Source organism: Cupressus sempervirens, chromosome 10 (assembly GCF_028749045.1).
Source record: "Cupressus sempervirens isolate cs-2001-9-10 chromosome 10, ASM2874904v1, whole genome shotgun sequence".
In the NCBI taxonomy this organism is placed as follows: Eukaryota; Viridiplantae; Streptophyta; class Pinopsida; order Cupressales; family Cupressaceae; genus Cupressus; species Cupressus sempervirens.
The window spans coordinates 739,173,157-739,461,514 of record NC_143127.1 but is presented as its reverse complement, the minus strand read 5'-3'; the positions used below and the strand labels follow the sequence as shown (position 1 = coordinate 739,461,514).

Here is a 288,358-nt window from a genome sequence, read left to right as displayed (position 1 = left end):
CTGATAATCAAGATTTTCAATATTTGAATAGTGAAGGAAATAATGAACCAAAGACATTTGCATTAGGTTGAGTTTTTGTAGAGTTATAAATTTGTTTTGAAACATTGGAATGGGAAGTCTAACAAATTTTTACATGTTCTTAGTAGAAGACAACTTTTGCTGACAGAGATGCTGATTGAGGTGGTTGGGTTCAAGTAACTCAAGAATTTGTATCTAGAGGATCCTGATTTTGGTGAAGCATGGAACACATGTACAAAACCTATTACACTTAATAGGGAAAAGTGGTTAGATTTCATAATCCAAGATGGTACTTAGTTCAATGGATGTCAATTGTGCAAATCCCAAAATTTTTATGAGAGAGAATCTCATCAAGGAGAAGCATTGTGGAGGATCAACTGGACCCTTTGGTAGAGATATAATCATTGCTTTGGTTGATGAGAATTACTATTGGCCATAGTTGCAATAAGATGCAAATAAGTTTGCGTAGTGTTCTAGAGTATGTCAAATGATGAAAGAATTAAAGAAAAATATGGGGTTGTATCACCCATTACTTATACCTAAGAATCCATGGAAAGATGTTAGCATGAATTTTGTTCTTGGTTTATCGAGGACACAATGAGGGCATGATTACATATTTGTGGTGGTTGGCAAATTTTCAAAAATGACACAAATCATTCCCTACAAGAAGACAAGTGATGATATTTATGTGGAAGAGTTATTTTTCAAAGAAGTGGTGAGACTACATGGTCTACCAAAGAGTATAGCTTCTGATCAAGATACCAAGTTGGTTGGGTATTTCTGGCTTACAATGTGGAAGAAATTGAAGACATATTTGAATTTCGGATTTTCCCATCATCTAGAGATTAATGGACAAACAAAAGTTGTGAACCAGAGTTTAGGGAATTTTCTAAAATGCTTGGTTGGAGATAAGCCAAAAGGTTGGGATCTTAATTTACCACGGGTATAATTTGCATACAATAATTATATCAAATAGGAGTAATGGTAAATAAAAATTCTAGATTGTATATGGGAGTAGTCCTAGAAATGCTTCAAAATTGAGGCAATTGGATAAAGGAGAAATAAGTAGTGTTGAAGCATAATATTTTTTTGAACATTTGAAGAACATCCATGTGGAGTTGAGGAAGCACATTACAAAAATGAATACATAGTATAAGGCTAAGGCATATGTGAAAATGAGGTATAAGGAATTTCAAGTTGGAGATGGAGCTATGGTTTATTTGAGAAATGAGCATTTCCTACTGGGGACATATAATAAGCTAAAAATGATTAAGTTTGGACCGCGTGAAATAATGAAAAGACACGATTTTGGAAATGTGTATGTAGTGGAGTTGTCTCTTGAACTAAATATTTCACCAGTATTTAATATTTTAGATTTCAGAGAATATTATGAAGGAGACAATGGAGATGAAGTTGTAGAAGCACAGTGGAGTATGACAGTAGCTACTTGGTCTACAAAGGAGATTGAGGAGACACTTGAGAGCTGCATTGGCAAAAGTACAAAGAATAAAACGTATAAAGACTACCTAGTCAAATAGAAACAAAGGCCAGTAAAAGATTCATCATGGCTAGCAAGGGAAGAGTTTAACTATTTTGGTTTTCCTTTAAACACTTGAGATGTGATGGGGTTACTTCTCAAAATACCCTGGTTGTATAATGCAGAAGCATCCTGGGTGTAAGAGCAATTTTGCATCACCCAAAATATTTCCTTTTGTTTCTTGAATAAGGGTTGTCTCAGTTTAGATTTATTTTTTGTACATTGTCTAGGACAACTTTGGGTGATAGTTTGCAACTCTGCATTGCAAATTATTGTAAGGAAGGTGGCTATGTGGGTTTGCATGTTTTATTTCAAAACTCTATAATTCCACATTTGTGGTGATAGTAAGAATCCCATATTTTGTTCTATAAAATTGTTGTTATTTCTTTGTTTTTTTTATGTGTTTGTAGTACTAAGGGGAGCACCCTATTGGAAACTAAAATTAAAATAATTGTTATGATGTCATTGATGTCAAATCTAGTGATAAGATAGTTTGTTATCTGATCTAGATGCTATATCTATTGATTAAGAGTATTTGAGAAGTTGTTCATAACAAAATCACTTAGAGGAAAGGTTGAATTATGAAAATGAAGCTACAATGGATATTTGATTAGTTAATTTGACAAGACAAAATGATTGTTTAAATCATGTTGATAAAGCAAAAGATAATAATGTTCAAGTCTTGACAATGCAAGTCAAGATAGATCACTTATGTAAGGCTTGAGCATGGAACAAAGTAAAAGATTAGGGAATTTTTTAAGTCTATGCCAAGTGATTCTAGTGTCAATCAAGCCACAGTAAGTGCCAAAAAAATTCAATGTTGACCGAGCATTAGTTTCAACCGAGTGTCAGTGTTGATGTTGAGCTAGAAGCTCTATAGCAGTTGAGAAAATTAGTGATGATCGAGTGTTAGAACCTAGTAATGACCAAGTGACAGTATTTTGAATGTGTATGAGAAATCATGAAAAAGTGATGACATGTTGCTAGTGGTTTTTCCCAAATTGGGTTTCTACACTAAATCCTAGTGTTAAACTTGTGTTGAATGTGTTATGGTGTTTTACATTTCAAATGTTTACATTCGACAAGTTTGTTATATTAGGATAGTGAAGTACTAGTTAATAGTGATATTCAAATTATAGTTGAGATCAAGCAATAGGATAAGTAAGACAAAAAACTGTTTAATTGTTTTATTGTTCAATTTGTATTGATGAATCTTGAGTAACTGATTCACCCACCCCCACCCCCCTCTCAGTTATTCTAAACATTCTAATGAAAAAGTGACGACATGTTGCTGGTGATTTTTCCCAAATTGGGTTTCCACACTAAATCCTAGTGTTAAACTTGTGTTGAATGTTTTATGGTGTTTTACATTTCAAATGTTTACATTTGACAAGTTTTTTATATTAGGATAGTGAAGTACTAGTTAATATTGATATTCAAATTATAGTTGAGACCAAGCAATAGGATAAGTAAGACAAAAAAATATTTAATTGTTTTATTGTTCAATTTGTATTGATGAATCTTGAGTAACTGATTCACCCACCCCCACCCCCCTCTCAGTTATTCTAAACATTCTAACACATCCTTCATCATAGTAAAATTCCAACAAATAATAGTCTATTGGCTAATTAATATTCCTTTATTAGTTCTCAAAATATAAAACTAATACTTACTGTTGTTTTTCTTAGGACCCTTGCAAATGTAATAGCACTACCATAATGTTTGGTATGTGTTTTTCAAATGAAAATGTCCTCTTGTATTTGTGTGAGGAATAAACCAAGAGAAGAGACATGTCCCTTCATGTGACATGTCTATTCATCATTATAATTAATATAATGAAAAAAATTTATATATACATGTGTGTGTGTGTGTGTGTGTGTGTGTGTGTGTGTGTGTGTGTGTGTGTGTGTGTGTGTGTGTGTGTGTCTTTGAACTCATAGATTTTTCCTACTAAAGCTACCAAAGCATCAACACTCCCTCTTAGCTGGGGAGGATAAACACAAGATATGTATTACACCATTGGTAATATTGGGTATGCTTTAAAAAAAAAGATATCCACCAATTTGATATCACATATGATATCAAGAGTATTGACCTTTAGAATATCAACATATGATTATTGTCAATCAGGATTACACCTATAGTGAGATGCAAAATATAGCTATCTTGTTGAAACATGGAAACTCTCTCGGGTGGTGGGTTGTCCTAAAATGAGAGATGAATCTCAAGGAGCTAGGTCAGTTCCTAAATAGTGATCACTTGAAAACTTAATTTTATACAGAAAAAAGGGATGAGAAGTGAATAAAAATAAAGAATACTAAACCTAAATGAGGTGATACACCAATTATTTGTATGCAAATTTAATTAAATCAACACAAATTACCCAAAATATGAATGATTCCCAATGCCCAAATAAGCATGCGACTACAAAGGTACTTCTATGCAAGGACTTGTAATCTTTTGTTTTGAAAGGAAAGCCTAAGCTTTACCAATTTGCTCCAAAAGAATAAGGACACAAACAAAGACCTAGAATTACAAGTATCAAGATTCTAACATGCAATAAGGAATACAACTTGAATGAAGGATGAAGACAAACATAAAAGAAAACAACCCACAATATTGCAAACAAGAATGATGAGAAGGAACTGTTGAATTTGTATAATCAATACTGAAAAACCTCTGCTGCAAAGTGTTCCTACAGTCAACTCAAAAATTTGCAATGTGCAAAAAATCTGAGCAAGAAAGAAGAGTCAAAAAATGAGGTGAATGTAAAATAAATAGAGCTCAAAGCCGTAACTCAGATATTAGAAATATTCATGGAAAAATGCCTCAAAATTGCTCCAATCTGTCAAATCTTCCCTCAAGAACATGTCCAACTAATAGCCAATTAAAAAAAATGTCTCGATCTCCTCAAATGCATGCACAAAACCCTAGGTCAGATCTCAAAACCAACCCAAAAATATAGCATGTCAAATTGCTCAAAAATATACAAAATATGCATAAAAGAAGCTCCCAAAGTAAACTATATGTATACATGGCCCTAACTGCTCAACTCACAAAAAATAGCATTTATGTTCTCAATAAGTTTATGAGAAAATTTAAGTGCCCTTAGATTGAAAAAGAAGTCCTTATAGCATGCAGTTGACTGAAATTATTTATCTTAGCTGAAAACAAACAATAAGGTCAAACTGGTAGAAACTTTGAGTTTCAAAAATATCACTACTCAATTATTTTTTAATTGCAATAAATTTATTATTAGATAATTGACTTATAAAATATCAATTATAAAATAATAATTACATTTTCAAATCATGCAATTAAAATAATAACAATATTTTATTAAACATAATAATATCCAATTTAATATAAACAAGTTATATATTATTATATTTTATAAACATAACCTTCTCTCAAATATGTGGTGGACCCGAAGCATTATGAAATGAAGTCTAAATTTCAAAAGGATAAAAATCAAAACATTTTTTTGTTATTTCATTATGTCAAGGCATGAAGAAAGGAGAGGAAAGAGGGTTTGAAAAAACTCTTGCCGCCATTATAGGGACCTTTGCTTTTTTGAACTAGTTATTTGAGTTTGCTACAGTGATGCTTTCTTATTTTGGACAATATTTTGGAGCATTTCATATGAATTCTTGCTTGGATCTTGGTTATTTGAATATTTTTTCTCAGTCACCATTACAAATTTTCTTGTAATGCCTTTACTTGAGAGTTCTAATGGAAGCTGCAACTGGATGTTGTTGTGCATTCTCGAAGCTCGTAAATCTGAAACCCACTCTGATAGCCATGGTTTATTGTTTCATTTTCCAAAACTCTTATGAATATTTGGTTTTTCTGTCCTCTCTAGATACATGGTTTTCCTTTTGTGAGATATGTGTAAACAACAATAGATATCATTTGGATTCTCATGCCTTCTTTACTGCAGGTTGTTTCTTTTCTTTACTAAATTCTTGGAGCATGTATTCAGCTAGAGAAGATAAACAATAAAATGTCATTCTTATAAATTCATGTCTATCTATTTCCTCATTTCTTTTCTAGATATTTTTCTCATGTAGCAAACTAAATAACCCTATTCTGGTCATAACCCAGAAATCCTATGTCTTGATTTCTTCCTAGTTGCCCAAAAAATGCCTCGCAACATGACTATATTTTCTCGCTGATTGCAACTTCATACTCTATTCCTTTATGTAGTCATTCATTAGTAACTCATTGCACTCTTTCTTTTGGATATTGGCTGACTGTAGCATCCTTAATGTATAAAATTCTCTTGACAAACAAAGATTTGGACCATGCTGGGTGTATTTTGCTATGAAATCTTCATTAGATGGTACGACAATAATTTTATAATTCTTTACAAATTCCTTGAAAGCATAATAGTGAAACTGCACCATTCACTTGTTCTTATTTAAAATTTACAGATCTTATTTCATTAAAAATATATTAAAAAAATTGTTGATTCAAATCTTTAAACTTCCTTTGATCATTTCCTTCCCATTGAATGATGACAATTTTTTTATGAATGTTGTTATAACTTTCTATGCTATGACTAGAAGATAATTCTATGTATTTTTCTTCAAAACATGGGATCTTTATTTTCCTTCACATGGATGCTTGATTTGGTTACACTACCATGTGAGTTTGAATACAAATGTGATTGTATCTCTATCAATTCCAAAATTTATTATTCTTATTGTAGTTGGTAGTTAAATTTCACAAATAAAACTATGGCTTCTTTAATAATTATTTCAGTAATTTTGGGTATTTCTTCATTCAGTATTTCATTGTTTGGGTTTTGGCAACATATTCCTCTCTATTCAATTGCTCCTACAAGTTGCATGGGCTTGTTTGAAAGATACCATGTCCATAATAAACTTGATAAACTTGTAATTTCTCCTTCGTTATCTGTGATGTGATCTGCCATTATGATTATCAATCTTTTTTTTTGTAATTGTATCATTTTCTGAAATTTACTTCCCTCTTACTATTCTTTCTTTTAAGTACAAGATGAAAACAATGCTTTAATTTATGTTCAAGGATATAATGCAATATCTGAATTGTCTACTTGCAATGCTCTTCTTGTAGCATATTACTTGTCCTCTAGTAATTAAATCTTCTTGTAGTAATAAAAACTTGATGTAGTTTTATAAATTAAGTTGAAAGGTTTCATGAAAAAATTTCATGTCCCTTCAACAACTAGTCTTCTACAACTCCATTAATTTAGTTGGAAGGTCCCATACCTATAATGTGTGTAAGCCCCCTGTATATGACTTCAGTCAGAAAGTTTCAAACCTGTATGTATGTGTATCCCTTCAACAACCTACTTGGTCTTCATACCTAAATTTGCAAATGAAGCAAACAACATTAGCATAAAATCAATTTTCTTTCTCCTTCATTCCTTTATGCATATGGCCAATGTATGTTACTTTTGTTCAATTGGAATAGATAACATTAATCGATATTTCTTTGTTTCCTAAGCTCAATCATTTCATCTGACTGACATCATTCTTCTTTTGTATATAGGTTACAACAAGGATGCATGAGTTTTAAGTACTTGATCAAATTCAACACATCTGCCTCCGTACCAGGAAATGACAGAACCATTGATCTCTTTCAATGTTTTATGTTCTTTGTTGAATGATCAGTGTTCATTGCTCATTTGCAGATTTTCTACTTTCTTGATAATCCATTCAAAAGAATCTAAAGTTAAAATAGAACTTGTTTGTTTTAAAATAACCACCACGACTTGTGTGGAACAAACAATATGAACTTTCCTTTAATGAAATAAAAATTTCTTTTGCTTATGTATTCTTTTCTGATTTTTTTGCAAACTTTAGACCTTTTGAATACATTGAAATTAACAATGTTCAAAACCATCTAATAACTCAACTCGGCATGCAACTATGATTACATAAGCTATTATGCTTAACCAAAAATGATGTATGAATTCGATTTGAAGCTATTTTCACACAGGAAATAAAATTAAGCAAACTTTTAGAAAATTTTGCATATGTAGTGAAAATAGTTAACAATGACATTCACCAAAGCTCTAAGTAATAGTCTTTAGAATATCAACACTTGATATTCACCATGTACTTAATAAGGCAATGGTCTCCAAAATATCAACTTATGATATTCACCATTTTTATACCACATTTGAGTACTGGTATCCATAATAACACTATATGATATTCACCAAATACTGTTCGAGTAATGGCCTTCAGAATGTTGAGATGCATGATATTCTTTAAGTACTATGTGTAATGTTCTTATGAACATCAAGTTGCATGATATTCACCAAGTACTTTGCATAATGGCCTCCAGAACATAAATATGCATTACATTCACCATGTACTCAAACATGTTTATAAGGTATGTGCATACACATTCCTATAACATTGTACCATATAAACATCCATCATGCAAAGTATAATCTATCATGATCTACATAGACATCTTAAGATATCCATCATAATAGAAAATTAAGTTATTGTAAGATCATCACCTTTCAATGACTTTTGAAAATATAAGTGATTATCATTTGTAAGTCGTCACTTCCTCATGATGTACATAGGGGGTAGACCCATTAAAATCGCATAGTCATGAGGTATATTCATGAATTACAACCCTCTTTACTGGTATAATTTATTGATCATTGGAGAATCCATCACAACATGGTTTACTTCCTCTAAGTCAATATGATCAAAGATCACCAAAGTTTGGCTGAATCATATCCTCTATCTACTTCCTCCCTTTTAAGGTTTCCTCTAATGAAATGCTAGGTTCCCTCTAAATCTCAACCTCCCTCTTCCTACAATAATATTCTCAAAGGAAAAGATCAAGGCAAATAGCTCTTTTGTAATACATATATAAATATAAATATTAATAATATTTTAGATGTTAGTAATTTAACTCAATGACATAATCATAAAATAACTCTTTATTTTGTATTTTTAGTAATAAAAATGTCATAATATTAAAAGTATATACATATATTTCCTATATATGTAACATAAACAATTACATCCTAGTTCTCTCTATGGAATTTTACACAAATGGTAAATAATTCTATTTTTTAATATGTACACATAATGGAAAAAGAAAAAGAAAATATAAGTTACCTTTAATCACCTTTATGAAATTGTGCTCGATGTCTTAATCCCTTATACACTTCTTTGTATCTCATTGTTATTGTTTCCTATTATGTGGTTTTCACCAATGTATCTAATTCATTTTTTTTTTATCATGGATGGAGCAATACATAGAACTTCTTTAGAGGTTCAATGTGTTAAGTTATTTTCATATTATTTGCTTATTAGGGTTTGTCTTGAGCAAACACATCACTATGTATTATATTCGAGCAACATCACAGACCTGTGCAGTGATCAAGGGGTGTGGATTGATTCCAATGTGACTCTAGAATAAGATTTGCTATGCAGTCTAAGAATTCATTTCTCCTCACAGTGATATGTCTAATACAACACCCTTCACTCAAGCTTGAGCATGATCTATAGATCACAATCATTGAGAGTCAAGCTCATTTGACTAGGCTGCATATCCAACTATTGTTTGCAATGCCTCTATGAAATTATTTCTAATTTTTAACTTAGCTTTCTAACCATACATATTCAAAAGAAGTTTCCTCTTCCCATTGTGACTGCTACCACAATTGGATGTTCATGTATTATGTTAAGCATCCAATATGTGCTCCAAATTTAAATCACCAACTTCCATGTCTAGTGCTATGAAACATATGAGTCCCATAGAAAACATGAATTTCTTAGCAGCTTTAAGTCATCAATCATGGAATTCAAATATGTTGTACTACAACTACCTATTTTCCTTAATTCATTACTTCCTTTATTCCTTGCTACTTGATACTTTTGGTCATTTATTATTGTGCAAAATGATGAGTTGACACTTACATGTTGGTTGTAATATGCTCCAAATTTTTCCAATCCATTGATGAGTTGGATTTTGGGTGGTCTATGTACTTGACTGATGACTCCTCTTCGATCTTCTCCATATTCAGATTGTTTTCTCCCCTATCAGTGACTAAATATGGAATCCGTTGGTTATAAACATATAAGTGTTGGAGTTAATGTTCTAATGGTAGTCAATATTAATTGTTGCACATGTGGCAAGCCTTGTTGAGTTTCTAGTAATACAAGTTTAGTTAAGGATTAAGTAAAAGAGTTCTAGTTTGAATCAAGTTCTTATTGTAGATGTGTTTGAGTTAGGTGTCTATAAGTTCCAATTAGCTGTCAAGTTTGTGTGTGTTGTCAATCATGAAGTAGTTTGTTGTTAATCTAATTAGAAGTCATTTAGGAGTGTTGTTGAGTCAAGCTATTGTATAAAATGGCATCTATTATTCAATAAATAACAAGCTGAAAGTTCTTTCTTCTTTTCTTTTTAACTGTTGTTCTATTTTTCCAATAATAAGTTCATATCAATTTCTGATGTCTAATGATTACTTAAAGCTTTTCCCAATATCGTACGATCAAAAAGAACATATAGAGAATCTTGATCATCCCATTGGAGTTATAGGGCATGGGTTTAATAGTAAAATACTATGAGTTCCTGGTGTACAATGCAAAGACTTTATAGTTTCTAAAATCCTGACTACTGCACCAAATGTTATATATTGTGTATGCATGATAGTGATAGTTTTACCACTTTTAGTTTGACTACCAGGGGAGATGAGAGCTGAAGGGAGTAAAAGGTGAAGAATTTTTCTCATGGGGTTGAAAATAGAAATTTACTACCATTTTCACCCTCTACCACAGGTGTGGATAAATGTGATAAGAGAAATTTTCAGTGTTAATGCCTTATAACTTCTTCTAAATAAAACTTGATCTATTGGAGCAAGTTTGTATTGTTAAATATTTATAAGAAGAACTTGGCTCTAATACCATGTTCTTTTTCTTAGGATAGTTGCAGATGTAATAATACTACCATAATGTCTAGTATCTATTTTCCAAATGGTAGGATCCTCTTTTATTTGTATGAGGAATAAACTAAGAGAAGAGGCACATCCCTTCATGATATATATATATATATATATATATATATAATCTCACTGATTTATCCTACTAAAGCTACCAAAACATCAACACTTGCACCAAACAAAGGTGCAATGATTACACCAATAGTGAAATATACTTTGTGTAATAGTTGGGAGTTGAAGAATCGAAACAAATGAAGCCTACTATAATTAGGAGTTATTTCTTACAATAAAAGTGAGTTAAAATAGAATTTAAAAAATGAAAATACATACATATGCTTATTTGATTTCAACTGGTAAGTGTATTGAAATGTCTTTGCAGTGCACATGCAATAGTAAGTTCAAGGATATGTAGAGTTATTTAGCCTTTCTTGTGTTTGATAACATATTTTTGGCCTTTTTCATAGTTTCTATGTTTCAAGGAGGGTTATTATTTATAGCTCTATAAGATGTTTAAAGAAAGTGTGCAAGTAACTAGATGAAGTGTATTAACCCATGTTATGAAGGTCAAGAAATTTGATTTTAACCTATAAATAGAAAATGAGTGACACCAATGTGATCCCCAAAATGACACTTTAAAATCAATTGGGGAGAGCTTACGAATAAGGAGAAAATAAATATGGATATTGTGTAGACAACTCTTGGATTGTACTTCACAAGGATAATTTTTTATATATTTATAATTCTTGAAGACTACTTTTCTCAAATAGATATTAAAGAGCTTTATCATCATCATTATCAAATGGTTGTGGTTAAATAGGGAAATATGCTTAGAAATTAAAGAGATCGTAAAAATTCTTTTTATGTAGAAAATATAATTCTTTTGATCTCTCTAAACATCTCGGTACATAAAGTAGAAATTTGTCATTCCAAAAGGTCATCCCTTAAGTCGTGATGTAATAGTTAAACACTCAAATTGTTAGGCAAGAGCCTACAACACAATGGTAAATTGTGATCCTCTCATTGGGGAGGTCTTGGGTTCAAATCTACTCAATATTAACCAATAATGATTATTTATCTTAATAGTAATAATAAATGAATAATAAATAATCCAAGTGTCAAGTATGCAACCCATTGAAAGACTTTTGACCCATAATTTTATTCCAAAGATAATTCTATGGAATTAAACCGAAATAGCTTTAAAATTAAAATGATCTTCCTTTGTAAGATCCATATAAAATACAAATCCCAAATATGCAGTTAAAGTTTATGTAAGTGTTGAAGATGAGAACTGAAAGGTTCCTTAATTAGTTTTAGTACTTTTATGTTTATGGGATAACTTGCATACCATATTTTTAAAGAAATGAACATAGGATGTTCATAGTATTGGATTAAAAGGAACTAGAAAAATGTGATTTGTTAGTTTATATTGATATTTTTGATGAGATTAGCAGGAAAATAGAATTTTGAGTATATGAACAAATATTTGGAGCTCTTAAAGGAAGAATGAGAGGTAGTTGTAGCTATTTTCTCCCTATAGTTGGGTTTTTTTGCCATATGCTCATGGTATGTTGCAGCCTCATAACCCCTTATCTGACTTCTTACTAGTGTCATCTATTAGTAGCTTCTCTACATTCTTCTTTTCTATTATTTTGCAAAAAAGGTACCCCTTTCAAAATTTGTTTTTATTCTTAATTAAAAAAACTCTCATCATCCTTGTATGAAAAAGAAATGCCAATAGTTACACCAACACAAGAAAAAAAATTTAAAGAAAGAATTTGATTGTGTAAAACATGATAAGATATAATATAATGTAAAAAATAATTATATTTTATTCATTTATTATCTAACAATTATATTGATAAAAAAAATCTCATAATATTTCATTTAAATTAATCTTTCATAAAAGCTTTCATTTGAATTTCTATATAAATTTAACATCAACCCTCTCTCCCTCCATATATATGAATTACATTTATCTTCAAATTTATCACCAAAAAGAATTCCAAGACAATAAAAGGTTTATGTTTTTTCTCAAGACATCTATTGAGAATTTGAAATATTAAAAAAATCGTATAATTCTAATGCATACATTCAATTCATTTCTCTAATAAAACTAACCGATCATATTGCAGAGTTACACAAACTTCTATAGTTTATATTTATCTTTTATTTTGTATGATTATATAAGTCTCAATTTTCTGAAATGTTATTCCACAATCCTAATTTTGGTAGGAGGTAAAATTAATTTTCATCAACAGAGAACTACAATTTTTTTTAAACCTTATCATTTTTTTAAAATCAAAATCTTATCCTTTTAATGCTACTCTATAGTGTTGTTAGACTTCGTCAACACCCATTCTATCAGAATTCATCAAGCACTAGTGATTGACATTTGACAATACAAAGTAGGTTGCAGTGGATAACTTTTGTTCCCAAAGTCTATTTTGAATTTTGGTGTTCTTTTTAGTTGGATAACATAGAGTATAGATCATTTTAAACTAGCATTTTTTTTGAGAAACCTACATTAATGATATATTTTATTGCAATAACTACTTACTAAAGTAGAACTTTTACTTTTGAGAGGAGACAAATGTATGGTCTTAAATTGGGTCCTATATTGTTATTATCATATGTGGATAGTTGTAATGTATAATTTAAATATTTAGGTATATGTTATTTCTTATGTATATATTTATTTTAAATGTGAATTTAATATGTTATGTATTGGCTGATGGAACCCATTGAAAATCTTTGACCTTTGAGAAAGGAGAAAGCTCCTCGGTGGGAACCAAGCAACTGGGTTCATCAATATCAAAACCCAAGAGGGATAAAATATCTTGTCTTCCCCTTAACCCACGTAATAGGAAGTTTCCACCAAACCTTCTCAGCTTAGGTAGAGCTAAGGAAAAGCCAAAGGTTCCACCTGCAAAGCAAAGAAAATAAATATGGAAAAAATGTTGGCCCAAGATTTGAAAAAGTATAAATAATTAGAAACTAGAATGTATTTATTATTTCCCTTCAATTCAATTTTCTATTAATGTAGAACATGAAAGAAAATTATTAAAATAGACAACAATAATAGTTATGAACTATTATACAAAACTATCAGAACAAAAAACTAATAGAAAACCTAAACTAATATTAAAGAAAACCTAATCTAATATTTAGTACTTAGAAATCATGAAGATTAGTGATTAACATCCCCCCTTAATCTAAAGGGGTCAAACCAAGCATTCCTCTAAACTTCTCAAACTTTTCTCTGCCCAATGCCTTGGTAAAAATATATGTTGGGTGATCTACAGTGGGACAATATTTGAGGTGTATATTTCCATCATTTACATGATAACAAATCAAATGAAACTTTGTGTTGATGTGTTTTGTATGATTATAAAATATTAGATTTTTAGCCATTTTGATAGCATATTGATTATCAATCAAGAGTGCCATTGATGAAACCTATGGTATCTGCAAGTCTTCAAGAATCCTTCTAAGCCATAAGATTTCCCAAGTTTTTTTAGAGGATGCCATATAGTCAACTTCAAAAGAAGAGACAGAAGGGACTAACACTACAACATTTGGGGTCAAATTGCGATGACGATGTAATTTGAGGTAATTTTCATGTTTTTTTGTTCAATTGTCCCCAACGTCATCGCAATACTGACATTGGCATCATAATTGTGATGCCTACATGAGTATAAACAAAAAAAAGAAAACACGACAAAAGCATTCCCCATTTTTTTTGATTGTGGAGAGTTGCGCACAAATGAGTGTGGAGAGCTTTGAACATTATTGTACCCTTGTGATCAGTGCATTTTGTTGTTGTGATCTCTATATTTTTTTGTCATGCCCTTGCTCTACAATTTCATTGTTGTGATCTCTAGATTTTATTGTTGTTTCCTTTCTCTATGATTTCATTGCCATGCCCTTTTGATGTCTACATTTCATTGTCATGCCTTTACTCTACTATTTCATTATTGTGCCCTTACTTCGTGACTTCATTGTCATGTTGTGCTCTTGTGATCTTCATGCCCTTGCTCTATGATTTTCTTCAAGGGGAGAGGAGGTACCTATGTTAAGTGTTCTTTTATTTTCCTTCTAAACATGCATGTCTTTATATTTCCTTCTAAATATATATTGCTTTATATAGAGAGAGAGATAATTTTTAAGGAGCTTATTACATATTAACTCACAAAAAAAAATTGATCTAGCTGCATACATATTCTAAAATCAAAATAATAAAATAATAATATTCACTCAACTAGTGGTAAGTGACTTAGCTCAAGATCTTGCACAAAAATAATGCAGACTAGGAAAAATGGGCAGAGTTCACAAGAAAATTTACAAAAATATATCATAGAAAATATTTTTAGAAAGAAACAAGCCATAACCTAGTTAAATTGGTCTAGGTGTTGATTAGCTGGGTTGATTACAAATTCCTATAGAACTATCATCACATTAGGTACAATAAAATGAACAATCAACTCTTCCTAGCTAGCAGGACCAAATACAGTTTTTCAAGGTGATAAAATTTCATATGAAAATGAATCACTTTCATGCCAGGCATGAAGTGCATTCTCCAAATTATAATGAATAGTTGGATATAAAGGCTCCATACATTGGCCCAATAATGGACAAATTATGTAACCATAAATGTATGACATAGTCTCCCTGCGAGGATCCTAAGTATCTATTTCTACTATTAATTTGGGCATCACTGTATGATATATAATTTTATGAAGTACTGAAGCATGTAGTAGCTTCTCCCATGTCTCCAAAAAATGTAGCACAAATTCAGGGTCCCTTGGCCCCTAGGAATTTGTAGCAGCTATTCTCACTGCTAGAAGAATAACTTCAGTGAAGAGTTGAGTGTAAGGAGTTGAAGAAGCAAGTTTTACTTTTGTGTAAATGCCATAATCACAAGGCTATTCCCTCACAAAAGCCACTTGCACAATGACTTATAAATCATGCAAAGGATGTTGAAGTGGTTCCCAACCTTGTTATAAGCAATGACAAAGCAAATATAGATGCAATATATGATAAATCACACAACTTGTAGTCTTTGTATATACAAAGGAATCTTTTTTAAGGTGCTTATTAAATATTATCACAACATAAAATTGATCCGGCTGCATACATATTCCAGAATCTAAATAATAAAACAAAAAAACTCACTCAACCCATGATAAGTGACTTAGCTTAAGATCCTGTACAAAAATAATGTAGACTAGGAAAAATGGCTAGAGTTCACAAGAAATTTTACAAAAACATATGATAGCAGATATTTTTAGAAAGAAACAAGCCATAAACTAGTTAAATTGGTCTAGTTGTTGATTAGCTAGGTTGATTAAAAATTGCTATAGAACTCTCATTAGAATAGGTACAAAAAAATGAACAATCAGTTGTTCCCAACTAGCATGATCAAATACAATTTTCCAAGGTCATAAAATTGCATATGCAGATGCATCACTTGTATGCCAGGCATGAACTAACGAAAGATGCGGAAGAACCAAATGATGAATCATGTGAACAACTCCCTAAATGGTCAAAAAAATAAGAAGGCTAAACAAGAAGAATGGAGAGAGTGATAAGGAGTTACAAATAAGAGGAATGAAGAGGAAGGGGATAGAGGATAAGGGACCACCTCAAAAGAAGAAAATGTCAAAAGGCAAGATGGCTTCACAAGTTGTGACTAAATTAGAGACAATAAGAAGTTCAAGTTTAGGGTACTCACCCTTATGTTCAAGTAAGAAAGAGATAGATTCCCCCTCTAATGAAAAAAACAAATAACATATTGAGAGACATTTTGTGGTCAACATTGAGGCCCTTTCAAATGATGATAAAATATGGCCCTAAGGTACAAATGTCTTGGACATTAATTTGAGCACCCAAGATCGTAATTAAGGAATTCAAAGTTATGAGGATGAACTAGGGGAGATCACCTCCCTAACATGGCTATCAAAGTGAATGTGATGGGGATAAATAATAATAGTACAACCCATTATGAGTTAGAAAGGTAGATTTAATATTTACTTTCAAATTTGGTTTTTTTCATGTAATCTTGTTTCATTTCCAAGGTTAATTCCTAGATATGGGTTTAATTCCCCCATCTTTTCCACATTTTTATTTGTTGGTGTAAATGTCGTAACAGATTCATAAAGGTTAGACTTGTGGGATTGTAACTAGTTAAATTTTTGGTCAAATTCTCCATGGAACAAAATGCCTAACCCATTTTGTTACCTAAAATAGAATGTGTAAGGCATTTTTCTACATTTGAAAAACTTCAAATTTAGTATAAAGGTTAATATTTTCAACTTGTCAATTATGATGTTTACAAGTTTTTTTAAATTTTTATTAGTGTGTATTTTCCAAAACTACTTAATTAAGTTTATTTCAATCATTTAACTTGCATTATTATTTTAAATTCCCCCAATCCATTTCATCCCTAATCATAAAATTGTCTCATTTAGCGCTTGAGTTTAACTTGAGCCTTCTGAGGCATCTTTCTTTCAATCATAAAAAAGGGGTGGAAAACATCTCTTTCATACCAAATAGACATCCCACCTATCTTTCTTTAATGTACATTTAAATTCTTGCTAAAATTATTTGAACATTTTCATTCTCACTGGAAGAATAACTTCAGTGAAGAGTTGAGTGTATGGAGTTGAAGAAGCAAGTTCTTCTTCTGTGTAAATGCCATAATCACGAGGCTCATCCCTTGCAGAAGCCTCAGCCAAAATGACATTACCTCTAAACCATGCAAAGGATCTTGAAGTGGTTCCCAACCTTGAAACACTCTTATAAGCAATGGCAAAGCAAATGTAGATGCAATACGTGACAAATTGCACAACTTGTAGTCCTCCTAATATATGGATTATAAATTCTCAAAGACACTTGCAAGTGATTGCAATGTCATAGTACCTATCGTAATTCACTTTCCAGATTCTATCTAATGCTCCCATAATAACCTCTATGTTGTCTACTTGTTATTTTTTTTGTGTAGTCTCTTTCTAAAGCCACTCCTTCTCCTTCTAGTATACTGCCAAAAACTCTCTCTCACGCCTTAAAGTTTGATCAAACCTCTGAATATCTTCCTCTACCATATCTAAAATCAACTTTACATTGTGTTGCAACTCTAGCATAGGTGGTTTATCCTTGATAGCTTTCATTTCAGCATTCAAGTTTTCAAGATTGGTCAACACCCTCGCTTGCGGACCTCTCATGTCAAGCTCTTTATATACCGTTTCAACACCATGTTCTTGCTTCTAAGCTAATAGTTCTTCAGGTTCATTTTCTTGTAAAACATTAATTTTGTTGAATAATTGTAAACTCTTAGAAAATAGATTCTTGTTTTTTTATTACCATTGACTGGCTTCCCTTGAACTAAATCAAAATGAAGAGGCATAAATACACCATATTTTTCTTTCAAAACCATATGTGCAGATATCAACATTAAGTACAAAATGTCCAATATTTTTGTAGATATACACATTAATTAGACCAAATATTTATTTCAAAACCATATGTGCAGATATAAACATTAATTACATGTCCAATATTTTAGCAGATATACACATTAATTACACCAAATTCTTTTTTCAAAACCATAAGTGTAGATATAAACATTAAGTACAACATGTCCAATTGTTTTGCAGATATACACATTAATTACACCAAATTTTTCTTTCAAAACCATATGTATAGATATAAACATTAAGTACAACCAATTCAATGATAGTACAAGAATAAGTTATTCCCATGAAGATGGATCACATCAGATAATACAAGGAAATTTGATCAAAATGGGGAGACAATTGCTAGATTGTTGTCTAACTTTCAAAGAGAACACAATGAGAAATGTTATTGTCCTTGCAAGAGTTGTAATGGCTTAAAGACAAGAAGAATCAAAATCAAAACAACTAAGAGACATTGTAGGGAGAATGGTCACACTGAAGGGGGGTTTGATTATCATCCATAGATAAGTTATTTTTTATATTGTTTTTGTAATTAATATACATATAAACCACAGAACGGGGGTTTGATTATCATCATTTTTATATAGGCCAATCTCCCCAGGGTAGTACATGATATGGACCACCATATCTCAGAGGAACATGGAGATGTGAATATGGAGGAACATGGAGGTGTGAGTATTGAAGAAGAAGATCATGATCCCATGGAAGATGATGATCATGCACAAGAAAAAACATTTGAAGATGATGGTACAAATGCATTGATCCATGATACATTTGGTACTGGTGTTGGTGCTACTGATGATGATGATGATGATTATGATGAGAATCACATTGAGGTCATCCATGATATACCTCTACCTGAGAAGGAAAACACGACCCTTTGCAAAGGATCCCAATCAAATCTTCTCTCTATTGTATTGTTGCTAGTGAATTTGAAGGTTATGAGTGGTTTATCCAACATAACAATGTCACGTATGCTAAGGTTTGTGATATACATCATTATAGTCTATAAAAGGTGAAATATATACCATTAAGATTGTTTATACTAACAACTTATATTTTTTCTCTAGATTGATAGGTGACTATTTGTTACCACCATCAAATGTTCTCCCTTGCTTGTATCAAGAATTATGTGCCACTATGAAACATATTGGAATGGAGTATCAATCAATAGATGCTTGTCCTAAAGATCATGTAATTTATCATAAAGAAAATGAAAATGCAACAAAATGCCTTGAATGAAATACGAGAAGATATCAAGATGATCAAGTGACAAAAAAGGTGCCTTAGAAGGTTCTTCATTACATCCCCATTGTTCCACATCTTAAAAGATTATTAAGGTGCAATAGCTTGGCACAATTTATGGATTACCATGCACACAATAAAAATCAAGATGATATTATTTGAATGCCTGTGGATGGTTCAACATTTATCGACATAGAGGAAAAGTGGCCACACTTTAAAGAAGAATCTCAAAATCTTAGGCTTTCTCTAGCAATTGACGGTGTCAATCCATTTGGAGATATGAGATCTATTTACTTGGTGTGCCCTATTTTTCTTATCAATAATAACCTTCCTCCATGGATGTCAATAAAGAGGGAGCACATTATGTTGGCAATGATTGTTCCAGGTATCTAATTATTTTATTATTACCTGCATAAGTTAGAAATGTGAATTTTTAAAAATAAAAATAAAATAAAAGTCCTATGTGTGTGTGTGTGTGAATGTGTACCTATGTAAACACAGGAGAACAATAAAAGTATAAAACTATAAAACCACAAGAGGATGTATATATATATATATATATATATATATATATATATATATATATATATATATATATATATATATATGAGAAACCAAGTGAAAATATAAAAATAAAAATGAAGAAAGGGGGAGAGAGAGAGAGAGAGAGAGAGAGAGAGAGAGAGAGAGAGAGAGAGAGAGAGAGAGAGAGAGAGAGAGAGAGAGATCTTCAGGAGTGACAAGAATAGTTTCTGATAGAGGATAATAAGGGTTTCCATGAATGGCTAAGAAATAACCCTTCATCTTGATTAAGGTTCCACGGGTGGTTGCATATTTCAATGGCCTCTTTAATTTTTCACCTGAAGAAATTATATTCTTTACATAAGACTTGTGCCTTCTCTAAAAAAATGTGGTGTTTAGTGGTTGAGGAGTGCTCAGCTAGGAATGACTTGGCAACTCTTTCGTGTTTTATGTCAGCCCCATGTTCTTTTAATCGAGTCTTGATAGTGTGTCTTATTTCTCCTATGTAAGGAACACCACATGAGCATTCAATCTTGTAGACTCCAAATTTCATAAGGGTGTCTTTTAAGTCTTTTAGAAAGTGAATGCAATGTTTAACCAATGAGAAGGGTTTAAACATACTATGAATGCCTTTATTGGATAAAATTTTGGCAATCTTGTGGGAGATACCATTGATAAAGGGCAAGGAGACCCTATGAGAGTGAGAGATTTTGGGGGTTTGGATTGAGAAAGGAAAATGATTTTGGTTTATTTGATAGCCTTTGTGATTTTTCTATTTGAGAACCCATTCATTTGGAAGACATTGCAAAGATGTGAGAGCCCGAGATCTATGTGTTCATCATCAAAAATGTGAAAGGCTCTCAAGATGAGCATCTTAAGAACACCAAAATTTTGACTAGGGTGGTGGTGTGAAGACGAATGGAGGTACCTATCTATGTGGGTTGATTTTTGGAAGACTTGATGATCTATGGATCAATCAAGTTTCTTGATGACTAAGATGTCAATAAAACGGAATTGGTTGTCTGACTCAATCTCTAATGTAAAGGAAATGCAAGGTGTGATGCTATTGAGATGGGTAAGGAAGTCTTGGAGTTTGTCTTGGCCATGGGACTAACAGATATGTGTTTCGTCTACATATCTTTTCCACCATCTAGGTTTGAGGGGAAAAGAATTGAATGCAAATTCTTCAAAATGTTCCATGTACAAGTTTGCAATAATGGGAGAAAATGGCGAGCCCATGGGAACCCCATCTACTTGTTCGTAGATAGTGTCTTGAAACAAGAAAAAATACCTTAGATTACTGCCTTTTACCATTTGTAAAATATCTCTCTCATTGCCACCTATCTCTTTTATTTTGTGGAGTGTAGGTACCAGCAAATAGGTATTTGTTAGATTTGTCTTCCTCAAGTGAGGAAAATATAGGAATGGAAGATGAAAGTAAGACATTTAGAATGTCTAAATCAAGGAGATTGACTTTAGGTCAAAATATGATAAAGAAATTCAATAAGCACATGAAATTTTTCTTTGCTCAAGGGGGCTCATGTTCTTATGATGATGATAGTGAAGATGACTCCGATGTGCCCTTTAAGTACAAACATCAACAGAAATAATGGGTCCCCGATGAACTTCCCCTAATAAACATTGATTTTTATGTTGGACTGAGGATATAACTCATATCACCATCCTCATTACATAGTTTGGGCCTATTTTCCATGGATGACATAAATGTCTCTTACAACAAGGTTTTTGAATTGATGGAGTATGTTGGACCTTGCTATGATTACAAGAGTTAGATGTAGATTGTGTTGATCTTAGATTGGTTTTGACAATTGAGTGTCAACACACTTAAGAAATTTTCTAAGTTGATGCCAAGTATAATATAGATGCCAAGCTACAATATGTGCCAAGCCAAAAATTCAACAAGTGTTGAGTCATTCAGAAGCTGAGCAAATAGACAGTGCCAAGCAAGTTTCAAATGTCGAGTGACTAATAGATACCAAGCAAAGTCCAAGTGTCGAGCAAGACAAAATTTAGTATGTGCCGAGCATCAGTAATCAATAAGTGCAAAGTAACACAGAATCAACATAATAGTTTGTGCCTTCAAAAACTAAGACATAAAGCATTTTTGGGCTGACATAAGGATAAATCTTGAAGGATTAAAAGATAAGAATGAATCTATTTGGATTCCCCATGCAATCAACATGCAACCAATCCAAAAAATGGAAAGATTTGAGTAAGAAAGATGGATGAATCTTAATCATAGATTCATACCTAACCCTCAGTCACAAAACCATTTTAAGGAGGTTGAAGCCCTATAATTCAGTATTTATGAGAGAGTGTGTGAGAAGAGAATGCATAAAAGGAGATAAAGCTAGCGAAGTTTAAAGGAAGAAAAAGTGGTGAATTGACTTAGAAGAAGGAAAAAACTACAGATCAATTAGAAGAATAGAGTATCAATACTACAAATAGCTTCATACCAGATTAGTGAGGATCAAATTGGACAGAACAAGGATCTAAAATTAGCATTAGTAGATTGAAAATAATCAAGTCAACCATTCTACTATACTTTCTAACAATTGTATTGGAAGAATGAAATCCTATGGAGATAAGTTGGTTTAACAACCATTGTATAAAGCCTTTAACAGGGTGACATTCCAAGTGAATGTTTTGTAAATCCTTTAGCCAGGTACACTTATGATAGAGTGTTAACATCCTTTAATAGGGTAGGATCTAACAATCCTTGTAAGCTTTTAACAGGGCATGCCTTTCATAGGGTAGATCATGAGAATGGTCAAAAATATGTAACCTTAACAAGTGAACTTTATTGTTGGGGTAGTGAAGAGTTGTGGGTGTCATCCCCACCCCAATTTTACCTTCTCATTGAAGGCTTTCTGGGTAATAATATTTGGTATCAAGTGTTTTTGTGGATGCATTTAATTTACATGTTATTTTCATATGTTTATGCATGCAATTTTTTTAAAGTTAAAAGTTTTATTGGTTAAAGTTTAATACTTTTGATTCACCCTCCCCCTCTCAGAAGTATATTTCTCACTTGTTAATTCGCAAAAATTTGTATCAAAGCCTAGTTCTCATCAGGAGAAGCCTTACAACTTGAGGAAAATATCTTGAGATGGAAGTCTACAAGTTGGAAAAATCATTGAGAATCAAGAGATTGAGATACACCTCCTATTGCAACAATTGGATGAAGCCAGAAATGCCTTGAGGAGCTCGCTAAAGAGAAGAAAAGTGATTCCCATAGCTAAAAATGACACTCAATACAAGGATATTGACACCACAAAGTTATTGGATGGTAACTCATGTGATTTTGATGCAACAATTCTAGATCTCATGGACAAGAAAAGAGCACAAGCTAAAGAGATTAGAAATCTCAAGTTGGAGTAAGAATTACAAGCAAGACTACTATGTGAAGTAATTGAACAAAAGAAGAAAGCCATTGAGGATAAGAGCATGATTGAAGAAGACAAAAGAATTTTGTCAAGCAGATTGGAAAAAAAGTTAGCAGAGTTGTCGAGGATCTCAAACATGCAGTTGGATACCTTGAGCCAAATGATGAATGCCCATCATGAGATGAATGTCAAGGACATTGAAATTGCAAAATGAGCAACTATAGAATGACCTAAAAAGAGAGAAGGAATTTTTTGAAAGCTTCAACAAGCCAAATAAAGCTATCAAGTACTTTGAGCAATTACTAAAATCCCCTAGATCTAGTAAAGACACACTAGGTTTGGGCTACACAAGTACTGAGGAAGGTGAGTCATCCAAAACTGCTAAACAAAAGAATGATAAAGGTAAGAACTCCAAACCCACTTGTCATTTTTGTGGTAAGAAAGGACATAAAATAATGTTTGCAGGAACAAGAATGGTAGTTAGAATGCTAAGCCAAAGAATATGACACATTGTTACAAGTGCAACAAACAAGGTCATCAAACACATGAATGCACCAAAATTTGAAGGACATTGCTACAATTGTTAGAAGTATGGGCATAAAGCTTTTGAATGTAGATCCAAGCCTACATGGTCATCAAACAAGGGAAGAAGCCATGAAAATTCCTATAATTGAGATTACAACACAAGACATAGCTGTCACTACTGTCAAGAGTATGGACACATCCCTGAGAATTGCATAAGAACACATTTTAGTGGAAGCTATAGTAGATGGTTGAGCCAAAATACATGCTTTAGTTATTTAAAGACTGGTCACATCATTTAGCACTGCCTAACAAGGACAAAGGCACCTAACTCTAACTCAAACAAGGGAAAAGGTAAGGTAGATGTTGAGCATATTAGAGGAGAGATGAATAAGACATGGAAGAAGAAAGATGGAAGCAACACATCAAATGAAGGGATCACTTCACCTTAAGGGTCAAGTGGTCATACTTCATCAAACTAAGAAAGAAGGTATGTGGGATTGATATTTAAATTCTTTATCATACATCAGTTCCTAGAATGGGTTAGCACTAAAAAGGGTAGATCAGCATGAATAAAGATGCAAGGTTAAAACTTCAAAAGTTTTCACACTATTGTCAAGTAAGGAAAATTGCCTTTAAATGTCGAGTGTAACCCTAGTGTATGTCAAGTTGTTTGCCAAAGAAGCCAAGTGTGTAATGGTTGCTGAGTAAAAGGGAAAATTCTTATTGAAGCTGAGTAAGGGAAACTCCAATGGATGCCAAGTGTTGGAAAATCAATAGAAGTCAAATGAAACAAAATTACATAAGGAGCCGAGTGGATAGCTATACATGCACTAAGCATTAAATGCTACGAAATAAAGGGTATAAGGTCGAGTTTTTGATCATTTCTTGTCATTGCAAACACAGAGCAAGAGTGAGAAGAGCACATAAATGATTTCCAAGTAGAGATTGATGCTTTTGCGAAGATTCCAACAAAGATTCAACATTGTTTCATTGATCTAAGGTATTTACTCAAGTGTCGAGCTACACAATTACAAAATTTCTATATTTTAAAACCCTAGTTTTCAAAAATGGCATCTAGCTCTAGGAATCCCAAAGACAAGGAATCCTTTGAGGTTTAGTTGGTCAGAAATGAAGTAAAACAACTGAATTTCAGACCAATTCTTGAAGTCGCTTATAAAAATGACCCTGCTAGTGCATTGTCTATTGTCCCACCTAAGGTTGTTATGGTGCAAGATGTTAGAAAATGTTATAATTGTAAAGTTGGAGCAATAGGTGACATGGAGATTAGGCAAGGTTATGACAAAATTTGTGAAAATGGGGTATTAAAGGAGGAATTCCAGATTGTTGAGAGAAAGGGCTTAACCCGTGCCCTAGATTTCCTTGAAGTTTTCAAGACTGAATGGATAAGAATAATGTCGAGCAAAATTCATGATGGATGCCTATGGTTGGAGGGTGGACCCATAAAGTTTTCAAAGAGAGTCATACATAGGGTAACAGGGTACCCAACCCTAGAATAACCAAAGACCTTGAGGAATGATTCAAAATAAGTCATAGAGAAGAACACTGGGGCTAAGTGGAACAAAAGAGGCATGACAATAGACAGAATTAGAGGCCCATTTGTAAAATTTTCTGTTAGGATTATATCCCATAAATTCTACCAATCAAAACAACTAAACAGTGTCCCATGCATTGCAGTTGAAGTAGGATACAAGCTTGTTAAGAAAGATCCTACACATGATCTAGAAAAATTGCAACTGCAACAAATTATGGAAAATTTAGGAGCAATAAGGAGATCCAAGAGTGCTCAGTGTAAGTTTGGATCAATTTTGATATACATATATTTCTATGTATAGAATGAATTCCCCTCTTTTGGTAAAATAAGTTGGAAAAAAAAAAGGTCTATAGTAGTACAAGTTAATGAGTATATTGAGCAAATGGGAGCCAATTTTGAAACCTTAATGACAAGCTATTTTGAAGACTTTAAGAAGTTTATGAAGCAAAGGCTCAAAATACCAGTTTACCTAGTGGATCAACACATCAATGGTATTTGTTTCTTAGTTGACATTAATTATGCATACACTCAAGAAATAGTACCAAGGGTAAGATGGCTAAGGCCACTTGGTTATGAAATTAACATTGATGAGGCATCAAAAACAATCACAACATTACTTATAGAAGACATTGATAAAAATGCAAAACCCTTTGGCACTTTTGATATTGTGAAATCCAAGGTAGAGATGGAGCTAAAGGCTACTTCAACCCTAAAGAAGAAGGATAAATTGGTCAAAAAGCTAAAGGCCATATTTGGTGAAGGGATAGCAGAAGAAGAAGATGATGAACATGAATAAGAAGAAGAAGAATAGGGCCAAGGGCCACTTGCCTTGACATAAGGCATGTGTGAAGATGTTGAAGAGGAAGAAGGTGCTAAGGAGGAAGAACAAGCCAAGGAAGCACCTATCAAGCCAGGGCCAAAGAAAAGAAAAGCTCAAAAATAACCCACAACTCAGTCCAAAGGAAAAAAGATAGCCAAGCCAAGTCCAGCTAAGCCTACTACAAGGGCAAGTACAAGAGCTACAAAAAAGGAGGCTAAGGAGTAAGAAAAGAAGAAAGCTACCGAGTAGAAAGGAACATCAAAGAAGAAGTTGAGAAGAAAGTATGTTGCACCTCCTAAATCAAATGGGGAAAGGACTAAATCTAATGACAATAGCCAATTTAGAGTGGTAAGTCACACCACCAAGTTTGATTTAGAAAATATATGTGATAATATTAGAGATAATGCAGACTTATCTAGGTTTAAAGCATTGATTTTAATAAGTTGAATAGAGAAGAACAAAACATAGTTGAAGAATCAGTCTACACTATGATGGCCAAGTTCAAGAACACTCCACTTGAACTTGACAATTCATTGCCTAAGAAATTATATTCTATTGTAGAAAATAAATGGCATTACTGTCTTAATATGGAGAAAGAAATAAGAGAGTCAACATTGGCCTGAGTAATGCCTAAACTTACAAAAGGGAAAATAAGTAAGGCAAATAAGAATCATGGGAGAAAATTTGCACCCAAATATAGAGCATTCAATATTCTCTAGAATAAGATTGAGGATGTTGTTGAAAAGTCCACACAAATGTGGAAATTAATCTATGGCCTCACAACTATAAAAGAAGGAGAAGAAGATCCCTTTAAAGGGAGAAATAATGGAGAGTAGGATAAAAATGAAAAGCAAGGTGAAGGAGAAAAAGAGAAGGTAGATACAGTGGAGAAGGAAACACAAAAGGATGATATGGAAACTGTTGAAGGGCAGCAAACAGAACAAAGTGTGAAAGACACACAATTGCCACCTCCAAGCCCTCCACATGACACTTTTACACCTACAAAAATAATAAATGTAAAGGATGTTCCTGAAAATTCTAGTCAGAACATAAATCCATTGACTACAAAGGATCTCAAAAAGATCCTTGACCAAATAACTCTACAAGCCCAATTATGCAGCAATCCAATGTTGGTCAGTGTAGATGATTTGCAAAAAGTAATAGCTGACTTGAATAGGGATAAAATGGCAACACAAGAAACATCTTCAGTCATCCCTATAGCTACAAGTGGACAACCTAAAGAGCAAGTTTCACAAGATACATCAGCTAAGGTTGACTCCACAGTTAAAGTCACCACAACTGCTAAGGAGCCAACAAAGGACCAAATAGGATAGATGGATACTTCTATTCCTACTGCACAAGTACAAGGTGCACCACCTCAAATAATAGTTATTGACAAAGACATACCTGAGTAGGAGAAGGAAACCTCAAAGGAAAAGGAGCAAGAAACTATTCAAACTTTGGCTAATTTGCCAACCTCTAGGACTCCAACAAAAATATCACAAAAGCTGAGCACTGCAACAATACCACTTCAAATATCAAAACCAGACTCGAGCTCTACAAAGGTTGCAAGGGTACTTCACTATGGAGACCCTGCACTAGATGAAGAAATAGTCATTCCTAAGTATGACTATGAAACCATGAACATTGATCAAATCAATGAAGTGCAAGAGGCACTAGAGAGGAAAAAGAAGCAAGAGATACTCACGAATGAGTATAAATAGAGGCAAGCATTGATTGAAATAAAGAACATCTTTTTAGATGCATTTAGCTTGCAGGCACCTGATGAAACAAAGCCCATTATGGAGCAACTTTCAAACATGGTGGACTAGGTGCAAAGTGAAGACCATGTTACAAATGCCAAGATGATGTAATGGTCAAAAAGGAAGTTTCAAACAAAGGTGAATGAAAAAATATCCAGTGAAATAACACTATCTCAACTAGAACTAGTTAAGAAAATTGAAAAGGTGAAGACAATACTTGAGAACATATTCTCATTGTACTGAAAATTGTGTGATCCTTCCATCTTCACACAGGAAACCAACTAGAGAGTCATGAGCTTGGAGAGGAAATTGAAGATATCAAGCATGCAACTACCCAAAGATCTAGCTCAAAGTGAGAAGCACTTTAACACAATGCTTCACACTCAAAATGAGCTAGTTGTATTAACAACAAAAGAGGCTAACACAAGAGCCAAGTTGGTGCAAATACAAGCCTCCCTAACCCCTCACATGGAAATTTTGCAAAAGGAACTAGCCTATACAGAGAATGTGATAAATAAAGATCCCAATGTTTCCACATTAGATGGATTAGTTCACCTTACAACAAAGAAAACCATTCAAAATAAATCCCTAGAAGTTGCAATACAAAATTGGGATGCTACTCTAAGAGTTGTAATGGAAGTAAATAGGAACTTCTTAGCTAAACATTCAATCAGTGTCTAAGACCCTTTGACATAAGCGTCAAAAAGGGGGAGAAATTAAAGAAAAAGGGAGAAATTAAAGGCACATTAGGAGAAATTGAAAAGCTAGGACACTTAAACTATAAGGGGAACATGTGAAAGGGGGAACAAAAATAAAAGGGGGAGTAATAAAATAAACAAAGAAGGAGCAAAATAGAGCAAAAGTGAGAATAATAAGAACACATTAGATAAAGAGTATCAGAATCGAAGACAAGGAGTATTAGCTAAGGAACATCAATCTATTTAGAGATATTTTGGTTACAAGGATATGGCACATCAACTCAAGGAGAGATACAAAATTTTAAGGCATATAGTTTTTCACAAAATTTTGAACAATTTTGAAGTTTTGTATATATGCTGAACAAAATGCATATTATACTCAAAGAGATTGGTTTCATTATGTATAGTTAAGTGTTTTTGGAACTCGTGTCAAAGGGGGAGATTGTTGATCTCAAATTGGTTTTGACAATTGAGTGTCAACACACTTAAGAAATTTTGTAAGTTGATGCCAAGTATAATATAGATGTTGAGCTACAATATGTATCGAGCCAGAAATTCATGTTAGTCTCAGATTGGTTTTGACATTTGAGTGTCAACACACTTAACCAAATTCTCAAGATGATGCCAAGTATAATATAGAAGCCAAGCTACAGTGTATGCCAAGCCAGAGAATTCAATAGGTGTTGAGTGAACTTCAAGTGCCGAGCAATCTTTAGGTGTCAAGCAAAGTTCAATTGTCAAGTCACTATAGGTGCTGAGCAGAGTATAGATGCCAAGTGAAACAAAATTACTATAGGAGCCGAGTGATCCAGTTTTCCTATATGTGTCGAGCATCAGCAACAAGTAAGTGCCTAGTAACACATAATCAACATATGAGTTTGTGCCTTCACTAACTTAGATGTAAACTATTTTTGGAGATGACATAGGATGAATCTCAAAGGATCTTGAAGATAAGAACAAATCTTTTGCATTACCTATGCAATCAACATGCAACCAATAAGAAAAATGGAGAAGGCATGCAACCAATAGGAAAAGTACAAAAATGAGTAGGAAATGAAGATTTAATATTGATCGTAGATTCATACCTAACCCTAAGTCTTAAAAATCTTTAAAAGGAGGACAAAACTCCATTGTATGCGTGTGAGAGAGAAGTGTATGGGTGAATTATAGTGAAGTGAAAAAAGGTGAAAAGACTTAGTCGAGAACAGAGAAACATTGCAGAATCTAGTTGATCAAGAACAAAGTATCAGAACCTCGAAGAGTGACATCAAATCAAGCAAGGATCAGATCAGTTAGAGCTGAACAAGGATCTGTAATCAACAATTGAGGATTGCAAGTAATCAAGTCAAGGCTTTCTAATACTCTTTAGCAATTGTATTAGATATGGAAATCCTATGGACTTAGGTTGGCCTAGAAGCCATTGTAAATCCTTTAATAGGGTGGCATTCCAAGTGAATGTACTAAAGTCCTTTAACCAGGCCTACTTTTAGCAGGGTAGTGAAATCCTTTAACCAAGTCACTTTTAATAGGGTGTAAAGTCTTTAATAAGACAAGCCTTTCATAGGGTAGACCATTGGAAGTGGTCAAACATTGTAACCTTGAACAGTTACACATTGCTTCAGTGATATTTTGTAGGTGTCATCCCAACCCCAATTTTACCTTCTCATTTTGGAGGGTTTTTTGGTTACCAAATCTTGTGTTATCAGTTTTCATGCATGCTTTTGCTTTCATGTTTATTAGATGAATTACATGCATGTGAATGATATCAGCTAAAGATTTTAAATGGTTGAAGTTAGTTACTTCTGATTGATCCCCCCTCTCAAAAAAAATCTTCCCACTTGTTAATTCCAACAATTCAACAAGTGTCGAGTCATTCAAAAGCTAAGAAAACAGACAATGTTGAGCAAGTTTCAAATGCCAAGTGACTAATAGATGCTGAGCAAAGTCCAAGTGCCAAGAAAGATAGAATTTAGTATGTGTCGAGTATTAGTAATCAGTAAGTGCCAAGTAACACAGAATCAACATAGAGTTTGTGCCTTCACAAACTAAGATGTAAACTATTTTTAGGCTGACATAAGGATAAATCTCAAACTATTAAAAGATAAGAATGAATCTATTTGGATTCCCCATGCAATCAACATGCAACCAATCAGAGAAATAGAAAGATTTAAGCGTGAAAGATATGAATCTCAATCATAGAGTCATACCTAACCCTAAGTCACGAAACCTTTCTAAGGAGACCGAAGCCCCATAATTTAGTATGTATGAGAGAGTGTGTGAGAAGAGAATGCATAAAAGGAGATAAAGCTAGTGAATTTTGAAGGAAGAAAAAGGGGTGAATTGACTTAGAAGAAGGACAAAACTATAGATCAGTTAGAAAAATAGAGTATTAGTACTAAAAATAGCTTCATACCAGATCAGTGAGGATCATATTGGATAGAACAAGGATCAACATTAGTAGATTGCAAGCAATTAGGTCAACCATTCTACTATACTTTTTAACAATTGTATTAGAAGAATGAAATCCTATGGAGATAGGTTGGTTTAACAGCCATTATATAAAGCCTTTAACAGGGTGACATTCCAAGTGAATTTTTTGTAAATCCTTTAGCTAGGTACACTTTTGATAGAGTGTTAAAATCCTTTAACAAGGTAGGATCTAACAATCCTTGTAAGCTTTTAACAGGGTAGGCCTTTCATAGGGTAGATCATGAGAATGGTAAAAAATATGTAACCTTAACAGGTGAACTTTATTGCTACAGTAGTGAAGAGTTATGGGTGTCATCCCCACCCCAGTTTTACCTTCTCATTGGAGGGTTTTTGGGTAATCATATTTGGTGTCAAGTGTTTTTGTGGTTGCATTTACTTTAAATGTTATTTTCATATGTTTATGCATGCAATGTTTTTAAAGTTAAAAGTTTTATTGGTTAAAGTTTAATACTTATGATTCACCACCCCCTCTCAGAAGTATATTTCCCATTTGTTAATTCCCAACAGATTCTTAGATAAAAAAAAAGTATATGTAGGTATGCACTTGCAAAAAATTATATACAAGAAGTAGTTAGTAAACAAAGTAAAACAATAGCTATATACATTGAAGGAAGGCCAAAGCATCAGAGAATACTGTAGATTTTATAAATAGTATACGACCTACATCAACTAAGAAGCAACCCAATTTCTTATTTGAGGCACACAAGGGAAATCGTGTATTTGTATGTACGATAAAATCAATACATGGAGGTGAAGAGCATCTAATTTATTACAATTTAAATCACATAGATACAAAAAAAACCACTATCACGGGTAAGGTGGTGCGTACTATGCACATTTGAAATCAACTCCAATCAATGAATCCAACACACCATTAAATTTTTATATTTTTTTGCTAACTTAGGATTTTAACACGTGTTTTAACATGTATCGATGATTTTTTTCCCAAATATAGGGCTACAGTATGGATCAACAACCATAGGATACACATGACGATTATGGTTTTTCTTCCCAACAAATAAAACTCATTGTGGTTGTACAAATTATATACAAGAAATATATTAATGCATATGTTTTATTATGTTTTATTCTTCACTACTATTTTGGATTAATTTATAATATATAGCTAATAATATTTCTCTCACAAGAAAGTGGTGATCAGGAAAAGGGAAAGGAAAAATTAGTCCAAGAGGATGAGGAGCTGCACAATGTGTTCGATGAATTTTTATTGATTTTATGTTAGCCACTAATCTCATAGTTGTAGTGCAAAAGGTGATTTGTGCTATAGGAAGAAGGTTAATGGAATGGGCATCAACTCAACCTCAGACTCCTCAATTATAATTGATGGATGATAGGTTGATGCACCTAGTTCATACATATAGAGTAAGTATTAATGTAGTTTTTAATTATAACAAAATTTCAATAATGATTTTTATAGTATACTCTTTTATTTGTCATTAAATAAAATGCATATGTGTTATTTTTTATAGAGGATGTACAAGGGCAATGCCCCAGAGGATGATACTCAAGTACATTACATTTTCTATCCTACACTTGTGTTTTATTTGAACAATATTTTTTTAATAGCTCTAATAATTTCAATTTTCAGCTCCTACCATTGATCCTCTGTTCACTACACTACCTGCTACAAGGAATGAAACTAAAGAGGCATGCTCGACTGCAAATTTTGCAACACATAGCAAGGTGACATGTGCGATGGCGATACCTATTGGTAAGTAGATTCCTCTTTTTATCTCTCATTTTTTATTGGTTTATTTCACTTGGACTATTATTTCTTAGGGGTCATTTTTTAATATTGGATTCATGTTATGCATGAGATGATGAGGACCTTCCTAGGTGTACCCGTGTTAGATGTACGGGAACAATAAAGAATTGTGATCAATTGCTTGTTAGCAATGAAGATGGTCGTCCCCTGAAAGTAACCCAACATCCAAGTACTTTCAAGATTGATCCTTTCTTTTACTATACAATCTTATAATTGTTACCAAAATTTCACACATGCTAAATTTTACTAGGAAGTAACATCACAGAAAGTAACATTGCAAAAGGAAAAATGTACATTTTCTATTCATTACTATTCCATCATTTTTGCAATCATATATGAAATCTTGAGAAAAAGAGGTACAATGTTCATTGTATAGATCATCATCTGATATGTACAATTTTCATTTTTTTTACAAAGTATGAAATGAGTTAACATGCTGATTAGAGAAGATCTCACACAAGCTGTGAGTCTAATTACCTAGGTTTCTCTCATAAGGAAATACATAAGCATAAATGCATATGCACAAAAGAAATAGTGATAGAGATAACCAATCATTGCATGTTGCTTTGACTGGTTATAAATTGAATATGTGTTCCCGAGATCCTTGTTGCACTCATCTAGCTCCGAGCTTCACGCTCTCCAATAGCTGCATAAAACATAAAAGAAACTGATGTTAGATCCCGAAGAATCTAAGCAATAACTACCTACCTCTATGACTACATATTCTATCTATCAATGCATTCCGTCATGAAAGAAAACAAGCAGTGATATTGGCATTTGGTGTTGAAAGAAATAAAAACCATTTGTGAGTGTCACAAGCTTGTGCTTGAACCTCATAAGATATGCAACAAGATAGAAAAGATGAACAGACTAACAAATATGTATTATGAAGTTATTTATGAATGTGTTCAACAAGCAAATGGGAATCTAAGCTTCAAATTTTAATTCAACAAAAGAAATATGAAAGGGGAGTATCAATTAGAACATGGCACTGATATGCGGCTTAGTGATGTAATTGCAGCTCCAAGTTAGAAGGACAAAAGTGTGGTAAATACAGGGGTACTGTAACTTGGTAAGAGTTTCCAGCAAATGAATCATTTCAAGAAAACCCAAAAGAACATATAAAACTCCAGCAAGGTTTTCCATAGCAGCTGCATTAAAAAGGAAAATATGATGGCTTCATCTTCAGTAAAAGAACAAAGAATCTATTCGTACACAAGTAGAATTATTCAATGTGAAAGAGTGGCACACAACATGCTGAAGACCCACATTTTGAGGATAATGCTCTTCTAAGAGCTGATGGCATCTTACAGAAAGGTCCTCATAGCAACAACAAATCACCATTACCAAAAAGTACACAAAAAGGGCTTCAGAAATGCCTCAACAATCCATATATTTTCTTCATAACATTGGCTAAGGGTTAGCTTCAGCAAAGAAACACAATAGAAGAATACCAAAGCGCCCCCAAAGTGCAGAATTCCCTTCCTCATTAGAGGCATTCATTCCATAAATCAACAAAGTAGCATGGTGTTTTCCATTAGTAAAATCTACCAGGATAACATAATGCAATAATTCTATAACATGAGTCCAGAGAATGCATAGAATTCTTTAGTGAAAAGATACATAAGATTTTAAAAGATTAAGAATGAAGATGCATGATAGTCAAGTGTGTGAAGAGCTTTTAGAAGGTTTTAGCACAATGCAAGAAATTTGATGAATATCTCACATTTCAAGATATAACAAAGCAATGAAGGAAGACAGTATATATATTTATCATCACATTGCTCGGCAGAAGGAAATAGTCAGCTGGATAAACATGTAATATTCCAATCATACAATATGTTAACTAGCCGCAAGGTTGATTTTATTTGTATTTATTAGACTTCTTTGAAAGTAATGAAAGTCATGACAAGAGTTTTGATTATGGAATAGGAGCTCGTATCATAGTGTGTTCCTTCTTAAGGATCTGCTGGAAAGGGTTATGGTCATTTGACTTAACTATCATGCTGAGGGCTGTTGCTTTTGAAAACTTATATATCTATTCCTTAGATGTGTTTAGAGTGTAAGAAAATACTCTATAATGGCAGCAAAGGGGAGCCATAGAATTATATTTTTTTAAAATCCAAGCAAGTTTTTACAACAGCACACACATGTTACAGCAGAGGAGCACCCAGCAACAAATTCATTCATGGCGACTTTTAGACTCCACATTGTTGCTATCATACATGGAAATGTGAAGAATACAGACTCCAATAGCATCAAGCAAATATCAAGCAACAGCTAAACATTTTAAGTAAAAAATTACCCCTAAATACCTTACATGGCGGTCAACAGAGATATTTCAAGCAACTGAAAAGGCATCAAACTACTTTTCATGATTGCCATGGCAGCAACAACAATAAAAAAAAACAAGACCCTCATCTTCATTCAAAAGCAACATATATATTCAAGTTGAAAATGAAACCTTGGAATGAATTCAGTGCTTTCAAGACACAAATATAAACCTGCAATGAGAAAAAAAACAAAATAAATTCCTCCAGCATATGATTTATAGTCGCCATTTTAGAAAAAAAGCTAGTGAAACTATTTTAATTTGAGCTTTTCCAGCTCTAGCAAGTATCTAATGGCGGCTGATAGGTAAATTCCATCGAGTGATTCGAACCCAAATTCATGCATGGCGACCATGAAGATTCTTTAAACCCTATTTGAATTTTCAAAAACAAGTCAACTGTATATATTTAGGTTCGAAATCAAGCATGGATGAAAAGATTTAATAGCAGAGCAATATACCTGCACCAGACATCATTCATGGTGAAACTAGTAAGTCCCTCATTCGTGGCATCTATAGCAAATAGAGATATAGATCTGTGAAAGCTTGATGGCAGCTAGGGTTTCACAATAGCCCTATTATTTCGCTTGCACATTCTTACAGCTCCAAGTGACAAAATGAAGCCCTTACTTTTCCTTTTATCAATTCCTCAATTACATTGAGTAGAATTTCGGGTCCATGGCATGATATGGGGTAATTTTTTATGCGCGAGTTCTCTTTTTTATATAGTTTTGCTAAGCTTTTGTTAAGGTAGTCCCAAGTGATTTTTAGTTTCCTTTATAGGTAAAATAAACATTTTATTTTGTTATTTTATTAATAATATTTCATTATAGTATTTATAATTTATAATTCAATAAATATTGATTGTATTAATAATGTTGAGTGATTTATCTCATCATTTAATAGGCATTACTAATACAATTAATACTTATTGAAATATAAACTACAAATGTTATAATAAAATATTATTAATTTAAATATTAAATATTTTGTGGTTTATTTATCTAATTGATATTAATAAATATTGACTAGCTAAATAAATCACAAAGTATTGAATAAGATATTTATTTTACTTTTAAAATAATTAGAAGGATCTTGGGATATTTTTGCAAGTAACATGAGTTATGTATTGGTAAGACTGAAGGGGCAGGAAATTATTGCATTTTGTAGACTTTTTTGGAGGTCTGTCAAGAGATGTGACTGCAGTTATGAGGGGTAGTTGATGATATTACCAGGCCATGCCTTTTGGGCCAATTGTACACCTTTTTGAAGTCTTTTCAGGGACTCAAGTTTGGCCTTTGGGGCTGAATCCGACCTAGCATTTATGGCTTTTGTAAAAATGCAGTTGGAAAAAGGTGTTAAGTATGAGTTTTTCAGCTCATTTGAGGGGTTCTAATTTTATGGATAGAAGTTTTGTGGCTATTCTCTGAGTCTTGGACTTCATTCTACAGAGTCTATAATTCATTTCTAGAAATATAATGCAGGTAACAACAGTGTGATTATGTTTGGTGAAGTTATCAGTTAGCCCTTTTCCTCTCTACAATTTCTTTGTGCATTTTTAAATGATTGGATAGGTTAACTTGTGAATGTTTCATTAATCCTTTTTTTTTTTGTCTCATTTCAGCACCTTTGTGTAGAGCAGTAAGTTTGTTTGCAGGTTATGACATGTGTTTTTAGGTGAAATTGGTCAAAGTGAGGTGCTAGTTTATCTTTCTCTTTGTAGTTTTAGTGTGAAAACCTTATCATAAATCATTTGTGCAAGCCTTTACAGGAAGTTGTGCTTCATTTGTGTTTCATAGAGCTATATAATCCTCCCTGTTACATGTGAGTTACATTTCCATAACCCTTTGGTGTATCACCTCGTTTCCTTAGTCTAAGCTTTAGGTTTCAGGTTTATTTTCTACAATTTCTCCCCTTTTTCCTCAAGTTTTCATTAAGTTTTAGAGATTGTCACTGAAGGATCTTATGGGAGCCAACCTAGAATTCTGAGGCTTCATCTCACTATCCAGTCTCACATAGTGAAATGAATCCCATGTGAAGTAAGGATTACTGAACGTTTTCCAGTTCAGTAAAGGGTGCAAATCCTGAAACTTAACAATAATCATACTCAAATGCACTAATCTCCCATGTAGTCCCTTGCAATAACTACTAATCTCATTATTATTTTGTAGGGAATAATATATTTTATGAAAAACTTAATGATGAATGTTTGCTCATATTTGGGTCGACCATACACATAGGGTATCATATTTTAATTTCATTGCTAGATCATGTTTCCTTTGATCAATTTCTTCAAGTAAATTAAAAGGTAGCTTCAATTCATTTATGGATCGAACAATTTGTTTTCTTTTCTTAAAAGGAGAAATTTGAAAATGAAAGAGTTAAAGGACCAACTCATTGATGCCATGACAAAACTTTTTGGAGCCAACGTATTTCAAAGACTTAGGCTCCTTGAAAAAATGGGCCAAGCTTTGAAGTATATTACATACAACTACATGACCCAAATGAAAAAAAAAACCCTCGTGATGAGTGGCCCCCTATATTCCTATTATTGAGTGGGAGAATGTTAAAAAGGATGCCGTTGAGAAAAAAATAAGAGATGATGGATAAATGGTACCACCCAAGGAAAGAAGGTATGCCATAATATTAAGAATAAAATTATGCAATAATTACTCTTAATACTTATGTGATCTAACATACTTCAAACTTCACATAGGTTTCCTAACACATCAAAGGCAATCAAAGCAAGAAAATATAAGCACAAGCAACACAAGCTTGGCTCGGGTGGATATTCAAAACTTGGTGCACAAATTGTAAGTATAAGTAAATTTAAAATTATATGCAAATATTTATAAATTGTAAATAATTTGGCCTTGATAAAATTGATTACAAAAAAATTCATGATACCAAGCAAAAATGTAGGTCATGGAGTTTAAAAAAACAACTTCTGAAGAGGACAAAAAATTAGCCTACACAAAAAGCTATACAACTTTGGCTAAATGATTTTAAGAAATGAGTATGCAAGGTTCCTCTGTTGTATCTATTTATGAAGTAAATAATTCAATTGATTTTTATTTCAAATTGAATACTTTAACAATTACTGTATTTGATATTAATCTTCAAAAATATAAGTCATTATATTTGTTTTATGTAAGGAAACAATGATCATATATTTTTTTAAACTTTAAAGTGAATATATTTATATGTATTAAAATGAACAATTAACATTTCTCAATATTTGTCTTGTATTTATATGTATATATTGTAGATAAATGCACTAATTATTTACATTGGATTACAGCTTGCCAATCCCAATACATTAGTCGAGCACCGTGGAGGTGGCGATTAGTACTTAAGGTATATATTTTTTATTCGATTTTTTATTTTTAAATCATTAATACAAGTAAACATTTTAAATTGAATTTGGTGTATTAATACGCATTTAACTATAGTATGTGTTGGGATCAAGAAAATATTTTGTTTTGCAGTTGTAGTGGGTGTAGAGGTTGTTCCTAATGAGCATGTTGAGGTCCAAGTTGGTAGGCAAGATGATGTGGTTGGACAAGGTAAAGAATGCTACAATATTCTTTAAAATCTTTAAAGTCTCGGATTTTAAAATTTAACCCTTTTATTTGTTGTTGCAAAGGAATTTCCTTTACAAAGGAAAATGAGTGCATGTCCATGGGTGAGAAGAAATATCGATGACAACATGGATATGCCTCTGCAACAATATAGGGAAAGACAAAAAAAGAAAAAAAAAGAAAAAAGAAATGATTCATGTGAACTTATGTAACTTATTTGATAATGACTGATGTTTATGTCTAAACATTTTATTTATGTTCTATTGAATGTTCATGCGAATGTTTTAATGTTAATATCAATTTTCTAGTGAAAAGTTTATGTGTTAATGAATGTTATTGTGTGATAATTCATGAAAATTACATTTTATTAATATAATGAATGAATTTTAGATGTTAAGAAAGAATTTAGATGTTAGGGGGTTGGGGGATGAGTGGTTGGGGCCAAATGAGCTTCCACCTTCATGTGGTTAGATGTGATTAGTAGAGAATATTAAACTATTCTCAAAACCAAGTGAAGCTCAACATTAACCTATGATTGCATGACAACTACCTATGTGAATCTCTTGGTTTCATGCAATATAGAAGGATTCCATAGTCAAACTCATTTATTTATGAAATTTAGTTGCAGTGTATGAAGCATTCGAAAGAATGGCTTTCTATGAGATTGCCTCAAATTATTCCTCTCTAAGGTATTCTATTGTTTCTATTTATCTGCAATCATGTTTTATCTTTGTTTTGGATACAATTCTATTGTATGTTTGAAATGAATCAAAAACTATATACAACTTTAGATTTGATTGTGTAGAAGTATTTGAATTATATCCCATGGATTATCATTAAAATGATAGAGCACTAGAAAATATATTCTAAGATGAATCCCAAAGAGTGTATCTAACACGTTCATAAAAAGTTTTAACACAATTGAATTAGATTTTGATGAAATGATCTAATTCGAATGATCTAGAATGTTGATGAATTTTTTTCAATATAATCATATCATATCCTTATGTTGGATCATAAAGTGATTGAAAGTTTTGATACAAAAGCTTCAACACAATAGAAACTTAATTTGATAATGGATCATAAAATGTAATTTAGAACGTCAATACACAAACTCCAATACAATTCAATCTAGAAATAATCTGCACAACAAAAATAAACTAGTGAAACTTGAGACCATCATGAACTGAAATGTTTTTGGTGTCTTTCAAATACAATGGCTGAAGAAACGCAAAAAAAAATCCCTGAGCAAAGCACTAGATAAGATCAAAGAAGGTGAATGATTTTCTAATGCTATATTCAATCTCATAAAATTATATTAAGTTATATTTTTATTGTTCTTTCCATCAAGGTTCATATGAACTTGATTCTAATGAATAATAAATAAAATACTAAGAATAGGCAAATTTCCACAATTCATATGAACCTATATTTATGGTTTTGGATTTGATTGCGTTGTTATTTTTGCATCAACATCTTGGATCACATTCTATGATTTCATCATATAAATAAGATAAAGATATTAGAATGAATGATCCAATGTAAAAAACATAATTAAAGTATTTAGCTTGTTTTATTCTGAATTACTTGTAGAATTGATGTTGTTGGGATTTATCTCACTTCTTCTTACTATTGGGCAAACAAGAATCATAGAGATTTGTATATCTAAGAGCTTAGGAGAATCTTTCCTTTTATGTCCAAAGGAGGAGGCCCAAGAAGAAGAAGATATTAGTGTTGAGGAGACTGAAAAGTTTTTAATACTTAGAAAGCTCATGTTCATAGCTTCTCATGAAACACCATTAAGGCAAAGCTTGACAACAGATGAGGTTGCAACTGGTCATTGTGCTTCAAAGGTAGAATTTTTTTCTTGTATATTCATATCAAATGGAGTTATTTTTCTAATAGAAAGAAAATTAAATGATCTTGTCCTTTTTTGTTTTGATGTAGGGGAACGTTGCTCTTATATCACACTAGGATGGGCAAAGGTATGAGTCACTACCTTTCCTCCTCTTATTGTTATACACAAAATAAATTTTTGGTCATGGTCAAATATTAGAATACCTTTGCAAATGAAATGGAAATCATGGGAGGAAGAGACTAAAATGTTGGATTATGACATTTTCAACCGGTTAGTCTAATATTTTTTATTTTCTGATTGAATGATTGCATTTGATAACTTTTGTTGTAAATTGTGAGACATGAAGAAGAATTTGAATAGTGGAAACAAATGATATTAGATAATTCTAAAGTAAACATTGATTCATGATTTTAAAAAAATTAAATTAAATGAATCTTGTCATACAAATTGACTTGATATGTTGGGTTGACTATAAATTTAAGTGGTAATTGAGAAATTAAGTTAAATATTTGTAATGTCCCCTTTCCTAGTTGTGTTGATTATAATTATGATATATCTTATGAATATGTCATGTACTTCCAATATCACTTGTAATAATACTTGTGAGACTTGTTTGGGCTTAATTATATCTTATCTCTTACTATGATGTCAAATTGTATATCATCAACTTGTCACTATGAAATTAATTGTTTTACAGATAACAATTCTGAATTGGATTTGGATACAAAAGGATTTGTGAAGTAATCAACAATGATGCAACCTATAGCTCACATTGATAGTAAATGACTTCTAAATTGGAAACTACTTCTCTATCCTTCATATAATGTATTACATGGGTTTGGTTCTCCCAAGTAGATTCTATAATTGTACTTGATGTCTATGCAATATAAAATCTAACAATCTATAAATATCAATTTTCTGTGTCATGTTTCTGTCCAGGAAAGTACATCTGACTTATATATTTGTTATAACTATATGTTGCTTCCTTCATACTTTTAATTATAGACTGTTGTGTTGATAATCCAAATGGTCAATTTTTATCATAGAATATCTTGTACTAATATAGAGTAAAAATAAACTAATTGATTTATATTGCTTCCAAAGTCTACACATATATATGATTCAATACTTAATGATTTACCTCTCCTAGGCTTTCTTGACATCCAACATGTTGGAGGAATTTTGGTTTGTGGTTGTGGACTCAATCACCAAAGAAGTGGTGCTTGATTGCTATTGGACATAGTTTATGCCTGAGAGCTCGACATACACTATGGAACTCAGCATGCTCTATGATGCTCATCATGATCTGGGAGCTTGACATGCACTGTGGTGCTTGGCAATGCTTGGGAGCTTGATATGGTCTTGGAGCTTGACAATGTTTGTGAATTTACTAGTGCTCAACTTGGTTTTGTTGACACTCAGTGTGGTCTTGGTTTTTGTTGGTGCTAAGTTGTTTGTGAGCTGACTTTTGGCATTTAATTTATGTATGGGTATTTAATTTGTGTTGTAGCCAACTTGTGGCTCAATATATATTTAATATAATGGATTTAATTTAGTTTTTAATGATTTGGACAGACTTGTGGCTAAGTTGGGTATAAATAGTGGGTTTCGTAGTGTCTTTAGGTAGGATTATGAGAAGGTGATCCATCTTGGAGAAGAGGATGTGAATATTAAAGAGCTAGGGTTATGGCTTGAGAACCAGAGGATTGCTTGGTGTACCTAAGGGTACAAGTGTGTATTCTTCTTGGTGTTCTTATCTAGTTGTTGATTTGGACTAGCAGGGATTGAGTTTGTAATTGAATCTTGCTAGATCTTGTAGAACTGATATTGTAATTACTATTTGTATTTGGCCCTAACTCGAAAGGCCTTATAACTAGGCATATTGGATGTAATAAGTTATTTTATAAGTAAAGAATTGCGATTTGGTATCAAATCTTGCATTATTGTTGCTAGTTTTTGTGTTTCCACTATATGGTTATTTGCTGGGGGTTTGGACGTCTCCTTTGGGGATTCTCCTACCTTGCACTATGTTAGGTGGTATCAGAGACTACTTGTTCCTTAGTGTGTAGATAGATCTCCGAAGCTGATGTAGTTTGCATCAAGATCTTGGGTTGGCGAAGGTTGATCTTGTAGCTGATTGATCTGCTAGAGTGGTGGATTTGTTTCTTAGGGTTTGCAAATTTTTTGGAAGATACCTTTGAGAAGATTGGAGCTTAGGGTCATGTGGAAGAATAGAGAAGATTAGAGCATAATTCAAATCTAAAATTGCATTGATGAAGAGTGACATGGTTCTAGAAATTGTAAGTGCTTTAGGTAGTGTACCTAGGCATGTGGGTACCGAAGCTAGTTATGAGGAAGTTTCTTAAGACTTTGAAGTTGTTGGATCGAGTGGTGAGGACAAACTAATTGTGTGGAGAGACCTATTGGAATCAGGTCTGGTCAATTTGTTAGACCTAGATCTCAATTGAAGTTGAAGCATAAGATAGAGGTTCCGAATTTCTCATGTACTTTGACTCCTAAAGATCTAATTGATTGGATTAGTGAATTGGAAGACTACTTTGAGCTTGGGGATATTGAGGATCCACTCAGAGTGAGGTTGGCACAAAATAAGTTGAAAGGAAATGATGCTCTTTGGTGGAAAGAACTACAAAGAGATGGAGAAGAAGAAGGTGAAATGAAGATCTCTAGATGGAGATTTGATGGTGAGTAAGCTAAAGGCTAAGTTCATTCCTGTTGATTATGAACTTGATTTTTTTAAGAAATTGCAGAATTTAAAGTAGAAAGATATGACTATGAAATATTATATTAAGGAGTTCTACAAGTTGACTATTTGGTCTAGTCATAGAGAATTATCAAAGAGAAAGTAACTTCGTACATTAATGGTTTGAGATTCAATATTCAGGATGAGGTTGGTATGTTGAATATTTCTTCAGTTGAGGATGCTTATTAGTATGATCTAAAGGCAAAAGATAAGTTGAAGAGGAAAATTCAAGGTAATTATAGAGGGAAGGAGAAGCATGATAACTCAACGCAAGCTAAACCGAGTGCAGAAGGTGAACCAAAACTTGTTGATCAGAAAAGGAGGATAGGTGGAGGTGGGTTCAGAGGTAATTATTTTAGATGTGGAAAAGAAGGGCATAGATCTTTTGAATACCCGCTTGGTAGAACAATTGTTGTTGTGAATGAGGTTGTAGTCTAGGATAGTCAGCTCGAGCAAGGAGAGAATCTACTAGCTCAGTGAGGACTAGTTGGTCATAGGACACTAGATTCTTGTCAGAGGACTAGTTTTTTCAGGACTTCCTATAAATCTGGTTGTAAAGTCTACAAGGTGATTATGAACGGTGGTAGCATGGATAGCCTTGTTATTGAGGAGATGGTTTAGAAACTTGGTTTAAAGAGAGTGAGACATCTTTATCCTTATAAGATTGGTTGGTTGCAAGGTGAGCATGCTTTGGAAGTGAGGGAGTAATGCCTTGTTGTGGACATGAATAGTTGTCATGTGTTGCTTGGTAGATTTTGGTAGTATGATTGCAAGGCTATGCATGATTGTGTCAAGAATATGTTTACTATTGAGAAAGGTGGTAGGAAGTTTTCCTTGATTCCTTTGCAGAATGAAGAGCTCGGTAGGAGGAACCTGAGTATTGACAGCCAAGTTGAGTTGGTAGATTCTAAGATGGTTGGAGATAAGCATGGAAAGAAGACCTGTAGCACACTAAGGATGGATATGGAGAAGCAAAAGAAGAAAAAGTGAAAGAGTATACAAGTTGAAGACTTAGAGATATGTATGTGAAGAACCAATTTGGCATTTATGTGTTGAATCCAAGAAGATGTTCTTCTAGCTTCTAGAACATCTTTTTGAGCATGGGGTGTCTGATGTAGGAGCATCCTAGGCTTTCTTGCAATCTTGCATGTTAGAGTAATTCTAGTTTGTGGTTGTGGACTCGGTTTCTATTGGACATAGTTTATGCCTAGGAGCTCGACATACTCTAGGAGCTTGGCATATACTATGGAGTTCAACATGCTCTATGATGTTCGACATGACTTGGGAGCTTGGCATGCACTGTGGTGCTCGATAATTCTTGGGAGTCTAGATGGTCTTGGAGCTTGATAATGCTTGTGAATTTACTAGTGCTTGGCTTGGTTTTGGTGACACTCAATGTGATCTTAGTTTTTGTTGGTGCTGAGTTGTTTGTGACATGACTTTTGGAATTTAGTTTATGTAAGGGTATTTAATTTGTGTTGTGGTCAACTTGTGGCTCAATATATATTTAATGTAAGGGATTTAATCTAGTTTTTAATGAACTGGGCCAACTTGTGGCTTAGTTAGGTATAAGTAGGGGGGTTTGTAGAGTCTTTAGGAAGGATTATGAGGAGGTGATCCATCTTGGAGAAGAGGATGCAAATATTAAAGAGCTAGGGTTGCGAATTGAGAACTAGAGGATTGCTCAGTGGACTTGAGGGTACAAGTGTGGATTCTTCTTGGTGTTCTTACCCAATTATGGATCTAGACTAGTTGGGATTGAGTTTGTAAGTTGATCTTGTTGGATATTGAAAAAATAATATTGTAATTGTTGTTTGTATTTGGCCCTAACCCAGAAGGCCTTGCAAATAGGCATATTACATGTAATCAATTATTTTATAAATAAAGAGTTGTGATTTTGTATCAAATTTTGCATTATTTTTGTTGGTTATTATGTTTCCGATGTGTGGTGATTCCCTGGGAGTTTGGACATCTCCTTTGGTGATTCTCCTGCCTTACATTGTGTCAGTTAGTTATACTAACTAGTGATTAAAATTATCTTTATTTACGAAATTCTCTTCCTTATTTGTTTCCTACTTTATCCTCCCCTATCTTCCTTAACCTTTGAGTCCACATCTAGCTATTTGATCTTCTTTTCTATTTGCGCTTGAATATATCTTGTGCTTGAGTATATATACTTTCAATTTCCCTTCACTCAGATGAAGTAAGTATCATTTATTCCCTCACGTTCATTGCCGACTATATCTCTATAAGCTGGTTCAAATACTTGATCGTTGGTACTATTTTTTTTGCACATGGGAAGTTTGATTATGATTCTCTCCATATTTTAATATCTTCTATGAATGGAAAATATCGTGTATTTTGCACATATGAATTCATGGTTGTTTACCAATTATGAACAATGCTATGTGTCTTTGCTATTGGTTCGTAGTATCTTCCAATATCCTTGGGTGAATATATACAAGTTTAGCAACCTAAATGTGTCCATCAAATGTATGCGTCAAATATGGGTCCCTTTCTATTGTTCCAACTTCCCATTCTATTTGGAATGTTTCTTATATCTATTTTTTTTTCTTGTTGGTCCCTCCCATGTGGGTGCTACATAGCAATGATTTCATTTTGTCTTCCTGTAGTTTCTCTTGTTGTGTTTGCTATGTGAAGTCCATAAGTCACCACTACCTTATAACCCCAAGCATGATAGGAAACATAGTTGTTTATAGAAAGATCATGTTGTCCACGTGGAATATGGTCCAATTTTGGTGTTGAAGATCCATGTATACATAGAATAACATTTGCACACCTCTGGTTATGGTTTCAAATCTGATATCCCTTTTTATGCCTTAAAATTATCATCCTTTATAGCTTCTAAATATGTAGAAGCCACAAATAAGTCTAGTTCATCGACATAAGGGTCATAACTAAAATGAGAAGAAAAAAAATATCATTTGAACCATTTTCCTCACTTGCATGAACTCACTAGAAAAATCCATTCCTTTCAACCTTTTATTTCCCAAATCTGTGACTACAGTATCTAGTCTACAAGTACATAGTAGGCTATACATTCAAAACTATAGAAATAATAGAATACCAAAATTTGGGAATACTTTTTAAAAGTTTTCCACCAATTTTTTAAAAATAATTTAGCAAGCCATTACAATTGCAACGACTAGTTCTGACAGATAGTCGTCGCTCCACCAACATTGCCATCATACCCATTGTAATCGCAATAGACTAACTTGATGGATATTTGTCACACCCATGACACTATTGTTGCATACCATTGCACTTGTAATGGATAGTTGTCGACCCTACAACACATCCATCACATTTACAATGGAAGACTAAAAATGTATGCCATCATGATTGTGAGGATCTACTATCACAAATTGGATGGCATGAAGATGAACTTTTTACCTTGCCTTCTTCCAAATTAGGATGGATTTAGGTGTCATAATGGTGACAGACGAGCTCGTCATTGCAATTTGTGACAGCAAAAGTTTGACACCTATCTGACGTGAGCCAATTCATGGTATTGTCACTTGGGAGATGGGTGACTGTTGCAATTGCAATGACCTGTCATTGCAGTTCAAGCCCAAATGTAGTAGTGTGATTGTTTTTTAGATTTCCAAGAGATTAAAGTAGGCCCAAGATGCATTAAATAGCCAGTTGTAGATTTTCCATCTATCAACTCACCTGCATAATCTAAATCAAAATAGCCAAGCAATGAAAACTATTTTTCTTAGAGTATTTTAGCCCATATTGTTGAGTACCTTGTAGATATCAAAGAATTCTTTTAGCATACAACCAATGAGTTTGTCTAGGTTGTTGCATAAATATTGAGAGAAATCCAACAACAAAAGAAATATCTAGACAAGTAGTTGTAGCATAGATCAAACTGCCAACAAGTTTCCTATATATAGTTGCATCAAAAAATGTTGAGGAGTCCTCAAATGTGAGTTTGATATTTTTCTTCATAGGAGTACTAAGGGCCAAAGATCACCAATATATTTTTGTTGGGTAATAAAATAGAATGATTTTTTTGAACCATCTCAATACCTAAATAGTAATCAAGATGATCCAAATCAATCATATCAAATCCCTTCTTCAATTGTTCTTTCACATCTTGAATATTATTCTCAACACTGCTAGTGATAAGTAAATCATCTACATAAACAACAAGATAGATAATAATGTTATCAACCTTTCTAAAAAAAAGTGTTGCATCATAAAATTCAAAATGTTGTAAACTCGGCTTCAAGAGATGTTTTGTGAGTTTTTCATACCAGGCATGAGGTGCTTATTTCAAGCCATCTAAAGATTTGACAAGCTTGCATACTTGATGTTCCTTCCCATTGGTTGCATATCCTTCACATTGAGTCATATGGACTATTTCTTTAAGATCACCATTTAATAATGTGGTTTTGAACTCCATTTGGTGAATTTTCCACCCATTTTGAGCTGCAAGACTCAATAAACAATGAATGGTAGTCCATTTTGCTATAGGTGCAAATGTTTCATCAAAATCTATTCCCTCGTTTTGAGCATATCCATTAACAACAAGTCAAGCTTTTTGTTTTTCAAGTGTGCCATCTAATTTATATTTATTTCTAAAAATCCACTTACATCCAATATTTCTACAACCAAGTGGTGGATCAATCAACTCCCATGTGCCATTTTTTTATAAGTGCATCATACTCATTCTGCATAGCTTTCCTAAAAACTATAATATTTTTAGCTTCATTAAAGGAACTTGGTTTATAGTCGCTTGTAAAATTGAGTTCATCAATAGGTTCTAGGTTATCTACAACATTGGATTAAGCACGTAGCCTTACCTTGTAAAAACTTCTTGTACCTATTTTATCTATTTTATCAAGTCTTAAATCTTTCAAAGTTTGTTGGACTTGTTTTACCCACTTATGAGAAACTTTTGGTTGCACAAAAGATGTTTCAATAGTGGCAAACGGTTCTAAAATTTCATGCTCATCATTTGAGGGATTTTCTTCTTGCTTATTCTTAGATGGATCAGTTTGACTAAAGATAGTTTGAGGAAAAGATTCCACATGTGAATCCATAAAAGGTGAGGCTAAACGGGTTGGGTTCCCCTTAAAAAGTGTATCATTTCATTGGCATTCAATATTTTCAGCAGTTTTAGAAGTTCCAAAAAATACATCGCATGTGATGATGAATTTCTTATTGGCTTCATCATACAACCTGTATGCTTTAGAGGATTTAGAATATCCAAGAAAAATACATTTGAAACTACGTTGATGCAACTTACTTCTTTTTCCCTTAGGAATTAAGGCATAGCAAGTGGCCACAAAAATTTTAAGATTTTGAATAGAAGGAGGATAAACAAACCATACTTCATATGGAATTTCTTGCTAAATTGCAGATGATGAAGATCTATTACAAAGATAGATTGCATTTCTTGCCACTTCTACCCAAAATGCAATTTGATCCCTTTAAAATACAACATTCTTCTAACCATATTCATGACGGTTCTATTCATTCATTCAACAACTCCATTTTGTTGACTACCTAGTATTGTTAGATGATTTTGACGTAGATAATATTCAAAAACTAGAGAAGCAAATTCTCCACCATTTTTTGTTCAAAGAGTACAAATTTTAGATTGAGCATGATTTTCAATCATAACAAAAAACCTTTTAAAAGTTTCAAAAGCCTCTATTTTTTATGCAATAAATAAATACATATCATGCGACTATAATCATCAATGAACAATATAAAAATTGAGATCCACCCATAGAAGTTACTAGTAAAGGCCCACACAAATCAAAATGAATAAGCTACAATTTTCTTTGTGCTCTCCAAGTGGATGAAGGGAAAGAACTTCTATGTTGCTTAGCAAGAATACATGCTTCACATTTTCATTTGATTTAGGCAAAACATGCAAGCCATCAACACCATTCTTTTTCATAATATGAATTTTTTCATAACAAATATGCCCAAATCTTGCATGCCATAACATTGTAGAAGATAGAAAACCTTCTTGAGTAAGATATGCAAAAAATTTAAACAGAGCACAAGTTCCATTGAATTTAAATAGTCTTCCATCCTCACACTTAGTCAATACAAATTGCTTTCTTACAAAAACTTGGCCATATTTTAAAAGGATAGAGTGTCCTTGTTGTCTAATCAATATTGGTGATAATAGTTTACATTGTAATTGAGGAATAAATAAAACATCATGAAGCACAAAATCTGAGGAAACTTAAACCGAATAGTTCCTTTTCCAGTAGGTTTGAGAATTGACTTATCTACTAAGTAAATTGGACCACAATCAATTTTATGAAATTATTCAAAGTAATCATGTCAAAATGTCATAAATTATGTGGCTCCAATATCTAAAATCCAATTATCATACCATGAGGAATCAGATGCACATTCTGAAACATAAAAAACATATTGATCATCATCACTGTCACAAGAAAATTGAGCTATTGCTGAACTTTTATCACTTGAAGGTGTATCATCATTATAAACTCTAGTTTTATATCTATTCTTAATTTTTTTTTTAAATTTTTGTCTTATCCCAAGAGAGTTTACATTCATGGGCTTCATGACTACCTTTTCTACTACATCTTTTACAGTGTAAAAATTGCCTATCATTTTGATTATCATTTTTCTTCTAGTGACCTCTAACTTTCCCTCTATCATTATAACCATGTCTTGAAGAGGTTTTATTTGGAGGCTTCCCTTGATGAGAAAGATACAATTTTTCATTTGTATTATCTAGTTTTCTTCCAAATTATTTCTCATGATCTGATAACTTTTCAACCAATAAATAAAAAGTAATGGTTTTTAATTGGTTACTTGGTTGAAGAGACTCTAGATATGTGGAATGTGTTGGAAGAAGTGCTTTAATAAAAGTTGTGAGATGCATATCAACTCTCCCACCCATAGCATCAACATCTTGTTCTATGGCTCTAATTTTTGAAGCTAGACTCATAACATCACCATTTTTCAATTCAAGATTGAATAGTTTTAATTGCAACTGAATGAATTCTAACTTTGAATGAGAATCAAATAAAAAATTTCAATTTATGAAGGGCATCCAAAGAAAGTGTGCATTCCTGTGTATATCCATACACTTCTCCATTAACACAAGCCATTATCGGAGCTAAAGCTTTTGAAATTTTATATAGCCACATTTCTTTTTATTTAGCATCATATGGTTCCATAGGATGAGTACTTCCATCACATATATTGGTCCACAAATCATTAAAGATAAGTGTGCTCTCTAGTTTTCTATTCCATTCTATCCAATTATCTTTTAAAGACAATGTTTCCCCAACTAATGAAACAATAGGTTGCATTGTGAATCCAAAAATAAAACACAATTTGCATAGATTACAAATTTAAATAATTGCTGAAATTTTCTTGCCAAAATTTAGCAAAGAAATCAAGTTGTCGAAATCTTAAAAAAGGAAAATTGATTAAACCCAGATCAATTTTGTTTTTCTTGTAAAAATGCTTCAATCTTTAGAAACTTCATGCATAGATTTGTTCCAATGCTATGATACCACTATTGGCCCAAGATTTAAAAAGGTAGAAGTAATTAGAAATTGGAATGTATTTATTATTTCCCTTGAATTCAATTGTCTATTGCAGAATAGGAAAATGAATTTATAAAATAGAGAATAATAACAATTATGAGCACTATTATATAAAATTGTTGGAATAGAAAAATAATAGAAAACCTAAACTAATATTAAAGTAAACCTAGTCTAATATTTATTACTTAGAAGTTACGAAGAGTAGTGATTAACAAAACAAAGAAGCCAAAAAATGTTATCAACCTTCTATAGGTGGAAAATAGGCCTCCCTGATTGGGTCCTCAGTTGGAGGAAACTATGCATCACCTTGGCCACTAGGAGGTTACTCTCCTAGAAAGCATGATCTCACCTCATATCTCCTTTCTTAGGAAGACAAATCTTCTTTGAAAAATATCAGAAAACTCCCTCAAGCCAAAGGACATCAAGGACTAGGTCCTAATTAATTGGAAAGGCTCAAAAGAGGTAATGTTTTACGTGATGGACTTAGTTTTTCACTATTCCTTTTAATTCAATCTCTTTTAGAGATTCAATCCATAAATTCAAAGGATATCTCTATTTAGGTAATGGTATAGTTACTCTATCCTATATTGTTAACTTTAAACTAAACCTCAATACGTGTGGTTTTATGCCATATTAGATAGCACTGTGTGGTCTGCCTTTGGAATATAGAAACTTTGAGATTGTCAGGATCCTAGATAACTGGTTGCCAGGCATATTTATTAAGCCTTAGTTTATTCCTTTTGAAAATGTGCACTTACCAATCAGAGTGTGTCTTCTTCTCAATGCTTTGAAACCAATCCCTTTTAACATTACAATCCGATCTCATTGGGGCTCTTGGGTGCAACAAATCATTGTTCAAGATACTTAGAGTGACTATTTTCATCCCCCTCCTTAGCGCATCATGAAATAAATTTTAGGGGACCTCCATAGGACCCCCTAAAGGTTTGTGAAGAACATTTCTTGGACCCTTCTAAATTCTCTCTTAAACTCCAAAATGAGAGTTTAAAAGCAAGGCCAAAACATTCACTTTCTAGAGTGGATGCAGATCTCCCCAAGGTGGATCTACTTCAAAAATTTCCCCAACGCACCCTCCATTAGAAAACCTTTTAAGCTACAAATATGAATTATCAAGTTTTAACCTCAATGGAGGAATCAAAAGTTGTGCTAGATGATGGATCAAATTATTGTAGTCATAAAACTATTGATTGTCGAAGCTATTATCTCATAGGTAGTTAACAGAAAATAGCTATATGAGGAAACTAATAACAATATAGAGACTTCTAATGGAATATTCATACTTCTACAGTTGGCCTCTCTTCAAGTTGTTATGGGCCTAAAACACATTCACTAGGTCTTGATTCTCCCTCCAGTGAGAAGAGGAAGTAGGAATTTTCAATATAGCATCTTCAAATTCAATTATTCTAGTAGAAGTTGGTTTTCAACTATCTGAATATCTTGAGGCAAAGAGTGAGGTCCAAGGCAGTACTATCTCTCATGGATCATACTGTAGTTAGAAATTTTTTGAGTTCTTAAAGTAGACACTTGATCAATTTCATCCTACGCTTCATCTTTAAGGACTAATTCTATCTCATGGCATTTGTTTACACAATATTCAACATTAGATTTTCCTCCAGGATTGAACTAATCAATTCCTTCAAAGGGATTGGGCATCAATTTTCCTTCTGTAGTAATGTTTCTCATGATAGCATCATCCATCACATCATATTTTATGATTGCCCAATTGATGAGATATCTCCAAGGGTTTCAATTCTATTAGATGATCTCTCTATTGGTACATAGTTCGACCAAGAATTGATAGACCTAGATAATGCTCTGGTTGTGCATGTTTCTTCATAATAGTATGATCACATTTTGATAGAAGAAATTTTTGGAGAGTAAAATCTTGTCACCTCCCCCATTATTTTTTCTCCATGTTGTTCAAGAGAAGTTAAGCAATTAGAATTTACAAGCTCAAAGGAAGACATGGTCCTCAAAGATAACCTATCAAACACAAATTTCCAAGCTCAACATGATTATAATCCCTTGAAGACTTGCAAGGACCTTCTGGATTTTCCATCCCTATTTATGGAAAATCCATAGGGAATAAGTCTAAGCCATCAATTATCTTTTGTGGGCAAGGGAAATCAAGAAACATTTTTTGACTTCTCAAAAACTTTATCTTTTCATTAACTCCTAGTTCATTTTGAATCTCAAGTTTCTTTCCCCAAGACTAGGGGTAGAAAGTCTAAAAGTCCAAAAGCTAAGGAGGAGATTGCAGTCAATATCATATCTACTCTAGAAGAAAATTTGAAAAATGCAAAGGATCCTAATAATTCTCAGAGAACAATGACATTTAAGAGTCACTCCAAATTGATGGAACAACCTAACCCCATTAAAAGATTCATGAGGAGAACCATGTGTTCTCCTCAAAATATATGAAGCTCATAACATGGAATGTTAGAGGTATAAATACCTCTAAAAAGAGAGGGAGGGCTAAGAATCTTCTTGATAATTCTCAGGGCAACATTATTTTACTCAAGTAGACAAAGCTATATGAGGCTTCCTACCAAAAATTAGTGGAAAAGTGGAATAAGTGGTAGTAAGCTCATCTCCAAATCTCAGGAGCCTTTGGTGGTAGCACTAATTTTTGGAATCCCAAGTGATTCACTGATAATCTGGTCAACCAAGGTTTGGGCTAGCAACTTCTTAACTTCAATCATTTTGATGTTTCATTCTTGGTTATGATAATATATGGTCCATCACCCACATTAGATAAGAAGAAACTATGGGACAACTCATCTTCTATTATTCAAACTAGGATTGACCAATTCTTTATCATTGGAGGATTTAAATTGTATTAGAAACTTTGTAGAGAAGAAAGGAGGAATCATACCTCCTACAAAAGTCATGGAAGAGTTTGATTCATTTATTCAAGCCAACAACCTCTTTGATCCTCCCCTTCAAATGATATTTTCACTTGGAATAACATGCAAATATCTTCTTAGATAGTAGAAAGAATGAACATGTTCCTTGTCTCACAAATCTAGAAACTGTAAACATCTTAGTTAGTTATGTAAGTTTGGCATTTATAGGGTTAGATCACTTCCTAGTTCAACTAGAAATATCTAAAATTGCTACTCCAAAACTACCTTAACACAAAACCTCTTTCAAATTTTAAAGTATGTGGTTTAGGAGTCCACATTTCTTGCCCCTCCTTAGGTAATGGTAGGTAAGTTCTCCTCTTGTAGATGGAACAATATTGTTCCAATTGCACAAAAAACTACAATATGTCAAAAAGAAAATTAAAATTTGGAACAACGAGGTTTTCAAGAATATTTTTGTTCACAAAGAGGTGGTGAAAAAAGACTTGGAAGACATCAACGAGCATATTATCAGGCATGGGTCATATCCCCTCACCTTTTCAAGGAAAAAGGAGAAGAAAGAAGAATGGATTGAACTATGTAACAAAGAAGAGGAAAATTGGAGACAAAAATCCCATGAACTTTGGCTAAAAGAGGTGGAAAAAAACACAAAGTTATTCCATGTTTCAGCCAAACACCATAGATTGAAAAACACTATATTTAGTATTAAAGATGTTGAGCTCAGAACAACCATTTCAGATCCTATGGGTATGCAAAATGAAGGGGTTAAACTCTTTCAAAACCTCTTTGATATTCCTCTGTGTCCTCCACAAGATACATACAAATTGAATGATTTGATTGATGTTATCCCACCACTTTTCTCCCAACAAGATAATGATTTGGTATTGGCCCCGCACTCAATGGAGGAAATATTTAGGGTGGTTTCTTCACACACTTCAAATAAAGCCCCTAGCCTAGATGGATTTACTGCCCTCTTTTTTCTTAAGTATTGAATTTTCATTTGCTAGGACCTATTATTGTTGATCCCTAAGTCATGTTCCCTTTTAGTGTCAAACACTTAGTCATATATTTGGTAGAATTGGTTGATCATCACTGTGACCGAGCAATCCTATATAGGTTGAGCATTGTAACTAGACATTAATATATTTCATGTATACACCAAGAAATAGTGATTGCCGAGAAAGTCTATGGTCACTGAGTACTCCAATACATGTCGAGTCTCTAGAACATAGCTCATGTCAAGCGTATACATGCTGAGTAACAATATAAGCTGAGAAAGTGAATGTCTATTGACAACATGTAGAATAGTTATTACCGAGAGTCAGAATGTTCAAGTGTTGAGTAAACAATTTTGATATAATTTGGAATGACATAAACAACAAGGTTAACCATTTTGTTGATCTAGAGATGTATGTTTTTGTTCAAGGAGTCAATTACAGAGGTAATCACACATTTTTTTATGGATCATTAATCCCTATGCAACTTGAAAAAACAAGAGAGGAACTAAATAAATCCTTAAAGATAAGGAAGGAGGTCGCAATCTTGTAGAATGACACACAATATCAAGAAGGAGACATTGAAGGTCTATTTGATGAAGGAAATTCTAGTGAAAGTGATGCAACAATAGAAGATCTATTGGAGAGGAACTACACATTGAATGAAGAGATGAGAGAACTAAAGAGAAAGAATGAAATCCAATCAGTAAGACTGTGTGAAGTGACCAAATAGAAAAAAAACCTAAGAAAGATAAGACAGTGGCTGATGGAGACAAGAGACAAATAACAATGAGACTTGATGAAAGGACATCAAATGTGTAGAAAATCATACACAAGAAAGTTGATATGCTCAACCAACTACTAAGTGAAAATAAAGAACTAAATAGGAAAGATGTAGAGATTGTAAATCTAAGATTGGAGAATGAGCATCCAAGGAGTGGGTTGAGATCTAAAAAGGAATTCATTGAAATGATGAATAAACCCAAAGAAGATGTGAGATACTATGAGGAGATTATGAGATCACAGAGAAGAACTCACATCACCTCTAGACTAGGTTTGATGGGGACACAAGCCAAGAACATAATGGAAACAACAGAAAAGGGAAATTATATTAACTGAGAAAATAAGCTAGTACAACCAATACAGGAAAATAAACTTCAAAACATGCCCTAAGGGCTTACAATAGCATAAATCTGGAGACAATTTCTCCTTATGGTTCCTCCTCTCAAACTTCACTCCGAACTGCCTTTTACAATGCCAAAAATCTCCTTAAATAGACCCCATAGGGTTAAGGACTAGGAGTACATTCTAGAAAGTGCTAGTAGGCATCCACCGACGAAATAGAAGGTTCCAGAAGCTGCATTAGAAGTCGGTGCAAATCTAGAAGAATCAAGAAACGGTAATCGAACTTCCGGGAGGCATAACTTTTGAACCGTAGCTTCGATTGATGAACCGTTTACATTTTCGGAAAGCTCTCGAAGCGCTCTATAGCCCTATGGACGAGCTTTGCTCGTCCCCCATTTTTTGACCCTTTTCGAGGTCATTTAATGCTCCAAACCTGACTTTGAAGCATTCTTAGGAGGTCTCCAAAACTTGGAAAACTGCAATAACTTTCAAACTGTGGGGCCTATTGACCTAATTCTTTTTTTGGAATGCTCTAAATCATGATTACATTCATCTGGCCAATTCACACCTTCTAGTTTACCAAAATGATGGCCCAAATACATGCTCCTATTTTTTCAAAATTTTCAAACGCACTGATAGTTGAACTATGAGAGTTGGAACCTTTATTTGAGCCAAATGGGTATCCAAAAATGTAAAGACATGAAACAGAAACTAAGTCTAAGTACATTTTTTTGGGTGACACAGGATTGCCCTTATACCTCTAGATGCTCCTGCATCAGACACCCAGGGTAGATTGAAAAGTGACCCTATCACTTTATGGATGGTAGAGGAAATCCCAAATGGGAAACCTCAGCTGCTGAAATCCAAGTTGAGTCCTCGATCGGTCGTCCTTTCCATTTGACCAAATACTCTTCATACTGCCTGTTTCTAGTACTCCTACCCACACGATGATCTAGAATGTCTTCTATCTCCTCCTTCTTAGAAGCAGGAATTGGACATGGCTCTAAAACCAGCTCCTCATCTGCACCATCATCATGATATTCTGTTAAATCTGAAATGTTGAAAATGGGAGAAATGTGAATACCATCTGGCAGCTCCACCTCATATGCATTTGCTGAGTTATGTTTCTTCAAAACTTTGCAGAGGCCAAATTTCTTCATTTTCAGCTTGTTGTAAGTACCAACTGGAAATCTTTCTTTTCGTAAGTGCACCATGACTAGATCCCCTACTTGGAATTCCTTATGTCTTCTCCTTTGATCAGCCCTAGCTTTATACTCTTGATTCATCTTGATAATGTGTGCTTGAACCTCCTCATGTAGATGCTTGATGTGTTCCGCGAATTCCTCAGCTTCAACACTTGTTCTCTCCCCTTGTTCTATCTTCCTTAATTCTGGTGCAGTCCTTGGGCTATTCCCATATACAATTTGAAATGGTGATTTTTCAGTACTCCTATTTACAGAGTTATTATAAGCAAACTCTGCCTGTGGTAGAATCAAATCCCATCCCTTGGGCTTATCTCCAACTAAACATCTCAACAAATTGCCCAGACTTCTATTTACCACTTCTGTTTGGCCATCAGTCTGTGGGTGATGCGTGGAACTAAATTTCAAGTCTATTCTCAACTTCTTCCACAATGTCCTCCAGAAATACCCCACAAATTTAGTATCTCTGTCAGAAACTATACTCCTTGGAAGACCATGTAGTCTTACCACCTCCTTGAAAAACAAGTCTGCAATATGGACAGCATCATGAGTTTTGTGGCATGGAATGAAATGTGCCATTTTGGAGAACCTATCAACCACCACGAATATTGAGTCATTACCCCTTTGTGTCCTTGGCAATCCAAGAACAAAATCCATACTTATGTCCTCCCATGGCCTTGATGGAACAGGCAATGGCTGATATAGGCCAGTATTTTGACTAAACCCCTTGGCAACTTGACAAACCTGGCAACTCTGTACAAACTTCTTCACATCCTGTGTAATTTGAGGCCAAAAATAATGTTCTCTAAGAATGGCAATGGTCTTATCCCGACCAAAATGTCCTGCCATCCCTCCACTGTGTTTCTCCTTAATCAGATTTTCCCTCATGGAACTCCTTGGAATGCACAATTGACTACCTTTGAACATGTTAGGAACCTGTGTGTTCCTTCTATTTATTTTGTTAGAGTAGAGTTGTTGGACGCATATGCTTTGTAAGTCGTCCCGTGAGTTTATTTTATTATCCCACATGCATAGGTAGTATTACTTTTCTAGATCGTACCCAGTATATAAGAATAGGTTGAGGCCCTTGATGGGTACGGACGAATTTATTGTATTGAGCTTGCTCAAAGGAGGTTACCCCCTCGAAGTGGCCTGCGATCAGTAGATTTATTCTGAGTTCTGCTATCACTTTGTATTCTGTTATTTCGAGCATTCTCACGATATTGCTATAAGGAGGTTCTTCTCATCTGGTATCAGAGCACTCTCTTGGGCTCGCTGGGTGGAAATTACATCAAATTTTTTTCTGTCGTGGCCTTCAGGTTCCTCTCACTTCTAATATCTCTTGTTATTGCAATAACTCTTTTCAGTTGTTCTGTCTGTGAGTGAATTTTTCTAAGTCGACTGTTCAGAAAAAAAAAAAAAAAAAAAAAAAAGAGTAAAATTTTTTCTGTTTTTTAGTCGTAGCTTCCTTGTTTGCTTTCTGTTTCTGCTCATACTTCCGCAGAACGTCTGCAATATCATTTCGCATACTTCCTTCCTTGGCGACCCAACCCCAAATTTTACATATCAAAGCCCTAAATCCCTCATTTATCTAATTTTAGGGTTTGCCCTATCTTTTTCACCTCTCATCCAATCGCCACCAAACTGAGCCACAAGATTCAATTCCTCATTTTGCTCCCTTATCCCTCTTGGCTTGTTCGCCTCATTTCGCCTCCCTACCCTTGAAACCCTCATTTTTCTTTTTCCCTTGTCCCCAGATAGTCTCCCACCACCCGTCGAACACCCATTTCCTATATGAGTTTTACCCAAATCCAAGTTTGCCGTAACTAAAAAAGTTTTTGTTTCTCATCTTCTACCCATTTCAAAAAAAAAAAAAAAAAAAAAAAAAAAAAAAAAAAAAAAAAAAAAAAACCTTGTTTTATGGTTGTTACGCGTATAGGAGCAAAAATCATGGAAGAGGAAATTGCATCCCTCAAAACCAGACTTCAAGATCTGGATGACAAAATTCTGGGTCTTAACTTTCAGCAGTCAGCCATGAGCCGAAACCATTCAGGAGATATTGGGTCCTCTTCTGGCAATTTCCGTGGACCAAAGCTTGATTTTCCACGCTTCGATGGTTCTGATCCGACTGGATGGATCTATAGGGCAGAGTAGTATTTCAGCTTGCATAATACTTTGGATAACCACAAAGTCTCCCTTGCATCTTTTCATTTGGAACATGAAGCTCTTCAATGGTTCCGTTGGTACATCAAGGCTAATGTAGGCCCAACGTGGAGCGAATTGTGCACCCTCATTTTGGAGCACTTTGGCCCTAGTTCCTTTGATGATTTCACAGGAGCACTCACTAAACTGCATCAAACAGGCACTGTAAGAGAATACCAGACAGAGTTTGAAAAATTAGCTAATCACACAGAGGGCTTGTCTGATGAATTCTTCCGTAGTTGTTTTGTCAGTGGTCTGAAGGATGCACTTCGCTCAAAAGTCAAAATGTTTCGACCTACTACAATGATGGAAGCCCTTGGGTTGGCTAAGTTAGCGGAAGACAAGATTAGTGCTCTACAACGCTCCAGATCTAATTTTGTTCCATTCAGAAATACAGGTTCTCACAACCCTCCAGTCATACCAGCTCCCAGAACTACTCCGATCAAGCACTTGTCTGAAACAGAGATGCGAGTTAGGCGAGACAAAGGGCTTTGTTATAATTGTGATGAGAAATGGTCTCGGGGCCATAGATGTGTTCAGCAAAAGCTCTATCTCTTGGATGTGGATTCTCCACCGGAACTGGAAGAATATGTAGATGCTCAGGAAACAGTGGATGCTGAGGTTGAGCCTCACCAACCTGAACCTCCTTCCCCAGAAGCTCCACCAGAGATATCTGTCCATGCTTTGGCAGGAGTCACTACGCCACAAACCATGCGGGTCCAGGGTTTCTTCAAGAAGATCCCTCTTACTATACTCATTGATTCTGGTAGCACTCATAACTTCATTGATCCACGCATAGCCAAACAGGCTGATTGCTTTATCCATCCCTGCTCTAGCTTTGAAGTCATGATTGCCAATGGGGGCACTTTACCTTGTAAAGGGAAATGTCGCAATGTGCGTCTCTCTATTGGAGATTATAACATGCGCTCTGACATGTTTGCCTTACCCTTAGGTGGCTGTGATGTGGTTTTGGGTGCCCAATGGTTACGCACTCTTGGCCCCATTCTCTGGGATTTTGCTGAACTTTGGATGCAGTTTTCAGCCGAGGGGCACCAACACACTTTGAAAGGCTTACAACCAGGGTCTCTCAGCATCATCAGTTCACACCGTATGGAAAAACTTCTTAAGAAGAATTCACATGGTGTCATCGCTCAGCTCCATTCCATTCAGATGCAGCCATCAGCAGTCTCTAGCACTCCTGCCGATCTCCAACACATTTTGGACAAGTATTCTGGTATATTTGCTGAACCTGTGGGATTACCTCCTTCTCGTCCAGAGGACCACCGTATTCAGCTCCTTCCTGGCAGTGTTCCGCCCAACATCAGGCCCTACCGCTACCCATTTCATCAGAAGACCGAAATCGAGATACTTGTCCGTGACTTACTGAAGCAAGGTATTATTCGCCCTAGTACCAGTTCCTTTTCTTCTCCAGTTCTGCTTGTTCGCAAAAAAGATGGGTCATGGCGACTCTGCATTGATTTCCGAGCACTTAATCATCTCACTATAAAGGACAAGTTTCCCATTCCAGTTGTTGATGAACTTCTTGATGAACTTCATGGGGCTCATTTTTTCTCCAAGTTAGATCTTCGTTCTGGGTATCATCAAATTCGGGTTAATGAGGAGGATATACCTAAAACTGCCTTCCGCACACATGATGGTCACTATGAATTTTTAGTCATGCCCTTTGGCCTCACGAATGCTCCTTCAACATTTCAGGCAGTGATGAATAACATATTTCGACCATACCTCCGGAAATTCATTCTGGTCTTCTTTGATGATATCCTCATATATAGCAAAACTTGGGCTGAGCATCTCCATCATCTGGAGCTTGTCTTGCAACTTCTCTCTGATCATCAACTCTGTGCAAAACTATCTAAATGTGTGTTTGGCCAGGAGGAAGTGGAGTATCTCGGGCATATTGTTGCACACCATGGAGTGCGGGTGGATCCTACAAAAATAGATGCCATGAAAACTTGGCCGCATCCTAAAACTCTCAAGAGCCTTCGGGGTTTTTTGGGGTTGACTGGCTACTACCGCAAGTTTGTCAAAGATTACGGGAAAATTGCAGCACCATTGACAGCTCTGTTAAAAAAGGATGCCTTCTCCTGGACCCCTGTTGCTGAGACTGCATTTGAACAACTGAAACAGGCTATGTGCAGTACACCTGTTCTCGCGATGCCAGATTTTTCCAAACCCTTCACTATTGAGAGTGATGCTTGCGGCAATGGATTGGGTCCTGTTCTCCTGCAAGATGACCATCCTATTGCGTTCACTAGCAAAGCCCTCTCTGGTAAGAATCTAGCCCTCTCTACTTATGAAAAAGAAATGATGGCTATTTTGCATGCTGTACAGAAGTGGCGGCCATACCTCTTAGGGAGTCATTTTTGCATCAGAACCGATCACCAAAGTCTGAAATACTTCCTGGAACAACGGGTATCCTCTCCTACACAACAGAAATGGGTCAGCAAACTCATGGGGTATGATTATGAGATCACCTACAAGAAGGGTAAGGAGAATATTGTGGCAGATGCTCTTTCTCGCACATTTGATAATCAAGCTTCCCTTTCCGCTATTTCTAAGCCCATTCCCAATTGGTTAGCGTCTGTTCAGCAGGGCTATGACAGTGACTCTTCTTTATCTCAAATCATTCACCAGCTAGCCAATAATCCTTCTGCTATACCACATTACTCTTGGGATGGTGCTTCTCTTCGATACAAGGGTCGGCTAGTGCACATCAGGCTATTTTTTATGAACTCCATGCTTCTCCTTCAGCAGGGCACTCAGGCTTCCACAAAACTTATGAGCGAGCAAGGAGAAACTTCTTTTGGAAAGGAATGAAACAGACGATTCAACAGATGGTGGCTGAATGTGATACTTGCCAACGCCACAAGGGTGAAACGACCCTCCTTCCTGGCTTGCTCGAACCATTGCCCATCCCTACACGGATTTGGACTGATATTTCTATGGATTTCATTGAAGGGCTTCCTAAATCCGGTGGCAAGACAGTGATCTTGGTTGTGGTTGATCGTCTCTCGAAATATAGTCATTTTTGTGCCCTCAGCCACCCCTATACTGCCTCCTCTGTTGCACAAATCTTCATGGACCAGATATTTCGTCTTCATGGACTCCCTTCTTCCATTGTCTCTGATCGTGATGCAACTTTTACCAGTCATTTTTGGACTGAACTGTTTCAGAAAACTGGCACCAAACTGAAGATGAGTTCGGGCTATCACCCACAAACTGATGGTCAAACGGAAATTGTCAATAAATGCTTGGAAACTTATCTTCGTTGCTTCACTTCCGAACAGCAACATCAGTGGGCCAAGTGGCTCCCTTTAGCTGAATGGTGGTACAATACCTCTTACCACACTGCCTCTAAAATGACTCCATATGAAGCAGTCTATGGTCAGGCACCTCCAGTGCTCCTTCCCTACACTCCCAACAGCTCACCAGTCCAGGCAGTTGACATAGTTCTCCGCAGCAGGGATCAGATTCTTCGTACCTTACAGGATAATCTTCACATGGCCCGTAATCGGATGAAACAGCAAGCAGATCAACACCGTTCTGAGCGCTCATTTCAAGTTGGGGATATGGTTTTTCTTCGTCTACAGCCATACAAACAATCCTCCCTAAAGCTGAAAGGGCGTCATAAGCTGGCCCCAAAATTTTATGGGCCTTATCAGGTTCTGCAGAAGATTGGTTCAGTTGCTTATAAACTGGAACTTCCTCCTTCTTCCCGCATTCATCCAGTTTTTCATGTTTCTTGTCTAAAGAAAGTTCTGGGTACCACTGTCAGAGCACAAACTACTCTCCCTGAAATGGATATGGAAGGATCCATTATCCTGGAGCCGGTGGCAATCATTGACCAGCGCACTCGCCAGCTTCGCTCTCGCTCCATCTCTGAGGTCTTGATTCAGTGGCATGGCATGCAACCAGAGGATGCTACCTGGGAACCCCTTCTTCAGATTCAACAACAATTTCCACACCTTAAGCTTTGAGGACAAAGCTTTTTTCTAAGGGAGAGGGGATGTTAGGAACCTGTGTGTTCCTTCTGTTTATTTTGTTAGAGTAGAGTTGTTGGACGCATATGCTTTGTAAGTCGTCCCGTGAGTTTATTTTATTATCCCACATGCATAGGTAGTATTACTTTTCTAGATCGTACCCAGTATATAAGAATAGGTTGAGGCCCTTGATGGGTATGGACGAATTTATTGTATTGAGCTTGCTCAAAGGAGGTTACCCCCTCGAAGTGGCCTGCGATCAGTAGATTTATTCTGAGTTCTGCTATCACTTTGTATTCTGTTATTTCGAGCATTCTCACGATATTGCTATAAGGAGGTTCTTCTCAGAACAACATGCCATCCTGAATCAAATAGTCTAACCACTTGGTTCTATCTACAGCAACAGGTTCTTTACAAGCTTTCCATGCTTCAACAAAATCAGGATCCTCGGGGTACAAATTCTTGAGTTCATCAAACCCAACTACTTCAACCTGCATTGTTGTAAGCAACAACTGTCTCCTACTTAGTGCATCTGCAACCCTGTTAGATTTTCCACTTCTATGCTTCAACACAAATGTATAACTCTGCAAGAATTCTACCCACTTCATATGCCTCTGATTCAATTTACCTTGGCTATTTAGGTACTGTAATGCCTGATGATCAGTATACAAAACAAATTCCTTTGGCAATAAATAATGCCTCCATTTCTTTAAGGCCTGAACTATTGCATAGAACTCTTGATCATAAATAGAATACTTCTTCTTTGCATCATTCAAATTTTCACTAAAATATGCAATAGGCTTACCTTCTTGGCTCAATACAACCCCAATAGCGCTACCACTAGCATCACAATCCACCTAGAATACTTTTCTAAAATTTGGAAGTGCCAACACAGGCTGTTCAGTCACCTTCTTCTTCAGCAATTCAAAACTTCTCATAGCTGCTGCAGTCCATTTGAACTCTTTTCTATCCCCTCTTATTGTATTAGTTAGGGGTGCACATATGCCACTGAAATTCTTAATAAACTTCCTGTAAAAACTAACCAGACCATGAAATGATCTTACCTCAGTAGCAGTCCTTGGAGTAGGCCATTCCAAGATGGCTTTTACCTTCTCTGGATCCATTTTGAGACCTTCAGGTGATATAACAAATCCCAAATAGACTAACTCCCTTTTTGCAAAGACACACTTCTTTAGATTAATTAACAGTTTCTCTTCCCTTAGCCTTTCAAGGACACTACGAATATGTGGTAAATGTTCTTCCAAAGTCTTGCTCAAAATTAAAATATCATCCAAATAGACAACAACAAATTTTCCCAAGAACTTCTTAAGTACCTCATTCATGAGCCGCATGAAGGTGCTTGGGGCATTCGTCAATCCAAAGGGCATGACTAACCACTCATAAAGACCCTCCTTGGTCTTGAAGGTTGTTTTCCACTCATCTCCTTCTCGAATCCGTATCTGATGATAGCCACTCTTCAGATCTATCTTTGTGAAGTACTGAGCTCCACTCAAGCAGTCCATAAGATCATCCATCCTTGGTAAAGGAAACCGATACTTGATGGTTATCCTATTTATAGCTCGAGAATCTGTACACATCCTCCACTCTCCATCCTTCTTTGGTGCAAGTACTGCATGTACTGCACATGGACTCAGGCTCTCTCGAATCAAGCCCTTCCTTAGCAACTCTTGAACCTGTCTATTTAGCTCCTCTGTTTCAGTAGGAGTCATCCTGTGAGCAGCCTTGTTAGGAAAACTAGCTCCTGGAATCCGATATATCTGATGACTGATTTGCCTTACTGGTGGCAATCCATCTGGAACATTATCAGAGATAATATCTCCAAATTCTCCTACTAAATCTGAAACTTCAAATGGTATTTCACTACTACCTTCTTTATCTTTCCTAGGAATCAAAGCATAGCACATATGCTGATGTTTCATGCCATCTAAAAACATCCTTCCATCAACAAAACAAATCCTAGCACTGCTACATACCTTTTCACCTTCCTTTTTCATGGGCTTCAATTTGTGGCGAACTCCATCCTTTGTCAGAGAGTATGTGTTTGCATCTCCATCATGTATTGCATGTCTATCAAACTGCCATGGTCTACCCAACAATAGATGGCAAACATCCATTGAAATAACATCACAAAGAACTTCATCATGGTAACTCCCAATTTTGAATTTCACTAAACATTGTTCACTTACCAGGACCTCATGATCATCTTTTACCCAAGAAATCTGATAGGGTCGGGGATGTTTCTCCCTCTTGAGCTTTAGCTTAGAGACCATCTCTTCTGGTACCAGGTTATCAGTGCTACCACCATCAATGATCATGTCACAACATTTATCCTCACACTTGCATCTGGTACGAAACAAACTCCTTCATTGTCCTGGTTCATTCTCACCACTTAGTAGGACTCTTTCATTTACCAAGGTCTCTCCTCTTTCTGCATTCTCTGAATGTGATGATTGTTCATCCTCATCCACAAGAGCAACCCTAGCTTGGTCCTTAGCTCTCCTATCTGTCCTTCCTTGTCATTTAGGGCATTCAAAGGCATGATGACCTTCTTCATTGCAATGGAAACAGGTACCACAAAAGCCTCCTCTTCCTTGTCCACGTCCTCTACCTCTTCCTCTTTGATTTCCAAAGTCTTGATCATGGGAGCGGTTGAAACCCTCATTCCTCTGGTTTCTGCTAGTACCCACATCTTCATTTTTGTTTTGGGTTTCATTGCGGCCTCCAGATGATCTACCGCTTCCCCTTCCTCCTTGACCGCGCCCTCTTTGTCTTCCTTCAAACCTTTTATTCAGCTTCTCTTCAACTCGTAGGGCAAACTGGTATGCCTCTTCAATGCTGGTCATTCTTACCAGACTTAATTCCTCCTGGATGCTAGGTCGCAACCCACTGATATAACGAGAAACCTTCTCCTTATTTTCTTCTGCATGCCCCGCTCTAATCAAGAGTCGGTAAAACTCCTCTGTATATTCTTGGACTGATCTTCCTGCTTGCTTTAACCCATGCATCTTCTTAAACAGATCAAGCTCGTAGTCCACAGGAATGAACTGCTTCTTCAATTTGTCCACCATGAAATCCCATCTTGTGATCTTCTCCTTTCCTCTTCTAAGTCTTTCCAGTTGAACCTCTTGCCACCAGATTTTGGCATGGCCTTTCAGTTTGGCCTTTGCAAACTTAACCCTATCTGGGTCCCTTATATCCTCATACTCAAAGTATTCTTCTAGTTCATTGATCCAATCGATCAACTCATCTGGTTTCAAATTTCCTGAAAATATACCCACTTCAATTGTAGGTCTTTTCCCAAACTTAGTAATGGCCCTAAAAAGCCTTTCCTCTACAGGATTCAAAACTTCCTCGTCAACTTCCTCTTCTGGTCCCATTACTTCCTCTTCATTGTCATCCTCACTATTGTCACCTGCAGCAACATTTGCTCCTCTACGAAGCTCCTCTTGCAATGCTTGTACCTACCTCTGGAGGGCTCTAACCTCCTCAGGATCAATAGCTCTAGCCCTTCTGCCACGCTCTCTTCATGGAGACATCTTATAACTCAAACCCACAACCACACAGTCCTGGTGCAAACTGCCTCACAGTTAGCGCTCTGTCTACACACTCAAGAAAACTCACTCTGATACCACTTGATGGGGACACAAGCCAAGAACAGAATGGAAACAACAGAAAAGGGAAATTATATTAACTGAGAAAATAAGCTAGTACAACCAGTACAGAAAAAAAACTTCAAAACATGCCCTAAGGGCTTACAATAGCATATATCTGGAGATAATTTCTCCTTATGGTACCTCCTCTCAAACTCCACTCCAAACTGCCTTTTACAATGCTAGAAATCTTCTTAAATAGACCCCAGAGGGTTAAGGACTAGGAGTATATTCTAGAAAGTGCTAGTAGGCATCCACCGACTAAAAAGAAGGTTCCGAAAGCTACGTTAGAAGTTGGTGCAAATCTAGAAGAATCCAGAAACGGTAATCGAATTTTCGGGAGGCATAATTTTTGAACCGTAGCTTCGATTGACGAACCGTTTACATTTTTGGAAAGCTCTCGAAGCGCTCTATAGCCCTATGGACAAGCTTTGCTCATCCCCCATTTTTTGACCCTTTTTGAGGTCATTTAATGCCCCAAACCTGACTTTGAAGCATTCTTAGGAGGTCTCCAAAACCTAAAAAACTGCAATAACTTTCAAACCATGGGGCCTATTGACCTGATTCTTTTTCTGGAATGCTCTAAATCATGATTACATTCATCTAGCCAATTCACACCTTCTAGTTTACCGAAATGATGGCCCAAATACATGCTCCTATTTTTTCAGGATTTTCAAACGCACTGATAGTTGAACTATGAGAGTTGGAACCTTTATTTGAGCCAAATGGGTATCCAAAAATGTAAAGACATGAAATAGAAACTAAGTCTAAGTACATTTTTTTGGGTGACATAGGATTGCCCTTATACCTCTAGATGCTCCTGCATCAAGGTTATACTGAGCACCTATCATCTACTGAGGAAGGAGAATCATGAAAGAGTGGTGAACAAAGGAATTTAAAGCTAAAGAACAACAAACATATATGTTATCATTGTGGAAAACTAGGCCACACAACAAATGTTTGCAAAAGCAAGATTGGTAAGAAAAACTTGAAGCTCAAATTCAATGGATATTATTATAATTGTAAGAACAAGGACATCAAGAACATGAGTGTGGATCAAAAGTTAGTAATACACCAGTTACACCTAGATTTGAAGGATACTGCTACAATGGTCAAAAGTATGGACATAGAGAACAAGAATGCAAATCAAAAGAAAAACCTAATTGGTCACCCAAGAAGCAAGGAAATGCACCTAAGAAAGGTGATTCATACAATTGGGATTACAATAATGGTACAATTTTCATTTATGTGTTGAATATTGTCATAAGGATGCATTTTAGGCATAAACACAAGTTTTGGATGAATGGTAGTATAGATAGTTATAGTTGTCATAAGATTGGACATTTGAGCAAAAATTGTAGAACTTGGGCACCAACACCTAGCAATGAAAAAAAAAGGTAAAGGTATTGTTGATGTAGAACATACAATAAACCACATGGATCAAACATGGAGAAAGAAAGGTGAAGGAAACAATAGTGGAGCCAATGATGTTGAGATCACCCAATGCAATGGATTAGGTGATCACACTACCTCAAACTAAGTAAAGAAGGTATGTAAGGAACTACAATTTTAATGATATATCTTACATTGGTTTCAAACATATTTGCATGAGACAAGATGCATTAGGAAAGATCTAAGGTATGAATCAACTAAAGGATACTTGTATAGAGTTGGAGAACATTTTGTGTCGAGCATCAGTATTGATGTCAGTTGTAATCGAGTTAAAATGTGGACTGAGCTCCCTTATCAAGCAAGCCGATATGTTTGGGTGAGATGTGATTGAGAATACGAGTGAAGTTGTCACCAAGTCAAGGTGTTAACTGAGTGAATAAAGTGAAGTATAGCGCTTGAGTTGTCTAGTGATTGGTGAGACAACTATATTACACCAACATGAGTACAAAGCATTAATGGAAGACCTAATTTGACTATTTGAACCTGTTTAGCAGATTTTATGGTTCATTTTTCATTCACCCAATAATTAAGAACTTTTAGAGTGATATCAAGGTGATTATAGAGTGATTTGTGCAAAGTTTGCAAAGATCAAAGTGTGCGCCATCAGTAAAGTGAATTATTGTGTAGAAGATTGTACTTTCTAAGTTTCAAATAAGCTTGCAATTAGAACTCTAAAATGATGAAATGGCAACTAGTTCAACTACAAGCACAAATAAGAACTCTACAAGTGCCCTTTCATTGATTCCACCTAAGGTTATAATGATACATTATGTACGATCATGCTATGCATGCAAAATTGATGAAGTAGGAGATTATGAGATAATAATGGCTTTTGAGAAGTTACGTGAAGAAGAAATTCTAAAGGAAAAATTCAAAATCATTGCCAAGAAAGGGTTAACTACTTCCCTAGATTTCCCAAAGGACTTCAAAATTGAATGGATTAAAGTTGTGCTTAGCCAAATTCATGATATGTAGTTGTGGTTGGAGAATGCACCAATCAAGATAACAAAGGAAATCATTCATGTCGTAATTGGATACCCTGTGTGTGATCTAACAAAGACAATGTGATGCAAATACAAAGAGGTAATTGAGAAAAATATTAAATCAGTATGGAATGGAAGAAGATTGATGATTAAAACCATTAAAGATCCTCTCATTGAGTTTTTTGTATGAGTGATCACACACAATCTTTCTCAGTTGAGATGATTGAACAACATGCCCTATGTTGCAGTTGATCAAGCATAGAAGACTTTCAAGAAGAATCATGAACACAACCTATCTGAGCTATAATGGACACAATTGGCTGAAAATTTGGTTTCCATTCACAAGGAAAAGAATTCCATGTTTAAGTTTGGATCACTTATCGTATGTATATTTTTTTATGTTCAAAATTATTTCCCTACAATTGATGATGTGGTATGGGAACAAGACAAACCTATCACAAGGTAGATTGGTGATTTCATTTGACAAATTTATGAGAATTTTGAGAGTGTAATGGACAGTTATTTTGAAGACTTAAAAAAAAAAGAGGAATAAGAGGAAAAGGATCTCTAAGTCACTTCTTGAAAAATATTATGATGATGTATGCTTCCTAGTTGATAGTGATAATACTTATTTTAAGGTAGTAATAACTAGGGTAGCATGGTTGAGGCTATTGCCCTATGAGATCAATCTAGACAAAGTGACTAGCACCATCACTAGATTGTTGGAAGAAAAAAGGTGATTCAAAGGATGAGCCATTTTGAAAATATGAGGTTGCAAATGCCAAGATCACATTACAAGTGAAGAATTCTCCTATGAACAAGAGGATAAAGAAGATGATTGAGGATTTGGAAGGAAAATTGGGTAAATGAGATGAAATGAAAGCACCCTTTCAAATCACTCAAGGCAACCAAATATAAGAAGATTGTGGTGGTAAATCCTAAAGTGAAAAAGAGCTTAAAGAAAATGGCAACACCACCCACATCTATGTTGAGATTATGTATGTTGCACACATTGCATAATATTTTTATATTATATCATATTATTTTATTATGTAATGTTGTATCTTGGAGTACCTAGATGGACGTGCAACATGTAAAGATTCTCACTGAATATACTTGATGAGTTGTATTGTAACATTGTAATAATATTTGATGTAATTATTTAATATTGGAAAAAGAAAATAAATGTCCAATATTAAATGTGGGGTCAATGGGTTAGATAACACATGGTTTATGTAATACCACTTCATGGTTTTGTGGGACTTGATACTATATAAGAAGCCACAAGGGTAGTTGTAGAGACAATTTAAAAAAAAAAAGACAAAAATGAAAGTTGAGCAAGACAAGGTTTGATAGGTTAGCCAAGGGAGCATTTGTGAAAGTTGGAAGCATGACATGAGATGTGTGGATTCATGCTTGTTCACATGGATTGTTTGGTTGTGGCTATGACTTTGAAGGCTTTTATAGTTGTAGTTTAATGATGTGTTTACTGAATAATACATGGTGATGGATTCTTTTGGAGGTTGGGTTTTTTTCCTCATTGAGAGTTTTCTAGGGTATATCTTGTGTCACATTTTTGTGGGTATGTTGTATATTCTCTTGAATGTAGATTTTAATTGCATATTTATTTAATTATGGGTTATGTAGAAATAGTAATAATTTTGTTACAAATTTTCTTACAAGTGATATCAGAGCTATGGTACCCTAGATTGAATCCATGAGAATGCATGAGAGGATCAAAAAGGGCAAGATATATGAGTTTTGTAGGTTGTGATGAGATGTTGATAGATTTTGGGCATGTGAAATTGTTGGTCAAATAGATTTTTTGGATGTTTTATTTAAATGAAAGATTTAGGGGGGGAGCTTGCATAAATGAACTCCTAGAAAAAATAGACCTCACCATTGGATTCAAGTTATTTTTCCCATAAATTTTTGATACATAATATGCCCTAGTTTGGCCATGCTAAGAGAAAATGCAAAGTTTTTTTAGTTTCAGCCTGTGTGACCATCAAATTTAATTCCATTAGAATTTTTGTCACCCTAAAAAAAATCATTGTGAAAATGGTAAAAAGATTGTCTTGGTAAAATAACCATAACTTTCTCTCAGGATATCAGATTGTAGACTTTGTATAGTCATTGGAAAGATAATTCAGAGCACTAGAACATGGTGTAGGTTTGATTTTATGATTTTGATATTTTATCAAGTTTTAAGAGTACAAAAGCCAGATATTTTTTATTTTGAGCACATATTAGGGCATAAATTGGGCATAAAATGTCAGATTTTGGACTTTGAGTAGTCAACAGGAAGCTCTTGGGGATCAATACACATTGGTTTAGATTTCATGTAGATTTAGCATGATTTATTATGTAATATATTGATTTGAATGATCTATGATATATTGACCATGGTAACATTGTGAGTTTATGACATTGTATGTTTTGGATATTTGAGATTTGATGTCATTGTATACTCAGCTTATATTTAAGATTGGTCTCATTATGATATTGTTATCAATGTTTAATTTGGATATATATAATGACTTGATGGGTCTACAAGTTGTACATTGTTCTAAGCGATCTATACTTACAAATTGTATTTATGGCTTGGATCTGGGTTGACTTTGCCCATTGATCTTTCATTATTGATGCATATTTAGATTGGTGGCCTAGATTTGGGTTTCCTATGCCCCAGTCATATGATTTTATTTTTCTTCATGTAGAAGAGATGATATTTTGTTACCAGGTACAGTCATGATGGAGGATTGTGCATGACCATTTTATATTGATAGGTTAGACACTTTGAGACTTAGATGTTTGACTCATGGATATCATCATGGTGTCATGGATTTTGGCATGACAAGATTGAATATACAAGTACTTAATTGTCACTCATTGGTTTGGATTCCTAATTTGGTTATGGTGGCATATCTTCTTGGTTGAGGATCATGGTTATTTGATTTCTTTTGAGGAGCTCATGATGTGCACTTTGGGTTATTTGATATTTTTATGTATTTCTCATGGTTAGAGGATGGGTTTTCATCATTATGTTATGGATATCTTGGATACAGAGTTTAGTGTGAGCTTCTGACAATGACGAGGTGACAGTGTAGGATTAATTCTTAGTTTTCTTTGTATCTTCTTGGTTTGAAGATCTTGGTTTCACTTGGTACTGACAATTTGGTTGTGTGTGTGTAAAGACAAAGGATCTTTATGTAGGAGATGGATGTTATTATGATGCCAGATGACTTGTTACCATCATTGAGTGGGAGCTATTGGCATTGATATACTTATTTAGTGTTTGTAGATGTTGAAAGATGACTTAGATCCTATTGCTATAGAAGTGTCTTTGACATTTGCATGGTGCACTTTTTATCTTCATGGTGTGTGGAGATGTTTCTTCATGGTATGTGGAGATGATTTTTTTCATGGAGTGTGAAGAAGGTTGCATCTTGAGGAATCATAGGGTTCTTGGTAAAGGTGTGGTTTATTCTTTCATTTGACATCTTATCCTTGGTGTGAGGATAGTTTCATTTTATCTCTTTGGTTGAGATGGTTAGATCATGTTGTCATGTTTATGTACCTGAGGCCATGGTTGCAACTTTGACATTGGTCTTTGTTTAGTTTCTTCGTATTGAGTACATTGATCATTTGTTGGATATTTCAAAAAAAAAAATCTATGTTGCATTTAGAGTTGGTATGGAATGGTTGGTTATAGGCACTCATGGATACTTAGAGACAGTGATGATGTTGATTTCTCTTGGATTAAAGAAGTATTTGTTGAGATAGTTGATGGTTTTAGCAGGAAGTATGAGGACCATTAACCTAATATGGACTTGAGAGAAAATTGTTCTTAGATGAGTCTTGGTTGGAGACTTGGATATCTTGATGAGAATTTGCATTCCCCACTCTTGGTCTACTTGACGGTTTGCTACTTGAGAGGTATAGCTCATTATTTCTTTCAAGTGCATCATGTTTATGCTTGTCTTTCATGGATATGGATCTTGAGCTATGGTACATTGGCTAGTTCTAGAGGGTTTATTTGAGAGATGGTTTAGCATTGGTTATCTCCATGTGCATAAATTGTTATGCTAGTTGAGTTTGGGAGATGGTTTTATATTAGGCATATTCTTTGGATTACGAAAAGTTATTCCTTGGTTTAGGAATGATTTATGAGTTTGATCTTCTTGTGAGAGGCTTACATCGATGATTAGTTATATGGTATGGTTTGGGTGTTTTTGTGGCTTCTTAGTTGGGGTTATATAGAGGAGATCATACTTGCACAATTGACATCTAGAGGTTTCTGTAGAAGGAAATGATATATGTTATGATTTGCATGATTTTCTCACTATTCTTGGTTATCTTTGTGGACGTTTGGTTTCACTTATATTGGATTTGAGATTTCTTGGAGATTATGATTATTGGTTTATGTTCACAAATGTCATGTAAGAGATGACATGGTTATTCCTTTATCGCTTTCCTTTTTATTGGTTGTGGAGAACTTGGGAGAGCATTGGAGACTTGTTATGAGATTTGTTCATGTTGTGGATGTCCTTGATACAACATGGATTCACTTCTATGAGATGTTGTAACTGGATTGGTTATAGATTTGATATTATCTTTTGTAGTGGGAGCTTCATGGCGTACATGTAGCAAGTATTTCTCTTGAGGCTTGTGATTGTAGGTTATAGATTTGATATGTTGATGATGTGATATTCGCTTGGTATACCTTTGGAGGTATGGATAGTTGAATGGTTTGGAACTTGTTGTGGGTGTTATTTTAGCTATGAATTTTGAAAACTACGGATAAATGTGATTACCTTTCGAGCAAGTGTTTGTGCTTGACATTTTAGTTGGTACAAGATTTCATGATCCTTATATGACAAGTTGGGTGGCTTTCTCTTTGGATGGATTATATGTATGTCCAATGGTAGTGACATAATAAGAGGTGGGATCATTTTTGTTTGAGAAGCTGGATACTTTGATTTTATTGTGGGTACTAGGATGGAGTATAATTGCATATTTATTTCATAATGGTATGTGGAATAGTAATTACATTTTTGTTACAAATTTCCTTACAATCTACACCACAAAGGGTCACAAGACATATATCTAAAGAAACAACCGCTACAATTGACAAGCCTATAGGAAAAGGATTAGTGAAAATCAAAAAGCCAATCAAAGGTAAGAGGACATCAGAGGCAAAAGTTAGGAGAAGAAGAGACCGAGAAGGAAATTGGTTGTTGAGCCAGATGATGAAGAAAATTATGAGGCAGAGAGGATTGAGTCAGATGATTTGAGCCAATTCCAAATGGTACCAAGAAGAGAGCCTTAAGAAATTGAAATGGTATGTGAAGATATAGGAAGTTCAAATGGATTAACTAGTTTTAAATGTGTAAAATATGAAATTCTAGATAAAGTTGATAAAGAAAAAGTAGAGCAGGTAGTAGTTGAAATGATGGTGAATTTTAAATATACACCAATAGAATTAGGAAACTAATTGATACAAAGTGGAAATGGGCTCTCTCCACTGAAAGAAAAATAAGGGAAACTACATTGGCCCAAACTATACCTGATTTAGTCAAAACTCATATACAATAGATTTGAGAGATTACATGAAGAAATTTGTGCCAAAGAAAAGGGCATATAAAATTTTAAGGAACAAAGTTGAGGATGTTGTATAGGAGAGAAAGTTAATTTGGAAGAAAGTTTTTGTTTCGATGGCTTACTAAAATAGAGGAAGAAAAGGAAGCTAGTAGAGTTGAACTAGATAATACAAAAGATATCTACTTTGACATTGGGAAACTAGTAGAAATTGTGCAACAAATGGTTCAAGAATTTGTGAAGACCACTGAAACTATCATAATTGAAGATGAGTCACCTAAATATTAAGTGAAAAATATGACTAGTTTTGAAGATGAGCTAGAAAATATTATAAAGCTCGAGTAAGAGAAATAATATGCCTCAAAATCTATCAAGGACATATTGATCGAGGCCAATCCTATAATTGTGAAAATAAAAGAATATCCTACCAGTAGAGACATAGGTCATACTCAATAGGTACCAATTACTTTCATAGAAGTGCTTAGAATTACTGTTGATTACAATGCACTACTACTACATAGGACAACCATTATAGATGTCGAGCAACAGAGTGTGTTGACTAATGAAGAGGTTAGAGAAGGATAGCCTATTAAGATAGATCAAACCAGACATGATACAAATGAAGAGGATAAAGAGAAAGAAAAGAGCTAGACTGCTCAAGAAGAACAATCTACTTCAGGTGAAGTTAGACAACTTGTCTCAGGACATCCTAGTGAGGGAATAAAGTAGACATTTTGACTAAGTGCAATAGGAACCAAGGAATAGAGACAAGAGACAAAGGAGGTAGAGATCACTCCTATGATAGTTTAGAGACTAAGTGTGGATGTCTCATCTCACACCTTGCAGATAACATTACCAAGTTCTAGTACTCTTGATTCAAAAGGAAAGAAGTTGAAGAAAAGTTTAAACAATCACCCCAGGGAACCAAAGGTAAACTAGTTACCTTAGATAAGGATATTGTCATACCTGGTTGGTAAGTCTAGTTTAGTTGAAGAGAAAATGATAATGTTGAGTGAATTATTTGCAATAAAGCCAAGCAATCCAAGCTTAGAATGAAGCACTAAAAGAAACAAGTTTTATTTGAGATAAAAGATATTCATTTGGATACCATTGTTATCAATGATTTAGATGAACAAATAACAATGATTTAGATGAACAAGCCCTTGTTTTTTATTAAATTGATACATATTGTAGACAATATAAATGAGCTAGATTTTGATGTTCAATAGAAGCTAATGGAGAGAGATGAGAATAAATATGATAATAAAGTGAGGAGAGAGTCTTAGATGAGATCTTTGTAAAAATGGTTGAGATCTCCAACAAAGTTACTAAAACTGAGAAGATAGCATCTGGCATTAATTATTTATTTGGAAAACCTTTTTATGTACTAGTATTTACCAAGGAGGTAAGAGAATAAATGTATAATATTGGTCTAGACATGTAGAAAATTCCAATTATCTTGACCTCCGGTGCTAGTACCCGTTCTTTCATTTTCCAAGCTAAGATTTTTGTAGACCAAGTAGTCTGAATTATTACATGAAGAAGGAAATATACAAGATGAGCTACTAACCACACAAGCTTTGTTGACTCCACATTTGGAAGTCATGAAAAAGGACATTAAGATTGCTAAAGACTTAATTCAAAGCAATCAACAATTATCTATTGGAGATAATATGGTTCATCTTGCAACAACATTGGAAATCCAAAGTCACATTCTTGATAAATTGCAGAAGAATCGGGAGAATGCCATGGATATGACTCTTAACTCCCATAGATCATTTTTGGGAAAATATGGAATAATTTTTTGACCCCAATTACATGTCAAAACAACCACAACAAAAACAAGGGGGAATTAGTGTGATGCATGATAAAAGTTATGGTGGTACTATATGGTACTATATGATAGTAATAAGATTTCTAGATTATAGTCTAAGGGGGAGTACTTTTTGTAATGATATGTAATGTTTGATCATGACAAAGTATTTTTCCCCTAATGTCAAAGGGGGAGATTGTTGATCCCTAAGTCATGTTGTCTATTAGTGTTAAACACTTAGTCACATATTCGAAAGAGTTGGTCAGTCATAACTATGACTAAGACATCCTATATAGGCCAAGCATTGTAATTATACTTGTGTATATTTTATGTATGAGCTGAGTGGTACTGACTACTAAGAAAGTCTATGATCGCCAAGTATTTGAATACATGTTGAGTTATATAGAACATAATTCATAAAAAACCTATGCATGCCAATTCACATGGTATAAGTCGAGCAAGTGAATGTTGAGTGACAACATTTAGAATAGTTATGACCAAGCATCAGAATGTTCAAGTGTCGAGTAAACCAGTTTTGATATAATTGTTTGGAATTACACAAACAACAAGATAAATTGTTTTTCTAATCTACAGATGTATGCTTTTGTTCATGGAGTCAATTATAGAGGTTCTCACATTTTTTTTATGGATCATTAATCCCTATGTAAGGTGATCAACCAATCAAAAAAATGGAAATACTAAACAAAAGAGAGAGAGAGAGAGAGAGAGAGAGAGAGAGAGAGAGATCTAGATCGTTCATTTTGATCTGCAAATATCTATAGATGGTTATAAGAAGAGGATCCAAATCCTAACTTCAAAGACGTGTGAGAAAGGTTGTGAGTTTGAATGTTAGAGGCAAGTTGAGAAGGTAAACTAGATATAGAAACCATGTAGAGAAGTGAAGGACATAATATGGATATATTAGATTAGAGATTAGACTAGATATTGTAAAGAGGAGATTCGTTATCAACATTTTAAGTGCAAACCAAAGGATCAGGTACTAATACATTCTAGCAAGTGTTACAAGGTAAATCTCTTAACAGAGTGGTCCTAACAGACCTTCGCAAATCTCTTAACAAAGTGTTTACTTAGTTGTAAGTTTTAAATCCTTTAATCAAGGTAGACTATGTAAGCCTTGTAAGCTCTTAACAAGGCAAACCCCTCACAAGGTAGATCATGAGAAGTGATCAAAATTTTAGCCCTAACAGATGAGCTTTATTGCTATAGTAGTGAAGATTTGTGGGTGTCATCCCCACCCTGGTTTTACCTTCACCTTGGAGGGTTGCTAGGTAACCGAAATCTTTGTGTTATGTGTTGATCACTTTCTTACATATTTCATTGGTGTGATTAGTTGTTGGATTTGATACATCATTACAATAAATGTTTATGTGATCTATAATATTGTTGAGATAATGGCTTGAGGTGAAAGATATCATATTGAATAATTTTTTGGAAGAGTAAAAGTCTAAAGATCCTTATTCATCCCCCTTCCCCCTCTCAATATCTTACTTTCCCATTAGACTTCCAACATCTATTAGCTTTGGAAGAGGCCATAAGAAATGCTTCTATACTTAAACACTTCAATTCTACTAATATTGCAATCATCCCGAAGACTTCTAAGCCCTAGTTTATTGTTGACTTTAGACCCATCTCTCTATGCAATACCATCTACAAGATTTTCTCTAAATCTATCTATTTGAGGCTGCAACCTATTCTAAGGCATATTATCTCCCCTAAGAAAGGTGGTTTTGTTCCTGGTAAGGAAACTATGGCAACATCAGTACTAGTACATGAAGCCCTTTAGTCCATCAATGGAAATAAACTTCCTACTTTTGTGATCAAATTAGATAGGATGAAGGCCTATAATCAATTGAATTGGTGTTTCCTCATGAAAGTCTTAAGGAAATTTGGATTAGAAAATTTGGATTTTTTGAGAAATGGTGTAGGTGGATAAAGGTTTGTATATTGGCAGCTTATTTCTCAATAATTATTAATGGATCACCTGCTAGTTATTTTGACTCATCCGAGGGAGTCAAGAAAGGACAACCATTATCTCCAACTCTTTTTATTCTCATGGATGAAGCTCGTGTATGCTCTTGAATGATGTACCTATGCAAATCAAAGCCTAGACAATGCAAACGTTAGTGGATTAGCACATATATATCAATGTAAAGCATATTCATGAAACATTAGGATGAAAAACTTGAAATGATAGCAAATCCAAAGATAATGAAATTGAAGAGAAAACTATCAAATTAAGTCTTTCAAGAGTGTCTCATGTCTCCCTAACTATGATGACTAAATTGCTCTCAGATCAAGCATCTCAATGACATCCTAGAATGGGATATTGTGGGATAAAAATGAAACTAAATGGAATATGTAATTATGATGATGAGAATACAAAATGATATGCAACTTAATGATGAAAACTAAATGTGAAAACTATGGAACAAATGACATGAAACTATGAAATGGACTTAGAATGCCTATAATAACAATGCATGAAATTGAGATTTTCTCAAAATACTCTAGAATTACAACTATAATAACAATGCATAAAAATTTGATATTTTTTCTCTAGAAATGCCTTATATTTATAGATTTTTCAAAGGGGTTGGGGTTAAGTTTGGTTTTTACCAAGGGTAAAGGTTAAATAATGAAATAATAATATCCATGAACCCATTTTGAATAAAATATTCATTATGGAGAATCCACTCAATTATTAAATAATTATTTTGGGTCCACTTTGATTCAAATATGATTTTTACATCCCCATTTTGATTAAAATATGATTTCAGAGACATTTGAATATAAAAAAATTTGAGGATAAATACCCATTTTAATTACTTTAAAATTGAATTTCATGTGTAAATTTTAAATGGTTTCAAATAGTTGATTAATTTGAATTTTTGATTTAATTCAGACTTCATTGATTTATCCTCAATTCTCCAAAATACATATGATTTTAACCTTAAAACCCTTGCTAATTCAGTGAAAGCCCTGATTAAAAGATGTGCCCAATTGTAGGTGTCTACAGCTCTTAGTAGAATCATCATATCTCAACAAAACCAAGACCTGTGGACATAGGGTGTAGGCTTTACAATTTAGGATTTATAATTTTAGGAGTTCTAGTGAGACTAGGGATAACTTTAAGAACCCACCCCTAGGAAAATTAATAAAAAGTTGTAAAATCCAACATTATTTCAAGGGAAATTTTTAATTTCTATTTAGGTTTTACTTTAGTGGTGAATATTCACCAATTTGAAAATTTCACACATTGGCATAAGTAGATATGTAAAATTATTTCAACATATGGGGTAGGTCATGTCACCACAACTTTATAATAAAAATGGGTTGCACCCCTAGGCTTGTTGCCCAGTGATTATGTCATCATCTCTCTTTTTTTAGGCAATATAGCCTATTCGATTTATTTTTGGCACACATAAATTCAAAACAGTTTCCTACAATTTTTAAAGGGAAATTTTTGGACAACCTAAATTCACCCATGGTTTTATAAGGTTTTTTTTAGAGGAGGGAAAAAAATTCACCCTACATTTTGTTGATGCATGTCCTACACTAATTTCATTTTTTCCAACTATATTTTTCATGGCCATATATTGGATGAACCATAATCACCTCAAAAATGACATAATATATATTTTTATTATGTGTGGTTTGCCAATATTATGTATATGGTATATGCTTCCTGTTGAACTTTCCAAAAAAGATTGGTATAAATGGTTTCATAGATCAATGTTAGTTTACACAATTGAGGTTTGTTGGTTCTCTCGATTCTGATTGATAGAAAAGTCTCAATTTCTCAAACTGTCAAGAGCATTGGCGAGTGGTGACTCGAACAGACAAAAAGGTAAGTAACTCAAATCCTTAATGTTTATAATTTTTAGTTCATTCTTATTTAGTAGGTATAAGTTAGAATGTTAGTAGTTAGTAATCACCTAGGAGACCTCATACATGAATCATGATGGCACATATATTTTATATTATAGGTCGTAAAACCAAAAAATTGTATTTACATTAATAGATGTAATAGTCAATTGTCACTTCTTCAAGAAGTTGATGTTTTTTTATAGCCTATATTTCTTTGGAGATATTGAACATGAACAAGAGTGACACAGTGCAAGGAAGGAGAATCCCCAAATGAGATGTCCTATCCCCCTACAAATAACCACACAATGTAATTATAAACAATAACATAAAAATTTAGATCCACAACAATGCCAGTTTTCTTAATAGAATCATAAGATTTACATCCAACATGCCAAGCCATAAGGCCTTTTGAGTTACAACCAACTACATCAGCAATTACAATAACAGTTTTGCAAGACCTCGTAAGATCCAACATCTAGCTAGCCTAGATCCACAATTTGATAGAAAATCCCAAGAAAAATCTAAACTCGTGCTCGAAATCCACCAAGAAACTTTCTTATTTCCCAAGCCCACACTTACCTACTAGCTCTACTTAACTTCACTTTTCTCCACTGCTCAATCTTCTCCATGTTGAATGAATAATGACTCCAGACTTCACAAGACCCTCTACTTATACTAAACTAAGCCATAGGTTGGCCTAGCATGTTACATTAAATAAAAACCCTTAGATTAATAAACCCTCAAGCCACAAGTCAACATGGAAACAAACATTAATTTTATGAAATAAATTAAATACTTAGGATAATCCCCAAGTTTACAATGCATAACTATAGGATAATCCCCAAGTTTACAATGCATAACTAACTCATATGACAACATAGAAAGATGTACCCTTAGGCATAAGTCTACCTGGCATCCAAATCCAAGAGCACACATGTTAACTCCCTGAGATCAAAGCTTGTGGATATAATCTCTAAAGCATGCCAGTAAATTGGGACTACATGACTAACAATCACCAAAATGGATCTAATTCCATGACGATAACTCCAAACTCTATGTGCATTTAGGATAAGTTTTCCCAATATGTCTCAAACACAACCCCAACCGTGCAAACTGCAAATCCACAAATATAAAGACTAAAAAAGGATTCTCCTAGGGTACAAGATTACTAACTATCCAAGGATGGTCTTGCATCAAACACCCTAGGTGTGAAGTAAAGATGTTCTCAACAACTAAAAGAACATCTTCGAAGGTTCAACACATAAATCTTAAACTAGTTCTTTACAAACATGTCCTCTAGTACATCAACTTGCACATTCTTTCCTTTGTTCCATTTCTACAAATATTTTTCTGCAACTACCATATGTTTTCTCTAATTCTTCATATCTTGCCTCGGTGTACCACGGATCTTCCTTCCACACTAATATTTAACCCTTTCAAAATCCTTCAACTCAACTCAACTACCAAAAATTAGGTTCCTCCTACAAAGTTCTACATTCTATACATGAATTAGGGAATGTTTTGTGCTACCCATCTCAACAATAAACACATTCTTGACACAATCATACACTACCCTGCAATCATATTGCCAAGGTCTACCGAATAATATGTCACAACTACTCATGTCCACATACCACATAGCGCTTGATCAACATATTGTCCAATTTAAAAATTAACAAGACATTGTTGCTTCTCTTCCAAAGCATGTTCGTCTTGTAACCAACCAATCCTATAAGGTCAAGGATGTCTCATTCTCTTCAAACCAAGTTTTTGAACCACCTCCTCAACAAATAGGTTATCAGTACTACTACCATCTACAATTACAATCTAGAATTTACATTTAGACTTGTATCTACGCTCCAAATCATAAAGTTCTCACCATCCTAATTAGGTTCATTCACCAAATGATCACCTGCATTCACCACAATTGTTCTTCTATTGTCTGCCTTCTCATAAAATTCAAACTAGCTTATATATACATCTATGTATATATATTACGCTGAGAGTAATTGTTCTCGAGGTGCGTATTTTTATTTTCATAGATCCCAACTCCAATTAAAATAACTTCAGGATTAAATAAAAATAGGCACCTCGAGAACGATTACTCTTGGCATAATATATGTAGAGGTATATATACGCTAGTGGCAGTTGTGGCACAATAGGAAAAATATTTACTTTTTATTTTTTATTTTGATAAGGTTACTATAAAATTGTTAATTAATTTTTAATTAGAGTTGTATGAAGTTACTATAAAATTATGCTTAAAAATATTTTTTAAAATTTAATATAAGGAGTTTAATTTAGATAAAAATATATATTTTATTTTTGGGATATTGTAATGTAAAATGTTATAGTCATATGTAGATATATGGTTAGGGACAAAGTTACCATTATAGTTAATGTTAACCTTAGGGATAGAATTAGGGTTAGGGTTAGCATTAGGGTTAAGGTTGGAGTTAGGGTTAGAGCTATGGTTAAGGTTAGGGATAGAGCTATGGTTATGGTTATTGTTAGAATTATGCTTAAGGTTCATATTATAGTTATGTTTATGGTTAAGGTTAGGGTTAGAGTTATGGTCATTGTTAAGGTTAGGGTTCGAGTTATGGTTATGGTTATGGTTATGGTTATGGTTATGATTAGGGTTAGAGTTAGGGTTATAGTAAGGCTAGGGTTAGGGTTATCGTTAAGGTTTGATTCAAGGTTAAGGATAGAGTTAGGGTTAGGGTTTGAGTCAAGATTAAAATTAAGGTTAGGGTTAGGGTTAGAGTTTAATTATGGTAGAGTTAGATCTAGGTTTAGAGTTATGCTCATGGTTAAGGTTAGGGTTAGATTTATGCTTATAGTTAGGGTTAGGGTTAGAGTCCAATTATGATAGAGTTAGAATTAGGGTTAGAGTTAGGGGTATAGTTATGTTTATGGTTAAGGTTAGGTTTAGGGTTAGGGTTATTATTATGGTTATGGTTAGGGTTATAGTGGGATAGGGTTATGGTTAGGGTTTGAGTCAAATATTTTTTTAAATTTAATATAAGGAGTTTAATTCAGATAAAAATATATATTTTATTTTTGGGATATTGTAATGTAAAATGTTATAATCATATGTAGATATATGGTTAGGGACAAAGTTACCATTACAGTTAATGTTAACCTTATGGATAGAATTAGGGTTAGGGTTAGCATTAGGGTTAGGGTTGGAGTTAGGGTTAGGGTTTGAGCTATGGTTAAGGTTAGGGATAGAGTTATGGTTATGGTTATTGTTAGAGTTATGCTTAAGGTTCATATTAGAGTTATGGTCATGGTTAAGGTTAGGGTTAGAGTTATGGTCATGGTTAAGGTTAAGGTTAGAGTTATGGTTATGGTTATGATTAGGGTTAGGGTTAGGGTTAGGGTTTGAGTCAAGATTAAGGTTAGAGTTAAGGTTAGGGTTTGAGTCAAGATTAAAATTAAGGTTAGGGTTAGGGTTAGAGTCCAATTATGGTAGAGTCAGATCTAGGGTTCGAGTTATGCTCATGGTTAAGGTTAGGGTTAGAGTTATGCTTATAGTTAGGGTTAGAGTTATCCTTATAGTTAGGGTTAGGGTTAGGGTTAGGGTTAGAGTCCAATTATGGTAAAGTTAGAATTAGGGTTAGAGTTAGGGGTAGAGTTATGTTTATGGTCAAGGTTAGGGATAGAGTAATGTTCATGGTTAAGGTTAGGGTTAGAGTTATCGTTATGGTTATGGTTAGGGATATAGTGGGGATAGGGTTAGGGTTAGGGTTAAGGTTAGAGTTTAAAGGTTAGGGTTAGGGTTAGAGTTAGATTTAGGATTAAAATTAGGGTGAGGGATAGGGTTTGAATTAGAGTTAGGATTAGATTTAGGGTTATTGTTAGGGTTAACGTTACAATTAGAGCTAGAGTTAGGGTGAGGACTAGACTTAGGGTTAGGGTTAGAGTTAGGGTTAGGTTTAGAAATAGAGTTAGAGTTAGGATTAGGGTTAGGGTTAGAATTAGGGTTACAAATATAGTTAGGATTAGAGTTAGAGTTAGGGTTAGGGTAAGGGTAAGAATTAGGGCGAGGTTTAGAATTAGGGTTATAAATAGAGTTGGGGTTAGGGTTAGGGTTAGAAAAACACTTAGGGTTAGAGTTAGAGTTAGAGTTAGAGTTAGGGTTAGAGTTATATTTAGGGTTAGAGTTAGGGTAAGGGTTAGTGTTAGGGTTATGGTTAGCATTAGGGTTAGCATTAGGGTTAGGGTTACAATTAGAGTTAGAGTTAAAATTAGAGGTAGTGATAGTGTTAGTGTTAGTATAAGAGTTAGAGTTATAGTAAGGGTTAGAATTAGGGACATGATTAGGGTTAGGGTTAGGGTTAGAATTAGAGTTAGAGTTAGAGTTAAAGTTAGAGATAGAGTTGGGGTTAGGGTTAGATATAGGGTTACGGTTAGAGTTACCTAGTTAGATTTAGGGTTAGCGTTAGGATTAAATTAGGGTTAGGGTTAGAGTTAGAGTTATATATAGTGTTAAGGTTAGGATTAGGGGTAGGTTTAGAGTTAGAGTCAAGGTAAGGGTTAAGGTTAGGGTTAGGGGTACAATTAGAGTTAGAGTTAGAGTTAGGGTTAGAAATAGTGTTAGGGTTAAGGTTAGGGTTAGGGTGAGAATTAGAGTTATTGTTAGGGTTAGAGTTAGGATTAGAGTTATAGTTAGGGTTAAAATTAGGTTAGGGTTAGAGCTAGAATTGGGATTAGGGTTAGAATTAGGATTAGAGTTAGGGATATATAGGTTAGAGTTAGGGGTAGAATTAGAGCTATAGTTAGAGTTAGAGTTAGGATTAGGGTTAGGGTTAGAATAAGGGTTATAAATATAATTAGGGTTAGAGATTGAGTTAGAGTTAGGGTTAGGGTAAGGGTAAGAATTAGTGTTAGGGCTAGAATTAAAGTTACAAATAAAGTTAGGGTTAGAATTAGGGTTAGGGTTAGGGTTACACTTAGAGTTAGGGTTTGAGCTAGATTTAGAGTTAGAGTAAGAATTAGAGTTAGAAGAAGGGTTAGAGATACAGTTAGGGTCAGAATTAGTGTTAGGGTTAGCATAAGGGTTACAGTTAGAGTTAGGGTTATAATTAGTGTTAGTGTTAGTGTTAGCGTTAGAATTAGGGCTAGAATTGAGGCTAGTATTAGGGTTAGGGTTTAGGGTTATCATTAGAATTAGAGTTAGAGTTAGGGATCAAGTTAGAGTTACAATTAAAGTTGGAGATAGAGTTGGAGTTAGGGTTAGATTTAGGGTTAGGATTAGGGTTGGCGTTAGGGTTAGAATTAGTGTTAGGGTTAGAGCTAGAATTACGTAGTGTTAGGGTTAGGATTAGCATTATATATAGTGTTAGGGTTAGGATGAGGGGTAGGGTTAGGGTTAGGGTTGGGGTTAGGGTTAGGGTTGGGGTTAGGGTTAAAATTAGAGTTATAGTTATAATTAGGGTTGGAGTTAGAGTTAGTGTTAGGGTTAGAATTAGGGGTAGGGTTAGGGTCAGAGATAGAGTTGGAGTTAGAGTTAGGGTTAGAGTGAGAATATTGGTTAAAATTAGGGTTAGGTTTAGGGTTAGAATTAGCATTAGAGTTAGAATAACAGTTAGGATTAGGGTTATAGTAAGGGTTAGGGTTAGGGTCAGAATTAGGTATAGAGTTAGGTTTATAAAGGGTTAAGGTTAGGGTTAGGGGTAGAATTAGAGTTAGAGTTAGAGTCAGGGTTACGATTACGGTTAGGGTGAGGGTTAGGGTTAGGACTAGAGTTAGAGTTAGAGTTAGAGTTAGAATTAGAGTTAGAATTAGGATTTTTGTTATTATTGTAGTTAAGGTTATTTCTAGGTTATTAATCATATTATAGCTGATGTTAGTGTTATTATTATAGTTTACCTTAGTGTTAGGGTAATTGTCAGGTTAATTTTTTTATGTGGGTTAGTTCTATTATAGTGCCCATGATTAGTGCTATGGCGGTACAAGTTATTAACCTTTTTAATAATGTAATCCCTCTCTCTCCCATCCTCTCTCTCTCTCTCCCTCCCCCCTCCCCCTACTCTCTAACTACACCTAGTAATATCTCCCCCTGTCTAAATGCACCCTCAAATCTCTCTGTCTCTAGTCTCTAGATACGCCCCATAATCCCTCTCTCTAATCTCTAGATACACCCCTACTCTCTCTCTCTCTCTCTCTCTCTCTCTCTCTCTCTCTCTCTCTCTCTCTCTCTATATATATATATATATATATATATATTCCACTTATAAAGAATATAATATTATTTCTAGTTTCCAGTACATAGAGGGTTAGGTTAAGGTATATAATTTACTAAATGCTTAGTACAGTCATATATAGAGTAAGAGTTAGAGTTAGGATCCAAGGTTTACAATTTCATTTATATGACACTCAATGTTATGGTTAGGGTTAATAAGTGGTTAAATGTTACACTAAAATAAGGGACATGATTAAGGGAAGTATGAGATTTAGGTGTAGTGCTGGAGTATTTGGAGTACAACTATGGTCAAATTTGGGATATATATTATACAAATGACTCAAATAGTGGAAAACTTTTAATTCATGAAAGGAAATTATAAGTCCCAACACAACTATTTAGATGATGTAAAAAGTGTGAAAGAATATATAAGAATCAATTTTATGGAAATTATTTCTCCATGATAATGTAAGAACATTATATATTGTTGAATTTTTAATAATGCTAATGCAATTTTTATTGCAATGATTAAGAATTGTAATCAATAATTATACTTATCATTGAGGATATCTATTTAGACTTATGATTTTCTTTCTTAATTAACATATTTAGTAGCCACATTCATTAAAGAAATATTTTGTACAATAATAAATTTATTTTTTCTTGTTCTCTTCTTCATGAAAGTTACATAGAACAATGGGGAAACAAAACTACCAATACAACTAATTAGTAAAATTTTGAAACTGGAGACAAGAATGAACCATATACAAAAATAAAAATCTTTGTAATGGTGTAAATACATGTCACATTCTTCAATGATTAGGATTCTTTTGTGACCTTTGTTTGAACAATGATCATGAAAGACTTCTTTCATCATTGAGCGAAACCCATCCACTTTTGTAGATGTGTCACACATGAATTTTTATGCATATTTCATATGCATTACTTCCATTTCCTCAACATAGCCAATTGGAAACATTGCGTTCTCCACAACTTAAATTATAGTTGTGGACATTTCTTTAATTATTTGTAGGTATTTGTCAAACGCGGTCTCAAAGAAATCATTTGAGGTCATTGAAGTACTTAGGCTAGTACCAAATAATGTTTGATTCTCTATTCGAGGCATCCATAACTCAAATAGTAACTTGCAAACTTATAAACAAACATCAACATATAGAAATTATCAAAATAAAAAAGTATTCATAATTAACACAAATTCTTTCAAATGAATAATTTTTAAAATAACATAAATAAAAATCAAAACTATTTCAAATGAAATAGTTAGATTGTAATGCTTGAAATATGGTGGCATTGTCTTCCACTTTTCAAACATTACAAACATAAAAATTAATAAAAAATTATATATACTATGAAAAATATTTAAATAAAACACAAAAATAATCAAATTAAATAATGATAAAATATAAACTAAGTATATGATTTATTTATTTTAAATTAATCATTATATTTAATAAAATACAAATTTTATTGATAAGGTGACCTTTCCATCCACATTAATGATAAAATTTAATTATGAAACATGGAAAATATAAATATTTTGAAACATGCAAATATAAAACTATTATGAAACATACAAACCAAAAGCATTTTGAAATATGCAAATCTAAAACTAATATGAAACATGCAAATATTATTCTAAATTGAAACATGCACATTAAAAATGTGCAAATGAAATGTATTATCAAATATCTAAAACAAATAGATTTTGATTCAATTTGAATTCTAAATCTAAATCAAACATGCAAGGCTAAACTATATGAAACTTATTGAAATTGAAATCTAAATCAAAGGAGAATATTATAACTAATTTTGAAATTAAATCTACATTTAAATCTAAATACATAACTAAATCTAAATCTAAATGCAAAACTAAATTAAAAATAGAAATCTCGCATGCAAAAAATTACTCCAAAAATTTAATCTACTCCTCTTCAAAAACTGTAATCCGCTCCAATAATCTCCACCTCTTCCCCCCTGTAAAAACACAAAATGAAAATGAAGAGTGGAGCATTTGTTTTATAACCTATGAGAGACTCCTCATATCTCCCAATAGATGTCTTTTGACATTCCACGAATTTTTTTTGAATTCCCCCTCTCCCCACAAAAAATAAAAGCATGAATATTTTATACTTAAAAATTTAATGAAAATATTTCAGCCCTATTTTTTGGGTTCTATTTTTTTGGCCTTATTTTTTTGAGTTCTATTTTTTCGAGTCCTATTTTTTGGCTCCTTTTTTCAAACCCTATTACTTCAGCATCCATTTGACTCATATTATTTTGGCCAGCTATTATTTCAAAAAAAAATTTAATATTTTATAACCTAATAATGATAAAATATATACTAAATATATGATTCATGTACTTTAAATAAATCATTAACTTTAATAAAATATAAAGTGTATTGATATGGTGACATTGTCATCCACATAAATGATAAAATCATACTTTGAAACATGAAAATATAAATACTTTGAAACATGCAAATGTAAAACTATTATGAAACATTCAAATCTAAAACATGCAAACTAAAACTATTTTGAAATATGCAAATCTAAAACTAATATGAAACATGCAAATCTAAAACTAATTTGAAACATGCACTTTTAAAATATGCAAATGAAAATTATTATAAAATATATAACTCAAAAGATTTTGAATGCAAATCTAAATCTAAATAAACGTGCAAGACTAAACTATTAAATGCAAGCGTAAACAATTTCAATAATAATTCTAAATCTAAATGGAAGTAATTGAAATTGAAATCTAAATCAAAGTAGAATATTATGACTAAATTTGAATCTGAATCTACATCTACATCTAAATCTAAATAAAAAATAGAAATCTCACCAGCAAAAAAATTAATCCAAAACTTCAATCTACTCCTGTTCAAAACCTCCAATCTAATCCTCCAATAATCTCCACCTCTTCCTTCCTGCAAAAACATAAAATGAAAATGAAATGAGGAGCCTTTGTTTTATAGCTTGTGAGAGACTCCTCGTCTCCCCCAATAGACGTCTCTTCACATTCCACGAGTTTATTTCAAATTCCCCCACTCCCCACAAAAAATAAGCATGAATCTGCATACAAAATTATATTTAACAAAAAAAAATCATATTGAAATTGTTTCACCCCAAGTTTTTCGGGCCCTATTTTTTAGGGGCATTTTTTTGGGCCCTATTTTTTGGACTCCTACTTTTTTGGGCCCTATTTTTTTGGGCCTATTATTTCAGCCTCCATTTGGCATCCTATTATTTTGGCCAACTATTATTTCAGAAATTTTTTTATTTTATGATTTAATAATTTAATATTTAATTTAGAAGTTTGTAACTCCTGCCTTTTCTTTTTTATTGACAAGAAATCTTGGCATATTCTCGTGCTAGGCACTTGTGTTGCCATTGTATAGAACGTCTCTCGCCATAAAGATATGTGTGCTTCTTCACTACATCTGTAGCAACTACCCTTAAATGCACCTCTTCCTATTCTCTTCCTCTAATCAATAGGTTTTGGTTCATCTTTAGCAATCTATTTATCCTTCATAGAGTGCTCCTTATTTTCCTTCCCACGGGAATTACCTTGATGTCTTCTTTTCAACCTTTCTTCTTCCCTTAGAGAATACTGATAAGCATCCTCAACTGAAGCAATATTTAGCATACCAATCTCATCAAGAATATTGAATTTCAAAACATTAAAATATCTAGCCACCTTTTCCTTAGACAATTCTCTATGTCCAAACTGAATAATCAACTTGTAGAACTCCTCAGTATAATATTTCACAAATAATTCCTTCTGCTTCAAATTTTGCAACTTCTTAAACAACTCAAGTCCATAATCAACATGAATGAACTTAGCCTTTAATTTTGTCACCATCAATCTCCATCTAGTGATCTTCATTTCACCTTTTTCTTCTTCATCTCTTTGCAATTATTTCCACCATAAAGCAACATATCCTTTAAGCTTAGTATGTTCCAACCTTACTCTGAGGGGATCACCAATATCCTCTAACTCAAAGTAGTCTTCCAAGTCACCAATCCAATCAATCAAGTCTTTAGGATTCAAAGTACACGAGAAACTAGAAACATCCATCTTATGCTTTAACTTCAAGTGAGATCTAGATTTGTCCAAAATACCAACCTTATCTTCCATAGGTCTCTCCATGCGATTAATTCAATCTTCACCACTAAATCCAACAACCTAAACATCTTCAACAATTTCCTCATGTCCATCTTTAATACCCACATTCCTAGGTACACTAGCAATAGCTCTCATGAGTTCATTCTTCATCAACTCCATCTCATATTTGAAATCTGATCTTACCTTCTCTAATATCCTAGTCTCCACAAGATCACAGAGATCATCAATTTCCCTAGGGTCCAATCTTCTCAGAGGTATCTTCTAAGATCCTTGCAAACCCAAAGAAACAAATTCACAAGATCAACCAGATCCAACCTTCTCTTTGATAATCTCCAACCAGATCAAACCTGGATCTAATACCACTTGACGTGGTGTAAGGTAGGAGAATTCCCAAAAGAGATATCCTAGCCCCCAATAAATAAGCACACAACAAAATTATAAATAGTACCACAAATATTTAAATCCACAACAATGTTAATTATCTTAATAGAATCACAATATTTACATCCAACATGCTCAACTATAAGGCCTTCTAGGTTACGACCAAATACACCATCAATTACAATAATAGTTCTACAAGACCTTGTAAGATCCAACCTCTAAGTAACTCAAATTCATAATCTAGTAGAAAACCTCAAAAAGAATCTAAACGTGTGCTTCCAGGCCACCAAGCAACCTTCTTGTTTCCCAAGCCCACACTTAGCTACTAGTTTTGCTCAACTTTTCTCTTCTTTGCTACTTTATATTCTCCATGAAAAATGAATAATGACTCTAGACTTTATAAGACCCTCTACTTATAGTAATCCAAGCCACAAGTTGGCCTAGCAAGTTACATTAAATAAAAACTTTTACATTAAATAAACCCTCAAGTAACAAGTTAGCTTGGCAACAAACATTAAATACATAAAATAATTTAAATACTTAGGACAAGTTCGAAGTTCTAAATTCCAAGCTTACAATGCATAACTAACTCATATGAAATCATAGAAAGATGCACCCATAGGCATAGGTCCACGTGCCATCCAACGATCCAAATCTCAGAACACACATGTCAACTCCCTTAGATTAAATCTCGCGACCGAATACAATCTCCAAAGCCTGCCAGTAAATCATGAACACGCAACTGACAGTTATCAAAACAACTTTAACTCCAAGACAATAGCTCCAAACTCTATGCACACTTAAGAAAATGTTGTCCAATATGCCTCAAACACAACCCAAACTGTACGAACCATAACTCCACAAATCCAGGCTCAAAGCTCACTAGAACATGACTTTTGCTGAGAGGATATTCATATATCTTAAAGTGGCTAAATGTGGATGACAGAAAAAGTACAAGCGGTGGAGCTTTCTTTTTAGGAGAAAGATTGATAACATGGCTAAGAAAGAAACAAGTTGCATTTCACAATCTATTGTTGAAGCTAAGTATGTTGTTGTAATTACTTGCTATAATATTGTGTCGATTAAGCAACTGTTGGAAGTAATGCAAGACGAAGCAACTGCGCCTACCACTATCTATTTTGACAATACCACTGCAATAAATATATCAAAGAATCTAGTGATGCATGCAAAAATGAAGAATATATCTATCAAGTGTCACTACTTGAGGGAGCAAATACAATAGAAGAAAGTAAGACTTGAATATGTGAAATCTAAAGAACAAATTGTTGACATATTTACCAAGCCATTTCGTAAAAATGATTTTGAGTATCTAAGAGGTAAACTAGGGGTGCTTCCCCTATCAAAAATCCACTAAGTGAAGATGCATGTTGCATCAATTCATGTATGATCAAATATATATTTGTGGAGTTGATGCAAGAGTTCACTCTTTAGGAGTAGTTATGAAGTTGTGAAAATGTTTGTAAAGAAACCAATGTAAATCAACATGCAAGGTACAAGGTATAACTACCAGGTTTTATAAGTTTCATATTGGAACATATATTTACCTTTGGCATTGTTATCAAAGGGGAAGAGAATCTAGAAGAATGATGGTATAAAAAGAGGGAGAATGAATAAAGGAGCAGAGAATATGAGTAAGAAAAGAGAGAGAATTAGAAAAGTGAAACATGCCCAAAGGGGGAGAAATGTTAAAGAGAATGTTGAAGATATAGAGTGATTTAAATTGTAAATCTATTGTAAAGAACCTGAATGATGTTAGAAAGGTGAAAAGTTGTATTGTTGTTAACACACACATTTGATTATCTCATGTGTAATGTTTTGTCAATGTAAACTATTATGTTATGTATTGTCATCAATGCCTAAGGGGGATTTTGTTAGCTCCAACAGATAATGTGACTAAGAATGTTATTACTGTATGTGAGAGAGTCATAACAGTTATTATGTTGTCATTGATGTCAAGCCTTGGTTAGACATTATGCTAATTCAATAGAGTGACATATCATTTGATTGATGAAGGGAAATTGAAGAAAGTGTGATGATGACAAAGTTGATGAGTATTGGTATTCAATGGGCACTTGAATTAGTTAGCCCCTAACAATATAATGTTGGTTTTATTGTTTTGCAATCATGTAAAGTTGTAACTAAGTTCATGTATTCACTGAGCTACACCAATTATACCAAGTGCGAGAAGGAATACAGTATTGCTTGAGCTACTAAAGTAATAACCGAGTGTCTCACCAAGTAGAGATGGAGTTTATCATTAACTGAGTAATCTTAGTGATAATCGAGTACAATGTTTCCCAAGCAAAGTCGTAATGTTCACTGAGTGGAGAGAAAATAGAAATATTAGATCCAAGGGTGACAAATGATGAGAATTAAGAATGTTGGAGAAGCATAAAGGATAAGGAAAAAGTTTTTTTATGATATCTAAGGCAAGAATAATTTACAAATGATCATATGAAGAAAATTTTCTATTTTTAAAATGTGAACAAACTTTGAGGTGAACTAGTGTTGATCAAATGACTAGATACAATCAATCTGAGATCTACAATCATGATTAAGTAGTAAAATCTAGAAGGATCTAGAAGGAAAAAGTTAGCTATTTAAGGAGATAATTGAGACCATTTTTGTTGTTGATCATTGCTTATTGTTTTGTGCTATTGGCGATAAAGTGTGAACTATTGAAAGAGAATGAAGAACAAGGTGAACCAAGTAGAACATGGTAAGAAGGATCAAGAAGAGGAAGTGCAAGGTGAAAGAGAAAACGTCTATATTGACCAAATACAGATCAAAAGGAAGAAGACTGAGCACATAAGAAAAGGCAGTGCTAAACCTAAACAGATAATTTGACAGCTACTTTGTTGTTATTATAGCAGAGAAAATCTATTCATCGAGTAGACCTAACAAGTCTATGAAATCCTATATGGTAACATCAATTAGTGATGTTTGTCATTCCTTTAAAGAAGACCACTCTATATAAATGTCAAGGAGTGAATATGGTCTTATATGATCTTTCATTAAAATCCTCTAACAATGACACTAAAAATGTGTAACTAAACCTTTTACAAGGTTGGATCCTAAGAGAGCTCACTTTGGAAGAGTGAATGGTTTGGGTTGTCGATCCCAAGTGGTTTTTCCCTTTACAGGGTTTCCACATTAAAATTGTGTGATTGATAATGCATTGCAAAGTTTATTTCATAATTTATGTTTGATACTGCAACTCAGTATAAGTTAAATTGTTACTTTGATACTCAGTATAGTCATAAACAGTGAGTTAATAGTTTGAAGTAAAATGTTTACAAGCGAAAGATGAAATGTTGAATGTGGTTACCAAGCTTGTGAATAGAAAGTATATAAAGTTGAATGGGTGTTGAATAGTTTTTAAGGCTTGTCAGATAATTGTATATGACTGATTCACTTCCCCCACCCTCTCAGTTATCTAACAATGGAGATAATCTTTCTCTTGAAATTTCAATCCCAATTCAACCCTGCTTTATGTTATCACCAGTTCATTGGAATTCAAAAGGAGCCCAAAAAACCTCTACCTTCTTTTAGTAATCAGTTCCAACGTGCACTTGGGTGATGTTTGGATGCCTTTGCAACTACACCAAAACTCACCCTGAGGACTTAACATGGATGTTGTTGAATGAATTGTGTCCACATTTATCTTGTAGACCATACCTTGAGGGAACCGGGATACCATGGCCAAAGTCTATGCCTTAGCCTTGGAAGGCTCTGTCCAAGTTATCGATCGCCTGTTCAACACATGAAAAAGCATGTCATGTCCCAGTTCGACCCCTCTTTATGCTATCGCCAATTCATTGGAATTCGAAAAGAACCCAACAAACACCTATCTTCTTTTAATAATCAATTCCAATGTGCCCTTAGGCGATGTTCAGATGCCTTTGCAACCACACCAAAACTCACCCTGAGGACTTACTTGGATGTTATTTAGTGAACCGTATCGACATTTATCATGTAGATCGTACCTTAAGGGAACCAGAATACCTTGGCCAAAGTCTACGCCTTGGCCATGGAAGTCTCTATCCAACTTATCGATCGCTTGTTCAATGCACGACAAAGTATGCCATGCCATCATCATTTTCAAGGAACTTCTTACTATTGGATTAGTATGGAAAAGTAGGATGTTGTGGGGAACTTCTTACTGTTGGATTAGTATGGAAAGGTAGGATGTTGGAGGGAGGGGGTGAATCCATATACTCTAAAATTCTAACTCTCAAACCAAATCTTCAATGTCCTTGTCTCGTTTTGTAACTTGGTAAGCATATAATATTAACTTCAATACTTGTAAAGGAAAATAACTTTGTCTAAACTAATTTGCATGAATCATGAAACATATACCATAAAATCATCACACATTACACAAGTATTTGGTCACACGGAAACCCTTGATTAGAGGGAAACCAATAGTGGGCACGGTACCCACAAATCCATCACTACTGCAGTAAGAGGGTGCCTTGTTAGGGCTACAATATGGTGTCACTTCTTCTGACTTACTCTACTAGGAATAACACAAACAAATATATTAGGATCTACCTTCTTTAAGGATTTTATAATGATTTACTAGTGTGTACTCGGTATAGATATTTTACATCAAGACTTTTAAGTCTACATTGGGAAAAGGACTTAATCTGCTACAATGATTAGATAATAGCAATAAATTGATTTGTATAATGTAACTTACTTTGTTGGTTCAGATCTATTAGACCTTGCATTGACCCCACTTCAAAATTTTAAAATTAGTCATTCTATCTCTAATTTCATATTGAATATTAGTAATTTCAAGAACAAACCTTGAACCACCTCAAGTTGGTTCAAAATGGTTCAGCTAGTTCAAACTGGTTTAACTGGTTCATGAGGTTCAAAAAGGATTCACAAGTCCAAGATTAGAAGTTCAAAGTTTGTAGTTTTAATACTAAAGTTATACAGCTTTTAATATTCAATTCTATGGTTGAAGTGTAGCTATAATATTGGATATAAAGACTACAATGAAACTATCCATTAGCAATAGATCATTCATATATTGGGAAAACCTTGTTAGTTGGTCAGATACAATATGCATGCTTAAAAATTAGTCTAAAAGAGCACAATTTGGTCAAAACTAGAAGATTATTTCTAGCATCTAACAACATAGAGTATTATTGCTTTGCATCTACTTTTTAATTAAAAATATTGGAAAACATTGTTCCACATTCTGCCTAGAGATGATTGGTGGTGGTTATTATAAACTTTGATTGATATCAACCAACAATCATTAAAAATGTGTATTCTTTTCAATTTTGGTTCTACCCAAGGTCTCATTGTTTCACTCAAAAGTCTTGCACATGTTAAGTATTGTCTTAGTTCTCAAGGGTTTGCTAGTGATACACTAATATTGAGTCTTAATATACTAGCTAAATCTTATTAGAAGACACATGAAGCTATTGTTGTTGAAAGTTCAAAAACCTAATTATAAATGCTAATTAAAAAGGATTCATGAAAAGGGTATTTAGATTTTACTTGTCTAATATAACGTCTTGATGCTACTTGTAAGGAGCCCTCTTAGTTAATATTATAGTTGAACAAAAAATACCTTCACTCAAACTAAATGTTAGAAACTCTTAATTATATCACATAGAACTACATACAAAAGGAATACTTAAATAAAGTCCAAAAAATGATTAATATAAGTGCCATAAAATTATAAAATATAATGGATATTAAGTACAAGACATACAAATTTGTAACAAACTATCTACCTTTATAAAGTAACTTGCATATTTCATTACAGTAGATATGCAAGTCCCATTGTAGTCAAGCCATACAAGATTAAGGTAGCTATATATCCAAAGACAAAACAACAATTTAACATGTAAAACATCCACTCCAATTGATGTAATCCATTATGAATGTAAGGAACTTAAAAATTGTGGTGCACCCAAGACTATGGTTGATAATCACATAAATAGTGATGATAGAATCCATGCAAAGCGCCCTTACCATAGGATGTGATTATGTTTGTATAAATGGACTTGTTGTTGGTCCAAATGCTGGGCTTGTGAGAAATCCATATTCCAATAGTAAAATTGACGATATATTAAATAAGTAGTCATCGCTAGATTATGTTCCAGTGAGAATGAGACCCTGCAATACTTGTTCTTGATCTCACCATTATCTTGTTTGGCTCTAGCTCCAAAGCTGAAAATGATGCCGAAATATACATTCTGAAATTTTGAGAATTGATATTTCTTGAAGGCTGCTTTTTAATGATCAACTATTGAATACAAGATGACCAAATCGCATAAGGCCTAGGGATGACAAAAAATTGTTGGATCAGAATTTTGCAAAATGTAAAACACATGCACTATTAATTGTACAAAACATGGAAAAAATAACAGTGTAAGTTTTGTCTCATACCTTAGTGCAAACACCAACAAAGCCACCCAATAGGGGAATGTCCAAAATGTAATTCTTACCAAGGGGGACATTTTTTTTCAAGCTTACAAGAGTCCTCCTTGGTGACAATTATGTTTTAGCCAACACCTGATCATTAGCATGACAAAACAAGAATAGAATCAACAATGCATTGGGCTATTAATCAATTGTAAACATTTTTGACATAATGCAAGTACTACACATAAATCTAACTAATGCTCGTGAAATAAATAATGAAAAAGAGAAGATCAAGCCATCTAATGAGGATGACAAAAAAGTAAAAGCTAGAGTGCAGAAATCAAAGTAAGCATAACATAATAGAGCAGCAATATTTCAATTAGGGAAATTATTTATTGAATATACACAATATCTTACTGAAAAAACCAAACTATCATTAAAAAATCCATTAACATGTATACTATAGCATTGTAAATTTGAAAAATATCAGTTTCAGCCATTTGAACAGGGTGACAAAAAAGTGAAAGCTAGAGTGCAAAGTCAATAGAGTAAATATAATATAATAGCATAGAAGCATAAATCATTTTGGGATTAAATTGACAAACTAGAAGTAAGATTTTGAATAAATTGGGAAAAAATCAAATCTACAAAATAATGTGAAAATTTGAAGAAAAAATAGTAAAGAACTACTTTTATTTTAAATTAAAGGAGATTTTCATGGCATAGATTATAAAGGACTTTTATAATGATTCAAAGCACTTGCACAAACTCCTTATTATATATCTTAAACTGGAGTACTCAAAAGTGGAACACTATAAATTTCAATCAAGCTATTATTTGAAGTGGCACCAAAATAAGACGTGGGTTTTCCTATTTTTCAAAATCAAAATGAAGCTTTTGCTTTTATATTCACTAAAGTAGAATTCAACTGTGATATTGCTACTAGGATTCATTTGTGTAGTTTGAGTCAAACTCAATGACTCAAGTTTCATGAGTAGTAGTTTACAAGGTTCCATCTATCATGAGAATGAATGGAACACTTAGCACTCATTGCATCTAACCTATGCTCATAGAGGTGAAGCATCGAGACTTCCAAGAGGTCACCCATCTTAGAACTGCTCCAGTACAAGAGTGCTTAACAAAAAGTCTCTTCCCAAGTTAAGCCTACTCGCTTGCAACCCCATTTCCAAAATCTTCAACAAGTATTGTGTTGTATGAACCATTCATTAGAAAGTCACTTAAGTTCATCAATTGGTAACTAGAATACATTTTCCACGAGTCCAACTGTGATATTGTTATCAGATTCATCTATGTAGTTTTTGAGTCAAACTTATTAAGCCAAGTTTCATGAGTAATGGATTCACAAGAACCCATCTCTTATGAGACAAAATGGAACACTTAACACTCATTGCATCTAGGTGATGTTCACAAAGGTGAAGCACCAAGACTTCCTAACTAATCACTCATCCCAATACTACTCCATCTCAAGTGTGCTTAACCACGAAGTTTCCTCAACGCTAAGACCACTTTGCTTGAAACCTCATTTACAAAACCTTTAACAAGTGGTGTGCCTGATGAATAATTCATAAAGCCTCTTAAGAATACAAATTGATAAGTAGGAGATATTTTTTTTAGTAAGTCAAATTGTAATGTTGCTATCACATTTTATTTGTCTAGTTTTTTAGTCAAACTCATTGACCCAAGTTTCATGAGTAATGGTTAACAAGAGCCCTTCTCTTGTGTGAATGAATGGAAACATTAGCACTCATTGCATCTCATTGCATAATGCTCACAAAGGTGAAACATTGAAACTTCTCAAAGGCCATGCATCTCAATGGTACTCCAACTCAAGCACACCCAACTACAAAGTTTTGTCCAAGGTAAAGTTCACTATGCCTACAACCCCACTTGCAAACCTTCAATAAATAATTATATATAAAGTTGACCTGATATATACACATGTACATACCAAAACAATTCTATATATTTTGGACTTAGAAACTGAATTACATAAAATATTTAATTTAATTTTGGGAAATTTTATTAATTGTGAGAACTTATGTCACAATTGACAAGCCAAAAATGATAATAATGATTATTGTAGGGTTCTTTGTTTTCTCCAAAATCAATAAAGCAAAACTTTCATATCCTTTTAGATCATTACAACACATAAATAAGGCAACTTTGTTCAAGTTTTAATCTTTTGTATCAGATTGCAACAATTTATATAAACAAAATCAATGTTTTATAGAAATATTATCAATCAAGATATACACTATATTCAATGTAGAAAGAGAGGAAATTTTTGTTTGTAATTATCTATCTCTCATGCTGCTTCATGACTAACACTCGAGACTTCGTAAAACTTTTGACCCAACATTCCTAGCTACGTTAGTGACTGTTGTGTGTCGATCTCATAGATAATGACAACATATTGTCAATTTTTCTTATCAATGTCGCATTTAGATTTTCTACTACTTCCCCCCCAAAAAATGTTGATTAACTTACTATTTTTCAATCAATCCCCTAATAGATTGCAAAAAAAGAAGAAAGTCATTGACCAAAAAATATTGATTTTTTGGGGAATATATCACTGCACATGCCAACTCCTGAATAATCATGTGTAACTTTGCAATATATATTAATGATCAATAATAATTAAAATTTTGAAACTACTTTATAATATTAATTAGAAATTATAGGGTCTTGTTGGTTATAGATTATATTAATTATAATAAAATTGTCGAGTCGTTGAAAATGGGACCTGGTAGGAAAGAACGAAAAAGAAAACCTCATGTCTTCCCTAGGACAAATGTCCATACAAAATATACAGAAATAAAAGGGGCCTAACCCAGTGAGATAAAGTGAAGATATCAGTAGCTAGGGCATATCTCATAAGACACAAAATCCATTGATACCCTAAGACCAAAAAAATGAAGCCTTGATTAAAGTTGTCGCTAATGTCCATCGAAATCTTGTTCAAGGAATAAGAGATTACTAGCTTGACCTGTAAACAAGTCTTGGCTATGATTAGGCTTAGCAAGCCCAAATAATTTATCTAGCCACCAATGGTTCACTAAGTAACAATCTCTCTCTCTCTCTCTCTCTCTCTCTCTCTCTCTCTCTCTGTGGGCGCACACACATATATCTACACACACACAAGCATGCACACAAGTGCGCACGCACACAGGCACACATGCATGCACACACACACGCAATCACACATGCACGCACATATATCTCTCTATACATTTATCTATATATGTACATGTGTGTGTATCTGTGTATAAACAAAATGGGCTGCTAGAACCAAGTTTGACCAAAAGGAAAGACAGAAATCAGACTGTAAAAATGCTAACTCCAAAACGCTCTCTAAACTAGTCATGGAGGACGAAAACCCACTATGGACTTAAGAGAGTAATAATTCATCTACTTACCCTATTTCCTCATATTTTACACCTGTCCAGAATGAGAAATCGAGACCAGAATTAAAAGAATTTACAAGGGTCAAAACCGCATGAACATAATTAAACCACGTTAATGTATAAAGAAAATTATAGAAGATTGCTTCTCTACTTAAAGCATTCATTAGAAATTTGCATCATAATCCATTAAAACTAGAATTTCACATTCACAGCCATTAAAAAATGTATAATGTTATGAAAATCTAATTCCATTAACAACCATTAATAGTTAGCTTCAAAAGATGCTAATGTTTTGAAATTTAACAAAAAAGAGAAACCCATTTGAGCAAAATTGATTCAAGAAAAAAAAATTAGAAGTAGAGATTTAACATTAATTTTTGTGAATTTCACAAGCCAAAACAAGTTCGTATTATAAATTACTTCTTTATATTAGGTAAAATATGTACACATATCCCAAGATTTTTAAGGGAACCAACTAATATAAAAAAGAGAACAAAATGTTGTCTCTATCTATAAACTTTTACAGAAGGGTCTGGATTGCTAAGCCATTAATTGACGCTAATTACACTAGACCAAAGACAATTTGACTAGAGAAAACATTTACTTGGCCAAACCCACAAACTTTCCTATCATAACATGAAATCTATTTCATGAGATCCTCACTCCTTAAATACCAGTCCACGCCCTTCTAATCGGCGCAAAAATGGGTGTTGGTTACCGTTAACAAAAACATCTAGTTGTGTGTAATTTCTTCCATTCTCTCTATGAACTTCCAACAATTCTTTATCTCCAAAATCGGAAAAACCCTCACTGACTGGTCATCCACCCCATACTCCCCTTGGGAATGGAGAGATTATCATTATTATTCTCAAGCACTTCATCCAACTCTTTCAAAAGAGAGCCTTTAAACACAACTCGACAAAAATTTGCAATCGCATCTTAGTCCTTTTCCACATGAAGGATCATTGCTATGAACATGGCAACAATATCAAAATGTGCTTGTGCCTATCCATCATATTAGAGAAATCCTCCCCAACTATTATTAGAATATCCCTATTAACTAGTTTGTTACTAATCTTAACCATCTTACTTATCCTTAATTCACTAGCTTCCCACCAGAAAGAAATCTCATTTTTCCCTTGCATCATACAACTAGGAGTATCCATGAAAAACTATAATTAAAAAAACCCAAAACTTAAGAAATTTTAGCTACCCTATAACTAGTGGCAAAAACTACTATACTTGGAGTTGCTTAAATAGGAAAATTTTATCATGAAAAAGTTACCTGAAAAGACAATGATGGAAAGGAGAGCTCAAACCAATACCAACAATAATTATCTTTACTGTCGTAAAAAGGTGCCAATAAGTTGGTCTACGAACCATACTCTTATACCATGTGATCGTCTACAACTAGTTAATGAAATCAATTAATTTGTGCGAAGATGAGATCAACATTTGTGTGAATAATTACTTATTTCTACCCATCATTCAATTACTTATACTTAGTGATCTCGATATCATTTAATGAAATACCATAAGACATAAACAAGAGTGAAGTTTAAGAATTGATTAAATTGACATAGAAATAATGGAGAGTGTCAAAGGCATTACCTAAAACCAAGATAGAATCCCACAAAGATATGACATTTCAATAAAGAAATAGTTAATTACATCCAAATCTGGATCTAAGTACATCACAATTTCAAAGATAGACTATCATTAGAAACTTCTAAAAATTCATTGTTCAGAAACATGTTTGATTCCCATTTCCAAGCTCTTATTTAGTCCTCGATAATAAAAGCATCAATCTAGTTCTCAACTGGTGGAGTGTGCACATGCAAGAAAAATAAAAGAAAATCCAAATTCTTTCACAATGTAGGGGTCTAGTTTAGGAATCCATTCATATTGTCCACTTCCAAAACTCTAAATTAAGGAACGGCTTCGCCCCCAACTAACTGATGGTTATAAAATCTTGGTTTCGGTATAGTGAGATCTCCTCTAATATTTGAAATGACCAAATCTAAATCCTTGATGTAGACAGCTTTGAAAACTGTTATTGATGCAGGAGCATCCAGAGCTATAAGGGCAATCCTGTGCCACCAAAAAAATGTACTTAGACTTAGTTCTGTTTCATGTCTTTACATTTTTGGATACCCATTTGGCTCAAATAAAGGTTCCAACTCTCATAGTTCAACTATCAGTGCATTTGAAAATCCCGAAAAAATAGGAGCATGCAATTTGACCATCATTTTGGTGACCTAGAAGGTGCGACTTGGCCAGATGAATGTAATTGAGATTTAGAGCATTCCAGAAAAAGAATCAGGTCAAAAGGCCCCTCGGTTTGAAAGTTATTGCAGTTTTTCGAGTTTTGGAAACCTCCTAAGAATGCTTCAAAGTCAAGTTTGGGGCATTAAATGACCTCGAAAAGGGTCGAAAAAAGGGGGCCGAACGAAGCTTGTCCATAGGGCTATAGAGCGCTTTGAGAGCTTTCCAAAAATGTAAACGGTTCGTCAATCGGAGCTACGGTTCAAAAGTTATGCCTCCCGGAAGTTCGACTACCGTTTCTGGATTCTTCTAGATTTGCATCGACTTCTAACGCGGCTTCTGGAACCTTCTATTTTGTCGGTGGATGCCTACTAGCACTTTCTAGAATGTACTCCTAGTCCTTAACCCTCCGGGGTCTATTTAAGGAGATTTTTGGCATTGTAAAAGGCAGTTCGGATTGGAGCTTGAGGGAAGGTGCTATAAGGAGAAATATTCTCCAGATTTATGCTATTGTAAGCCCGTAGAGCATGTTTTGAAGTTTATTTTCTCTGCATTGTTTGTACTAGCTTATTTTCTCATTTAATATAATTCCCCCTTTCTATTGTGTCTATTCTGTTGTTGGGTTGTGTCCCCATCAAGTGGTATCAGAGCGAGTTTTCCTGAGCGTGTAGACAGAGCGCCGACTGTGAGGCAGTTTGCACCAGGACTGTGTGGTTGTGGATTCGAGTTAGAAGATGCCTCCACGAAGAGAGCGTGGCGGAAGGGCCAGAGCTATTGATCCTGAGGAGGTTAGAGCCCTCCAGAGACAGGTACAAGCATTGCAAGAGGAGCTTCGTAGAGGAGCAAATATTGCCGCAGATGACAATAGTGAGGATGACAATGAAGAGGAAGTAATGGAAGTTGACGGGGAAGTTCTGAATCCTGTAGAGGAAAGGCTTTTTAGGGCCATTACTAGGTTTGAGAAAAGACCTACAATTGAAGTGGGTATATTTTCGGGAAATTTGAAACCAGATGAGTTGATCGATTGGATCAATGAACTGGAAGAATACTTTGAGTATGAGGATATAAGGGACCCAGATAGGGTTAAGTTTGCAAAGGCCAAACTGAAAGGCCATGCCAAAATCTGGTGGCAAGAGGTTCAACTGGAAAGACTTAGAAGAGGAAAAGAGCAGATCACAAGATGGGATCGCATGGTGGACAAATTGAAGAAGCAGTTCATTCCTGTGGACTACGAGCTTGATCTGTTTAAGAAGATGCATGGGTTAAAGCAAGCAGGAAGATCAGTCTAAGAATATACAGAGGAGTTTTACCGACTCCCGATTAGAGCGGGACATGCAGAAGCAAATAAGGAGAAGGTTGCTCGTTATATCAGTGGGTTACGACCTAGCATCCAGGAGGAATTAAGTCTGGTAAGAATGACCAGCGTTGAAGAAGCATACCAGTTTGCCCTGCGAGTTGAAGAGAAGCTGAGTAAAAGGTTTGAAGGAAGACAAAGAGGGCGCGGTCAAGGAGGAAGGGGAAGCGGTAGATCATCTGGAGGCCGCAATGAAACTCAAAAGAAAAATGAAGATGAGGGTACTAGCAGGAACCAGAGGAATGAGGGTTTCAACTGCTCCCGTGATCAAGACTTTGGAAATCAAAGAGGAAGAGGTAGAGGATGTGGACAAGGAAGAGGAGGCTTCCGTGGTACCTGTTTCCATTGCAATGAAGAAGGTCATCGTGCCTTTGAATGTCCTCAACAACAAGGAAGGACAGATAGGAGAGCTGAGGGCCAAGCTAGGGTTGCTCATGTGGATGAGGATGCACAATCATCACATTCAGAGGATGCAGAAAGAGGAGAGACCTTGGTAAATGAAAGAGTCCTACTAAGTGGTGAAAATGAACCAGGACAACGGAGGAGTTTGTTCCGTTCCAGATGCAAGTGTGAGGATAAATGTTGTGATGTGATCATTGATGGTGGTAGCACTGATAACTTGGTATCCGAAGAGATGGTCTCTAAGCTGAAGCTCAAGAGGGAGAAACATCCCCAGCCCTATCGGATTTCTTGGGTAAAAGATGATCATAAGGTCCTGGTAAGTGAACAATGTTTAGTAAAATTCAAAATTGGGAGTTAACATGATGAAGTTCTCTGTGATGTTATTTCGATGGATGTTTGCCATCTATTGTTGGGTAGACCATGGCAGTTTGATAGACATGCAATACATGATGGACATGCAAACACATACTCTCTGACAAAGGATGGAGTTCGCCACAAATTGAAGCCCATGAAAAAGGAAGGTGAAAAGGTATGTAGCAGTGCTAGGATTTTTCTTGTTGATGGAAGGATGTTTTTAGATGGCATGAAACATCAGCGTATGTGCTATGCTTTGATTCCTAGGAAAGATAAAGAAGGTAGTAGTGAAATACCATTTGAAGTTTCAGATTTACTAGGAGAATTTGGAGATATTATCTCTGATAATGTTCCAGATGGATTGCCACCAGTAAGGCAAATCAGTCATCAGATAGATCCGATTCCAGGAGCTAGTTTGCCTAACAAGGCTGCTCACAGGATGACTCCTACTGAAACAGAGGAGCTAAATAGACAGGTTCAGGAGCTGTTGAGGAAGGGCTTGATTCGAGAGAGCCTGAGTCCATGTGCAGTACCTGCAGTACTTGCACCAAAGAAGGATGGAGAGTGGAGGATGTGTACAGATTCTCGAGCTATAAATAGGATAACCATCAAGTACCGGTTCCCTTTACCAAGGATGGATGATCTTATGGACTGCTTGAGTTGAGCTCAGTACTTCACAAAGATAGATCTGAAGAGTGGCTATCATCAGATACGGATTCGAGAAGGAGATGAGTGGAAAACAACCTTCAAGACCAAGGAGGGTCTTTATGAGTGGTTAGTCATGCCCTTTGGATTGACGAACGCCTCAAGCACCTTCATGCGACTCATGAACAAGGTACTTAATAAGTTCTTGGGAAAAATTGTTATTGTCTATTTGGATGATATTTTAATTTTCAGCAAGACTTTGGAAGAACATTTACTGCATATTCGTAGTGTCCTTGAAAGGCTAAGGGAAGAGAAACTGTTAATTAATCTAAAGAAGTGTGTCTTTGCAAAGAGGGAGTTAGTCTATTTGGGATTTGTTATATCACCTGAAGGTCTCAAAATGGATCCAGAGAAGGTAAAAGCCATCTTGGAATGGCCTACTCCAAGGTCTGCTACTGAGGTAAGATCATTTCATGGTCTGGTTAGTTTTTACAGGAAGTTTATTAAGAATTTCAGTGGCATATGTGCACCTCTAACTGATACAATAAGAGGGGATAGAAAAGAGTTCAAATGGACTGCCGCAGCTGCGAGAAGTTTTGAATTGCTGAAGAAGATGACTGAACAGCCTGTGTTGGCACTTCCAAATTTTAGAAAAGTATTCCAGGTGGATTGTGATGCTAGTGGTAGCGCTATTGGGGCTGTATTAAGCCAAGAAGGTAAGCCTATTGCATATTTTAGTGAAAAATTGAATGATGCAAAGAAGAAGTATTCTGTTTATGATCAAGAGTTCTATGCAATAGTTCAGGCCTTAAAGAAATGGAGGCATTATTTATTGCCAAAGGAATTTGTTTTGTATACCGATCATCAGGCATTACAGTACCTAAATAGCCAAGGTAAATTGAATCAGAGGCATATGAAGTGGGTAGAATTCTTGCAGAGTTATACATTTGTGTTGAAGCATAGAAGTGAAAAATCTAACAGGGTTGCAGATGCGTTAAGTAGGAGACAGTTGTTGCTTACAACAATGCAGGTTGAAGTAGTTGGGTTTGAAGAACTCAAGAATTTGTACCCCGAGGATCCTCATTTTGCTGAAGCATGGAAAGCTTGTAAAGAACCTGTTGCTGTAGATAGAACCAAGTGGTTAGACTATTTGATTCAGGATGGCATGTTGTTCAAAGGTAGTCAGTTGTGCATTCCAAGGAGTTCCATGAGGGAAAATCTGATTAAGGAGAAACACAGTGGAGGGATGGCAGGACATTTTGGTCGGGATAAGACCATTGCCATTCTTAGAGAACATTATTTTTGGCCTCAAATTACACAGGATGTGAAGAAGTTTGTACAGAGTTGCCAGGTTTGTCAAGTTGCCAAGGGGTTTAGTCACAATACTGGCCTATATCAGCCATTGCCTGTTCCATCAAGGCCCTGGGAGGACATAAGTATGGATTTTGTTCTTGGATTGCCAAGGACACAAAGGGGTAATGACTCAGTATTCGTGGTGGTTGATAGGTTCTCCAAAATGGCGCATTTCATTCCATGCCACAAAACTCATGATGCTGTCCATATTGCAGACTTGTTTTTCAAAGAAGTGGTAAGACTACATGGTCTTCCAAGGAGTATAGTTTCTGACCGAGATACTAAATTTGTGGGGTATTTCTGGAGGACATTGTGGAAGAAGTTGAGAACAGACTTGAAATTCAGTTCCACGCATCACCCACAGACTGATGGCCAAACAGAAGTGGTAAATAGAAGTCTGGGCAATTTGCTGAGATGTTTAGTTGGAGATAAGCCCAAGGGATGGGATTTGATTCTACCACAGGCAGAGTTTGCTTATAATAACTCTGTAAATAGGAGTACTGGAAAATCACCATTTCAAATTGTATATGGAAATAGCCCAAGGACTGCGCCAGAATTGAGGAAGATAGAACAAGGGGAGAGAACAAGTGCTGAAGCTGAGGAATTTGCTGAACACATCAAGCATCTAAATGAGGAGGTTCAAGCACACATTATCAAGATGAATCAAGAGTATAAAGCTAGGGCTGATGCAAGGAGAAGACATAAGGAATTTCAAGTAGGGGATCTAGTCATGGTGCACTTACGAAAAGAAAGATTTCCAGTTGGTACTTACAACAAGCTGAAAATGAAGAAATTTGGCCCCTGCAAAATTTTGAAGAAACATAACTCAGGAAATGCATATGAGGTGGAGCTACCAGATGGTATTCACATTTCTCCCATTTTCAACATTGCAGATTTAACTGAGTATCATGATGATGGTGCAAATGAAGCGCTGGTTTTAGAGCCATGTCCAATTCTTGCTTCTAAGAAGGAGGAGATAGAAGACATTCTAGATCATCGTGTGGGTAGGAGTACCAAAAACAGGTAGTATGAAGAGTATTTGGTCAAATGGAAAGGACGACCGATCGAGGACTTAACTTGGATTTCAGCAGCTGAGGTTTCCGATTTGGGATTTCCTCTACCATCCATAAAGTGACAGGGTCACTTTTCAATCTACCCTGGGTGTCTGATGCAGGAGCATCCAGAGGTATAAGGGCAATCCTGTGCCACCAAAAAAATGTACTTAGACTTAGTTTCTGTTTCATGTCTTTACATTTTTGGATACCCATTTGGCTCAAATAAAGGTTCCAACTCTCATAGTTCAACTATCAGTGCATTTGAAAATCTCGAAAAAATAGGAGCATGCAATTTGACCATCATTTTGGTGACCTAGAAGGTGCGACTTGGCCAGATGAATGTAATTGAGATTTAGAGCATTCCAGAAAAAGAATCAGGTCAAAAGGCCCCACGGTTTGAAAGTTATTGCAGTTTTTCGGGTTTTGGAGACCTCCTAAGAATGCTTCAAAGTCAAGTTTGGGGCATTAAATGACCTCGAAAAGGGTCAAAAAATGGGGGACGAGCGAAGCTGGTCCATAGGGCTATAGAGCACTTCGAGAGCTTTCCGAAAATGTAAACGGTTCGTCAATCGGAGCTACGGTTCAAAAGTTATACCTCCCGGAAGTTCGGCTACCGTTTCTGGATTCTTCTAGATTTGCACCGACTTCTAACGCGGCTTCTGGAACCTTCTATTTTGTCGGTGGATGCCTACTAGCACTTTCTAGAATGTACCCCTAGTCCTTAACCCTCCGGGGTCTATTTAAGGAGATTTTTGGCATTGTAAAAGGCAGTTCTGATTGGAGCTTGAGGGAAGGTGCTAAAAGGAGAAATATTCTCCAGATTTATGCTATTGTAAGCCCGTAGGGTATGTTTTGAAGTTTGTTTTCTCTGCACTGTTTGTACTAGCTTATTTTCTCATTTAATATAATTCCCCCTTTCTATTGTGTCTATTCTGTTGTTGGGTTGTGTCCCCATCAGTTATGCATAGAAGTTCAAAGGAAGTTTTATCTAGGTCTACCTAGGGAGATGAAACTATGAAGATGGCTAAAATATATGAGCTTACCTTGTATTTGTCATAGTTATAAATAAACTCCTTACCCAAAATCCTATAGACAGCTCTAACCACTAAAAAATGAGTAGAAAGCATGATACCCTTAAGTCTACAACCATTAATAGGGCCATCGAAAGTAATCTAAAGGTCAGGGCCTCTAAGCTTAATGGGAATCGTCATGATAAAAACAATCAAGAGACAACCACAAATAGACGCAAGAGGGTCACGTCTAGCTTATAAAGGAAAAATCTTGAGAATACAAGAAGACACAAAAATAGATTGGAAACCAAAAGTCAAAGATGATTCATTTTTCAAAAAAGGAAAGGAGATAAACCGACAAAGGCTTGGACTGAAAAGGGAAAGCTAAAGGAGAACTCCAAAGGAACCTAAAGGCATGAAATAAACCTAAAATAAAATCTAACCTATACCAATAATTTCTCCTTCTACCCCTTGAGTGGCTAATTGGTAAACCACTTTGTTTCCTTCTCTATAGATGTGATTAGCTACATTTATTGTAAATAAATTTGCATGTTGAAGGAGGTTGTCTAATTTCCAATTGAGAGTCAAAACCTTCCTTATGGAATTAATAATGAGCAATGGCTCCCCTTCAATCTCTAAGTTTTCAATACCAAGTCACTTGCATTCTTTCAAACCTTCAATGAGGGCTTGTAATTCAAAAACATGTTGGTTGTAAATCCAATAGGTTTACCGATGGACGATATCCTAGAACCCTCCCAATTGTGGCTACATCTTATACCTGTCGAGCCTAGATTATCTCTAGAAGCTCCATCAAAATTTAGCTTGTATCATCCTACTTTCGGGACCTTCCATACATATTCCTTTCTCGCATCCATCGATATGGATGTAGCTTGTCCATGTATTAGGAATCACTAAACCTTCCCATTTATTGTGCATTTTGTCATCCCAAGGGATAAATTGGTATAACCCATTCTATAATATAAAGAATCTATTTCTACTTCCACAATGCCTATTCCCAATTTGATCAAGAAATGAGGCAAATGCATCGACTTGTCTTTAAAAATTCGTCAGTTCATTTCCTTCCAAATTTCCCAAATGATGAGGGAGGGTAAAGAAGACCAAAGACTACCATAAGAATCTTTGAGGTGGAGTTTGGGCCAACTTAAGAAGATAAAAACTAAATTGTTGGGGAGGACAAATTGCCAACCTAGCTTATTCACCAACCAAATCCAACATTGATTGGAGAATTGATAGTTTGACAGAATATGATCAAGGTTCTCACAATATTTTTTACAAAGAGTGCATCTAGGAGGACCTTGGTAGCCCAACCTCACAAAGTTTTCTATTGTGATAATTTTGTAATTAAAAGCCAACCATGAAAACATCCCATCTTTAGGAAGACAACTTTTACCCCCACAAAAATCTAAGGGGATATTAGAGCGGGGAAAGAGATTGAGTTTATAAAAATCTCATGCCCCAATTTAGTGGAATATTTCCTTGAACGGGAGCTTCTCCAAATAATTTTATCAAGCTTATTATTAGGAACTACCATTCTAGATTAAAGAATCTCCCTTAGTCTAGAACTGAAATCTTCTAGAATGTCCAGAATAAAATTTAATTTCATTGGATGTACATAGGGTTAGAAGATGCATATTTTATCATATAATCTGCCACATACACTCTAATCATGTCTTTTATAAATTGGATAGGTCTTTTATCCTGAAAATAGTTAGGAAGAATTTAGAGGCCTTCCCATGAGTCATCCCAAAATAAGGTTCTCTCCCCATTCCCCAAGCTCCATGATAGATTATTGTATATCAATGGCTTGCATTTCAAGAAAAAATTCCAAAGAGGAGATCCCTTAGGAAAGCTAGCATGCCTAAATATATTGTTCCGTTTCCAGCACTCTAGGTATTTACTTCTCAGAATTCTAATTTATTTCAACTCAGGCTCTACAATCATCCTCTAGACAAGCTTAGAACCTAGAGCCTTGTTTTGTTTCTATAATCTTTTTACACTGCCCCCTCCTTTAGATCTACAAATATTATCCAAAGCTAGAAGGGAGAATTTTCTTTTATCATTAGCCCCTTGCTAGGAGAGCAGTATGTATCTCTTTGTTAATTGATTCAAGACATCTTCATGGAGTTCTAAACATGCCATTTGTTGTATATGAATAGCCACCAATACTTACAAGCATACTCACTCTACTAGCTAAGGAGAGTCATTTACCTTTCCAAGATGTAATCTTAAGATCCACCTTAATCATATAGTTCCAAATATCACCCTACCTAGATTCAAAATTAAGGGAGATGCCTAGATACTTATTTGGAAAGTTGACTTTACTACATCCCAAAATATCAAGGATCTCCTGTTCTAGGGAGGTAGCATGAGTGTAGAAGGAGAAATCCTCTTTTTTTCCTTATTAATAAGTTGACTCGATACTTGTGCATAATTTGACAGTATTCTATCAAAACCTCTAGCTTACTCAACCGATGCTTCCCCATACATCATGGTATCATCAACAAATTGTTGGTGAGTGGTGGGTTCCTCTTCAGTAGTGATCCTAATTCCCTTAGTGTTGTCCTCAATTCTGGTTTGATGGATAGATCTACCTGGTACTCCTGGCATGATGATAAAAAGAAAGGGAGAAAGAGGATCTCCTTGATGAAGTCCTTTTGAAATATCAAAGAATTCTTCTGGCATGTTGTCTACTAGGATCAAAATTTTAGGTGTCGCTATGCATTCAAAAATTAGAATAACCCATAGCTTTACAAAGCCAAAGACTTGAAGACACTTACATAAGAAGGACCAACTTACCTTGTCATAGGATTTTTTCAATATCTAGTTTTATAAGCATATATTTTTCTTTAGTATGTTGGACCGAATGAATTACTTCCTTATCTATAATAGCTTCATCTAAAATAGATCTACTTGGAACAAACCATATATTCTCTACTGAAATGAGATCGAGTAATAGGATTTCATCTTGTTTGCTAGTACTTCGGTAAATAATTTGTAAATAGTATTATACAGTGTGATTGGTCTAAACTAATCTTAAGCTGAGACATTCTCGTTTTTTGAGATAATTGCTAGAAAGTGTGGTTTAATTCTCTTAATAGTATCCCAAAGTTTCAAATATTATCCGGGACTTCTACTATTTCATCTCCAATCAAATGCCAACATTTTTGGTAGAAGAGGGCAAGGACCTCATTAGGGGATGGCGCTTTATCGTGGTTAAATTGATTTCATGCCTCAACAACCTCTTCTTTTGATATTTTCTTCAATAAACCTTTGTTTTCATCAACAAATATAAGTTTTAGGATGTTGTTTAAAATCCTATTATTCAGATGAAAAGGATCCCTCTCACAGTTTAGTGAGTTTTGAAAAAATATTACTCATTCCAAATCTATTTCCTCAAGCCTTTTAATTACTACTCCATTGGAATTTGTTAGAGATCTAATTTTGTTGAATTGTCTTTTCATTCTTGTGTTGTTATGAAATTTTTTGGTATTCTTATCTCCCTCATCCAACCAAAGTTCTTGAGGTTTTTGCCTATAGAATCTTTTCTTTTCTTTTTCAAGTACCATTGAATACTTGCTCAAAAGCTCTTTCTCTTATAAGAAACTATCTTGGTTCATACCATTAACAATAAACTCCTTATTCAAATTAGCCAAACATTCCTCTATATCAATTTTTTCATCAAAAAAGTTCCCAATTAATATTTCAATCTTTAAGTCTCCTTTTAATGATTTTGAGCTTAGTCATAAATCTAAAAGCGTTGGATCCTTCAAAAAATACTTCTTCCCACCTAGTTTTTATAAAAGATAAATCAGAGTTGGATCTGTGAGCCACATTTTTTTCAAAACGGAAGGGAGTTCTATTAGGACTAATATTGCCCACAAATTCCAAGATGACTAGGTAATGATCTAAACCAAAGACAAACATAATTTGGGAGTTAAGCTCAAAATTAAAATTTGGAAGTTACCTCTAAAAAAAAACCTATCTAATTTCTCCTTAATATTACTAAAACCCAACCTTCGATTAGTCCATGTAAAAGAGTCATTGGAATTCGAAATTTCTAACAATTACTTTTTTGAACCCATTCATTAAAAGCAATCATTGTTTGAGTTAAGGCCTCCTTCATTTCCCTCACTTCAAAGAATACCATTGAAATCCCCACCTAGTATAAAGTTTCCTTGGGTAGGAGAACAAGAAGGCATCGATTTTTGCCCAAACTTCCATCTTATCATGTAGAATGGATGGACCATAGATGTTAACAATACCTATGTTTAGATTGTTGTTAATGTTACAAAGTCTACCTCCTAACCAAAATCTACCTTTATCAAGAATTCCAAAAAAACTTTATGAGGGTTCTTTATAAAGCCTAACCCTACTGAGGCCGCCCCCCTAGCGCGTTGTCCACGATATCCCAACCCCCTGATTTCTTCTTCCATCTATCTAAGCTTTCCTGATCTAACTTAGTTTCCTGAATTAAAAAAAAATCAACCACATTTGCCTTAAGAGTATGCTTTATAAGGTGTACTTTGTTAGGGGCATTCGTACCCCTAACATTCCAGGATAAGAACTTCATATCTCCTTAGGAAGGCTCTTCCCCTTACTAGCACATAAAGAAAAAAAATTGACCTGACTTAAGGCTTCAACATCCTTTTGCCTTAATTCCGATATGGGTTTCCTCCCTCTTTTCTATGCTCTTTTAGCACAGTCCATCAGTGGTTTTCCTTCGGAACAAGCTACCAACCCTAGTTCCATAGGCTCTATCATGTTCTCACTTGGTTCCAAATCACATGTTCCTGGGATCGGGTCCACTCCAAATACTAAATCCAATTTGGTTACATCTTCCAAAATTGAACTGACTTGAGGCTTCAACATCCTTTTGCCTTAATTCCAATATGGATTTCCTCCCTCTTTTCTAAGCTCTTTTAGCATAGGCCATCAGTGGTTTTCCTTAGGAACAAGCTACTAACCCTAGTGCCATGGGCTCTATCATGTTCTCACTTGGTTCCATATCACATGTTCCTGGGATCAGGTCTACTCCAAATACTGAATCCAATTTGGTTACATCTTCCAAAATTGAACTTGCTCCCTTAAGACTAATGTTTTGAGAAAGCAAATCTAAACATGTAAATTCACAAGCTTCTTCCAATTCAAAGTCTTTCCCATCCTCCATCTAAGTTTGAACTAATACTAGAGAAATGGGAAGATCTCCCCATTGAGTAAGAGGTACATTGTTCTCAATGAACAAAAGTTCCTTTTCAATGACTTCCTCTAGTAGCTCCATTTGACTATGCATACCTAGTAGATAATATTTATATTCTACTATGCTTATATCTTTGTTACTAACAACAATATTATTCCTATCAATTTGATCATCAATAATTGAATCTATATGACGTCTAACTTCCACCAAATGCTCCTCCTAACAAGTATCCCAAATTGGTGACTACATTGAACAATCAAACTAGCAACATTGTTGGGCATGGTCTCCTACATGAAGGGAAGCATACCAAACTAAACACCCATCCCACACCTTTGCAATAATTGAAATAACAAGTCCTCTGCAGGTGGTTTGGATAAAGAGAAAAATGCATCCCATACAATGAGATCAAAATGTGATGCACTAATTGACTCCTCTAGGAATCCTGAATCAACATTAGGATGCCATAAATGTCTTTCTATACCATGAGTCATATGATGCACATCATTGTGCAAAAAAACTCATACCATCAACCATACAAAGCTCCAACATCCCATTTCGAATAGACTCCACCCAAGTGTCATCATCATGCTCAACATCTATGATGGTAGAGTTACCAGAGGCACTAGATAAATGTGGTTGGGTCCTTTAGCTATATGAGAAGAAAAAAATAATGGATACTCATTTGCATTGTCCTTTCTCCTAACATACTCCTTCGCAATACTGTTAGCCAAATCTCTATCCAAAGATAATTTGTACTCAACATTATATTCCTTTGTTAAATGTAATAAGGAAGCCACCTAGTTGCAATTAGTATCAATCTAAGACTCTTGATCATTTCAAAAAATGTTCCATCATCTAACTCAAATACTGGATTCTCAAATATGCAATCAACATCCATCTCAAAAAGTATGTTACTATACTTCATCCAATCAACATTATGTTGAACCCAAGGATTACCATCATAAGAGTGAATATCATCATGCCTATACTCATGTGTTGCTACACAAGTAACTGATCCAAAAGATGCTTTATCAACACTATAGTCATCAACCAAAGGACATGATGTGAAAATGCATCGAGACTTCTTTCACTTCTGGGGTGGTTGATTCATGGTTGCGCCTCTTTCCATGTTGCAGTCCCTAACAATGCCAACAATTTCATCCCTCCTAAGTTGTAATAACCCTAGTCAGTTATAGCTCAGATACATACAATTTCCTACAAAGAGCAGTTGTTTGACATTTTGTCAAACATTTGGCAAGCAATCCTTACTCCACTGAAATGATTAATGATAGTTTTATTTGGGATGTCAGCTTATTTATATAATCAGAGGCTATGCCCTCTCTCAAACGTATTCAAATTTTAATTTCACATACACAATTCAACTAAAATAATTGTGTAAATTTGTTTTTCTCTTCTTTGTGTCATTAACTTTGGTTTCTTTTCATATAAGAGTGAGTAAACAGTCGACAATAGTAAATCCAAAATACTAAAATGAATAAAGCAATGCACTTACTAAACTTTAACTTGCAATGTATTATTCAAAGCTTTTGAATTAGCATATATGCTCTTATAGAGATAAAATGGAATTTTCATTTAGTTGGCTACAGGCTGGAAAGAACAATAATAGTTACAATGAATGAACCTGGTACTCCAACATTTCCTAACAACTCCTTCTAGTGTCCACATGAAGCTATTGTGAGCATATCATGGCCTCCAACAAATCAATCATAGGCTCCCAATTCTTATCACAGGCCTGTAATGTCCATTCACAAGTCTTGATTCCACAATAACAAAACCTCCAATATTCTAATGCAGGTTTGCCCAAATCCTAGTGTTGCAAGCTGATTGGTACGGACTACAAACACCACCTAGATTACTTCATAATGCAGCTCCAAATGCAGGAGAAAAGTGGCGTGGATTCACAAGGGTAGGTGCACTCAAATTATAGAAGAAATTGCCTAGCTGCAAGTGCAAAAGACACCATATGTCCAAGCCAAATTGTAGAGAATTGTCCTAGAATTCTTTGACACCAACAAATCATAACAGTCTCCCGATTTAAATGTAATTCAATACAAATTCAACACTTTCTTCCCAGCCATAGAATGAATAGCAAAGAAATCGTTGACTTCGCAATAACACCTCAAAATCTTCAACTACAACAATATCTCCTAGCCACAGATAAATTCAAAAGGATATTCAACCAAATTCATAATCAAATCACTTTACCTCAGCAATGATTCAAAATACCTCTCAGCTTGAAACCCTTATACTTCAACAAGGGCGACAAAATGTAGAACCTCAGAAAAGGCTACAAAGGCAACAAAAGAAAATAAATATCCAAGTTTTCTTTTTCCGGGTGGCATGAGCTCATATTTATAATGCCTTTGTTGACAAAAATTTCCAAAAGAACTCAACTTCTGAAATTGTGAAAGTTTCCCAAAAGAACTCAACTCTTGAAACTTTCCAACTTAACTCTTTTGGCAACATTTAATACTAGGCTTAGGCATAATATTAATGAAATAAATAACCTCTTCCAATGATGACTCACGCTCAACTTAAGTGATATTATAAGTTAAATTATAACTTTATAATAAGTCATATAATGATTTAATAATAATTTGGCCACTAAAAATATTATAACTCGCAAAATAATATGTTGTCTGAAATAGGAGTCACACGTATTATTTCCTCATGTGACCAAATGCATTTTCCAAAAATAGAAAGTGTCCATCTCAATCAACACCCAACTTACCACAAATAGTAAGTACGGAAAACTAAGCCCAAATGAAATTCGATTTGAGCCAAACGAAGACCAATCTGTAAAATACTGAATTGTGGAGAAGATAAGACCCTCCCAAGCCAACCCACTGCCTCAGAAGACCCTCTATCCACAATAATTAGCCTATAAGGATCACAATAATAGGCTAATCTGTCAAACTCTGATACTGGCAAAAATGAGGACATTACATAAGTTGCCAATATGACTTAATTTTGTCTTCCTTTCAATTATCCTTTATAGGCTGAAACAAATGTACCCTCTTTTCTTCCTTAATCTTGCCCCTTGTTAGAAATGGTTTCAATTTTTTCTCACATTGTTCGTCAAAATAAATAACACATGCTTGTTTCGAATCAACCAATATGGTAGACACGAAGTGTTGTGAATAATCACCAATCTCTTCAACGATCAACGACATAATGGAATGCCCTTAAGATGAAACTTTTTTCTTGCGGTCCCTTTTAATGGCAATAAAAAGTTGATGGAACATATCAACAATTAAGTCTTCACAACAAAGATCTATCATAATCACACAAGCTCTAAGTTTTGCAATTGTTACTAAAAAAGTTAGTCTCACCAAAAGATGAATTATGGATATTACTCATTCCTTAAAAAATTCTAGGTTCAATTGGAATACCTCCTTAACTTCCCTTCTATAAGTATCATGTGGTGTTGATATCATCACAACATGAAAATACATTGAGTAACTGCAAGTCTTACCTCTCTATCAGGATGGCTCAACAACATTGGCTTAACCAAAGGAATAACAAGATGGATGTTCACTTGTTTACTCTTAGAACCCAATTGTTCTATCATGGATAAACAATTCTCTATTACTTCCGAATTTCAAAGTAACCCATACTTTGATCAAGGCAAACATGCAAGTTTCATTCCTATATTGTGGATTTTTTCTTTAAGGATTTGCTCTTTGTCCTTGGCAATAAATTTTAGTAGTTGTCTTGGATCGAGGCAGAATTCTCAATAATCTAATTCTAATCCTCCAAATATAATATAGAAATTACCAATATTTATATAATATTGGTTAGATCATGTAATTGACATAGGTACATGTACTTGAAGTGTAATGGAATTTTTCATACTAATACTACTTTGCAATGGAAATTTTTACATATATTTATATAATATTGATTAGAACATGTAAGGGACTTATGTACATATGCTTGAAAGTGTAATGAAAATTCCTTTTAGCTAAATAATGTTTTCTTTCGGGCTATCTCTTGGATCAAGGTAGAATTCTCGATAATCTAATTCCAACCTTTGAAAGAAGGTGTGCATAAATATTCCTATATATTGTAGAAAATCATTAATTTATTTGTCATCTTGAAAAACTTTCCAAGACTCATTATTGTCTGGGACATTGGGAAGATATATAATCTCAATTTTGTACATATCATCCTTGAAATTGAGGTGAGGAAGTAAAGAGATGCGAAAACTGCATGGAATCTACACTCGAATTTGGTAGTGCCTCAAATCCTTCTACTTTATCCCAAACCCTATTTTTGTAGTATGCCAATCATTCATTTTTCACAGTAAAACTATTTCAAACCTACTTTACTATTAATTCAACATCTCCCTTTGCTCTTAATAATATTACCCCTTTCTTTTTGGCCTTTTCTAATCCCAACAAAAGACCCTCGTACTCTGCTCTATTACTAGTTTTTTGAATTCTAATTTGAAAGAGTAGGGAATCTTCTCACCATAGGGCATTATAAGCACCACCCCTACTCCTAAACTAATTTTGATATCCTCATTGAAATAGACATCAAATCATAGAGTTAGAATGATATAATCTATCTTTACTATGAAAATATATTTTTCATATAGTAATAAAATACATTATTATATTATTGAGGAAATGACATAATATTTTATTTTTTATCAATAAGTGGCTTAAAGCCTTTAATTTTATTTTATTTTAATTACAGTTACCCTGTTCAACTGCAGGCACTGGGGTAAAAAGAATGGGGGGAAAAAACCTAGTGTAGTCCGAGAATTTTATGTCCTAAATATGATAAGAATACAATTGTCTTTGACTTTCTACAAAGGTCTTTGGAGGGCCATTCACCCCCTTACATTCATTTAGATATATAGGCTTTACATTCATATCTAGGAAGGCATACCTTCCTTTGCAACTTTATCAATATTACATCAGGATATTAACTTAATGTAACTTTTTACTTTCCTTCTTATTTTCACTTCCATTTATGATTTGATGGTCTATTATCCAACATAACCCACACTACATTTTCAAAACACCTCAATCTCAATGTTACTAGTTAGTCTTCAATCAATAATAACTTTTCCAATCCGATAGCAATGAGATGGACATTTTAGCAAGATATTTGTTTAGAAGGTTATTGTCTCAAGATTCTTATTTCAATATAAGCTTATCTCTTTAATGACATAATATGTTATTAATATGATCATAGATTACTATTAAAAATATAAGGCTATTTATACTATTAAATATTATATAAATATAAATCAATAAATTAAATATAAAATATAAAAACATTGTTCATAAAGTAATAACACCAAAATATTCATCTATATGCATGGGATGAAATACTTGTTCAAGAGAGACTACCAATATGGTTGTGATAGTATTAATTAAATAATATATTTCAAAACCATGACTTTAGGGTGCCACTTAATATTAGAGAAGAATGTCCATTAGCTTGCATAGTTATACTCTTATACAGATTAATCTTCTAAATTGGAGCCTCGTCGCACATCCTAAATATAAAAGCCAACATGTATACCATATGAATTAATGCATCCATATTCTATAACAATAAAATAATAACAATCAATAAAATATAAACAATGAGATGCAAAGGAATCTATAAGGACCTCTAGAATATTATAGACTAAGCAGAAAAAGTCAACATCAAGCTTATCTCAACGACATGATGCTAAGCAACTGCTCAAAATAGCAATATCCTTTACATCACTAATTGCATATATGACAAGTCTAAGAATAAAACAATGATAGTAGTAGTAATATGATGATGACAATGACTAGCACCATCAAGTGTAGGAAGAATTAAATGATCAAAAAATTTAGTTATCAATATGCAATTAAACTAAGAACTAAATTTGTTAACTAGTCTGAATGAATAATAATACTTAAGACTTGCCAAAAGACAATTAACTATGCTCTAACTAAGTGGTGGCTAAAAATAAAATATAATAATCGATATTATCAAGAATTAGTTAGTGATGTAGCGGATAAAGGGAGTCAATAAAGTCATGTCCAAAATGGATTAATTAGTAATAGAAGAATTTAGCACAAGTAGACACTAATAACTAAACACTATTAATGTTAATCTATTAATGGAAAATATAGTATGATAATGGTTAAGGCATTGATAAGTATGAAGTCTAAAGGACACAATTAGTATCGTGTGAGAAATTAAAAACTTTTATCCAAACAATATAACTTCAAATAACAAAGTGAACAATTATGCACATAAACACAATAACATAAGATTTACATGGAAATCAATGTGAGAGAAAACCACGACAAATAAATGCATTCTTTATATAAATTTTTCTTTTACAATAGTTCATAGGCTCCAACCTACTAGAGGTTGTGACCTCAATGTTTATGACAACCGACTCAATGAAAGCTCCAACTCCCACACTTCGTAGGCACCAATATACTGGAAGCACCAACTCCCACTTTTTTCTTTGTGATGTGAGCACCTACCCACTGCACTTGAACTCCTCTACCACCTTGGCAATGTTGCTAACTCAACTAATGATATTTATAGATTCTTGCTTATCTTCCTTTTTCAACTTTTATTTTTAATATATCTAAATCAGATTGAAAATCTGATTATATATATCTTTATTTTATTCTTCCTTACATATTCTTTTTATCTGTTGACTCCTCTTTTGTTTATCCAATCTTCCATTTTCTCTATTTGTTGCTGGTTCTTTTCTCTCTCACATAGTCTTCTTCATCTCACCATTCTTTTTCAAATTAAACATTCGCTATTTATATTGGATAGTACAAAAGAATGTGACCCTTCAAGATAAAGAGTTATGTCCGTCTTTTTCTGCAAATACTTCATCGTTGACTTAAACGCACCTCTTGACTTCTTAACTAATAAACTATAATCTCTTTATTATTTTGTGGTTTGATTTTAATCTTTATAAGAATATATAACATTTTAGTTCATATATTACTGAAGATGCAAATATTGTAACATCATTGTGGTTGTCCTAAAACTCTCTCATTCTCTTCAATAATTATGTGTCTTTAGTGATTCAAAGTCATTATGAATTATATATTTTTCTTTGCCTATTTTGAATCTCCTAGTGGCATTATTTAGTCTAATAAACAATGCTTCTAGCAATGGCACCTCTGCGTGGCTGCTAAAGTTGATTTGTATTTGGTGCACAACGGTATTCTTCCATTGCCGGTTATGTAGCACGTGATTTACTTCAGTCAAGACATTGCTTGAACATTATTTTTCAAACGCTGACTTGGTACCATTAGAACTTGCAATTTTATTATTTGTTTTTGCCTGTGAGTATTGGTGGTACCTATTAACATTGCTAGAAGCATTTAGTCTAATAAACAATGCTTCTAGCAATGGCACCTCTGCGTGGCTGCTAAAGTTGATTTGTATTTGGTGCACAATGGTATTCTTCCATTGCCGGTTATGTAGCACGTGATTTACTTCAGTCAAGACATTGCTTGAACATTATTTTTCAAACGCTGACTTGGTACCATTAGAACTTGCAATTTTATTATTTGTTTTTGCCTGTGAGTATTGGTGGTACCTATTAACACAGGCGATGATTTGGCAAGTTTGCTTAGTTGAATTAATTTTAATGCCCAACTTTCACCCGACTTTCTTACTTGATGTGGAGTCCTTTCGTTAGAGTCATCGTCTTTGTATGCATCTTATACATGATTCAATTCATCGTCTTTCTTTCTCTAAGCCATCCATTCCAGAATACATATGATGTTTTCCTTTTATCGAAACTCCTCAACTCAACGAACTTTGTCTTCCATAGCTGACGTGGTCTGTTTATTGTGAATTATTTAATCAACCTTTTGGCATTGTATACGCATTGTTGTTGAATTGAACTTGTGATACTCTCCTCCACATATCGGGATATCTTTGTAACTTTATTGGATGCTGCTTCAATATATTCATCATTGAATTTGGTAAAGTTGTCTGTTGCTCCTCTTCCAATCTTAATTTGTTTAACATCTATTCATTAAGTATGATTCTAAGTTTTGAATGCTATCTCTGTTCAGAATGTTGGATCTTGTTTCATTCAAATGCTGTGAATGCTTCTCCTCATTGTATTTGATCTTTACTTTGTATAACTACTTTATTATTATTGTTATCATTGCATCATTTAATTGTTAATCTTTATAATACTTTTATCTCTGATCTTGATATCGATGAAACATGTCTCTTTTTATTCTTTTGGATGCATTGAATGTCTTCTATTGTTATGTCAATATCAATGTAGCTATAGTGATGAATCAAACTATAAGTGAACTGTTGTAGCTATCATGTTTGTTTATATGTTTGTTTATAATATTGACATCAATGACCATACGTCATCAATCTCTTAGACACCTTTGACATCAATGACAATATTTCCATCAATCTCCACCTTTCTCATTGATGGAGAAGGATAACTATCAATCTTCCATCTGCAAAATTAGACATTAAATGTTCCCCCTAAAAGGTTCACTTGTACTCCTAAGAAGGATACTTCAATCCTCTTGCATGCTCTATGCTATCATTTCATGTATCTGCTTAGGTGAAGATCTTTCTCAAAATTTTGACATCAATGTAATTAATTTTCCAATCTCTCGAATATAATCTTCAAGACATCAATACGTCTTGAATCATCTTACTCCTTTTCTCCAAGGGTTTAATGAATGCTCTCATTTGTATTGCCCCTTGAGATCATGCCTCTCCTATCAAATTAGGAGGTACGTGAATTACAAGTTGCACTTGCATTAGTTTCATCTTCTTCTTTGGTTATCTTCCTTCTCCAAACTTTAATAGTTTTTCTGTTCTGATTATCTTTTGCATCACACCTCTTGCCATCTATATGAGTCTCTCCATCATTAAATCTGCAATACTTTTCTATATGCTCATAATTATTGCACTTCTAACAAACAATGTTATGGTTCAAATATGAATCATAATTTCTACGTCTCCATTCAAGAGGATTTCTTATTTGAGTTCTACAATCTCTTGCCATGTGACCCAAATAGTTGCATGAATAGCAATATCCATAGAGCCTAGATTTATATCCTCGCTCTCTATAACTCTTTTTAAGTTCAATTTCTTTCAATTTTATGGATGGATCTATTGTATTACTTTCTTGCTTGACAAAGCCTTTGAATGTATGCTCTTGACTATTTGAGTTTCCTTCGTAACCTATTTTTGTTTTGCTCGTGGATGGTCTTTGACTATCAATAATTTCTGTTAGAATTCAGTTTGGTGTTACTCTCCTCTAGGTCCTTTCTCGATTTTTCAATTTCTTGTCTCAATTTGGTACACTCTTCTTCGTGATTCTGAACTTGTTTGGATTCTTTTAGTTGAGTCTTTAATTCTTTAATCTACATCTTGTACTTAGTGACTTTCTCTTTCAATTCCATATTCTGTTTTTATGCATAATGTAACTCTTTGATGACATTCACATCTTCTTCCTCACTAGATGACTCATCAATTTCATCATCTTCACTACTTGCCTCATCAACACATTCATCCTCACTACATGCCTTATTAGCATCTCCTTCTTCTTCTTGCTCGTTGGTAATGGCCAAAAAGGGTATCTCATCTTCTGTATCATCACTTTGGTATTCATCATTGCTCTCTTTTGATGAGCTACTTTCTTTCTTTGAGTATAGACTCTTTTTGTGCTTGTGAAACCTTTTTTTTTTATGATAGTTCTTAGCATGCTTCTTATCCTTTTTCTTTGTATATTTTTCTTCTTCATCATTACTAGAGTCACTGTTATTTAGAGGGGGGCATTTTGATGCATAATTTCTCGGTCTTCTGCAGTTGAAACATTTGAATTGTCCTTTGTTCTTTCCATTACTCTTTTTAAGTTTTCTTTTTAAGGTAAGAATCTGATTCATTTGATTCACTATTTCAGCTTTCACTAGAAATTTTCCTTTTACTTTCACCCTTTTTAGATGCTTTGAATGCTATTTCCTTCTTTGATTCATTTCCTCCAACTCGCATTTCATAAGTTTTAAGGATCCCATGTAATTCATCTTCTGTCGAAGTGTCTAAATTTGTCCTCTCCTCGATTGCAGATACTTTAGAATTAAACGTCATAGGTAATGATCTTAAGATCTTCTCTACTACTAGTTGTTCCTTCACATCTTCACCAAGGGCTTTCATTGAGTTGACAACATCATCTATACAATCAAGAAAACCATCAATATTTTCATTCTCTTTCATTTTGAGGTTTTCAAATACACTTCGATGAGTTTGTAGTTTCACTTTCTTTAACTTATCAGCTGCTTCATGAACATTTTTGAACTTGTCCCAAACATCCTTGGCATATTTATAGTGCATAACTTTTGCAAATTCTGATTCAGCAAGATTGCATAAAATTGCATGTTTTACTTTAGCATTATTTACACATCTTCTCTTTCCGACTGAATCCATTGGTGGGTTTGCGGGCACTGTGTAACCATCTAGCACTGATTGCCAAACATTGAATCCAATTGTAGTAGGATAGGTTTCCAATTTTATGCTCTAGTAAGCGTAGTTCGTCCCATCAAACATTGGTGTTTTGTTTTAAAAGATTTAGCCCATTGTAGTCTTTTGATCTCCTTCAAGTGGTTAGGCTTTATAGAAGGAACTGACTTTGACACCAATTGAAGAGCACACGATTATACTAAGAGGGGGGATGAATCCATTTAATAACGAATTTGTCAATAGAAATTTTTTATCCAAACAACTAACTTCAAATGCTGAATCGAACAATTATGCACATGAACACAAGATTTATGTGGAAAATCAGTACAAGAGAAAACCACGATAAATATATGCTTTCTTTATATAAACTGTTCTTTAACAACGATTTGGAGGCTCCAACCTACTATAGGTTGTAACCTCTATGTTTATGAGCAGCTACTCACCAGAAGTTCAAACTCCCACACTTTGCAGGCACCAACCTACTAGAAGCACTGACTCCCGCTTCTATCTTTGTGAGTACCAACCCGCTACACTTGAACTCCTCTTCCACCTTGCCAATGTTGCTAACTCAACTAATGATGGATATTTTGATTGCACAATTTCTCTTCTTTAATTGGATAATTATATCTACATGGATTCTTAGCATATACACTTTTCTCTATTTTAGAAATTTTGTGATGGGGACACAACCCAACAACAGAATGGACACAATAGAAAAGGGAAGTTATATTAACTGAGAAAATAAGCTAGTACAAACAGTGCAGAGAAGATAAACTTCAAAACATGCCCTACGGGCTTACAATAGCATAAATCTGGAGAATATTTCTCTTTTTAGCACCTCCTCTCAAGCTCCAATCCGAACTGCCTTTTACAATGCCAGAAATCTCCTTAAATAGACCCCGGAGGGTTAAGGACTAGGAGTACATTCTAGAAAGTGCTAGTAGGCATCCACCGACAAAATAGAAGGTTCCAGAAGCTGCGTTAGAAGTCGGTGCAAATCTAGAAGAATCCAGAAACGGTAACCGAACTCCTGGGAGGCATAACTTTTGAACCGTAGCTCCGATTGACGAACCGTTTACATTTTCGGAAAGCTCTCGAAGCGCTCTATAGCCCTATGGACAGCTTCGCTCGTCCCCCATTTTTTGACCCTTTTCGAGGTCATTTAATGCCCCAAACCTGACTTTGAAGCATTCTTAGGAGGTCTCCAAAACTCGAAAAACTGCAATAACTTTCAAACCATGGGGCCTTTTGACCTGATTCTTTTTTCTGGAATGCTCTAAATCATGATTACATTCATCTGGCCAATTCACACCTTCTAGTTTATCGAAATGATGGCCCAAATACATGCTCCTATTTTTTCGGGATTTTCAAACGCACTGATAGTTGAACTATGAGAGTTGGAACCTTTATTTGAGCCAAATGGGTATCCAAAAATGTAAAGACATAAAACAGAAACTAAGTCTAAGTACATTTTTTTTGGGTGACACGGGATTGCCCTTATACCTCTGGATGCTCCTGCATCATTTTGTATCCAAACAACTAACTTCAAATGCTGAATCGAACAATTATGCACATGAACACAAGATTTATGTGAAAAATCAGTACAAGAGAAAACCACGACAAATATATGCTTTCTTTATATAAACTGTTCTTTAACAACGTTTTGGAGGCTCCAACCTACTACAAGTTGTAACCTCTATGTTTATGAGCAGCTACTCACTAGAAGTTCAAACTCCCACACTTTGCAGGCACCAACCTACTAGAAGCACTGACTCCCGCTTCTATCTTTGTGAGTACCAACCCGCTGCACTTGAACTCCTCTTCCACCTTGCCAATGTTGCTAACTCAACTAATGATGGATATTTTGATTGCACAATTTCTCTTCTTTAATTGGATAATTATATCTGCATGGATTCTTAGCATATACACTTTTCTCTATTCTAGAAGTTAGCCCTCAATAACGAAATATATATAAATCAGATTGAAAATCTGATTATATATTTCTTAATTTTATTCCTCCTCGTTTATTCGTTTTATTTGCTGACTCCTCTTTTCTTTATCCAAACTTCCATTTTCTCTATTTGTTGTTGGTTCTTTTCTCTCTCACATATTCTTCTTCATATCACCATTCTTTTCAAATGAAATATTTCTTATTTATATTGGATAGTATAAAAGAAAATGACCTTCAAGATAAATAGTTGTCTTTTTTTCTTTTTATTTTAACAATGCTTCATCCTTGACTTAAACGCACCTCTTGACTTATTAACTAATAAACTACAATCTCTTACTTCATTATTTTGCGGGATTATCTTAATATTGATACTTGTTGAATATATAACATTTTAATCCATTGTATATTACTGAAGATGCAAATATTATAACATCATTGTGGTTGCCATAACTCTCTATCATTCTCTTCAATAGTTCTGTGTCTTTAGTGATTTAAATTGACCTCTTTGAACTTGTTGCCTCCCGCTTGTTTAAACACGCTGGTATTTCCCCACGATCTTGAGGGCTTCAGATGGATGCAGTAGTTGTTTTTGGGATGTTGTGGGCAAATCTTCTTGTCAAGATTTTTAGAGTTTCTGAGACTGTTTAAGCATTCTCTCCATTTTACAGACTGTTTAGGGTTCTAGATTCTCAGTAGTCTGAGGCGGCACACATTGTCTAGGGTGCAGTGTTTTTAATATGCAGGAAAAGACTATGAATCAGAGGTGTGCATGGGAGGTGAACATAGTTTCACAAAATGCAAATGGGCAAAATGCGAATAGGAGGTGCGCATAGGAGGTGCGCATAGGAGGTGTGTATATTTGGTCAGGAGGTGCGCATAGGTGGTGCACATATTTGGTAGGAAGGAAACATATTTTCCTCATCCTTGTAGTTCTGCACATGTCCATGTCTGCACATTTGTTGCACACGTCAACAAACGTGACCACTTCTACGCAAAATAATAGTAAACAAAACTAGTGAGCTAATGTGGTTCAGTTATGCACGAGACATTTAAATAATATTTGGTGTGTATATTTGGAGAGGAGGTGCGCATAGGAGGTGCATAGATTTGGTCAGGAGGTGCACATGGGAGGTGCGCATATTTGGTAGGAAGGAAGCCACAAGAAGAAACAAACAACACAGTCAATCAAACCCACAGACAGCAACAGGGCATCTAGAAAAGCAAGACGACCAAGACCATCACGGGTAACAAAACCGTGTTATCTTATTGGAAACGAGATATCAACCGAATCTATAGTAAGACACAAGTGATAACGATATGGTCCTCATGGAAGGAATAAACGGGGGAATCACAGAAGCACTTGTAGGGTTTCAAACTGATGAGTAGATACTTGCACAAGTCTCATCAATTGATCAACCAAGGATAAGGGAGGCACAGTTAGAACTAGATGGGTTCACCGGGCACAACACAGGAACTGACAATAATAGCATGGCAGAGAATCAAATGACCGAGGCACCCGTAATAGCAAAACAACAAGCAAGTTTGAGAGAGGTTGTGGAATACAATGACATCTCTGGTAACAAAGGCATGGTCCTAACACACGGGGATAGTTTAATACAAAACAGCATAATCAAGTGGAATCAAGGGGGCTTCCTCATTCTTCCAAGACCCCCAACTGGGCACATGAGTTCATTCAGTCTTTGAGGAAGAAATGGCAATATACCCACAAACATTTTGAGCCTCCCGCAAGTCAGCGGACCACCTACAAGAGGAAACTACATCTACATGAATGCCAAAAAATATAAAAGAATAATCAGACAGAGAAAGGTATGAAAGATTAAAAATGCAAAAAGAGGGAAGCTCGTAGCTTTACTCCTGAAACCAATACCACACATCCCAGACAATGCAAAGGTGGGGGAACAGAGTTTGAGGCCGACTAAAATCTCTGAAACAGTTAAGCGGTTTGATGATATCAAAGGTAAAGGGAAGACAGATAATTCTTAGGCAATAAGCACAATGGAGGATGGGCTACCAAATAATTACAGCCCCACGAGGACACCTATGACGTGGTACCCAAACATCTTTGTGAACGACTTGGTAGCTATGAAGGAGAGGGTGTGGGCACTTGAAGAGAGGAGCCAAATAGAAAGTATCACAATGAAAAGAGTCACTGAAGATAACTGGAAACTAGCAATGGAGGTCAAGTCACTTAGAGAACAAATTCAAAAATTGCAATTTAATATGGAAAAAGGAGAATATGAATTAATATTGTTAAAGAAAGAAGTAGGAGAAAAGAGGACAGCAGCAAGTATTGCGGGAGGAGGGGCTAAGGAAGGAGACAAAAACTCGCAAATGAAAAATATACAAGATGTCATGGCCAATATGGAAATAAAAAAGAATCAACTCAGAGAGCAAATCGAAGAAGTTAGATCATGGGCTAACATAGTTAAGGGGCCAGCAAACACTTCTATTGACAACATAGAAAAACAAGTTTGGAGGCAGATTAGAAAGGAAAAAGAAAGAAATGAGAAAGCAGCAAATGTCGTCATCAAAGGGCTCTGAAACTATGGAGAACAAGAAAACACAACAAATCTAGCTAGAGACTTCTTTAAAGACCAATTAGACTGGCATGGAACAACCATACAAGCACAAAGAATCGGAAAATGGATAAGAGGAGGCAAGGACAGACATGTTAGAGTGACAATGAGGAATACAAGGGACAAAAACAACATCTTTAGCAAGAGAAAGTTTCTTAGAGGCACACACATATATCTTGATGATGATCTCACCTTAACTCAGCAGGTAGAAAGAAAGAAGGAATGGGAAAAAGTGAAAATAGCAAGAGAAAACGGCAAATGGGCGTGGCTACAAAATGGCAAAGCCTAAATCAATGACAAAATCACACACAATAAATAGGAACTCGCGCCCACCCAGGAACATATAACTATAGTCAACTGGAACTATAGAGATTATCCTGGAGAAGAGGACCTAGGTTAGGGACAATAGCTAAAGATAATGACATCATTATGCTTACCAAGACTCACGAACATGATGGAGGTAGGGTTCCAGATTTTGAGGGGTATAAGAAGGTATCAATGTGGAATGAGAAGATAGAAAATGGTAAGGGGCATGGAGGCATCACCGTTCTAATTAAAAAAAGTTGAAGCAAATTTATAAACTTGGAGAAAGAAGATGTAAACAAGCAATATATGGATAAAAATAACAGAGAATCAGATTTCTACAATGGTAACGGTCTGCTACTTCGCCCTAAAAGGCTCAAAAATGTATTAAAAACATAGATTGGATCGAGAAGACCCATTCACTGCACTCAAAAAAGACATAGCAGCCTTTAGCTCTTTAGGGGAAATAATGTTAATAGGTGATTTCAATGCTAGAACAGCAAACAACCAGACTCTCAATCTTAAGGAGAATTACAAAGAAAGCAAAAACCCAGTTTGGCTAGAAGAAGAAGGGACACAAAAATGGGAAAGATCTTCGCAGGATAGCACAGGAAAGATTAATCACTTTGGGGATGAACTATTAGGCTTATGCTACCTATATAACATGGTCATATGCAATGGTATGGAAAAGTGGCTTAGATCAAGTGGAATCACATGCAAAAGGTACAATGGGCGAAGTGTTGTAAATTATGTCATATGCTCACAAGACTATGCTGCAAAGATAACTAGCTTTGAGATAGAGGATTGCCCCATGGAGCTAAAATGTGACCATAACCCAATCTTGATAATGGTGGCCACTCATTCTAAAGATCAACATATTGTCTCAAAACCTTTATAGAAGAGGAAGATGATTCTGACTGGCAAAGTTTTAATGACACAAGAAAATCATAATATTTTACGAGACTCTCTCTTGTGGCTGTCTAGGGTTCAGGGAAAGCATCTCAAGTTTGATAAACAACATTCCATGGACAAGGATAATCTTGTTCTTACTATCATTAAAGCCCTAGAGGAGTGTAAAAGATCTAAGGCCACAAGGGACGCCAAGAACACTTTTTCGGCCAATCCGTGGTTTGATGAGGAGTGCAAAATGGCAAAAAGGAATTGGAAAAAGAACATGAACAAAGAAAGTAGAAAGGAATATGACTAGATGATTAAAAAGAAAAAAGAAGAGTATGTGAACATGAGAAGAATCGAGTTGATTAATCTTGGTAAAAGCAGCCCCAGAAAATATTGGAAAGAGCTTCAGCAAAGAAAAACACAGTTAGAGAACAACATCACAAGAACCAAATGGTTGGAATATGCCAAGACCCTATACGAGTGTGATTTAGGAGAACATAGAACCATGGTAACCGAGACTACAGGTGAGTTATTTAGCCAGAAGGATATTATTCAAGGCATAAGGAGGTTAGTTGCTGGTAAAATGCAAGATATAGATGGGCTTCAAGCTGAATACTTAAAATGGGGTGTTGAAACCCTGACACCACACATTACCAAGATTTTCAACAGTGTCAATAGAGAAGGCTTCCCTGTAAAATGGACAACAAGTGTGGTGATTCCACTCCACAAAAGCGGAGATATAAACAACCCTTCTAATTATTGAACCATCATGATCAATCCCCTCTTCGAAAAGTTATTTGGCAGCATGGTAGAACAAAAAATCAGAAATTGGGCCGAAACAGAAGGCAAAAGAGCAAAAGGGCAAGCAGGCTTTCGACTGAAACACTCTACTATAGATCACGACATCACTCTCAAATACTTGATAGAGAAAATTTGGGACACTCAGGGGGACGACGTTTTCTGTTGTTCTGTAGACTTTAAAAAAGCATTTGACACAGTGCCATGCAACAAACTATGGGACAAAATGGAAGAGTTGGAAGTTCCTAAAGAGCTTAGGTCGGCTATTCACAGATTATATGAGCAGGTCAAAGCTAAAATCAAAATGACGAAAGGGCTATCAAAAGATTTTGGTAGCAACATCGGGTTAAGCAAGGGTGTCTGCTATCTCCAACATTATTCGGGCTCTATATTGACAAGTTAGAAGAATGGATAAACAAGACCAATGGTGAGGGGGTACAGTTGGCTCACTTTGTGATAAGATTGCTCTTATATGCAGATGATCTCATAATACTTGCTAGAATGACTAAAGGTTTGAAAGAACACTTGAAAGCACTAGAATTTTTTTGCCATGAAGCGAGAATGCAAGTGAACACTAGCAAAACAAAAGTTATGATCTTCTCGCTGAAGAAGAACAGGGGCATACAAGATGAGTTTCTGTTTGAGGGTAACCCTCTTGAGATTGTGGAAGAGTACAAATACTTGGGCATAGCTTTTCATAACAAACTCAATTGGGATACATGCAAATCGAAAAGGATCTAAGAGGGTTGGAAGGCATTATACTCTTTACAAAACAAGTGGAGGAATGTAGAATTATGGGATTCGACGACCATGAAAACTCTTTTTGGTTTGCTGGTCACTTCGATTATTCTATACTGATGTGAAGTGTGGGGCGATAGTATGTCCAAACAGAAATGGAGATAGGTAGAAAGACTTCAGAAACACTTCATCACATGCAATCTTAAAGTCAAGACCACAGTACCGTATGAGATTCTATTGGTGAAGGTGGGTTCCTTTCCATTAGAATTCGTCGCATTGGTCTGGATGCTAAGCTACTTAAAGAAACCCCAAGGTCTAGAAACGCATCACTAGCCCAAGCTACTCGTAGAGGAAAAACTTGTCAGGCAGAAAAGCACATGGATGAAGCAAAATGACAAATGGATGCAACAATGGGATATCAACATACATACTTGCCCGGATAACATTAAAGAAATAAATAAGTTTGCCATGGAAAAATTTCACAATATTAGATGGACAAGACACATAGGGCAGAAAAAATCTTATTACATTAAAGAATTTAACCCCACTTCTAGTCATGATGAAAAGGCCTATATAAGAGCACCTATTAATTGGAAAGCAAAAATATTGATGGCACAACTCAGAACTAGTTCACACTGGCTGCGGTGTGAAACTGGTAGATGGCAAGTTCCAAAGGAAGAGTGGGTAGACAGAACGTGTTTATTCTGTAATATGGGAGCAGTTGAGACAAAGTAGCACTTTGTTATGGATTGCCTGGCATATAGTGACATCAGATCTGGTTATACAAAGATATTGCAGAACAAGGACTTCAACTATTTATTCGAGGAAGTTCAAGTGAAGAGAACAATGGCTCTGATCATCAAACTTCACGGAAGGAGAGACAAGTTAACCAAAACTTGGCAACTAGATTAGTTCCGCTCCTGCCTTGGGGGGGTGATCGTGTGGGTCCAATAGGCTACTTTGGCCTCGTGGACGTCATTAAAATCTACCATATCATATCATATCAATCAGTCATTGTAAATGATATATTTTTGCTTTGCCTATATTGAATCTCTCGATGGCATTATTTAGTCTCATAAACATTGCTTCTAGTGATGGCACCTTTGCGTGGCTACTGAGGTCGATTTGTATTTGGCGCACGATGATATTCTTCCATTGGTGGTGATGTAGCACGTGATTTACTTCAGTCAAGACATTGCTTGAACATTATTTTTCAAACACTGATTTGGTATCATTAAAACTTTCGATTTTCTTAATTGTTTTTCCCTATGGTTATTGGTGGCACCTATTAACACATAGGCAATGATTTGGCAGGTTTGCTTAGCATTCCAAGTTCTCATCTCCGACCTTGATGGATTTAATTTTAATGCCCAACTTTCACCCGACATTCTTTTCTGACGTGGAGTCCTTTCATTAGAGTCATCGTCTTTGCATGCATCTTATACACGATTCAATTCATCTTTGTTTCTGTAAGCCATCAATTCTAGAATACATATAATGTTTTCTTTTTATCGAAACTCCTCAATTCAATGGACTTCGTTTTCCATAGCTGACGTGGTCTGTTTATTTAATCAGCCTTTTGGCACTATATACCCATTGCTGTTGAATCAAACTTGTGATACTCTCCTATACATATCAGGATATCTTTGTAACTTTATTGGACGTTGCTCCAATATATTCATCACTGAATTTGGCCAAGCTGTTCAGTGCTCCTCTTCTAATCTTAATGCCGTTGTTGTTTAACAACATCTATTAAGTATGATTCTAAGTTTTGAATGCTATCTCCGTTCAAAATGTTGGATTTTATATCATTCAAATGCTGTGAATGCTTCTCCTCATTGTATTTGATAATTACTTTGTATAACTGCTTTATTACTGTTACCATTGCATCATTTAATTGTTCCTTTATAATACTTTTCTCTGATCTTGATATTGATGAAACATGTCTCTATTGATTCTTTTGGATGCATTGAATGTCTTCTATCTTTATGCCAATATCATTGTAGTTGTAGTGAATCGAACTGTAAGTCAACTGTTGTAGCTATCATGTATGTCTATAATATTTACATCAATGACCATACTTCATCAATCTCTCAAACACCTTTGACATCAATGACAATATTTCCATCATCGTGTCATGAGATGTGCCTTTCCATGTGACTTCTGAATATGCCACAAGATATATAATGACACTAATCACATGTTAGGAAGGGGAGTGAGAGTAAGGATTAATGGTATACAATAACAACAAATCATTAGGAGAATAATATAAAACCAATCACAATCAGCAATCAATAGAAACCATCAATATTTTAAAACAGAGCAATAGAAAACATAAGAAATACAAATTACAAGGGTTTGTATATGATGAAATATTCATTTGTGTCAAGTCACAAGAAAAGATTTCTTTTGGATATAGAAAGAATAAATAAATTCAGAGTATTTCATATAATATTCACAATATGTTGACAAGGGAATGCTAGCATGTCATTGTTTGGAGTATCTTAAGTAAGTCTAAGCCAATAATACAAATTGACAATGCATACCAAAATATTCTATAATCAGAAGTTCCATAATAATCTATTCAAATCTACAACTTGGAACATGGCAACCACAAAATCTGAATGGTAGATAAATGACGAGTTTGCATTATTAAACATAGACAAACAATTTGACGGACATATAAGACTACGTGACGGCAACACGATTAGATGATTATTTTAAAATTCAAATGCTAGAGATGTGTTTCCAGCAGCGGTACATGTGGGCAACCAAGAACTATAAAAAGTGACAATGTTTAGATGCTACAATAGCAACACATAGAGGTAATGATTGTCAAGTTTGTAGTTACAGTCAGATTGATATGATCATTAGTTTCATTATCGATGGTAAATCATCACTAGATATATATATATATATATATATATATATATATATATATATATATATATATATATATATATATATATATATATATATATATATATATATATGTATGTATGTATGTATGTATGTATGTATGTATGTATGTATGTATGTATGTATGTATGTATGTATTATTATATATATAATATATATTACATTTATTATATTATTAATATACTAACTAATGATGATTAACTATAGAGACATGTCTCCTCTCATATTTATGAGTCCTCAAATCTGCATTTGGAAAATATCTATAACAAAGGCAATATAATTACATTTGCAGAAACGATCCATGATACCTAACATGGTATCAGAGCCAATTGCAAATGATAATTGATGAATCAGGATTGAACAATAAATGTGTGACGAGTTGGTTGTGATGAGCATCCGTAGGAGATTTGACAAGAGAGAAGTTATTTTGCCATCCTTGAATTGTCTTCCTTCTATATGATTGTACTGCTGCTTCTAGTTCTTCTCGTGATGGCGTACTTGGGGCTTATTATCTGTCTGGTAGCCAAAAGAGGAATGGTATAAATCGACCTCAAGATCTCCCATGTTGTCACTCAATTCATTGTCCCTAGAATTGTTTTCTTTTTGATCGAACGAGGGAGTTTCATCATTGTGGTACATGGTGGGTGTGTAGGGGTATAAGTTGGTGCACTATGTATGACATTGTGTGCTTCTATATGGGTATTCCTCTCGTAGAGACTTCCCTGTCTATCTTCTAGGAAAGCAAGTGCTCCACTCTTCCACATATCGAAAATAGTACTATCAAGAGTGCAATTTATAATCATATCTTACAATAGAACTTTCTTTCCTTTGCCACACTATTAGGGACGTGATATGTAATGCCTCTCCCATTTGACTTTTGTAAGTCATCCTAATGGATGCAACCTTGCTGATCTTTTGTTGTGATGGGATCATGATTGTGACCCTAAGTGGTCTACACTGTTGAGGTGTTTGGATTTATGTTTCTATATTAGTTGCTTTGATTATGCTTTTGACTGATCTTTGAGATTATGATGTGATTTTGGTTCACTGAGGTTTGTGTTGGTGGTTACCAAGATCGATGTGGTATCATGAGGTTGGTCCGTGATTACCATGAGATGTGTGCAGAGATTGCACTGTGTACTACTACCATGCTACACTGGACTAGGTTCCTATAGCAGTGGTTAGTCATGTTTATGACCGTGTTTGCTTATGCGTTTTAAGTGCCCTTTTTAATGTTGTTTAATCAATCATTATTAAATGCTTAAGTAATTAGAATGGATTGTTCATGTTGGATTCTTTGGTTAGGTATTGCGAACCTTTACCTTGTTATTTTTCTGATTAGAGAGATATTTGTTACTTATGTTATGTTTACATTTGAGATGACCTGAAGGTAAGATGTTACACTTTGATTTCAATATCATAGATTTTAGACTACTATGTTGTTCAGTTAATCATATTGCATGATGATGCCATTTTGAGATGACTGTGTGTTTTATGTTGATATCTGGTTACTTGGTATTTGGACATATCTCTGATTATGTTATGTGATGGATTTAATGCTATGGTTATTTACTTCATTCCTGTGTTGTTATGCTTTATGCGAACGTGAGTGATGTAAATAGATTATTTTAATCTAATTAAATAAATGGTTAAATTAGGTGATTTAATGCATTATTGCTTCGGCTATGTTATTATATGCAATTGCACTTGATCGTGTTGTTTAGTGTGCAGGATTTATATCCCTGGCAGTGGCACATGGAGTTAGTGATTCAGCTATTCATATTTACCCATGTCGTTCCTATATGGTCGGCGTACCCTTATTGTTATTGTTTAGATCAAAACCTTTCGATGATTAGTAAATCCGAACTCATTTGCATTATGTGATTAGACCAGTGAGTGTGTCTGTGCATTTAGAAGTTCGCATTTGTCGCGAAAGTGTAAAGTGTTTTTTTTCTATTTTTTCGGGTTTTCGGGTTTTAATCTTTTCAAATTTAATTTCTAGTAGCTTTGCCTTAGGTGAATTTCCATTACGGATAATAACCTGTTTTCGTTTGGGTCGATTCGGGGTTTAACTACTCCAGCTAGCTATTTTCCAGAATCGACTATTCACCCAAAAAGTGAATAAGTATTGGAAAAGTGATTTCATAAATCACTTATCACAATTTGGAAATTGAAATTTGGAGAGCAATTTGGAAATCCTCTTCTGTAGGATTCTTGTTTTGTTCGTTCTGGGAGCTATGAGCGTGGAATCCTTGCGAGGTTGGTCTCGTTAGATTCAGCTCGAGGAGTTCTTGCTTTGCTGTCAGTTTCAACAGTTTTGGCGGATTGATTATTTTATCGTGCGGGTTTCGGTTTCTGCCCTTTTTCCATCAGGTAGGGCCTTCCCGTTTTATTGGTTTTACTCCGTTTTTGCTTCCGTTTCTTGTAGATGTATGTTAGGAGGATGAGAACTAGTGTTCCCCTCCATTTCTGTTTGTTGGTTCTGCTCGGTTGGTCGGGTATGAACGTTTTCCCTGTTTTTGAAATGGGGGTTTGGGTTTTTGGGCCGTTATGCTGGCCGTTTTTGCATACGGTGCCTGCTTTCCTTTATTTTTGGTTTTTTGGGGTTTTTGAACCTAAAGGCCAAATGGGTTTTAATTTTAAAGTTTTTTTAAAATTTGAGATTTTTACCTCGTTTTGCGTGCCACCCTATTTTTTCAAATTTTCTTGGCACAATGTGGGTCATGGACTTGGATGATCCGTTTGGATATCAGTCAAACCACTTCTGCACTTTTATGTTGCATTGGGATGCATATCGCACCCGTACTCTCGACTTTGTGTTCGGTTGAGTGATTTGTTACCTGTTGTTATGGTTTCTATTGGAACTTGCTTTTGTTTCGTGAACGCTTGGATTCATGTAGAATCCATACTCTCAGATTGAGGCCGGCTGAGTGAGTTCATGATGTTTGGTCTTGTTGCATCATTGGGATTTGTGTAGAATCCATACTCTCGGATGGAGGTTGATTGAGTGATTTAATGATGTATGGTTTTATTGGCTTTAGGGTTTGTGTAGAATCTGTCCTTCCCGTGTTGCTTTCAGCTGGGTGTTTTCTTTGCATTGTGTTCTCATTCCTGTCCTTGTGTTATGATCTTCGTGATGGTGGTGCGCCACACACGAGTACGTGCGCGTACATTTGTTGGGTGACTTGTGAGGCCTGATCTTCCGTGGATTTGTCGGAAGCTATGATCATTAGGGTTGGGATGGGAGTATGCATGCCCACGAGCACTCGTTGTAGGATGAGCATGGGTAGGGTAGGGTAGCATCTGGAGGGGGCTTCTATCTCGCAGCTCGGGGTTCGTGGCGCCAGAGGTTGACGGAGGATAAGAAGTTTTAAGCAAGTGATAAATAAATAAAATGTGTGATTGTTCATAAAACTTAAGATAAGTAAATTGTGTGAGCACCCGATTAAGTTTGAGGACACAATGTGTGAGCACCCGTTTAAGTTTGAGGACACACGATCCAAGCTTGGGCTTTTTGATGCCAAGCAACTCTCCATGATGTCAGCCCCTACTTAGTAGCCTTTTGAGTGTCTGACCAGGACCTGTACTCCTTGCATTGTCTTAAGTTCTTGGTTGCAGCCATCATACTGTCTGGTGTGACTGTTAGCCATGGATGTTCTTTTGTGTGTTTTTGGTTGGATCATTATCTCCATCAGCACCTTCACCACTGCTAGTGACCGGTGTACAGAGACGGTCCTTTGTCCTAGTGCAACCGTTGCTGGATGTCTCACTTGGTACTTCGGCTTCCGAAGTATGCTTTCTTGTGGTTTATGCTTTCATTGAGATGCTTGTATATCATGTTTAGATGATGTTAGTTTACTTGACGCATTCCCTTATCATGATGTTTAGCATATGATTAGATGATGTTATTTGATTTAGTAGTATATCTGTTGCTTATTGTTGTTTAGCATGTGATAGGTGATGTTATCTACTGTAGGATTATCTTATGCTTTTCTTCTAGCATGTTAGATTTCCTTATGCTTATATTGTTGCATGTTTTAGTAGTGACATCCCTATTACGACAGTACCGACGATCTGGTCGGTGGCTTGGGATGTTACGCGCGAGGGGATGGCTAGGGCCCACGATGGTCCTATGACGCCATTGACGATTGGGAGGAACCGCGTACTTAGTTAGTTATTTTGCTCATTGCAATGTTAACTATGTTATTGCGATGTTTCTTTCAGTTGAATGTGATGTTTCCTTTCTGTACTTTTCCCTTTTCTATTTGGTGATGGTTAGATTCTAGTGTTCTATCTTTCAGTTACTCTGTTATTGTTCGAGTGCTCTCGCCTCGGAATGTGGATCCGGTACTCCCCGATGTGGAGCTTTTTCTGTGTTTGCCTTTTTCAGGTTTCTTGAAGTGTTTTTGTTTTCTATGGGCGACATTTGTTCAACATTGTGCGACGCTATTAAAGTATCGCACGCCCATAGAAAGAATGTCGTACGATACTATAAAGTATCGCACGCATTATTGGAGAAGTATCATACGACACTGGAAGAGTGTCGCACGATACTTTTCCAGTATCACACGCCTTCTTGAGAAGTGTCGCACGCACTAAGGGAGAAGTGTCGCCCTCCCTTAGTAAAAAGGGCCGCACCGTTTATGTGAAAAACCTGCACATGCCGGCAGCGGGCACTTTTCTTCGGGATCTGATCTTTTTGTGAGTTGATTTGGATACCCTTTTGGGTGTTCTTCGACCCTATGTTGTTGCATTTTGTATTCTGGTAGTTTTCGTTCAATGCAGTTTTTCGTGTTCTGTTGTTGTCTCTTGGGGTTTAAAATATATCGTTTAAGTATAAGAATACTTAAGATATATTTTAATATATGCGACGAATCTTTTGAGATAGGTTTCAGACCTCTCAGAGACAAGCTATGGATTCTAGAAAATTCCAGGGCTTCAGAAATCCAAACCTAGCCAATTTTCAGGGCTTCAGGATTTCAGGCTTAGCCAAATTTCAGGTTTCTGCATTTTACCCCAGCTTGGTGTTTTGTTGATGAGTAGTTGTTTCTTTTGCCCTCATCAAGTGCGTTGTCGTTGTTGGCTTTGTTTGCATGTGTTAGTTTGGTAGTGGCGTTTGGAGATTCGTTGGTTGTCGGGATTGTGGTGAAGTCTTCCGTTGCGATCGTTGTGATCCCTATATGATGTTGTCATGTGCATTCATACTTGTAAAAAAAAAAAAAAAAAAAAAATCTTGGCTTGTATTTCATCCTTGTTCCCAAGGATCTCCAGGCGGGGCATTACATTATATGCTTCTGCTCACTTTCTTATTTTATATTAAGGAACGTGGGAACCATATGTAATATGTGAGTCATCGTCACCTTTGAAATATAAGAATTAATCAAAGCCAAAGACAACACCTGAGAATGCGGCCTGTGGTTTAAAGGTAAGGATAACCAACATTGGGTCCCACACACCCACTAATGCAACATCAACGATAGAGAGCCATGGGCGCTACATACACCTAACCAGCAGTTAAATTACACTCGACTGAGATACACACACGATCAAGATGTCCAAACACTAAAGGAGGATATTAAGACAAGACACATGAATATTTGTTTGAGGTGGATGAGAAGGAATAATTTGTGGATACAGATTCAAAAGATATGGAATGCTGAGAATAGCTTTTGGCATTGATCAAATCATGGGCCTCCTTATTGTGGGTCCAGCTGAAATATAATCTACTCTCAACTAGCGTGATTGCAAGTAAAAGTATAGTCCAACTGCATTCTTTTATAGTCCGCTAGAGTGTAGCAATAGAGAAACAATATATACAAGTGGATATAATATTGCCAATACCAAATATATGAATCAATGTATAAGGAGTTGAGAGTTGAACACACAATCCTATCATCATGGAAAAGACAATCAAAATTTAACGATAAATATATATACAACAAAATATAGAAAGGTAGGAGGAAAAGGACACCCTCAAATCAGCAGTAAAAGAGGTTGAACACATCAGGATTAAGTTATACAGTTAGCACCATTCATCCACATCAAAATGAGGGAAAACCAAAGGTGGCAATAAAAGACAAGTCACCTACTTGCAATTTACGTGAATGGACGTGAATGGACATAATGGAAATTGAGTCCTTTAATTTCTATCTTTATTCAAACTATATTCACCAAAACATAGTTTGAAATAATAGGGCCACCTCAGCTGGTTTGTGCATTATGGAAGATCCCACTTTTATTTGGAAGGAAGAATATTCGAAACATAAAGTGGCACCCTAGTAAATACAAGGAATGAAAGATATTACAAGAAAGGTGTAGGGAAAAATATGTCCAACCTAATGCATTTAAACATTCAACGTGCTCCATGTGATGACATTAAGTCAAAGGATTTTAATGTGGAAAATGGATATGTAGATTACCTTATACTTCAAGATCACCACCCAAACACATAAAGGTAATGAGATTGTTATATTCGTTGAAGAAATTCAATGCCAATACCAGTAAGATCTCCTATCGTTGATTTTATTCTCTTACATGGATCAACCTCCACATGCTAACCATGTTGGTGAGCCATGCATTGTGGGAACTGAGTACTTCCAAATACTGGGCACATTGAAAAAGACTTCCTTGACATTGTCACTATTTTGATAGAAATATAATTGCACTCGAATATGCAACAAAGAAGGTAAGTCAGATTTTAAAAAAAGGCATTTTGGAGGCACCACAAGGATTGGAAGTAAGTACAATGATTTTTATGTCATAATTTTGTTTTATATAATTACTCGTTTATTTCCTTATAGGTAGATATAAGTGGAATAATACTTATTTGATATTATGACTTAAGAATATTTGAAGTGATATCATATAATTAAGATAATGTATGGAAAGATTATATAATGTATGGAAAGATTGATTCAAATGGTATAGTATCATAATAGGAGATCTGTTTTCTATAATCTTTATAATGTTGGTATGTAACATAATGATCTCCATTTGATCTTGGCCAACATGACTAAGGATTCCCCAAATATTAGAATGATGTAAAAGATGCAAATTAGAGGAAGTATTGATATTAGTGTAAAGAGGATGATGAAGAAGAAGTATTAAAGATTGCTCGAGTATTGCGTTTATTTATTTATTGCAGTCAGACTCTTATTTGTAATTCTATACATACTATAAGAATTATTTTCCTTCATTTTTTTCCTGTGAGAAAGTTATTGTAGGAAGAGAGAGATTGAGATTTAGAGGGAAACTAACATTTCATTAGAGGCAACCATGAAAGAGAGGAAGAAAATAGAGGAAACATGTATTCTGAAAAGTAAAACACATACAAACTCCTTAAAACCAAGGTAAACCCTACTACATATCAAAGTGAAAGGTGAGAAATATTCTACAAGGAAACTACAATGACCCTCTTGAAATTAGAAAATCAGATATAATCAAAGCAACTATATAGAGGGAACTTTACATACTCACACCAAGAAGATGATGATATGAGGAATAATAGCAATGATGGATCATTCATGGAAGCAAAACTTCAATACATTCCTCAAGATACAAATTGCATAGAACGAAATTATCTCTCATTAGAACTATCACTAACGGTGTTGATGGAATGAGTGGGAATTGTACATTGTGGGGTGGGAATAATAACCAATGTGTCATTCCCATTGGTCGACAAATGTTTATACAAACGCATCATTGTTTTTGATACATATGGAACTTCATTGGAGCAACTTGTATCAAGAACATTAATATGCAGATAAGTATTTATTTGAGTATTATATTTACTTGCTTATTGTAGTCTCTCTTATTTTTAATTTTACACATACTATAAGAGTTATTTGCCTTCATCTTCTCCTTTGTACCTAAAGTTGATCTTGTAGGAAAAGAAGAATGACACATTAGGCAGCTTATGACAGTAGCTTAAAAGAAGTTGTGATTAGGCTGGATAAAGTTAGGCTCTTGAAGCAAATGTCCTTGATGATTGAGGTTATGAGTATCCTTCTACATTAAGAGGGAGTATGACACTTCTTTGAAGGCAACACTGGAGCTTAGAAGATTGATACTCATAAGGAGTCTAGAAATACATGTGTGTGACTATATGATTTTCATGGACCTACTATTGAGTGCATCATGAGGGAGTATTGACTTATCACAAGGAAATAAGAAGATCGATATCAGATTCAGAGTGAGTTCGATAATATTATCCTTTGTGGATAATATCTTCTCTATGAGGAGAAGTTCTAAGAGAAATTCTTAGTAATGCACTCTCCTCTATGAGAGAGAGGTCTGAAGTGAAAACCCTTGTTCAACCCTCTAGTACCAGCTATGGTGGGTCCACCCTCTAACTTGGTTCATGGTGGATATCATGTGAGTTACTACATGATGTCGTTGTGATTATGTCATGAAAGGTGATAATCTTTCATTGATGTAAATATTCAGAGGGGAGATATTGAAAGGTGATGATCTTATCAATAGTTGGACATGTTATCATAACAAACTACATTGAGTTGTTGTCCTAGAGTGCCAAAAGTTATGATAACGAACATAAGGTAACTATTGAAAGGTGATAATCTTATCAATAGTAGACCTATCTCCTAACACCAAAATATGTTGGAGCAAGTGTTATCATGGTTCTTCAGGATGGATTTTGCCGGACACCTTGGTAACCATCTCGTCATGGTTCTTCGAGCTAGATTTTACCATAGACCATGAAATTAAATTGTTATGATTCTTCAAGCCAGATCTTGCCGAACACCATAACATAAATTTATTATAGACCACACTTAAGGTGGTGTTTAAACTTATATTAAAGGTATAGAATTTGCTTCAATTCCCTCTTTGCTAAAGAAGAAGTGTTAAGAAATTTAGCCTCATTGTGAATTGAAGCCAATTCCATATGTAATATATGTAATATATGTAAATAATTATGTGTGTTGATGGATTTATGTTGATATCCTTAACTATGCCGTTCTAGGAATTCCATACTAAGATGATATCTCTTCATATACTCAAGAACATAATTTGTTCTATATCAATCCTTCCTAACTAAGAGGGAGTGTTAAGTTTGTAGTTATAGTCATGTTGATATGATCATGAGTTTCATTATTGATGGTAAATCATATATATATATATATATATATATATATATATATATATATGGTCATTTATATTATTAATTAACTAACTAATGATGATTAACTATAGAGACATGTCTCCTCTCATATTATAAGTCCTCAAATCTGCATTTGGAAAATATCTATAACAATGGCAATATAATTGAATTTGCAGAAACGATCCATGTTACTTAACAATGATATTCCAGTATCATTGCATGGCAGAAGAAACAATGTAGTGGAGTTGCATTTCAAGAAACAATTTGTATGTATGCAGTGGTATGGAGGGTTACTGTTCATTGACTGCAGTGACTATGCAATGATAAATACAATATCAAAGAGGATGAAAATAGCCAACACGTTGAGTTCCAAAGTGTGTAAGCAAGAAATCAATGTTGGAGTATTGGCACATCAAATACTTCTGTTATTACACAGTTTTTGACGGCAAAAAGAAAAATACAAAATATAAGGTGAGGCAGCGATCATATCTATGCAGCCCGACATACTTAATGAAGGTTGGACGAAATGAAGAAAAATGTTAAGGAAACAATGACAGCAAAGTTAACATGATCGAATCAATGAATGTGCACATCATACAATAAGAAGCTACACATCAAAGAAATTGAATGAAGCCATAAGTGTCTAGATTAAGACCTAGACATCAGACACCATAGTTTATAAAGTCTACAAACGTAACTAAAACTCCAGCAATGGAAATTTATTTGTTAGTTATCGAACAATGACCTTCAATGATGTTGTCCCCTTCTCCACTCTAGGCCTTACTGGCACCTTGTTGGTCTTTCTCCCCATCTAGATAAGCTCAAGGCATTAATCTTGAGGATGTCAACCAATCACAAGAGTTTATTTGGTTTTGTTCGGGAAGTATTTAAGTGGATGAGTTTTTCTATAGTTAAGTCACTTTATTTTATGAGATGGATTTATAAAGTTACTTTATGAATTAAAGTCATTTTATAACAAAAGTAACTTAAGTGACTAGAAGACAAAAATGGCTTCTATCCCACATTGCCTAGTTGTTTGTACTTCCCCTCATATCGAGGTTATAAAAGCATTGAGCTTCCTTGGGATTGTCACCATAAAAAAATGAGATTATTCAAAATACAAAAGATTGCTTAAATGTGACTAGTTGCCTAAGGACAAAACCCCTTAAGGCAGTAGAGAAGTTGGCCGTAGCCCCAAATACTCTTGGAGACTACATTCAATTTGACGTGATATTGGAGAATTAATATTCTGCTCTCATCGGATCTACCAAGAATCAGACTTAATAGTTATATATGTCAAGGTGGGATTCTGTAGTAATAGCCAGAGTTGAAGGGATTGGTCTGCGGAAGGGGAAACAGATATCATTGTTGTAGAATAGGTCTCCTAAGATACATATTACCTAGGTCATAGGATATTAGCAAAAGGGAACACCAGACCTGCCAATAAGTATATGCTTTCACATTGTTTGGGAGGGACATTGTGTTGCAAGTGAAAACTAAGATACCGCAGGTGGACTTCTGGGAGTTGTGGGTGTGTAGACTGATAGTAGCAATAGCAGGTACATTACCAGAATCAACAAGAAGTCTCTTCATTCCCTGCCGCATGAGGAGTATGCCAGTTGCGGGTGCCCAGGCAGTCATCCCCTACAACCACTCCAGGGTTCGGGAGCATACAAATGGCACAATGGATACATGAACAACACTCGTTCACATAAATATCAAGTTCCGACATCTACTTTACTTGCATTTGTTTTCATTGTTCTATGTCAGCAGCAATATTGTCTTTCAAACTTGAGGTCTAAGACGTGATTTGTTCTTTATCGCAAATCCCTTGTGAAATAAGCATTATGAGAAGAATTCAAATATTTGGCCGGATATTTGTTTTTTTGAAGTATAATGTAAACTCAGAACTTCATTCTTGAATGCTCTCATTATTACTTTGTGTTACGACTACATTGCAAAGTATTTCCTTGTTCATTGGAATCAGTGTCACCTCTTACCATGTGTTCTGAGTTTAAACAATCCCTAACATTTCTTTTGCTGAGTTAGGATTCTTACAATGGTATTAGAACCACAAGACTTGCCAACTTGTGGGTAAACTTTGCAATATCAAGCTGGTTAAAACCAGAAGATAGGCATGAATAGAAAGCCATATAATTTTAGTCGCATCCAACCTGAACAGGCTGGATTTTTAGACCAGATTGATATTAAGGATGGTTATACGGTTGATGAGAAGCTAACATTTGAGACAAGCATACAAGTTGAACAAGTACAGATCATTCAAATGGCACACAATGGCAATGAACAGGAACAGGAAGTGAGGGAAACCTTGTGCACTATTAGAGATGGACAGAATAATATTGCCACTGCAGTTTAATAGCCTATGGGTGATATGCAACAGCTAGCTGCAACACACAGGAGAGCACCGAGTCATCATAGTGGAGGTGGTAGTGTGGCAGGATCACCTCGGGCTACTAGGGCCCCCACATGGAACACTGACAGGCCATTGATGCCCATTTTTGTTGAGAATAATGTTGAGGAAGAGGTAGCCCAACCTACGGCAGCAAGCTTACTTCCGGATAATGTTATTGCTATGTACGATGAAGGGGATATGTTCCCAAATCATATTAAAAAGAATTTGACCTTTATTCAATACATGAATCAAAAAATGGAGTCAAAAAGGACACAGCAAGACAAGAGGCCTAGGGCACAGAATAGAGACTTGAACCACGCCATGAACAAGTTATCTCTCCTCAATTTTCATGGCAACAATAAGGCGTCTGCTAGGGCTTGGATTCACAAGTTAGACACATTCCTGACACTCAAACCGATGTAAGAAACAAAAGCTATTAGATTTGCCACGATGCATTTAGAGAGACACAGGCATATGATTGGTGGCATCATGGACTAGTCACCCAGGATCATGATCTCATTACGTCTTACGAGACTTTTAGCTCTAAGCTACTCACTCATTTTGACAAGGACATTGAGGTCTACTACAAGGATATGGCACAATTGCGACAGGGTGGATCTTTAGATGACTTCATTGATGAGTTCAGCAGATCTCGGTTATGGTTATGGACTAAGTTACCAATGTTGATTCTGATGCTATTGCAGGTGTGAGATGTTGATGCGCAAATGCGCAGAATTTTGTTTTTTGGATTTTGGATGTGTTTGGGTGCGTCCATATATATAATAATATATATACTAAAATTTATATATGCAAGGAAATACAAGAAATATACAAAAATAAACCATTTCATAGCATGATGCTTCACCATTGCTAGTTCAACTTCAAATTCACTAATCAAATTCAATCATTCAGAATCATAAAGATTCTCAAAAAAATCCACATTCTCATCATCATCAATTAAATACATGCTAAAATTGACATCTAAAAGGTGTTTTGACTGTGGGTGCTTTCTAGATGGGCCCAAATGCTTCCTAGATTCTCCTAGGAAGCACATACTGGACCTGTGGATTCTTGTTAAATGCACTACAGTGCATCCACCAAGAATCCACAGTCCTAGGATGCGCTTTCAAGAAGAATCCGTGCAGCATCCTAACGCACCCAAGCATTCGGACACATCAGAACTAGCATCCAAACATTTCAGCATAGAATCGATAACTAAGGTTTCGGATATGACCGAACAGCGTAAGGTAATGTTGTTCACAAAGGGCTTACAGGACAGATTTAGAGGTTTGGTCAAGGTCCTTAAACTAGGCACCTTGGATGATGCTATTAAGATCGCACATGATCTGGGCTCACCATGGATACTAACACCTCCTAAGAAACATTATAAGGGATCTACTTCTATCCAAAAAAATAAAAATCAGAATAGGACTTCACCCCCCAGATTGGACTTTGAGTCACAGAATCAACTGAGGAAGAAGCTATGCTTCACTTGTAGGGAGCCACAGACACCAGATCATAGATGTCTTGGCAAGGGTAAAATACATTATGTCGAGGTTCTTTCAGAAGAGGACTATGAATAGCAGGGAGGCAACAATGTTGATGGCAGCGAGGAGGAAGAAAGTGAGGAGCAATCACCTAGAGAGAGGAAGAAGGAATCCAATCTGGGACAGTCCCCTATCATAGCTTCCCTTTCTAGCAATCCCACGGGTCACCCCTTTCACTTAAAGGGTGTAGTTAGAGGGCAACGTATTGTGTGCCTTTTAGATAGAGGTGCATCACATAATTTCATAAGCACACACTGAGTATTGAAGAGAAGCTTACAGGTTGATGATATACCCGAGTTCGAAATTAGGGTAGCAAGAGGTGATAGGTTAATAATGTGCACAGGAAAAGTGCCAAGGCTCTTGATTCACTTTGATGACTTTCTTCTAGAGGCAGATTTTTATGTTGTTGATTTGGATGGACTAGACACCATGTTGGGTAGACAGTGGTTACAAACTATCGAAAGGTATACAGTTGATCACAGTAAGATACAGCTGGAATTCTTACAAGATGGTCGACAGGTGATTCTCAAGACCATGTCAAAGGGTAAACCTAGATTGATTTCAGCTCATAGGATGGAGCCTATTATAAGGCATGATGGCATGGAGTGGGCAGTGCACTATTTCATTTCCTCTAAGCCTACATTAGGTTCAGGATAGCAGTTTCATGTTGACATTCAACTGGTGTTTGATAAGCACAAGAAGATTTTTGAAGACATACTCCCGGGCATTCCTCTAGATAGAGGGCGCCCAACCCGTCATCACCACTCCTTATCGTCACCCCAAGCATTATAAAGAGGAAATAGAAAGGATGATTAAGGAACTCTTAGACATGGGACACATCAAACCTAGCTCTAGCCCTTTTGCTTCTTCGGTAGTTTTGGTGAAAAACGATGGTACTCTTCGCATGTGTAGCGATTACCGACCTCTCAACAAGAGGACCATTAAAAATAGGTACCCTATTCCTCGCATTGATGAGTTATTAGACGAACTACATGGGGCAGTCTATTTTTCGAAGATAGATCTTAGATCTGGATACCATCAAATACGGGTTCATGAGGAGGGTGTGCATAAGACAACTTTCCAATACCACTACGAACACTATGAGTTCTTGGTTATGCCATTTGGGCTCACTAATGCGCCGGCCACATTTTAGTCATGTATGAACCATATTTTTAGAAAATAGTTACGCAAGAGCATGTTGGTATTCTTTAATAATATCATGGTTTTCAACAGAACTTGGGAGGAGCATTTGCAACACCTAGATGAGGTACTTAGCATTATGGATGAGCATTCATTGTTTGCAAGGGAATCAAAGTGTGAGTTCGGATTGATTGCGATTCTTTACCCTGGACACGTAACTGGTGCAGATGGGGTGAAGGTACACCAGGAAAAGATACAAGCAATCCTTGATTGGCTACTTGCGAGGAACACATCAGATTTGAGGGGCTTCCTCAATCTTTGTTCTTAGTATAGGAGGTTCGCTAAAGGCTTCTCTAAGACAGCAACTCCCCTCACCAATCTCAAATGGAACGGGGCATTCAGGTGGACGGATGATGCAGAGGTGACCTTTGATAAGCTCAACAAAGTGATGAGCAAATTCCCGATTCTGGCACTTCCCGACTTCTCTTGCCCTTTTGTCTTAGAGTGTGATGCTTCAAGGAGCGAAATTGGCACAGTTCTGATGTAGGATAGTTATCTAATAACTTATGAGAGCCAAAAGCTCAAGGACATTGAGAGATTGTACTCCACCTAAGACAAGGAGATGCTAGTCATTATGCACGCCTTAACCAAGTTTAGATAGTACTTGGTGGGTGACAAATTCACGATTAAGACAGACCACAACAATTTGCAATATTTCTTAAAACAGAAGGATCTCAATGAAAGACAACAAAAATGGGTCAGCAAGATTCAGGCCTATGATTTTGACATCAAGTATGTCAAGGGTAAGAACAATATAGTTGTTGATGTGCTTTCCAAGAGACCTTCAGTAGTAGAGTCTTGTGTCATTTCAAAGATATCGATAGATTTGAAGTCCCAGTTATTGGTTGAGTATTCTAAGAATACTCGAGCTTGTCAGATCATGGATGGGCATCTCCAGGACAACACGTACAAGGTAATCAATGATGTGTTTTTCTATAAGGATAGGATCTATCTCATGGCAAAGTGATGCGCGTTTCTTCTATTCTCTATGGAGATTTACATACTTGTTTGTGACTTGGCAAACAAATCATTTTGGATTGGATTTTTCTCTTTCAGCTGTAAGTTATCATATGGCTTAGAGATTTGATAGTTCAACATAGCTACAGGCTCTTTGGTGATGTTTTCCTATGCTTCACTTTGCATTTATTGAGGTTTCTCTCCAGTGGCTGTTTCTGGGTTATGGGTATTTGCTGAGATTATGTTTTTAGCCGCTAGTACCTACATTTTCCTCTTACAGGCCTCTGGAATTTGTCATCTCTCTGTTTTGAACAGCCATATGTCTCTTCTTCTCCTTCTTTCCTTTTAAAGTTACATACAAATCCCACTGATATATTTGTAGAGAAATAATGTCGATACAGCATGTGCATTTTTCTGAAAGTGTATACAATTTTGAAAAAATAAATAACACTCAGAAACAACACAAAAAACTCGTTTATTTCTTGATTCTTGACCCCCTCCTATAGTTAAGTCTTCATGAGGAGAAATCCTGATATATTTTATGGCTTGATGAGATTATGTGACTTCTTGAGGTAAACATCTCTTCATGTTTTCCTATTACACAATTTTCAAATGTGGATAACATTATACTCAAATTATGTTGCCTCTTCAATGATGCTGCTGTATACTTTTGATTATCTTTCTACTTGTAGTATCCTTTTGCCTGTATATTAGAAAAACATCTCCTCAGAAAAGATCCTTGAGATATGTAGCATAATACGGTTTGTTAATTTTCTTGGTTGATGCACTGTTTGACCTGTTTGCTGCTATGAATATTTCCTAGAATTTGATCATTTTCCTTTCTTCTAAACACAGATCAGCAACATGACCATATTAGAATTTCACTTTTCTGAATGCTCCATACTTTGATCTCTGTCATACAGGAAGCCATAACTGAAAGTTGTTATTTGGCACGTAAAACAACAAAAGTTTACCGTGAAACATCTTCTTGTTGTACATGCTTGAAATCATGTATTGCTTGAGAAACTTCCAGCTTTGTATTTGCTCATTTTGGTTAAAGTGCTCATCTTTAATTCTAATCTTAATATGTCGTCATTACACTCAGATGACTTTTCTGTAGCTTTCTTGCACATAGATCATTAGTATAGCCTTTGTTTCATTGCATTTAGCTCATCTTCTCCCATAGTTGCAATCAATATACTTGGAAAAATGTATCTCATTGCTGTTTGACAGTATAGCATAGTTTAAATATTTCACTATGAAACAAAAATATTATTCTATAGGTTACTCTTTTCTCCTTGTTCTGATGAAGAATACAAACAGTTGGCTCTGTTATTCTTTTGTTGTATCTTTTGCTTGCTTGCAAAATTTATATCCTTGGATGTATAAATCAGCATTTGTATGCGCAGTTGTTATCTTCTTGTCCTTGCTTTTGAATCTTCATGTTCATGCTGTAGGTTTACATCTACATCTTCCATCCTGTAGCTTCTAAATCTTGCTGCTCTTATGTCTTATGACACTTCAGCATCGAATGGTAACATGAAGAAATATAAAGTTTCAGATGTGAATCTGTCCCTTCGATATTTATTTCTGATCATCTCTTTCGATCCTATCCCCTATGGGTATGCCGGGCTCAATAACCCTCGTGGGAGTCTACAGTTATATTTGCGTACCTATTAGAGATAGGGTGTTGCACAGGAAGCGAACATGTCAATAATAAAACATTTGACGGATTGCCTTTATTGCTAGTAAATGTTTCTGTTTTATTGAAGTAGATGACATGATGGTAGCATAGAATGTTTATGCATGAGGTAAGGTGTATCTGTCATTGCTTAGATCCATTAGATCCAAAACACCTTTTCTATGTATGCAGGACTAAGACACTTGGAGCAGATACGATTCGGGGCAACGGGCAAACAAGATCGGAGCAATGCAGCGTGACCAGTCATTATAGGCAATGACTGGTTCCCTATGACCCTCTCTCATTCTTTGTTTCCTTTTCTTTCATGTTATGTGCTTTTGTAGAATAGAGATAGATGTAAGTAATAGAGGCTACTCTCACAGTCAATTGTGTGACTGATTTACTTTCAGCATTTCATTTCATTTTACCAGTTGTAAATATCAGTTGTATCTATATCATTTGATGAATAATACAAGGACATTTTCGGTACTATTCTTTTGTTCTGAGTGAAATATGATTTGGTAATAAATATGAGCTAAATGCAATAAAAAATGTGTACCTTACTTTCACTTGCACATTGTTTAGGACTGAACTCTAACATGTGTGATAGTAATAGTACCACTTCAAGAGAATAGAAATATGAAATAGGTATGTGTCAGGGAAGTCATCATTAATTCCTTTCGTTCACTCTCCCAACTTGATCCGAGAGAGTTAGTTTGTGATGACATGGCTCTTCCCAGGCCATACAATAATGGTGAAGGTGAATTCTTGAAGTAGTAGCAACCATTGCTCACTGTCCCCTATATGATTGGTTTGTTCAACAAGTACATCAGTGTCTGGTGGTCCACGTAAAACGTGAACCATGTTGCCAACAGAATGCCTGGACTTTTGCACAACGTAGAGTCATAGACCATTCTCAAGGCCTCCCACTCTGTTGTGCTATAGTTCTTCTCAACTCTCAACAATAGTCTACTGGCAAAATAGATGGAATGGTCTAGATCATGATCACTCATCTGTGCTAGGGTTGCACCGATTGCAAAATTAGAAGCATTCACATGTACGTGGAATTCCTTATCCAATTGGATTATGCCAAGATTGGTGCCCCCAGTAGTTTGGTCTTCAATTTGCCAAAGGAAATTTCTTGCTTTGTACCTCAACTATAAAGTTCCCCTTTTCGTGTTAGCTTGTTGAGGGGGTGGGATATTTGGGTAAAATTCTTTATAAACCTCTAATAGACGATGTGCCCTAAGAATGATTTTATCCTGAATACATCCATGGGAGCCTCCATCTCGACTATTATTTGTACCTTGTCAGGATCATTCTATAGTCCTATCTTACATACAATGTGACCTAGAAGCTTGCCTAATGGGACCATAAATCTGCATTTCTTTGGATTGAGTGCTAGCCCTTGTCTGTCAACACCTTTTGATACATTCTCCTAATGGTGCCAAGTGTGTGTCCTACCCACTAAAGATAGACCAATCATCAAGGAAAGGTTGGAAGTTCCCTACTGACATTCTATCAAAGATGTGAAGAACTATTCTCTAAATTATTATAGGTGCATTCCATATAGACCTAAGGGCATCTAGTTATATACATACACCCCATCTTCCACCATGAACGTGTTTTCCAACTTATCTTCCTCTGCAATCGATATTTGGTTATATCTCGAGAATATGTCAACGAACAAATACATCTCTCCTCTGACAACTTCGATTATTGTGTCTAGAAATGGAATAGGGAAGAGATCCTTTATGGTGATAGCGTTTAAGCGTTTGAAGTCAGCACAAATCTGTATCTAGTTTTTCTCCTTTCATGATACTACTATGGGTGATACCCATTCACTTGTCTGTACCTTGAAGATAATCACTACCTCTAGAATGCGTAGAATTTCTTCATCTACCCTAGCTGCATAATTTTTGTTCATCCTGTACGGTCTTCTTCGTATAGGTACGGCTTCAGGTACCAAAGGTATGTGATGCACACACAACTTTGGTAGTACACCCTTAAGGTCCTTGTAAGTCTAGGCAAACACGTCTTTATATTCCATGAATATTTTGAATGTTTCTGCTTTTAGTACTGTATTCCACTTGTCCCCAACCAATATGTTCGCGGGTTTTCCTCATCCTCAACTTTCGTAATTTGTAGTGACAATTCTTCATACTTGATTGGTCCTTCGACATCAAATTTGTGGGTTGGGCTCTCATTCACATGGGTCTCTCCTCTGTATTCCCCATACTTCGACGGAAACACCTTCTTCTCTGACCCTTGTTCTATCTCTTCTACCCCCAACATGTAACTGTAAAAAAGTTTATAATCTTCCATCTAACAATGGAAAAATATGTTCATTGAGCTTACGTCATCCTCCAAACATTAATCAAGTTCCAGTACACCTTCCTACTTGATTGGTCGGACGGCATCAAACTTGTGGGGTTAGGCTCTCATTCACACAGGTCTCTCCTCTATATCCCCATAATTTGGCGGAAACACTACCTTCTCTGACCCTTGTTCTATCTCTTCCACCCCCAAAATTTAATTGTGAAAATGTTCATAGTCTTCCACGGGTCTCTCCTCTATATTTCTCATACTCAAGCAGAAACACCTCCTTCTTCAACCCTTGTTCTATCTCTTCCACCCCCAACATGTAACTGTGAAAAAGTTCATAGTCTTCTATCTGCCAATGGAAGAGATTGTTCATTGAACTTACGTCATCCTCCAAATATTCCTTCATTTCCAGTACACCATCCTCATTGGGTTCCATTTGATTTCCTAATTTCATTGCTTCAACCATGCTCCTCTTCAAACTCGGACTCTAAAGATGATCCAATATCTTCACGTACCATTTGTGTATGGAGGTCAGTGACAAATTTCCTTTTGCCATTTTCCATGGATAGGGTTTTCTTCTTCCAATTATGATTTACCCTTGCTGCCATAAGCCATCCCCTACCCGAAATGGCATCATATCCTTTCTTCTTGAGTGGCATCATGACGAAGTCCAACACGAATGGTTGCGTTCTGATGGTAACTTGTTGGGCCATCAGTGTCTCGTGGGGTCCAGAGGGATTTTATTCCCTGTTGATCTGCATCCAATAAATTGAAGTTTAGGAGCCATAGAGTGCGCTCCTTGAGTTTCTTCCATGTCTCTTTGGGAAGGACATTTACCCCCAACCTACCATCTACTATGATGTCTATAAGAATTGTTCCAAAGATGGCCATTTCGACGATTGTCGGGTGTTGTACATTATTCACTACCAATAGTATAGGAACCATTGCCAACCCACTTGGAACGCATGTCCGTTGCACGGTGTTGGATTGCAATGTGGTGCTAGTTTGTGCAGGGCAAGTATTTAATTATGTCATCTTCAATTGTGGCATGGTATGAAGGAGGTCCTGAATTTTGACTAGTACCTCCATTTGTAACATCTATAGTAGTGTATTGTTTTCTGCTTCTGTCCACCCAAAAGTGTTTGTTGCCACATGCACATCCTTCCTTACTTTCATGCCCTTCTCTATTTCTTCCTTTGCCTCTCATATCCTCTGCTTCTCGGTATGGGGATCAAAATATACTACTTGTTTTGCTTGCGCTTTCGGGTGACAAGTACCTTTTCTTCTTCGATGTTAAGAAGGTTCATGTCGAGCTTTGGGCAATTAGCATCTTCATGATCTCCAAGGCTGCACCATCAACACAATTTTTGAATCGTATTGTGTTCAACTTTTGTTATCGTTACCTCCTATCCCTCCACGTTGATTGTTTCAAAACACACCAAATGATACATTATTATGTCTATTGGTTAGGGTTGGCAACCCCAGAGGTAGATGGTTTTTGTTGGGTGAAGAGCACTTGTTGACTTCTTGTCTTCATATTGTATGGGCATTCCTAAGTGAAATGACCAATCACTTGGCAGATGTCGCAAAATAATTTATTTGGGCATGACCCCTTTGTGTGGCAGCTCTTCTTGCACTCCATGCACCACATCTCTCCTTGATCACTTTGTCTCGTGCTCCCCTTCATCATTTTAAACTCCATCCTTTCCATGTCTTTCTAGAGGGCTTGAGCACCTTCTTATTGGATTCCTCATCACTACTGCTCTTATCCGATGATTCATTACTTGATAAGTAGGAGATAATTTCCACAGCAAGTCAAATTGTGATATTGCTATTAGGATTTAACTATGTGATTTTGAGTCAAACTCATTGACCCATGTTTCATGAATAGTGATTCAACACGAATCCATCTCTCATGAGAATAAATGGAACACTTAGCACTCATTGGATCTAGGTGATGCTCACAGGGGTGAAGCATCAGGCTAGAGTAGTACTGGGATGGGTGACCTCCCGGGAAGTCCCAGTGCTTCACCCCTATGAACATCACCTAGATCCAATGAGTGCTAAGTGTTCCATTTATTCTCACGAGAGATGGATTCATGTTGAATCACTACTCATGAAACATGGGTTAATGAGTTTGACTCAAAATCACACAGTTAAATCCTGATAGCAATATCACAATTCATTACTTTCGGAAGACTTACTTCTTTTCTTCTTCTTTGATGTCTTATCTTCACTCTCAAGATTCATGGCCTAGTCGTAAGCATTTGTGTGTGACATAGGCTGTACTATTTTCATCTTCTTCCCGAGGGAGGCATTTAATCCCTCAATGAACCATCTTTTTTTTAGTTCATCAACAAGCTGAGTTGTCACCCTCCCAAGTAACTCCTTAAGCATGCGATTATAAGCTCTTACGGTTTCTTTCTTTCCTTGCTTTCAACTATATACTTTTGCAACTACTTCATTGTCATTCTGAAGCAGTCTGAATTCCAGTTGGAATTCCTTCCTTAGATTGGCCCATGAACTTATCTTTGCCTTGTCCATGTCGGTGTACCAATCTACAACCACTCCTCGAAGGGTCGTTGGGAACTGTTGGACCCACTCATCTTCATCTTAAACTTTGTTTGTCATCCAAATAGTTTTGCAGGTTCGAGGGTGTCTCACGGGATCGAAGATCCCGTCACTAGTGAACTTTGGTAGTTTATGTTTTTGAGACATTTATGTTTCCTCTGATTGTTTGTTGAGAACCTTTTTTTATTGGGGCCTAATGGGCTCTTGCCTCCCATTGGTTGTGTTCCCGAACTGGTTAGGTTGGATCTTGGCGGGTTTCTTTGACCATCATTTAGTCCCCCTTCTACACTCCTTACCCTAATGTCCTCAACTTCCCTCGATTCTTCTCCCCCTTCCCTTCAGTCACTCTAGTCTCGGGCTTCCTCTTTCCCTGGTGTGTGAGCTAGATTTATAAACTACTCTAGGTTAGGTTGGATCTTGGCGGGTTTCTTTGACCACCATTCAGTCCCCCTTCTACACTCCTCACCTTGATGTCCTCAACTTCCCTCGATTCTTCTCCCCCTTCCCTTCAGTCACTCCAGTCTCGGGTTTCCTCTTTCCGTGGTGTGCAAGCTAGATTTATAAACTACTCTAGTATTTACTCAATCAATTGAGTTTAGCCTTTGTCATGTCTCCTCAATTAATTCCTCATTACTTATTATCTGTCAATGTTCTGACAAGTGTTCCCCTTCAGTTGCTACATCTTCCATGGCACCCTCGTAGTCACCGTCTATGACATCTTCGTGGTCCTCTTGGGGCAACCCTTTGTTATCCTTCAGTGGGTTTCCTTAACCTCTTTTAGCGTTTTATTTGTTGTGCGAGAATGAGAGCTTCATGCATTGCTTCCAAGGCAACCGATTTTTCCTTCTTATTCCTATCTTTATTCAATAAATTGGGCATAAATTCTCTAACAACACATCATATTTAAATAGAACACTTTTTATTACTTCATGTGTGGGTCAACCATGTGACTTTGTCATTACATATTTATAATGTCCTTTCTATCCTCCTTTCTCAAGGGTTTACAGTTCCTTTGTGATGCAGAGCACTCTGTATTTATCTTTAAGGAATCTTAGTTCAACTCAAGGGATTCACAATAGGCTGGTACACCCTCAAGGAACCAAGAACATCTCAAAGATTACAACAAAGAACCCTGACATTATACACCAATAAAGACAACATCTTCACTCACACAATCAGATTGCTATGTCTGATTGTATTGTTCATAACTTCAGTTCTAAATATCTTCTTGAAAAACCCTTTGGAGGAATTGTTCCAAATTAGTAATTCTAAAACATACCCAAAGCTGAGACCAATCCAATAAGCAGATTATAAATTATGTACTCTGGACCAAGACCCATATTTTCTGTCATAAATTAGGAGCCAAACCATTAACCCTTCCTAGGGAATCAAATAACTTTCTCAAAATAAATTTAAATAATACCAAACCAATTCTGCAGTATCCATTTCTAAGTCTAGTTTCCAAATATATAAGTTATTTTCTTTTCTCATTCATAAATCATTGTATATTATCAAATCTTTTTCTGCAACACCATTGAAGGCATTTAAAAACCAGTTTTCACTCAAATCTTCATAACTTTCCCAAATCTAAATGAAAATGATTCAAACCAGTTGAAAATGAAAGGTAGTTCACATATCTTTCCAATTAATATCATTAGAGATCCCGAGTCTCCAAAATATGTCCGCACCACACGCTGCAACATGACTATATTCAGCGAATCTCAAATCTGCAAACATCCACTTTCACCAAAATACCCATAACTTATTCATTTCCATAAAATTGAACCAAACCAAAAGCATGAGAAGAAGGATTCATCATACTATATATCCATTACTATATTACATGGTTTCCAGGCTGTACATGGCCGTACAAAGCCTGGAAACTACTTTAAAACTAAAAAAACCAATCAAAACCACAACAATAAAATGTACCAAAAATGTATCAAAGTATTTCCTCTTCTCCAAATTGATTTGGTTCAACCATACAATGGTTTTTATATCCATTTGACAGTTATAAACCTTCCTAACTACCCCCAAGACCAACCATATACCTTTTAACATCATTTTTCTATTATTAGCAACTTTCTCAATGTTGCATTTTACAACTTTTTATGCAACTTTTACATTTTTGACAAAAATGGCTTCATAGCCTTTACAACTTAACCCAAATACAATATAAATGACTCAAATGTATTTAATATCACAAATAATGAATCTTAACTTTCTCATGTCACCGTCTATGACATCTTCGTGGTCCTCTTGGGGCAACCCTTTGTCTGGTTGTCCTTCAGTGGGTTTCCTTAACCTCTTTCAGCATTTTATTTGTTGTGCGAGAATGAGAGCTTCATGCATTGCTTCCAAGGCAACCGATTTTTCCTTCTTATTCCTATCTTTATTCAATAAATTGGGCATAAATTCTCTAACAACACATCATATTTAAATAGAACACTTTTTATTACTTCATGTGTGGGTCAACCATGTGACCTTGTCATTACATATTTATAATGTCCTTTCTATCCTCCTTTCTCAAGGGTTTACAGTTCATAGGTTGGTCCTTTGCTAGGTTCCATCGCGTTATTCTTCCTCCCAATGATTATTCTCAGCAAAATTCCACAAGATCTGCTAGCAGCATTGTCCCCGCTAAATTTCCTCCCTTCAATTTGTCTACACGAGATACGGTCATCCCAAAAAAATCAAAGATGAGAACGAGAAGACAATTTAGGAGCTGCTTGAGAAGGGATGGATCCGTCCCAGCTCTAGCCCTTTTGCATCATCAGTGGTATTTGTAAAAAAAGGATGGGACGATGCACGTGTGTGTGGACTATTGTGCGTTGAATAAGAAGACGATAAAAAATAGATACCCTATTCCCAGGATCAATGAATTGTTGGATGGGTTGCATTGTGTGGTTTACTTTTCTAAAATAGATCTTTGTTTTAGACACCATTAGATCCACATGATGGAAGAAGACATGGAGAAGACGGCTTTCCATTGTCACTATGGGCATTATGAGTTCTTGGTCATGCCATTCGGATTTACGAATGCACCAGCTACTTTTCAATCTTGCATAAATCGCATCTTCAACAAACAATTGCGTAAGTGCTTGCTAGTATTCTTTGATGATATCCTTATTTATAAAAAAACTTGGGAAGAACACCTGAACCACTTAAATGAAGTCGTAGGGATTATGAAGGCCCAGTCCTTGTTAGCCAAGAAATCCAAGTGTGAATTCAGAATGACAAAAATATTATACCCGGGGCACATTGTCAGTAAATAAGGAGTACAGGTCCACCAAGAAAAGATTCAAGCTATCTTGGATTGATCCCCAACAAAATCACTCTCTGAGTTGCAAGGGTTCTTGGGTCTGTGCAGCTACTACCAGAGGGTTTGTAAACAGTTTCTCTCAACTCAGCACACCATTAACAGATCTAACTAAGGCTCCTTCCAGTGGAATGAAAGAGCACAATGCACTTTTGATAAGTTGAAAGAAGCAATGAGCACTTGTCTGGTCCTCGCCTTACCCAATTTCACACAACCATTCATTCTAGAGTGTGATGCATCCGGAGAGGGAATTGGTGGTATTAATGCAAAATAGACACCCTATAGCATATGAGGTTTGAAAGCTTACAAAAGTGGAGCATCTATATTCCATTTATGATAAAGAAATGTTGGCCATCGTACATCCACTAACAAAATTCCGGCAGTATCTTGTAGCTACCAAGTTCATTGTTTGTACCAATCATAATAGTTGAGATATTTTATGGAGCAACGGGATCTAAATGAAAGGCAACAAAAATGGGTAAGTAAGATTCAGGCTTTTGATTTCGATATTGAATATGTGAAGGGGAAGAACAATGTGGTTGTAGATGCCCTGTCAAGAAAACCAGTCATTTATTTACTATCTCAGATCTCTGTTGACTGGAAAGCTCACTTATTGGTGGAATATTCCAAAAACACATTTTCATGTAAGCTAATGGACAGCAATACTCAGGATGACCGATACAAGGTAGTCGATGACATCATTTACTATAAGGATCAGATATACTTGGTGCCTGAATCCAAACTGAAGCAAAAAATCTTGAAAGAAATATATGACACCCTACCGGACATCCAAGGTTTCTCAAAACCTATAGACAACTTAGGGAGAGGTTGGAAGGGACTTAAAGGAGATATATTGCAGTATGTACGGCAATGTGTAGCCTGTCAACAAAACAAATCCAAACACACTTTACCTGTCGGGTTACTGCAGCCCTTGCCTATACCAGAACGGAAGTGGGAAAGCATCTCTATGGACTTCATCACCGAACTTCCTAAAGTAAATGGGCAAGATTGTATCTTTGTGGTGGTGATAGACTGACGAAGTATGCACACTTCTTCGCCATACCCTCAGATTTTCAAGCAGTGCAAGCAACAAACTTATTTTTTCAGAGAAGTTTTTCATCTACACGGGATACCCCAAAACATTGTTAGTGACAAGGATGGGCGATTTATCAGTATTTTCTAGACAAAAATTGTTTCAGTTAGCAGGAACAGAATTGTCGCCAAATGCTAGCTACCACCCTCAGACAAACGGACAGATGGAGATTGTGAACAAGTGCCTAGAAGGCTACCTCTGAAACTACGTTTCGGCACAATAACGGGCATAGGTCAAATGGATGCATCTAGGGGAATATTGTTACAATACCACTTATCACATATCCATTGGGATGGCACCCTTCAAAGAACTATATGGATATGAACCCCTTGCATTTATTGACATGGTGTTGGGTGACAGCTGTGCACCAAGGGCAAGGAACTGGCTTCAAGAAGGACAAGGCATCTTGAGATTCTTGAAGGATAACTTACAAAGGGCATAGAATCAACAAAAGATGTACGCTGATAGACACCGGATCAAGAGAAGTTTCAAAGTGGGAGACTTGGTCTATCTCAAACTTCAGTCGTACACGCAATCCCCATTGAAGGCAAAAGGGAAAGAAAAATTGAAGCCACGTTTTTATGGTCCTTATCGTGTAGCTCGCCACATCAGTGAAGTTGCCTACGAACTGGAACTTCCAAAAGGGAGCCGCATCCATAACATCTTCCATGTCTCTTGCCTGAAGAAAGTCGTGGGGCAGAACATCGCAGTAACTACAAATCTTCCACTGCTCAATGAAGAAGGGAAGCTTGTACTGGAACCGACCGAGGTCATTGATGTACATGAAAAGACTCTGGGGAACCGTACCCTGAGGGAATACTTGGTACACTAGAAACACTTGCTGTCGGATGATGTGACTTGGGAAGGTGAACACATTCTGCAACGTCCGACATTGCATTTTCTTGACGACAAGCAAATTTTGGGACAGGACGACTGTAATTTTCCCATCATAAGATAATTAATTAATCAACCTTTGTGCATGGGACAATTGATTTAGTATATCTCAGACGAATTTTTAATTTATTGTTTTTGTAGGTTTGGTCATTAGCTATATTTGTAAACGATCGGGAATTTAAGTATGGCATGTAGGTAGTGTTATAAGATTCAACAATTGCCAGATTAACGGATTTCCAGATGATTGATTGATTAACCGAGGAACAAATGTGTTGCTTATAAAGAATTACAAGGATGTTGTTTCTTAAGAAACAACGTAGACTGAAGACGGAATTAGAAACAAAACTAGAGACAGGATAAGAAACATTCCTATCTGGACTAAAGACAAGAGATAGGATAGGAAACAATCTAGATTGAAAGACGGACTACAGACAAGTAGTTGACTATTATAGAAAGTATAAGATATTATCTTAATACCCTCCCTTAATGGTCAACGTACGGATGTCAGAACATTCAAGTATTCCGCCATTTACATTTGTAACATGTTATCAGAGCTAGGGTTTAAACCTTCTGTGCAAATCGACTGAAAAATTGTCTTCAGCTACTGGTGTTCTTGGAAAATTGTGGATTTGTTTTCTGCCAATTTTTTCTCTTGGAAACCCGTGGCTTAGTCTATAAATCACAAATCTGAAGGTCGTTTTTTTCAAATCTGGAGGTCGTTTTTTCAAATCTGTTCACACCCAGATCTCAAAAAGTGGGATTTTTTGGTTGTTTTTTTTCAAAAACAGGTCTATCTATTCCTGTTGGTTATTCTACTCGCGTTTTTGCTGCTGGGTTTTGTTGTTTTTTTAACCTGGAAACATCATTTTTTTGCCTTTTTGACCTCTTTGGCCACCGATTGTTATTCTGCTCGAAACCCTAGTTTTTTGACTTTGGAAAAATTTTCTGATCACATATTCTTGGTGGGTTTTTTGAAATCTCAAATGGGTCTTCATCAAATTTTTGTGGGTGCCTAGTTTTTTGTGCCTCGATTTTCAAGCCAGCGGATTCGAATTCCAACAACATTTTATTTCTAGGTTTTTCAAGCTCTTTTCTAGGTACTCCAATTTTTTTGGGTCTTTCATTTTCTCACCTCGAAGTTTGTGCCATTTGAAATATTTACATATTATAAGCATCTGTATCAGCAGCATCAGAAGTCAGACTCAATTAAACAGCAAGCCAATGCTAGCCAACACTCAGAGCAAAAAGAATCTATCTACCATGCCTTTATGGCCAGCATACCTACAAATCATGTGAAATCTTTTGCCTGGTACATCGATTCTAGTGTCTCCCGACATTTCACTCATAGGCTTGATTGGTTTGTTGAATTCACTCCCTATTCTGACTCAGTAATCTTTGAAAGCAGCGAAGACTACAATATTGTCGGCAAGGGCAATGTTCAGATTCAGTTTGGAGGAAGAAAACTCATGTTTCTCAATGTATGTTATGTTCCTGGCATGAAACATAATCTTCTGTCTGTTAGTCAGATTATGAAGCACTCTCCTCAGTTGGATGTCATTTTCAGTGGAAATAAGTGTTCAATTATTGATCGTGCTTCTTGAACTACCCTTGCTTTCGGTCTTGAGGATCATGGTATTTATAGGCTTGTAGATTCAAGCAATTCCCTTCAACATGCCTTCATCGCCAAATCATCCGCTCTCAATAGTCTCTGGCATTAGCGATACGGTCATCTGAACATTCAAGTATTACGCCATTTACATTTGTAACAGGTAGTAGTTGATATGCAATTTGGATTATATTTTCTTATACTGCAAATTTTAGTTAGGATTCTCTATTGTTCGCCATTTCGGAAGTGAAAGATCTTCCCTATTTGGCTATTCCGATTTCGGTGGGGATTCAACGCTCACCCTATTCTGTCTCTGTATTACTTGCTCGAATCCGGGAAATCTGTGCACCATCTTTGTTTGCAAATACATATATATATGTACCTAGAATTGGATTGCAAAAGACTTTTACTGGCATTAATTAGCATATTGGTGAATATATTGTTCTTCTATCTAGTTTGTAGCTCAATCCGCACATAACGTATGGCCTACTGCAAATTTCATCTGAACATTCAAGTATTACGCCATTTACATTTGTAACAGGTAGTAGTTGATATGCAATTTGGATTATATTTTCTTATACTGCAAATTTTAGTTAGGATTCTCTATTGTTCGCCATTTCGGAAGTGAAAGATCTTCCCTATTTGGCTATTCCGACTTCGGTGGGGATTCAACGCTCACCCTATTCTGTCTCTGTATTACTTGCTCGAATCCGGGAAATCTGTGCACCATCTTTGTTTGCAAATACATATATATATGTACCTAGAATTGGATTGCAAAAGACTTTTACTGGCATTAATTAGCATATTGGTGAATATATTGTTCTTCTATCTAGTTTGTAGCTCAATCCGCACATAGCGTATGGCCTACTGCAAATTCCACAACCTAACTACAACACAATATACGGCAATACCATATGGCCTGACTTATGTCCACCCGTTGTACCGCTGCAACTCCACATACCGTACGGCTACCAAGGAATCCCCACCATACACTGCTCTTCCCCTCACCTGGCACACACTCCATTTTCCCGTATGGACATCTCCTCCCCTCCTCACCATACGGAGCCTCTATACACCGTACACTCTCTTTGCTCTTGCTACCGTATGGCCTCCAAAACCACCATACGGATTCCAACACTACCGTACAGCCTCCCCATTGTGTATAACCTACCCAAATAATTGATAGGTATTCCACAATAGAATGTGTTGGAGATTTTGACTCAATTGGAAGGAAAATAGAACATTACATATAACACCCAGTTTCTTGATAAACTTGTAGAGGACTCTATTTCTTTTTACCCTAACATTATTGGGGAAAAGATTATGATTATTATGTGGTTGATATAGCTTGCTTATCTTATAGAAAGATTGAAGTGTCTTAACATCCAAAAAAAGTATTTCGAAGTTTAGTGTTAGGCATGTTTTGTATTCAAGACAAACAGTATCATTGTTATTTCTCTTTTGTCGATTTACATAAAGGATTGACTTTTACTGGCACTAATTAGCATATTGGTGAATATATTTTTCTGCTATCTAGTTTGTAGCTCAATCCGCACATACCGTATGGCCTACTGCAAATTCCACAACCTAACTACAACAACAGTGTACAGCCATACCATACAACCTGACTTATCTCCACATATCGTACGGCTACCAAGGAATCCCCACTGTACACTGCTCTTCCCCTCACCTAGCACACACTCCATTTTTCTGTACAGACATCTCCTCCCCTCCTCACTATACGGACCCTCTATAAACCGTACACTCTCTCTACTCTTGTTACTGTATGGCCTCCACAGCTACCATACGGACACAGCAATCACCGTTCCAACTCTACTGTACGGCCTCCCCATTATGTATGATCTGCACAAATACTTGATAGGTATTTCACAGTAGAATGTGTTGGAGATTTTGACTCAATCGGAAGGAAAATGGGACATTACATATAACACCCAATTTCTTGATAAACTTGTAGAGGACTCTGTTTCTTTTTACCCTAACATTATTGGGGAAAAGATTATGATTATTATGTGGTTGAATATAGCTTGCTTATCTTATAGAGAGATTGAAGTGTCTTAACATCCAAAAAAAGTATTTTGAAGTTTAGTGTTAAGCATGTTTTGTATTCAAGACGAACACTATCATTGTTATTTCTCTTTTCTTGATTAACATAAAGGATTGTACTCATAGGCTTATGTACCCTGATGTGCAAAAGATTAATGCTATCTTACACATGATCCCTTTACCACTCTGAGATTGATAACAAGCATTGCACATCTATCCTAGTGTTTTTCATCATAGACATCCCCAATCTTATGAGCCATTATTGAGTTTCATAATACAAGATACGTTGTGAAGAGAACCAATATGACCCCTTTAATTTTAAAGAGAAAGTTGCCATACTAACACGTGCTTTGTTATATATTCATGACAACTTTCCTGATCTAAGATCCATGAATTGGATGGTATCTATTCAATCCCCATAGTCAACATTTTCATTTCAAGCATGATAGGCTTTTAAGTCAAAGAAACCAACCTCACCTCACCCTACAATATAGGGATGGAAACTTGATTGGTTAGATGGCTCACTAGTACATTCATCCTAGTCACCATCAAAACCCGTAAAATAATGCCTTACATAGCATTCATTGTACTCCTAATCATAGTAGGTGTCTCACTCACATCAAATAGGCACAACTAGAAAATTGTAATAACCCCTCTAATAATGGATTTAATATTAGATCATAATAGTTGGAATAAGCACCCTGTCAATCTATTCATGAATTTATCATATAATAGATCTCATAAGAGACAATATTTATAACTAATCGATTAAATAAGAGATTGGGATAGCACATATTATAATAAGCCTTAAATTATTTATTAAATACATTGGTTAATATCTATGTTCCCCAAGGACGCGTACCCGGCCTAAAACCCGGCATTTCAGGGATGGGGACGTCCCGGGGATGGGGGGACGGGTATGAGACGTCCCCCAGCCGTCCCCAAAAATTGAAAAAATGCAAGGGACATCTCGAAAACTTGGGGACGGCTGAGGGGAAAAAGGGGGACGGCCAGAAGTACCCGGTACGGAAAGGGGACGTCCCCTTTCCGTACCGAGTACTTCTGACCGTCCCCCTTTGTTGTTTACATAAAATTTAAAAAGTTTAACATAATTTTCTTTTTTAAAGCCTCCAACTTGGTCGGCCAAGTTGTCCCCACCCCTCCAAATGCCCAAAAAGGCAGTAGAGGCAGAATAGGAGCAGCAGGCTGCTTCATTTTTCTATGTTTTTTTTTTATGTTGAACATGAACGTGATTATGATACATTGATACTTATGACTTTATGGCAGCCCTCTAGCTTTGGGCATATTTTGATTTTGATTTTCAGATTTATCATATTTATCATTATGACATTATGATATTGACAATTGTTAATGTTCATTGTTCAGTGTTCACTAATATTGATATGCATTTTGACAACTGGGTACTAAAATCGGATATTATTTTATGGTTCTATAATGTTTAAATGACATGCTCATATGAATGACATGTATATTTGCAAATTTCAATATATATTTTAAAATTTCCCTATATATATATAGCCATCCCCATTTGTTGTCCCCCCCCGTCCCCAAAATTGCCCAAAAAATTTGCCGTCCCGGACCCGGAAACCCGTCCCGCCGTCCCCTGCCGTCCCCGTACCGGAAACTTGGGAACATAGGTATATATATATGTATGTCATTTGTTAAATTATTAAATAAAGGATATCTGATTACTAATAAATGTGTATATATGTCATTTATTAAATAATTAAATAAATGATATTAGTTAATCAGGGCTAAGTATAAATTAATAACAATAATATTATTTCATACATTCTCTAACTAATGACTAAAGTTAGCCAACAATAATAATGAATTACTATTAAATTATAAACACCTAAGTACATGGCCACTAAGCAACAATACCATGCAGGTGATATGCTGCGACCCCATAAAAGGATATATAAATCCCATCCCAAGAGTTGGATAAGTCATGGAGAGATGAGGAATGAAAATGAAAGCACCTAACCGAGATTGAAATTAAATTAATGAGCATGAAACAAAAGAGTGAATATTTGACATGGCCAGCAAAGGTATTTAAATACAATTATATGGTCATACATTGAACTTGGAAATGGTAAACAAACTGCGTCACCCTGCAAATTGCACCCACATGGATCCCATCATGTGAGCGATACAAAATCGCAGATTTTTACAAACCCCCGACTGCCCAACCCCAAATAACATTAGTTTTACATGTGCATTTATATAGTGTCGTTGACCTCCAAGGTATGAAGGAAATTTATAAATATATACATATAATTGAGAGCATAATAAAATATAACTAATTCCTTATAGATTAATACTTAATAAGTAATTTCTAATATTACTCCCAATAATTTGTCAATAAAAAAGTTACTATAATACATGCTTTTTTTTGAAATAAAATTGGAACTTGAGATATTTTTCTATTATTACATATCGACTTGATCTTCTAATATAATTAATATTATGAATAATGAAAATAGAAATATTCCCAATGTCATTATTATTTGATTTCTAACAAGAAGCGATAGTGTTCCAAGGAGGGGCTTGTATAAATCCAATACTAAACCATATTCTTAAGTTAATAAGGGTGCATAATTTTGAGTCTAATATAATCATAATTAACACTATTAATAATTTGTGGATGTCTACAATAACTGTTGTATTAGTACGTAGTGGAGAGGGAGAGTGCACGGGGGGAGGAGTAAATCAATCAAGTTGGGGTAAAATATGGATTAAGGTCTGAGGGGGCCACAAGTTTAGCGTTTCCAAACTTGAGCAGCAGTAAATCTACCATCCATTACTCAATTTGATACATGGGGAACTTTGACATTATCCAGAATTACTAATGGTGTTAAGGGATGGCTCTTACAAATTAGTAATTATTATTAACTCTACCAGGAATCAAATTCTAAAATAAGGGGTTCACTTGCATTCTAGGACCATTTTAAACCCGCCCAGAAAAAGGGGTCATTCATATGTGGAGTGATATTTAAATGACCATGTTCATTTATTCTCTATAATGTATAGTAGCTAATAATTGTCCCTATATGTAGTGCCTGATGGAGCCTTAATTTTTGCAAAAAAAAAGGTCCTTCATTCTGAAATAATGTTGGCAGTTCATATTAAAGATTGTTCATATCAGACAAAAGAGAGAAAATAACGTTGCTTGGACATTCGAGGAGAAAATGCATGTGAATCTTTCATTCATTATCAATCATCCCCAGATTATGAGTCACCTTACAAAGTGGCATAGAATAAGCACAAGTTGTGCAACGCGTATACTGAACTGAATAACCCTCTTGTCCAGTGTGAGCGCTTTGCAGATCGGTTGGAAAACATGCAATCTGCAGTAATGACTCTTAACTCCTGATTTTTTGTAAAAGAAAACTACAGATTTATATTCAGGACTTGCACGATTTAAATACTTATTCTCAGACTCAAACTTCTTATTCCCTATACAGCTGCATATATATGTATTGTAATTTTTACAGGTCAGATAATTTTCAAAACAATTAGCATCCAGACTTGCAAATGATGATGATTCCTAGCATACCAGTCGATCAAAGTCCTCAGTGGAAGCTACAAGTGTTGGCAGCCACCTGGAGATGATCAGGTATTCCTGTCTCAATCCCAACAACGACCTATTAAACTAAGCGTCCAGCCCTGACTTCAGCACTCCTTGCCCCAAGCTGGGAAATCGTTCCATAACTGTAACATGTAGTCTTGCGCAAAGTCCCTGCTCTTAACTCACTACTAAGAATTCGCAACTGGTGTGCAAAGGTCCTCTGAGATACAATTAGTAACTACTGGCTCAACACCCAATTCTAATACTCAATAAATCAATTCTCCTCACAACCCTTTGCACCCGACCAGCACAGAAAATATATCAAATAAGTCCGGTAAAAATTTAATGTTCCATTCATGCACGTATCTCCCTGCAACCAGGTCAACATCCAATACGCAGAGCATCAATGGGTTTCCATCCCTATAAAAACGCAAACACCATGAGTATCATGTTATGGTATTTCTAATTTGTGTTCCCTAATCTTCATTCCCTTCAAACCATGCACCCGTTGAGCTAATGTAGGGACTGTGAATGCATTATTAGCCTCTCAATAACGTTGAGCTAGGAATATTATGATGTTGCTGGGAGCATTAAGAAAATAGCCCAGTCGGATGAGCCAGTGTCAGCCAGTTGTGTGGCACGAGAGGGAAGTTTGATTGAGCAATCATTTCCTTTGCACCCAGGCCAAGCAAATGAACGATATGTTCAAGATGGTGCTCTCTCAAAATCCATCTACCACTGAAAAATGTGAAGCAATACAACCTGATAAACTATAAATAATAGGATATTGTGCAAGCATCGGGAGGTATGAGATGCAGAGGCCAGAGCTTTCTCTCTTAAAGAAGTCCAGTAACAAGTACATATTATCAAAAGGGCGATGAGATTCAATAAACATAAAAGTCAGCAAACTATTGAAGATTACGCATAGAGAAGAAGATACGTTTCAGTGTTCAAAGTGTTTCAAGCAGCAATTATTAATATACAGAGAATGATGATATGTGGGGGTGTCTGTTGCAGAAGACATGCGATTGCAGGCAAGACACGGATTAAGCCGTTAAGTTTGTACAGGAAGCGCCAAATGTACAGGGGCAAGATATCTTCAGCGAAGACTATATGTATAGTGAAGAACGATATCATCTTCAGCCAAAACAAATAAAAGTTTGGTATTAGAACCAGTGAATTAATAAGAGGAAAAGTATCGACCATATTTGTCAATGAGAATAAACTTAAGAAGAAGCCCGATGATTAGAAAGATCAAAGGACGTCGTTAACAAAAGGTTAAGCTGTAAAATATATATTATTTAGAGAAAAAGGCATACCCTTTCATAAATAAAAGGATACCTTATTTAGTGTTTTCAAGATATAAATATGTATAATATCTGTTAATGTTGCAAAGGGATAGAACAAGCAACAAAGACACATTTTGGAGAAGCATTATAAAAAAGATATTCAGATCTTGTAAGGAGTAAGGAGTAGAAGGCATGGCTTTTAATGAAAACTCATATATTATATTGTAATGATAAATATAGTTCTTTAATTTTATTCAAGGCAAAGAAATAAATTACACTTCGGATTTGTCCTGTAAAAACCCTCACCTGGCTATAACTTGAGCAATTCCAATTTTCATTAAATTCCCACCAATTCTTCCTCACAAATTAGATGTTTGTCATTTTATTGAACCTTAGCAAGTATGCGACCAGTTCTGATGTAACTAATGAAAATCAACTCTATACTGATTATATCCAATATTGGAAATGATTTATAATTCCAGCTAGACTTCTGTCCGTTACTCTCACAACCCACAACTTGCAATAGTAATACTGATGATGGAATATATATGCTGTTTTATAGTTCTTTGTTTGGATTTTGGATGCAAGAAATTGTAAAGAAATGACCAGCATTTACCACCCAAAGTAACTGAATTACCATATATAATCAGAAGAGCAAATTGAAGAACCTGGTCGTAATTCTCAGAATTGCACAATGCTGGAGCAAGATTTTGGAAAACCATACAATACAAACACTTATTAAAAGGCACCTGGTTTGTACTTGCTATGTGCCAAAGCTCTTTACTGCCAATACCCAACCACAGAATTAAGACTGTCCCCTGGCCGTTGATATCTAATGCTGAGAGCAGGTGACATGCAAGAGCTGGTGTCGACTTGTGGTCTTCCAAACGCCCCACACGGCTGCAAGGGCAAATCGCAGACTCGGCAATGGTTAACATGAGCCTTCCAACACTCCAAGAAAGGTTGGAATATGATATGCAGCTAGACTGGTATTACCGTCCCACCTTTATTTGCAGTTAGAATCTGTTTTCATTCATGGCGGCCAATATGCAAACTGTCCCACACTACAAACTGTCCCACACTAATTCGTCCACCACCAGAATAACGTTGACTTCCAGCCAGAGATTGTATCCTTCACAATTCAAAACGTGGACTCCCAGCAAAAGAATGTAAACCTCCACAAATCAGTAATTAATCACTAACAGAATCTCCAAGCCACAGTAGACACAGTAGGAGAATTGATAACTGTTTACCTCAGCACAATTATCAGAGACGATCTCATAAATTCTTCAAATCCTCAGCTAGAGCAAGAAAATATATAATTCAGGATCGTTCTCCTTAGCCACAAAAATATAGTAGGAGAATGTTGGCCAATTGTATACTTCAACACAATTGCCAAGAACTTCTCAAACAAGACCCTTATACTTCAGCAAGGGCTCACAAGTCAAAAATCAAGGAAAAAGCCACAAAGGCACAAAAGAAAATATATAATCAAGCTTACTTTTCCCAATGAAATGAGCTCCCATTTATAGGCTTTCGTTGGCCAAAGTTTCCTTCAAACTGCACTTCAAAAATTGTGGAAGTTTCCCAAAGGAACTCAAGACTAGAAACTTTCCAACTCGTTTTTTAGAAATATCTCTTAAAGTCATTATTATAATAATATAACCATTATTATAATAATGCAACTCAATGTTTACTAAATAAATAAGAGCTCATGCAATTATTACTTAATTAACTACAGGTAACGACCAACTGTTGAAGCCACCAACTGTACTACCAAAAATTGACTTACTAAAAATAGTAAGTCCACAACTAAGACCCTCAAAATACCCTGTCAACTCACGAGCGTCACTATGATGAGCTAACTCCATCAATTGAGTAGACCTACCAAAAACAGGGACATTGTAATCCTTCCTCCCCAAGATTGTTTGTCCTCAAGCAATCCAGCATCATACAAAAACCTCCACCGCGATCCCATAAGAAACAAGTGATGTCCCTATCGTCACTGAACCAATAGAATGCTGTAATGTCCCCTTTCTAACAAGTTAATTCATGTTTTTGTCGTTAGCCTATTTCTTCATGGTCCCGTAGGCTAACTAGGACTCAGGAGGGATCTGGGGGATATTTGGCCTAGGCATGTCCAATTTCAAGCCAATCTGAGTTTAATTAATACAATTTTGATAAAGTTTAAGTTATAAAGTTAAATTAAATATTTAACTTTATATTATAAAGTGGGACTTTAAGTTAATTTTTTAATTATTAAATGTTCCCTTTCATTAAAAGTACATGGGCAACTTAATATGGGAAATTTAATATTAAAAATAAAATGTGTTCTCTAATATCCCACATTGCCTATGAGATGATTAGACCTCTTGGGAAAATAGATAAATAGAGGCTGAGAGAGCTTTTGGAGATATGTTGGGATGAGATTAATGTTAAGCTGTTGGATTTCGTAGAGATCTGATTATTGGGCTTGGAGGACGGAATCCCTCTTTGCTAGCATTCTCTTCGCTATTGGAAGACACAGTTAGGAGGATTAATGGTGTTTTCATTCAGGAAACACAGTGGGCTTCAGTGGGTGCTTTCACGTGAAGATTTTACAGGGGTTTGAAAGTGCAGGTTCATGAATATTGTTTTTGCTACAGTACCGCGTGAATAGTGATTTTGCTATAGTGCCGCGTGAACAGTGTTTTGCTACAGTACCGCATGAATAATGTTTTGCTACAGTGTCGTGTGAATAGTAAAAATGCTACAGTTCCATGAATAGTGCTGCTATAGTGCAAGAACAATGTTGGTATGAAGTTTACTTGTTTTTCTTGCTGATTGTAAGTTTGGAAGGCTACCATTACACCTGCAGACCACTACAACATTCAATTCCAGGTTTCTTCTATCATATTTTCATAACTAAGCATTGTAATTGTTGAATACAAACCTGAATAATTATTGCAGCCCATAAGGCAATTGAATGTGCACATTTATATTGCAAATCAGAATTTAACAGCAAATAAGAAGTTTCAGGTTTGCATATATTGTTGTATGTTTGTCAAGTGTTTGATAAAATGCCAGGTTGATTATTAAGCAATTTAATTGATATCACATAGTAGTTTGCAAGTCTCTTTCATTGGGAAAAATAGGGGTGGTCATTACAAATGCCAATACCATCAACAAAACCAATAACATGACCTGCAACACAACACCAAGTACCTGTGTGGGTGACATAAAGGTCGGAACAGCACTAAAGGTCAGAACAACACTAACAGACAAATCCTTAGGAGATCTCAACACGCTCTCCTTCATTATGCCTACCCAATCACCCTGCAGACCATCTAGTTGAGGCCCAAACCAACTCTGTACCCGGTGCAAGTCCTGAACATGTGAGTCAAATACCAAACTATAAATACTCGTCACAATATAAACTCTATCATTAGCATGATCATCTTCATTGACATCCTCATGCTGTTGTGATGACTCATCCTCAATCACATTAGTGTAAACCCACATACCACGATTCCCTGCTCCCTTTTTCCTTAATGCACAAGTATGACCTTTAGAGAAAGGCCCCTTGCACCAAAAGCAAAAGTTGACGCCTCCTCAAATCCTTCTAGAAATATCATCAGACATCCCCACTGACTTACCCTTGTCCTCTACAACTGGTGGGGACTCATCATTGGCCAGAGGAACAGAAGATTTTGAAGCAACCTTGCTTCGAGAAGAGGACTCCAATTCACGTGCCTTACTCATCGCTAATTGAGGAGAAGATGGGTCCAAGGACTTCACCCATCCACGGAGTGGTTCAATCAATCCTTCCATAAATAACATAACTCATCTACACTTCAAAATATCATAAACCATGACTGAAAGCCTCTAGAACTCACTGATGTAACTCTCCAATCCACCAAACTGCTTTAGCTGAGCCAACTCACAGAAGTACTCCTCTGAATTCTTCCTATCAAATCTCTTGATCAAGCGATCCACGAACTCCTGATAGGAAGTGATCTAATCATGTCGCAAAGAAACTAATCCATGGTACCACCAGTCATGGGCAGTTTCGTTTAGATGCAACACTCCAAATCTAATAGTGTCCACCTCTAACACAAGACGCAAAGCTAAATATGTGTCGAGCTTATGAATCCAAGCTCGAGCTATAACTCTCCCAATATGATCAAAGGGCTCCAATGTCATCTTACTAGCAAATGTCATCTTACTGGCAACTTTCTACAACTCAGTCTATCGAGGTGGCTGTCACTCCGGTCCCGACCTTGCTCTGGAATGCTCTCATTTCTGCGTAAGGAACCAATCAGAATTCAAATGATCTTTAACAGCTTGTGGTAAAGCATCTCACTCCGTAAAGTGTGCCAACACATTATCAGCAAAAGAAGCGGCCTCGTGCTCAATACTGATCGCATCCATCTCAAGTCTCAAAAACATGGGCCTCTGCAGCATATCATGAATGCCAGTATACATGTCAGCTCTGTTAGCTAATCCACCACAATCCTTAGCTCGAACCCGATCTACATCTCTGAACCCAACACTATCTTGGGTTCTATCCTTAACTGGAAATCTATGAGAACCAACAGAAACATCTCGAGCTCTCTCCCTACTCCGTCCTCAAGGTAGTGTTATCTGTTGTAGAGTATTAGACAACTGTTAAAATACATCTGTCATCTATTGTTGCCCGGCTGCAATATTCCTAAATGCCTGCAGGGCATCTCTATCAACCTTAACATCTGTGGGTCGCAGTCTAGTGCCACCAAAACCACCCAGACTACCATCCAAACCCAATTGGATCTCAGGCTCACCTTCCCTAGGAGGCAACTTACGTCCTCTTCAGGTATAGTGCATACCTAGCACAAACCTCCTATCATCAGCCATGATATAAAAAATGTCAAATCAAATAGTGATTGCACTTCGAACCAAGCACTGACCAAACTGATCCCAATTCCTACAGGCTAGTAGGAAACCGCTCTAATACCACTGTAAAAACCCTCACCTAGCTATAACTTGAGCAATTCAAATTTTCATTAAATTCCCACCAATTGTTCCTCACAAATCAAATGTTTGGCATTTTATTGAACCTTAGCAAGTATGCAACCAGTTTTGATGTAACTAACGCAAATCAACTCTATACTAATTATATCCAATATTGGAAATGATTTATAATTCCAGCTAGACTTCTGTCTGTTACTCTCACAACCCACAACTTGCAATAGTAATACTAATGGATAGAATACATATACTGTTTTATAGTTCTTCATTTGGATTTTGGATGCAAGAAATTGTAAAGAAATGACCAGCATTTACCACCCAAAGTAACTAAATTACCACTTATTCATTAGTTGTGCTTACATAATTAGAAGAGCAAATTAAAGAACCTAGTCATAATTCTCAGAATTGCACAATGCTTGAGCAAGATTTTGGAAAACCATACAATTCAAACACTTATTAAAAAGGCACTTGGTTTGTATTTGATATGTGTCAAGTTATGTTACGAAATATCCCTCTATTGTTCACATGTGCCTCTTTACTACCAATACTCAGTTGTAGAATTAAGACTGTCCCTTGGCCATTGATGTCTAATGTTGAGAGCAGGTGATGTGCAAGAGTTGGTGTCGACTTGTGGTCTTCCAAACACCCCACACGGCTGCAAGGGAAAATCACAAACTCAGCAATGGTTAACGTGAGCCTTCCAACAGCTATTTCAACTCCATGAAAGGTTGGAATATGATATGCAGCTAGACTAGTATTGTCATCCCACCTTTATTTGCAGTCAGAATCCATTTTCATCCATGGCGGCCAATATGCAAACCGTCCAACACTAATTTGTCCACCACCAGAATAACGTGGACTTCCAGCCAAAGATTGTATCCTTCACAATTCAAAACGTAGACTCCCAGCAAGAGAATGTAAACCTCCACAAATCAATAATTAATCACTAACAGAATCTCCAAGCCACAGTAGACATAATAGGAGAATTGATAATTATTTACCTTAGCACAATTATCAGAGACGATCTCAAAAATTCTTCAAACCCTCAACTAGAGCAAGAAAATACATAATTCAAGATCCGTCTCCTTAGCCACAGAAATACAGTAGGAGAATGTTGGACAAATGCCAAGAACTTCTCAGACGAGACCCTTATGCTTCAGCAAGGGCTCACAAGTCAAAAATCAGGGAAAAAGCCACAAAGGCACAAAAGCAAATATATAATCAAGCGTGTTTTTCTCAATGAAATGAGCTCCCATTTATAGGCTTTCATTGGACAAAGTTTCTTTAAAACTCCAATTCAAAAATTGTGGAAGTTTTCCAAAAGAACTCAACACTAGAAACTTTCCAACTTGCTTTTTAGAAATATCTCTTAGTCATTATTATAATAATATAAACATTATTATAATAATGCAACTCAATGTTTAATAAATAAATAAGAGCTCATGCAATTATTACTTAATTAACTGCAAGTGACGACCAACTACTGAAGCCACCCACTGCACTGCCAAAAATAGACTTACTAAAAATAGTAAGTCCACAACTGAGACCCCCAAAACACCCTGTCAGCTCACGAGGGTCGCTATGATGAGCTAACTCCATCAACTAAGTAGACCTGCCAAAAACGGGGACATTACATGTCTTTTGTGATCAATAAGGAGATTATTGAATTATTCTGCCAAAGCTTATATTGGATTTGCATTGGATTTTCTACATTCTTTTTTTGACAAACAAGGATAGTGTGGAATAAATTTGTGTTTCCTCATCTTTGTCTAATTGGATTTCTCACCAAGGAAATTAAATTCTTTCTAAACAAGCATCATATTGCATATAAGATTTATCTTTTGCAGAGTATAGGGTAATTGATGATATTTTAAAATATATATTGTCTCATAAAGTTGTGCATAAAAATATTCATTGCGGTTGACTTTGTTGCCCAAATAAGCAAAGGCACTGGTCTTTTATTGAAATATAATTATTGGTTTATAGTTGAAGTCGATAATCTATATATTCCTTTCTTGCAAGCATCAACCCAATTGTTAAAAAGTTGCATATAAAACATTTAGTCATTTCAAACATTAATTCAACTATATTTTGATCAAGTTCAAGGACTTTGCCAACCTAAGAACTCACCAAGTCTAATTTTACCATATAAAAGCTTTGAACAAGGTGATCAGATTTGAGGTGAGTTTACCCACCTAGGTATAGCAAAGCCTGAAGTGTAGGGGAATTTAGATTATTCTCATTCATTGGCTAGAACTAATTGAGTAATCCTATTGGAGAATTGGCAAAACTCTTGGATTTCGATATTGTGGTTTTGGGAACCAACAATGCCTATTACATCCTTATTATTATGCATTCCTCTATCTGTTAGGTCTTTTCTCATTTGTTGTATCTGTTGGATAATACGTGCTTTTGTCTTGCTTCAATCCCTAGATAAGAGAGGAGAGAAACAAATGGAGGATACTTTTACTCAGCTAAGAAGATACTTTCATGTCCCCATATCTCAAAGTTAGATTTTCTAAGACCAAGAGGGAATTTTCAATTCCTACCGTAATACGTGCTTTTGTCTTGCTTCAATCCCTGGATAAGAGAGCAGAGAAACAAATGGAGGATACTTTTACTCAGCTAAGAAGATACTTTCATGTCCCCACATCTCAAAGTTAGATTTTCTAAGACCAAGAGGGAATTTTCAATTCCTATCGTAGGTTTTTGAATCCATTTTAAAGCTTTTAATAGCTTTGAAACCTTAATATAATAGCCCCTGTAAAAAAAACCCAAACTCTTAATTTGGGAAAGAGTTAGCCTTGTAAGGATAGGCTATTTTATTAATACTATTCTAATAGATTGTCTTTTAGATTGATTTGAATCCCAAATCAAAAGAAAAGGTGTCTTTAAAACAAACAAGGAAGCCTGTACAATTTCTTGAGTTGAATCCCTAATCAAAACTAAAGGTGTCTTTAAAACAAACAAGGAAGCATGTTTAATTCTAATAGATTATATTTCCCTTCACGATATCATGGTGAGGCATTGTGGTATCTCTTTTTCTTCAAGGCCACAATTCAACCCCTACTATGAGAAAGGCATGAATTTGGCCATAGATAGAGAGTGGTATCTCCATGCGGAGTTTGTTGCTAGGGCCATCCATGTACCACAAATTCCCACTCTACTCTATCTTGTTCCATTTTCGTATGATGCAAATGAAAGATTGGGTGGCCAATGTTATCTAGTTTCATTAACTTATGTATTCTACGATCTATTTTGGTTTGTTCTTCTACTCTTCATTTAATGAGTTGAGTATGGATGTCCCTTATTGGCAATTGTTAAAATGTTCTTTGAAAGCCCAAATGATTTACAACATGTTCATCAAGACATCTATAATCATAACGACATGAAGTTAATTGAGAACTTCAGCCTGCCTTTGCGGTATCCTCTTTTTGGGAGGTTTTTGGATCTTGCCCACTTATCCCCATGTGGTACGCATGTCGAACATACAACATGGGGTGACCTACCTAGTGATATGCTCTTATTTGCACCCCCTATTCATGTTTCTTTATTCATCCTCTTATGACATGAAAGCATGTAAGATTCAAATAAAGGTTTTCCCTAAAAACTCATCCACTCTATGGAATCCCTCAAAAAAACATATAAGGCATCAAAAGCCTATCCTTTCTAATCATGACCATGAGCGCCGAGTAAACACCAAGACTTTTGGCCTCTTGGCCCCACCTAGGGGTTGGACTCAATGTTGTTGTTTCCTTATCATGTGTATCTCCTTACGATTCAAGCCCAAGAGCATGGAAGGAACACTGAGTTATTTGGCCTCTTATGATAGAGACTACTTTGAATCCATTCCAACAATCAACAATTGTAGAGGTTGGGACACCCCTTGATACATTTCAACTCGTGCGGCAAACCACCATGAGTTGATATACTTAGAAGAGAACCTCTTTCCATTAAAACATTATCATGTTGCATACATCAAGCATGCATAATAAAAATATATTCATGCATACCACAATGAACATAATGCTATTGGATGTAATAAATCACAATTCTTGATCTGATCTTTATGGCTTATATTTAATGTGTTGATCTGCTCGAATGAACACCAAAGCTTATTAGATTACTTTCCTAATCGACCATTCAATTGTTGTTGAATGATTAATGTTTGTATGAATGACTGATTGAATGAATGAATTACTTTGATTTGATGATTTGAGGTATTCGTTAGCTATGATTAATTGTTGATTGGATTATTTAGAAGTAACAACATAATGAATGCTAAATTGATATTTCGGGGGTTGATTTAATAATGAATGTTGAATTGATAGAATGATGTTTGTGAATAATTAATGGATAAAGAATATGATTGGATGGGCTCATGAGTGATAATTGGTAAGTCATTCAAAGCTTGCAATGAAATATCCTTTAAACTTTATAGGTGCTGATAAAATCACATCAACACATTAAATATATGACATTGAGAACATATCAGAAATTGTTATATATTAAATGCAGTTAGCATTCTTGTTCATTGTGGTATGCATGAATGTATGTTTATTATGTATGGTTGATGTGTGCAGCATGATAATGTTTTATTGTGTAATTTCTCACATACTAATATAATCAATAATATGTATGAAAGAAATTATGTTTTTGATATAAAACATCTTATATTTTGGATATAAGCAATAGTATGCAATATCTAGATTTATAGTCTATTCATCAAATTGCAGCAATTGCCATGCCCCCATCTAATAACTCCTAAAATCACTCTTCAAAGGCAGGTCACAGAATACATAAGTAAAACTAAAATCAATCAAATAGAAACCTGTCTTATAAGATATCATAATTTTCTAGTCTCCAGCTGGAAGTCATTGAGAATTGATCAGCAAATATGCCATGCAATAATATATCATACGTTGTGTTTCTAACTGAACAAGCAATGATTGGCATCAGTCAAAGATAGCAATGATCATCATTATAAACAAAATAGAGTTTTGTATATTCCTGGCAATGTTGAGGCCAGATCAAATTGGCCAACTCCAAAATCGTTGATACCTACAACTATAGCGGAGATTTCAATATAGAAAGGCAAGCACTTCTGCAATTAGAGAATGACATGTATGAATAATCTAGAAAAGACTGATTAGAATAAAATCCAGTGATGATAGTATAAAACCGAAAACAGCGAGCAATTCATATATTAGGAAACAGCAGAAACTTGATACAATATGTTTGAGCAATCCATGAATAAGGAATAGTAATATATAACAAAGTGGGATTTCTTGAGAGTCTGAGAACATGTTGATGATGCAGCTGTTTGATTAGGACAAACAGACTAATAATAAATGAGTAATTATATATAAATCAAAAGCTGTCATTTTGTTGAAGGTACCCCTCCCTTGAATAATGAACAGTGATGTCTGTTAAGTTTCTGAGATCACTGCAAATGTAATTGCATTGCCTTTTTGAGGTATATGCTTTCCAAATGGCAGTCATCTCTCTAATATAGGATGAAGTATGGATTGACAGGATCCTTCAGGTACATGTCTATTCATTAGTATTTAATTAATATAATGAAAAATAAATATCTCATATATTTAATATATATTATATCTCACACTTATATATATAATATATATATTTGCACTATAGTTTATCCAACTAAAGTTACCAAACATTAACACTCCCTCTTAGCTAGGAAGGATAAACAAGATTCATACACAATATGAATAACATATTACCTCAACGTAAAAAAAAATGGTTTCAGGAAGGTCAACTCATTTAACTTACTGGTTTATTGAATGCCAACTCATTCGGCAAATGTCAAATCATTTGACATTTGAAAATCAAATCATTTGACTTTCTAGTTTTTTGAATATCAACTCATTTGACATTTGAATGAAGTTATTGTAAAATTGTCACCTTACGATAACTTCTGCAAATACAAGTGATAATAATTTGGAAGTTGTCTCTTCCTCATGATGTACACAGGGGATAGGCCCATATAGTTATGAACAATATTCATAAATGGTAGTCCTCTTAACTATTTACAATTTATTGATCATTGGAGAATTCATCTCAACACAATCTACTCCCTCTGAGTCAATATGACCGAGATCACTGAAGGTTGATTGAATCATATCCTCTACCTCTAATGAAATGTCATGCTCCCTCTGAATCCCAATCTTTGTCTTCCTTAACTTCCTAAGCTACAAATTTCTATAATTGTCTTATGTATTAATAATCCTTTGAATTACTCAAAATCCAATATATATGTTGATATACGATGTCGTCCCTTTCTCTGATGTGAGTGGCGCTAATGACCAATAACCAATGATGGAAAACTTTGTAATATGCAATATTATTATTAATAAATTGGACTTTATCTCTAATCACCTTACGTTATTGGTATCCCCTCTTTAATTTATCTCATTCCACGTTATATGATATTTGTTCTCTATTCCACTTAATATCTTCCTTAGTAATGGTCAGGTTATTTGGCCTTTGTAATACACGATCACCTTGTAATCTGACTACCTTTGGAATATATCGATCATGCATAAGAATTAGAGTGGTGTTTCCATTAATTTCCAAAATTAGCTCGCTTTGACCTAATCCATTACATGTGTCGGACCCTCTTGTTGATACCTGATCACCTAGTTGGCGCACTTCCTCTATCTAATCCCTTCAGTATATTTATCTCCAACGTCTTGCATGGCACCCGAATCATTGGTGGGCACGAGATGAACCATTATATTATTCGGTGTATTTTCCTCCATGTGACAATTTTATGACTGTTTGAATTTCTCTATCTATGGACTTTTACAAGTTTTATAAAGTGTTGCAAATCTTTTACCTTCCCTATCCACTGCTTCATATAAGTTCTGGTAGTATGAAGTACCCACGTTCCATCTTCCACATGATTTATGAGTGGGAATTTGTCCTCCCTACGTTGATTATTATGTGCCCTCATCTATGTGTCGCTGATTTCTTGGATATTTTTACTGTTGTTCATTATTGTAATCTTCCCTTGAAAATTACATGAATGCCACCGAATTTCAACATAGTTCCTGCAAACACAAGCTTTGGTCTTACACAATACCTACTAGAAATACCTCTATCTTCAATACAGTTTGTGGTATTTTTTTTCTATATTTGTTTTTGCCACTTGCATGTTGATGTTTAGTGTTAGGAGAAGTAAATCTGAATCTTCCATGATGTTATTATTTGTAACTATATTTCAAAGATATAAGCAATTTGTGTTCTAACTCTAATATCTATCTTATATTGCAGAGAAGTATCTATGCATCAGTCTAATATACATGATAGAGACCTATATATACATACATGTATTCATACTGATGTATGCATACATGTACATATACATACATCCCTGTTATGTACATATGTTGTGACAGTATTTATATGCATTATCGACCAACTTAAGTGGTCAAGATTCACATTACTCTTGACAGACCTTGTTGTTGAACTTTGCACTTAAATCACGACAGATATCACTGTCGAACTCTGTATTATTCATGATTGATGATTATCGCTGGGCGTATTGCTATCCTCGATGGATGTACAATCGGGATGCTAGAACCCGCATAATATATATTGTATCTTGTGTCAGGTTTACAACCCATGACTTGGCAGTCTTAATGATATCGAGATTATGCCTTGTGTTATCAGGCAACAAAATAATAAACATAGAACAGTTATACCAAACATGACTTCGAAGGGCCATGTCCCTACGTGGCCCTTAGGCCACATAGAGGCATGACTCTTCGGAGTCATGGCTGTTGGGGTGCATATATATTTGAGTTCCTTCAACTGCAGTGAGCATATTACAAAAAGGCAATACAAGTACCTGCAATATAATATTCACATTAGAATATCAATTGCTATTATTATTTCATTTGTCTTACAGAGATCTAGTAAAAGCAATCAGAGTTGAAGAAGGAAAAACTCTAGAACCTACTGCAAAACAGTGAAGATAAGTAATATCATTCTACCTATTTGATTCAGAATTAATAAACAAATATTTGTTATTATTTATCTATCAGAGATCTTTTACTTTTAACATGGTATCAAAGCTGCACTGATAAGAAAACCATTGCAAATATTAAATTTTGAGTCTAATTTAAGGGAAAAGAAAAGTTTTAAAAGGCATTAAGATGGTGAACCATGTAAGAATTGAGGATAGATTAGATGGAGCTTCTAATTTTTCATCTTGGAAAACCAGGCTATTAATAATTCTAAGAGAAATGGAATTAGAAAATCACATTGAAACTAATTTACCTATGCCTGAAAATGAATTTGAGAAAGCAGTATGGAAAAGGCACAATAATAAGGCAATGAAAATAATCATAGATTCAGTTAAAGATCATATACTTCCTTCTATAGCAAATCTCAAAACTGCATTTGATATGTTTTCTACAATTCAAAGTACATTTGAAATTAATAATACAAATAGATTGTTTACTTTGAAACACGATCTACTTTACATAAAGATGAAAAATGGAGAATCAATTACATCTTACTTCCTCAGAATTACTGAATTTAAGGATCAATTGGCTACTATGCAAAATCAAATAGATGATAAAGAATTAAGTATAATTGCACTTAGAGGACTTCCACTATCATGGGAAACTTTCATAAGAGGTTTAAGTTCTCGTCCCGAACTTCCAAAGTTTGATCAACTGAAGAATATGAATGCACTCAAAAAGAGTCCAGATTAGCATCCAACAATTTAATTTCAAATCAAGACGGTGACATCCAAGCTTTGTATTCCAAATCAAATAAGAAAAAGAAGTTCAAACATAACAAGAAGGAAAATAATAAAAGTCACAAATCCCACAAACATAGAGATTGGTCCAAAGTAAGATGCTTCAAATGTGATAAGCTTGGTCATTCCTATTATGTGTGTCCTGAAAAACAAAAAATTCAAGCAGCATTGGCAGAAGTTAAAGAAGAGAATAATGAGAAGATAGACAAAGAAAATTATGCATTTATAGTAGCTCTCTCAAGTTAGTTAAATTCTAATCACAACACCTGGATTCTAGACAGTGGAGCTTCTCGCCATATCTCTGGATTTAAAGAGAAGTTTGAGACTCTCTCAAATCGTGAATCAAAAGAAGTTACTATTGGAGACAACTCCTCTCATCCAATTAAAGACATTGGTACATGTTCTATTCAACTGAATTCTGATATCACTCTACAACTAAAGAACGTCCTTTATGTGCCAGGAATCAAAAGAAATCTTGTCTCCATCTCTGGACTTACTAATCAAGGGTACCACATCGCATTTCAAGGAGATAAAGTTCTATCCTGGACTAAGAACTCGCTATCAAGAAAGCTATAACCATAGGGGTTAAGGATGGAAGTCTTTATAAACTATGTAATTTTCAAAACCCAGAGTTAAACTTAACTCTTAGTGGAAATAAGACTAACTCTATTGAAATTTGGCATAGAAGATTAGGTCATCTTAATTTTCGAGCTTTAGCATCTATAAGTAAAATTGTAAAAAGTCTTCCAAATCTAAATTCAAATCACTCAAGTATTTGTAAAGGGTGTGCCTTAGGGAAAAACATTAAACACTCATTTCTCAATAGTGTTCATAAATCTAAAAACATACTTGAGTTGATTCATATAGATCTTTGTGGTCCTATGTCAGTTCCCTCTCTAAATGGATGTCAATTTTATGTAATTTTCATTGATGACTACTCTAGGAGAACTTGGATTTATTTTCTAAAACAAAAGGAGTCTTCTGAAGTCTTATCCAAGTTTAAAGAGTTTAAAGCACTAGTCGAAAATCAATCAGGACAAAAGATCAAAACCCTTAGGTCTGATAATGGGGGTGAATTCACTTATGATATTTTCAAAAACTTTCGTATTTCTATTGGGATTAAGGGGGAGTATTCTGTACCTTATAATCCTTAACAGAATGGAATAGCTGAAAGAAAAAATAGATCCATTGTTGAGTCAGCCAGGGCCATGTTACATGATCAAAACCTCCATTACTCCTTTTGGGCTGAAGCCTCCAATACAGCCGTCTACATTCAAAATCGTTGTCCTCACTCTATATTGGAAAACATCACTCCTAAAGAAGCATTTACCGGAGTTAAACCGGATTTAAGTCATCTAAGAATTTTCGGATGTCCAGTCTACATTCACATTCCAAAAGAAAAGAGAACCAAATTAGAGCCTTCTGGGAAGAAGGGGATATTCATTGGTTATAGTGAAACTTCAAAAGAGTACAGAATTTACATTTCTGGTCAAAGAACTATTGAGATTAGTAAAGATGTCATATTTGAAGAAGACACCACCTTCAAGACTTCTAATAATGATGAATCTATTTCAAAAGAAGATCAAGATACAGAAATTGAGAGGGAGGAAAATTCTGACATCTCTTCCATGTTAAATCATACTGAATCTGAAAACGTCAACCTTAACAATAAGAAAGAGACCCCTCTGGACTAGAAAGATGTTAGCTAAAAATCAAGTTGAACCAGATGATGTAATTCAGGAAAGCAAAAGAACTAGGAACCAATCATGCTATGTTGCTCTATTATCTGAACTCATAAAATCTGAACCTACCAATGTTAAAGAAGCACTTTCACATCAATTTTGGAAGGAAGCCATGATTGAAGAATATAATTCAATATTGAAAAATGATGTTTGGGATATAGTACCAAGACCTAAAAACAAATCTGTTATTTCTTCTAAATGGTTGTTCAAAATTAAACATGCTGCAAATGGCAGTATTGAAAAATGCAAGGCAAGATTCGTAGCCCGAGGATTCTCTCAAAAGGAAGGCATCGATTATGATGAGACTTTTGCCCCTGTTGCATAATATACCTCAGTCAGAACAATTCTAGCTATTGTTGCTTCTAAAGGATGGAAAGTTCATCAAATGGATGTCAAAACAACGTTTCTCAATGGTAAGATTGAAGAAGAAGTTTATGTTGAACAACCAGAAGGGTTCAGTATATTTGATCACCAAACTCATGTTTGTAAATTGAAGAAGGCACTTTATGGTCTTAAACAGGCTCCTAGAGCCTAGTATGAAAGAATAGATAATTATCTATTGAAATGGGGATTTGTGAAAAATGAAGCTGATCCAAATGTATACTTTAAAAACTGAAGGTGATGATATGGTTATCTTTGTATTATACGTTGACGATTTACTTATTACAAGTGATGAACATCTTATAGAAAAATGTAAACAAGATCTCTCTACTGAATTTGAAATGAAGGATCTAGGGTTACTTCACTATTTCTTGGGGTTAGATATTTGGCAACTAGACAACTGCATTATACTAAATCAGGGAAAATATACAGTTGACATATTAACCAAGTTTGGTATGATGGAATGCAAACCAGCTGCTACACCTATGGAGCTAAACTTACACAAACTAAAAGATGACGTGAATGAATCTGAAGATGTGGATCCTACTTATTACAGACAGATTATTGGATCCTTAATGTACCTTGTTAATACTCGTTCTAACATTTGTTATGCAACTCATACCTTAAGTTAGTTCATGTGCTCACCTAAGAAGATACAATTGTAGGCAGCTAAATACATAATGAGATATCTAAAGGGTACTATTGGAATGGGAATCAAATATGACAAAGTTAATCTTGAGCTAACTGGATACTCTAATTTTGATTGGGTTAAAAGTTCTATTGAGCGCAAGAGTACTTCAAGATACTGTTTTAGTCTTGGATCCGGTATGATCTCTTGGACTAGTCGGAAACAAACTTCTGTAGCCTTGAGCTCTACTGAAGCCGGGTATATTGCATCCTCCCTATGTGCCAGAGAAGCAGTATGGCTCCGAAAGTTGCTTTCAAATCTCTTCAAAAGACCATTGAAGCCTACTGTGATTTATTGTGATAATCAAAGTTGTATCAAGCTTTCCTCTAATCCTATGTTTCACAATCGCTCTAAACATATTGAAATTCCATTTCATTACATTAGGGATATGGTTAATCGAAGAGTTATTCAATTGGAATATATATGTACTAATGATCAATCAGCTGATATTCTTACCAAACCTCTTGCTAAAGTGAAACTGAAATATTTCAAGGAAAGGCTTGGTATGATTATATGTAATGGAAATTTTTTGAAATAAAAGCGTTGTTTGTTTCTTCTATTTTATATGTTATGAAAGGTGACGATCTTTCATGGACATATTCAGTAATCTTTAATTATTTACAAGGTGACGATCTTGTAAGTAGAGATTATTTTTGAGCTTCTCTAGACATTGCTTAAGTGCAAGTAGAGATTGTTTTTGGGCTTCTCTAGACATTGCTTAAGTGCAAGTAGAGATTATTTTTGGGCTTCTCTAGACATTGCTTAAGTGCAAGTAGAAATTATTTTTGAGCCTCTCTAGCCATTGCTTAAGTGCAAGTAGAGATTATTTTAAGCTCCTCTAGACATTGCTTAAGTGCAAGTAGAGGTTGTGTGTGTTGTCTCTAGACATTGCTTAAGTGCAAGTAGAGATCAATTACTGCTCTTACAGTATTGCTTATTAGATGACTCTGATCAAGTTTTCCTTCTCTCTAGCTAAAGAGGGAGTGTTGATGTTTAGCGTCAGGAGAAGTAAATCTGAATCTTCCATGATGATATTATTTGTAACTATATTTCAGAGATATAAGCAATTTGTGTTCTAACTCTGATATCTATCTTATATTGCAGAGAAGTATCTATGCATCACTATCTGATATACATGACAGAGACCTATATATACGTACATGTATTCATACTAATGTATGCATACATGTACATATACATACATCCCTATTATGTACATATATTGTGATAGTATTTATATGCATTATCAACCAACTTAAGTGGTGAAGATTCACATTACTCTTGACAGACCTTGCTGTTGAACTTTGCATTTAAATCACGACAGATATCACTGTCGAACTCTGTATTATTCATGATTGATGATTATCGCTAGGCATATTGCTATCCTCGACGGATGTACAATCAGGATGCTAGAACCCGCGTAATATATATTGCATCTTGGCACTCTTAATGATATTGAGATTATGCCTTGTGTTATCAGGCAACAAAATAATAAACATAGAACAGTTATACCAAACATGACTCCGAAGGGCCATGTCCCTACATGGCCCTTGGGCCACGTAGAGGCATGACTCTTCGGAGTCATGGCTGTTCGGGTGCATATATATTTGAGTTCCTTCAACTACAGTGAACATATTACAAAAAGGCAATACAAGTATTGTATTCACTTTAGATATCAATTGCTATTATTATTTCATTTGTCTTACAGAGATCCAGTAAAAGCAATCAGAGCTGAAGAAGGAAAAACTCTAGAACCTATTGCAAAACAGTGAAGATAAGTAATATCATTCTACCTATTTGATTCAGAATTAATAAACAAATATTTGTAATTGTTTATCTATCAGAGATCCTTTACTTTTAACATCACATACATCCTATACAATCAACAGAAATTCTTAGGATAATGCACTTGTGGTTCATTCCTGTGAGGCAATAGCCCGACCTAGTCATTGAAATCCTCTCATAATATGTTTAAATTAATCCAATTATTTGCGATTCCAACTATATTTCTTTAGATTGTCTCAATAACTCCTCTGTGATCTTTGTCTAGGATCTGTCTTCAAGTTGTTTAAGCATTATAGAAGGAACCTGGCTTTGATACCATGTTAAGTTTCTAAGATCACTACAAATGTAATTGCATTGCCTTTTTGAGGTATATGCTTTCCAAATGACAGTCATCTCTCTAATATAAGTTGAAGTATGGATAGACATGTCTATTCATTAGTATTTAATTAATATAATGAAAAATAAAAATCTCATATATATATATATATATATATATATATATATATATATATATATATATATATATATATATTTGCACTATAGTTTATCCAACTAAAGTTACCAAACATTAACAGTGTCCTTTGAAAATAGGATCCCTTGGTAAGGGTGTAATTTGAGATATGTGAAGGGGGGGAATATAGATCGGAGGGTAACCAGTGACATCGAATAGAAAAACTAGAATCCGTGACCAAGGAACAATAATCAAAATTGGAAGTGTGTAAACAAAAGACACATTTAGAGGTAGACTCTCACTAATCTTATTCAGACTTGTTATAAACAGCATCTAGTACTCTAAATGATAGATTTGTGGTATTATGATGGCCTATGCATTATCGTCAATAAATTGTCTTTAAATTTATGAATGCATGTTAATGCATATATCGATAATTTGTTTATGGACTTCCATCATTATAGAAGGACAAGGGTGTAAGAGGAAGAGGAACCATGATGACCTCCATCTAGGTAGGGACCTTGGGTTGATGTCCATGTTACCTACCACCAGGGCCAAGAGGACCAAGAGGGCCATTCTTGGGCCTGGATAGGTCAATCAAGGAACTACCATTACAACATCCTCTCCCAACTCTATAATGATGGTTACTAAATCTTAGGAGATGAAGCATGGGTAGGGAAAGTGGGTACAAGCACCCCACTAGGTAGGGCCCCACGTGGATGACTATGTTGGAGGGCACCAGATCCAAGAAGGCCAAAGTTCCACTTTTGGGCATAGTGTGGGATGTCTCTGGGTAGACCTATCATGCTTCTTCTCTAATGTGCTTGCAATGATGCTATAGATACTATATGAGTATCTTACTTATGATAGTAGGACTTAATCCAAGATTGTACTATTTGAAGAGATATTTTAGTTGCTAAGATTTAAAACCTAATCCTAATGTATTTCCATTATGATTTTAAGGCAAATTTGAGGATAAACTAGGTAGGTGACATTATAGCAATTAGTCATGGAAAAGTGAGAGAGTAAATACAAGGGAGAAATTAATATAAGGTCTTGTTCTAATTACACCACCTCATAGTGGATGGTTATCAATCTACCACATGAGATCAAGGGGGGGAAGGGGTGTCCTGCCCTTGGGTTAAGATGGGAAGGATGCTCCAAACACCTTATTCTACTTTTTCCTCCAACATCTACAATGGTTGATTGTTGGGATGGATTCAAAAGAGTCTCAATGATAAGAGGTCAAATAACTGGCTGTTCATCCATGCTCTTGAGCTTGATTGGAAAGGAGAAATACATGATAAGGAGACAACAACACTATGTCCCCCTTCAAGTACACCAACCCCTAAGTGGGGTCAAGAGGCACAATGAATGATTGTTTATTTTCTCACATGCTTGATTGAAAGGACAAGCTCTCAAAACCTTATTTGATTCTCCAAGGGATTGCATTGTGTGGATTGGTTGTTAGGGAAAGCTTTTAATTGAATCTCCCATGCTCTTTAGTCATAAGAGGATGAATAAGGAAACATGGAAAGGGGGTGCAAATACAAGAAATCTACTAGGTAAAACACCCCATTTTGGATGTTCAATTTTCCTATCACATGAGGCCAAGAAGGATGGTATATCCACTTTTGGGCCTAGCATAAAGATTGCTTAAAAGCTTCCTCACTAAGTATGCAACCTCATGAGGGATAAATGATGGTAGGCCACTTGAAGGCCAAAAGGGATGGTATATCCACTCTTGGGCCTCGATTTAGGATTTCTTCAAGCACACTATTATCTCTCCTTATCCAAGTTTTGTTATACTTGAACACAAATAATGAATTATAGATATATATAAAATCATTATATAATATATAGATAGTTATTATTTCATTGTGTTGATCGTGAATATATCTTTTTAACCCGACTAGTAATAACTGATTTTATGAATTGTATCTTCAGTAATTATCTAACATGAATGTAGGACCTCAGCCACAATCTATCTTGCTTTTACATTATTTGGGTAAAGTTATATCTCTAACTTATTGAGTTTCTTTTTTTTTTATTGAACTTGTGATTCTAGGGGAAAATTCAAGATAATCCAAAAAGGGGGACATTAGTACCTTTATCTAAAGTAAATTTCCACAAATGGGAAAACCTCTAAAGTGATTCAAATATGACAACCAAGAATGACTCATTCTAACAACTTTTATCAAACATCGGAAAAAAATCATTATCTAGACATATTTTAGAATGTGCAAAAGCACATAAACCAAACATTATATCCAGTACAACAAATAAGGTCAATTGGACTTAAAAATTATATCCTCATTGTAGTGAAATAGGATAGGCTAGAAATAAATAAACTAGTACCAATGGAGGGAAAATCACTTGCACTAATGCAACCAGTCGCCCAATGTGTACATATTATAATTTTAAAATATATTTCTCCCACAAATTGCCATTCTACTCTGCCTTTGTTCATTTTCATATGATGCATATGAAGAGATGAGTAGGAATATTATATAGTTTCGTTACTTTCATTAATTTATGCACTCTACCTTAACAAGTTTGCGTACTCCTTGTATGATGATTTGAATCGAGAGGTTACCTACTATCAATTCATTATAACACTCCTTATAGTCCTTGTGCTTTAAAACATGTTCATGAAACAAAATCCTCTAAAGAGATTCAAGTTTGACAATTAAGAAAGACTCATTCGATCAATACTCTAGAGTCTAGACATATTTCTGGAATATGCAAAAGCATAATATGTAACATCCTTACTGGGACTGTTATTAAATTCTGATACGTGACTATTAAAGTAAAATGATTCATTGTCTCCCAAGGAAATTTTTATACCAATGACAACCCAAGATAGATACTAACCTTGCATTTGGTATTAGAATTCTATTACAACTAGTAACACAAGTTTCTAATTGAAATGAAGAAGCAATAGACTAGAAGCAGGTTATTCATTCAGCACCCGAATTAAATGAAACAATTTTTACTTAGGAAAATGTTTTACATACAAGGAAGGACGTAATAGAGAAGACCTTGCAATCAGTGCACCAGACCCCGTTTCAATGATGGGAGTGTGCCATGGCAAGGAAAAGTCCACATCTGCTCCTATTCGCTCCCGTCCATAGTCTGCCCTACAGTTCCAAGATTGCTCTCTGTCCTGGTCTAGTAGCCCGCACACTGTCACCAACGGAGCATATCAGTCGTTCATTCCTTGACCTATCGCTACATCAATATGGGGACTACAATGGAGTTCAGTATCATTGAGTAAGGGTCACGGTTGCAGTTACCATCCTCAACATGAGCATTAGCTAGAGTCCAATCGAGGGGGCCATCTCTCTATTCTTACAAACCTACAATGAATCTGAATCTCCAGATTTGGATGAAGTCAATATATTACCTCTACCCCATGTGCCATACGACCCATCTGCTCTTCCCAGTTAACGTCCTAAAGTTGCCATACAATCTACTTGTTCTCGTGTTCAATACCTGCAAACTTTCAAATCTGCAGATCCTTCCTTTCCATCAACTGCACTATCTTCCCTATTTGATGTGTCTTTAAACTTACTTATGCTACCTCAAGCATGCTTCCACTAATTCCAAGCCTAACTATAGTAACATGAGATATTAGGGCTACGTCTAGTCTCTCGATACTTCTTAAGGGGTTTTATCCTTAAGAAAACCAGTTACATTTAAGAAACCGAGAATAACTTTCAACATATTGATATATTTCATGGTGCCAATCCCAATGAAGCTCCTTGCTTCTATAACCTCGAAATGAGGGGAAATACAAACAACTAGGCAGTGTGGGATAAAAGTCATTTTCATCTTTAAGTCACTTAAGTTACTTTTGTTATAAAATGACTTTAAGTCATAAAGTAACTTTATGAAATAAAGTGACTTAACTATAGAAAGCCCACAATTTAAATATCTCCCCAACGAAACCAAATTGAATCCTGTGACTGGTTGGCACCCTCAAGATTAATGTCGTTAGCCTATCCAGATGGAAAGATAGACCAACAAGGTGCCAGTAGGCCTAGCACAGAGAAGGGGACATTACAATCCTCCCTTCCCGGGATTGCTTTCTCTCAAGCTATCTCAGTGTCAGATGCTGCATGATTGATTTGTCATCCCAAGTGGCATCTTCATATGGAAAATCTTTCCAGTGAATTAGATACTCCCTGATGGACCTATTATGCAGCTTCCTTTCCCTAACCTCAATCACCTCGGCTGAAAGCAAAGCTAGCTTCCCTTCCACATCAAGTAGGCGCAATGCAATGGAAGGCACCACATGCTAACCAATCGCCTTCTTGAGGCAAGACACGTGGAAAATGTTATGAATTCTAGTATCATCTAGCAAGTCCAGCTCATAAGCAACCTCTCCAACCCTCTAAGTAATGCGATAGGGACCATAAAATCTAGGCTAAAGTTTTTCGTACCCACTCTTCTTCAAGGAGCTCTGTACCCACTCTTCTTCAAGGAGCTCTACCTGTAAGGTTGGAGACGAAGGTAAACCATGTCACCTAACTCAAAACTCTGCTCTGTCCTATGGCGATCAAAATACATCTTCTGCTGATTCTGGGCTTGTAGAACGTTCTCACAAAGAGATCTGAGAATGTCCTATTGATCTTGTATCCAATCTCCAACTAATGGTGCTTTATTGTCTTGTAAGGCCAGATCTACGAATGACAGTGGTTCACTGCCATAAAGGGCTCGAAACGGTGTCATCCAGAGGGACATGTAGGAGTTGTAGCAATATTTCCCTAGATATAACCATTTAACCCAAGCTCTCTATTGCCCTGCTACATAGATCCGGAGATAACTCTCCACCCATTTGTTTACTATCTCTATCTGCCCATCTGTTTGTGGGTGATAACTTGTGTTGGGTGTCAATTCCATACCTACCAATCTGAATAATTCCTGCCAAAAAGTGTTGAGAAATTCGCTATCTTTGTTGCTCACAATGGTTCGAGGGAGAACATGTAGACAAAAAACCTCTCAAAAAAATAACTCGGCTACCTGAGAGGTCGACCAATCTGCCGCTATAGCATAAAAGTGAGCAAACTTAATCAATTTGTCCATAACCACGAAAATGGAATCTCTACCCTGAACCCTCAGCAATCCTGTAATGAAATCCATGGAAATACTCTCCCATTTCTGTACTAGAATAGGAAGAGGCTGTAATAATCCGGCTGGGAACTCGTGCTCTGACTTGTTCTACTGACAATTCTGGCACTCTCTGACATGTTGAAGGGCGTCGTCCTTGAGGCCCTTCCATGAGAACTCTCTGAAATGCCTATAGGTTTTGAAGAAACCTGGGTGTCCCAATGATGGTGCATCATGAAGAGTATCCAAAATGTTTTCCTTGAGCTTAGATTTTGGTATGAGGTAGATCCTATCCTTATAAAAAATCATATCATAGATTAACTTGTACCTGTTGTCCTGGAGTTGTCCATCCAGATCTGACAAGCTTGAGTATTCTTAGAATACTCAACCAGTAACTAGGAATTCCAATCTGTCGATATCTTAGAAATGACACAACACTCTACTACTGAAAGATCTCCTGAAAAGAGCATCAGCAACTATATTGTTCTTACCCTTAACATACTCGATTTCAAAATCATACGCCTGAATCTTGCTGACCCACTTTTGTTGTCTTTCATTTAAATCCTTCTATTCTAAGAAGTATCACAGGTTGTTGTGGTCTATCTTAATTGTGAATTTTCCACCCACCAAGTATTGTCCAAACTTGGCTAAAGCATGCATAATGGCTAGCATTTTCTTTTCATAGATGGAATACAATCTCTCATTGTCCTTGAGCTTCTAGCTCTCATAAGCTATTGGATGCCTATCCTACATCAATACTGCACCAATTCCGCTACCTGAAGCATCACACTCTAAGACAAAAGGGCAAGAGAAGTCGAGAAGTACCAAAATTGAACATGTCCTCATCACTTTCTTGAGCTTATCAAAGGTCACCTCTGCATCATCTATCCACCTAAATGCCCCTTTCCGTGTGAGATCGATGAGGGAAGTTGTTGTATCAGAGAACCCTCTAGAGAACCTCCTATAATAAGAGCAAAGACCAAGGAAGCCCCTCAAATCTAATACGTTCCTCAGAGGTGGCCAATCTAGGGTTGCTTGTATCTTTTCCTGGTGTACCTTCACCCCATCTGCACCAATCACGTGTCCAAGGTAAATAATCTTAGTCAATCTGAGCTCACACTTTGATTCCTTTGCAAACAATGAATGCTCTTCCATAATGCTAAGTACCTCATCTAGGTGTTGCAAATGCTCCTCCCAAGTTCTGCTGAAAACCAAGATATCATCAAAGAATACCAACACGCTCTTGCCCAACTATTTTCTAAAAATATGGTTCATACATGACTAAAATGTGGATGGCGCATTAGTGAGCCCAAATGGCATAACCAAGAACTCATAGTGTTAATAGTGGCATCGGAAAGCTATCTTATGCACATTCTCCTCATGAACCCGTATCTAATGGTATCTAGATCTAAGATCTATCTTCGAGAAATAGACTGCCCCATATAATTCATCTAGTAACTCATCAATGTCAGGAATAGGGTACCTGTTCTTAATGGTCCTCTTGTTGAGAGCACGGTAATCAAAACACATGCAAAGAGTGCCATCCTTCTTCTTCACTAAAACTACTGAAGAAGCAAAAGAGCTAGAGTTGGGTCTAATATGTCTCATGTCTAAGAGTTCCTTGATTTTCCTTTCTATTTCCTATTTATAGTGCCTGGGATGACGATAAGGAGTGGTAATGACAGGTTTGGCCCCCTCTTCTAACTTAATGATATGCTCAAACCCTCTATCTGGGGGAATACCTTGGGGTATGTCTTCGAAAACCCTCTTATTGGCTACATGTCACAATGAAACTGCTGTCCTGAACCTAATGTAGCCTTAGAGGAAATGAAACAGTGTGTTGCCCACTCAATGTCATCATGACTCATAATAGCATCCATCCTGTGAGTTGAAATCACTCTAGGTTCACCCTCTGGCATGGCCTTGAGAATCACCTCTCAATCATCTTGTAAGAATTCTAGCTTAATCTTATCATGATCAATTGTGTACCTATCAAAAGTCTGCAACCACTACCTTCCCAACGTGGCATCTAATCCATCCAAATCAACAACATAAAAATCTTCCTCTAAAAGAAAGTCATCAAAGTGAATCAAAAGCCTTGGCACTTTCTCTGTGCACCTTTATCTATCACCTCCTACTACCCTAACTTCGAACTCAGGTATATCATCAACCTATAACTTCCTCTTTAATACCCAACATGCGCTTAGAACTTATGTGATGCACCTATATCTAACAGGCACACAATACGATGTCCTCTAACTACGCCTTTCAAACGAAAGGGGTAACCCGTGGGATCGCTAGAAAGGGAAGCTATGATAGAATGTTGCTCATCCTCCTCTTCCGAAAGAACCTTGACATAATGTATTTTACATTTGACAAAGCATCTATGATCCGATGTCCATGGCTCTTTACAAGTGAAGCATAGCTTCTTCCTCCTTAGTTCATTCCATGTCTCAAAGTCCAATCTGAGACGAGAAGTCAATTAGAAATAGACACTACTAGGGGGGGTTAATCAATATTCTACAAACTTTTGCCCACAACTAAATATTGTTAATTACTTTATAACTCGCATATGAAAGTAAACCAGCAATGTTGAACAGTAAATATAACCATACACAAAGAGAACCCATAACACCATTATTTGTTAACTAGGGAAACCCTGGCCAAGGGAAAACCCCAGTAGGGATGATACCCACAAGATGATCTACTAAACAAAAGAATCATGTTAAGGATATTGACCCTGTTAGGAGTCTATGAAGTGCATATAGTGTCTAGAGTCCTTGTTAGAGGACTAGGCCCTATTAAAAGCCTCAACCCTGTTAGAAGTTGGTAGATCAAATACAATGTATGCAAGAAGAGCCCACTACCCTAACATGCAATAAATAATTAAGTTCTTCACAAGTATAGGTATACATACAATAATGTCTTACTGTTGTATCTCGCACTTGCTCTGATCATACATCAAATTTGGCATCACATGAGGCTCACATATCATTTAAGCTTTCTTCACAATTGTTCACATCACATGCTTTCCACACTTTATATATGCAAGATATGATCTTTACTTATATCTCGCAAATTAATAAATCTCTCCTCAATCGGCCTTGATGCATTCACACTTTTGAAAAATTATAAAATAACTTTGGGTAAACATCTAGGATGTTGGCCCATCATGACTTAGTAATTATTTTGTTGCCAGAATAATTCCTTAGGTCGTACACTTTAATTAGCATTCGTGCTTTGTTCTACTCTATTCATTACCTGCACTGGTAATTTAACTATAACTTGTGTTGTATTGTTCATACAGGTCTGTGCACTGACATACGTCATCGTGACTCTATCAACTGTCAATCCTCAACTGCACATGAGCTAACTCAAACTTTGTCATCCGTACATACCGTATCTGTCTTTGTACTTCTGCAAATTGTCTAACACTTAGACAATTTTCTAACTCTGATAACATCATGCAATATCAAAAACACATGTTGCCATAAATGACAACACTCATACATCTACCTAACCATATTGCCAAAAATCTCCCCCTTTGGAACTGATGGCAAAATTTGGGAAAATTAGCTAGTCCCAAAATGATGTCAGACAAAACAAAAGTAAATACAAAAAGAAATGCCTTCAACACATAAAATTTGTATTCATGTCTTGATGGATCATTACATTCCTTATCACTCCTTTACAATGATACATTGTTAAGCTTTCCCTTACATATACATAAACAATTTTACATACTTCTTCTTTCCCCTTACATATACATAAACAATTTTATATACTTCTCCTTTTACAAATACAAACATATGCATATACAATTTTCCTTATGTACTTCTCCCCCTTTGACATCAATGGCAAAGGTGTCAAAAAAAAATCTGTACCCACAAAATTGTGTTGCCTTCTACTGATCGACTAGACACTCTGGATATGCAATCTGCAAAGTTATGTTTCAGCTTGTCAAAGTCCTTCCAGTTTTCTTTGACTATATGAGATATACTGATGAGTGTGCAAAGTGCATAAGATGCCACTTCTACTACACTCAAGTCACTATAGAAAATTTATCATAGGATGCCTTAGCTGCAAGACACTCCTCCAATTGCCTCTACAAAATGACAACTTTAGGAGATAAGTATTCTCTAAGAACAGAGAACCTCTTTATTACCTTCTCCTTGTCTAATTCAATGCCTCTGACAACATTGTGAATCTTCTCCATTTCTGATCCAAAGTCTTCAATGCTTGCCTCTAGTTGCTGCAATTTGGTAGTGAGTGTTTGAAGCTCACTCATTTGGCCTTTGATCTGATTATCAAAATCTGACTGGTAATTGTATGACATTGTGCACTATCTATACAACTTCTTACCTTCATCTATGCTCTTCCTTAATTATTTGATGCACACATCTAATGTTTTCAGATCATTTCTGACATTTGTGCATATTGTATCAAACAATGATGTATCATGCTTTGCTTGTGCTTGTAGTGAAGCAACTTTAGACAAGGTTGTGAATTCTTCATTAAAAGATTTCACCAACTCTTTCGCCTTTGTCTGTAAGTCTAGATTTGTGACAGTTGAGTGGAGTGTCCTCTACATTCTCTCCAAGACTTCTGTCAACATTCTTTCCAAAGACCACTATTTTGTTCTTTTCAAGTAATTTTCTCAAGGAGCTCATTAGCCCTTTCTAATCATCATCATGATCAGATACTATTGTTGCTTCTCTTGCTGCAAGTGGAGTTGCTGCTGGAATTAGTGTAACTGCTTTCAGTTCTGTACTCTTCTTTTCTTACTCTTGTTTTCTTCTCCTCTTCTTCTTTCTTACTTTCTTCCTCAGTTTTCTTTCTTTCTTTTCTAATCTTTCTTTTTTCTTCTCTGCTTCCTTTGTTTTCTCCTCTTCTTTCTTTCTTTCTTCTTCTTTGTTCTTTTCTTCTCTCTTTCTCTCTTCTTCCTTTATCTCTTCCTCTTGCTTTTTCTTCCTTTCCTCTTCATTCCTCTTCTCATTTTCAATTTTTTTTCTTCTTGCTCTTTTTTTCTTTCATCTTCTTCCCTCTCTTCTTGTTTCTTCCTTTCCTCTTCCTCGTGCATTTTCCTTTGCTTCTTCATCATCCTCTTCATCCGAGCTCAAGTAGGCAATAATATTGCCAACAATGTTGGTCCCATATTCTGCAAAAGGATTTTCCTTGGCATCTACAGTTATGTGCGTACTATCCACTTGCATGGATTCAATACCAATAACTATATGAGGAGGTGAATATTCTTGTTGTGCCTCTTCAACTTCTTCACCATCAGTAGGAGTACTGGCCTCCACATACACTGGACTAGTTGTTTCCGGCTACACACTCTCCTTGGTGACCTTAGGCATAGAAGTCATATACTTTACTATGGCTTCTTTTGTTTCCTTCTTAACCTCTTCATAGTTTCTTCCCATCAGAAGAATTGCTCTTCGTTTGTTCCTCAGCAAAGGTTCAATACCTTTAAAATTTTGTCCATGTCTTCCTTTGTATGCTGTCCAATACTTCACACAATTTTTGAATCATATTTTCTCTCAATTTGGTGTCTTCTTCTACTACTCTTTTCTTCCTATTTAGTAACCTGTTGTATAGATCTTTTCGAATCTTACTTTGTATGCTGTCAAGTCTCTTATTTCTCAAGATCATATTTCTCACTACAACGTTCTCTAGTTGTCTCCTATCCATGTTACTATACAAGCTATAATATTTATTCAATTGAACAAAACTATCATGGTTTATTATATGCATGTTTAGATTTTCTACCTTTGGTTTCCAAGCTTTCTTGCCAGTTGGTGTCCTTCCTTCTCCAACTGCTTGTTCAACTAGCTTTTCTTCAGTTTCTTCATTAGATTCCTCATAGTCACTGAATTGCACAGTCTTTCTTCTCTTTCCAGGTCCACTAGTGGTTTGCTTGACCTTTTTCTTGGAGGATGGTGTTGATTCTTGTTTAACCTTCATCTTCCGGTTTTCTCTTAGGCTGATCACGATGTACTCTGATTGGTTGGACCTACGCAACTGTTGAGTAAGGTGTAATGGGGATTTGTGAAGTAGTTCATACTACTATCACATCCACAGATGGCATTGCAACGGCAATAGGTGTAGCTGCCAACACCTCAGTTTGTCCACTAGCTTTCATCTCTAGTGCAATACCTTTGATCTCATTAAATTCCTCTCTTGTCATACCGGATTCCTTAAGAATGGATTCAATTTTCTTCTCCACATTCTTCTTAATCTCTTTGCTATGAAGTTCAGAATGAACTTCTCTCATTTTCTCCTCATAGGTACCCCCATCTAGGACATTTAGTGTCCCTCTCTAACTACAATATGATTTGTGAGTAGCCTTCAATGAGTTCTTCACTCATTTCATATCCCATGGGTTCAATAAACTTTACCCTAGGCTTCTACGGCCTCCATACAAGTAGTATTAGTCTCTACCATGAAGCATATCTCATCTTTGTACTTCTCCACCATAGAGGGAGGGATTCTCTATATCTTAGCTTCGTCTCAGATTGGAAGCTCTTCATCATTCTATCAATGTCTTTGTCTCTGAAATTCTGTAATCTAGCCCTGTAATACTATGTAACGATCTTCATTGAACATTCATTACTGTTCCAACTTGACATACCAGGAAACTGCTTGGTTGCCTAGAAAAATAAATGTGTCAATAGAGATCTGAATCAAAGACTGCATTCTTAGACTTCTTCAACTTCGCAATATTGTCCAACAACTACACTCTGACAATCTCACACATATTTACTTTCTTTTTATCAACTGCCATGACACATGGTGCATGCAAAAATCCTGTTGGAATTGAGTTAACTCTAGAACTGTGGTTTAACTTATAACCTATAATCTTGCTCAACACTCTAACTCCATTGTCCTAGATTAGGTCAACTCTCATATTCCTTCCATTGAATTTGATTTTCAAGTTTGTCTCTATTGTCTTTCTCACATTCCTGTCATTTACTGGATTACATACTTCATTGCTTAAACCTGTGACCTCATGGATTAGGTTATTGTCAATTGCAATAGGCGCATCACCTACCCAAAACATTTCACCATGACCTCAACTTAGAATAATCCTACTCCACTCATGATTATCAAATTCCGTGTAGAACATATATTTAATCTTGCTCAACACTCTAACTCCATTGTCCTAGATTAGGTCAACTCTCATATTCCTTCCATCGAATTTGATTTTCAAGTTTGTCTCTATTGTCTTTCTCACATTCCTATCATTTACTGGATTACATACTTCATTGCTTAAACCTATGACCTCATGGATTAGGTTATTGTCAATTGCAATAAGCGCATCACCTAGCCAAAACATTTCACCATGAGCTCAACTTAGGATAATCCTACTCCACTCATGATTATCAAATTCCGTGTAGAACATATATTTAATCGTATTCAACTCATTCAGGTATGCGTACTCAAATTTTAGGGTTAGGTCTCCATTACACATAACTCCTAAGTCCTTGTGTATATCTTCATCTCCAACACTCAAAATTTACAGTGAATGTAACTTCTAACGTCTTCTACGTGAAGTACATTTGACAGGATTTGAGATGATGCTCCTAATGGATCATCAATTAAAGAAACAAATAGGTGCTTCTTGAATTTGTAATCGTTCACTTATATCACAAATTGACTAGCTTGTCATACTGCTTACTGTTTATATTAGAAATCCCAACAAAAGCTTCATAAAATACCTTTAATATCGCATTTAGGGCTTCTACAACTTCGCACTTCAAATGCTTCGCTTCACAATTGAATTCATTGTCAAATCGCTCACTAATTGCTCCAAACACTTCACACGATCAAATGGTACTGAATATCTTACTCGCAATCCTTAAATCATTTCAAATTTAACTCCGCATTAAATGCACATCTACCACAACTTCAAAAACTGTCATTGATTAACAGTAAATTTGTTTTCTTCCATACAACTTCCTGCTATCACACAAATGCTTGCACACTCGACCATAGCTTCCTCTCTATGTCGACTACCTTCTATTGACTGTGCAACTTCTAATTCGCAATCTCTCATCAGTTTTGATTAACTGATGTTGTGCCTCTTTTGGAAATGCCTAATTCAAATAGGATGAGTCACAAACAATTTTTGTCTTCAATTTTCCATTAGGTGCATCAAAATATTGCTCTTCCAAAACTGTATAAGAACTCTCCGGTTTATTTGCTTTCACAAATGCTTCTTTGAATTCATCAACATGTTCTTTGATTGCTTCCTTCTGACTGTTGTTATTGCCATTACCATTTCTTTTGTCATTTTTGTTATTGTTCCTTCTATGATTAGGATTCCTGTTGAAGTTCCTTCTGTCCATTCTGCAAAATCTTGTTGTGTGTCCAAAGTTATTGCATAACTAACATATAGGTGCATTCCTTCTTTGATTGGTTCCATTCTAACTTTTAGGTACTCTGCAATTCCTTGCAATATGTCCAAGGTTGTTACACTTGTAACATACAAACTGTTTCCTTTCACTTTAGATCTTTCACCATGATTGGATCTACTCTGGGATCTTCCTCTTTCATTACCTGTAGAGTTAATATTCTTAAACATTCTACTATTCCCATTATTACCATCAAATTTAAGTTTCTTACAATCTACTGCTTTATGTCCATAACCATGACAATTATAACAATAGAAATTAATAATAGGTTTAAAAGACTTACTTGTGCAATCTCTCTTCATATGACCAACTTCATTGCATATGAAACATTTACCTTTGAACTTGTGTCTAACTTCCTTGTATAATTCAACTTGCTTAGGTTTGTCAACTTACTATGTTTTCTTTGGTTCATTAGACAAATCAACTAATTCAACTCCTTTAGATGATTCGATCTTACTTTGATCAGTATCTTTAGACTTAGGGGTTTCAACAACTGGATCTAGTTTTTTTCTAACTTTAGTTTTCTTGGCTGATTTCTCAATAAGATATCCAAGACCTGTCTTATCATAAGAGGGTCTCTGATAAAATATATGCTCATCAATTTTCTCACTACTAGAATAAAGCTTCTCTAATTGTTGTTTAGCTTGTGTCAACTCTCCTTTCACAATAGTGTTGTACTTTTCTAATTCAACATGTTCTATCTTAATAGAATCTAATTCAGACGTCACTTGAGTCAACTAGGATCTAAGGTCTACATTCTCCGTTTTCAGATCTGGTTCATTTTTACTGTCATCTTTCTTAAGACTTAATTTCAACAATTTTCAGTGCATATTTCAAAATCTCATTTTCTTTCTTGAGGACTCCTACTTCATCATTGTCACTAATCTGCCCATTTGATTCTTTACCAGATTTTAGATCATCAATTTTGTCTTTCAGTTTGCCAATGTAAACTTCTGCATCTTCATATCTATCTTTCAGGTTATCTCTTTCTTTTATAAGAAGGTAAAACTGCCCAAGAGCTTCTTCAAGATTTCTCTTTAATTGTTTCATATCCATAGGGATCTTACTCAAGCTGTTAAGCCTCTTCTGAGTAACTGGGCTCTGATACCAATTGTTAGAAATAGATAATACTGAGAGGGGGGGGTGAATCAGTATTCTACAAATTTTTGCCCATAATTGAATGTTGTTAATTACTTTATAACTTGTATATGAAAGTAAACCAACAATATTGTACAGTAAATATAAACATACACAAACAGAACTCATCACAACATTATTTGTTAACTAAGGAAACCCTGGCCAAGGGAAAAATCCCAGTGGGGATGATACCCACAAGATGATCCACTAAACAAAAGAATCTTGTTAAGGATATTGACCATGTTAGTAGTCTATGAAGTACATATAGTGTCTCGAGTCCTTGTTAGAGGACTAGGCCCTATTAAAAGCCTCAACCATGTTAGGAGTTGCTTCAACCCTGTTAGGAGTTGGTAGATCAAATACAATGTATGCAAGAAGAACTCACTGCCCTAATATGCAATAAACAATTAAGTTCTTCACAAGTATAGGTATACATAGAATATTGTCTTACTATTGTATCTCGCACTTGCTCTAATCATACATCAAATTTGGCATCACATGAGGCTTGCATATCATTTAAGCTTTCTTCACAATCGTTCGCATCACATGCTTTCTGTAATCACTCAAAATTGGTCAAAATCCTAAATGCATAATTTTTCATCATGATGAGAATTAAAATGAATAAAATCAATTAATTCAAATCAACTATTACAACCCATTTGACAAATACACATAAATATTATTTTCAAATAAATTAAAAATTGACATTTATCTCCAAAAATGAATTTTCTATTCAAAATGGGACCTTAATTCCATTATGAATATTTTATTCATAGTGGGTTTAAGGAAATTAATATTTTATTCATAATAGTTTTAAGGAAATTAATATTTTATTCATGATGGATGGAAATTAATATTTTATTCATAATGGATGGAAATTAATATTTTATTCATAATGGGTGGAACTTAATATTTTATTCAAAGTGGATCCATAATATATTTTTTAATCAAAGTGCTCATTTTTAATATTCAAAATGCTCACTTCAATATTTTAATATTCAAAGTGCTCATTTTAATATTCAAAGTGCTCATTTTAAAATTCAAATGTGCTCCTCCATTTTGAATTAAATAATAAAAAATGGACCCATCCACTCATCTTTGAATGAATCTCCACCCTTAATCATGAGTCCCCTAAATTTGATCTCAACCGTCCATTTTCCTTTAAAATGGAGGCCCTTCCTCTCTTAAGGACATCTAATTTTGGCTAATATTATGCTGCAAGATTTGAAGACCTTCTTGCTTATGGAGAACTTCTATCTTCTTATCTCATTCTTACATCCACTCTTTTGCTACTGTTATGTTGCAAGATTAAAGATCTTATGCTTGTGGAGAACTTTTATCTTCTAGTCTTCATTTCTCATGCTTCTTGCTTCTCATTCTAGCTTTTAGGGTCCATTTGGTTCATGGAATTTTAAAAACCAAGATTTCTACAAACCTTGGTTTAGCCAAATCAAGGTTTTGCAAATCTTCATTCTGATTTTTGGGATTTTACTTGAACCGTTTGTTTCACTCGGAAGATGCGTGTAAAGACACATTTTTATGCGTAAGCTTGTAGTTGAAGGCAAATTTCAAAAAGTAGTCAAATCTATTGTTTTTACACTCCTTAAAAAACATAACCAGGATTTGATTTTCAATTCCTACTTGCTAGTAGGAAGTTGGAAAGCCTGATTTTGAGGCAAAATTGGAAGTCCGGTATGCTAATTCCATTTTGCCAATTTTGAAACAAACGCAAAAAATTTCAAATCCGGATTTTGAAAAAGCCAATTCTTGTCATCTTCCAGGAACCAAACGGACCCTTAGTTGTGCATATAGCTTAACACACCTAATATAAATAGGGTTTTTTATAATCTCTCATTCTTGTTTGCATCTTTCATATCATTTAAAGTTTACTTGCACTGCATTTTTGAATCTTCCATTTCATGGTGTACCTTGTGATGTATTTGCATGCTTGGTTCATTTGAGAGCTATATTTGCATATCCCACACGTCATGGATAGGAAGCTATAGACCCCCATCTAAGTTCTCTAATTCATAGAGTACCTTGGATATAAGGGTCTATAGAAGTGTGACCCACTTTTATGCACACTTTCCACACTTTATATGTGCAAGATGTGATCTTTACTTATATCTTGCAAATTAATAAATCTTTGCTCAGACGGCCTTGATGCATTCACATGTTTGACCAATTATAAAATCACTTTGGGTAAACATCTAGGATGTCGGCCCATCGTGAATTAGTAATTATTTTGTTGCCAAAATAATTCCTTAGGCCATACACTTTAATTAATTGTTGTGCACTGTTTTGCTTTGTTGATTACCTGAACTGGTAATTTAACTATAACTTGCATCGTACTATCCGTACAGGTATGCGCACTAACATATGTCATCGTGCCTCTATCAACTATCGATCCTCAACTGTGCATGAGCTAACTTGAAGTCTATCATCCGTACATACTGTATCTATCTCTATACTACTGCAAACTATCTAACACTTAGTCAATTTTCTAACTCTGATAACATCATGAAATATCAAAAACATATGTTGCCATAAATGACGACACTCATACATCTATCTAACCATATTGCCAACAAAGTATTATGCTGATTCTTGTTCTTCTGGAACGAAGTAGACCCCTTATAAGGTTTCCTAGGAGGTTGTAGTATTGAAGCAAGTGAATCCAGATCATGAGATTTCTTAATAGCATCATCCAAGGTCCCTGGTCTAAGGACCTTGACCAAATCTCTAAATCTGTCCTGTAAACCCTCTGCGAACAACATTACCTTATGTTGTTTCGTCATATCTGAAACCATAATTGATATCCACTGTAACTCATCAATGAAGTCATCTAAAGATCCACCCTATCACAACTGCACCAAATCCACCTCAATGTCCTTCCTGTCAAAACGAGTGATCAGCTTAGAGCTAAAAGTCTCATAAGATGTAATGAGACCATGATCCTAGGTGACAAGTCCATGATGCCACCAATCATATGCTTCTCCCTCTAAATGCATTGTGTCAAATCTAATGGCTTATGTTTCTGACATGAGTTTGAGTGTCAAGAACATGTATAACTTGTGGATCCAAGCCCTAACAGATGTCTTGCTACTGCCATCAAAATTAGGGAGAGATAACTTGTTCATGGCATGCTTCAAGTCTCTATTATGTGCTCTAGGCCTCCTATCCTGTTGTGTCCTTTCCGACTTCCTTTTTTTATTCATGTATTGAATAAAGGTCAAATTATATTTAATCTGATCATGGAACAAATCCCATTCATTGCAAATAGCCATAACATTATCCGAAAGTAAGCCTAGTGCCATGGGTTGGGCTACCTCTTCCTCAGCATTATTCTCAGCAAAAAGGGGCATCAATGGTCTGTCAGTGTTCCATGTGGGGGCCCTAGCAGCCCAAGGTGATTCTGCCACACTACCACCTCCACTGTGATGACTTGGTGCTCTCCTATGAGTCGAAGCTAGCTATTGCATAGCACTTATAAGTTGTTGAAGTGCAGTAGCGATATTGTTCTGTCCATCTCTAATAGCCTGCAAGGTTTCCCTCACTTCTCGTTCATGTTCATTCACATTGTGAGCCATTTGAGTGTCTTGTACCTGTGCAACCTATTCAACCTGTTCACCCTGTATGCTTGTCTCAAAGGTTAGCTCTTCATCAAATGAATAATTGTCCTCAATATCAATCTGGTTTGAAAATCCTGCCTGTTCAAGTCGGATGTGACTAAAATTATGTTTTCCTATTCATGCCTATCTGACATTTTTCCTATTCTAACCAGCCTGCAACTTCAATGATTTACCCACAAGTCGGCAAGTCTTGTGACTCTGATACCGCTATAGTATCCTTACAGAGATAGTTATTAAATTTTGATATGTGACAGTTCAAGCATAGTTCCAAAAATCGCCTTGAAATTGCCGAAATTGCCAATTTGGCGATAAGATTCATGACTCCCGATTTTTTTGGGATCAGAAATCGCTGGTGGCGATTTTTTCTTGTGAATCGCCCAAATCGGCGATTCAGGGCAAAAATCGCCAGAATTGCCATCGTGTATCTCCAAAAATCGGCCACGCCAGCAAGCATAAAAAGTTGGATTTAAAAAAAAAAACACATGTTTTAGTTGCTTTCTAATTTGTCTTTCCTCTTTGTTATAACCCTAAAGAGCCTTCTATTTGCTTAGCATAAGTAGAAGAAAGGAAGAGTGAGAGAGAAGAAGAGAAAAGAAAATCCATAGGTTTCCAACCGGCAACAAGGAAAAGCACCAAAGAGATCAAAAATCCATCTGGGGAGGCCATAACTTGCATTGGGAGCATTAAGGAGTCAATATCAACACTCCTCAACTCATTTGCAAGAGGTAAGTGCTGGTTTTTTTTTTTTTGCATGTTAGTGTATTATGCATTTTTTGTTAAACTTTTTTAGTGTTCATTTGCAAATCTTTAATGTTTTTTATTTCTACTAAATTGCAAACTAGGGTTTGTTGTTTTGTAGTTTTTGTTTATTAGTTGCAAACTTTGATATTTTACATGAATTTTTTTATTGCAGCAGCCCTTTGCTTTCATTTTCCAATTTCCACAATGGGTAAAAAAGATGAATGCTGGAAATATAATGAAGAGTTTCCTAGGAGAACCAAATATCAAACAAAATGTATATTTTGCAAAGAAAAAATAAATTTGGGAGGTATCTATAGATTGAAATACCATATTGCTGGCATACCTGGCCATGATGTCACAGTTTGCACTCATCAAACTGTTGAGGCAAAACGCACTTGTTTAGTGGCATTAGAAAAAATTGAACAAGACAAGTTGAATAGGAAAATGCAACTTGAAGGGTTAAGAGGTATTGGCTCCCATGCTCCCACGTCCGCAACCGCATCTACATCTGCATCTGCATCAGCTTCCGCATCCGTAGGTTGTGTTGGAGAGGATTCTTCCAGACCTCCTTTTCATCCTAGTGCTAGTGCTCATGCGAGTGTTAGTGCCAGTGTTAGTCGGTCTTATACTGAGACAGAGTCCAACACCAACCTATTGTGGCCTAGAGTGCGGAAAAATAGAATGGATAGTTACTTTTTGCCCCGCACTACTATTGGCTCCCAACTCACACTTGAGGGCATGGATTTGAACAAGGAGATTCATGATGCTGCCAAAAAAGAGATTTGCAAATTCTGGTACTTTTGCAACATTCCATTTATTGCAACCAGGTAATTGATTCTTTTTTCTTTCTTATCTTTAAAGTTGAAGTTAAAAGTAAAAGTAAAACTTTAATTATAGCTACTTGTTTTATGATTTGAGTTTTTGACATCTAAATTTCTAATCAATATCATTATCTATTTGTGACAGGGCTCCTTATTGGCAGATCATGATAGATGCAGTTGCCATTTGTGGTCTGGGGTTTAAAGCCCCCAACTGACGCTGAGTTGAGTGGATACCTCCTGGATGAAATGGTTGAGGATATGAGGCATGAGCTTGAGGACAACCGAAAGGAGTGGATCGAAAAGGGTTGCACCATCATGACTGATGGTTGGACAGTTAGGAGGGGAAGAACACTCCTCAATTTTCTTGTATTCTGTGGAGGTGATTGATCATTCTACTTTCCTACATACATAATTTTGAATCATGATTGACTATTTCAAATTTTGATTTGTTGATTGCTAATAGTAATTATAATTCGTTGTTTTGTTACTTGTAGGATATACCATGTTCCTCAAATCCATTGATGCTTCTGCTCATGTAAAAAACGCCACATACTTATGTGAGGTTATTGAGGAAGTTATAGCAGAGGTGGGGGAACAACATGTGGTGCAAGTGGTGACGGATAATGCAGCAAGTTATGTTGCTGCAGGTAAACTTTTAACTTTTCAAGTTTTGAAAATAAATTTATTTGAATTTTGAACTTTTTCTAATTCTAACTTAGAATTTCTAAGTTTCCTAAGTTCTAACATGTTTGAAATTTGAATTTCTAATTAACTTAAAATTGTTGTAGGTAAACTTTTGATGGAGAGGCATCCCACCATATTTTGGTCCCCTTGTGCGGCACACTGCATTGACCTCATGTTGGAGGAAATTGGCAAACTTGAGTGGGTCAAGTCATGTGCGGAAAGGGCAAAAATATATGCAAGTTTATTTATAATCATTCATTTGTCCTTAGCACAATGAGGAAGTACACAAGAGACAAAGAGTTAGCTCGTCTAGGGATCACGAGGTTTGCCTCGAATTTCATCACCTTGCAGTCCTTGTTGACATCAAGGGATGATTTGAGGAGCGCGTTTGTTGGGAGGGAGTGGATTTCATCTTCCTATGCTACAACCACTGCAGGGATAGATGTGGTGAATTGCATATTTGATGATGATGGTTTTTGGAAACCTGCTAGAGAAATTCTTAAGGTAAATTTATTGCAATTTAACATTTAATATTTTACAGTTTACTATGCCAATTGTTTAATGATTTAGTTTTACCTTAAGTTATATTATTGAATTATTCTATATTTAAGTTTTGACTCAAATTTTTGTTTTACTTTATATGTAGGCCACTGAGCCCCTTGTATCTCTCCTACGAACTACTGATGGGGAGAAGCCCTCTATGGGCTACATATATGAGGGCATGGATAGGACCAAGGAGGCCATTAGAGCCCAGTATGCAGGAGTGCAGGAGAAGTATGCCCCTATTTGGGACATCATTGATAGGAGATGGCAGAATCAGCTCCACAGACCCATCCTTGCAGCAGCTTACTTTTTGAATCCGGCATTTCGTTTCCGTCCTGACTTCAAGGCGGATGAGGATGTTCTCACCAGATTATATACAGTGGTCCAAAGGTTGAGTACTCATGAGGATAGCAGTGCTGCAATTATTGAGCTTGATAAGTTCAATAATAAAGAAGGCCACTTTTCTCTAGCAGGATGGCCATAGATGCTCAGGAAACAATACAGCCAGGTAAAAATTAAATAATATATTCAATATTCATGAATCTAGATTCTAAACTTAAAGTTGATTATGTAATTTTAGAGTTAACTTGTAATTTGTAATTTGTAAATGAGACTAACTGTTTTTATTTTCCCTTATTTCAGATAGATGGTGGCAAATGTTTGGGGCCACAACCCCAAAACTTCAAAAAATTGCCATCTGTATTCTGAGTCAGCCAAGCAGCGCTTCTGGATGTGAGCGCAGTTGGTCCATGTTCGAGCACATCCACTCGAAGAGGACAAACAGGTTGACAGTGCAGAGGTTGAATGATCTTGTCTTTGTTCATTACAACGTCCGTCTTAGGATCAGACAGATTTTGGGCACTGACTCCTCTCCAATCATTCTAGAGGAGATTGATCCAAAATCAGTGTGGCTCACAGAGGTTGTGGATCCAGTCTTTACTGAGGAAGACTGTGCATGGATTGACCAGGTGGATATAGAGGCTGAGGCATCTAGAGAACGTTCTTCAAGCATTGATAGATGCACACGTGCACGCATAGACACAGGGCCTAGCGACGTTCGTGAGCCCATCTTACATGCGGGAGATATGGCTCGGCAGTCCTCTAGGACCTACATTAGACGCCTTGCTATTAGGCAGACTGGATACTCAGAGGTTGAGGCTGAGGCTGCAACCGAGCTTGAGGATGGTGTTGAGGATGATGATGACTATGAACCTGAGGCTTGAGCTGGAGCCTTGCTTTTATATTTTGTTTACAGATATTGATACTGAATCACTGATAGACATATGTTTCAAACTTTCATGGATCTTCATCTTAGATTCTTACACACATTTATGATTTGATGTCTTATGGATCATCTTACATACAGTCTATGATTTAAATCATTATGATCATTTGATTTCTATTTGCTGAGGCTGCAACCGAGCTTGAGGATGGTGTTGAGGATGATGATGACTATGAACCTGAGGCTTGAGCTAGAGCCTTGCTTTTATATTTTGTTTACAGATATTGATACTGAATCACTGATAGACATATGTTTCAAAGTTTCATGGATCTTCATCTTAGATTCTTACACACATTTATGATTTGATGTCTTATGGATCATCTTACATACAGTCTATGATTTAAATCATTATGATCATTTGATTTCTATTTGCTTCAGCTAGCCTACAATTTACATTTTAGATAACATAGTTACGTATGTGATGGATTTTATGTTCCATGTTTATGTATGTTAAGTTTTAACTTCTATTTGATGATGTTATAGTGTGTTTAAGTTATATTCAATAAAGGGTGCATGAAATAAGTTTTAAATTGTTAAAATCTTTAAATTTAAAGGGTTTTTTCAAATTTGCCGATTCATCGCCGATTCACGATTCGATTCGGTCTTGCCGATTCCGATTCACGTTACTTTGAGTTCAAGTAAAATGATTCATTGTCTCCCAAGGAAATTTTTATACCAATCACAACCCAAGACGGATATTAACCTTGCATTTGGTATTAAAATTCTATTACAACTAGTAACACAAGTTTCTAATTGAAACGAAGAAATAGAGTGAAAGTGTGTTATTCATTTAGCACCCGAATTAAATGAAGCAATTTCTACTTCCTTAGGAAAATGTTTTACATACAAGGAAGGACATGATAGAGAAGACCTGACAATCAGTGCACCAGACCCCATTTTCAATGATGGGAGTGTGCTACAACAAGGGAAAGTCCACATCTGCTCCCATCCGTAGTCTGCCCTACAGTTCCAAGATTGCTCTTCCTCCTAGTCTAGTAGCTCGCACACTATCACCAACCGAGCATATTAGTTGTTTATTCCTTGACATGTTGCTGCATCAATACAAGGACTATCGTGGAGTTCCTTGTCACTAAGGGCCACGGTTACAGTTACCATCCTCAACGTGAGCATCAATTGGAGTCCAGTCAGGGTGGTCGGCTCTCTATTCTACAGACCTACAATGAATGCAAATCTCCAAATTTGGATGAAATCAATATATTACCTCTGCCCCATGTGCAATACGACCCATCTGCTCTTCCAAGTTAATGTCCTAAAGTTGCCACCTAGCCTGCTTGTTCTCATGTTCAATACTTGCAAACTTTCATATCTACAGATCCTTCCTTTTGATCAACTGCATTATCTTCCCTTTGTTGTGTCTTTACACTGATTTATGTTGCCTCAAGCGTGCTACCAGTAATTCTAGGCCTGACTATAGTAAGATGAGATACTGGGGCTACGTCCAATTTCTCAATACTTCTTAAGGGGTTTCGTCCTTAAGAAAACCAGTCACATTTAAGCAACCGAGATTAAATTTCAGTATATTGATATATTTCATGGTGCCAATCCCAATGAAGCTCCATGCTTTTATAACCTCGATATGAGGGAAAATACAAACAACTAGGCAATATAGGATAAAAGTCATTTTCGTCTTTTAGTCACTTACGTTACTTTTATTATAAAATGACTTTAACTCAAAGTAACTTTATAAATCAACTTTATAAAATAAAGTTACTTAATTATAGAAAGCTCACAACTTAAATATCTCCCCAATGAAACCAAATAGAATCCTGTGACTGGCTAGCATGCTCAAGATTAATGTCGTTAGCCTATCCGAATGGAAAAATAGACCAACAAGGCATCAGTAGGCCTAGAGCGGAAAAGGGGACATACATAATAATTGTCCTAGAAATTTATTAACAATACAAGACATACAGGCAGGGCTTGGTTATATCAACCCTTCTGAAAAGAGGCAAAAAGGTCATGTAATTAAGGTATAAAGGTCATGTAATTAAGGTATAAGTATTCAACATTTTATAATTACAATGCATGTCATGAATTGTATTGAGATATAGAAGCATATGGAGTAGCAACAATTTTAATTGATTGAACATAAGTCACATGTGGAAAAACTAAAGCAAGTCTAAAACAAGACTCATGAATTTAAATTACACAAAATGATACAATTTTTAGTGCCTTGGCATTGATAAAACTTCCAAGATACAAGGAGCTCATAGACCTTGTGGTTTGTCATCTCTAGCATAAAAAGCTCAGCAAGTACATGTTTTATGCTCCCAACCAGGAAGGTGGTAGTCAATCATCCGCAGAGATCACCTTCACCATACATGACTATGAAGTATCCGCTTTGAAATTTTTAATAATAAATATTCATTAACTAACAAGATTTTAATATATAATTTGTAATATTAAAATTATAAAAAAAAAGACAAATAAATACTTAGTATAAATATTGTAATACAAGAATATATTTACAAAATAAATAAGAAACGGTAATAACTAAAAAATATATGAATACATTGATACAATAATAAATAATAATATATCAGATACCTGGTAATCCCATTTTCCATAGATCCATCCTTTAAAGATGTGTGGAACTGGCTGTTTTCTAAAATTGAAAAGAAGTATCTTAAATGGTAAACCCATCTCCTCTCTTATGCTGGAAGGGTCCAGGTGGTTCAAAAGGTCTTATCTGCTCATCATATTTATTTCTCCTCTGCCTGACTGTTTGCTAATTATCAAAGTGATAGGTTGGAGAAGATCATAAGAGACTTTCTATGGTCAGATGGAAAAGGAAACAAGAAGAGGCATTGTGTCAAGTGGGAATGTTGTTGTCTACCTAGAGAAAAAGGAGGCCTTGGTATTAAGGATCTGAAAGCTCAAGGGTTGGCTTTAGCATCTAATTGGATTATTCAAGCCTTGGAAGGAGAACAGCCCTGGAAAGTTTTGGTTAGGAACAATATATCTCAATCTGCAATTAAAAAAGGGAAGGGGTGGTCGGAGGTTCCTATTTGTGATAAGATCTTTGGCAATTTTCAGTTATCTGTCTATGGTTCCAAGGTATTTCAGTCTATCTGGAAGGCCTGGACTCAAGTTAGAGCTCTTATCTCTAACAGAGGTGCTAATGGAGGTCCTCCTACATATTCTGTATTAGATAGACCTATTTGGTGGGGGATTGAGACTAAAGGTAAACCTCTAGCACTCACTCAAAGTTGTTCTGGAAAGAAGTGGTATAAATTGGGTATTGTTCTTATCAAGGATTTGATGGTTGACAATAGGATAGGGAGCTGGGATGAAATTTCTGCTAAATATCACATTCCCTATACTCAGAAAAAAAACATATTCTATAATTGTTAAAGCTGTGAGGAAAAAATTTCCAGGTCTTTCTATGAATACTGAGCAATATTTACAGTGGATTAAATGGACTGATGGTTCTTGTCTGCAGGCAGCTTTCACTAAGACGATATATAATTTAATGAAGGGTGACTGTTCTATCTTTGAGAAGGTGAACCATGGTTGGGGGCTTGAGCTCTCAATCCCCAGGTAGCAATTTGTCTTTAACTTTTTTTGGCACTCTCCCTGTGAACCTAAGAAGTCTTGTTTCAGGTGGTTGCTTCTTTTGAGGAAGCTTGTTGTTGGTAACACTCTTCCCCATGGGCTAGGAAGTGATATTGTTTGTGGTGTTTGTGGTATTACTGAATCATTTGAGCATTTGTTTTTTTACTGTAAGTTGCCCGTGAGGTCTGGTCTATTTTTCTAGGGTCTCCTATTGTGTGGAACAATAGACCTGGTCTTTCTTGGAGTGACGTCTTAGCTGGTTTTGTGGAGTCCTTTGATTTCAAGACCAACACCTTCTGGTCTGTTCTTACTTGCAAAATTCTTTGGTTTCTTTGGAAGGAGAGAAGTGGAGAGATTTTTCAAAAGAGAGGGAGGCAGATTACTGAGTTTGGATGTAAACTCACACATTTTTATATTATGTCACAGGTTGCAACAGTCCTAGAAATACCAAGAGACAAATTTATGATGCTTATGCGGAAGAGTCAAATCATGATCCATAAAGGAGATTATTTCATTCCAGTAATATTAGAGTCAAATCATGATGCTAAAGATCGATAATGAACCTATTGTGGCTAGCAAAATACTTCATGTTCCAGCACTAAATGACAGAGAATAATAACTATGTGAAAGGGCCATTTTTGTTTGAGTTTCAGTCTGGGTTGATATCCTTTCTTTTTGTATTGACATCTATTCAGGCTTTTGGCTTCTACAGTAGTTAATCTTAAATGCATAATTGATACTTCATGATTCTAAAGGATCAACTTTGAGGGTTTCTCTGATGTTGTTGTAACTCAGAAACCCTTCCTGTAGTGATGTATCTCAGCTTGTTACTCTGTTAATACAAAAATTAATATATCAGATACTATCATCTATTATAACGTAATATACAATATATTGTAACATATATCAATATATAATACATAGCATACGATATTATGTAAACCCAAAATGAAATATAATATATATTATATGTAACTCCATCTAACAACCCAAACAGTAATCTAACATTGTAATGTCCCCTCTGAAAATTTCTCAAGGTTTGGGACTAATTTCCTATAACTTGTATGACTATAGACTCGCCCTGGTGGTAGGGTTCCTTATACCCACTAAAATATAGGGTGGGGGGTCCTTTCTATTGAAACTTGCATATAATTCTATTTTTTATAAATTTATGTATTGAATAGGAGTTTCAAATGTTTTTAAAATTGATAATCTGAATTTGGTAATTTGGATAAGTGGGTAAATTGATCAATGTAGATGTTTATTATCTTGATGTCAATGAAGACTGATAAGAATTAACTGTCAACAGTAAGTCTGATACAATTTTCTTGCTAGAAACGATTTATTAGTATATGTTCATGACTATTTGAACAACCAATATTGTCTATATATACCTCGTACCCATAATACTTTAGGTAATAGGCACAAGCTAGATAGAACTATAATAGATATTGGTCTTCAAATATAATTACAGAGGGGCTGCTTGTGTTATGGCAATCTGAATACAAGAATATGTGTGTGTGTGTGTTGGTCTTCAATATTGTTCAACTTGTTAATCAGGTGCATCTAGGTATAGTATATGAATCCAAAAGGATTATATTTAGTATAGTGATGCACTATATGAGGGTTGATGTTTCTATTCTTCATATTTTTATCTATTTGAGATCTCATTTCTGATCCAAGCAATATCATAAGTGATCATCAATCTGAATTCTTTTATTATAGTAGTTTGAAGTTATCATTTTTCTCAAATATTTATTGTGCTGATTGAATATTTTTCCTGTATATTGTCAATATCCACGCTGAGGATAATTATATTTCTTTGACTCCGTAATGATTCCTAATTTCGATAGATAGACCAATGTTTATTTGCTTCCTTACACCAACTATGAATGATTAATCTCCTGTACTATAACGGAGGATAGACGTGTGGGAATTCTGATTTTTTTATTATTATTATTTTTTAATGATGTTTCTGCATCGCCTCCTCTATCCTCTGAATGTTCCTCAATAATTATATTCTTCAATTGTTTTAAACAATGTTATTATTTTAATATATCTATTTTTATTATCTTTGGATTAAAATTGATATTCAATATATTATTAATATATATTCTACTTACCACTGTTTATTATTTATCTATTATTGATTAGTAAAATCTTATTAATTAAGGATTATTTATTATTAAATTTTATTTGAGAATTGAGACATTACAAACATAATGATGTTTTGGTGAAAACAATTCTTAACCTGCAGCTCATTAGTTGACTGCATAAAATCCGAAGGGCTTGACCATAAAGGAAAAGTTGCCACTAACGAATGACAACAGGAAATTACAAGCCCAATCTCTTGGCAGTGAAGTCTCCTAATACCTTACAGGGAGTATTTAACCACAACAGCAATACGCATCCAATAGGAAGAAAGACACCATCATTGAACAGGAAGAAAATGAATACATCAGAATCAGAACATGATATAAATTAGATTAACAAGAACAGCCACTACAGATAATGAGAAAGGGAGTTTGAATTACTCAAGAGATCACCTCGGAGTCTTAGCACCATTTCCTAACCCTTCTAGAAGTACTTCATCATTTGAGTTGAGACATTGTCAGTTATTTCTGAAAAACTAAGTAAGTTGTAGACTTATCTACGCTTTGTCTTTGCAAAGATAAATCTTCATTCAAAACATCTATACCATCAACAGCTGAGATTGCTGAAGTCAGATCAGAGGTTCATATCAGAAGTATAATATCCCTTGCCAAATAACATTACTGACTGTGAACAAACTAAAATAGGAAAGGAGTCTCGTGCATTTTGTTTATGAGATTTCAGTCCAAACTCTAAGAGATTGCATAACGTGACACTGCAACTGGTAACAAAATGTTGCGACTCAAGAGCTATATGTCACAATCCCAACTAGGGACATCACAATGACTAAATAAAATGTTATCAGATAGTGCTACATATTAGCACAGCCGATGGAAGTGCTTATAGCAAAAACAGACAACCATCCAAACTAGAAACTTCCTTGATCACAAATCAAGGAAACTCAGATTATGCCTTTAAGAAAATACAATAACGACTCAATCAATCACAACTAGAAACCTGGAATAGGGCTTCTCAAGATCCACACTCTAAATTTGTTCAAAATGTACCCTCCCTAAATTATAAATTATTAAAACCTAATAATATATGGAACAAGGTTTCTCAAGATCCACACTCTAAATTTGTTCGAAATGTATTCTCCCTAAATTGTAAATCATTAAAACCTAATATTTTATGTTCTTCATGAACCTAAATAAAATGTTATCAGATAGTGCTACGTATTAGCACAGCCAATGGAAGTGCTTATAGCAAAAACAGACAACCATCCAAACAAGAAACTTCCTTGATCATGCATTCTTGGCATTCAGCAAATCAAGGAAACTCAGATTATGCCTTTAAGAAAATACAATAACGACTCAATCAATCACTCCTAGAAATCTGGAATAGGGCTTCTCAAGATCCACACTCTAAATTTGTTCAAAATGTACTCTCCCTAAATTATAAATTATTAAAACCTAATAATATATGGAACAAGGTTTCTCAAGATCCACACTCTAAATTTGTTCGAAATGTATTCTCCCTAAATTGTAAATCATTAAAACCTAATATTTTATGTTCTTCATGAACCTAACTGGAAGTTCAAAACCAACTCTTAATAGTTTTTCACAGTCACAATCCCAACTAGGGACATCACAATGACTAAATAAAATTTTATCATATAGTGCTATATATTAGCACAGCCAACGCAATTGCTTATAGCAAAAATAAAATAGTACATATTTTATTTATAAAATAGACAACTATCCAAACTAGAAACTTCCTTGATCATGCATTCCTGGCATTTAGCAAATCAAGGAAACTCAAATCATGCCCTTAAGAAAATACAATAATGACTCAATCAATCACAACTAACAATTTGGAACAGGGCTTCTCAAGATCCACACTCTAAATTTGTTCAAAATGTACTCTCCCTAAATTAAAAATTATTAAAACCTAATAATACCTGGAACAGGGCTTCTCAAGATCCGTACTTGTTCAAAATGTACTCTACCTAAATTGTAAATCATTAAAATCTAACAGTTCATGGTCTTCATGAACCTAATTGGAAGTTCAAAACCAACTCTTAATAGTTTTTCACATTTTCTATAGAAGTCACCGGAATCTGAACTAAACAACATTATATAAGACCTTGAGCAACAAAAAAATCTGGAAATATCTAAGAAAAATAAGTTCAATAATAATTTGGATGTGACCAGTTTAAACAGAATACAATCAAAATCAAAATCTTACAATCCCAGAGATCTAAACAAACCCGTGGCTGAAAATAGGCTCTATAGTTTTATTACATTTTGTTCTACTTAGATTACAAAATCCTACTGATTCACAAACATGAGAGCTGCAAATAATCTCTATAATAGCTCACAATTTTCTCCTATGTCAATTACAAATCATCATGGTGCAATACATACACATTCATTAAGGACTTGATTAAACAATTAACAACTAAACTTAGCCCCACAATTGTTGACATTTTGCACATTTTTTATGCCTCACTGAAATTTTAAAAAATACTATATCCAATCCCTATCTTTCTTTAAACCTCACCAAAAAATGAAATAATTTGAAAGAAATATATTAGAGATTTAAATTGCTTATGTACAATACTTGTAGTAAAAATGATTGAAAACAAGACAAGCATATCAGCTTTACAAGATATAAAATATCTTCAGCCAATGGTAAAGAGATTTTGTAAACAAAAATCTATGAAAAAGAATTCAAAACTGAATTATGCATATGTTCAGAATGCTTACCATCCCATAACTCGAAGTTGTTGCCTCACCCAAAAAGACTCCTTTAAAGCTTCTAGCAGCTAAAGCGTAGATAACCAGAGGACTCGCTGCAAGAAAAGAGAATGGCCAACTAGGTAAACCAGCAGCCACCATTGAAACAGTTACAGCAGTCCAATCAAGGAGAACTACAGATGATGCAAGGGTAACTGTGTGCATTGAAAATGCACTCACAATAAACCTATACAAATGAAAGGGATCACCATTTAGACATTGGACACAAAAGATGTGATTCTTATTTTGACACTGAAGATCATTTTTTGAGAAGTAACAGCAAAAAACTAATAATAATGAGATTGTACTACCTATAAAACATCCACTTCAAAAAGAAAGTATAAAAGGATGGGGATCAGAGGGCCTCCAGCTATACTCTCATGACACGGCTACAATGAGAGATAGCAGTAGCACCTATAATATCACCACCTACCTACAAGCACAAAAATTAAAATTAATAAAATTAAATTTTATTAATCCAAAAACATCTATTATAAATTGCATCTTTCCCTACCAAAGAGTATAAACTTGCCTTGCTCACACTAAATCGACATGAAGCTTGAACAGTTATCAAAGCATGCAGATCAATGTATAACGATTAAAGGAAAAGGTTTCCAGAACAAGGTTAAATTTTCCTAAGTATTTAAATAGTCTACTAGACTTTTTAATCATAATGAAATAGATGCCCAAGGCTTTACATTCTATTAAATTATTAATTCGCACTTGAAATTATATTTTTCATCAGGGCTGAAAAATGAAATTTGTCACACATTTTACCACTTGGATCATGTTAATTTGATCTGAACTACTTCCTCTAACTTGAACACACAATATCTTGGACTTGGACTTTAGAAAAGTTACATCTGGTACTACAATCCAATACAGGGACACTAGAATTATGCAATTAGAGTGCTAATTCCAACGTCTTAAAGAAACTAAAATAATAATAGCTTTAAAAGTAATGGCATACATATCCTTTAAATAGTATATAGGCATCTGGGAGTATCAAAGAATTGATCGTATGGGAAATTATACCTTTAGAGACTTGCTTAAAGGAAAGTGCAAAACTCCCAAAGAATATTCTCTTCAACAATTAGTACCTTGAAAACATATGAATCCCTGGCTTTAGTTTCACAATGGAAACATATTCACAAACTTTCTCTTTATAAGACGTAATAGAATCTTCACCTTTACCTGTGAATCCTTGTCAAAGATATGGCCTTAGCTAGAGACATGAATTGATAGTATTAATTATCAACCAAGCAATCATTGGGGAATCACGGAATCAAATACAAATCCATTAAAGGATATTGAATCCACAATATCTACAACATGCAATTTTAGGGTGTTTCCATCTATTGCCTATTGTACTAAGCTCCTCTATTGACCATATTTATGATGTGGTAATCATATGTTCATCAAATTCGAGAAACCATTATGTGCATCATCATGATTGTGAAAATATAAATACAATCTACATAATCCAATCCACCTATACCTTACCATCACTGTCACCAATCATGTTCCAGCTTAAAACGTCATGCCACGGCTTGTGAAATGTGTGATAGGAAAACATTAATTCAGTCATGAAAATGACACATATTTCTTTCATGGCAATTGATTCTTATGAAAGATCAAAAAGATGAACACCCCACTTCAAAATAGATAAACTCAAATGCAAAAATCTACATATTAAATCCTGGCAGAAAACATATGACCATACCCACCTTAAATCTAGACAACTAGCTAACAAACAAGCTCCAACCCTACACCCAGAAAATACTTAATAAAACTCTATAACAGAAAGAGAGAAAATAACTCATACCGTTTCAAATACAAATAGTAAGAAGCCCTATAAAACAAGATGTGCCCAATTCCATACTAGACACCCAACATAATTCAACAAAACAGAGGGACTCTGGACACAACCAATTACAGTGGAGTATGCTAAGCATAAAAACAGAGTGATGATTAAAAAGACAAGTAAAAGAAAAAAGATAAAGAAGATTTTAGTTGCGTGCTTTCTATGATCTTCGTATACCCTGTAACTCTAATTCTAAATCATGCAATTCATAATTACCCAATAATCGAAACCCAAAGTCACTACATAGGGAATGCTACTGTAGCTGAATCATGTGAAGAATAAACCATTGATGTTCAGAGAAGCAATGTAGTGATCGATTATCAAAATTTATACCTTCCTGTCCAAGTATGCCAACAAGAAGACAGAAGGAGCCCTCCTGCAGGACATCAGCTTTCATGTTGGAGGCGTCGTAAATGTGACGAACAGAGTACGGAATTCGTCCCAGAATGAAGAGTTCAAATTGCGGAGATTATCCCTTCCCTGAAACGAAATCGCCATACAGAGCTTCATAAATACGAGAAATAGATTACGAATTTCATCCAGGTCCCTCAAACAGAAGGATGAGGAATCCGAAAAGTTTTAAAAGAGCCAATTACGATTCAAGGTCCCTCTGAATGCTCTCAACTTAAAACTAAAAGCAACGGTCCGATTCAAGGTACCTCTGCCCCTCTTCCTTTAATCTCAATTCGCTCTTCCTTTTTCCTTCTCTTCAAGGCCGTATGAATCTCCCTAATTTATATGAACCCTACACTACAAATGCAAAGCTCAGCCCTCTGCCCTCTCTTGCCCGAATTTTATTTGCCCCTTCTTAAATGTATAAGTCTCCCAACGACATGAATCTCCTAATTATGTTCTTGTTATCAATCTCCCAACGGCATTTTGGGAAAAAACCAACATTACGCTCCCGTCCACTCCAGCGGAATTTTTTTGAAGGCACCAAATTTTCAAAGAAAGCACTTGGTCTCCCAACGGCTATAGCCTAGCTGTCATTTACGCTCTAACCCTCCTGCTGCCTGGGAAAAGTCTGATCGCCTCCAATTTTACCACGTTAATTAATTGGACCGAGATGTTTTCAAACGATCGACCCAAGTTTTGTCTGTTAAGGTGTTACCAACTTGACACAGCTATTTGCTTTTATTTATTTTTTATTTTTAGTCCGCGCCATAAACTGTTTATCATGTTTTATAATTTGATTCAATTTTATTTTAAAAGATTTTTAAAATTATCAAAATAATTATGAGATTTTTAAATTATAAGTGAAAAAATAACATATTACAAATGATTTTTAAAATTATCAAAATTATCTAGAGATTTTTAAATCAAAAGTTAAAAAATAATATACTATGAAAATCAATGTAAAAAAGTAATACTATAAACATCAATTTATGATATATAGAAATTTTAAAATAATTTTAAAAGATTTTAGAAATTTAAAAAGTAAAGAATGGGATAATGCAGGTAATAACTAATGCATCAATGATTCAAACAAATTTTTAGTTGATGAAATCTCAAAGCAGGCACAAAGACAAACCCTAGGATCAGGTTGAATGTAATTAGGAGTTGAGCGCAGATCACCAGACGAACAGTATGCCACAGTGCATATGTAAGACTGTACTACTAGCGGTTTTAGTTCACCTTGCTTTGCCATAGGGCTCACAAACCCTTGTTGTGGCTCTTCAGCGCTACCCACAACACATGTGGGGATGAAGTTAAAGGAAGAGGCCAAGAAAGGAGGTGGGAAGCAATCCAAACCGATGAAGATGGACAACCCTACTATGGTTAACAAGTAGTTGAGCATACACCTTTGGAGATTGGTGGAAGTTTAAGGGATAATAGTGGTGCAAAACATGTCGCACAAACCTAGAGTGATGATTTTGATAAAGAAATGTTGGACAAGTCGGGGGAGGAAGAAGGTAAAATTATAGAATTTACTCTCCCCAATGATGTGGTTGACTGCATTGTTGAATACCAAAATAGATTTTTTTTTTGTTTTCTTAAGAGGCATTCCATCAGAGTTAGAGTTTTATAAATGGGCTAAAACAAATTGGGAAAATTGAGGCTAGAACATTGAAGCATTGAGAACTTGGGAGAGGTTATGTGTCTTGCACTTTCAAGTGTGTTGATCATGCCCAAACGGTGCTTCAATATGACACTTGGGTTATATGTGGTCAAGTTTTTTTATGTGCAAGCATGGACACTTGACTTTCATCCTGAAGGTCCATCTAGATCCAGGTATCCTATGTGGATAGAGTTGTCCTTCTTAAACCTTGCCTTTAGACCTTTTTTGAAAGAGACTGTGTCTCAGTTGGGAAGAGTTTTATGGTGCAAAAACAACATAGATAAATTTTCCAGTTTTAGGGTTCACCCTAAGGCATGTGTGGAAATTCACCTCACCAATGAGTTACCCAATATCATTAGACTAATTGGCCCATTGTTTGAATTCAATCAGCCACTTGTGTATTTGAACAAGCCTAATGCTTGATTTTTCTATCGACAAGATGGTCATCTTATAAGAGACTGCCCAATAAGAAAAAACAAATATTCTCAAGCCAATATGTCTGTTGCACCTAGTTCTTAGGATATGCAAAACTTTGGCCAGCCACAAGTTTTGCCTTATGTAACTCCACAACCAATGCAAGAGGGTTCAAAATGTGTTGATAACTCCTCTTCTTATAAAAATGCCATTATAAGTGATAGTTGGAGGATGGTTTGAAAAAGGAAGGATCCTCCAAGATCTGTGGATTCTTAAAAAGACCATCCTCATGTTTAGAAGCCTTCCCCAACCATAGCTCAACAAGGTGCTTCTCATCACAAGAGTAGTTCACCTATTTCTTTAACTAGGAATAGATCCCCTTCTCCACTAGGTCGTCAAGATGTTGCACTTTGTTAAATCCCAAAATGTTGACCTAATTAAAATAAGTTATAGTCGTTGAGATGATTGGTTAAAACTATCATCTTCTTGATCATGTGAAAAGAGAAGTTATGGTTAACCATTTATTTCATGTAGGAATGGTTGTTATAATGGAGTCGGTTAATAGTTATTATGTTTACTTGTTTATTGAAAATGGTAGTTAATTGTTACTTTATTATATTTACTTTTAATTGATAATGGTAGTTAACCATTGTTACAATTATATGTGATATATTCTAATATTGATTTAAATGAAAGAACTTGTTATTGTTGTGGAAATGTTGCACAGTGGTTGCAAGAGCAAACGAAGGGGAGAATTCATTGCTAAATGAGATTTGAGGAATGGGGCACTATTCTAGTTTATTTGTTCAATCACTAGGTATGACCTCTAACTTCCTTGATAAGGATTTAGCAATTTGACAATAGAGTACACATTGGACAATCATGAGTTGTTTGGACACTATCATTATAAAAAATTCATGTTCAAAATCATTACCTTTGTTGTTTCGTGATGTCGTCTCTTTTTCTTTTATTAGCACCCATATGTGTGTGTGTGTGTGTGTGTGTGTATCATGTGTGTGTGTGTCTACACACACACACATGCAAATATCAAGAGGATATGATGTTAGAAATAAATCATAGTTCGTTGAACTACGCATGTATATAGATTTATGTATTTTAATAGGTGCAACCTTATATATAATTATAGCATGATGGACTAATTTAAAGATTGTATGTGTGTGTGTGTGTGTGTGTGTGTGTGTGTGTGTGTGTGTGTGTGTGTGTGTGTGTGTGTGTGTGTGTGTGTGTGTGTGTGTGTGTGTGTGTGTGTGTGTATATATATATACACACACACACACACACACACACACACACACACACACACACACACACACCTATATACATATATATACATATAATTCTCAAAAGGAACTCTTTAATAATTCAAACTTATAATTCTCCTTGATAGGCGACCATATACACTTGGCACCACCTTTTCTTTTATATTCAGTAACCTTGTAACTGATGGTCTTTGAATGAAACTACCACCCTGAGTTGTGGCTCTCTTGAGCCTAGGGGAGATTATAAACATTTCACATTTGACTGCAGACAGTACTCTATTCTTTTCCTCTTCTCTTTCTATTTCTCTGTTATGCACACAATACCTCTTGATTCAAGTGCAGGTCTTCCCACAATAGTTTTCACATTCTATTCACAACAAGAGTCATCTCTGAGCCGTATGGTGGAGGTATCATTCAAATCCCACAAAGGCTTTCGTTCAGGTTATGTTCAATACTTACATACCCATTCTATATGAATTTGAAAATAATTCAATAGATTTTAAGTTAGGTATGTATGCACTTGAATCATTATGATTCTAAATTGATGCAATAGTTTTTAGATGAATTATCTATGCATCTGACCTCTATGATTTATGCATCATTTGTATGATCAATGTCTATGTGTTTAGCTCATGTTCTTGTTGACCTTTCTATTCAAGATTGTTGAGAACTGTTAATTTCAAAAGGGGGCCAACATACAAAATGAGAAATTATCACTAAGATCAAAGTTCATTCCTCTTTGTGTTTACATTTATAATCTTGTCTTTTACTTTACCATGCATGGTAAAATATAAGATCAGCAAGTTGCTAGAATTGAACTGCATCTTTACACAAGTTTGTTACTTGTAGTGTACCTGTTAATGGATAGGAATCCATGAATATCTAAGATGATCTATACCAAAATGAGAAATCATTCTCTCCAAGGACTCACCCTGGTTGGAATAGCCAATGAAACGGGGTGAAGAGGAAAAGAAATCCATGCAAGGGAAAGAACGAAAATCATAACTTCCATATACGAATTCACGATAAATTTTATAATAAATTCCAACAAAATTTTCAAGTAAGCTCATGTTTGTCTAGTATGTACCATGTTGTCAAGTCGAGCGATGGTGATCAAGTATTGGAAACCCATCTAAATCCTTGGCCAAGGTAGTTTAGAGGCATGCTTTCCTATTTTGATCACAAGATGTCAGTGGTGCGAGTTAATCAGGCATCACCGCCTATTATTGAGCGAACATTCTAAACATTGGTATACTCAGATGGATGGACTATAGTGCTCCAAGCCTAACCTTAGGGTACGGAGGGCCTTTCTTGTTAAAAGATTTTGTGGGGATTTGTAAGGTCTATGGTTGGGAGGTTAAGCCTATGTCAATGCTTCTCCTCTTTCCAGAATGTCAAGGCTTGGAAAACAAACTTCAGTTTCCTTCAATTAGTCTCAATATGATTTTTTTGAATCCCTTCTTGCAAGTTCCTTTATCGTACTTAATGTATAAATTGTAGGATATTTAGAAATGATTTAGATTCCTTTGGGTCATTACTGAAATTAGTTTAGTCAATTATTTTAGTTTGAAAGTTAATTTAGTTACCTTCCCATGAAATGGATTGTATAGTTTAAAGGATGTTTACTTTGGCAATATGGTTATATGTGTTTCTTTCCTACTGTTTTGCATTCTTTCAATTATTTGTTCAAGTTACAAATTTCAGAATTAAGTATCTATTTTTAGTCCAGTAATTTGGTATGATATATATGGTATTAGAGCATTGGGTTCAACACTGAACCTTGGGCACATCAGTTAGAAAACTAGTAAAAATAAGGTGTTCTTTAGATTTAAATGTAACAAGATGTATACATGAAAGACTCCTTGCAAGAAGGCGTGACATCCCATATTTCCCTACTTGATTAAGAACATGCCAAACTATGATTACTCATATTGTTCTATGCCTCGAGACAATGAAACCTTAAAAAATGTTCTTTAACAAATGAAAAAGGAAAGAGTCAGATGGGCTCCTACCAGGAAGGGAACTTATAGAGATAAACTCGTCAAAGCATGGAATGCCCAACATATTAACCCCCTTATGCTCTTCCATAAAACTTGGCTACTGCAGTATATGTATAGAATTGAAACTGAATAGAAAACCCCATAATAGGGTATTGGAATGTTCAAAATTATATTATAAAACCCTCATACGAGGGATTTTTTTAAATAAATCCTGCTACAATTGTAGCTAAGGAAATAAAGGAATAAATAAGTGATTGAGCAAAAATAGGGTCTTGCGCAATTCTCTTTTAAGTAGAGCATGAACAAGAAATTGACTTAAACATTGTTTGTAACTATTTTTTCTAGCCAACTAAAATAGGAAATATGAATAGCAATGGAAACATTGCAGACAATGAAATAATCAATGAAAACATTCCAAGCTTTCCCTCGGATCTGTTGCCTTAGGTTTTGCAAGACATATAAATGAAGTTAGAAAGTATGGAAAAGAAAATGAACAATCTGGCAACCCGAATTGGGCAAGGTCAAGAGGAGATGCAATCTTCACCTCCTCCCAGAATTCAACATGAAAATTCATAGTGAAAGGAATACGCAATCGTCAATCACACAAATTGAGAATCAAAAGAAACTAGAAATAGTTAATGACTTATCTTCAACCATCAAAAAGATCAAACCTCCTTTTTTTCTATTTTCGAATCCAAAGAGGATGTAGAAGCATGGTTGACCATAATGGAACAATATTTTGAGATTAGGAATATCTCAAAAACCTCAAAGGCAGTTTGGGGAATATACTATTTTTCAGGGGAAGATGCTACGTGGTGGGGAAACACCAAAGTTGAACTGAACATTAAGACAACTGAAATTACCTGGGAAAAGTTCATGGACATCTTTAAGAATCATTGGTTGCCCCAAACTTTCTATGACCAAAATCTATTGGACTTCCAAAACCTTAGGCAAGGGGATATATTTGTACACAAATATTAGGAGAAATTCACCTGTCTACTGGAGTATGTACCTCCATATCAACAAGATAGGAATCTAAAGGTGATAAAATTTATCATGGGACTAAATAATAGGATTGAAGGAGAAATTGATGTTCTCACTCCCTAAACTATGGAAAAAGCCCTAGAAAAGGCTATTCGACAAGAACATATAAAATAAAAAGAGATGATTCTATTTGAGATAATAAAAGGAAAACAAGTTGGAACTCAGAAGGGACAGATTTAGAACCCGCAAGAAATAATTTAAGGACTACAAATCCAACAAACTAGATCCATGAGGAAATGGTAACAAGGACTTCAAAAGTAACCCCGATACAAATAAGAATGACAAGGGCAATTGAAAAAAAGACCACCAATAGGATGCTACACTTATGGTGGTGATCATTATGCTAACAAATGGCATGGTAAGGAAAACACCAAGTAACCACCTTGACCACTACTACCACCACAACAACATATCTACTAGCAAAGGATACATGCAACACTAGACAATTGATAGGTAGAACAATAGTTGGGTCCAATAGAAACTCTGGGTAAGATCTATGGAAACCCTATTTCCATATAAATAGATACCGGAGCTGCATAATCTTTTATATCTCCAAAAATGTTAAGTATATTTCCTAAGAGGTCTAATTACATGGAAAAACCATGGATGGTTGAGTATGCAAACCAGTTAAGGGCTAAGGTGGAGTAGTGTCTATTTGAGGCACGAGTTGACTTTCCAAAATTCTCTACAAAAATAAACTTGTATGTAGCACCTATTGGGTCTTATGATATCATCATAGGCATCAATTGGTTTAGTGAACATAAGGCCAAGGTTGATCATCTCACCAAAAAATTAGAATGTTTGGATGACCAAGGCATTCCTATAAGCATCAAAGGAGTTTTGCATAAAATCAAACCATGCCATATATATGTCATGCAACTCAAGAAATGTGGATGAAAAGGTTGTGAGATTTTTTCAATTAAGATTGAAGACTTGAGAGAACCTATAGGTACTACTTATGGTGATGACTACGTCTTTGAAGATGGATAAATTGGAGAAAATTTGAGGGAATCCTTCGAGGAGAAGTATCCATACCTCAAGAAGTTTTAGGATGTGTTTCCAGAAGAACTTCCAGGATTACCTCCATCTAGAGTGATACCTAGGGAAAAACCTATATCTCAAGCTCCTTATCGAGTGACCACCACAAAGTTGATGGAATTACAAATACAGTTTCAAGATATGTTAGATAAGAAGCTTATTCAACCTAATGTTTCACTTTGTGGAGCCTTGATATTGTTCGTCAAGAAGAAGGATGGGACTATGAGACTGTGTATAGACTATAGGATTCTCAATAAGGTCACTATCAAGAACTGATACCCACTTCCTAGAATTGACGATATGTTTGATCAAATGAAAGGTGCTATAGTATTCTTGAAAATTGACCTAAGGTCAGGGTTGTAGACACCTAAATATAATTACATCATTAAGTAATCTTATTTAGTCATCTTCTAGGACATTATTGATTAAATTTTAGATATTTAATTAATTAGTCATCATCCCCTAGTTTATTTATTTTAAAGTCCAATTGATAAAATCAAATGACAACCTAAAGTCAAATTATCAATTAAATCCCTATTCGTTTATTAAATTAAATAATTGCACTATACCTATTTAATTTAATGTCATATCCCCTTTTATTTAATAAATCAATACCAACTCCTAACCATTCCTAAACCCTATCATTATCCAAATCTAACCCATTCACCCATGCTAACCTCACTTAGCTAGCTAATTAACCTATCTCATTAATGCTAAGCCACTTGCACCCTAATCCCCTCCTAAGCTAAGCCTAATCCCCCTCCTAAACATGTGCACAACTTTAAATAAGGATTAAGACTTTCTAAACCTAAACCAAAGTCAAAGTCCTATCCCATCCTTCTTACATTCCTATCCAAGAGACTTTAATGCTCTTACAAAGAATTAAAGGCTCTTTAAGGCCTCTTACATCCCTCTTCTAGACTCCTTCTCCCTCATAACTCCCTTTGACCCTTCATTTTGACCCTCTTCCCCCATCCAATCCCCTTGTGACACTTGTCACAAGGATATGGATTTGAAGAAGTAAATTCATGTGCTTCCCCTTCCTTGCATCCTAGCCCTCCCTCATCCTTTTTCCTTTCTTGCATCCTAGCCATCCATCTCACCATCCCTTAGCCTATAAATTGGACCCTTCCCCTCTCACAATATATCCACTTCCCATGCAAACTTATAATGTTATTTTGAGATATCACAAACTATCAAAATACCATCTATGCCAAAAAAATCCATCCATACTCACATTGTTAAAACCTTCACTCACCCTCATGATTGACCATAACTCACCACTTGAAGCTTGAGATCATTCTGAGCACACATCCACCATCATTTTGGACATATTGAAGTATCAAGGTCACACTTTGGGAGGTCACCATACTTGGTTTGCAGTCCTCTTCTCTGTCTCCTTCAGCCTCTCATGAAGTTTTTTGTTTTTCTTTAGTCTATGAATGTTAGATTCATTTTAATGTTCTTTGCATACTAGGATTTCACAACATACATTTGACATGCTTGGTGGGACCCTGCACTTGGGTCATTATCTAATCATTTTACATTTATGCTTACTAATCTAAAAACTAACATATTGTGCCTTTTGCTTTGCATGTTAGGTTTTAAACTTGTTTTGTAGGTACATCAATCCCAATACAGGCAATAAACTCTCAACCATATCATCCATTTGATAACAACAAGACCTCAAAATAGTATATTTTCGTGAACCCATGGTTATGATTTTTAAGGAAAATTTTTGCAGGGATGCAAACCCACAAAAGCGAGATCGAGTTCATCATCTAATCTGCCTACCATGTGGCCATTTAACCCCCCTCCTTCATTCTTTCTCTCTCTCTCTCTCTCTCTCTCTCTCTCTCTCTCTCTCTCTCTCTCTCTTCATGGGATTGCTTGTAAACACTAGCAAGTTCGCTTGTAATAACTGCAAGATCACTCTACCAGAATTTTAGTCCCAGAAAACCCTACTGAATCTCCACCCTCAAACTCGCAGTTAAAACATATGATAGGTAACTTACCTTTGTATTTTCCTTTGCCTCTATGAAATCTCTTAGCCAACAATGCTTCAAGTTCCTCTACATCTTCTTCGTCTGTATCACTATCACTAGAAACATTTTTGACCTTTTTCTTACTCTTTTCCTTAGGCTCTTTGAGTGACACTCTAGCTTTGAAAGAAGTTTCAACAATTTGTGTTTTGAAATTATTAAAATTTGAAAGCTCAAAAGCAGTGAGTCTACCAACCAGTCCTTCGAGGGTCAAATTATTACCAATAGTACATCTCATTTCTTCTGTAGCAGAGACTCTAATAGTATAGATAAGCAATAGGGTTCTCAACACTTTTTTTATCACAATCTCATCTTCAATCTTTCCATTTGATCCTTTAATTGCATTAACAACTTCTTTGACTCTTCCACAATACTAAGCTATATTGTCACCTTCTTGCATTCTCATATCATCAAATTTTCTTCTTAAAATTTTTTATTTGCCTCTTAGCACATTCTTATCTCCTCCATAGATCTTCTTTAGGGCATCCCACATCTGTTTGGAAGAAGTACACTCTTTGATGTCATCAAACTCTAAATAGATTAGGGTAGATGAAATCTCCTACATTGTCTGATTGTGTTCTTTCTTATCTTTCAATTGTTGTGCAGTCACAGCTCTGGTTACTTTCCAAATTAGGTAGTTATAATTGACGTTGCAAAATCTCCAAGTCTTCCTCGATGTAGCTTCATCAAGCTTTTCCAAGCTAGAATTTTTTCTTTGTTAAGCTTGGGTACCTCCTTTCTGTACATCTTGATCTTTACCTTCAAACTATTTCCTCAAAAGCACCAATAACTTCGATACCAATTGTTGGAATATTTAAAATAACTGAGAGTGGGGCATGAATCAGTTATCCAAGGTCCAAATGTACATATACAAATTTTCAGTACTCACCAAACATATAAGTGCATTCATTAATTAGATCATCCAATAACTCCATAACTTAGTAGATTTCCTTCCTAGGTCAAAATAACTTTGCAAAAATGTAAACATTAAACACCACAAACTCATTCACACAATTTGACTCAAGGATTTAACACGAAAATCTAATTTGGGAAAAACCACTAGTAACATGCTACCAATTTTCACTCTTATGAAGTGAGCCACGTGAGGAGCCAACCCTCTTAGAGGTTACAATACACACTATTAATGTGACCTTAATAAATGGATTTCAATTACCCTATTAGGAGTGAGCCTTGTTAGAGGACTTTAGAAAATTCCATTAGAATATCACCATATTAAAGGGTTTACTCATGACTCTTAGGTCAACCTTAATCCAAAGGATTTATCCAGACATATACAATGGTTAGAAAGTAGTAATAGGACTTGATCTAATAACAGAACAACTCACTGGAACATTATAGATCTTTGGTTCAATCATCCATTCTTCTTGGCATTCATTCCTTTCACCTTTGATTGCTTGTTCACCCTTCAAGCCTTCACCTCCTTGAGCCTTTTTTATCAGTATGCCAATTGCAAGTTCTTTCCTTCGGCCACCATATGAACCAAAACCTCCAGACTTCTTATCTTTCTCTCATTCGCTCTCTCAAGACACTTTGCTTCTAGCCTTGTATCCCCTTATAAAAAGAATCTCGATCTTTTGCCACTTAAGCTCGATTGTCCATCAAAGGATTAGGTCAGATTCATCGAATCCTCCCTCTTTCCATTAGGTTCCCTCTAGAAACTTGTTGTGCAATCCTCCTTATATTTTCCTCAAAATGGTTTATCTTGAATTTTGTGCCACCAGCTCATCATACTTCTCTTCAACATGCTTCACACAATTCAAGAAATCAACTTTGTCAGCTTAGATTCGTGAAATCTTTGATCAAATTCATTTTAATGTTACTCAACAATAACATGTTACTTAGAAATAATTGTCTTCTGATGCTCGACACTTACTAACTTTTTTGATGCTCGACACCTACTAAGTTCTTCTTAGCCTACACTAAATTACTTGACTTCCACTATTTTCTCAATCAGGCTTGATAGATACAATTTGATACATAGTCTTCTTCTTGTCTTAGCTTATGTAACCTTTCACTTTAGCCTTAAGTAGACTTATCTTGTATTAGTGCTCCTTTTATACACCATGTATCTCAACCTTTCTCTAGGTACTCTTGTTATCCTTTCTTTTCAAATCCTCTTCATTAATCAATCAAATGATAACATTTAGACCAAAAAGAAGTTGTCTTACTAGCAAGTAGCAAGTTTGACATTAGTGACAAAATAATGTTTGTTCCATGATAGGCTCCAACACTTCAACAAATCTTTTTTTTAACAACCTAATGTTATATATTATTCAATCAAACTAGAAGTATAGATTGCACAAATAGAATACTATGACCTTTTACAGTATATTCATGATATTGATTCATTAATTATATGAGATGTTTATGTTTAAGAGATTATATTAATATACTATGATTATTTTCATTGATTCTTAGACATTCCTAGACATTGTAATTTATATTCTAAGAGGCTATTTTTCCATTACCTCAATAACTTAGTTGAAGAATAATGTTTTTTTTTAGTGAGGAGGGCTTTAATGGTTCTATAGATTCATTTCTATAATTCTACAAAACTTCGAAAATAATTAGTGGAAAAATAATATTTTTCGTATTTTTGATTTTCAAATGAAAGCAATTTTAATCATGTGCAACTAGTATGAGTTTATAATCTAACTATATTGATAAATAAATTGAAAAATGAAGTTAAGGTGACAATAATTGTAAGAGAATAGTTGAAAATGAGATCCTTAATGGACATAAGTGATAGAGGCAACATGTCTGCAAATTAAACCTTCAAAAGGAATAATGGAAAACCAATAAAATTTGGAGCAGCACAACTGTAATCTTAGTGATGCAATTGTCAATTGAAAAATTTAAGGTTATATTATTTTTCACAACTTGTCAAATTGTGCAACCACAAAAATATTTGCGCACAAAACAAATTTATATGAATGTACGTGTAGAATTTTCCTTTTATGATTCATCACTATAGAGGTATTATATGGCTAATCATGACAAACTAGGATCACACAAGCATTCAAAACAATTAGACTATTAGCTCCTTTGTTATTCATGAACATAAATTCACAAAAAAAATTCACATTCCAAAAAGGAATACTACACACATAATGAGAGCATCAATAACATAACTTTATTGCATAAAATATTGGTCTTAAATACATGTTACATCATTGTATTTATAGGAAACTCTCACCATCAATATAATTTTCAGAGCTAGAGTTTATCCCATTAAAACTGTATGCAAAAAATATTAAAATTAAGCTATTTATGTACAAAATGACCACTAATATGGTGCTAAGTAGGTCTGTACTTTTAATTTTTAGCATTTAATGGTGCATGGACCTTTACATGACTCCAAACTATTATAGAAGAAGAAGATAAGAAGAGAGCCATATCCAACAAGAAACTCGAGCTCTAGAAACTTCTTTAATTATTATATTTTCCATCTCCATGCATACTCATAAGTTAACTATCAACAAACTCAAAAAATACAGAATTAGAGAAACAAGTGCTAAATTTAGTAGCTAATAGTTAACTATCATCGCAACTCAAACATATCAGGATTCGTTGGACCAAGAGAGTTGTGAAGCTACAGAGGTGAAAATTGTAAACTTTACTAACAACTTCAAAACTTCAAAACTTTGGAGGTGCAGAGTTGAGGAGGTGTGGAGCTTCCTGAGAAAAGTTTGCAAAACTTCTTCTATGTCAAAATTTTGAAGTTCAAGCATATGATTTTTCTTTCTTTTCCTTTAGAATGATGGCATGATGCATTGATTTTAATGTTTCTATAATTTTAATCACTTCAAGAGAGTATGCCATATCCATCCCTTCATATTGATCCTTCATGCTCTTGTGAAAATCTTGGACCTCCTTCGGAACCTTGTTAAAACTCTCCATTTTATTATCTAATATTTGTAATATCTCTTTGGCTTTGAAAGCTTTACTTACATCATCTTCAGAGGAAACTATCTCAAAACAAGTACAAAATTGTTGCACTAGAATATCTGTGAGGTACAATCTAGACTCGGAGTCATCATCAAAAATATCTCAACTAGCCTTCTTTTAATGTTTATCCCCTTCCATTATTTGATATCAAGCTTTTTCCCACATATCTTGTATGTCTCTAAATATTTCAACATAACTTTATTCACTTCTTCTATTTTCTCAATTCAATCATCAAATTTTTTGAGCTCTTCACCAATGAAAATTGCAAGAAGTATTCAATATCCCCGTCTAATATTTGGTAAAGGTGACAATGAATTTGTCCATGTCTCTAGTTTCCTTGCATTATCTTGAATACCCTATAATTGTTAGAATGATTTAGAATAATTGGGGGGTGAATCAGTTATCCTCAAGTCCAGATGTACCAAATTCAAGTTTTAATAGCTTAAAACATCTTAAACAATCCCATTAAATAACTTGGTGTATATAACAACTTATTATTAGTTTAACATTCTTTAACTCTTTGTTAAGTCAATGTATGCTAATTAATAGTAAAATAAAAAACTATAAAATAGCATGCATAAAGTAACATTCACACAAGTAAATGGTACTTTGACACTACGATTTAACATGGAAAACTAATTTGGTAAAAACTACCAAGTAACATGCTACCAATTTTTCACTCTTGTAAAGTGAGCTTGGTTAAGACTCGGCCCTATTAAAGGTTAGAAAACACACTATCAAATGTGACCCTATTAAAAGGATTCAATTACCCTCTTAGGAGTGGCCTTGTTAGAGGACTTTAGATAATTCCATTATAATGTCACCTTGATTAAAGGATTTACAAAATGACTGTTAGGTCAACCTTGATTAAAGAATTTTGACTGTCACAATGTGTAGAATTTTTCAGTAGGTTTGATCTATAAAATATAACTCACTTTGAAAATTTAGATCTCCATTCACTCATATGTTGGTTTGTTGGATGGGCTCTATTACCATCTCCATCATTGATCTACATGGAATCCCTTCAAGTAATCACACTTCACTGATTTCTTTCACACTTCTCCTCTACTATTCTTCTCTTCATAGTTTCTCCTTAAAATCGTCAATAAAGCCAAACCGACCCTAGAAATCATCTCTTATGCATCCTTAAATAAGTAATTTTGATCTTTTAATGCTGAAACATCACTGCAGATCTTAGGGTTAGATCAAATTCATCGGATCCTTCCATCATTTTTTTTCCTCCTCCTTCTAGAAACTTCTGATCAAATCCTTACTTTTGATTTCATTAAAAACTCTCTTCATGCATATAATATCCTAGCCCATCAATAATTATCATCCACATACTTTGAATAATCCAAAATTCTTATTTTGTTGGCCTCAAACTTGATTCTTTCCCAAACAATAACTTTTACTATCACTCGGGAATCAGTATGTTCTTATGCTCAGTCATCACTATGTAGCTCAACATACACTATCTATCTTGCTCAAAACTCACTATCTTTCTTGATTTTTACTGGCGCTTGGTCAATACTAACATTTCCTTCATCAACTTGCTTGACAATAATTAACACTCATCTTAAACCATTTGTTCGACTTCTTCTTAAGTTCCTTAATCTTCTACTTCACTTGCTTCATTGACCGACCAATACTAATACTTGGTCAAGTTGAGAGTTTAATAAATCAACTTTCATGCTTATTTCCCTTATGCATTAATTCAATTTTCTTCTTAACTTCATGTTATGATTAAACAACAAATTATCTTTCCAATGACTAACTTATCAGGTGGCCATTATAATTCCATGATACTTAACTTCTCTTCTTCAACAACATCACTAGCTCACCTTTTTTATCTCTTCTTTTCAAATCCTCTTAACTAATCAAATGATATGGCACTCTAGACTATTAGCAAATGTCTCTCCAGTAGTCTTAACAATGTCTTAATAGTAGGTTTGACATCAATGATTATATAACAATTGTTCCAATTATAGTTTCCAACAATCTCCCTCTTTGACATTGATGGAAACACCTCTAGTTACCATGAAATCCAAAAATTTCAAATGTAGCTATCAACTTCCTTTGTGTTTATGTTATCTATTTCTTAGTTTCATTCTAATTCTCATCCATGTAATCTTAGGATTCTCATTCTAACATGTATATCTTCTTCATAATATTTATCCCTCTTACTGATAGAATGGTAACTACACTTCTCTCCCTCTTTGATAACAATGTCAAAGAAATCATTCAAATATTCCTTGGTTGTTTCATATCATCATCTTCATGTTTTGTAAGTCCTTGTAACTTCATCTGCTTATACTTCATTGTCTTGATTTTCACACCTTAAGGCAACTCCTAAAGTGTGACCTCATGCATCAATGTGTAAGATATTCTAATCACAATATTTGATGCAATGCAACATCTCTTCTTAGTTTTCTTTAGGTAGGGGAATGAACCCTAACTTACCTCTTAGATACTCAAAATAATCCTTAGGCAGTGCCTCTGTGAATATGTCAGTTGTATGATCCTTTCTATTCATATATTCCAATTTCACTTATTTGTCTTGTACCAACTCTCTTAAGTAATGATACTTGATCTCAATATGTTTAGTCTTTGTGTGCATTATAGGGATCTTCTATATGTTTATATCACTTTAGTTATTGCAATATATCACAACAAGTTCAACGATCTCTTCATTCATACCTTTCAACAATTACTTGATCCACACAATATTAGAACAATTAAGTATTGCATAAACATATTCAGCCTATGTTGTAGATTGAGAAATATAATTTTGCTTCTTTCTTGTCCATGAAATCAATATCCTTCCTAGAAATAAAGACCCTCCATTTGTACCTTTTCTATCATCGATGTTTCTTTCTTAGTCAGCATCTATATAGACATTCAATTCAAACTTATCATTTTTATTATACCATAATCCATAGTCTTGTATTCCTTTAAGATATCTCAGGATCCTTTTCATTGTCATCATATTATTTTCTCTAGGATTAGTAGAGAATCTAGCAAAATTTCCAATTATTAATGCAATAGTAGGTGTTCTATGGACAACATATTGTAATTTTCCAATCTCTGACCTATATGGTGTTTGATTCATCTCATATGAATCATCATTCTTTGATGATTTATGTCTAGCCACCATAGGTGTTCCAATTGGTCTTGAGTCTTCCATTCCAAAAAAATCAATATCTCCTTGATACTTGGACTCTATAATGTAGATACCTTTCTTCATCTGATAAACTTACAATCCAACAAAGAACTTCATCTCTCCAAACATTGACATCTAAAATTTGTTCTTCATTTCATCAGCAAATGACTTACACAAAAAATCTTGTCCTCCAAATATGATATCATCAACAAAAATTTCAGCTAGCAATATCTTACTTTTTGATCCACTTTTCAAGTATAGATTTCTATTGTCATTAGTTGATTGAAAAACCAATTTTCACCAAATATTTGAGTAACCTTTCATACCATATTCCTCTTGCTAGGATCAATAAATCCTTAAGTTTTTTCAATGTAGACTTCTTCCTCCAAGATTCTATTTAGAAATACATATTTGACATCTATTTGGTATACTTTGAATCCTTTGTAAGCAATATATGAAAGAAAAGTTCTCACCCCTTCCAAATTTTCAATTGGGGCAAAAGTCTCACTATAGTCAACTACTTCTTCTTGTGCATATCCCTTGCAAAAAATCCTTCCTTGTTCTTTGTGACTTCACCTTTTGCATTCAACCTGTTTCTGAAAATCCACTTAGTTCCAATCATATTCTTATACATTGGTTTGGGTACCAATGTCCAAGTCTTGTTTTTCTCAATTTGATCAATTTATTCATTCATTTCTCATTTCAAGTCTTCATTCTCCAAATATTCTTTGAATAATTTATGCTCAAACTCACATAATAAGGATGTATCATTATTCACTTTTCTTATTTTCATAACTCATGAATCTTTTTCTCCAACGAATTGATCATGTGCATGATGTCTTCTCACATACTTTTCCAAAATCAATTTAGGTCTTCTTTCGTCTTGCTCTGATTCACTGGATTTTGCTTGTTCATTTTCATCTGGGGTATTTTCTTGCAATTTAGTTTCCTTTGTTTGATGGTTGACAACCTTTGTTTATAACTCAACTCCTATAGCTTGATTCTCAACAATCTGTTGATTCCTGGCATAACTCTTATGTAGAGCCTCAGTAGTGTCTAGTTTCTTATGCTTGGTATCCACCTTTTCTAGTTTAGGCAAATTTCTAGCTTCACCTTCATAAATATAAACAAAATTCATGTAGTCTTCAGGTTCTTTCTTCTATTATTCATCATTTTTTTCTTTCTTCACTTGAACTCGGTTTAGAGTATAGACTGTGGTACTTACAAATTCTCTCTAGTACTTTTGTGAATTATTCTTCTCCATCATCAATTTTCTTATGAAGTCCATAATTTATCTAGTCCTTCTTCCACATATACCATTCTATGGTAGAGTCCTTGGTGCACTCATTTATCTCTTGATTCCTTTGTCATTACAGAATATGTTGAACTCATTTGATATGAATTCACCTCCTCTATCTAATTTCAAGAACTTTAGATTATTTTATATTTCTATTTTAACTCTTACCAAAAACCATTTAAATATTTGAAATGCATCATAGTTTTATTTTAGAAGCATCATAGCCATCATTCTAGAAAAGTCATAAATAGACATAATGAAATATTTGTCACCATAATAGCTTTGCACTCCAATAGGACCACATAAATCAATATGAACCAACTCCAAAATATCATTAGAAGACTAGGTCTTGCTCTTGAAACTAGACTTTGTAACTTTATCCATTTGACATTGTTTGTACATCACTTTATCAGGTTTTCTTAATCTTGGTAGCCCTCCAACTTTTCTCATCTTACTAATGCTTATCGATTTATCAAATTTCACATGACATCTAGCCTCTTATGCCATAACCAAATATTTTGAAATTGTAAAAATAGACAAGTATCTTTAGATAGGTCTAGATAGAACAAGTTACCTTTTTTTTTCTCTCCACTCACAATTAGTTTACCAGTAGCATCATAGATCTTTTCCTTCTTGTTCTAGAATTCAACTCGATAACTTGAACTAATCAATTGTGTGAAACTCAACAAGATATATTTCAAATCATCAACCAAATATGCATTATCACATTTGACGTTATCATTTAATATAATTGATCCTTCACCCATCACATTATATGGTGCACCATTTCCAAACTTAACACTACTATTATAACGTTCTAACTTCTCAAACTTACTTGTATCACAATTCATATGATGCAAGCAATCACTATCAATTATACATTTATCATTCTAACTCACATGTGAGATCAATTTAGTTTTCTCATCTTCATTAGAATCATCTTTCATTGTAGCATAGACAACTTCTTTATTATGGTCATCATAATTACTATCAGAACCATCTTCTTCATAAATTTAGCAAGATTTCTTACCTTTATCTTTGTAGTCCCTGTTACCTCTATTGGCTCTATTGTCTCTTCTTCCTCTGTTCTTGAAGTCTTTCCTTTCCTCTTTCTCATCTCTGTTAGGACATCTTGCAGTAATATGGCCAACATTTTTACATGTAAAATAGATTATAGGGAGTTTACCTTTGTATTTTCCTTTTCTTCTAGGTAGTCCTTTGGCCAATAATGCTTCAAGTTCATCAAGGTCATCATCAGATTCAATATCACTTCCTACATAATTTCTATTCATCTTTCTCTTTGATCCATAAAAGGGTTAGTTATGCTTTAAATGAATATTCAACACTAGTAGGTGAATAATTATCAATGTTTTACAATTCAACTGTAGTGAGTCTACCAAATAGACTATCCAAGGTCAGATCATTACCACGTATACATATTAACTCGTGTATTGTAGTAACTATAATATCATAAATAGGAAGTAAAGTTCTCAATACCTTTCTTATCACAGTCTCTTTAGATATAATTCCTCCAACACCTTTGATAGTATTCGCCACCTCTTTGATTTGACCACAATATTGTGCAATGGTCTCACCTTCTTTCATTCTCATATCATCAAACTTGCCTCTCAAGCTTTATACCTTAGCTCTCAAAATATATTTGTCTCTTCCATGATTTTTTTCTAAGTTGTCCCACATTTTCTTTGTAGTAGTGCAATCCTTCACTTCATCAAATTCTACATACCTTAGGGTTGTTGAAAGCTCAATCATCATTTGGTTGTGCTCATACTTCTCTTTCATTTTTTCAACTATCATAGGTCTAGAGACCTCAATGTATTCATTATCCAAGTAGCATGATGTAGAATCTCCAATACTAGATAAGTGCAGTCTCATCAAGTGTTTCCATGTTGGGAGGTTCTCCTTGTTCAACTTGGGTATCTCTCTCTTATACATCTTGATCTTTAACTTTATTCCCTACAAAAATTTTGTTAGGATAAACCACAGACATAAATAAAAACTACATGCAAATATAACCAATAATAGAAAATAATAGATCACACAAAAATGAACACAAGACACCAAGATTTAACGTGGTTCACCCAATCCTTGGGCTACGTCCACCAAACAACAAGTCTAATCTTATTACAATCCAATGATTACAACTTGATTACAATCTATAATCCCTTACAGCTCAATACCGCTGCAAGCACCAATTTCACATCACAACATAATAAAAAATGCCCAACCCTAAACACTTTTATACAAGTATTAAATCGCTTTAGGGTTATAACATGTCGGCCATAATTAGCCATAACTTTAGTGGTGAATCTACGAATGGTGAATAGTACCAAAATGATTGGACTAATTATGAAGTATGTACAGTACTTTCCTGATTAGTCACCACAATCTAACAATCTCCCACTTGGGGACTGATCAGGCTCCACACTAAACAACAATCTCCCACTTGGAGATTGATCCTGTAGCAATACCACTACCACATGGGGCTCCCACTGGATCAAACCACCCTGGACTCTGATGTTCTTTTATTCATGTTCAGTCTAAAAGACCAACCGAAGCTGAAGAGGAGTTCAACTTCTCCCTTGTTACAACCTTTGTCAACATATCTGCTAGATTTTCATTGGTATGTACCTTCTCTAGCTTTAACTATCCATCCTCCAAAACTGACCGAATGAAATCTTAGAATGCAGAGTTGAATTCTTAGCAAGATGAATGACACTCTGACTATTTGTGAACAAATAATTATCCTTCTGAGGATGTCCCAATTCTTCCAAGAAGAATTGAATCCATATCATCTCCTTGGCTGCCTTTGTAGCAGCAACATACTCTGCCTCTGTAGTGGATAGAGCATTAATCTTTTGTAACCTAGAAACCTAGCTCATAGCTGCCCCACCAATAGTAAAGACATAACCTGTAGTACTCTGCCTGGTATCAATATCCCCTGCCAAATCTGAGTCAACATAGCCCTGTAAATCAGTAGTAGAGCCCCCAAAGTGTAAACACTTATTGGATGTTCCTCTCAAATATAGGAGAATCCACTTAACAGCATTCCAATGCTCAAATTCGGGATGACTCATATACCTGCTAACGACTCCCATTGCATGTGCAATATCTGGCCTAGTGCATACCATAGCATACATCAAGCTTCCTATAGCTAAAGCATAGGGTACCTTGGACATCTTATCCTCCTCTTCCTGTGTCTTGGGACACATCTCCTTAGTCAATTTCAAATGACTAGGTAAAGGTGTGCTGACAGCTTTAGCATTCTCCATAGAGAAACGTTGCAACACCTTCTTAACAACTTCCTTGCAAGCACCACATATTTAATACTAATTGTTAGAATGATTTAAAATAACTGAGACAAGTGGGGGGGGGGGGGGGGGGGGGGGTGTTGTTTGGGTGAATTAGTTATCCTCAAGTCTAGATGTACCAAATTCAACTTTTAACGACTTTAAACATCTTTAAAAATCTCATAAAATAGCGTGGTCTATATAACAACTTACCATCAATTTACCATTGTTTAACTCTTTGTTCTATCTATGGTTGTTGACTAATAGTGAAATAAACAATTGTAAAAATAGAAGGCATAAAGTAGCATTCACATAACTAAATGACACTTTGACACCAGGATTTAATGTGGAAACCCGGTTTGGGAAAAACCACCAAGTAACATGATACCAAAGTTTTACTCTTCTGAAGTGATCCCAATTAAGAGCCAGCCTTGTTAAAGGTTACAAAATACATTGTAAAATGTGACCTTGTTAAAGGATTTAATCACCCTATTAGGAGTGGTCTCATTAGAGGTCTTTAGATCAATCCATTAGAATGTCCTCTTGATTAAAGGATTTTGACAACCACAATTGTTAGAATGTAAAAGTATTTTTGATCTAATTCAAATCTCCATTTGCTCATATGTTGGTTTATTTATTGGCCTCCATTATCATCCTCATAACTGATCTACTTGGCATCCCTTTAAGAAATCACACTTCACTAACATTTTTCACACTTCTCCTTTGCTATTCTACTCTTTGTAATTTCTCCTTTAGATTTTCAATCAATAATTAACCAATCCTAGAAATCATCTCTTATGTCTCCTTAAATAGATAATTTTTTATTTTTTTCCACTTAAAAATCACCATAGATCTTAGGGTTAAGTCAAATTCATTGAATCCTTCCACCATTTTGTCTTCCTTCTTCTTCTAGAAACTTTTGATCAAATACTTTCCTTTGATTACATAAAAAACTCTCTTCATGCATTAAATATTCCAGCTCATCAATTGTTATCATCCATGTGTTTTGACTAATCCAAAATTCCAACTTTTTCAACCTCAAACTTGATTTTTCACAAACTATAACTTCTACCATCACTTAGCAATCACTATATTCTTCTTCTTGGTCATCGTTGACTAGCTCGGCGTACACTCTCTGTCTCACTCAACACTCACTATCTTGCTCGATCGTAACTAATGCTTAGTCAATATTAAAATTCCTTCATCAACTTTCTTCGCAATAACTAACACTCAACTTAAATTGTTTGTTCATCTTCTTAGTTTCCTTAGTCTTTTGCTTTACTTGCTTCATTAACTAATTGATACTAATCCTCAGTCAAGGTTAGAGTTTAACTCAACTCTTTCTTATTTCAATTATACATCGATTCATTTTTCTTCTTAACTTCATGTTTTGATTAAACAACACATTATCTTGTCAATGACTAACTTATCAATTTCCCATTATAATTCCATGATACTTAACATCTCTTCTTCAACAACACCACTAGCTCACCTTTTTATCTCTTGTTTTCAAATCCTCTTCATTTATCAAATGATATGGCACTCTATACTATTAGTAAATGTCTCTCAAGTAGGATTGAAAATGTCATACAAATAGGTTTGGCATCAATGATAACATAAAAATTGTTCCCATTGTAGTTTCCAACAATAATAGACACATATTTGCTTTTATGTATTCTACTCCTAATGCTTCAGAATTATTAGATACCATCTATGAAAGACATCCAAAAATGAGTCTCTTTGAGCTAGGGTTGGAGCTCATTTCTCAAGGGTAGCCTTCAAGGTTTCTCATGGTTGTCTGAGTCAATGAGAGCCACTACATCTTTAACAAACTCCCACAATGAATTATTTTGTTTCATCAAAACTTGAATCTCTTCTTCACTTTCACTAGTACATTTGCACTTTTTTTTCTACCAAAATTTTTGACCAAAGCTATGATTTCATCTCTTTTTTCATCCCTACATTGGTTGAAAATTTCCTAATTTTTTTAGAGTTGCTCAAAATTTTGACTAACTCGAGTCATAACAAAAAAAATGAAAAAATATATGCATTATATTATCTCATATGAAAAATTGGGGCTTCATTGCACGGGTAACGTTTTCCTGATTTGATCCTATGGGTGCAGAAGCACCTGCTTTGCCCTCGTGCAAAGTAGGATTTCAAAGATCAGTAAAGTGTTCTTGGATGTAGACATTTTGACCTTTCATGCCTCCATCTTGATAGTTGCTATGATTGTAGCCACAACCTTGCACATGCCATCAAAGGTAGTGGACAACTTCATCGACATCACTCTGTGGGTAGCAATAATGTGTTTGGCCTTGATGTTCCATGCTTCAACATATCTCTCAAATGACCGTGTATCTCTTTATGAGGTCATTTCTACTCACTTCTTTTATGATTTTAGCTACTTTCTCTATAAATCATATGAGTGCTTGAGAGCTAGGGAGAACCCATGGATGGGTTAGATGATGTGCTGCCCTATCCCCAGAATGTGATCTTTTCTAGTCTAATCCCATTTTGACCAAGTGCCTATAAAAAGAATGGGTGGTGGGCCTCCTTTCATATCTATAGGCAATGGGTCTAAGGTAAGAAATTGTTGTCGTATATCCAAATTCTGTATTGGGGTACCAAGCTATTTATTCATCAGTAGACCCAACATCTAAGCTTGCGACATACCCTCTAGTTATAAAGCTATTGCCTATTCTAGTTCCACTATATCTAGAGTGATTATAGGGCATACAGGTCCAAACTAAATTGAGTTTCATAGACGAAGGGTCGAGAGCTTCTATGGGGCCTTTGGCACAAGCTAATAGATACATACTGCATGCTACTTAGTGAGAGTCAAGGTCATACATCCATATATAGCTCTTAAGGCAAAGGGAAACAATGAATACACAGGTTTTAGCCCATAGCCATAGAATTTTAGGGTAGGGTAGTGACTTCAGCCCTACTACAATAATAGTTGGGGCAGGAGGGTGGATATAGTTGCACCTTTTTCATTTAAGCCAAATATAATTAAAGAATCAAACATTGTTCTTGGTTTTGACTCCCTTGATTTGTATAAGGCAAGTGTTTGATTTGATTTATTTTCCTTGAGATTGCAAGATCTTTCATTGAATGTATTATTTTAACTTGACATAAATTGCATACAGAATGGCACTTTGGACCCTTACTCTGGCGCAACTATGGGGTGTGTAGCAAACAGAGTCATGGATGCAGAGTTCACTTTAGACAAAAAAGTGTACCATCTTCCTACCGATGATGGGAATAATACACTCCATGGTTGATTATTTCCTTCCTACATTCCCCTTTCATATATTAAATTGATTTGTAGTTTAAATGCTTTTGTTTGGGCAGATCGTGTTTTCTGATTTTTTTTTTTGAACAGGGGAAAAATTTGGATTTGACAAGGTTATATGGAAGGGAGCAAAAATTATAGGAGGAGATCGACCTTCTATTCAGTTCACTTACCACAATTATGATGAAGAGCAAGGTAAAAATTAGATGGATTTTTGCAAAGATCAATAGTTTTTATCTCTTTCAACAAATGCATCTTTGATTGCATAAAATTGAATAAGGGAGTTCTATGGTTGTTTGCCATTGAGTCACTTTGAAGTTTTTCCCCTTAGAACATAATTGGAGAATCATATGGCTATTTGCCATTGAGTTGGTTTGTAAAAAAATTCCCAACTTTGACTATTTAACACTTTTAGGTGTATTTAGAGAGGCTTTGGTATGCATGATAAAGGAATATTGGTTATTTTCCACACAAATTTCTACATTTTGAATGCAAATTCTATTGGTTTTTGGTTGATAGGATTCCCTGGTGATCTTGATGTATCTGTTACTTATAGTATAACTGGAAATAAGGAGTTAGTAGTTGTTATGAAGGTAAAACCTTTGAATAAAGCCACCACTATGTGCTTGGCCTAGCATACTTATTGGAACCTTGCAGGGCACAATAATGGGAGGACTGTACTTGATAATAAAGTGAAAATATGGGCTCACAATTATACTCTAGTGGACCAACAACTTCTTCCAACTGGGGCTATCACCCCCATATAAGGAACCCCTTATGATTTTAATAGGAAAACCACTGTTGGGAGCAGAATCTAGAATGTGCCTGGGGGTTATGTTATAAATATGGTTCTAGATCCTCCAAAACAAAATCATTTGAGACATGCTGTGAGAGTCCAAGATGATTTCAATGGTAGGATACTTAATATCTAGACAGATGCACCAGGCTTGCAATTTTACAGTTCCAATATGCTCAAGAGAACTGTTGGAAAAGGAGGTGTGATTAATGGGCAATATTCAGCCTTGGCCTTGGAGACTCAAACCTTCCCTAATGGTGTCCACCACCCTAACTTTCCAAATATAGTTTACTATCCAGGGTAGACCTACAGTCACACCATGGTGTATAGATTTTCAAGGCAAAAATAGGCATCACTTTTAAATGTGATGGAGACATAATAGGGTTTTCTAGTCTATGTCTATCCAATAAATTGAATTTTTGAAATGCTATAGATGAGAATTGTAATCATTGCCATTGAAAGTGACTTTTCAAAAAAAGAAAGTTGGGAAGAAAATGTATGTGGATTTGCTTTCCTAAAATAATATTTATTTGTTTTTCTCAATGTTTTCAAATTTTCATCACATGGTACATGATGGAAAGAAATTATGGCTCATCTTTTGTGTTATAACTTCACTTTGGTTCTTTTCATTTTGTAATAAATGATTTCTTCATTTTGCATCGCTTTCGTAATGCTAATAGACGACATGTTCTCATTATATAGGAACATGTTGTTAGAGAAAAAGGATAATTTAATTTAATTTATTAAATTACCTTTCTCCCTTCTTAAGATTTCACTTTATGCATTTTTAGCTTTCTCTCTTTAATAATTATTTTATAATTATTAAATAGCTTTCACCTTTAGTAACTTATTAGGTTACCCTTTTGGGGTTTAGATCTCCTTTTATAAGGATTGATCTCTTTGTATTTGAAACTCTCTTCTAATTCTAAATATATAATTTTGTGTATTTTTAGATCAAACCCTTGCCTCTTCTTGTCTTTTTTCTTCTCTGTGACAGATTTTCTGCATGTAGGTATTCTTGGGTTTCATGGATTTGATTTGCATATTTTCTCAAAACCTACATGTTATCAGAGCTAGATTTGTTGCAGCTTGTTTATTATTTGGAGAAAAAGGAGAACAAGGGTTTGATGGATCAGATCTAGAGGTTTTTGAGTATTTCTTGAGAAATAGGAGGGTCACTAATTTTTGGAGCAGTTTGAGGCCAAACGAACTTCACGGATGGATCCAAAAGGCATCAAAACCCCTATTTCCATATAAAGTTTGTCCATTTTGGACAACGTTGATACATGAGACAATTTTTTTTTCCTAGTAGGGCTATATGGCCTCTACATATAGTTCGAGGTAAATTTTTGCCAAAAAATATTTTAAAAAATTAATTTTATGTTGTTTTTGGTTGCCACAGTTAGCTAACTACAAGTGGCTCCGCTGCGGTTACTGCAGCGGTCACCACTGGCAACTCGCTTAGCAGCTCTGCTTGCAGTTCCGTGGTGGCTCCACGACAGTAGACCGCCTCCCTCTACCATTAGGGCCTGCCTCCCACCACCCGACTGCCACTTTGTCGATGGTGCAAAGGTGGTGTTTTTTTTTAAATTATTTTTTTATTAAAAAAATTGTTTTTATTGCATCTACAGAGGCCTTGTCTATTTGTTTCCTGTAACTTGAGCATATAGACATATTTTTTCAATAAAAAAAATGTGCCAAAAATTTGGTTCTAAGATGGAGACATTGGTGTAGGTGTTTTCTAATTTTGATGCATTTTGGTTGCCTATTTTGGCAGTCAAAGCTGGTTGTTCAGTTTTTCACTCTGGAGGGCATATCTTGAGCGTCCCATCTCCATTTTTCAAAAACATAATATTTTTGAAAATTTGGTTCTGTCTACTTTTTAGAAATGATGTAATTTCTTCCAGATTCTACTCCATGCTCTTTCTATCATATTTTTTTCTCTTTTTCTCTATGGTTGATATCTTGGATGTTTCAAGTCTGAGGATCATTTTCTTGGCATGGGATCTCTTCTTTTGGGTTGTTCTATTTATTGTATCATCTCTTTTCCCTTTTTGATCATTGTTGATATCATTTGTAAGTATTTTTATGCAAACACACTGAGATAAAGTGTCTCTCCTTGCTTTTCGGGATCGTTTTTATCATTGTGATTTATTATACTCGCACTATATTATAAAGTGCCATGGGGGGATAGTTAATTGCCATTTGGTGCCCTCTTCCTTTATCAAGTGAGTGTCCCTTTTACAACATTAGCCCCATGATGTGTCGGTGACACGTGCCTTTATAGGTGTCTGTATCTCTTCCTCACTCTCGATGTTCTTGATTCTTTCTATTTTGTAGGCAATTTTTGGCCCACTTTCTCAGTTGCCTATCCTCACGCTTGTCTTCATTAAGGGGGGGGGTTCTTCTATTGTTTCTAATGCTTTCGTGGCTCATTGGAGTGAGCTATATATTTAGTATTTGATCCTATGTACTAGGCGATTGCAGTGGCTGGATACCTATGCATTTCGATGAGATGGATCATCTACCATATAAACACTCTTCTTTTCATTTTTAGAGGAGGTTCTTCATATCAGTAGTTTATTTTTGATAAAGTTTGTGGCTTCTTCATGCTTTAGTGATTTTCTTCATGATCTCTCTTTATTCCTATTTTCTAGAACATTCCTCTAGTTGGAGGCTTTTGCAGTCCTTCACTAGATTTTCCAGCTATCTCTTTTTAGAGTAGAGTTTTTCCCACTAGGTTTTCTCTATTTTTCCATTTCACAGAGATTTTTTTGTGATTGGGTACCTCATCAAGCCTTATTTCCAAGACCCAAGTTTTCTTTCAGCATTGTAGTTCCTTGCTCTTTTTGCATTGTTTGTAGCTGCATTTTTGCTCATCTTAAGCGGGGTGTTAGAGAAAAAGGATAATTTCATTTCATTTATTAAATTACCTTTTATCTCTTCTTTAGATTTCATTTTATGTGTTTACTTATTAGGTTACCCTTTTCAGGTTTCAATCTCCTTTTATAAGGATTGATCTCTTTGTATTTGAAAATCTCTTCTTATTCTAAATATATGATTTTCATGTTTTAAGATCAAACCCTTGCCTCTTCTTGTCTTTTTTCTTCTCTGTGATAGGTTTTCTGCATACACGTATTCTTGGGCTTCATGGATTTGATTTTCTTATTTTCTCAAAACCTACACATGTAGAACCTAAAAACATGTTAAGATCTAATATGTTTTCATTATATAACAACACAATGTAAAGCTGCAAAACTCCAATGTTTTCTAGGTTTTCTTTCATTTGTTTGCAACTTCATTTGCTGGAACTTAGCATAGTATTCCTTTAAAGTGCCAATTACCATTCAAACAATTATTTTAGCTTATGATAATGGCTTACATCTTAAGATGATAACCATCAAAAGGTTATCCAAGATTGAGAGCATCCAAAGTGTATCTGAAGCAAGGGCATAGAATTTCCAGTGGCTATTTCTCATATCATATGACTACAAAAGGTTGGACATTGTCTTGTGATTGAAATGGTAAGCTCATTTTAGTGTTCTTGCATTTTTGTTTCTGTTATTAGATCTAGAACTTTAAGTTGCTATAAAATGATATCATTTTTCATTTTTTAATTTTATGCATACCTATATAACATTTGTTGGAGCATAGATTAATCAAATTAAAAAATAGTACATAAATTACAAATATGATATCTCATAGTAAATTATAAAACCAATTTTAGAGTATTGCAATCTATTGCAGTGAAGGAACTATTGGACTATACATTAATCAGGATTAATAAAATGTAAGGATAAATTGAATAATTATATTTCTCACATAATTGGTAGAAAGGGTGGTTAATGATACTATCCCACCAAACCAACCATAAGGACATCGACAAAGTTGTGCATCTGAAGGAAGAATGATACATTTTGTGCTAGTGCACAAGCTTTTGGTTACATTGCACTTCTTGTTAAAATCTAGATGAATGCAAGGCATCAAGTTACCAATAAAGGTTGTTTGGTATGTGAAACCCTCCCATTACCCTCCTTCCTTTTGTCCTTACTCTCTTTTTTCTTCACTTGCTCTCCCCTTAGGAGACCTTCAGATTCTTTCAATGCTTTGCTATTTTTTCTTCCATTCTCTTCCTATACTTCGATCTCATCTTAGCTCAATCATTTTTTCATTCATTTCTGTAATATTTTCATCATTTTTTAAAGTAAAAACTTTTTACTAAATATGTTCTTTTGTAGTAGCTAGTTTTCTTGATCAATTTGAAGGGCTTCCTATTTCAATCTTCTATTCTATATAACCAGATCTTCCATCACTTTAGCACTAGTTTTTGATAGGGATGTAACCTCTTCTTACTAAAACAAGCATATCATCAACAAAAACCATTTTGAAAGTATCATCCCACATACCAATTTTTTTTTGAAGTGCATGGACTAATTGTTTCAATGAAACATTTTCTTGAATTAAAGCCTGATTTTGTTGATCAAGTTGAAGGGCTTCCTTTTTCACTATTGTGTTCTTTGTAACCAGATCTTCCATCACTTTATCACTAGTTTCTAATTAGATGTGAGTAGTTGCCTCTCCCCTACTGCTGAATTGAGCATATCATCAGTGGAAACCCTATTGTAATCATTAGCCCCTGTACACAAGTTGTTTTGAAGCTCGTGGAATTGTTGTTTGAATAAACCATTTTCTTGAATCAAAGCTTCCTCCATGCTTGGTAACATAGATTTAAATGAGTTCCTCTCATTTTCTAGTAAATCAAATCTATGATCATAATTTTCCAGTTTCAACTTTGGGGACTCATTTTTGGTTGTTAGTTCTTCATGTGTCTTTCTCATATGTGTTTGTTCATGGGTGATAAATTGCACTTGAGTTTGCAAGGCTTCCACTATCTTTGCATAGTTCTCTAAGATAGACTTTAGACTCCATTTTTCATCTTCCATAGAACTTAGTATGCCATTATAATCTCCCAACTGTGTCTTCAAAAATTCACATTCAATGTATAGTTCTACATACTCTTGGCTCAAAATTCTTCCTTCATTAGTCATTGAATCAATCTTATTTTGTAGGCCTACAACATAGTCTTCAAATATTACCTTACAAGCTTCACACAAGAGGCAATCTTCTCTCATTTGTGTGTGCAAGTTCCTATTCTTACCACTGCATTTTCTCGGTGCTACAAGTCATCTTTCTCATCTATTAAATTGGTGCACAGAACTTTATATTCTTGGATCAATGTCTCATTCTCATAGTGTAGACCTATAACTCGACCTTCTATATCCTCCTTATTACTAACCCACAATAGCTCGTCTTCTTTAAATTTGAAGCATCCAATTCCCCAATCCTATCATTGCATTGTTTCAACTTATTTCCTAACTAATTTTTTTCTTCTCTTATCACATTACACAACACAGGTCTTTCACTCTCAAAATCTCCATTTCATCAAATTCATTTTGTAGCCCTACAAGAGTCTTTTTAAACTCTATTTTCTCAAGTTTTGACTAAGACCACAAATCTTCATGTTTTTGGTTCAACATTCTTGCTTCATTGAGTTCATTTTGCAGTTTTGCAATTGTAACTTCAAATTCTTCCTTATGAGTATCCCACATGTGCCTATCTTCAGCTGATATATTTTTTAATTACTTAGCTTTATTTATGGATTGATTAAAATTATATTCCAATTCAATTTCTTTATTTTCTAATTGAGCCTCTTCATGCCTCTAGCTTAACAATCTCACTTCATCAAGCTCATTTTGTTGTTTGGCAAATGTAACTTCAAATTCTCCCTTACATATATCCCACAAGCTCCTTTCTTCAACTAGGTTTTCCTTTAGTTGTTTAGCTTCATTGATGGCTTGATTAAGATTATTTTCTAGCTCACTTTTTTCTTTACTCAATTAAAAGTGAACAAAAATTATAAATGTAGCTAAAAAAACACATGGGGCCTTACAGAAACAACTTGTAGTCCTCCCAATATTTGGAGTGTAAATTCTCAAAGACACTTTTAGTTGGTGTAGATTTACTTCTCTTTTCTAGTTCACTATCCCAATAATAGATCATAAAGTATGATCTTAAAATTGATTCAGTCTTGATAATAGATCATAAAGTATGATCTAAAAATTCATTCAGATAAGATACACAATTTAACTCTAAATCCAAAATCATTCAAGCATATTATGACTGGGTTAATATCATATAAACTTATTCTTGCTCTCCTTACCAAGTCAGAATAGAAAAATATTATTATTTAGGTAGCACATGTTTGACTTAGTTAATTCTTGGTATCCTTACTAACTTGAAATATAAGACCTAATTTTTTGAGTTAAGAAATATAGGATTGCTTTTAACTAATGCCAATTTGGAAACAAATTCTTTGTTTGAATATTTGTGCAGATACTATTGTAGGAGATAAAATTTTTAGGGGAGTTTCTGGTGGACAAAAGAAATGTGTTACAATTGGTATGCACCTTAAGCAGTGTACTCAATTGTAACTTCCAACATTTTTCTCTGTTTCAGAGTGTAATCTCTACAAAAAAGAGATTAAATCTTGTTTGATATTAGGTGAGATGATTGTTAGGCCAACAACTACTCTTTTGATGGATGAAATATCCACAAGCCTAGACAATTCTACAATGTATCAAATCGTGAAGTGCCTGCAACAATTTTATACCTATATGAATGCAACTATTCTCATGTCTTTGCTTTAGTCCACTCCAGAAACATATGAATTATTTGATGACATTATGCTCCTTTCAGAAAGGAAAATTATCTATTATGGACCAAGAGAAAATGTGCTTGAGTTTTTGAAAGTTGTGGATTTAAATGCTCTAAAAGAAAGGGTACAACAAACTTTTTACAGGAGGTATACATATTTTTAGAACCTCAATATAGTAAAATTTAAACTTCATAAAGAATAGAATTTAAAGATCTGATTCTATCTAATTTGGTGATGGATTTCCATGTCCTAGATAAAATTTTCTTTGTTTATGGATTGTGTGCCTTTTTCACTATGGATATGTATGCTTAACTAAAAGATCAAATTGAACCTCTGCAAGGTTTTCACTTCCATTATATTTCTCCAAGGTGTGCATACATGACATACATGAACTTTGCACGTAACATCATTAAAGGACCAAGAGCAATATTGGGCGGACAAAAATATACCATATCAATATATCTCATTATAGTAGACACCCTGATTAGCAGCAATTGTAGCAAGCACACGTCATTTTCTTGATTTATTAAGAGGACAAAAAAAATGCTCATGAAGCCCTAAGATAGAGTTTTCACAACGTTCAATCAAGACAAGATGTCAAAATCTAATCAAGTTGAGGGAACTTGATGGCAACCTCCTTAAATTAGAGTTTGAATGGTATCCAAAAGCAAATTAAAAAAAATTCAATTTATTTTAAAAAGACACTTAGACAATTCTCATGGTCTGTAGAACTTGTGGTAACATTTCTATGATTTCATCAAATCCAATCTTGACCTATGCCTCCACCTCATCTTGCTTAACTAATCATTGTTTTCTATTCAAATTCCTCAACATGTAGACTGATTTGATCAAGCACACATGTACAATACATAGATGTTTAGTGCACACTGTTCTTGTGAATCTTTGATTTGATGGACAGATCTAGACTAATTGCAGTATTGAATATTTAAATAAAAATACAACTTAGCGGAAGTCTTAATACATTTAACATAAATGAAATTATGCATCAAAACTTAAGGTGAGAAACATAATTGAGAGAGAAGAAGATAAGAAGGTGCAAACAGAGTTTGATTACGGAGTTCGCCACAAACGTGACTACATCTCCGGGTCAGCTCCAATAGAGTATGACCGATTTGATTAATCTCCAGAAATCAATTACAAAGCACCAAGACCATTCCTTCGAGCACTTCGGCAACAATAAAACTCCTAGATACAAGAATGGTACAAAAATCTCCTTACAATACCTCTCTATCACAATGCCTATTTCAATAAATCATCACTTGAAGAGAATAAAATCTACCTCCAAGAATACTTGGCCAAAATTCTCCTCCAAAAAGACTCTTAAAAAAATTATGAGTGAAAAACACTCACTCTCTCCCCCTTTTTATACAACAAATTTACTTAAATTAGGCCAAAAAAAATATATTTAATTATAGGGCCTATTAATTAATTGGATTTCATAACCCCTTTTTCCCTTTTATAATTTTGGCTTTAACCAAATTTAGGGGTCAAAATCCTAACAAATAAACCTATTTTAACATAGGTAGTTGGCAGATTGATAATGTTTAAAAATAACCTATGCCAAAAATAAATAAAGCCACCCATTTGGTGTGACGGCAACAAAGGGTTTTGACAGCAAATAGGATGGGGGTTCCAACCCCGTCAGTGGCTTTTAGCCAAAAATAAGGAACTTCGTCAGTGGCTTTTTGTAGCTATTTAGGCGGGAAGATAGCTTCAAATAAGGCTTGGCAAATATTAATCTCAAAAGCCAATGTATGGTGGAGTGGCAATGATTGTTACTTGCAAAAAGAAAGTTGTGGGTTCAAATCCCACTAAAATCTTTTGCAGCCTTGCTGCCCAGCTGACTTGTTGGAATAGTGATGTCATGCTAACATCATCATAATTAAATTTTTTTATCTAAGTTTCAAACTGTTATATCTTTCACATACGGGCTTCAATTTTGATGAAATGAACATCGTCAAAAAGCTTGTGATGAGATCTTCATTTTAAAACCCATTATTGACCACTTTCAAGATGGTCTAATTTCACTCCTTATCTAGCCCTTTGGTCTACCTATTGACCAAAACTTTGACCAAGTGTAACTTGCACAAACGAACTCCTTTTTTCTCCGTTCAAGTTGCGTTGGAATCAAGATGCTGAGATCTTTTTGATGGTGCAAAAATTTGGAGATTTGAAGACACTTCAATTATCACTGAAATTATCCACTGGATCAGGCCTCCCCACTGAAGACCTTTTGGACCTCCAAAAGTGACATTTACTCTAACACCAAGTGAGGACTTGGCCTCCCCACTTGTCCTGTATCATCTGTACATCTGAATACCTGACTGACAATCACAATGAAGACTGCAACAACATTGTTGATCATAAACATTATTCTATCACTTCCATAAGCATCCACATCAATTATCGTAGCCACTAACCAACAAACATTGACTAGCATCAAGCTAAACAATAATGTAGAAATGAAAGAGAATAAATCAACAACATATCGATCCTTCATACCAGGAACATTTTTACCCAAGGAACCATCAATGCTTTCAATCATCATTCCCTCATGTTGTACTGCAAGTGCATCCTGCAACATCTGACCTTGGTTAGCTACTCCAAGTTCAAGTGTAGAACCACCTATACTAATAGACATAAGAGTTAACTCTTTACTTGCATTAATTACTCTCTTTAACTGCCCTGTGTTTGCAAAAGAACGATCAATCTTAATCCTGTGAGAATGTACAACATATTGAATGCCATCTTTAAACAAGTGATAATGATTCTTCTCCCTGTAGACAATTTCTTTTCTGTCATAAAGATAAGGGCTTCCAAACACTATCCCACAGATATCCAGTGGAACCACATCAAACTGTACTTCATCCACAAATTTACTAGTGATTGCAAATCTTAAGGTGCATTGTCTTGTTACTTGCAACTTATCATTTTCACAAATCCAGCCTAGTGGAAAAGGTTTCTTATTTAATGTGGTTTTCAATCCCAAATTTCTCACAATAATCTTAGAAATCAAGTTCACTTGAGAACCACTATCTATGAGTGCATCAATTTTAGTGTTCTTAGCAACAACCCTTAAATGAAACAACTCATTCCTTTTCTTATCTTCAAAGAAATCATTAACTGTAGAAGTAGAAGCACAACTAGCAACAGAAACACTGGAAATAGGAGCTTTACCTTTCAAACCCATAGCTATTATCTTAGTCTCATCATCTAAATCTGAACCAAGATCCATAACAACATTCACGGCTTTCTCCTTACCTTTCTATTTTTTATCACATTTCTGAGCCCACTTAGGTTTCAATTTGGGATGCAACTTCCAATAGTGTTCTTCATCATGACCCTTCCTGTCACAATGAGTGCAAGAAAGTTTCTCATCCTTCTTGACTATAGCTGCCTTCTTTCCTTTCTTTGTATTTGCATTCTTAGAAGATTTCTTTACATCATTATCAAACTTATCAATAAATGATCCTTTACCCCTTGAATCTAAGTGTGTAGCTTGAATAGACACTTCATCCAAATTACAAGGGTTCAATACCAAAATAGAATGTCTAAGGTAGGAATGAAGACCTCCTATGTACTTCAACAAAGTATCCTGGGTGTACAAAGGAACATTCAAAGAAATAGCCCTTTTCCTAAATTCATGGGTGTACTCTTGGACAGTTTGGCCTTTCCCTTGCATAAATATTTTCCAGTCCATCATTAATTGTTGCATATGTCCTATGGGATAAAACTGCTTCTTAAGAGCACTAACAAACTCTGCCCAAGTTAAACTGACTCTACCATGTTGTGAAACATTCACTTTAGTCTTACTCTCCCACCAGGTTAAAGTTGTACCTCTTAACCAAAGAGTAGCTAATTGAATCCTATCAACATCATCTAATAGGTTATGGACTCTACAATAGACTTCAACTTGTTGAATCCAATCATCCAATTTTTCAGCATCAAGTTCACCATAATACTTAGGCAAGTCAAATTTTACATCCAGTTTGATCTTAGGCTTATACCCACTCTTGAAAGGATTAAAAGAAGTGGAATGAGGAGAAGATGGAGAAGAAGGAGAAGATGATGAAGACGGGGATGGAGGTTCAGGAGGGTCACTACCACCTCGTAATCCTTTGGCTTTGTCATCCTTTAATGAGGATTTTGCTTCCTCCTTCTTCTTAGCCTTATTTGTCTTTCTCAATTATCATTCGTGTCTCTCTTGGAGAAGAATGTCCACCTTAGCCTTCATCTCAAGGAACGCTCTTTGAAATTCTTGCTCACTGATCTCATCAGGAACCTCCATTCTAGAAATAGACATCTTTGGAAATGTCATACGCTTCTCGATCTCAAGATTAAATTCTTCAAGCTTGCCTTCGCCCTTCTAAATCCTAGATCTTGTTAGCATTCAAGAAAACAACTACAATAATTTTCAATTGGGCTCTGATACTACTTGATCTGATGGACGGATCTAGACTAATTGTAGTATTGAATATTTAAATAAAAATACAACTCAGCGGAAGTCTTAATACATTTAACATAAATGAAATTATGCATCAAAACTTAAGGTGAGAAATAGAATTGAGAGAGAAGAAGATAAGAAGGTGCAAACAGAGTTTGATTACGGAGTTCACCACAAACGTGACTACGTCTTCAGGTCAGCTCCAATAGAGTATGACCGATTTGATTAATCTCCAAAAATTAATTACAAAGCACCAAGACCATTCCTTCAAGCACTTCAGTAGCAATAAAACTTTGAGATACAAGAATGGTACAAAAAATCTCCTTACAAGACCTCTCTATCACAATGCCTATTTCAATAAATCATCACTTGAAGAGAATAAAATCTACCTCCAAGAATACTTGGCCAAAATTCTCCTCCAAAAAGACTCTTGAAAAAATTATGAGTGAAAAACACTAACTCTCTCCCCCTTTTTATAGAACAAATTTACTTAAATTAGGCCAAAACAAAAATATTTAATTATACGGCCTATTAATTAATTGGATTTTGTATTACCCCTTTTTTCCTTTTATAATTTTGGCTTTAACCAAATTCAGGGGTCAAAATCTTAACAAATAAACCTATTTTAACATAGGTAGTTGGCAGATTGATAATGTTTAAAAATAACCTACGCCAAAAAAAATAAAGCCACCCATGTGGTGTGATGGCAACAAAGGGTTTTGACAACAAATAGGTTGGGGGTTCCAACCCCGTCGGTGGCTTTTAGCCAAAAATAAGCAACTCCGTCAATGGCTTTTTGTAGCTATTTAGGCGAGAAGATAGCTTCAAATAAAACTTGGCAAATATTAATCTCAAAAGCCAATATATGGTGGAGTGGCAATGATTGTTACTTGCAAAAAGAAAGTTGTGGGTTCAAATCCCACTAAAATCTTTTGCGGCCTTGCTACCCAGCTGACTTGTTCGAATAGTGATGTCATGCTAACATCATCATAATTAAATTTTTTTATCTAAGTTTCAAACTGTTATATCTTTCACAGACGGGCTTCAATTTTGACGAAACGAACACCGTCGAAAATCTTGTGACGAGGTCTTCATTTTAAATCCCATTGTTGACCACTTTCGAGATGGTCTAATTTCACTCCTTATCTAGCCCTATGGTCTACCTGTTGACTAGAACTTTGATCGAGTGTAACTTGCACAAACGGACTCCTTTTTTCTCCGTTCAAGTTGCATTGGAATCAGGATGCTGAGATCTTTTTGATGGTGCAAAAATTTGGAGATTTGAAGACACTTCAATTTTCATTGAAATTATCCACCGGATCAACCTTCATAGCGAAGGAGGTCATTGAGTGTTGCACCTGTTGTCTTTGCCAGTGTAATGCCTTCTTTGGCAAGCCACTAATGTTGAGAATCCTTTGGGTTATTTAAAACCTCCATTTGCTCCCATTTTCAAGCTTCTTGGTTATTCAAATTATTTTTGGAGTTATCTCTGCAACTTTCTTGACCATTTTGGGTAGTTTTCATAACTCTTTTTTCATCTTGCATCATTGCTCCACCCTCCTTCATTGCATAGTAACACATATTGACCTTTATTCCAACAAGCTTTGACTTCTTGGCCTTGGAGGGGAGTTATCCTTGCACTAACTCTTGTAGATTTGAATAAGCATATCATAGTGCCTTTATCTTTTCTTCTCATATCTATAATTATTTATCTAATCATCTTTATCTTGGCTTCCATGGATTTGGAATCACCGAAACATGGGTTTGACTTTGGCATGCTTCTTAAACAAAAAACCACAAGCTTTTCCTCATGTGTGTGTAGGTTTGAGGAGTGGACTAAAGTGGCACATTGGGAGTTTCCATTGGAGGGTTGCAATTCCTCTCTCCTTTCTCTTGTCTTTAAATCATATACTTTTAGTTTGTACTTTTCTTTTTATTTCATGTTCTCAGTTGCTAATTTATATTGAACTTACCATTTACAATAGATACCCTCATCAATCACAAACCATTTTGATGTATATCCAAGATAATTTTAAAACCAACAATATATTGAAAACTTACATTCATGTTGATTCATTGTTTGGGTGAGGCACACTATCTACAATGTCTTTATACAAAATTGGAGGCAATAAGAAATGTGGGAAAGGATAAGGTTTGTTTGCACTAAAATAATACCTTAAACAAATTTTAGATATATATAGCCATATACCCCATATGATGTTGGCATTTGTTTTTCTTTTATTCTATATAGGGTTCCTTGAAAGGAAAACCACCACACCCTTTCTCCCAAAGTTTTGGGGTCAATTTTCCAAGTTCCTTCAAAATAGTTCTCTCAAGTGCCCTAGGTTGCTCTACTCATTCACTCATGTCTGTTTGGGGTACAATTAGCTCATCAGGAGGATCTCCCTTGCAATTCAAAGTTTTTTCTTGGAAATTTTAAGCCTAATAGAGATGAGTTAGCTATAGTACCCGTGGTACTTATTTAGTGTGGAATTTCAAAATTATCCTTAATACTAACTTAGCTCAACTCTTCTAAAAAATATAATCTTGTCAAATACATCCAATTATAGTTTTTTTTTTTCTAGAAATGTATAGGCAATAATGGATGTGCATAGTTTGTTTTCTTCCTAAAATGGTGTTCACCTTGAGCTTTATTTTAACAGGCAATAGAAAGAAACATAATTGTTGGGTCAAAGGTGTGGATTAATGACATAGAGTTTGCTTGGGTGGATGGTGAGGTGATTGAAGTTATAAATAGGCAAGCTAAAGTTCTTTTAAGTAGAGGGAAAATGGTAAATGTTTCTACACATTTGATTAGACCATCTTTCTTGGCTTGCATAACTGTGGGCTATGGTCCCTTGCTTTATAATACTTTAATGTGAGTGAATGAATGTCTTTTCCTATGTTAGGATATGCATTATTCTTTTCATCGCTACAGAAGTGTCAATTTCTATTTGTAATTATTGATGATATTAAATGCTTTATTGTTACATAATGGTTCTAGGTTGACATGACTGGGGCTGAAGAGTTTGTATTTTTTGGTTGTTTAATTTTTGATGCAGCTATTCATTGCTATTCAAAAGGTGCATCCTAGGGATCTAGATACACAACCTGGAGGAGTAGATGATATGACTAAATTGGCCTACTTAAATGAACCAAGTGTTTTATATAATCCTAGGAGAAGATATGAATTGAGTGATATCTATTTGAGTGATATGAATATGTAATCTTTCTTTCTATTGCAATGGAAGAAAAAAATTCTAGCATTCATGAGGTCATGTCAATAGCATTATTTTGTTGGAAAAGTTCTAGAGGCTGTTTCCTAGAGGTTCCTGGCAAATAAAATTTCTGATGGTTTTGTAAAATTAGCTTGCAGTGCAATAGTAATTTTTTGAATATTCAATAATGTGTCATCATGGCGAACACTCCTTACATGGCCTTTGTGTGTGCATCTTGATAATTATGCGATTTTGTATTCATGTCTTGTAAGAATTTCATAATTAATGTTGTAATGAACTTGTGGTGATAGGCAATCTTATATACCATTGCAATAAATGAAATTTTAATTTTAGATTAAAAGAAATATATAGTTGTTTCATCCCTATCTTGGCATGTTTTCATATGGTTTTCTCCATGTCAAATGGCTTCCTAGATGGGTTATTTCTATAATGTCTTGAATAATTAATGATAAAGCATTTTTTGTCTCTAATGATTTCTTTTGCAATGGAGGTAGACATAGACAAGAAATATCTTAATTTCTGTCAACCCATTTACGAAGCTTCCACATCTATATGATGCTCACATGATGGAGCAGTATAGAGATGTCCCCTTTGGAGAATTGAGCCCCCATGTTTTTGCAATTGCTGATGCTTCATATCGGTAAACTATTCAATCACTAAATGGCATCGGATACAATGTTTTGTTGGTTGATTACTGATGACAAAAAAGTTTACTTTTCTTTTTTCTCATTTTGACATTGTCATTATAGGGAAATGATCAATGAACAATGTAGCTAATCAATCCTAGTTAGTGGAGAAAGTGGAGCAAGAAAAATAGAAACAACAAAACTCATAATGCAGTACTTAGCCTATAATGGCGGTCGGTCTGTGACAGATCATAGAACAGTTGAACAACAAGTTCTGGAAGTAAGAATTTTTCCTAGAGTTTTTATGGATCCATGTTGAAGCATGTTTTCTTTGGATACCAACTAAACCTTTCTTGACAGGAGTTGAAGTTGCCACATATATCTGATCTTCTAGTTCATTATATGGTAAAAGTTTGTTTGGGCATCTTTGTACTTATGTTGGTTTGTAAGGGATTCTTTTATTCTTTTTGAGAGAACTATAATGTTAGGGGATTCTTTTATTCTTTTTGAAGATATAAGCTAGTTTTCAATGCTAATTGAATGAATCCTTCTTGCCTCTCCAATGGAACTATTCTATTTCATTTCTCTTGCCTTGTTTTATAAAAATGCTTAATCTACAAGTCTACAATTGTTTGGTTATGAATGAGAATGGATGACATTTTTGGAAGGATGCAAGGAAGTTTATTACTTATTTCAAAGATGGTTTTGACTTTTGTTGTGTTAAATGAATTATTTAAATGATGTCTATAGGTTTAAAGTAGTCTAAGCAATTTTTATATTCCTTTTTATTTCCAATCTTCTAATATGGATCTTAATAAAAAATCCAACAGTTTGCTTCATCTAATCAACTTCAAATAAACTATGCATATTGTCCACCTATAAAATAATATCATAATATTCAATGTTAACATTTGTTACTTTCAATACAATCTTATCAACTTTAGAAATCACTAAGAATTGTTTATATTTCTAAATTTTGCCATAAGTTTTAGAGAGAAAAATTAAGGACTTCATTTGTATTTTTTGGTGTTGACTATGTAAGGAAACATAAAATATAGGAGGCTACTAAAAAGGAACAACAATCAGGAACACAAAAATATTCATTACTATAAATTAGAATATTAGAAAGAGTAGAGTATCATTCATACAATTAAATTTCGAAACCTAGATGGAGATCTAATGAAAGAATTATTGGAGATATGTGTTTTAAATCTAAAATTAAACCTACATTCAAATTTTAAAAAATCAAACAAATCTTAATAATAAGGTAGAGGAACTTTTAGGAACTCAAGGAAAACAATCCAATTCTTAAAAATGGGAGCCTCAAACCCTTGTCTAATTCTACTTTTCTAATTAAGAATTTTTATCCAAACTCCACCTTAATATCCAAACTTTTCGAACATCACAATAACAATACCACCCCTTCAACTGTCAAAAATTGAGAATATCCCAACAAGGGAGACACATACCCTCGAAATAGTTTTCCACTAATTGCTAGCCCTGCTCACCATGTTTTCTCTTGTCATTTGTGGCGGACTCCATACTAGACAAATGAACTCTAGTAGTTCTGCCCTTCTAGAGTGTCATTTAAATATAATTTCTCCAAGAATGTCTAAGACTCTGATTTACCTAGTTAAATATTATTTTACTTCATTCACATTACTATTTTATGATATGCAAGGTGTTCAATGTACATTTTACGATAGCAATAACCACTCTTCCATCAATCTATGATGATGGGAAATAACCATATTTTCAGGAATAAACCACCAAAATCCTTACATTCTTGGTAAAATTCCATTAGAATCCCTACATCGTTGCTAAGGATAGTAAACTCTTTCATTGTCATGTCTTTTTCTAGGACTGGTTCACAAGGAACTACTAGAGGTTCCTTTGAAGATGCATTACAAAAAATCATCTCCATCAACATTAAAACAAACAAATTAACAACACACTGCTTTATATTAGTAGAGCTTATTACCTCCTCAAATTTTGACTAGAAATCCACTAGGTAGCTTGTGACAATTATAGTTTAATAGTTTTTTCTGTTCAAAATGCTTTCAAAAGAAAGCACTAGCTTATTTAGTTGGAATATTTGGATTTTATGTTGGCAAATATTCGACTTAATGGATTTGCATTAATGGTTATTTTTAGTTGTATGCTTGATATCAAGGTGTTTTTTTGTTAATTGTCTTAATGCCAAATATAATTATCCAAAGAATGCTTTTGTTTGTATGCTGGTTATCATATCCTGGATTCGATTTTGATGTACTTTTATATAGAAATCATATTTTGCAGTTAGATAGATTTGAGTCATCTTCTTTGTGTTCATCTCTACAAGTTGAACCTACCCAATTAGAGGTATTTAAGCACTTCCTTACTTGGAAGGAAGATACTATAAAATATAAATGAAGACAAAAAAAGATTTAGCTTAAGATTAATTTTCTATTCAATTGATAATTCAAATTTGTCTAGCTAGTATTTTATAGGCGAGTTCTTCATTTGGTCTTTGTTGTTGAAGCTGTAATTATCATGAATTTCGAGGATGGACATGGTCGTTTTACTATTTTCTAGTTTGCTTCACAAACTGAAAATTTTATTAGCATAAATTTATAGAATTATATAGTGTAGACAAAATTTTGTTTTTAGTTCCATGCTTGGGAGTCTAGTCATCGACTTAAATTTTAGACATGGAGTCACATCTGTATCAATCTATCTCATCCATCTTGGGAAGGGAAGAATGAAATAATACTAAAGGATATTTATGCAAATTTTTTAGTACAACGAGATAAAGATCTTACTATTTTCCAGTTTGCTTCATGAACTTCAAATTTTATTAACTTAAATTTATAAAATTATGTGCGGATGCTACATTATAGATTGACCATGTAGACAAAATTGTCTTTAGATCCATGTTTGGGAGTCTAGTCTTCAAGGAAAAGCTTAGACATGGAGTCACATCTTTAATAATCTATGTGATCCAACTTGGAAAGTGAAGAATGACAAAATACTAAGGATATTTATGTAGAATTTCATAGAATAGTGAAAAAGAGATCTTTCTTATAACTATTTTTATTAGCAAATGCCAAGTAGAATGCATAGTTCTGGAAATATTTTATTTTAGATTTACTCATAGTTAAATGCTACAGGTCATCTTACAGAGCAAAGCAAATAGACATCCATAGTCAACACACACAATAGGGCATATGCTATATTTTAATGAAATTTTGTCATCTCTTTCCTATATAAATGTTATGCCCTGTTCGTTTTTAGTAAACTTCAAAAGTAGTTGTTCTAGTGTTGAAGTTCCTGTGGGATAAAATGCATAATTTTCATATAGTGGTGTTAGTATATGTTTACCTTTCATCTTCAGTTTTACCTTGAGATGTTTTATGCACTACTGCCATGATGGAAACCTTCTGTCTAAATGAAAGAGTTGAGCAAGACCTATTAGAAACTAAAACAAGAAATGGGTATTGTTTTTTGCAGCAAATAGATGCATTGCCAAATTTCTTGAAACTAGGGATGGATGTAGAGTTGTGTTTAAGAAAAACCTACAAAGAAGAAAGTGCAAGGCTAGAAGAAGCAGTCAACAACCCATTTCCTCTTGGGGCTGTACATGTAACAGTTAAAGAGGATGCAATGCTACCCCTAATTGGACATTGAAGAATTGCCCAATCTATAGCCCTTAAATCTACAATGTTGACCAAGTCAAGATTAGAAACCTTATTCAACACACTTTCACTTATTTTTTCCACTTTGGCTTCTACATTAGCACTCACATAAGGGATAGGATCCTACAACAAGGATGAAGATTTTTGATTTGTGGTGCAAGTTAATCAATGATGAAATAGACAATGAAGAAGTGCCCTCTCCATAGCCCTTACAACCACAATGTCAACCTCGTGGAGATTAGAAACCTTATATTAATTGGTGGCTTTGACCCTAAAAAATTGGCTGCATCTACATCACTCACATAATTAATGGTGCCCTATGCATAAATGTCCAATTGTTCCATGCTATATCAAGCAATTGTTTCTTATCCAAGCCATTTAATTTGCAACCTTTTAAATCTTTGCAAAGATAAAGTTGAATTAGGAGAATTTTTCTTCTCAAAGGTGTCCTCTGATTGTAAAGCGTCCATTCCATTATCTTGTATTGTAAAGTGTCCATTCCATTATCTTGTTCAATAAGATAATGGAATGGATGCTTTACAATTAGAGGACACCTTTGAGAAGAAAAATTCTCCTGCTCCAACTTTATCTTTATAGAGATTTAAAAGGTTACAAATTAAATAGCTTGGATAAGAAATAATTGCTTGATACAAGATAAAAAATAAATTTGACCAAACATTGGTGGAAATTTTGACCAATTCTTGATAGTTTTCTACCAAGAATTGGTCAAAATTTCCACCAATTATTTTTAAAAATAGACCAAACATTGGTGGAAATTTTGACCAATTCTTGATAGTTTTCTACCAAGACTCGGTCAAAATTTCCACCAATTATAAAAAAAAATCGACCAAACATTGGTGGAAATTTTGACCAATTCTTGATAGTTTTCTACCAAGAATTGGTCAAAATTTCCACCAATTCTATTTTTTTTTTACCAAACATGGGTGGAAATTTTGACCAACAATGACAAATTAGAGCTAGCAAAAAATAAAAAATTTCAACGAATGTATTTGTTGAAATTTTGACTAACCTACTAGTTGGTCAAAATTTCAATGAGAAAAATTACCACGAATTGCTTGGTCAAAATTTTGACCAACTTGGATCAAAATTTTGACCAAAATTTGTTGAAAATTAAGTTCAAATTTACTAGTGTTTGTTCTAACTAATAAAATATTTGGCATAGTCCTAAAGTTTTCATCACCTTCCCACTTTCCTTAGTGGGCTTCCCTAGTATGGCCTCATACATATGATAATCCTTGGGGACCAAGTTTGCTAGATCTCCCTATGATCAAGGAATCACCATATGGGCAACCTATATTTCCTTCCTATTCCTTGTAAAAAATTCTTGTTATTGAGGTTCATCAGGTAGAATTAGATTCAAAATATTTATCAATAGCTGATGCATCTATATCCTCAATGTTCGTATAAGTTTTCCCCCTTAACTGGACTACCTAAGGCAACAATTTTAGCATTGTGCCTTGTGAGGATTTTGGTTGTTGGGGTAATGGAGTGGAAATATATGCATGACCTTTCCGTTTTTCTAACATGTACTAAGGATTTTCTCGACTAATTGTTTCCCTACCTCATTTATGGTATCTATTTTCTCTAGGGGAGATAGAGCTAACTTCCCCTCTTGCATCACCTACTTCATATTCTCCTATCCCTTATCCATATCCTAGATTTGATAATCTAAAATAGGTGGAGGCATGATCACTATATCCTACTCGAAAGTTGAAGGTGGTGGTGTCTCTGTCCTTCATGGAGGTGGAAGAGGTATGTCAACAAAGTCATTACCTTAAAACTTTTCCCTTGGTTTATCCCTAATTTTCCCCTCTTCTAAGGTAGTCCCTGTGGGCATGAAGTCAAAGTTTGAAAAATAAAAAATGTTTGAATTATCCCCCATCCCATTTTCTTTCTCATGATTAGTGGATTACTCAATCTAAATTGGTTGTTCCTAAGTGGTTGAGAAGTAATTCTAACTCCTTATCCTCTTATCTTCCTCAATGGCCTTGGTTGATTGATTCCTCTTATTTAGAGGTAAAATGAAATCAACCAACCTATCAACTAATGAAAGGAAAGATTCACCTCCTAAAGTAGACTTGATTATTGGAAAAGGAAGTGTCACTTCATAACCTATGCAAAAAGGGTAGATTATTTGGATTTACTTCCCTCTTACGTCCACATCAAGAGGGTTTAAGGAAAGTAAATATGTAATTTAAAGCTAAAATATGAAGAGATGATAAAGTGCATTTAAATGGAAAATGAAGATGTTATATTTCATACGATACAAAGCTGAAAAATAAGCTATCAAATGGCCTCCAAAAGTATTGGATCCCACAACCTCAACTGAAAATGGTGAGATCTACAAAACCTAGAAATTGTTCAATTATCTAGAAGATTCAATTTTCCTTAGTAGGGTTTGCTTTTCCCTGAATAAAGAAGAAATATGACTAGGATAAGTAGTATGCAAATATTATTTTGATTTTTCACTTTTGAAGTTCCACAAAAAGGGTATTTGAATCCGCAACCTATTTGTCTGTGTAAGATTTACAACCTACAAAATACATTTTTTTGGTGGTTTTCTTCAGTCAATCCCAATTTTAGGAATTCAACTTTAATTGATATAGAAAGTATAGAATTCTAGCAAGTAGTAGAAGTATATCTAGTACATAGTAATATAAATATATGAATATTCTCTTGAATCTGGAACATAATCAAGTATGTAGATGCAATAGCCTTGACTCAACTTCAAACACCCTAGAAAAGGAAATTAGAGTGAAACCAAAACCTTCATGAATGAATGCTCTTGAAACTTTCCTTAGTAATGGATGTAGAGATGAATGTAGAAGATGCAAAAAAGGACTCCAAATGTATGAAGAGAGATCTTAAATGCTGAAAATGCTAGTTATTGCATAAACTCCTTCAATTGCTTGAAAGCTTGAATTCTTGATCCTTAATGGAGAACTTTCTTGAATGCCTTCAATCCTTGAAGAAAGCTTGAGTGGTTGAGATCTTTAGTGCTAGTGTGCATGATGGATGTTTTATATAGATTAGTGATGAAAAATTGATCAAATGTATGGGCTTATAAAGGGCTCAAAATTAGCTTATTCCTACATTATGACAAGTCATAAAAATTAGCTCCTTAGATCAACCTGAATATGGGACCTGAAGAGTGGACCCAAGATAGGGCCCAACAAGGGATGCACCATGTCCTTGATTGGGTAGGGAGAAATATGTCCTATCAACTAGGGCCCATAACCCCTAGAGTTCCCAAAATAGGTCCTATAACCTAGAAGTTAGGTACATAACTCAGGATATAGTCCTTACAGTGCAAAAATTATGTTTCAATTCATTTGATAAAGGAAAGGGAGGACCTAAGTAGTTAGATCCTAACTCAATCTTTACATCATAAAAATAAAAGCATTAAAGATGACTATTAGGTCCTACCCTAATTCCACATAAGAGAAAGAAAAGAAAGGGGAGGAATGAGAATGAATATTGACCTTGCATTAAATGGATGATAAACTATAATTAAATTAATATGAATCCAATTTAAGATGTTACATTTATCCTCCACATTAGAGATAATTTGGATAAACCCACACTCATAGTTAAGTAGAGAAGAGAATAAGAGAAGAGTCTGATGAATCACAATGAAATAGAACATCACTTCACCAAAGGGAATAAGCCCCAAAGACCAAGGGTCCTAACTCCACATCCATTTAGAATAGTGAAAAAATAAAAGGAAAAAGAAACAAATCCAAAAAAGATAAAGATACAATAAGGGGTTAGTACTAACATTAACCCAAATCAACTAGTAAAAGAGACCTCGAGTGATGTTGGAGCATCCTAGGGAAATCAACAATCTTGTATGATGGGGATTCATGTTTACTTTGTGTAATTATGGTTTGAAAGGTTAGGGGTACATTGGAGACTTATTTTTTATCCTTGTCCTATGTGCGCATAGAGATTGGAGTTATCATGTTGAAGTAAGAGTCATTTTTACCTAATTGTTGGAGTTGTATTTTCTAGTTTCTGTGTGCCTGTTGCAAGTGATGGAACTATTTTTCTACAATGAGTTAGAGCTTGAAATTTTTAGGGATTTTAGAGGGAATAGAATAATATACCTAGTTAAGATTAACAAGTCTTAATTCATTATGATTTGGGAGATATGGAAATTCTCCTAGAGTATCAATTTCTGTCAGTTTTCACGATGGGTTTCTGTGTGTGACTTTTGGGAGATGTGAGCTTATACTTGGTTAATAATAATTTGTGCACTTAAGGATTTTTATAGGACCTAAATTAATACCTTTATTTCAAATCACAATTCTTGATTCAATAGGAGCTAGGAGATATCACTATTTTCCTTGGGTGTCAATTTTCACACAGTTTTCACGAAAACGTGTGAAGTTTTCATCTTGCACAATTTCGTATGAGGAAATGAGATCTTTTTAAGATAGGGACATGTTATTGGGTCATGTGTGGACCTAAATATAACTTTTCATTTAGTTTTTTTCATATTTTTTATAGTTTTGGTTTACTCTTCCAAGGTGGACCTATATTATAATTAAATGCTAGACTAGTCCACTTGTGGCTTAGCTGGCTATATAAGGAGCTTGTGTTGATGTAGAAATAATTATGGGATTATTGGGGTTCATGATTTGGAGAATTCAATATCAGCAGTAGAGGATTATCTGAAATAGTGAATATGGAAAAGAGCTAGTGGCTATGGTTTAGAAACAAGGAGGTTGCTTGGTGGCTTAGGAGCACAAGTTGAGATCTTGGAGGTTTCTACTAGATTGTTGTTATGTTATAGATTTGGGCTAGCTAGGATTTGAGTTGGATCTTGAGGGATCTTGAAGAGCTATTTTGATTTCTTTGTATTTGGCCATAATTAGGAAGACCTTACAACCCGAGATATTGATTGTAATAAGTTTTTTTTATGAATAAAGAGTTGTTAATTGGTATCATATCTTGTGTTATTGTTTATATTTCATTGTGTGGTTATTTTTTGGGGGTAAGGATATCTCCATTAGGAATTCTCTTGCATTGTACTACATTAGGTGGTATCAAAGTGAAGGTTTGATCTAGCTGGTTGGGTGATCTTATCATAGCGAAGGTTGGATCTCGTTGATTATTGTAGAGGGTTTGTGAATATCTTTGAAGATGCCTTCCAGAATATTAGACCCTAGGGCGATTGATGATCTTAGTGATGTTGTGGAAGAAAGGATCGCAAAGAAGGTTAAAACAAGTTTTAGATCTGAATTTGAGAAGGTTAAATCAAATTTCCAATTTGAGATGGTGTTGATGAAGAGTGATACATGATTGCTAAGATCATAAATGCTATAGGTGGTATACCTCGACATGTGGGTACTAAATATGGATACGAGGAAGTTGTTGAAGACTTTGAAGTTTTTGGATCAAGTGGTGGAGGTAGAATTGGTCATGTGGAGAGACCTATTGGAATTAGGGCTGATCGATTTATTAGGCTTGGATCTAAGTTGAAGTTGAAGCATAGAATGCAAGTTTCTAATTTTTTAGGTACTTTGAATCTTGAAGACCTGATTGATTGGATTAGTGAATTAGAAGAATACTTTGAGCTTGAGGGCATTGAGGATCCACTTAGAGTAAGGTTGACACAGACCAAGTTGAAAGGACATGTTACTCTTTCGTGAAAATAATTTTAGAGAGATCGAGAAGAAGAAGGTGAATTTAAAATCAATAGATGGAGATTGATGGTGACTAAGTTGAAGGCTAAGTTCATTCTTGTTGATTATGAAATTGAGTTATTTAAGAAATTGCAGAATTTGAAGCGAAAAGATATGTTTATGAAAGATTATGAAGAGGAGTTCTACAAGTTGACTATTCGGTCTAGACATAGAGAATTGTCTAAGGAGAAGGTGGCTAGATATATTAATGGTTTGAGATTTAATATTCAGGATGAGGTTGGTATATTAAATATTTCTTCGGTTAAGGGTGCTTATTAGTATTCTTTGAGAGTAAAAGAGAAGCTAAAGAGGAGACATCAAGGTAATCCTTGAGGAAAGGAAAAGTAGGATCACTTGGTGAAGAACAAACAAGTTATTGTAGATGAATGGAAACCTATTGAATAGAGGAAGAAATTAGACAAAGGTGCATTTGAGGTACTTTCTACAAATGTCATGAAGAAGGACAAAGAGCTTATGAATGTCCTAAGGCTGGTGACAGAAGAACCCTTGTGGTACAAGAAACTGAAGATTTAGTAAATGAACCTAAGAAGGATAGAGATAACTTGCTAATTCAAAGAATGTTTCTTGGAAAAAGGACACTAGAACCTTTTTAAAGAAGGAATTTGTTTAGGACTCATTGCAAGTCTAGTGTTAAGATCTATAATGTTATTGTAGATGGTGGTAGTACTGATAACCTTTTTTTTGAAGAGATGGTTTAGAAACTTGGTTTGAAGATGGTAAGACATCTTTGTCCTTATAGGATTGGCTAGTTACAAGATGAACATGGTTTGGAAGTGAGGGAGAAATGTCTTGTTGATTTCCAGATTGGACAATATAAGGATCAAGTGTTGTGTGATATTATGGAAATGGATAGTTGTCACATATTATTTGGTACACCTTGGCAGTGTGATTGTAGAGTTGTGCATGATTGTGTCAAGAATGTGTTTATGGTTGAGAAGGGTGGCAAGAAGCATTCACTGACTTCTTTTCAAAATGGAGAACTAAATAGGAACCTAAGTATTGGTAGCCAAGTTGAGTTGAAGAATTTTGAAAGGATTAGAGATCAGCATGGAAAGAAAACATGTTGTGCATCGAAGACAAATGTGAAGATAATAGTTGCAGAAAAGAAGTTGAAGAAGAAGAATAAAGGAAAGAGTGTAAAAATTGATGAGGTGGAGGACATGTATGTGAAGAACCAGTTCAAGGTTTATGTGTTGAACCTTGAAAGATGTTCTTATAGCCATTAAGAACATCTTTCCTTCTCTCCTGGGGTGTCTGATGTAGGAGCATCCTAGGAAAGTCAACAATCTTGTATGATGGGGATTCATGCTTAAGTTGTTGAATTATAGCTTTCAAGGTTAGGTATATGTTGGAGGCATGTTTTTGACCCTTTTCCTACCTACTCATAGAGATTGGTGTTATCATGTTGAAGATATAATTTTTTTTACCTTGTTGTTGCAGTTGTATTTTTTGGTTTCTATGTGCTTGTTGCAGGTGACGTAACTAATTTTGTGCAATTATTAAAAGGCTAAAATTTTTAGTGGTTGAAGATTTTCCTAGATTACTATATATAATTAATAGCTCAAGTCTTAATTCATTATGAGTTGGGAGATATGATAGTTCTCTTGGAGTATCATTTTTTGTCAGTTTGCATGATGGGTTTTTGTGGGTGACTTTCAGGATAGATGCACACTTATCCTTTGTGAATAAAAATTTGCACACTTAATGGGTTCTAGAGGACCTAAATTAATAAATTTAGTTCAAATCACAAGTCTTGGTTCAATCGAAGCTAGGAGATATCATAATTTTCCTTAGGTATCGATTTTTGGGCAGTTTTTGCAAAAACATGTGCACTTTTTATCTTGCGCAATTTCATATGAGGAAATGGGATCTTGTTAAGATAGGGATATGTTATTGGGTCATTTTTGGACCTAAATATAACTTTCCATTTTAATTTTTTCATGTTTTTTATAGTTTTGGTTTACTCTTCCAAGGTGGACCTATATTGTAATTAAATGCTAGACTAGCTGACTTGTGGCTTAGTTGACTATATAAGGAGCTTGCGTTGATGTAGAAATCATTATGGGATTATTGGGATTCATGATTGTTGTAAATAAAATAGGGAAGTAAAATTTGAGAGTGGGGGAGGGTGAATCAACACATAAAACTTTCAACCTCAAAAACTATTCACCACACATCCATCTCACAATCCATGCATAAAAACTGAAATACTAAAATTAAGCATATATTCAACACATGTATGACACAAGATATTTGGTTAATTGGAAACCCTCGAAGGAGAAGGTAAAACTAGGGTGGGTATGACACCCACAAATCTTCACTACCATAGTAATAAAGTGTATCCAATGAAGGTTACAATGTTTGATCATGAAACATGATCTACCCTGTTAAAGACTTACAATATTGTTAGATCTTACCCTCTTAAAGGATTTCAACACCCTGTTAGAAGTGTGCTTGGTAAGAGGAATTTAACTTACAATGAAGTAAGCACCCTATTAAAGGATTTACAACAGCCTGTTAAGACTACTATGTTAGGAGATTTAACTGATTCACCTGTTAAAATGTTTTAGCAATGATCCTTCGATTAGCACTTTGTTGCTTGATGTTAGATCACCTCTATACTGATTTGTACTTGATCCTTTCTGATCATATATATCTATGTTGTCTTCTGATTCCTTTCCTTTATTCTTCTTTAACCGATTTTGCAATGTAACTCAAATTCATAACACCTTTGTCACCATGAATGCTCTGTTTGCACATGCAAACTCTCTTCAACTCTCCTTAAGAATTTGTAAAATTTTTAGGGTTTGTCTTCATTAAGAAAACCTAGGTGACTTAGGGTTAGGTATGAATCAACGATAATGATTCACCCATATTGTCACTTAAACCCTCCCCTTTTTTAATTGGATGCATGTAAAACATAGGGATTCACATTTAAGATTTTCCCTTATCATAAAAAATCATAAAACAATGCTTAAGTCAGCCCAAAAAAGGTTTTACATAGAAGTTTGTGCAATTACAAACATTTATGTCAAAATTGTGTAACTCAACACTTGAAGTCCCTGATGCTTAGCATCAACTACAACTTCAATGTTGTAACTTGGCCTCTGAATGACTTGACATCCACTGATCACTCAACATTGAAATAGCTCAGTACATACCATCTACTCAACACTTACTAGTTACTCAACTCATACTAAATATACGTCCCTCAACATATACTATCTGACAACTTTATGCTCATCATGTATTACTTGTTCAGAATGAACTAAGTAAATGACTTAAGTATATTGTCACTCAAATATCAAAACCAATCTGAGATTAACAATCTCCTCGTTTGACATGAGTCACAAAATACTTGGTCATGCATGAATAACCTTTAGCCTTTGAATCATAACTCAAATAATATCCACATACATATGAAATTTCAAAAACTTCAAAATTTTGTAAAAGCTTATGACTTATCAGTCATACCTCAAAATTTAATAACTTCCCCTGAGTTGATTGTGTTATTCTATATCTAAACTCAAAATTAGTCTTCCTACTAAGTATATTTTCATAGTTGATCTATGTACTCTATTTTTGTCATTGAAATCTCTTTTCTTCAAAAAAAAAAAGTATCTCCCCCATACTTCTTATTCACCCTTCATATTTGTCCCTCATTTCTTATTTTCCCCTATTTTGACACTTATGTTAAAGGGTTATACACTGAGAGTGTATTTTTCCAAAAGTGATTTGTGGACCTCTATCATTATTTTCAAAATTGCATCCAAGTTATCACAAGCTACCTCAAATGACTTGATCTATATGGATAGCTCAACAACAAGGTGAACTAAGCCTTCATGGGTAGAAAGATGTAGATCTTTCTTCATAAGTGTTTCTGCAAAGGCTAGTTCCTTGTGTAATATCTCCATATGTGGAGTCAAAATAGATTGGATATTGATCAGTTTAGCCTTGATGTTTGATTCATCTATGTTTAATACTACTAACTGACTCTCGGAGTTGAGGAGGTTCCTAAAATGTTTCTTACTCTAAGCTAGAGACTTTGGCAAAGTAAAACCAGATGTTTGTATATGACTCTCTAAACTTAGAATATGAGTCCTTATTTATTGTGTGAAGAGTGTGGGATTACACAATTTGGTGTAAAAAGAGAAATTGTTCTCTAACACCTTCTTCACACTATCAATTTTGGTTGTTAACTCAACCTATGATAGTGCAATAGCACTTGATATCTTTTCATCAACCTTATGCTAAAACTTCCTTTTAGACCATTTAAGTAGTTTTACATTTGAATCTAGGTCTATATCATTTAGCTTCTCTACTAAGTTAGTTAGCTACTCTATGATCAAATTTGTTTCTTTTGTTACTGGCAGGTTGAAGGCATCAAGAAAAATTTCATTGATATCTAACAAAGCTTTCTTTTTCCTATGCTCCTATCTGAGCAGTTCTTGATTCTTCTTCTTTGCAAGAGCATCCTAAAGCATGCTCATTTGTTCTATAGTTATGGTTTCAAAATAAAACTTGGGCAACTCAATCACTTCATCCAAGTTCACATCAACAAATAATGTAACCTCAACTTCCTTGGATGTGCTTGGACTCAACCATGATGATTGTAAGGGTATAGCTTCTATATTTGGCTTATGAAGAGCTTGACTGGGAGGAGTAGCAATTTTTGGTAAAGTTACCAATGTTTGTATTGCTAATTGCTCCTCAAGTTTTGTAGTCATTCCTATCTCTTCAGTCTTTCTATATTTAGACTATACTACCACTTCTGCTGAACTCTTTCATATTAATCTTTGTGTGGTGATTTGACAATCTCAATTGGAGTTTGTTTAAATATTTCCATCATGGCATATATTGACTCCTCTACTTGGTTCATCTTAACTTTTCCAAGTGTATCAAATTTAATATGTTTGAGACCAGATAAATCAACATTATTTCTTCTGTTCTCACATATATTGTCTAAATCTGAAGAAGGACGATGAATTACTACTTGAAATTGGTTGTTGTCATCAAATTTAGTCTTCTCTTCATCATATTGAACTGGAATTATGTATTTTCTCGTTGATCTCTTCTTTAGCTTCTCTTCATTGCTAGCTAGTCTATCTCTCTTCTCTTTTGGCTTCTCTATTTTTTGAGCCTTCTTGGTAGTATCCCTTGTGCTTGCTCTTGTAGAGGAAACTCTAGGCTTAGGTTTTGCAACCTTCCTTGGTTTGCTAGCAATTGGGGTCTTAGCTTTCCTCTTCTTTTTCCCAAGTGCTTCACTGGCTTCTTCTCCCTCGACACCTTCTTCCATTTCTACTTCTAATTCTTGGTCTTCTCCTTGACCTTGAGTTAAGCCCAATGGTGCTTGAGCTGGTATATCCTCTTCTTCTTCTTCATCATCATCATCTTCTTCTTCTTCATCTGCTCCTTCACCAAATTTCTCTTCTAGCTTCTTGAAAATTTTGTTCTTCTTTCTAATGACTGAGACTATCTTCAAGTCCATTGTTATCTTAGATTTAGCCATGTCATAATTCCCAAAGGCAGTAGCCTTAGCATCTGCATCTTTTGCAAGTAGTGTTTTTATTGTTGCAGAAGCTTCATCAACATTGATTCCATAGCCTAGTGGCCTTAGCCACCTTACCCTTGGAACAACAACTTGAACATATGTAAAATCAGTATCAACTAGAAAGAAAACATCATTGAAATGTTTCTCTACTAGTGAAACTAGTATCCTTAGTCTTTTGTTCATTGATTTCTTGAAGTCTTCAAAATAGCTAGTCATAACTAATTCAAAATTGTTTCCTAGTTGCTCAATAAATTCACCTATCTGCATTGTAGTAGATCTGTTTGTTTTCCATGCAACTTTACCAAATGTGGGGAATTTATTTTGTACATAAAATAACATGCATAGAAGAATTGAACCAAATTTACATTGTGCACTTTTGATCTTCCTTATAGCTCCCAAATTTTTTGACAATTGTTGCATTTGCAACTCGACAAGGTTATAGGTATGATCCTTCTTAACTATCTTATAGCCCATGTCAATAGCAATATGTGACACACTATTGAGCCTCCTTGATTGGTAGAATTTATGTGCTATTATCCTCACTGAAAATGCAATTAGGGGATCTGAGATAGTATCAATTGTAATTCCTCATTTGTTCCACATTGCCCTTGTATTCTTCTCGATGACCTCTTTAGATTCACTCCTCATAGTTTTAGGTCAGTCAAGTGTTGGATACCTTGTTACTCTATGCACAAATTTATTTGTGATTTTCACTAGTTCATTATCTAACCATATTGAATTATCATGAATTCTACTCAAGACTATCTTAATCCATTCAATCTTGAAAACATTTGGAAAATCTAGGGCACAGGTCAACCATTTTCTCTCTAAGATTTTGAATTCATCCTTCAATGCTCCATTTTTATATAATTTCCCATAGGTCTTCCTAATCCCCATGTCTCCTATGCTACCCACCTTTCATGTATAGCAACATCTTATGCCTTGAATCATCAAACCTCAAGGTGGTATCATTGACAACACACCAGATGGATCTTGCTTGTAAGTGATATCAGGAATGTCTCTAAAATTTGGTTGTCTGATCTCATTGCTTACCAATTTTACAGTTAAAACTTCTTTTCCCTCTTTAACCTTAGGAACTGAAGAACGAGATGCCATAATGTGAACTAGGGTTTGCAAAAATTCAAACTGTGTAGTCTAGCACATGATAAATACCTTTACAAATATGCTGTGATGGTGTTGAGTGACTATTGAATTCTACTTGCAAATGTTGGAATGATCTCTTTCAATTCACATTTCTCTCTTCATGCTCTCTTTAAAATTCAAATGAATGTGGAATAGCTAGAAATCAATCATATAGACCTTAAAACTTTGCATTTAATGCTTAGTGCTTACATAGCAGTAAGATCGGCTTCAATAAAGATTTTGACTCACTCAGCTCCCTTTAAGTTCTCTTTTTGCTTAGCAACCACTATGGGCTTAGTCAATACTATCACCTTTGATAGCTCGACATCAACTAACATTTCGCTTGGCAACCATAGCAAAACTTTACATGCATGAAATCTAATAGAACTTAAAGATTTCTTCTAGGTTATAATCAACACCTTGCATATTTATTCATGCATATGTAATCTTTTCAAAACTAAATACTTGGAACTGATGTATAGTATATCCTTTTAAATATTAGTCCCACATACCTCTTGACTACTTAATTAGAGGAGGTGTGATCACCTGACCCATTGGGTGAAGTGATCCCTTCTAAACTTTATGTGTTGTAATCTTCCTTTATTTTCCATGTCTTGTTCATCTTATTTCTGACATTCTCAACATTTTCCTTTCCTTTGCCTTTTTTGAACTCACTGGTTGGTACCTTTGACATTGTTGGACAATTCTTGCTTATGTGACCAGTCTTAAAATAGCTAAAACATGTGGTTTGACTCAATTATCTATTGTAGACACTTCTGAAATGTGTTCTTATGCAATTTTCAGCAACATGTCCATACTCTTGATAGTAGTGACAACTATATCTTTCCTAATTATAAGAGTTTTCATTGTGCTTTACCTTTGTTTGCTTGTTTGATTACCATTTAGGCTTGGATCTGTACTCATATGCTCTATGCCCATACTTCTGATAGTTATAGTATTATCCTTCAAATATTTGTGTGATTATGGTCTTAGTTATGCATTTATGTGCCTGATGTCCTTTTTTGTTGCATTTGTGGCAATGACCCATGAAATTCTTCTTAGGATTATGATTTGCAGGCTTGCTCCTGCAAAAATTAGTAGTATAACCTAATTTGTCACAATTCTGACAAGTAGGTTTGGATTTCTTACCTTTGTTACTTCTTTATTTACCACTTTTGGATGTTTCTCCTTCTTCAATACTAGTATAATCCAATCCAGAAGTATCACTGTTGGATCTATGGGATCTCATCAATTGCTAAAAGTACTTGACGACTTCACTAGGTTTATTGAAACTATCAAAAAACTCCTTTTCTCTTTTCAGATCATTTCTCAACTGTTTATTCTGCAACTTCAATGTTGTAATCTCAGTATCCTTTGCATTCAGTTCATGATTTGCAATCATCATTTGACCCAAAGTTTCCAATTGCATGTTAGCAATCCTAGTTACCTCTATTGTTTTGTATTCTAGTTTGTTAGTCAAAAGCCTTTGATCATCTTCAACCATGACTTTGTCCTCTTCAGCTTTCTTTTTCTATTTAGTCACCTCACATAGCAATACTAATTGAACTTCTTGTTCTCTCTTTATATTTCTAACCTCTTCAATTAGGGTTCCATTCTTTTCCATCAGACCTGCAACTGCTACATCAAAGTCATTGGATTTTCCATTTGCAAATAATTTAGTAGTGTCAATCTCTTTGTATTGTGTGTCATTATCTTCAATGGAAATTTTCTTCCTTCTTTTCAATGATCACTTAAGCTCATCTCTTGCTTCATTCAGCTGATGTAGGGAAAGTTATATTTCAATCGTCTGATTCTCAAGATTCTTTCCCAACTTGTAGACTTCCATCTTCAAGATCTTTCCTCAAAGCTACAAAGCTTTACTTTTAGAGAACTATGCTCTAATACTAATTTTTGGAAATACAATAGGGAAGTAAACTCTAAGAGAGTGGGGGTGAATCAACACTTAAAACTTTCAACCTAAAAAACATTTCACCACACATCCATCTCACAATCTATGCATATAAATTGAAATACCAAAATTAAGAATATGCATCCATAGCATGAAAGTAAAATATTCAACACATTTATGACACAAGATATTTGGTAACCTAGAAACCCTCCAAGGAGAAGGTAAAACTAGGGTGGGGATGACACTCACAAATCTTCACTACTACAGTAATGAAGTGTATCCAATGAAGGTTACAATGTTTGATCATGAAACATGATCTACCTTGTAAAAGGTCTGCCCTGTTAAAGGCTTACAAGATTTTTAGATCTTACCTTGTTAAATGATTTCAACACTTCATTAGAAGTGTGCCTGGTAAGAGGACTTTAACTTAAAATAAATTAAGCACCCTATTAAAGGATTTGCAACAACCTATTAAGAATACTCTATTAGGAGATTTAACCGATTCACCTGTTAAAATGTTTCGACAATGATTCTTTGGTCAGCACTCAGTTGCTTGATGTCATATCACCTCTATACTGATGTGTACTTGATCCTTTCTGATTAGATGTATCTCTAGTATCTTCTAATTCCTTTCTTCTATTCTCCTTTAACTAATTCTACAATGTAACTCAAATTCATAACACATTATTCACCATGAATGCCCTATTTGGACATGCAAACTCTCTTCAACCCTTCTTAAGCATTCATAAAAAGTTTAGGGTTTGTCTTCCTTAAGAAGACCTAGGTGACTTAGGGTTAGGTATGAATTAATGATAGTGATTCACCCATATTGCCACTTAAACCCTCCCATTATCTATTTGGATAAAACATAGGGATTTACATTTAAGATTCGTCCTTAACATCAAAAATCATTAAAAAATCCTTAAGTTGGCCCAAAAATGGTTTTACATAGAAGTTTGTGCCATTACAAACATCTATATCAAAACTGTGTAACTCGGCACTTGAAGTCCCTGATGCTCAACATCAACTATAACTTCAATGCTTTGACTTGGCCTCTGAATGAATTGGCATCCATTGATTACTCAAAATCTTAATAGATCAATACATACCATCTACTAAACACTTTAGTGACTTAGCACTTACTAGCTACTTGGCTCATACTAAATATCAATCGCTTAGAAAATACTATCTGACAACTTTATACTCGACATGTATTACTTGTTCAGCATGAACTAAGTAAATGACTTAAGTATATTGTCACTCATATGTCAAAACCAATCTGAGATTAACACATGATTTGGAAGATTCAATATCATTAATAGAGGATTATCTGAGATAGAAAATTTGGAGAAGAGCTAGTGGTTGCAATTTAGAAACAAGGATCTTGCTTGGTGGCTTGCGAGCACAAGTTGAGATCTTAGAGGTTTCTACCAGATCATTGTTGTTTTATAGATTTGGGCTAGCTAGGATTTGAGTTGGATCTTGAAGAACTACTGTAATTTCTTTGTATTCTTCCATAACCAAGAAGGCATTCTAGGACAACACATTGACTACAATTAGTTGTTTTTATGAATAAAGATTTGTTAATTAGTATCAAATCTTGTGTTATTGTTTATATTATATTGTGTGGTTATTTTCTGGGGTTAATACATCTCCATTGGGGATTCTCCTGCCTTGCACTACATCATCGTGTGAAGAAATGTCTCACCCATTAATATCATATTTGGAAAGTTGTTACAAGAGCATAAGTGATGATGTAAAAAATGTAAGAGAAACATCATTAATAATATATCTTCATGATCTATCTCTTCTAGCATGAAAGAAAAGAGGGAAGGGGGAGAAAATTGATCACCTCATCTAGTAGGGTGGAAAATGTACTATGAATCATAGGAAGAGATTCTTTTAAAAGATGGCATTGAGTAGTATAACTATTGTTAGGTGGATCCTAATCAAACTCAAAGGTTAATTTTTCCCCACTACATTCAATGCGATTGTATCAAAGCGAGGTTTTTTCAATTATCCTCTACAAGAAAGTATCATGGTTAAGTGGGAGTCTTACGGTTGAGTGGGATCAATGGAAGATGAGGGTAAGATGAAGGTTGATAAGTATATTGGAAAAAAAATTAGTTAAGAAAAATTCAAATGGACGAATATCTATACATATAGGATTTATGGTGGCCATTAGAAGGAATATCTAAGAAAGAGACGAATATGACAATTGAAGACTAGGATACTCAGGATAGTAAGGCACTTGGAAGTATTCATTTATGTTTGGCACAATTAGTGATATTTAATATTTTGAAAGTATAGATGACTCAAAAGTTTATGCAACTCTAGAAAAGTTGTACGATTATTTGAAGGTGGGCCCATTGCTGATCATTTTAATAATTTTAATTCAGTTACCAACCATTTATCTTGTTTAAATGTCGATTTTGATAAAGGAATTAGGGCTCTCTTGATTTTGTGTTATTTTCCTAAAATCTAGAATGGCTTGGTAATGGTTGTAAGTAACTCTATTTTTGGATTGAATACACTATAATTTTATGACGTGTTGGCTTCATTCTGAATGAAGAAATTCATAGGAAAATATTAGGTTGATCTACATCAATAAGTTTCTTGAATGCCCAACAAAAAGGTAGAATAAATGAGAGATGAAACAATTCTAGAAATTGCAGAAAATTAAGAGGAAAATTAAAGGGAAATAAGTATCAATCCAAAGGACTAAGAGATTTTTGGTATTGTTGGTGTTTTAAAGCTGCAAGTTCCAACAACCAGCACTAGGATGAAAAGAAAAGAAAAATGCCTAAGGACTAGCTAGTTCCCATATTCAGTAGAGATTATCTTAGACCTAGACCAACTTCAACAAAGTACATAAGGGCTTTCTACTATTTAGGCTCTACAAGGCCAAGGTGGGTGCACCTAGGGGTTGAAATGACTTCTTCTTTGATTTTCTTCTTTAATGTCTATTCACTAATATTCTTCCTCTCAACTTTATCCCTTCTAGCAGAAAATGGTCATAAAATTTCTTGAAATGTAATCAACTTGTTGATTAACAACAACTTACTATAAAATCGCATAAAGTTGTCACAATAAGGGAATGACCAGCAATTTAGTTCTTTATTATAGAAATGGAAAATTGGTTCTGATTTGAATGTGTATTGTGAAACCACATGACTACATCAATTTTCATCTAAATTAATGACTAGTGCCTTATCCACTTGCTATACAGAGTCAAACCACTAATCCTAGACCTATTTTATTGACTTGTAATTAAACTTATTAGTTGTTAACCCTGAATTTCATTCTTATGATATCCCTCCCATATACCTAGAAACCCTATACATTCATGGAAGCGTTTACTTAATTCCTTGAATTAAAAGAAATCAATGAAAAGATGTACAACTCATCCAAGCTACATTAAATTGAAACAACCTTCCTCATTTCAATCTCAAAATGACAGATACATGAAAATAGTGACAAAACTCAGAGACACAGATATGCAAAACTCTCATTTGCATTAATTTTCTTTGAAAACTATACATTACTATTATGAAACTCAAAATATAACTCAAGATATGACAAAAACTATAATTCAATATTCACTATACTCTTAGATTAATTGAATACAACATACAATTGACACCAAACTTGGACCGATTGTAATTAACATAATAATAAAATTCTACAAGACTCAGACCCTCACTCCACATCTTGGAAATCCTTTTATAAGAAGGATTGAAACAAGCTTCATATGGGAGGATGTGTAGAAGTTGATGAAAGCCAACTGCACAGCTCACCAAGATCACCTGCATGCAAATAACCTGTCGAAGAGAAACCAAATAAGGAAGAGGTGGAGCTTGGAAAAACTAAATGGACTAAGAGAGAAGATATTGCAAAGAAAGAAAAATGTATTGCTATACAATATGATTTGCAAAATAGTTATGAGTTATGAAATACAATGAGAGAACCTGAATATAAAGGCCTCAAGGAAGCTTGTAGAATAAGTTGAAAAGTGCTAGAAGATAAGGTTGACAACTAAGCATATTTCCACAAAAGGTGGGATATCCTTGATCAAGGTGAGAGGATAAGTATGATTTAGATAGGAACAAAATTCTGTGTTGTCAACAACTCATCCACTACAACTAATAAATAAATGCATTAACCTAAGTAAACTTAAGTAAAAGAATAAATAATTAATAAATAATTATTTACTCTAACACCCCCCTTTAAGTGCAACTTAGGGAAATGCCTTAAGCTCACAACAGCTAAGATGAAATGCAGAATGGGTCTCGCCAAAAAGGCCATTTTAGGTACCCATGTACAATGCAAAGAAATGCATCCTCTGAAAATGAGGAAAGAGATAAAACCTCATGGGAAAAATGTTCCCCCAAAAAGAGGTAAGAAAATTTAGTGAAGGCCTGAAGAAGCCTCCAACTAGAGGAATGTCCTAGAAAACAGGGACAAAAAGAAGATCATGAAGAGCATCACTGAAGCATGAAAAAATTGCAAACTTTGTCATCAGAAAGAAACTGTTGATATGAAGCTATATGGTAGATGATCCATTTCACTGAAATGCATAGGTAGTCAGCCACTACAATCACCTAGTATATAGGATCAGGTACTAAATACATAGTTCACACTATCGAACCATCAAACCAAGGAAGCATTAGAACAATATAATAACCCCCAGTTAATGTAGACATGGTGAGATGATAGGCAACTAAAAAAGTGGGCCAAAATCCTCTGCAGAAAGAGCCAAGAATGATGAAAGAGTTGAAGAGGTACAAACACCTATAAAGGCATGGTCACCAACTCTACATGGGGCTAATTTCATGGAAGGGACACTCACTTGACAAAGGAAGAGGGCACAAAAATAGCAACAACTATCCCCCCATGGTGCTTTATAAAATAGTGCAAATACAATTGTCTCAAAACAACGTTCATGAACTTGAAATGCAAGAGTGACACTTTATCTCAGTGTGTTTGCATAAAGATGCTTACAAATGATAGCTACAATGATCAGAAAATGAAAAAAGCTGATACAAAAGATAGTTCAACCCAAAAAAAAAAATTCCATGCCATGAAAATGATCCTTAGACCTGGAACACCCAAGATATCCACCATAGAGAAAAATGCCAAAAACATGATAGAAAGAGCATGGGGCAAAATCTGAAGGAAATGACAACATTTTTGAAAAGATGACAAAATTAGCTTTCCAAAAATATAACATTTTCAAAAAACAAAGATGAGGCATAAAAGATATGCTTACTAGAGTGAAAAATAGAACTTTAGACTTTGACTATAAAAATAGGCAACAAAACTATATCAAAACCTAAAAATACCTAACCAATGTCTCTATCTTGGAACTAGCTTTCTAGAGCTTCTTTCAGATTAGAAAAATACCTCTATATGCTCAAGTTATGCCCAAAAAACTGCAAGTAGGTCAAAAAGGACCTTGGAGAGGTGTTGGAGGTGTTGATGCAATGTTAACGTCAGCATTCCACTATGTTAAAATTGATGGCCTTGCAGCCATTGTAGTAAAAAAAGAGGCCATGCGCTATGACACATGGTAGTGCCATGTGGCAGCCACATGGTAGGAAGCTGATGTGGTGGGTGATGTGGCAGGGGCCACGTGGTAGATACCAACATAGCACCCGTGCCACGTATCACCCTTTGACTACGCAAAACTGTCGATGACTATGCAGAAAAAGCCACGTGGGCAAGGGTGCTGGCAAGGCCACAAGTGAGTGGCCACAGGTAGTTGAGTGGCGGTGAGCAGAGTGGAGAAGATTGGTGTAGGCGACGAAGAGGGGGGGTGCTACTGGGAGGGTGACGGGCTGGCCGAGTGGCGATGGTCGTGGAGCGGCGGCCATGCAGCAGCTGCACTGCCGGTGGTGGCGATGTTTGGGCCAAGTGTAGGTGGTATGATGGTGGCACCAGGGTGGTGTGGTGGTGGTTGCTTGACATTGTGACTTTTTAATAAAAAATGCAATTAATTCATCTATATACATCCGTACGATGCCCAAACTAAATTTTTTTTGCCTCCCGGAGCTCCTGTTATCAAAATGGACAAATTTTATATGGATCCTAACTGTAACGGGCCTTTTGAACTCAATGGCAGTGTCTGTTTAAGCCCAAAGTGCTTCAAAAAAATTTTTCTTCCCTCAAATTGAAGAAAAAATCACAAACAAACTAAGGTTTGTCCCAGCTTCAAAAATCCTTCAACCAAGAAGTAGTAGGGAGGCTCTAATATCATGTAGAAGTTGATGAAAGCCAACTTCATAGCTTGCCAAGATCACCTGCATGCAAATAACTTGTCAAAGGGAAACCAAAGAAGGAAGAGGTGGAGCTTGGAAAAACTAAATGGACTGAGAGAGAAGATATTACATACAAATAAAAATGTTTTGCTATACAATATGCCTTGCAAAAGAGTTATGAGTTATGAAATACAATGAGAGAGCCCGAATATAAAGGTATCAAGGAAGCTTGAAGAAAAAGCTAGAAAGTGCTAGAAAATAAGGTTGACAACTAAGCATACGTCCACAAAAGGTGGGATATCGTTGATCAAGGTGAGAGGATAAGTATGACTTAGATGGGAACATACTTTCATGTTGTCAACAACTCATCCACTACAACTAATAAATAAATGTATTAACCTAAGTAAACTTAAGTAAATGAATAAATAATTAATAAATAATTATTTACTCTAATAGGACACATGTCAAAAATTGATTTGAAATCAAAATACAAAGATATTTTTACATATCACTTTACAATACAT

The 288,358-nt window shown here is 35.1% G+C and overlaps 2 protein-coding genes, 1 long non-coding RNA gene and 1 pseudogene across 12 annotated transcripts; 2 read left to right on the top strand and 2 right to left on the bottom strand.

The window, feature by feature from the left end:
• Nucleotides 1–33,130: 33,130 nt before the first annotated feature.
• On the bottom strand, nucleotides 33,131–35,791 carry LOC149535980 (uncharacterized). The gene is made up of 2 exons (XR_016357877.1): nucleotides 35,585–35,791; nucleotides 33,131–33,440 (listed from the first exon to the last, which is right to left on the bottom strand). It is a non-coding gene; the product is annotated as an uncharacterized LOC149535980 (long non-coding RNA).
• A 61,343-nt stretch (nucleotides 35,792–97,134) lies between these two features.
• LOC149535978 (alpha-1,2-mannosyltransferase ALG9-like) lies at nucleotides 97,135–223,930 on the bottom strand. 10 transcript variants are annotated; one of them, XR_016356886.1, is made up of 5 exons: nucleotides 223,155–223,908; nucleotides 221,269–221,390; nucleotides 220,928–221,144; nucleotides 97,874–97,999; nucleotides 97,135–97,764 (listed from the first exon to the last, which is right to left on the bottom strand). XR_016356886.1 is itself a non-coding variant. In XM_089804114.1 (5 exons), the coding sequence occupies exons 3-5, from the start codon at nucleotides 221,277–221,279 to the stop codon at nucleotides 185,183–185,185; spliced, it is 267 nt and encodes an 88-aa protein (XP_089660240.1). In that variant the 5' UTR covers nucleotides 221,280–221,390; nucleotides 223,155–223,301; nucleotides 223,481–223,908; the 3' UTR covers nucleotides 185,014–185,182. The 10 variants fall into 10 exon arrangements, 7 of the variants coding, with proteins under 7 accessions (XP_089660242.1, XP_089660241.1, XP_089660246.1 ...); XR_016356888.1 differs by having other exon boundaries at nucleotides 220,928–221,013; XM_089804114.1 differs by lacking the exons at nucleotides 97,135–97,764; nucleotides 97,874–97,999 and adding an exon at nucleotides 185,014–185,221 and having other exon boundaries at nucleotides 223,155–223,301; nucleotides 223,481–223,908.
• Nucleotides 210,234–210,782, top strand: LOC149535979 (uncharacterized). The gene is made up of 2 exons (XM_089807350.1): nucleotides 210,234–210,362; nucleotides 210,478–210,782. The coding sequence occupies exons 1-2, from the start codon at nucleotides 210,242–210,244 to the stop codon at nucleotides 210,678–210,680; spliced, it is 324 nt and encodes a 107-aa protein (XP_089663476.1). The 5' UTR covers nucleotides 210,234–210,241; the 3' UTR covers nucleotides 210,681–210,782.
• Nucleotides 223,931–246,972: 23,042 nt separating the features above from the next.
• LOC149535977 (uncharacterized) lies at nucleotides 246,973–248,875 on the top strand (annotated as a pseudogene).
• Nucleotides 248,876–288,358: the final 39,483 nt, after the last annotated feature.

Excerpts from the sequence above, each read along its gene's own strand:
- LOC149535978 (XM_089804114.1), bottom strand. Across the intron at positions 185,222-220,927 it reads CAACTTCGAGTTATGGGATG|GACACACATAATAGGAATGA; the intron begins GTAAGCATTCTG and ends TTTGTTTTTCAG.
- LOC149535979 (XM_089807350.1), top strand. The coding sequence starts at position 210,242 with ATGAGGCATGAGCTTGAGGACAACCGAAAGGAGTGGATCGAAAAGGGT. Across the intron at positions 210,363-210,477 it reads TTTTCTTGTATTCTGTGGAG|GATATACCATGTTCCTCAAA; the intron begins GTGATTGATCAT and ends TGTTACTTGTAG.